Source organism: Microcaecilia unicolor, chromosome 9 (genome assembly GCF_901765095.1).
Source record: "Microcaecilia unicolor chromosome 9, aMicUni1.1, whole genome shotgun sequence".
Classification (NCBI taxonomy): Eukaryota; Metazoa; Chordata; class Amphibia; order Gymnophiona; family Siphonopidae; genus Microcaecilia; species Microcaecilia unicolor.
Genome location: NC_044039.1, coordinates 115,311,335 through 115,555,127, shown reverse-complemented (window position 1 = coordinate 115,555,127; position 243,793 = coordinate 115,311,335). Strand labels below are relative to the sequence as shown.

At 43.8% G+C, this 243,793-nt stretch overlaps 2 protein-coding genes across 4 annotated transcripts; one reads left to right on the top strand and one right to left on the bottom strand.

Moving 5' to 3' along the window:
* Nucleotides 1–986: 986 nt before the first annotated feature.
* DTD2 (D-aminoacyl-tRNA deacylase 2) lies at nucleotides 987–26,052 on the bottom strand. Of its 2 annotated transcripts, none has more exons than XM_030215377.1 (3): nucleotides 25,896–26,052; nucleotides 14,855–14,924; nucleotides 987–3,212 (listed from the first exon to the last, which is right to left on the bottom strand). In XM_030215377.1, the coding sequence occupies exons 1-3, from the start codon at nucleotides 25,983–25,985 to the stop codon at nucleotides 2,887–2,889; spliced, it is 486 nt and encodes a 161-aa protein (XP_030071237.1). In that variant the 5' UTR covers nucleotides 25,986–26,052; the 3' UTR covers nucleotides 987–2,886. The 2 variants fall into 2 exon arrangements, with proteins under 2 accessions (XP_030071237.1, XP_030071236.1); XM_030215376.1 differs by having other exon boundaries at nucleotides 25,922–26,052.
* A 9,433-nt stretch (nucleotides 26,053–35,485) lies between these two features.
* Nucleotides 35,486–185,194, top strand: NUBPL (nucleotide binding protein like). 2 transcript variants are annotated; one of them, XM_030214497.1, is made up of 11 exons: nucleotides 35,486–35,765; nucleotides 44,489–44,636; nucleotides 49,469–49,503; nucleotides 60,311–60,401; nucleotides 82,089–82,128; nucleotides 83,452–83,542; nucleotides 121,697–121,790; nucleotides 135,262–135,347; nucleotides 150,403–150,523; nucleotides 161,110–161,192; nucleotides 184,473–185,194. In XM_030214497.1, exons 1-11 carry the CDS (start codon nucleotides 35,697–35,699, stop codon nucleotides 184,533–184,535), a joined length of 921 nt encoding a protein of 306 aa, XP_030070357.1. In that variant the 5' UTR covers nucleotides 35,486–35,696; the 3' UTR covers nucleotides 184,536–185,194. The 2 variants fall into 2 exon arrangements, with proteins under 2 accessions (XP_030070357.1, XP_030070356.1); XM_030214496.1 differs by having other exon boundaries at nucleotides 35,486–35,786; nucleotides 184,473–185,193.
* The last annotated feature ends 58,599 nt before the right edge of the window (nucleotides 185,195–243,793 follow it).

The following is a 243,793-nucleotide window of genomic DNA, read 5'->3' as shown; positions in this document are numbered from 1 at the left end:
TCAATCTGTGACATTGGGTACTTCCTTTGTATCCCTTATCTGCATTTAGCCCACGGTGTATGTTTCCCGACAGGAGCCTGTTTCGCATCTGACAGCTTTGTCAAGGGAAAGATCTTCGTGTACGGTTTCACTTCACACTCAGATAATGCAGACTGCATTATTTGAGTGTGAAGTGTGGAGTGAAACTGTACATGAAGAGTTTTCCCTTGACAAAGCTGTCGGATGCGAAACAGGCTCCTGTTGGGAAACGTGTGGGAAACGTATACCGTGGGCTAAATGCAGATAAGGGATACAAAGGAAGTACCAATGTCACAGATTGAATGAATTGACATGGGGAAGAGTGAAGATAAGTAATGCTTTTTCTACACTTGTTCAAGTTCTTTGCATGAAAGAATAGTGCACAGTAAAAACAAAAAAATAAGAAAACAATAAAAGACTATGAAGAAGTGTTGCACGAAGCAATTTTAAGTTTAATCACATAGGGAAGGATATTTGTGTGTAGCAAGATTGTGCACTATTGGAAGTCGGGGGAGTCTATGATATTATAGCGTCACAGAACAAAGGCTCGCTGTATGCGGGATACAAAATGCCTGAGTGACTTTATGAGACGACCCCTTATAAATTATTAAATATTTTTTTCTTAAGAACATTTGTTTGTCCCACCAGTACAGTGTTGTGTATCATTCAAGTTATAGAGGTGGAGCATAGCCATTTGAAATTTTGTTGTGATCTATTTCTAGGATAGGCAGCATGAAATGTATTGTACTGTTCTGGGATCTTGCCAGGTACTTGTGACTGGATTGGCCACTGTTGGAAACAGGATACTGGGCTTGATGGACCTTTGGTCTGTCCCAGCATGGCAACACTTATGTACTTAGGGTCAGATATTGCTGCTTGTTTTTATTGAAATGTATAGCTCACAATTTAGTCGGCCAATATCTCCCACTGTAACAAAGTGGAGTTGGCCCCTTTTATTCTCAGGAGCTCATTTACATTTCCACTGATCCAAAGTTTACATATGCCACATCTTATTGCAGGTGCTTTTATTTTGTAGGAAAAATACCATAAATTGCAGTTTTGGTTTGTCATCACTGGATGGCAGTACAGACAGATGAATGCTTCCTTTTTCTTGTCTATTTCATGATCTTACAATGGGTAAAAGCAGCCTGGCCCTGTCTCTTAAAATCATCTTTGGTTGGAAAAATACTTAATATCCTCAACGTGTATCAATAACTGTTAGAAACTGTAAAATTATCATAAGGGTATAACTGTCCGTTATTCATCTTAGTGGTCTTCTGCAACTGGGACTCTGTATACACTAACATTCATATTGTCTCTTCAAGATGGACTGCATTAAATAAGATCTTAATAGATCAGGGTCCAAGATTAATATCTTAGGGCCTCAAATAGGTTAGGTTTTCAGGATATTCCTAATGAATATATATGAGATCTAGTATGTATGAATGCATGTTCAGGAGACTGACCAATCTGTTTGTGGTTATCAAGAACTAAGTTTGGACATCCCTGTCCTAACACATTTAATAACTCCAAAGTCAGTCATATTTTATCTTCTGGAAAGTCAGGCACCCTGTTCTATGCTGTGATGATATCTAGATCCCTTTGGTGGTGCAGTAGTACAATATAAGAATGCTAAGTAGCTGATTTAAATTCCACAAAACCTATTCTTTTCAAACTTATTTCAACAAGATCAAAAACACACATTCACCTACAGCAATGCTTGCAAAGTAGAAACAGAATAATGGTTGCATTTTACATATAAAGAGCAACACAGAAGCCCCCTTGTTTCACAAAGCTGCGTTGAGGTGGTGAAACAAGGGGGCCCTTGTTGAGGTTCGGGGCTTTGAGCAGTTTGCATTTTGATTGATTTCAGCAGTGAATTTCACCTTACAAATTGAAGAGACTGAAAAAAGTGATTTCTCCAGATAAGTGTATATATGTTTAGAAAAGCAAAGCTCTAGCCCTTGAAACTGATGTATTTATTATATTTTGAAAATTGAGTAAAGTTGGTGCTATTTTTGCAATTTTTGATATTACATGTGGTAGCTGCCTTTTTCTAGTAGTGTGTTTGGTTTTTTTCTCCCATTTGGGAGTTGTTTTCCACTGCAAGTTTTGCAATCTGCCAGAGCCGATGACAGCCCTAATGGTTTACATTCTGTAGAAGTCAATGACTTTTCCCAGGGCAGCTGACACTCAAGTTTATTAAGGTTATACCTATATATAGCCAGCGCTTTCTCAATTTTTAAGAGCAAAGTATTTTTCATATTTGTAGTAATCACTCATTGCTCTTCCAAAGTTTGTAGTGTGTATATTTAATTTTGTGCATACCATGACACGAATATAACTCATTTCTATACTGTCTATACCAGGGCACACTGGAGATTCTCTCAGTCTCCCATATTCACTAATACTTGTCTCAACTATTGCATTATTCCAAAGACAGCCTCAACGTAACAAAATACATAAATTCTTTTTTTTTTATCAGGCCAATAGCACCCAATATAACTGGGATAATTTCTTTATCTTTCCACCTCATTTTCTTGGTCTCAGACTGCATTTGTTTAGGAAGTGCTGCAGCTCATAATATTGCTTTGGTGTGGCAGCTTTCACAACAGCAAAAGAATAAAAACAGTTTCAAATTATTTTCATTTCTATAGTGTTCCATAGTTTTCTTTGAAATAATATACTACTATTAAACAGAGAATAGAAGCCATAAGCCCGTTACTTAAGCTCACTTGACATAACAATGTTCTGAGAATTTTTCTCCCATTCTGTACAAACTTCAAAAAAAGACCCACCATATTATCACTGCTGTGGAAAAAAATGATTTTGGAAAGATGTCCTTCTGCATAAAGTACACCCTAATTTTCAAAATTCTACTAAATGTGTGTAAGGTCCATTTGTGTTGAGTTGGAGAACTTGTCTGTTGCCATATGTGCCATGTTTGACCTGAACTCCGGCTTCAGTACACTGTACCTTGGTAGCCAGTTCTCGTTCACAAAGGTCTACAAATTTTGAGTACAGAGCCATTCCTTCTTCCTTCCCAATGTTGGAATGGTACTGCATGCGTCTTCCCTTCACCTTTCCACCCAGCGTGGCCTGAGGAATTATTAAAATGTCACCTGGCAGCTCCAGCACCGATACACGCTGGCCATTTTCCATTTCGCTCAATTTCACATTTAATATTGAATTAACTGCAAAAGAAAATGTAAAACAAAAAACTAAACTAAGTCAACAAGATATAAACTACTTAAATTGAAAAACCTGAAAAAAGATACTTTTACAGTCCTTATAGTGTTTCTTCTTTCAGGATTAAAAAAAACTCCTTTTATTTACGAAGTTAGGAGGCTAGCGTTATTAGTAACCTAGCAGAGGTGAAGCTTTGTCATACCCGTTTCCTTTCCTTGAATCCTGATAGACTAGTGCACATGAATGGCTTGTGCCCCCCTCCCACACAGCAGATGGAGACACAGAAACTACCTTATACCAGTGATGTCACTGGAATAGTTCAGTTTCTCTTCCAGTCAAGAAGGAATACAACCCATTTATGTGGAGTGGTGTAGCAGAAGTTTAGCAACTCTTCACCTACCTTCACAGACTAAACGCCTCACATCCCACAGTATGAAATGTTTTCCCGAGTCAGTACATCAAGCTCCATCTCTGGCCATATTCAAATCTAGGCTAAAAGCCCACATTTTTAAGGCTCCTTTTAACTTCCAACTCCTATTCACTTGTTCAATACCTGGGTCTGTTTTATCATTCCCACCATAAGTAATTCCCTAATACCTTATTTATCCTGTTTGTCTGTCTTGATTAGATTGTAAGTTCTGTTGAGCACTGTCTCTTACATGTTTAATGTGCAGCACTGCATACGTCTAGTATTGCTATAGAAATTAGCAGTAGTTTTCCCTTTCCAAAAATGCAAATAATTAAAAACAATTGTGCAAATGATAGAAATTTCAAAAAGAATACTATTTCTACTCAAAACTTGAACCTGGATTAAGTATACTTGTTTCAAAAACCACAAGTACTGCACATTGCAAACCCTGTTGATGTAGACCATAGTACTAAACTCACTTGGAGAGCTACAGTAAGGCATGCTGAACCAAGGCATCTATCCTATTGAGGCCGCCTCTTTCCTGTAGCTGAAGAAGTGCTCCGCTTTGGCTTTCCTGCTTGAGGCCATGAGGAAGAAGACAGGCTGCCCCAACTATTCCAAGAGAAGCTTGAAAAGTGTCTATCCTCAGCTCACACTACCCTGGATCCAGAAAGAGAGCAGATAAGAAAGTTTGCCAGAACATTGTCCTTGCTAGCTATGTGGACTGCCAACAATGCAAGGAGGTATGACTCTACCCAGTCATAAAGGGCGACCAACGGGGGAAAAAAGGGACCAAGTCCATCACCAGGAACCCCAATTCCTATTCTAAGTAGGCTAGATAAAATAGATGGGCCTTCAATAAGGATTCAAAAAAAACACTAAATTATTCTTCTTCTCTTAAATGTTTTGGGAAACTATTCCATAGATATGACGCTATGAAAATAAAAGGTGCTCTGATGTGTGGCATCAAGTCATGCTAGGAAAACAATGAGGGCCCCCACCCCCCACCCACCGAGATTACTTGCATCAGTGGTAAACACCATCCAGTTGAGCGGATCCAGCAGAACCCCCACAAGAGATGACTGGGGCAATCCCACTAAGCCAGGTTGCACCAAGCCCTGAAGGAGAGAGGCAAATGATGGTTCAAGTCCTGGGAGACAGGCGCCCACCACGACAATAAGGCTGCCAGAGACGTTTGTGAACTTGAACCCTACGCATCCACTTCAAAAGTGGCCAGATTGGATCCCCAAGGCTGGAGATAGTTCCGGACCCATGGGGCTTCCGAGCTACACAAGTTGTGCTTCTGGGCATGCAACTTGCCATATATTCATCCGTGAAAGACTGCCCCTGGGCTGTTTCGAACCAGATCCCCAGGTATTCCAAATCTTGAGAGGAGAAGACAAGTAGTTATTTGCCCAATTCACTACCCAGCCTAAACGATTCACAAGTCAGATGACCTGAGACACGACCACTCTGGAGATCACTTTGGAGTCAGCCCAGAAGAGCCAATTGGCCAGGTAGAGATGGACTCGAATGCCCTAGCAGCATAAGTGTGCTATCACCACCATCATCACCTTGGAGAAGGTGGGCTTTTACCAAATCGAACAAAGTGCCCAAAACTGAAAATGCTGGCACAGGACACAAAAACACAAGAAGTGTGTGTGGTCCATGCATGTGAGTTCAAGTTCTTTATTCTTGATATACCGCCTAAGAAGCCATGTCTATGCAGTTTACAATCCAATACTATAATATAAAAATAAAAGTTAAAATTAAATAGAAATAAAAAGTTACACAATCCAGTAGAAGAAATAAAAGGGACAATTTGCTTCAACTATGTACCCAGATCCGAAATCTATCGTTATTTACACTCTGTTTTAGATACATATCTAGTGCTCAAATACTTTTTCAAGTAAGAGTGTTTGAAGGCCCATCTTAAAATTTTGGATAACTGGGAGCAAGGCCATTAGGCTGTATCAAGTGGTGCGGCCTTAGCCTGCATGGTTAGGAGCTAAATCCAGGGACAAGGTGTACCAGCCCACACAATTTAATATCTGCTACTGGTAAAGAAAATACTGGAGTTTTCACAAAGAGCACCAGCCCTTAAACCAGTGATGTCACTGACCAAAAATAATATTTCAAGAAACTAACACCATCTGCTGGTAGGAAAGGGATACAACCCTATCATACAGGATGGTGCAGCTGGATGCTAAGGAAACAAAGGTTTTAGAACACACAAAACATGTAACCACTATTAATGAACCCTGGAGAAAACTGACAATGGATATCTGTCTGACCTGGCTCTGTGAGTCAAGCCAGTGTTATGTGGTACAGAAGTTTCAGGTTCACATCCTACGTCCAGCAATGGAAAAATACTCACTGTAGCTGAATGTATACCACTTCAATAGCTTTTGGACTTGCAGGCAGTATATCTACTATAATAATTTGCACCTCCAACGTTCTGAAGCTGACTGCCAGGAAGTTGAAGCCCGGTTCGTAATGTCTGAAGCCTTCCGGTGACGTCACCGTATTGCCTGGGAAACTGCGATGCGTCTCAATCACAGGCGCTATGAGTTCGCACCACCATCTCCATCCCCTCCCAGTTCAGCAGTCAAGGACCTGTGGCTGCCCTTGATGTCGCGGTGACGTGCATACTAACGTGCTACTCGCTCACGCGCCGCTCTTCACAGAAGCAGAAGCCGCCAAAATTCAAAACAAACGGCGAATACAGCGCAGAATACAGTAACCTGGTGAGCAGCGTTTAAACTGTCAAATGTGAAACACACTATTGGCGCGACCTAAGTACCCTGGACACCAGCGCTGACCAGGTGCACAAAACACACAACAAAGGAAGGGCAGGGGATAGAAGAATACTGCAGGACATGGATGGATGCACATACTCTCTCACTGTCACTGTGCCTGACTAAGTTTAACAAAAAGAAGAAAAAAGAAGGCAAGGGGATAGAAGACGAGAGAGGGAAGGGGAGGGGATCCTGAGACGAGAGGGGGGATCCTGAGACAAGAGAGGGGGAGGGGATCCGCAGACAAGAGGGGGAGGAGGAGGGGGAGGAGGAGGGGCGGGTCCTGGAACTCGAAGGGGAGGGGTGGCTGGAACTCGGAGGAGAGGGAGGGAGGCAGGTAGGGGACATGCAACTCGGAGGACGGAAGGTAGGGAGGGGGCCCTGGAACCTTGCTAGCGCCCGTTTCCTTTCTGTTGAAAATAGGCCTCTTTCACTAGTAGTTGAATAAATAACTGTGAAGCCTGGACACATCACCAAGCCTCAAGGAAAAATTAACTCTTACCTGATAATTTTCTTTCCATTAGTCCCAACAGATCAATCCAGAGACTTGTGGGTTGTGTCCCTTTACCAGCAGGTGGAGATAGAGAGAACCCCCAAGGTTTGCTATATGTGGACCTGTACAGCCAAGTAAACCTCAGTATGAACGACACCAAAGCAGTGGAATGGAAACAATAGAAAACTCACCTGACATTGTCAGACCAAATGCCCAACATACTTCCACCACTTCCAAATTTATTTGTTTTTATTATTTAATCAAACGAAGGAACATTCAGAACAACGAAACCCGAAAAACTAACCAACCGAAACAAAACCGCAGACAGTAAATCCAGGGGGGGGGGGGGGGGGGGACTCTGGATTGATCTGTTGGGACTAATGGAAAAAAAATTATCAGGTAAGAATTAATTTTTTCTGAAGTCGTAGCATCCCACAAGTTCCAGAGACTTGTGAGATGTACCCAAGCAGTCCTCAAGTAGGGCGGGACACCCCCAACCCAGCAGAAATCACAGACGAGCCAAACACCGCATCCTGCCGAGCTGCCACATCCACCCGATAATGACAAGTGAACATATGGACTGAAGCCCATGAAGCGGCTCTGCAGATATCTTGCAGAGAAACCAAATGGGACTCTGCATAGGAGGAAGCCTGAGCTCGCATAGAATACTACTACTTAACATTTCTATAGCGCTACTAGGGTTACGCAGCGCTGTACAGTTTAACAAAGAAGGCCAGTTCCTGCTCAAAGGAGCTTACAATCTAAAGGACGAAATGTCAAGTTGGGGTAGTCTAGATTTCCTCAATGGAGGTGTAATGGTTATGTGCCGAAGGCAACATCGAAGAGGTGGGCTTTGAGTAAGGATTTGAAGATGGGCAGGGAGGGGGCTTGACGTATGGGCTCAGGGAGTTTATTCCAAGCATAGGGTGAGGTGAGGCAGAAAGGGCGGAGCCTGGAGTTGGCGGTGGTGGAGAAGGGTACTAAGAGGAGGGATTTGACCTGTGAGCGGAGGTTGCGGGTAGGAACATAAGGGGAGATGAGGGTAGAGAGGTAGTGAGGGGCTGCAGATCGAGTGCATTTGTAGGTAAGTAGGAGAAGCTTGAACTGTATGCGGTACCTGATCGGAGCGAATTTGCACAGGGGCTTGCTTGCCCAATGCCACGTAGGCCAAAGTGGTGGCCTCCTGCACCCAACAGGCTATGGTGGCCTTGGAAGCCATATGACCCTTCTTACTGCTTCCAAAAAGGACGAAGAGATGGTCAGAAAGATGAAATTCATTCGTCACCTCCAAATACCTGAGAAGAGCCTGTCTCACGTTGAGGCCGCGAAGAGCCTGGAATTGCTCGGGGTAATTGTCCCGGCGAAAAGTCAGCAAATGCAGAGACTGCCCCAAATGGAAATGAAAAACTACCTTGGGCAAAAACGAAGGAACTGTCCTAATCGATACCCCCAACTCCGTAAAACGCAGGAAGGGGTCTCTGCAAGAAAGAGCCTGCAACTCTAAAATTCTCCGAGCCAAAGTAATGACTACTAGGAAAATCGCCTTCAAGGTAAGATCCTTAACCGTAATCCCCGATAAGGGTTCAAAAGGAGGACGCTGAAGCGCTTTGAGAACAAGATTAAGGTTCCAGGATGGCAGAACTGGCATGTGCAGAGGATGCAACCGATTTACACCCCTCAAAAAACGAACCACATCCAGGTGGGAGGCGATCGACTTCCCCTGAAGCCAGCCTCTAAAGCATGCCAAAGCTGCCACCTGCACCTTAACAGAACTCAACGAGAGTGATTTCTGTACACCCTCCTGAAGAAACGCGAGGACAACCGATACTGAAGCCGAAGCCACTGACAATCCCGAACTCACACACCACAAATCGAAGGTATGCCACACCCTAGAATAAGATATCGAGGTGGATCTTTTCCAAGCCTGAAGCATCGTAGCATCCGGATACCCTTTCCTTCTCAACTTCGCCCTTTCAAGGGCCAGGCCATAAGACCAAAGGGGAAGGGATCCTCCATCATGACTAGTCCCTGCAGCAAGAGACTGTCTTGCGCCTGGAGCCGGAGAGGACGATCGAACAGGAGTCTGACCATATCCGCGTGCCAGGGACATCTGGGATCACTCGACCGGGATGACTGGCAATGCGAGTCAGTAACCTGCCCACCATAGGCCAAGGGGGAAAGGCATAGAGCAGGCCCCTGGGCCAAGGTTGTAGAAGAGCATCAATACCTTCCGAGCTCAGCTCTCGTCCCCTGCTGAAGAAACGGGGAACCTTCACATTGAATGTGGTGGCCATTAAGTCCATCACCGGTATCCCCCAACGGACAGCTATCTGATCAAAGGCCAGAGGGGAGAGAGTGTCCACTCCCCCGGCTCCAACTGGTGGCGACTGAGAAAGTCTGCTTGCACATTCTTTGACCCCGCTATATGAGCCGCCGTCAAAAGAGAGAGATGAGTCTCTGCCCAACGGCAGATCAGGGCCGCCTCGCGCGATAGTGGTGCACTCCTGGTGCCCCCCGATGGTTCACATAGGCGACCGCCATTGCACTGTCCGTGAGAACTCGAACTGAGCAACCACAGAGAAGAGACAGAAACTCCCCAAGGGCCAGACAAATCGCCTGCAACTCCAAGCGGTTGATGGACGAAGACGCCTCCGTCGAGGTCCAAATGCCCTGGACCCCACAACCAGACAGCGACACATCCGTGGTCACGACCTTCTATTCCTGGGTTTCCAGAGGAATGCCTGACACCAGATTCTTTTGAATGAACCACCAGTGCATGATTGTGTGCAGACGGGTCGAACATGGCACCCGAACCTCGTAATCCTCCGAGAGAGGAGACCAACGGCTCAGAAGGTGCCACTGGAGGGGGTGCATGTGAGCTGTGGCCCACTTTATGACGTCCAAGGTAGAGGCCATGGAACCCAGAACTTGTACATAGTCCCAAGTCCAAGGGTTCGGAGTTTGGAACAGAGCTGGCAACTGACCCTGCAACCGCTGTGCTTGAGCTGAAGGAAGAGAAACTATCCCTGTTCGAGTATCGAAGCACACTCCCAAGTATTCCAGCATTTGGGAGGGCATAAGGCTGCAGTTTGGGAAGCTGATCACCCAACCAAGCGATTGATGCAACCCGACCACTTTGTCGGTTGCCCGTCGACTCTCCTCGAAAGAAGACGCCCGCACAAGCCAGTCGTCTAGATAAGGATGGACTTAAATCCCTTCCTTTCTGAGATAGGCCGCCACTACAACAAGGACCTTGGAAAAAGTCTGAGGTGATGTGGCTAGGCCAAAGGGCATCACATTGAGTTGAAAATGACGACTGAGCACTGCAAAGCGAAGAAAACGCCAGTGGGGAGGCCACATTGGAATGTGTAAATAGGCCTCTTTGAGATCGAAAGACGTCAAAAACTCCCCTGGCTGTACCACTGCGATCACCGAGCAGAGGGTTTCCATGCGGAAATGCCGAACTCTTAAGGACCTGTTGACACACTTGAGATCTAGGACGGGTCGCCAAGAACTGCCCTTTTTTGGCACCACAAAATAAATGGAGTTTCGACTGCACCCTCTTTCTGCTGGGGGTACAGGCTGGACGGCTCCCAGTCATCGTAAGTTGAGGAGGATGTGACAAACTGCCTGCACCCTGGCGGAAGATTTGCAAGGAGATTCCAGAAACGAGTCTACTATCAGACGAGCCAATTCCAACTTGTAGCCGTCTCTGATAACCTTCAAGACCCATCCGTCGAATGTTACCCTGGTGCACTCCACCAGGAATAGGGACAGCCTGCCCCCAATAACCGCCTGGAGATGGACCAGGGCCCCATCACTGGGCGGACCTGGCTGCAGGCTGGTTTCTGTTACCGGAAAGGAAGGCCCGCCTGTCACCTCAAAGGGGCTGAGGTCTCTGAGAAGACCTTGCTCTCTGAAAAGAGGCCCCACGACTTGGATGGTAACGACGTGTATCCATAAACTTAGATCTAGGCCCTGCCGGTTGCACATATTTTGAGCTTTCCTCCAGGAGGCGCTGGCCCTTAACAGTCACCGAGGTCCTTCACAATCTGTTCTAGGTCTGTCCCAAACAAAAGCTTTCCCCTAAAAAGAAGCCTTGCCAGCCGTGACTTAGAGGCCACGTCTGCAGCCCAATGTCGCAACCACAGCCAGCAATGCACGGTGACCGCTAGGGATACCTCCTTCGCCAAAGCCCTCAAAAGATCATAAAGAAGATCCGCAAGGAAGGCTAAACCGGACTCTAAGGCCGGCAAAACAGCCATGAGGTCGTCTGGAGAGGAGGCTTTCTGTACCCATGATAAGCATGCCCACGCCGCATAGAAGCCACAAACTGAAGCTTGCAGGGAAAGGGCCACTACTTCAAAGGACAGCTCCAAGCAAGTCTCCAACTTACGATCCTAAGGGTCCTTGAGCGCCGTGCCACCCTCCACAGGGAGAGTGGTTTTCTTAGTGATCACTGTGATTAATGAATCCACCGTAGGAACCTTCAGCAAGTCTAAGTCAGCAGCAGACAACGCATAAAGACGCGACATAGCTCTAGCAACCTTAAGCCCACTGTACAGCGTATCCCACTGCACCGAAATAAGGATTTTCATGGCCTCATGCACATGAAAGGAACGAGGTTGACATTTGGTGCCAGACATAATAGAGGGACCGGACGTGTTCCCCCTGACGATTCAGGGGGTGAAATGGCCAAAACCTCAAAAGCCCTAATAATCAGGGAGGGAAGCTCTTCCCTGTGAAAAAGGAGGGCAGCCGTCGGGTCATCCCCCTCCTCAGAAGGCAGGGTGATCTCATCTGCCAAATCCAATGATTCTTAGGGAGAGATTGGAGACAAAACCGGGCAATGTGTGACAGATAGCTCCTCGGGATCCAAAATCTCCACCCGGGGACATTTTGGCAGGAAAGACTGAGAGGCTGCAGCAACCGAAGTTTGCTGAGGAAGAGATGGGGCTGCCTGAAGAGAATTTCCTGACTTCTTCAAACGAAAGGCATTGGGTATTAATAAAACAAAATCCAGGGAAAAAGGAACTGAAAGGGACTCCCCTGCTCCCTCTAAATTGCTTTCCTCCATTGGAGCCTGTGCCACAAAAGCATGCTGTGCCTCCTGTGTGTCAACCACCACATGCGGAGCTGGTCGCGCCTGAGAGGAAAAAATGGTGCCCACTGACGTGCATTGCACTAACAACTGCCCCGAGAAAACCGCCAAAACTATCCTCTGCGCTTCCAACTCACCGAACGCCTGAGGGGAACCCCCATTACGCTGAACACCCGCTGTGGGCTGACGGTGGCAAGACTCACGCTCCCCTGACGCTACTCTCCGGCCCCCACACCGGGAGCAGCGCTTAGCCGCCTCAGAAGGCACTGATATGCTCCACAAATGCCTGCCCCTCAAAAAGACTCGGCAGCCCGTCTAGCTCCTCTGTGTGATTAAACAAAAACAAAGTCTCTTAAAGAGACGCTTACCTTTTTTTTTTTTTGTACTCAGGAAAGAAAGGCAACACCCGATCAGGCCCACAGCCCCGGGCGATGGAGGAAAGGTAGGGGGAAACCGGGAGGGACCTGACACCACCAGGTGTACACCAGAAGCTACAAACAGCCACTCAACCCCTGACTGTGCTAAACTAGGCCCAAAGGACACCAGTAGCCAGATCAAACCACAGATGCACAGAGGTGTCCCTCCACCTGCTAGATAGAGAGAATACTGAGGTTTACTTGGCTGCACAGGTCCACATATAGCAAACCTCGGAGGTTCTCTCTCTCTCTACTTGCTGGTAGAGGGACACAACCCACAAGTCTCTGGATTGATATGTGGGACGCTATAGAAAATGGTTTTTTTTAGAAATTTGATAGCCAGCAAGATTTGTTCAGTTACCCATAAAAGCGTATCAAAATGCTTTATGTAGGCTGTAAAAAAAGAACACACAAATTATTTTATACATCTTTAATTAAATGATGTACAGAAAATACAATGGCTTCATACTATGAGATGTTATATCTTCTAATAAATAACACAGGGGCCCTTTTACTAAAGTGCGCTAATGGATTTAGTGTGCACTAAATAAGACACCCATTATATTTCTATGGGTGTCTTATCATTTAAAGCACGCTAATTGTTGGCATGCGCAATTCTGTTAGTGCACCATAGTAAAAGCACCTCAAAATCTTTAAAAAGACTGCTACCTTTGTAGCCCAAGGGGTAATTTTTCCATCCAAGGATTAGCCATCTTTCCTCTTGTGTGTCTTCTGAATCATTTTCCCTGTTTTTGTACCATTTTACTTCTCTCTCTCTCTCCTCTTTTCTCCCTACCTTTACTATCTTCACAACATCTCATTTATTTCTCATTTTACTCTTCTCTATCAATTTTCTGATGTCCAACAACAACAATCCTACCTTTCTTTTGCCTTGATCTCACATCTTTCCACATCCCTTCTCCATCTCTCCTTCTCTTCCCTAGCCTCCTCTGGCTCTTCACTGCCTTTCAGCTCTCTGCCTACCATATGCCCTCTCTCTAGTCTTGTTCATCACTCTTCCTAAGTGGCCAACTCAGCCTTCATTTCAATCACCAACACGTTTCCCTCCACCTTAATTATCTTTTCCAGCCTTTCCCTCACAATTACTCAACTCCTCCCCAAGTAGAATGCAGTAAATGATGCACAAAGTGGGGACACTGGAGGAACACATGCATGCACCATTACCGCTGAAACCCCACCACTGCCTCAATTCACAACACCTTTCCCAACTTTGAGAGGGCAATGCTGTGAAGAGACGCAGCAACAGAACTACAGAGTGGGCAAGGGGTACACACACTTCAGTATCCCTGCAGTGAACACCATTGCCCATGTTCTGTTTTCAGCAGCTGTAGGTGTTTGGTCACCATTAGCAAGCAGGTTTTTAAAGCTCTGGTGCATGCAGGCTGGGGAAAGGGAAGATGGCAGCCACAAATGTAGCAAGTCCTATCAGCCAGACACTGAGAATGCAGCTCAGTAGTATCTCTCCAACCCTCAGGCTGGCAACTGTTCTTAGATTCACCTAGGCAAGATATCCAGGGAGGAGAAAAAAAAAAAAAAAAGAGGCAGAGGCAAAGGATGGAGGCATAAAAAGAAAACAAAAAGGAAAAAAAATATATACGTATTTGGATTTTCAGTTTTCATCCAGTGGAAAATTACATCACCCTTAACTGCCTTACTGACAGCGACTTCTTTGATATCAAGGCAATGCTCCGCTGCTATCAAAATTTGATCTCAATTGGTCCATGGGACTTACTGTGTAACCTCTGAACTGAGGACTTTAACCCAGTGAACAAGCACTTCACTGGTTAAAGTCCTCAGTTCAGAGGTACACAGTAAGTCCCATGGACCAATTGAGATCAAATTTTGATAGCAGCGGAGCATTGCCTTGATATCAAAGAGGTCGCTGTCAGTAAGGCACCAGAAAGCACCAGAAAGAGGTCTGTCAACTCACCCATTACCATTGTAAAGACATATTTCAACCTGGCCAACAGCTGAAATGCCCTAAAAAGATACAGAACTATATTATATATGAAAGAACTTAACTTTTGATTTACAAGGCTACTTCCTCTAAAATACGGAGCTTGGTGCATACCAAAAGAATTCTCTCCCCACTCACTGGAAATACTCATACTGTTAGTGAAGTCTTGGAAGGAATATGTTCCTGTGCTAACTACCCAATGCAGTCTGAAGGCATTCAGAGGGCAGTTTAGAGTCAAGGACAATGTTTAATACAATTTCAAGGCTAACATTTTGCTAAAACGATCACATTGTCATTGAAATATTGGGAATCACAGCATCATTAAGCTAAATGCTCAGATTATGGAAAACTGCTAAGAAATTATCATACCAAATCAGGGATTTCACCTTAGAAACAAATCCAGCTAGGTTTCACTTTTTTGTTGTCAAGATACTACAAGTTATATCACCTACCCATTTTTGGAATTACTGCTTCATCTGCGCCGTTGAAAAAGCATACATAGATTACTATTCCTTTTTGAATCTACAAACAATTGCAAAAAAAATGCTATGTTTGAATTATACCAAGAGATACAATACATATTTATAACAGTTAAACACAATGTACATTTATTTGACATAACAGCAAAATTACTCACCTGAGGTAGATATTCTCTGAGGACAGTAAATCAAGTACTCTCACAGCTGGGTGACATCATCTCACAGTGCCCAGTGTGGATACTGACAAGCGAGAACAAGAACTTTCTAGTAGTGTCCCACTGCATAGGTGCCTTCCCACTCAACACGCGAGAACGGGTCCTTCAGTCCTTCTGATTAGCTGAAGACAACAACTCCAAGGGGAGGTGGGTGGGTATATGTGAATACTTGGCCTGTTGTCCTTGTCAAACACCTGATACAAGTGAGTAACTTTGCTTTCTGCAAGGACAAGCAGGCTGTCGTATTCTCACAGTTGGGAATCCCTAGCTACCTAGCTACCAAGTTCACTGAAAACAACAATGCTAAGATAACAGGGAATCGAAACGTCGAGGCCTGTTATTCAATCAACCTGAAACAATTTGTTTACTAGTTGTGAAGGTGCAGCCTAGAAAAGAAGAAAACTGGGCCTAGGGGAGTGGAGTTCAAATTCTACAGGACTGCTTGCTCAAACCGGCTGTCCTGTCGGGTATCCTGCTCAAGGAAGTAAACAGACGTGAATGTGTGGACAGATGATCATGATGCAGCTTTGCAAATCTCCTCTATGGAGGCTGACCTCAACTAGGCTACCAATATAGCCATGGCTCTGACATTATGAGCCTTGACACTCTAAAGTCAGTCCAGCTTGGACATAAGTAAAGGAGATGTAAGCTGCTAGCCAAGTGGAAACTGTGCGTTGGCCAATGGTTACCCCTATCCTGTTTGGGTTAAAAGAAACAAAAAGCTGAGTGGACTGTCTAGGGGCTTTAGTACATTTCAGATATAATGCTAAGGCTCGTTTGCAACCCAAGGTATCCAGTACATTCTCGCCAGGATGGGCATGTGATTTTGGGAAAAATATTGGTAGAACGATAGACTGATTAAGATGGAACTCCGACACTACCTTAGGAAGGAACTTAAGATATGCCCGAAGAACAATTCTATTGTGGTGAAACTTAGTGTAAGGTGGGCCAACTACTAGGGCCTGAAGCTCACTGACCCTGCGAGCTGAACTGACCGCCACCAGGAACACAACTTTCCAGGTCAAATATTTCAGATGACAGGAAATCAAGCAGCTCAAAAGGAGCTTTCATCACCTGGGTGAGGACAACATTGACATCCCATGACACAGTTGGAGGTTTGATAGGGGTATCTGTCAATAACAAATCTTGCATGAAGTGAACAACTAGACACTGTACAGAGATGGGCTTACCTCAAACACGGTCATAAGCACTAATTGCACCGAGATGAACCCTTACAGAGTTGGTTTTCAAACCAGACTGAGAGAGGGGCAGGAGGTATTCAAGCAGTTTTTCTATAAGGAAGGTAAAGAGATCCAAGACCAGACAGCAAATATCCACAACTTAAATAATTAACATCTCTTACTGGAGTCTTTCCTGGAAGCCAGCAAGATGCAGGATACACCCTCCAGCAAAACTAAGGTTTCAAACCCTATGCTCTCAACATCGAAGCTGTAAGAGCCAGGGATTGGAGATAGAGATGTAGAAGCAACCTCTTTTTCTGAGTGATGATGGTCAGTCCAATCTCCACAAATATTTGGAGGATAACTCCAGAAGAAGAGACCTCTTTTTCTGAGTGATGATGGTCAGAAAACAGTCCAATCTCCACAAATATTTGGAGGATAACTACAGAAGAAGAGGGAACCAGATCAACCTCAGCCAGCAAGGAACGTTTAGGATCATAGTTCCCTGGTCTTGGCTTGAGATTCAGCAACTGTAACAGAACGCCTTCTCCCCCCCCCCCCCCCCCCTAATGTGGAAGAAAGCAATCTGTGGCTAGTCTACTGTATGATCCGAGCCTGGAGCAAAACTGGGAGACCTTGTTGCACAGATGAGTTGAAAAAGATCAACCAAGGAGGTGTCCCACTTTTGGAAGATCTTGCGGCCTACGCTCATATTGCGACACCACTCATGCAACTGCAAAACCCTGTTCAGTCTGTCTGCCAGGCAGTTCTCATTTCCTGAGAGGAATATGGCTCAGAGGTCCATCCTGTGAAGGAGGGCCCACTGCCACATCCCCACCTCTTCCTTGCACAAGGGGTAGGACCCCCCCCCCTCCCCACTTGTTTACATAAAACATTGCAACCTGGTTGTCCATTTGGATGAGAATAATTTGGTTCTGTGGTGGATCTCTGAAAGAGCATTCCAAATGGTCCTCAGCTCAAGAAAGTCAATATAGAGATCTGTTTACCGAGAGTCCCCTGGGTGTGAAGACCATCTACATGAGTTCCCCATCCTAAGTTGGATGCATCTATTTGTTAGCACCTTCTGAGTAGGTAGAATTTGGAATGGTAGTCCCACAGTCACATTCTTCCGAACTGTCCACCATAGAAGGGCATGAGTCAACTAACAGCAGATCAGCAATTTTATTCTTTAGCTCTTTGAGTATCCTTGGATGTACGCTATCCGGTCCAGGTGATTTATTATTGTCAGTTTGGCTCACTTCCATGTTCACCAAGATTCTTTAAGGGCCAAAAACTAAAAGAACTTAAAGGGAACGTGAAGAAAAAAAAAAGAAAATAAAAAGTTATCTGGAGATTTAAAAAAAGAAAAAACCCCAGGAAGGCACTATTAGACAACACTGTGAGGAGAACACTATGATGTGTCCTCCCTGCTTTGTGGAAAAATGAAGATTGAGGGATCTGCAATCACACATTAGATGGAAAAGCAACAACACATGTGCGGTGGGGCATTTCTAGTAAGTTCTTTAACTCGCTAGTCAGCATCCGAACCGGGCTCTGTCAGATGACGTCACCCAGCTGTGAGAATACAACAGTCTGCTTTTCCTCGGAGACAAAAATTGTTATACTTTACATCTTTTGTTCCATGGTTATGGTTTGATTTATGGTTAGTTTTATTGGATATACCACCTTTCCTTAGGCAATATTAAAACAACAATAGAGTACAGGGGAATAAAACACAAAGCAAGAAGGAACAATTCCAGTAACCTTAACATCTGAAACTTCTAGTAGTATAACACAGAAACAGATAAGACTTGGAGTGTCAGTGGATCCCAGAAGGAGCTGACCTATCAGTCTGCATGTTAAAAGCTCTCTCAAAAAGATAAGTTTTTAGAAGGATCTGAATTTTTCATAAGAGGTTTCAAGTCTTAGGTAAGTGGGGAGAGAATTCCAGAGAGAAGATGCAATGTAAAAAAAAAAAAAAAAAAGCTCTCTCTTGTAGCCCGATACAGTGCCTGCTGTAGCAATGGAAGTTTAAGTCATTAAGAGAAAACAGAGAATCCTAGATAGAGTGTAATGCTGAATCAACAAGGATAAATAAAGGAGACTGTCATAGTGAATGGCCTTGTGGGTAAGGACAAAAATCTAACTGGACACAAAAAATGACAGATAACCAGTGGTGTTATTTAAGTAAGAGGGTGATCTGGTCAACTGTGCTGGTTTTGGAGAAGCTACAAGTGGCTCTATATTGGATAGTCTCAAGGCAACCAATATTGCACAATAAACTATTAATCATTTCTATAACATTAATAGATGTATGCAGCGCTGTGCACATTATATACAGGTACTTTCTCTGTCCCTAGGGGGCTCACAATCTAAGTTTTCTGTACCTGAGGCAATGGAAGGTTAAGTGATTTGTCCAAGGTCACAAGGAGCTGCAGTGGGAATCAAACCCAGGTTGGCAGGATCAAAGCCCGCTGAACTAACCATTAGGCTACTCTATATTACAATAATCCAGGTTTGATGTTAAGCAAGCAGCACAGAGAATAGTTCTTTGAAAGGGAAGATCAAGGAACGGGTGGACAGTTCTGAACTGATGAAGGGAAATGGATTATGCTTTAGGTACTAAAGCAACATGATGAGAAAACAAAAGTTCTTGGTCCAAGATCACGCCAAAATATCTGAAATGTGAGGCAGTGGCAATCTGGATACCATCCAAAAAAGGATGTAGAGACGGATGGCAGGAGTTACCAATACGCAACATGATTTGATTTTCATTAAACCAGGATGCAATCTTGGCGAGAAACAAACTGATAAGACTGATAAGATAAAAAGCAGCAGCATCAAGAGATACCAGCACTGTGATATTGCCATTGTCTGGAGTGGAATGAAGGTCATTAAGGAGAACTGCGAGTATGATTTCACAACTGTGGCCTGGTCTAAAGCTAGATTGACGAGGATGCAGGATGCAAGTATAGTCTACATAATCCAACAGTTTGAAGACAACTCATTCCAAAACTTGAGAGATAAAGGGCAGAGTGAAAACCGGGCGATAAGTGAGGAGTTGGGATCTAATGACGGTATTTTTTAATGAGAGGTTGGACCAGTGCATGTTTCCAGACATTTGGACCTAGTCCTTCAGATAAACTGTTAGTAACCGTTTGATACAAAAAAGGGAAAAGACAGTGATATATCCAAGATGAAGGAAAGGTATCAAGGAGACAGATGGTTTTTCTCACCTTACCAACTAGTATAGTGAGAGTAGTCACTATATTACCAGTCTTCTGTTGGCAGCGCTAACTCTTCTGCCCCGACTTCCTTTTGTTTCTGCAATGTAAATGGGAAGGTGAAAGATTCCCATTTACATTGCAGAAACAAAAGAGAGTCGGGGCAGAAGAGTTAGCCCTGCCAACAGAAGACAGGTAATATGCAGAAGAAGTTGAGACCCAAGCCTGAAGCAGGGAGATTATGTGAGAAATGAATCGCGTGAAGGGGCATAATCGAATGGGGCGCCCAAGTTTTCATGAGGGCGACCTCACAGGACAGCCCCGTAAAGGGGCGGGGCAACCCGTAATATCGAAACAAGATGGGCGTCCATCTTTTGGTTCCATAATACAGTCAGGGACACCCAAATCATTAAATTTAGGTTGACCTTAGAGATGGTCGTCCTTAGGTCATTTTTGAGATGGCTTTCAGCGATAATGGAAACCGAGGACGCCCATCTCAAAAACAACCAAATCCAAGCCATTTGGTCGTGGGAGGAGCCAGCACTCGTAGTGCACTGGTCCCCCTGACATGCCAGTACACCAACCGAGCACCCTAGGAGGCACTGCAGTGGACTTCAGAAAAAGGTCCCAGGTGCATAGCTCCCTTACTTTGGGTGCTGAGCCCCCCACCCCAAAACTGTACACTACTACCATAGCCCTTAGGGATGAAAGGGGGCATCTACATGTGGGTACAGTGGGTTTCTGGTGGGTTTTGAAGGGCTCACATTTACCACCACAAGTGTAACAGGTAGGGGAGGGATGGACCTCGGGCCGCCTGCCTGAATTACACTGCGCCCACTACAACTGTTCCACTTTTCACTGTTCCCTTCAGATTTTCTGGATAAATCTCTGGAAGACCAAGCCTCTCTTTGGAACTCCATTATTTCAGCTGAACTCTACATTTCATCTAGAGAGAGTTCTGAACAGTGTAATCCGACATCTAGGAGACCTTGGTTTACAGATCACCTTTCTCTGCTTAGGAGTCGATCTAGACAAACAGAGAGGCAGTGGAAAAGGTGTAAGTTTGTGATCTTTCTTCTTCTCTGCAAATAAATCTAACAAATTATTTTCAATAGTTTCTCAATTATTTCTGTCGGTGGTACAGGCATTGGTCCTGCTACCCTTTCCGCAGATTCACTGCCTTTTTGTTTCTAAAATTAAATCATTGAAACAAATGTATACATTAATAGTACCTTCTTCATTGTCTGAGGATGCTGACCTTCCTATTCAGGTAAATTCTTGGTCAGCGTTTAAATTTGCCTTCAGTTACTGTGTTTGAAAAATTGGTTCAGTCCATTAGGAAGATATGTGCTCTTTACCTCATTCCATCTTCCTGGCTTTTGATTTCTCATCATGGTCTACTTCCTCTAGAATTCCAGTTGGTCTTAGGTAGTTTATCTACTGGTCAGTTTCCTTCAGTTTGGAAGGAAGCTGTGGTTAGTCCATTGCTGAAGGTTTGTTCTTTGGATCATACACTTCCATCTATTGTCCAGTTTCCAATTTAAGCTTTATTTCTAAAATAGCTGAGCATATAGTTTTCCAGCAACTTAATGATAAAGCCCATATTCTGCATCCCTGTCAAGCGGGCTTTTGGCCAGGACATAGTTGTAAAATGATTATGACTGTTTTGCTGAATGACCTTACTCAACTTTTGATCACGGTAAGATTGCACTTTTAGTTTCCATAATCTATCTGCTGCTTTTGATTTGGTGAATCACTCATTTGGCCAACTTTGGGATTGTGGGTTTAGCTCTTCGTTGGTTTTATTCATTTTTTAGCGATCATTCCTTTTCAGTTGTACTTTCTCATTCACAATCAACAACTTATTTGCTTTGTTGTGGTGTTCCCGAAGAGTCTGTGCTTGCTCCCCTTTTTGTTTAACATTTTTCTTAGTCCACAGGCAACTGTGGCTCAAGTACATAATATTAGTACTCATGCAGATGATATTCTTCTTGTTCATTATGTAGATTCTCTTTCACCAGATTTTTCTTCAATTCAGTCTGGGCTTGAGGCTATACATGTTTGTTTGCAACAGAACCATCTTGCTCTTAAAACATCTAAGACGGTAGCCTGTTGGATTACCAGTGGTCATCCAGTTCCGTCCTTTATTCCTACTATTCAGGGTATTCCATTGAAAGTGGTTACACAAATCAAATATTTATCAAATATTTAGGTATTATATTTGATCAGGCTCTTACTTTTGAACCACAAGTCTCAGCTCTAGTCAAATCTTGTTTTGGTTTTTGTTTTTTTTTTTTGCTTTACGACAATTTTGTGCTGTTTATGTTCTTAATTTTTCCTCACAAATTGCACTTTATGTTATTTTTGTTTCCCGTTGGACTACTGCAATATTGTTTATTCTGATTTACCACAAATTCTTTTTAAATGCTTACAGTCTGTACAAAACACAGCTTTTCATATTCTTGCTTATGCTCGGATCACATTACTCCTTTATTTCTTAAGTTTCACCGGCTTCCTGTTTCTTATCGTGTGCAATATAAAATACTGGTATTGACACAAATTTTGCATACAGGAATTTCAACATATTTGTCTTTGGCTATTACCCCATATGCCCCACCAAGGTTGCTTCTGTCAATATTCCATCTATATCCCAGGCCAAATTAGATTCTATTAGACATAATGCCTTTTACTGTACTGCCCCTGCTCTTTGGAATGCGCTCCCTGCACCTTAAAAAATGACAGTTCTAAATGTAAAGTCAGCTTTAAAAGCCCATTTCAGCTTGCATTTAACATCAATTTATCCTAAGTCTGGAGATGCTGGTGAACAATGTCTGCTGAAATATGCAGGGATTGAATGATTGTTTATTTAGGATTGTATGGCTCGATTGTTTTATCTGCTGATTGTATGATCTCTGTGTGTTTGGTTTAGGTTGTTTGCATACTAGTTTTACATTTTCTTTCCCATTATAATTGGAGTTCCTTTCTTTTAATTTTCTTTTTATGAGTTTTATTGTAAACCACTTTGTTGTGCATTGCATGAAATTGCAATATCTACTATAATAAAACTCACCCTCAACGTTCTGAGGACACTGACGTCAGTGAAGCCAAGCCCTGACTTCCTTCAAAAAGGTTCGAAGGTTCGTGGTGGTGAAGCCACCAAAATTGCTCCAGGCCCCGCCCTCGAGGGCGGAGCAATGGCAGAACAACAAAGGGCTTGGCAGGGAGGGAGGCAGGGAGGCGGGGGGGTGGGAAATCGCTCCGGGCCCCGCCCTCGCGTCAAACGTCATGACGTTGGGGGCGGAGCAATGGCAGAACAACGAAGGGGTTGGCCACGGAGGGAGGGGTGTTGGCGACGAAAACCTTGCTACGCGCCCGTTTAATTTGCTCTGAAACGGGCCTCTTTTACTAGTATCAAATAAACCATTATGCACAAATTTAACCACTTTTCCATCTTTTCCACTAATTTATCATGAACCACAGATGTTTTGTCACTTTCCAGCGTAGCTTCATGCACAGACTGATGAATATCTTCCTCTTTTTGCCAGATGGATCAGATTGTTGATTTATTAACATTAAACTCGTGAAGCTTATCTAACATACTTATTTTGTCACAAAAACATATTAACTGTTTCTTTCTCTTTGGATTGGTCGGTGGCCGTTTCCAGAAGCAAACACCAAAAACGCAAAAGCAAAAGGATATTTTGAAATATGCATGTCTATGAATATGTGAATAAAGTGGTGCAAATGGCAAATTGCGACTGTATCTGCACCTCCGCAGATGCACAAGAGCAAATAATGATTACGTGAATATTGAAAATGCACTGTATTGCTCTCTTCCTTGATAAGAATATTTTTGAAATATTACTTTTTCTGTCATTTTACTAGTGCTATGAAAATGATAATATATTGATGCATAAAACCAGGAGGATACAGCTTTTACGGACAAGCTACTACTACTACTTAACATTTCTAGAGCGCTACTAGGGTTACGCAGCACTGTACAATTTAGCAAAGAAGGACAGTCCCTGCTCAAAGGAGCTTACAATCTAAAGGACGAAATGTCAAGCTGGGGCAGTCTAGATTTCCTTAACAGAGGTAGGTGGTTAGGTGCTGAAGGCGACATTGAAGAGGTGGGCTTTGTGCAAGGATTTGAAAATGGGCAGGGAGGGGGCCTGGCGAATGGGCTCAGGGAGTTTATTCCAAGCATGGGGTGAGGCGAGGCAGAAAGGGCGGAGCCTAGAGTTGGCGGTGGTGGAGAAGGGTACTAAAAGGAGGGATTTGTCTTGAGAACGGAGGTTGCGGGTAGGAACGTAGGGGGAGATGAGGGTAGAGAGGTAGGGAGGGGCTGCAGATCGAGTGCATTTATAGGTTAGAAGGAGAAGCTTGAACTGTATGCGGTACCTAATCGGAAGCCAGTGAAGTGACTTGAGGAGAGGGGTGATATGAGTATATCAGTCCAGGCGGAACATAAGATGTGCAGCAGAGTTCTGAATGGACTGAAGGGGGGATAGATGGCTAAGTGGGAGGCCAGTGAGGAGTAGGTTGCAGTAGTCAAGGCGAGAGGTAATGAGAGAGTGGTTGAGAGTTTGGGTGGTGTGCTCAGAGAGGAAAGGGCGAATTTTGCTAATGTTATAGAGGAAGAAGAGACAGGTCTTGGCTATCTGCTGGATATGTGCAGAAAAGGAGAGGGAGGAGTCGAAGGTGACTCCGAGATTGCGGGCGGATGAGACGGGAAGGATGAGGGTGTTATCAACTGAGATAGAGAGTTGAGGGAGAGGAGTGGGTTTGGGTGGGAAGACAATAAGCTCAGTCTTGGCCATGTTCAGTTTCAGGTGGTGGTTGGACATCCAGGCAGCAATGTCGGATAAGCAGGCCGATACCTTGGCCTGGGTTTCCGCAGTGATGTCTGGTGTGGAGAGATAAAGCTGGGTGTCGTTGGCATAAAGATGATATTGGAAACCGTGAGATCAGATCAGGGAGCCCAGGGAAGAAGTGTAGATTGAAAAAAGAAGGGGACCAAGGACAGATCCCTGAGGAACTCCAACAGAGAGCGGGATGGGGGTGGAGGAAGAACCATGAGAATGTACTCTGAAGGTATGGTGGGAGAGATAAGAGGAGAACCAGGAGAGGAAAGAGCCCTGAACCCAAATGAGGATAGTGTGGCAAGACGTAGATTGTGATTGACAGTGTCAAAAACGGCGGATAGGTCGAGGAGGATGAGGATGGAATAGTGACCTTTGGATTTGGCAAGGAACAGGTCATTGCAGACTTTAGATAGTGCCGTTTCTGTCGTGTGAAAGGGGCGAAAGCCGGATTGAAGCAAATGGCAAATTGCAACTGTATCTGCACCTCCGCAGATGCACAAGAGCAAATACTGATTACGTGAATATTGAAAATGCACTGTATTGCTCTCTTCCTTTATAAGAATATTTTTGAAATATTACCTTTTCTGTCATTTTACTAGTGCTATGAAAATGATAATATATTGATGCATGAAACCAGGAGGATACAGCTTTTATGGACAAGCTTCGAAACCTTGGTTAAAACTATTGTATGGATTACTACCCTTATCAGGGCTGTTATTTTTAAATTGGTTTGTCACATCTACTTTTCATGCTCAATCCCAAATGTGCTATTAAGTATTTCTCCTACAGTTTTCTGTATAGAGAGCTTTATAGATTCTGTGTGGTTGAAAACTGTCACTTGGCTGTGACTGTTCTAGGAATGTTTTAGATAAGATAGTCTTAAAGCTTTAAAAGGAATTTGCAAAGCCTTGACGTTTGTATAGAAAGGAGGGTGACAAGTGTAGTAGGATGAAGGGCAATGTATAATTCTTTCTAGTTATGAATATATCCTTAATTCCTGTGGGTCCCCGCTTCCATCCCCAATCACATCCACCTACAAACTTGCTCCCCTATTGGTATTTAGGCCGCCTTTTAGTGCAGTGAACACTGTATGAACTAGAATACACTGATTTAGCACGCACCCATTGTTAACAGTTACATCACACTTAGCAAGAACTAATGCCCAGGGAGACAAAAATATTTAATACCTGAATGCAACAAGCTTTGTGGCTCTCACCTTACCAGTACTCTTGAACCACTTCCACTTTAAACGATCTAATTTGACAAACCAACTCAAATAACGGTGTCTGAGAGCCTCAGCAATTCACTTATCAGGCCACTTTCAAATGTAATGCTTTACCTAATTATATCTCGTTTCACTATTTTAAACGTATGAAAGGAGCACATACAAAAAGAAAAAAAAACATTATGGAGAAACATCTCTAAAATAGTAAACCGGAAAATTAGCATAGACTTTCTGGACACAGGAAAACTGAGGCGTTAAACCAGGAAATGTGGCTACAAATGTAAACGATAAAACTATAAGCCACCCAACTACGAGTTCTAATGTATCTACCTCCACCCATTCTGCCGGCTCCTGCTCTGTCGGGGGCTTCACCTGCAGCCGGGTACCTAGACATTGCTGCACAACCACGCGAGCCGATAACGACTGCCCAATCGTCGCCATTGCCTAAGCTAAGAATGCGGATTAATATTACATCATAACGCACTGCCCCCGAAAAGCAGGGCAAGGAGGTCAGATCCAAGGAAGTTTAATAGACAGGAGTGGAAGTGAGCCTAGTATGAAAGAAGCCAATTTGGTTAATCTCCGTTTCCACTCCCCGCGCAGCCGTCATTGCCATACACTAAAAACAAAGCAAGCAAACCTATGAGCTGCTGCATCCACGTTGTCGTTCTTTATTGTTGGTCCATCCATCTGTAACAAGTCTAAAGCTGTTTCAGTTGGATAGGCAGTACCTTAAAAGGTGGAGGAGAAAATAAATAAAAACTGAATATCACTAAAACAGTCTCACAAATTATTGTAGCTTGTAGAAACAGCAATTTATAAACTCTGTAGTTTGTTCTAATTTTTCTTCACTGTGCTTCTATACAATGCAGACAGCCAGATTTCAGTGAGGATATCTTGTTTCCTGATTTATATATATCCTATATAATAAAACTCACCCTCAACGTTCTGAGGACACTGACGTCACTGTCAGGTCCACCGGGCACTTCCGGTTCGAAGCCTTCGTGGTGGTGACCGTGAAGCCACCGAAAACACTGTGTTGGGGCCCCACCCTCGCGTCAAACATGATGACGTCGAGGGCGGAGCTGCAGATTGAAGGTGGTGCCCAGGTCTGCAACAAAGGCGGACGAACGCCGACGAGGTGAGTAGGGATGGGGGGGGAGGTCCAGAAGGAAACAATGCTAGCGCTCGTTTCATTGCCGCAAGAAACGGGCATGTTTTACTAGTATATATATATATATCACACATTATCCCAAGCAAAGTCAGGTTCAATGTGGCTTACATTTTAAAATAACAAAAAATACTGTGACTCAATGTAATAGCACACCCATTCATTAAACAAAGAGGAAAAAGACTTCAAACAACTGTAACCAAAAATGGTATGTGAAACTGAACCACAAATTCAGCTGATCAATGTGCACACAGTTAAAAAAGTCAAGTTCACTTTTCAAAACAAAAAACAGTCTTAACAGTAAAATCATGCAAAATTAAATCACCATGAGCACTTATCTTAAGTAGTGCGATGTATCGGTTCCCAGTCGTAGGATAAATGAATGACAGTGTTCAAGCCTCTCATAGACTTGTTACCGTAAAGTCTATGATATCTTGGAGTATAACCTTGGCACACCAATGACACCTGAAGTCTCTAATATTTTTCTGAAGTCTCTTTTATTTGAATAAATCACAGATAATTTACTCACAGTCAGATGTTCAGAAGTATTGCTCCAGGGCACAGAGACTCCGTAATCCTTAGAGCTGTTTCAGTGGTTGGAGGTGGAGATCTGAAGAGAGGTAACTTTATTGCAGGTGAGAAATAGTTAAGCAGATAGAAGTGGTTGAAAGCTGGGTGACTGAAATATGCAATATCTCATTAGGGAGGAGAGATTTTCAAGGTAATAAACCAAGTTCATTGCAGGGAGTTTCAGCAGGACAGGGCTGCCTGAAGCAAGATGGTGAATGCCTCATGTCTGAAGGGACAAAGAGGCCAGGAAGCCTTACACAGGCTCAGGGAGGAGCAGGTAAAGACGAATGGGGACAGAGCCTGCCATCGGGTAGCAAGGGGTGGTCCTAGAGGACGGCTCTCGATTGGAGGAAAAGGTCATACCTGGCTGACCTCTCAGGACAGAGATAGTAAGACTGACCAGGAAATGATAGCAAGTAGACATAGGAGCCAAGCTTGGCTGAGAGAGAAAAGAGGTCTGGGCAGCCTCACAACCATTGGTAACCGTTCTTATACAGACAGACAAGTGTGGTTGCATTGCCTGTGAACTACATTACACACAATGCCTTGCTCACTTATCTTTGCAGAGGAAACTGCAGCAGTGAAAGTCCTTAGAAATGAGAATAACAGTAAAAGCATTACACACATTTTAGAATCACATTATAAACTTGTGCAAGGCTGTCAGAGGACAGAAGAGACAGTGAGGTCCCGATGGGCCGATTTCACTTCAGCTTCCTCTGGAGACTTTCACTGTGCCCCAGTTCTGTGAACGAAAAAAACATTGACTGAAAAGTGCTCAAAATAATCCTCAAAAACAAAACACAAGTGCGCTCGTAAAGAAATAACTCAAACATACTGTCAGGGAAATTTACATAGCAAGACAGCCAGCAAGTAAAGAAACCAATATGGCACACACCATTTAAAAGGACGCCAAATGTCAAACCACCAATCAGAGCTGAAGACGTCAACACATTGCTTGTTGATTATAGAAATGCAGCCCAATGTAATGTAGAATTCAGTCCAATGGGTTCCAACGTGTTTACTCTAAAAATCCAACGTTGTGCCAGTTGTAATAATCTTTTTTCAAATCACATCGACAGGATTAGTAAAATCAGTGCATTCTACAGTCATACTGCAAAACTAACAAGTCCCACATTTGGAATGACCACCTGTGCCAACAGAAATATGCCTGATCAAATCAGCTGCACACAAGATCTCTTTCAGATTTTGGTCTCTGGAGAAGACGATCCACAAATGATGACTGTGAAATACATTGTGAGACTGGACAATGTCCCAGTTCTTCCAAATTATAGTTTATTTTGACCAATGATTACTTTTTTAACTGTGTGCACATTGATCAGCTGATTTTGCGGTCTGTTTTACCAGCCATTTTTGGCCACAGTTGTATGAGGTCTTTTTCCTCCCTGCTTAATGAATTGGTGTGCTATTACATTGATTCACAGTATTTTTTTAGTGGTTTTCACATTATTTGATTCAGTTAATCTGATCTGTGTACTTTGTGTACACAGAATAATAGAATTCAGTTATATCATGGGAACAAATAGATGGATATGACTGAAACATTTAACAAAGTTGAGATTAGCTTATGTAATAGAAATTAATTTTAAAGATTGTTTTTCAACTCTGCTTTGACCAACAAGTGCATTCGTGAGCTGTATTTTTTATTAGAAGTAATTCTGTTTCAATGAAAATGATTTGGTATGTAGAAGAAGATAAGACACAGCTCTAATTAATTTGGTTTGTAAAGGGAGAGGTGGAGCCTGTTTTGAGTTCAGACTGCACCTGAACTGAGAAACATGTGACCACATTCCCACAGTATGGCTTGTTTACCAAAACAGAGAAATTCTCAAGCATTCTGTAATTTTACTTAGCTCTGAACATGAGTTCTAAGCCTAATATAAAAAGGGGGCCTTTTGCAGTGAAGCTGGAAGCTCATCTATGGGTGGATGCATCACATAGAACCAGACTCCTGGTCAGACTCTGGCTTCGCTGAAAAAGGGGCTTCTTTCAGCTGATGTAAGGACCAGTGATGGATGTATGTATAAAGATTGTTTATTGCTTATTTTCCTGGTCTAGAAACTCCTAGCATTGCTTGGATATAGGGACCAGTGATGTAATGATTGTTTGTAGATAGGTATTAATGTTTCTTTTTAGTTATGTAGCTAATCATTGTGTGTATAGCTTAATCATTGTATATTTTACAACCTCTAATAAAAGTCTCATTTACCTAATACGAATCCAAAAGAATCCACTGTAATTACTGAGTAGTCTGTGTCAGTAAAGCAGGCTGTAAAACCAGGTCAGAACAGCATATATATACAACTGGGCATTTAAAAGTTTGTCCTTTAATGATACAACAAGTTAAAAAATCATAGCCATAAGTATAGGCAGGTATTCAAAGATTATCACATGCACACACCAGAACAGACATGCATCACATTGCAAAAGCAGTGCTTTTTTTGTGCCGGTACGTGCCGGTACAGCGTACCAGCACCTTTTTTCCTGAGGTCCCGCTCGCAATTCTCCTCTCACCTGCCCTGCCCTCCATGCCAGCATTTCTCTCGCCCCTGCCCTGCCCTGCATACCCAGCATGTCCTCTCTCTCACCCCTGCTCACCTCTCTCCAAGTTGCGGCGATTCCGGTGAACCGTGCGGTCCGGAAGTGAAAGCAGCAGCGCTGCTCACTGGCTGGCAGGCGCAGGTTCCTCTCCTCTCGCGTTGCTTCCCTCTCAGCGCGTCCCACCCTCGTAGGCAGGACACGCTGAGAGGGAAGCGACGCAAGAGGAGAGAAACCTGCCTGCCAGCCAGTGAGCAGCGCTGCTGCTTTCACTTCCGGACCTGATGGTTCACCGGAATCGCCGCGACTTGGAGAGGGGTGAGCAGGGGAGAGAGAGAGGACATGCTGGGTATGCAGGGCAGGGGTGAGAGAATTGCTGGCATGCAGGGCAGGTGAGAGGAGAATCGCTGGACATGGAGGAGAGGGCAGGGGGAGAGGAGAATTGCTGGGCATGGGCAGGGGAGAGAGCAGAATCACTGGACATGGGCAGGGGGGAGAGGGGACATGCTGGCCATGGGCAGGGGAGAGAGGAGAATTGCTGGGCATGGATGAGGGGATGGCAGGGGAGGGAGGCGATGTGCTGGGCTTGGAGGGCAGGGGAGGGGAGAGAGAATTGCTGAACATGGGCAGGGGAGAGAGCAGAATCACTGGACATGGGCAGGGGAGGGCAGGGGAGAGAGGAGAATCACTGGGCATGGGTGGCTGGAGGAGGCAAAGGGAGAGGAGGGTTGCTGGACATGGGTGAATGGAGGAGAGGGCGGGGAGAGAGAAGAAATGCTGGACATGGAGGAGAGGGCAGGGGAGAGGAGACATGCTGGTCATGGGCAGGGGAGAGAGGAGAATTGCTTGGCATGGATGAAGGGAGGGCAGAGGAATGAGGGGAGGGAGGCGACATGCTGGGCATGGAGGGCAGGGGAAGGGAGAGAGAATTGCTGGACATGAAGGGGAGGGCAGGGAGAGGAGACATGCCGGACATGGGCAGGGGAGAGAGGAGAACCGCTGGACATGGGTGGCTGGGGGGGGCAGGAGAGCGAGGAGAATCACTGGGCATGGGTGGCTGGAGGTGAGGGCAGGGGGAGAGGAGGGTTGCTGGACATGGGTGGATGGAGGAGAGGGCAGGAAGAGAGAAGAAATGCTGGACATGGATGGAGGGAAGGGGAGGGAAAAGTGAGGAAGGAGATGAGATGAAGGAAAAGGAGGAGAAAAACTGCACATGGATGAAGAAAATAGGCAGAAGCTGGATCCACTGGACAGTCAAGTCTGTGGAGGACCCAGCTTTTACTTACGGATGTAGGGCAAGAAATGAAGAAGAAAGGAAGAAAGTAAAGAAATAAATGGAAAGGAAGCCCTGGAAACGGAGTTAAGAGGTTAGATAGCAGCAGAATCGGATACTGGGCCAGCATGATCAGAAAAACAGTCACCAGACAACAAAGGTAGAAAAAATCATTTTATTTTCATTTTAGTGTCTGAAATATGTCCAATTTGAGACTTTACATCTGCTGTCTTATTTTGCACTGGGAATAGTGGACCTGTAGCAGCTTACAGAAATTTATAATGAATAAAAATCACAATGATGTCTGTTTATATGCGCCATGGCTGGTATAAGGGGTGTGGCTAATGTGGGCGTGGTTATAATAGGGGTGGGGCCATGTGTGGTGACCCCGCCCACAATGAGTACCGGCACCTTTTTTTCTACAAAAAAAGCACTGTGCAAAAGTAAGCAGCAACTTCTACAGAGTATCCAAATTTTAATTTTGATTTCCTTATTTTCATCTTCCAAAATTCCAGATAGCAGATGAACAGATCAGCAGGACCCAAAGCACTCCAAAACAAGTATAGTCAGAAACAACACAGTTTAAACCTAATTGTTCAACCACCCTTAGGATTCACCTTTGGGTTTAAAAAGCAAACCATATGTATGTAAGGCCTGGATAAACAAATTAAAACAATCAATGTTTAAAGCAAATATCCATATATAATACGTGGTAGAAATAATGAACAATGATGGAATATTCACATAGCAAACAGCCAGAGCCAACAGATGTATTTTCCACTGAACATAGTGTGCTAAACTGGATAACTCTGGACTTCTGCATGAAGGTAACTCTGTCCTCATTATTCAATATCTGCCTTTTAAATGATAGTAATAAAAATATCAAGTGCATTTTTATAATATACTTCCGCAATCCACAAATCAAAAGGAGCAAGTTCCCGCATGCCATCCTTTTGATATAAGCACAGGGGAAAAAAAAGATTTAAAATGCTCCCAGGTTTCAACTTAATTCATGTTTAATGTGGGGTATAAATGTCATAAATAAATAGATAGAAACCCTGAATGTTGAGCATCTGAATCTCATAACATGATGTCTGTTTTAGTGGCCCTTTTCCAGGAGTAAAAAATCTCTGCACAAATATAATATGTGCAAGAGGGTCCCTAAAACCAGCCCATCCAAATGACACACTGATTACGATTTCTAACAAAACTACTCTACCTATGAAAAGTTATTCCCTTATTATAAATCTGTGTACATCCGTATACTGAAAAGTCAGCATGTTTGAAAATATGAGAATAAATACAAATGCTACCAACAATAAAGAGCAACAACCTGGATGCAGCAGCTCATAGGTGTGCTTGCTTTATGTTGAGAGTACCGAGATGACGGCTGTGTGTGTTTGGGGGGGGGGGGAGAGGGGAAACTGAGACTGTCCTAATTGGTTTCAACATTTTTAGGTCACTTTGTCTCCTGTCTATTAAGCCTCCTTGTAGAAGGACATGTATATTAAGGAGGTTTAATAGACAGGAGATAAAGTGATGTCAGAACGCTGAAACCAATTTGGTCAATCTAAGTTTTCCCTTCCCAGCGCAGCTGTCATCCCTGTTCACTCAAAACAAAGCAAACAAACAAACAAACAAACAAACCTATGAGCTGTTGCTGCTGCTGCTGCTGTTGCTGCTGTTGCTGCTGCATCCGTGTTGTCGTTCTTTATTGTTGGTAGCATTTTTATTTAATCTCACTTATATTTTCAAACATGTTAGCTTGTGCAGCATACAGATGTACACAGAGGAAGTATAATAATGGAATAACTTTTCATAGGTAGAGTAGTAATTTGTTATAAATCTTAATCAGTGGTCAGTTGGAGGGGCTAGTTACAGGGGATACCCTAGTTAGGGTTACTATAGCTCCAGAAAAAGGTGGGCAGATTGAGCCAGTCTGGGTTTTACTTCCATTGCTTTCAATAGAATCAAAACCCGGACTGGATCAATGTGTCCTCCTTTTTCTGGAGCCATACGGTAACCCTAACCCTAGTACATTTATATTTGTGCAGAGATGTTTTTTTCTCCTAGTAATGGGCCACTAAAACACATCATGTTAAGAGAATCAGGTGCTCAACATTCAGAGTTTCTATCTATGTATTTATTTATTGATGACATTCATATCCCACATTTAACATGTATTATGTTGAAACCATGGAGCATTTGAAAGCTTTCTTTTTTTTCCCCCCTGTGCCTAGATCAAAAGAGCAAGATGGTTTGTGGGAACTTGCTCCTTCTGTTTTGAAGAATGCAGTGGTATATTATAAAAATGCACTTAATATTGTTTATGATTATTATTTACTACTGGTTGATATACAGCAGAAGTTAACCAAGTCAACTTCATGCTTTGTCATATAATTTTTTAATAGCATTTTCTCAGTTACTACCCAAATACAAGTAAAATTATAATGTTAATTATATGACCATGTCTGCCTCTTTTGATGGTTATGGATATTGACAATTAATATTCATGAGAGAAATGTGCATACAGTGAAGGCACTGCTTGTTATGAAATGGTTTGAGTCCTACTGATCTGTATATCTGTTGTGTTATTTTGGAGGGTGGAAACAGGTGGGTTTATAGGGAGAGAGGGGAGTACGGGAGGGGAAGGGTTCTTGGGGTATGTTCTCTGTAAAAACATGTTTATTGTGCCATGTTGGATGGTTTATTGTTTTTTTTCTTGTTCCGTATGAAGCTTATCAACCAACATGTTTTGCTTTTAATAAAGATGATCAAAACATAACAATAAGTTTTTGATGTTACTGAATTCTATTATTCTGTTTCACTGTATCTCCAGTTTTGGCACAGTATAAGCCATCACAAGAACAAAATATAAGAAAACTAATGGACTGCATTAGGGGCTTATAGCCCATTTAGTTATGTTTCAACAAATGAGAGATCTGTTTGACAGAAAATATTTTTATTATTTTTTGTTACATTTGTACCCTGTGCTTTCCCACTCATGGCAGGTTCAATGTGGCAATGGAGGATTAAGTGGCTTGCCCAAAGTCACAAGGAGCTGTCTGTGCTAGGAATCAAACTCAGTTCCTCAGTACCAAAGTCCACCACCCTAACCACTAGGCCACTCCTCCACTTATAAATCACTTGTCTGTGAAACATTCCTAAACAACAGAATAATCCATTTGTGTATCTAAAAGGTAAACTTCTGCAAAACAGATGAAGATGTGATTCCATGTATCCCAATGAAAGGAGAGTTTAATTCTACTTCCATTTAATTTCAATATATTCCATCATCTTTATAACACCAGGCTTCCCAAGGCAGATTGCAACAAAATGTAAATGAACCCATCAGGAAACAGGATATTCTCACTGAAATTTGGCCATCTGTTTTGTATATAGTGTATTTATTTAGTGTAGAAAAATGAGCACAAAATACAGAGTTTAAAATTGCTGCTTCTACCAGCTATAATAATTTTTTAAGCTGTTTTAGTGATATTCAATTGTTATTTCATAATATTCCATTCCGACCCTCCACTTATACCTCATACAATCACTATTCAACTTCGTATTTGTTATCCACCGACTGGGCAAACGCCTTTGACGGTACTATGAAAGCCACATTGAGCCTGCAAATAGGTGGGAAAATGTGGGGTTAGGGGTACAAATGCAATAAATAAATAAATATTTATATCTACATATGTGAAGCTTTCAAATAAATTAAAAAGCTGTCCAATAAGTAAAAAAACCAAACAAACAACCTTTTGTCCTTCTCCTTTTAAGGCACTGCCTATCCAACTGAAACAGCTTTAGACTTGTTACAGATGGACCAACAATAAAAAACGACAATGTGGCTGCAGCAGCTCATAGGTTTGCTTGCTTTGTTTTCAGTGAATGGGGATGACGGCTACGCTGGGAAGGGGAAACTTAGATTGTCCTAATTGGCTTCATTGTTTACAGTGGACTAGATAGGCTCACTTCCACTACTGTTTATTAAACTTCCTTGATGTATACAGCAGGGGAGGCTAAAACATAAGTGCAAGACTGAGTGCCTCACACCCCAGTAAGTAACACTATAAAGGGCCCTAGACAAACGTGATTTGTGCACCCCCCCCCCCCCAGGTAACTTAATAGCTTGGTAAATTCCCGGCCCAAAACTTCCTTTCACTAAGTGTACCAGTGGACTTCCCCTTTAAAGGCCAAATTTATGAGACTGTCTACACCCTCTTCCTGGAGGACACATTTTCGTGCTGCACAGTTCTGGCCAATGTTTCTTTCCGGATCACAAATATTGCAACACCACGTGTTGCTGTTGAGCCGGCTTGTCACAGTTTTCATTACATGTGACTTTGTTTACCGTAAATTTGCGATTCTGAGACTGCTTCTTACACTGGCCATGAAAACCATTAACGTCTAAGCTGAGTTCGTAGAAAATAGTTAAACTGTTTTGAAAATAAATTTATGCTAGCATTCGCTCCCTGTTATTAGGAGGCTTTAGGGGTGGCTATTGCCTGCCGGTGTAGGTTTGTGAAGTAATGACTGCTGTGACCTGTGTTCGGACCCTGAGGACTGCATTGTTGCAGTATCACTTGAATCTTTGCAGGGTATGTTCATGGCGTTTGAAGGTAGGTGGCCTCAGCAGCTCTAGATATTGCTTGTGCCCTATTTGTCCCATGGAGTCTGCATATTGCACAAATTTGCCCAAAAAGATTTAGCACGTCAGTTAGCTTATGCGGTTGTTTAGTACCGATTTACGTATATTTTACAGGAAAAGAAAAAAGATGGATTATCTCTTCCTGTAACTTACTAGTACTGGAAAAAAAAAATCAGCATAGGAGCCAGCTCCGTGGGTGTGCACCCCCAGTTTTTGAATAAACTCCTTGACTACAGGAAGAGGTGATTTCCTGTGGGTTTAATTTTGAAAAGTTAACTCCTTTGACAATCAGTATCAGTGTGAATCCAACAGTCCACACAATTCAGAGGTCCAAGAATGCTGTAAAGGAAGAGAAGTAGGAAATCAGTTGTTAAGGAAGAGAAACTTTAAAGAGAGGCAACCCCCCCCCCCAAATAATAATAATAATAAAAAAATTCTAGGTGTACCCCATCCATACAAACTGGAATATTATCGTGGTTTCTATCACTTAGAAAATAACTGTGACAGTTCAAACAATACATAACAGCACTCCAGTTTTTTAAAGTCTCATGTGAAAGATTAGGATTCAGATATTTAAGGAGTCCTTTTACTAAGCTGCATTAAGTGCTAATGTGTGCCCAACATAGCAAAACATGGCCTAATGTGGGATGTGCTAAAGTGTCACGTGTTAGTGTTTGCATTGCTGTGCACTAACTGCATGGTAAATTATTTGGCATTATTGTTTTTAGGGGGTGTGTCAGGGATCAAGAGCGAGTGTTCCTATGCTAATCAGTGCATCTACATCACTGCGTGCTAACTGGTTAGTACATGGATAACACGGGAACCTTTACTGACTACAAAATTTCAACATTTGCACGCAACTATTAATGGAAAAAGTAGAAAATGAAGAATTTTTATGGCCACAGTAAAAATGATCTTAGTTTGTGGGAAAGACCTGGGTAAGAGCACACTAAGGCCTGCTTTTACCACAACTTTGTAAAAGGATCCCTAAGTAAACTAAGGTTTCTGAGGAAGCAGTAGTTGCTGAAGCCCCAGAGATGATGGTAAATGCATACTTGCTAAGGGACAGCAATTTTAAACAATAAGATTTTTCAGTGCATTTTATTATATCTGCTGGTATATTGGAAACATACTTGTAATTATTTACTTTCATTAAAAATTAAGGGCCCTTTTACTAAAGATCAGTAAAGTTTTACATCTTCCCTCTAATTCTATATAGTCTGCCAAAAGTTAGGTGCCTAACATTTTGTGCGCAAATGGAAGTTAAGCACCAAATCAGGGGTAAATGGCAGGTGCCTAAGCATGCTGTTCTTTAAGTTCTAGCGAGTAACTGCAAAGGGGCGTTCACATGGGAGGGGCATAGACAGGTCATAGGCTTCCTGACTTTTAAACTGTGTGCTTTATTGAATACTGTCAAGCGCCTAACTGCTACATCTAGGTGTGTCCACTTACACCTGCCATAGGGCAAGTGTAAGTGGTGGCATTGAAATTTAAGCGCATACATCCAGATTATATATATGGTGCATCGAGTAGCGCATATAAATTTGTGCACAAGGCCAATTTATGTGCGCCATTCAGTTAACGAACCAATTAGTGTTGATAATTGGCCAATAACCAATTAACACTAATTGGCAATAATTGGAATTTACATGCACATCTTTTTAGGCGTCTTATAAAAAGAGGTGTGTGTAAATTCCAGCACACGTAGCCAAAAAGGAGGCATGGCAGTGGGAGGAGTTTGGGCGTGGTCGGGGGAGCTATCAGTCAAATTTACATGCATGGTTATAGAATTTGGGGAGCGCGCCTAGATTTAGGCGCAGGCATTTACACCAGCTTTTCACAGGTATAATTAGCTACCAGTAAATCTAGGTGTGTTCACCCAGCCTATGTGCTATTCTGTAAACTGCGTCTGAATGTAGATGCAACTTATAGAATACCGCTAGGCATGTAAATTGGACACACCTAGATTTTAGTCACTATATATAGAATCCAGCCCATAATTACTGACTTAGCTGGTTTTCTGTAACAGATTAGGTGCACAAATTTGCTGTAATAGCAGATTAGCTTAGTACGTAGACTTTGAGCACCTATCTTTTAACCTTCATTATTTACTCCTTGGGGAATTCTGTGGTACTGCACAATGCAAAATTTGTTCAGAATTCCCCACCTCCACAGAATTCTGCCTTTCCCACACAGACTTCTGTTTAGTCTGCCTTTGCAGTGCAGAGTGGCACAGATAGTCAGCCTCAAAGTGACTCCCAGCCTCTCTACACACTCACCAGCTCAGTGTAGTAGTAGTAGGAGCTTTAAGCTGTACAGAGACCCATGTGGCTAATAGGAACAATTGGGTCCAGGACTGCAGAGTAGCAGAAAGCAGCTCGATATGTGGCTGTTCAGCTCTTCCACCTACCGCACTGAACTGGTGAGTATGTGTGTGTGTGTATGGTGAGGGGTGGTTGGAAACATGTAGATGGAGTATGGGTGCAGGGAGCAGGGCTGAAAAAAGGTGGCTGGATTGTGAGTGCAGGGATAAGAGCTGGAAAAAAAGGTGGATGGAGTGTGGGTGTGGGGAGGGGTCTGGAAAAATTATGGATGTGTGCAGGGAGATGGAGAAAGGTATATGGAGTGTGGGAAGTCTGGAAAAAGATGGATGAGCTGTGTGTGTGTGCGCGCGCACCATGGGAATGGGGTGGAGGTCTTCTTGAAAGTGCATGGGGAAACTGTGGTTGGAGTGGGGGGGTATTTCATGCTATTCAAAGTGAATGGGTTGTGTTAGCATTACTGTGCAGCTTTGTAAAGTGGGGGGGGGGGGGAGAGGAAGTGTTAGAAGGACCTTACGAGACTGGGAGACTGGGCGGCTAAATGGCAGATGACGTTTAATGTGAGCAAGTGCAAGGTGATGCATGTGGGAAAAAAGAACCCAAATTATAGCTACGTCATGTAAGGTTCCACGTTAGGAGTTACGGACCAAGAAAGGGATCTGGGTGTCGTCGTCGATAATACACTGAAACCTTCTGCACAGTGTGTTGCTGCGGCTACGAAAGCGAATAGAATGTTGGGTATTATTAGGAAAGGTATGGAAAACAGGTGTGAGGATGTTATAATGCCGTTGTATCGCTCCATGGTGCGACCGCACCTTGAGTATTGTGTTCAATTCTGGTCGCCGCATCTCAAGAAAGATATAGTAGAATTGGAAAAGGTGCAGCGAAGGGCGACTAAAATGATAGCGGGGATGGGACGACTTCCCTATGAAGAAAGACTAAGGAGGCTAGGGCTTTTCAGCTTGGAGAAGAGACGGCTGAGGGGAGACATGATAGAGGTATATAAAATAATGAGTGGAATGGAACAGGTGGATGTGAAGCGTCTGTTCACGCTTTCCAAAAATACTAGGACTAGGGGGCATGCGATGAAACTACAGTGTAGTAAATTTAAAACAAATCGGAGAAAATGTTTCTTCACCCAACGCATAATTAAACTCTGGAATTCGTTGCCGGAGAACGTGGTGAAGGCGGATAGCTTAGCAGAGTTTAAAAAGGGGTTAGACAGTTTCCTAAAGGACAAGTCCATAAACCACTACTAAATGGACTTGGGAAAAATCCACAATTCCAGGAATAACATGTATAGAATGTTTGTATGTTTGGGAAGCTTGCCAGGTGCCCTTGGCCTGGATTGGCCGCTGTCGTGGACAGGATGCTGGGCTCGATGGACCCTTGGTCTTTTCCCAGTGTGGCATTACTTATGTACTTATGTAAGTGAGTTTGGATACACTTACTGACACCTATTCATAGTAACATAGTAGATGACGACAGAGAAAGACCTGTACGGTCCATCCAGTCTGCCCAACAAGATAAACTCATATGTTCTACTTTATATGTATACCTGACCTTGATTTGTATCTGCTATTTTCAGGGCACAGACCGTAGAAATCTCCCAACCACTAGCCCCGCCTCCCAACCACCGATGCTGCCACCCAATCTCGGCTAAGCTTCTGAGGATCCATTCCTTCTGAACAGGATTCCTTTATGTTTATCCCACGCATTTTTGAATTCCGTTACCGTTTTCATCTCCACCACTTCTCGCGGGAGGGCATTCCAAGTATCCACCACTCTCTCTGTGAAAAAATACTTCCTGACATTTTTCTTAAGTCTGCCCCACTTCAACCTCATTTCATGTCCTCTAGTTCTGCCGCCTTCCCAGGAGGCACTATCTGTAGTGGTGACAGTGCATGGTAAGTTACTATCAGGGGCATTTTCAAAAGAGAAGGGCGCCCATCTTCCAACACAAATCGGGAGATGGGCGTCTTTCTCACAGGGTCGCCCAAATCGGCATAATCGAAAGCCGATTTTGGGCATCCTCAACTGCAGTCCGTTGCGGGGATGACCAGAGTTCACAGGGGCGTGTTGGAGGTGTAACGAAGGCGGGACTGGGGCGTGCTTAAGAGATGGGCGTCCTCGGCCAATAATGGAAAAAAGAAGGGAGTCCCTGACAAGCATTTGGTCAACTTTACTTGGTCCATTTTTTTTTCTTGACCAAGCCTCAAAAAGGTGCCCAAACTGACCAGATGACCACCGGAGGGAATCGGGGATGACCTCCCCTGACTCCCCCAGTGGTCACCAACCCCCTCCCACCCTAAATTTTTTTAAATTTTTTGCCAGCCTCAAATGTCATACCCAGCTTCATGACAGCAGTATGCAGGTCCCTGGAGCAGTTTTAGTGGGTGCAGTGCAATTCAGGCAGGCGGACCCAGGCCCATCTCCCCCCCACCGCTTACACTTGTGCTGGTAAATGTGAGCCCTTCAAAACCCACCCGAAACCCACTGTAACCACATGTAGGTGCCCCCCTTCACACGTTAGGGCTATGGTAGTGGTGTACAGTTGTGGGGAGTGGGTTTTTGGGGGGGGAGTTGGGGGGCTCAGCACCAAAGGTAAGTGAGCTATGCACCCGGGAGCAATTTGTGAAGTCCTCTGCAGTGCCCCGTAAGGTGCCCGGTTGGTGTCCTGGCATGTGAGGGGGACCAGTGCACTATGAATGCTGGCTCCTCCCATGACCAAATGGCTTGGATTTGGTCGTTTTTGAGATGGGCATCCTCGGTTTCTATTACGGCCTAAAACTGGGGACGACCATCTCTAATGTCGCCCATCTCAACATTTAGGTCGACCATCTCTAAGGTCGACCTAATGTTGAGATTTGGGCGTCCCCGACCGTATTATCGAAACGAAAGATGGACACCCATCTTGTTTCGATAATGGTTTCCCCGCCCTTTCGCTGGGATGTCCTTAGAGATGGGTGTCCTTAGAGATGGTTGTCCCCGTTCGATTATGCCCCTCCATGTGCTAACTGCAAGATGTAATCCATGCCCATTTCCTACCCCATTCCAGGATATTCAGTTAGCATGTGCTATTATGCCAGTGTGGTAACTGTAAAAAGTTACTTAGAAACAATTTTTCGCAGATTGATGATTTGCCAGATATGCCCTTTTGTCACATCTATCTGCCATCATTTATGTGTTACTGTATGTATTTACAAGAATTTGACCCACACTACTCAAGCTCTGATTCTTCCATACCAAGAATACTGTAATGCAATCTTTTGGGGTCTTTCACAAAGCTAAGTTACTTACTTGTAGCAGGTGTTCTCCGAGGACAACAGGCATATATTCCCACACTGTCACTTTAAATCTTTGAGGCAATGCCCCCACTGCGCATGTGCAGGTGTCTTCCCGCCCGACAAGCAGGTGTGGGACCAGCAGTATAGTAATAAAGCTAAGAAGACAACGCCAAGGGGAGGCAGGAGGAATGTGAGAATTTATGCCTGCTGTCCTTGAAGAACACCTAATATAAGCAACATCTTTCCCCGAGGACAAGCAGGCATGATATTCTCACATATGGAACTCACTAGCTACCATGCTCACAAGATAAATTTTCTGTAAGTAAGCATATATATAACGAACCTTATCAAAAAATAAGGGCTGGCGGGCGGATTTGGCATTCAAGTAGTAAAACGATTCTACAGAACTGCTAGTCCAAACTGTCTATCCCACCTAGAATGCTGCTCCAGACAGTAGTGAGAGAGCCTGCCCAGTCGCCCACATTTTCTCGTTATCTTCTTCCTGCATGAATTTGCAGTCATGCGCAGCAGCCTATGAGGGTATGGGGGAACAGAAATCAGCGAAGACAGCTCATCCACAGCTCAACGGTTAAACAAACCATAAAAAGAAAATATCCAGGGTCCCACAAATGAGCAAGGAAAAGACTAGTAACCAGGGCAGGTATGTCAGAGAGAAGATGCAACCAGAGGCAGAGGGCTATAGTTGCTGCAATGTGTGTGAATTACTCTGGAGGGGATAGAGGAATGAAATGGGATGAGAGATGAATGGCTGATTAATATTGTTTTTAATGGATTGCCTTGTAGTGTTTTGCATTATGATAGTATTGATTGTGTGTATGTTGGATGTCATCCGCCTAGATTTGATAGAGTGGAATACAAATATTAAAAATAAGTAAACAGATAATAGTAAGTGGAAAGTGGTGAAGTATGAACTGCTCTAGGAGGAGGTGGTAACAAATAAGTCACTAAGGTGGCTGAAGGTACTGAGGTTTGACTTGACCAGTGGGAAAGTGAAGGACAAGATGGTAGGGCATGCAACTAGGGGGAGGAAGAGAGGAGACAGGGAAAATGAGGGATTAATTGTTTTAGGATGAAGTGGCGAGTCGTTTCCTTTTAGGGAGCAAGTGTGAGTAGAAAGAAAGATGTGTCATTTGCTGCAGGGGCAGGTGTGTGTGGCTGTGTCTATGTTGTTTATGGGGGGGGGGGGGGGGGGGAAGGGAGGAAGATGTGCCAGCTCAGGCAGGGAGGCTGGGTACGTGTGTTTAAGTTACCGAGGGAGCAGTGAGTGTTACTTGCTCCAAATTGTGTCTGTGTTTCGGGGAGGGGGGAGAGTAGGGCATTTTGTTTGGGAGGGTGTCAGTCCACTTTGGAATACTCCCAATTTAAACCAGAAACTCATGATTTTGACTTCCTGTTGCCAGCTCTTCCCCTTCTATTCCCTGCATTACCAGACATTTTATTTAATGAGATGATCTGATTAACCACCTTTCATCAAAACAAGATTGCAAATTGTCCCCAGACAGACAGCCTTGATCTCTTGTATAATTCTTTCTAATACGTTAGTTTGGAAAAAATAAAATGGGGAGAGAAAGCACTACAGATGAGATATTACAAAAAGGCAAGTGATGGAAAAAAAATCATATACAATGTATGTTCACCTAGATGAAATAAGATTAAATGAAACTGTAAAATATTATTTTTATGGAGTAGCCTAGTGGTTAGTGCAGCAGACTTTGATCCTGGGGAACAGGGTCCGAGTCCCACTGCAGCTCCTTGTGACTCTGGGCAAGTCACTTAACTCTCCATTACCCCAGGTACAAAATAAGTACCTGTATATACTATGTAAACTTCTTTGAATGTAGTTGCAAAAACCACAGAAAGGTGATAAATCAAGCCCCATTCCCTTTCCCCCTTATATGGAAGTTTCCTGGTATTGTTATAATTCATCTTAGATTGTATATCAAATAAGGTTTTTACAGTTTAATTATATTTTATTACTTCTAGGTGAACACACATTATGTATGATTTACTTTTTGCCTTTCTGGAAATTTGTGTCTTGCATGAATGTGAGATCAGATAGAAAAATATGAGTGCCACTGATAATGAATAAAGAGGTTGCAGTAGAATGATTTATAATTGCTAGGCTAAAAATATTCTTCTAGGTTTATTGGTTCTAAAAACAGCAAACATGAAGTGAAATCAGAACTAAAACTGTTAAATGTTTAGATTCCAACTTTATTTACATTTTTATTATTATTATTATTAACATTTGTATAGCGCTACCAGACGCACGCAGCGCTGAACACCTGACACAGAGAGACAGTCCCTGCTCGATAGAGCTTACAATCTAAAAAGACAGACAGACAAGACAATTAAGGGCGAGGAAAGTACTGGGTGAGAAGGAACAAGGATAGGGGAATTGAGTAGTGGTTAGGAGCCAAAAGCAGTGGTGAAAAGGTGGGTTTTCAGCATAGATTTAAAAACAGGTAGAGATGGAGCTAGGCGTACAGGCTCAGGAAGTCCATTCCAGGCATAAGGTGTCGCAAGGGAAAAGGAACGAAGCCTGGAATTAGCAGTGGAGGAGAAGGGGGACGACGAGAGATTTGTCCAGTGAGTGGAGATTACGGGGAGGAATGTAGGGAGAGATGAGAGGTAATGGGGGGCTGCAGAATGGATGCATTTAAAGGTCAGTAAGAGAAGTTTGAACTGTACATATAAGGACTGTTGTTACTAAAAGCATTAATTAAATATAGCAGTTAAGGGTTGCCAAAAAAATCTCCCTTGTAAGACTCTGCTGAAGGCACCTAAGTCCAGTGAATGAATTCAGTAAAAATGTTAGGCTACTATTGCTTCTAACATTTTCCCATCTTGGCCTTTTCTGTGGATGCTAGTTTTGTAATTAATTTTTCCAATTGGTATCAACGTACATCACTACAACTACATCATTACAGCAAGGAAAAAGCAAACCTTAAGTTTTTACCAAATATCTTTTGTTACTAAAAATAGAGAAAGGCAATGGTGCACTAAGATGTTACTGATGCTGATGCAACTGTCCAATGTTTAAGTCCTCAAGTTTGCAGAAGGATGCATTGCTGGAAAGACAAGCACAGATGATGTCACGAGGATTGCCCAAACAGAAACCAATCCTGGGAGTGAAACAAGTTGTTGTGGTTGCCTCTGGGAAAGGGGGTGTTGGCAAGTCAACAATAGCAGGTAATAGTGTAATTGTGTATTTACAAAGGCCTTGTTGATTTTTTTCATTCTTATTCTCAGACTGGAAACTCGATGTGGCCACATTTGACGTTATCTTGACTTTGTTTAGGAAATATATTAAGACTTCTGTTTTAGTATGTTTTTTGACTACTTGTTATTCATGTTTATAATCGGGGAAGTTTTTTTCTCCTTTTAAAATATTTTGTAACCAGTAAAAAAGGCCTGTTTCTGGAACGAATGAAACGGGCGCTAGCAAGGTTTTCCTGGGAGTGTGTATGTTTGAGAGAGAGAGCCAGAGTGAATGTGCGGGTGTGTGACAGAGTGAGACTGTCTGTGTGACAGTGTGTGTGTGAGAATGAGAGTGTGTGACAGGGCCCCCTCCCCTGTTCCTAATGCCCCTCACCCCGTTCCTTCCCCTCCTTTTCCTCCTCCTTCCCACACTTTGGGTTCCTTAAGGCTTTCAAAAGTCTATGTACCCCAGTGGCCCTAACGCCCAGTATCCGGATACCCCACCGCTTTCTTCCTCACCCCTCCCCCAAGATGTAATACTTTCACGTCCTTCATTTTTTTTTTAAGTGTCCTATCTACCCTGTGTACAAATGCCCGGCATTCAGATTGTGTTCCTCTCGTAAATTTTCATTTCTTTCATTCATTCAGAACTTGCCCTCCCCCCTGAACACTTTTGGTTCCTTCAGTCTTTTAAAACTGTCCTATGTACCCTGTGTGCTAATGGCCAGCATTGAGATTGTTTTCCTGTCCCAAATTTGCATGTCTTTCAGTCATTCACAACTCCCCCCCCCCCCTTCTCCAGTTTAACACTTTTGTTTCCTTCAGTCTTTTAAAACTCTCCTATCTACCCTGTGTCCTAATGGCCAGCATTCAGATTGTTTTCCTTTCCCAAATGTTCATGTCTTTCAGTCGTTCAGAACTCCCCCCCCTCCCCCCATTTAACACTTTCGGTTCCTTCAGTCTTTTAAAACTCTCCTATCAACCCTGTGTCCTAATGGCCAGCACTCAGATTGTTTTGCTTTACCAAATTGTCTGTCACTGAGGTCAGTGCGTGCCTGCCTAGCAGACCACTTCCGGCAGGCACGGTCCCAAGCACATCCTGTTGGAGGTGAGAATTATTATATAGGATCTGCATTAAGCCAAAAAGGCAAGTAGCGGAATAGAGGTTCTCGTATTGTATTGTATTGTATTGATATTGTCAGTGTTCAGCAGACAACTCTGAGCTGGTACACTGTGCCTTCACATGAAACAGAAAATTGCATCTAACAGAAGTATGTTGGTGCTTTCTAAAGCACTTCCAGAAATCATTGATATACCATTGCTAGATGAGATTGTCCGTTCCATGCAAAGGCACAGTGTACCAGCTCAGAGTGGTTTGCTGATCCCTGACAATCTCAGGTGAAACACAGTTAAGAGAACTTCAAAGAATTTATCCTCTGATGCAGGCGGTTTGCTGAAATGTGGGTGTGTCAGTTTCCTTTGATAATTTGCTGCTATAAAGCTTTCTGTGGTCGCCAGACTACCTTTCTATCTTGTTGTGTGCATTCTGACACTCCTTTTGTTGTACCTTGGCTGAACTCTTCCTTTTCTTATTTCCATACTGCTTCTTAATCGTTTTTTGGTTCCGATACCCCTTTAACTGGTCAATGAAACCCTCGCAACCCCCTTCCTAAATACATTCCACTAGTGACTGCTGACAGCTACATATTTATTTACCGCCTTTTTGAAGGAATTCACTCATTATGTGGCTGTTAGCTGCTAACAGTGCTAACTGCTAACATGTCGCTAAAATTACAGTACAGTTATACTAACAAAGAAGTCATACTTGAAGCTACGAAGCTACAATGCTATATAAATCATATATAATGTTATTGAATAAAATGACTGTTTTACAGATTATATGTACAAGGAAGCATTTTGTTCATAAGCATTTCACCATCAATTCAGTAATTTGAGTCATTAGGTTGCAGCCTTTGTAATGAAAACATGATTGTACAACCTGGAGAAGAAGTGTACAAATGAAGTAAAAAAAAACTTTTTTTTAAAAAACAACTTAAGTTTTGTCACCGTTAGTGAGAGGATTGTGCTGTTTGCCTGCGGCCCTTTGAAAATTTGAACTGAAGTGGACAATGTACCTGTGTAAATATGAAGTGAAGTTTTCAGCCCAAAGAATTTACCCAGCTATTAAGTTACCTGGGCAAAATCCTTTGAAAACCATCCTAACTGCCTTCACTCTGTATAGAAAGTTCCAATACGTTTCTTCAGATATCAGGATCCTTCTCTGCTTCCCGTTTGACCTTTTCCTGGAACCACTGGTTAAGAACCCCTGGCTTAAACTGTCCATGGGTGGGAGTGTTGTGGATGTATCAAATGATGATAGCCCCAAGATCACATTTTTGAACTGTAATAAAGGAGGGCAGGAAGTGACCTCAGAAGGTCATCTGCTCAATCCCCTAGTTTGTTGGGAAAACCCATTGCACTTTTGCTGTTACTCTACCTTGCCCTGAAAAACCTGCAACCATAGAGATTCCACTGCCCTTCAAAATAACCTGTTCAGTGTAAGAAAAGATGAAAAACAACTGGTAACATTCTTATTCTAACTTCATGTTATATTTGAAAACTTGCTGCCATTACCCTCTTTCTTTTTTCTTTTAGGTTAATTAAATTCATTCCTTCAGGCTTAGATTTGCTCAGCAACTAGACAACTGGAAAATGAGATATAGGGGTAATTTTAGAGGTGACTGCACACATAAATAGTACATTCTTTTCTCTATGCGAGTACTGGTAGATTTTCAAAATGAAAGCACGCACATACTTCAGTTTTAAAATTTAGCCTAGATAATTTATGGGCTGTCATTGACATCTGTTCACCTTGCACAAATATTGGATTAACTAATGCCTCTTTTATAAAGTATGTGTATAAATGCAGCCTCTCCTCAAATTTGTCCTAAAGGCCTCTGCTGAGGATGGGTAATACATGCATAACTTTATATGTAGATTATTGCATATTGGTTGTACAGTTTTATAAATGTTTATTTCCTTGCACAAAATACTGCTTTGTTGTCAGAAGTAATTTTTAACAACAAACAGGTGTAGCATGTTTTTGATTAGGACCAGCATAACACTGTCAGCATAAGTCATAAGGGTCTAGGGGTCTACAAAGATAATATACACGGTGTCTGGAAAAATGGGATCCCCAACATTTTTCCAAATAACCCAAAAATGTCCTACTGCAGGAAAAACTTCTGCTTGAAATTTGAGACATTTATTTTTCAAAAGGATGGGGCTCCAGCACATTGAGGGCCTCTTTTACTAAGCTGCAGTAAAAGGGGGCCTGCACTGGCATCAGCACGTGTTTTTGACGTGTGCTCAGGCTTCCTTTTACCACAGCAAGTAAAAGGCTGTCTTTCTTTTTTTTTAAAGAAATGGCTATGCAGTAAGCGAACCACTTGCTGCGTGGCCATTTCAGAGGGGAGCACACTGCCTGATTGCTGCCAGGTAAGCACCAGCGCTACAAAAAATAAAAAATATTTTTGTTGCACCGGAAATGGCACGCACTGGGGGTGGGAACTACCACCGGACTCCTGCAGTAGTCCCTGAATAGTAAGCGGTAAGCCCACGTTGGGCTTACTGTTGCATAGAAAAGACCTGCTGAGCTTGCAAAACAGTTGAGTTCTTAATTAATGAAACTCCAGAATTCTACGGGCTATCAGCTCAGTGGCGTTGAAGACTTCGTGAATGTGTCAAGTTTGAAGGAGGACACATTGAACACAAATTACCGTATTTTTCGGACTATAAGACGCACTTTTTTCCCCCAAAATTTGGGAGAAAAATGGGGGGTGCGTCTTATAGTCCGAAGGTAGCGTTTTTGGACCTCCGTTGTGTACTTACAGGATTCCATGTTCCCTGGTGGTCTAGTGACGTCGGGGCAGGAAAGAGCCCCCTCTTTCCTGCCCATCGCGCTGCTCTCCGTCCTTCTCAATGCTTTCTGATGGTCTCGGCGAGATTCAAAATGGCCGCCGAGATTCTCGGCGGCCATTTTGAATATCGCCGAGACCATCAGAAAGCATTGAGAAGCACGGAGAGCAGCGCGATGGGCAGGAAAGAGGGGGCTCTTTCCTGCCCCGACGTCACTAGACCACCAGGGAACATGGAATCCTGTAAGTACACAACGGAGGTCCAAAACCCGGACAAGACGCACCGGAGCACCTAGGTTTTAGAGGAGGGAAAGAGGAAAATTTTTTTTTTCCTATTTCCCTCCTCTAAAACCTAGGTGCGTCTTATGGTCCGGTGCATCTTATAGTCCGAAAAATACGGTATATATTAACTGAGGAGGTCTTTTACTGAGGTGTGCTAGTGTTTTTAGCTTGTGCTAAAAATCAGCTGGCGCTAAACGCCGAGACACACCTTAGTAAAAGACTCAATAAGAAACCCCCCCCCCCATTATACTAATGTATTTTCAAAGTTCTTACTAAATGTTTAAACAGTTGCAAAGTATTTTGAAACTATATAAGGGGTCCTGTTTTTTTTTTCCCTGGACACCGTGTACAATCATCATCATGGAATAATTTTCATGTTGGTGCAATAAAGTGTTACAGCATACAGAAACACAGTTCTAATATTCTTAGTGATTAGCCTATAATTTTCTTTACCAGAACAAAATTTTGTAAAGTTATTGTGAAATCTTTAGTAATAATTTGATTGTATGGTTATAGGCACTTGCAAAGTCAACATTTCAAAGGACTGTAGATGCTAACTATGTGGTCGTGGTAAAATAGTTTTCCTGCAGCAAAGTGATATGTTTGTACCTGTTCTTTTTACAGTAAACCTAGCCCTTGGATTAGCGGCAAATGATGTTGTAAGTACTGATTAAAATAATTTTTATTTGTTGAAATTTGGTAACACTAGCTTGAATTAATGCCTGCATCAATTGTCCTATATAGCAATTGTTAATTCTAAGTTAGACACTTTAATAAAGCTACTGTATAACTCAGCTTAACCATAACAGCTCATATTATAAATTCAGGATATGCTTAATGATGTGTTTTCCCCCCTAATACTGAAAATAATTTTCAAAAAATTTTCTGCATTTGCTTGTCTGTCTTCTGTCTTTACATGTTTTTTTGTTTTATGATTGTCCTTGTGGAATTTTCTTTGTATATAAGAAACTAGTAAAAAAGGCCCATTTCTGCCTGAAATGAAACGGGCGCTAGCAAGGGTTCCCCACTCCTTCCGTTGCTGTCTCCCTCTCTGTCCTCCGAGTCCCACGCCCACCTGTCGTCGGAGGCGGGCATGGGACTCCCTTCCCCTCCCCTTACACGACTATCCCTGGTGGTCTAGAGGTACCTGTTCGGTCAGGGCAGGAAAGAAAGAGCCCCCTGTTTCCTGCTCGGAGCGCTGCTGCTAGCTGCCCTGCTGCATCCTGTATGAGTCCGGCTCTCGGCGTTTCAAAATGGCCGCCGAGAGTTGAAGTCTCGTGAGGCAGCTTCAACTCTCGGCAGCCATTTTGAAACGCCGAGAGCCGGACTTACACAGGATGCAGCAGGGCAGCTAGCAGTAGCGTTCCGGCCAGGAAAGCAGGGGCTCTTTCTTTCCTGGCCGAGCGAAGAGGTACCTGTAGACCACCAGGGATAGTCGCGTAAGGGGAGGGGATGTGACAGGGGGGAGGGAAGGTGATGGGGGAAGAGGGGGCGACCGGGGGTGTGGCGATGGCGCGAAAGGGGCGGGGTGAGGGCGTGAAAGGGGCGGGGTGAGGCCTTGAAATGGGCCGGGGCAAGTGTCCTCGTTTTATGAGGCTGTCTGCAGCGATTCGTTGGAAGGGGAGGAGTAGGGAAACACGCTCCGTGTGTTTCCCTACTCCTCCCCGTTCGTTCATTTGCGTTCTGTATTTGTTCCGCCCTCAACGTCATCATGTGTGACGCGAGGGCGGGGCATGGAGACATGGTGAGTGTTGTGGCTTCACCACCATGAACTTACGAACTGGTGTCTGAGTGGCTGCAGTGACGTCAGTGTCTTCAGAACATTGAGGGTGAGTTTTATTATAGTAGATATGTGGCCAGATAAGATAAATTAAGTGTTTCAGAGGTCATCCTGAAGCAGGAGTGTGAACATTTGCTAGATGAGCAGCACATTAGCAATCATGAAACCCTTGGAAAAGAGTGTGTATTAACAATTTTCTAAGATTTCACGAGTGGATGAGCAGGGAGCGGGATCTTTCTGACCTGATCATACCCAGTGCAAATATATCATTGGCACCATTGCCCAGCTGGCTCTTCTCTTTCTGTCTCTCATTTTCTCCACCAGGTTTAATTTTACGCCGAGCTGTTTAAGCTGCATGAAGGGGGGTTTCTGTTACATTACCAACTTTAACAGTGATAGTGTTACCTGGGCATGTATGCATGCCTCTCTCTCTGCCTCAGTGATATATGCCATAGGACCTTCTGATCTCTTTTTTTTTCCATGACCAAATGATGAGGGAAGGGGGGAAGCACAGGGAGGAGCATCTCCTTATTTCCCACACGAACAGATGATACAGGAGGAGGAGAGACGACCAAGAGAGACATGATCTAAATAAAACTGAGCTGCAGGTTACATCTCCACATCTGCCCTAATGTTATTTTATTAAGCTGTTAGTTTGCTCATTTTCTTATAGGTTTCTTTGCCTGTAACCAGCAAATAAATTTCCTTCTTACATGGGCCAATGAGTCTGTTGAGCACTCTCTCTTATTTTTAATTTGCTACCTATTGGAGCATCAGCCCTTGTACATTGAAAGCAGGACTTTTCTTGTAATGTTTTTCTTCAGTTTTGTTGTTGAGTTGAAGACAAAGTACCAATGAATTAGAGAATGGCATGGGGACAAAATTTGTCCCTGCCCTGTCCCTGCAGATTCTGTCCCTGTCCCCATGGGCTCTGTTCTCATCTGCAGAAGCCTCGAGCACATGATTTTATATTTAAGTCTTTTTATTAAAGTATAAAACGGAACAATATGCTGTGCAACTGTTGTGTATAAATTACAAATAGAAATCAGTAATAACAAAGCGCAACTATAATAAACCGTCCCACTACCACCACCAGCCTCTACCCTTCCAACCCCAACAATAGCTGACTTCTACCACCCCAAGGAATCCTAATCCACACTGTTAAAATGTCCAGGGGTGCAAAATACAAGACATTCTGTATGCCCTAGAGGGGAGAAGTATGCCCTGTGATACACTGTTATGATTTTTTAATCTGTGGATGAATAAGAATTCATCAACAGTCTCAGGATTCAGTCTAGCTCTCCTGTCTTCCACAGTCACTCCTGCAATAGAAGATGTCTTCTTAGAAGATGTGCTGGTAGCCAGAATGTTTGCTTGTTTTCCCAAAAAATAAAAATATTGTCGTCTGCATCATTCAAACATAAATAACGGTCCAGTTCATTAACAGGCTTTAAAGTAGAAAGTGACACAGGGACAAAGTTTGTCCCTGTCCTCATGGGCACTTTCTTCATCGTCCCGTCCCTGTGGGATCTGGCCCTGTCCTCGTCCCCGCGGGCTCTGTCTCCGTCCCTTTCACCATGTCATTCTCTATAATGAATATATATAATGAATATATGTTAATAGCAATAATTCCTTAGCGTCAGCAGCAGGTGAATCCAGTGACTTGTGAGTTGTGACCATTTACCAGCAGGTAGAGCTAGAGAGCTCTGAACTGTGCTGTCTTATAGGATGGAATGCTCCTTGATCAGTCAGTATTCTCTATCTCCAGCAGGTGGATGGATGGTCTCTACACAAGCTCCTGGTCTCGTCTGGTTGCATCTCCTATTTTGGGTCTCCCGATTTAGTTGAGCTATGGGGTGTGCAGCTGAGCGGTTCCACCTTTAGGGTCACCGTGGGTCCCTCCCCCCACCATTCTGCCATGCTCCTTCTCCAGCTGTGACTCTGCAGTTTGTCAAATATGTTTGTCATCACACACCCTCAAAGAGTACATTAACAAAATAACATACACATCCAGAAGTATCATCAACAGTCAGTGGAGTAATGACAATCTTTTCAAAAGTGCCCCCATACCCCCCTCCCATCCAGAAAAGAATTCAGATACTCCCATTGAACAACAAACTGGAAGTAGTACTTAAACTATATGTTCAAAGTATTAAGAAAAGCAGAACAAACCCTAACTGGAAAAGTCTGTAAGTATGGTGTCCAAAGAGTAACAAAATGTTTTCGGGCTTTCACACCACACTCCTCCACTGTAAGACACTCCATGGTAAGGAGTTCATACATAACATTCTTCCATTGTGTCAAAGTAGGAAAGGTGGCTCTGCATTTTAAAAAGAAAAACAAATAGGGCCATGTGGTTTGGGCGTTCTGCCTTGGACTTTCCCTTGGCTTTCAGAGAGATACTGATGCCCCCAGTATCAGGATTATGGAAGGAGAGGATGGCTGTATGTCTCTGGCTGTACTGCTACACAGACAGGGCTGCTGTCAGTGACCTAGGATGAGTCTGCCTTTCTTATTTGTGCTGCTTCCCGTGGTTTTCTCCTTTTAGTGGGGGGGGGGGGGGAGATAACGGTTGCAATGCTGCGGCAGTGCCTCTTTCCTTGGCCGGTGGTGCAGGCTCTTGGCAGAATACTGATGTGGCACTAGTGTGGGTGTTATTCATTTTTCCACATGCAGGTTACGCATGGTGTTTTTTTTTTTCTTTTTTCAGATGACTAGCAGGGCTTTGGCACCATCTTGATGGTGCACGAGCAGGGAATGGTAGGACATGGCGCTTCTCCCCTCTGCAAAGGTTCCAAGGGAAGGGGGATCACCTAGGGGTTTTCCATGTTTCATTAGCGCTGGGACTCAGCTTCTGCAGTTGGCTGAGAGCTGACTGGGCAGCACTGGTATTTCTTCTTTCGGGCCTCCTTTCCTACAATAGAACAATAAGATGTTGCTTATTGTTCACCCCTCTACCAAAGGGGCATTTATTGGATATCTAGGGGATGGGTGTCGCTGACTGTGTGACTGCTTTGTCTCTCCAAGGTCCTCCATTGTTTGTCAGGTACCTGCTCTCTGGCCCTGTATTATTCCTCTGCTAAGTCTGCTTCATGCATCAGTACAGCACCCAGCTGGATATGTGGGGCTATAGAGCACACTCTGACTGTAGAGTATAAGTAACACCATTGCAGAAAGACTTGAATCTGTATGAAAGTTTTCTTACTGTGAAAGGCCACACTCTATTTTAAGAGCATTGGTGTTTGCCTGTGGTTGGTTTGTTGGTGGAAGTGCACCTGAATGGTGCTTTTACAGTTACTCCTGGTTCCAAAGTTTTCTCAGAGACCAGGATCCGGCATCTAAGTAGTACTCCAGGGGTGTTCTGTCTTCTGCCATACCCTAGTTCATTTTCTCCTTGCATTTTGTGCCCCTTTTTTTTTGGGGGGGGGGGGGGGGGGAGTTTGGAGTTTGGACCCCCCTTCTGCCTTTTTAATCAGGGATGGTTAAAAAAAAACAAAAAACCTCCAAAAGGACGCACAGACTGTAATGATGCTTTACTCTTGCTGAGCCACCAGTGGCTCCCTCAGCCTTCTTTATTGTCTTTGGCTGTAGGGATGTTCTCCTTAGTTATGGGTGATTCACTCCATTCTGGGGCTCTAATGCCCTCTTTCTGGAGGGATTTATTGTTTTTGGTGGCACATGCATTTTTGCCGGGTCTTTCTGGGACCTCAGTGAGGCTGTGTTTGCGTTCTCCAGATGAAGAGCTTCACAGGTGTCAGTCTGGTTTGGGCTAAATTTTGGAAAATGTGGAACTCAGCTGTATTTCAAATGGGGCATATTTGTCTTCTTTTTCCAGACCTATGGTTCTTCTAGTCCAGTATCCTGCTTCCTACAGTGGCCAATCCAAATCTCTAGTACCTGGCAGAATCTAAATTAGTAGTCTCTTTCCGGTCTACCAGTCCTGGGGCAAGTGGGACTGGGATGGCTAATCCTATGCTATAGTTCTTGGTTGGCTGTGTGGATTTTCCACAGGTGCTCTGCTCTCTGGTTTGGCTCACAGACTCTGTCCACACCTGTTGAGTACTAGCTTCAGCCGCCACTGTGTCTGCAGTTTCTCTGACTGTAGGTGATAGTTTCTCCTACAGCTGCTATGGCACTTTTACCTTTTTTCTTTGTATTGGACGACAAGTAGTTATTTTAGAGCTACTTCTTTGTAGAGGTATGGCTTTCTGGTTATTGCACCCAGCTAGAATGAGATCTTAGCTCCAGAGGTTGCTAATTCAAGTCTCTCTGCAGCTTGCCATCACTAAGGTTCTGGAGTAGTTAGTTTAAGACCTAGGGAACTCCTGGTTTCCAAGTTTTCTGGAGGACAAGCCTCAAGCTTACATAAGAACATAAGAGTAGCCATACTAGGTCAGACCAATGGTCCATCTAGCCCAGTATCCTATTTTTCAATCAGTGGCCAAGCCAGGTCACAAGTGCCTGGCAAAAACCCAAATCATGGCAACATTCCATGCTACAAATCCCAGTGCAAGCAGTTGCTTCCCATGTTTGTCTGAATAGCAGACTATGGACTTTTCCTCCAGGAAATTGTCCAACCTTTTTTAAACCCAGATACGCTAACTGCTGTTACCATGTCCTCTGGCAAAGAATTCCAGAACCTAACTATTTATTGAGTGAAAAAATATTTCCTCCTGTTTGCTTTAAAAGTATTTCCATGTAACTTCCTCGAGTGTCCCCTAGTCTTTATACTTTTGGAATGAGTAAAGCATTGATTTACTTCTACTCATTCTACACCACTCATGATTTTGTAGACCTCAATCATATCTCCCCTCATCCGTCTATTTTCCAAGCTGAAGAGCCCTAACCTCTTTAGCCTTTCCTGATACGAGAAGAGTTCCGTCCATTTTATCATTTTGGTCGCTCTTTGAACCTTTTCTAATTCCACTATATCTTTTTTGTGATACGACGGCCAGAGCTGAACGCAGTACTCAAGGTGCGGACACACCATGGAGTGAAACAAAGGCATTATAGTATTTTTGGTCTTATTCACCATCCCTTTCTCTGGATGTCGCCACACACTGAGCAGAAGATTTCAGCATGTTATCTACAACGACACCCAGGTCTTTTTCTTGAGTGCTGACCCCCAAAGTGGACCCTAGAATCAGGTAACTATGATTTGGATTATTCGTTCCAATGTGCATCACCATGCATTTGTTCATATTAAATTTTATCTGCCATTTGGATGCCCAGTCTTCCAATTTCTTAAGGTCTTCCTGCAATATTTCACAGTCTGGATGTGTTTTAACCACAAATAGTTTTGTATCATCTGCAGATTTGATCACCTCACTCGTCGTTCCGATTTCCATATAATTTATAAATATGGTAAATAATACTGGTCCCAGTACAGAGCCCTGCAGCACTCCACCTCCTCCACCCTCTTCCATTGAGAGAAATGACCATTTAACTCTAACTTCTGTTTTCTGTCCAATAACCAATTCCTAATCTACACCAGAACCTTGCCTCCTATCTCATGACTCTAATTTTCTCAGGAGTCTCTCATGAGGAATTTTTTCAAAAGCTTCCTGAAAATCTAGATACACTACATCAACCGGCTCACCTTTATCCACCTGTTTATTCACGCCTTCAAAGAAATGAAGCAAATTGATGAGGCAAGACGTCCCTTGGCTGAACCCATGCTGACTCTGTCCCATTAAACAATGTTTGTCTATTGTGTTCTGTAATTCTATTACTTGTAATAGTTTTCACTATTTTGCCCAGCACCGATATCAGGCTTACTGGTCTATAATTTCCCAGATCACCCCTAGAACCCTTTTTAAAAATCGGTGCCACATTGGCCACCTTCCAATCTTAAGGTAGTTCGGACAATTTTAATGACAGGTTACATATTACTAACAGCAGATCAGCAATTTCATGCTTGAGTTCTTTGGGGACCCTTGGACGTATACCATCCGGTCCAGGTGATTTTACTACTCTTTAATTTGTCAGTTTGGCTCACTACATCTTCCAGGTTCACTGAGATTTCTTTCAGTTCTTTTCACTCATCTCAGTCGCATCTTAAGATTTTGTGTGGCCAGGGCAGTTTACTTTCTGGGTTATCTCTTTAACATGACAAGCCAACTTTCATACATTCAGACAGTACTGGGCTTCAATTCCAGGTCTACCAGTACCTCCTGCATCGCCCAATCTTGTGGTCTTGATTAGCTCCTTGGGTTTTATAATCACAGGTCGCCTCCTCTAGTTCCTTGGGGAATGGACCTACTTTGTCTCAAACCAGTGTGTCTGAGGTAATGTAGGTCCACTGGAGTTATCCCATTCCTCTGTAGATTTTCCTTGGACCCTTCAGATGAGCTCCAGCCTAGATTTTTACATTTTAAGTGGTTGCAGTCACCTCTCACAGTTTGTTCTTTTAGGCACAGTAGTGACTGTCTCCAGTTGTGTGTGGGGAGTGGGATCTTATTCCATTCACTTTCTAGTTCCATGAAGGGAGATTCCTTCCCCAAGGGTTTGGATTGCAGTGCATCAGCTTTTCACTCTAGTGTCGTGGCAGTCCATTATAGTTTTACCCTTCGGACAAGTATCACTTTCCCAATGCCTTATTTTCATTCCCCGACTGTGAGAGATATATGTCCTAAGTAAGAGTTTGAATTGGAGTGCCTGGGTAGTTTTATGCATTCTCAGTATTAGCCCAAATATGTATTGCATGTCTTCCCCAGAAGCTTAGCTGGTGGTTGGGAGGTGGGGATAGTGCTGGGCAGACTTACACGGTCTGTGCCAGAGCCAGTGGTTGGGAGGCGGGGATAGTGCTGGGCAGACTTATACGGTCTGTGCCAGAGCTGGTGGTGTGAGGCGGGGCGGGTGGTTGGGGGCGGGGATAGTGCTGGGCAGACTTATACGGTCTGTGCCCTGTAAAAGACAGGTACAAATCAAGGTAAGGTATACACAAAAAAAATGGCACATGTGAGTTTATCTTGTTGGGCAGACTGGATGGACCGTGCAGGTCTTTTTCTGCTGTCATCTACTATGTTACTATGTTCAGTCCAGCAGGGCATTGTGGTCTTCCTTGCTGCCTTCTCCGGACACTTCCGTTTGGATGTCTCTTCTTGCTCGGGTGCCTCTTTTTGGAATATTGGTGTTTGTTTCAGGTTCTCACCCTACTTAAGGACTGCTTTACTACATCCCTCAAGAATCTGGATTCATTTGCTGTTGACGCTAAAGAGTGAAAAATTATGTTTACCTGATAATTTTCTTTACTTTAGTCGCAGCAGATGAATTTATAGTCCCACCCAGGTTTTCTCTGATGGTTTCTATCAGTTTGTTCTCTCGGTTGGGCCGGGTTGCTCATTTTTCCATTATAGATAGATTGGTGTAATCGCTTTACGTATTTACAGTTCTTGGTTTATCACTTTTTCACGGGGGAAGGAGAATGTTACAATCCTGTTTCCTTCTCCATTGTTCTGAGACATACTGACTGACCAAGGAGCTCTCTATCTCTACCTGTTGTTAGATGGTCACAACCCCCAAGTCTCTGAATTCCTCTGCTGAAAATTAACAGGTAAGACATAATGTTTCATTAATTCCAAGATACACAGATTTAAAAATGTATTTTAAGAACTTTAAATCACAGAGGCTGGTGGCACCTTACAGTATAACAGATTTATTGTAGCATAAATTTTCAAGAATCAGATCCACCTGGTCATATAAGCAAAAAGTAGTACATGTCTTTTAGTAGTTTATTTTAATACCTCATTAAAATATAAATGAAAAAGCTAGTGATCACTACTATAAAGTTAAATATTCTTTCCTGTAATGAAACCAGGAATGCCTGTGATAGAAGATGTGATCCAAACTCATTGCAGGAATAATGGAGAAATTTTACTTTTTTTTTTTACCCTATGTAGAGTCCCAATTGGCTGCTATAGTACACAAAACCCGGAAATTTAAACATAAACATATGAACACAGAGCAAAAAGAAACTACTTACATGTACACTTTTTTATTCTGTAAATGAACTATCCGGAACCAAACTAGGACATTGAAGTCTCTTTGTATTGACTTTTAAATTTCTCCTCTTAAGAAATTATTCTCTTCACTTATTGTGTGCCAATACTATTCCATAGGTTAATAGATATACACTTAGCTCAATCTGCTAAAAATATATCTGTTGGTTTACATTTAGCTAAGAAAACACAAGAAAAATTATACCCCCCCTGTTTACTAACTATTTCTTGTGGATGGCGAGTTTCTCTGCCAATGGTCAGATAATACTGTGTATTAGTGAATACTCAGACTTTAGGATTAAAAAAACCCCAGCTCAATTTAAAAATATTTACAAGGATTGGACAATACACTGATAGCTGCATACCTGTTTACTAAGCCGCGCGGCAGTGCCAACGCAGCCAATTCAAAATGAATGGGCTGTGTTAGCATTAACACAGGGCAGCCGCTAGCACGGCTTAGTAAACAGGAGATGGCGATTACTCATAAATGATTTGTTGTGTGCCAATATTAATTTCTGATCATTTTATAGATGAAGTAAAATATTTTAGAGTATGTTTTGGCCATTTGTGTTGTATTTTGGGTGGTGAAGAGATTGAATCCTTAGGCGCATTTAGGTACCAGGGATCCCTAATACAATCTAAAGCTATTAGCCCTCCTGTCCTGTACCAAACACATCAGGTCCCTGCTGTATCTAAATCATAGAGGTGATTTCCTGTGGCACATATAGCTCTTGCTGTTTCGAGGCCACCTTTTCTGAATGGTTGGGGCAAAGGTTAGTGTGTCAAATATGACTAAAAATTGCAATTATCGGTGTACTGTCCAATTCTTTTAAATGTTTTTAAATTGAGTTGTTTTTGTTAATTCTAGCATCTGTGTATTCACTAATCCACAGTATTATCTGACCATTGGCAGAGTATCTTGCCATCCAAAAATGAGTTCTCCCATTTTGTTACATTTACATGCTGAATTATCTCACATGCCATTGTGTTGGTCCTCTGTATTAAAGAGGCTTGTTTAATGGTGAAGAAAAAGCTTTTAGAATAGTTGCAGCGGAGTAATGGCATAAGCTCCCACCTGAACTTAGGGAAACAACATCTTTATATTGTTTCTGGAAAGGTTTTATTTTCTCTTTCCATCTGATTGAATGATATTGTTAGTGTATTTTATTTTTTTCTAATATTGTTGTATTTTATATATACCATCATGAATGGACTTTTATTGTTCCCAAGAAGAGGGTATCTTAAATGTTATAAATAATGTAAAAAATGACAGTATTTTGGGGAGTGAAAGGTAAAGGGGATATGATTTGATATATTGCCTTTCTGTAGTTATAGTCAAAGAGGTTTACATATTTTATACAGATACTTATTTTGTACCTGGGGATGGAGGGTTAAAGTGACTTGCCCAGAGTCATCAGGACTGAGGTAGGAGTCAAACCCAGTTCCCTAGGTTCTCAAGCCACTGCAATAACCATTAAACTACTCCTCGCCGCCATTGTCTTTGGTTTGTTGAATAATGGACATCCATGGGTACTGTTACATACATCTTAACGATTTAGTAAGTATGCTACAAAGGCACACTGTAGTAAGTCAATATATTGCATATTATAATGTCGGCATATTAAAATTTTGTTAACATTCTCATTGCTTTAGATATATCATACACATTTTTTTTGCATACTGCAGACAAAGACAGTTGGTTTGCTTGATGCAGATATATATGGTCCTTCCATTCCTAAAATGATGAATTTGAAGGGACACCCTGAAGTATCTGATAGTAAGTAAAGAATTTTTGAACCTCTTCAGTATTAGAATAGTATAGGTGAAGAAAAGTTGGAAACAGAGAGACACAGAGGTTATGCACATTCTTTTGCTCTATGACTTTATTTCATATTTTTCTCTATATATAACCAGTTGTTCTCAGAGGACAAGCAGGCTGCTTGTTCTCACGACTGGGTGACGTCCGCGGCAGCCCCCACCAACCGGAAAGAAGCTTCGCGGGACGGTCGGCACGCAGGGCACGCCCACCGCGCATGCGCGGCCGTATTCCCGCCCGTGCGCGACCGCTCCCGCCAGTTCCTTTTTTTCCGCGTCTGGAGAGAGTTGTGCTTTGCCGCTCTCTCTGTTTCAGCCGCCGGAATTTCGATCGCGTTTACGCGGATCGTCGCTTTTCTTTTTCTCTCTTGTTTTTGGGTTATCGCCGGTTTCCTTTTCAAAAAAAAAAAAAAAAAAAAACCTGAGCGTGTGGAGCACGCGCTCCCCTTTTCCCTCGCTTCCAGCGGGGACGCCGCGTTGCGGCCTAGTGGCCGCTCGGTCGTTTCTTTTTTCGAGGTGCGATTCCAGCCACCATTGACGACTTTGACTTCGCCGACGCGATTTTTCCGTCGATGTCCTCGAAGGTCCCGAGTGGATTTAAAAAGTGTGGTCGCTGCGGCCGGCCGATCTCGCAGACCGACACCCACGCTTGGTGCCTCCAGTGCTTCGGGCCGGAGCACAATATCAAGTCGTGTTCCCTGTGTCTCGGTCTCCGGAAACGGACTCAGGTTGCGAGGCAAGTTCTGCGGGACCGTCTTTTTGGAACTTGCGCCGGCCCCTCGACGTCGACCTCGACGGCATCGGTATCGACGCCCGGTCCTTCGGTACCGGTATCGATGCTCGAGACATCGGCACCGATGGCATCGACCCCAGGAGAACAGGTCCCGTCGGCCCGCCGGTCCTCCGGTGAGAGTGGAGGTGAGAGGCCGCGTGGGCAGTCGGCCCCGGTCACTCCCTCAGCTCGTGGGCCACGGGACCGAACCCTGTCTGACCCGGTACCTCGAGACCGAGGGGGATCGACCTCCTCCTCCTCCATGCCTTCCGGCGCCGGTGACGGGCATCGCAAGAAGGATAAGAAGCGTCGTCACCGGTCGCCCTCGGTGCATCCGGATATCGGAGAGGAGGCGACGCCGAAGCGTACTCGTCGAGAGGAGAGGTCCCCGTCGGTTGTGGAGGTACCGACGCGTCGGGGTTCCGGCACCTCGGTGCCGTCTCCTGGCCCCCATCAGCTTCTGACGCCGACACCCCTACCGGCCCCACCGCCTTTCCCGGCAGCGGGCTTGGACGAGTGCCTCAGAGCCATCCTTCCGGGGATCCTGGAAGGGCTGATGCGCCAGGCTGTGCCGGCGCCGGGGGTGCTTGCGCCCTCGGCGCCGATGTCTGTGGCGCCGGCGAGCTCTAGCCCGGCGCCGGGGCCGTCGACACCGCCGCCGCTTGCGGCGCCGGTCTCGACCGCCACGCAGGTGGAGTCCCCGTCGACGTCGATGGAGGGAGCTCCGTCCCCGCCGGCGCGGGAGTCCACCGCTCGACGACACCGAGACCCTGGTGCCTCGACGTCGAGCCGGGCCCGGTTCAGGACTCAGCTACATGAGCTTATGTCCGATACCGAGGATGAGGACTCATGGGGGGAAGAGGAGGACCCTAGATATTTCTCCTCAGAGGAGTCTACGGGCCTTCCCTCGGACCCCACGCCTTCACCGGAGAGGAAGCTCTCACCTCCCGAGAGTCCCTCCTTTGCCTCCTTTGTGCGGGATATGTCTATTAGCATTCCCTTCCCCGTGGTCTCTGTGGAAGAGCCGAGGGCCGAGATGCTCGAGGTCCTCGACTATCCATCACCACCTAGAGAGTCCTCCACGGTGCCGCTGCACAATGTCCTCAAAGAGACACTGCTTCGGAACTGGGTGCGACCGTTAACTAACCCCACCATTCCCAAGAAAGCAGAGTCCCAATACAGGATCCACTCCGACCCAGAGTTAATGCGGCCCCAATTGCCCCATGACTCGGCGGTCGTGGATTCTGCTCTCAAGAGGGCACGGAGTTCGAGGGATACCGCCTCGGCGCCCCCGGGGCGGGAGTCTCGCACTCTGGACTCGTTTGGGAGGAAGGCCTACCAATCCTCCATGCTCGTGACCCGCATCCAGTCATACCTGCTCTATATGAGCATTCACATGCGGACCTATGTGCAACAACTGGCGGACCTGGTCGAGAAGCTCCCGCCGGAGCAGTCCAGGCCTTATCAGGAGGTGGTCAGGCAGCTGAAGGCGTGCAGAAAGTTCCTGTCCAGGGGTATCTATGACACCTGTGACGTGGCATCTCGTGCTGCGGCCCAAGGTATAGTGATGCGCAGGCTCTCATGGCTGCGTGCCTCTGACCTGGACAACCGCACCCAGCAGAGACTGGCCGACGTCCCTTGCCGGGGGGATAACATTTTCGGTGAGAAGGTCGAGCAGATGGTGGACCAACTGCATCAGCGGGAAACCGCCCTCGACAAACTCTCCCACCGGGCGCCTTCAGCATCCACCTCCACAGGTGGACGTTTTTCCCGGGCCCGGCAGGCTGCACCCTATTCTTTTGCAAAGCGTAGGTACAACCAGCCGGCCCGAAGGCCTCGTCAGGCACAGGGACAGCCCCAGCGCGCTCGTTCCCGTCAACAGCGTGCGTCTAACCAGCCCCCTGCGCCTCCACAGCAAAAGCCAGGGACGGGCTTTTGACTGGATCCACGGGAACATAGCCGCCCTCAAAGTGTCCGTACCGGACGATCTGCCGGTCGGGGGGAGGTTAAAATTTTTTCGCCAAAGGTGGCCTCTCATAACCTCCGACCAGTGGGTTCTCCAAATAGTGCGGTGCGGATACGCCCTGAATTTGGCCTCCCTGCCTCCAAATTGTCCTCCGGGAGCTCAATCCTTCAGCTCCCATCACAAGCAGGTACTTGCAGAGGAACTCTCCGCCCTTCTCAGCGCCAATGCGGTCGAGCCCGTACCACCCGGGCAGGAAGGGCAGGGATTCTATTCCAGGTACTTCCTTGTGGAAAAGAAACAGGGGGGATGCGTCCCATCCTAGACCTGAGAGGCCTGAACAAATTCCTGGTCAAAGAAAAGTTCAGGATGCTTTCCTTGGGCACCCTTCTGCCAATGATTCAGAAAAACGATTGGCTATGTTCCCTGGATTTAAAGGATGCATATACTCACATCCCGATACTGCCAGCTCACAGACAGTATCTCAGATTCCGCCTGGGCGCACGGCACTTTCAGTATTGTGTGCTGCCCTTTGGGCTCGCCTCCGCCCCACGAGTGTTTACAAAGTGCCTCGTGGTGGTGGCGGCGTACCTACGCAGGCTGGGAGTGCACGTGTTCCCATATCTCGACGATTGGCTGGTCAAGAACACCTCGGAGGCAGGAGCCCTCCGGTCCATGCAGTGCACTATTCAACTCCTGGAGCTGCTGGGGTTTGTGATAAATTACCCAAAGTCCCATCTCCAGCCAACCCAGTCTCTGGAATTCATAGGAGCTCTGCTGAATACCCAGACGGCTCAGGCCTTCCTTCCCGAAGCGAGGGCCAACAACCTCCTGTCCCTCGCTTCGCAGACCAGAGCGTCTCAGCAGGTCACAGCTCGGCAGATGTTGAGACTTCTGGGTCATATGGCCTCCACAGTTCATGTGACTCCCATGGCTCGTCTTCACATGAGATCTGCTCAATGGACCCTAGCTTCCCAGTGGTTCCAAGCCACCGGGAATCTAGAAGATCTCATCCGCCTCTCCACCAGTTGCCGCACTTCACTGCTCTGGTGGACCATCCGGACCAATTTGACCCTGGGACGTCCATTCCAAATTCCGCAGCCCACGAAGGTGCTGACGACGGATGCATCTCGCCTGGGTTGGGGAGCTCATGTCGATGGGCTTCACACCCAGGGTCTGTGGTCCCTCCAGGAAAAGGATCTGCAAATCAACCTCCTGGAGCTCCGAGCGATCTGGAACGCGCTGAAGGCTTTCAGAGATCGGCTGTCCTGCCAAATTATCCAAATTCGGACAGACAATCAGGTTGCAATGTATTACGTCAACAAGCAGGGGGGCACCGGATCTCGCCCCCTGTGTCAGGAAGCCGTCGGGCTGTGGCGCTGGGCGTGCCAGTTTGGCATGCTCCTCCAAGCCACATACCTGGCAGGCGTAAACAACAGTCTGGCCGACAGACTGAGCAGAGTCATGCAACCGCACGAGTGGTCGCTCCATTCCAGAGTGGTACGCAAGATCTTCCGAGAGTGGGGCACCCCCTCGGTGGACCTTTTCGCCTCTCAGACCAACCACAAGCTGCCTCTGTTCTGTTCCAGACTTCAGACACATGGCAGGCTAGCGTCGGACGCCTTTCTCCTCCATTGGGGGACCGGCCTCCTGTATGCTTATCCTCCCATACCTTTGGTGGGGAAGACCTTACTGAAGCTCAAGCACGACCGCGGCACCATGATTCTGATAGCGCCCTTTTGGCCCCGTCAGATCTGGTTCCCTCTTCTTCTGGAGTTGTCCTCAGAAGAACCGTGGAGATTGGAGTGTTTTCCGACTCTCATTTCGCAGAACGACGGAGCGTTACTGCACCCCAACCTTCAGTCTCTGGCTCTCACGGCCTGGATGTTGAGGGCGTAGACTTCGCTGCGTTGGGTCTGTCGGAGGGTGTCTCCCGGGTCCTGCTTGCCTCTAGGAAGGATTCCACTAAAAAGAGTTACTTTTTCAAGTGGAGGAGGTTTGTCGTTTGGTGTGAGAGCAAGGCCCTAGAACCTCGTTCTTGCCCTGCACAGAACCTGCTTGAATACCTTCTACACTTATCAGAGTCTGGCCTCAAGACCAACTCAGTAAGGAATCACCTTAGTGCGATTAGTGCTTACCATTATCGTGTGGAAGGTAAAGCCATCTCTGGAGAGCCTTTAGTCGTTCGATTCATGAGAGGCTTACTTTTGTCAAAGCCCCCTATCAAGCCTCCTACAGTGTCATGGGATCTCAACGTCGTCCTCACCCAGCTGATGAAACCTCCTTTTGAGCCACTGAATACCTGCCATCTGAAGTACTTGACCTGGAAGGTCATTTTCTTGGTGGCAGTTACTTCAGCTCGTAGGGTCAGTGAGCTTCAAGCCCTAGTAGCTCATGCTCCATATACCAAATTTCATCACAACAGAGTAGTGCTCCGCACCCACCCAAAGTTCCTGCCGAAGGTGGTGTCGGAGTTCCATCTTAACCAGTCAATTGTCTTGCCAACATTCTTCCCCAGGCCGCATACCCGCCCTGCTGAACGTCAGTTGCACACATTGGACTGCAAGAGAGCATTGGCCTTCTACTTGGAGCGGACACAGCCCCACAGACAGTCCGCCCAATTGTTTGTTTCTTTCGACCCTAACAGGCTAGGGGTCGCTGTCGGGAAACGCACCATCTCCAATTGGCTAGCAGATTGCATTTCCTTCACTTACGCCCAGGCTGGGCTGGCTCTTGAGGGTCATGTCACGGCTCATAGTGTTAGAGCCATGGCAGCGTCAGTGGCCCACCTGAAGTCAGCCACTATTGAAGAAATTTGCAAAGCTGCGACGTGGTCATCTGTCCACACATTCACATCTCATTACTGCCTCCAGCAGGATACCCGACGCGACAGTCGGTTCGGGCAGTCGGTGCTGCAGAATCTGTTTGGGGTGTAAATCCAACTCCACCCTCCAGGACCCGAATTTATTCTGGTCAGGCTGCACTCTCAGTTAGTTGTTCTTCGTAGGTCAATTTCTGTTATACCCTCGCCGTTGCGAGGTTCAATTGACCTGGCTTCTTGTTTTGAGTGAGCCTGAGAGCTAGGGATACCCCAGTCGTGAGAACAAGCAGCCTGCTTGTCCTCGGAGAAAGTGAATGATACATACCTGTAGCAGGTGTTCTCCGAGGACAGCAGGCTGATTGTTCTCACCTACCCTCCCTCCTCCCCTTTGGAGTTGTGTGTTTCATCTTTTGCTAGTCATTCAACTGGCGGGAGCGGTCGCGCACGGGCGGGAAAACGGCCGCGCATGCGCGGTGGGCGTGCCCTGCGTGCCGACCGTCCCGCGAAGCTTCTTTCCGGTTGGTGGGGGCTGCCGCGGACGTCACCCAGTCGTGAGAACAATCAGCCTGCTGTCCTCGGAGAACACCTGCTACAGGTATGTATCATTCACTTTATGTTATGTAAACATTTTTAATAGCATACTCACTGGATTTTATATTGCTGACTTTTCATCTGGGCCCTTATTTACAGTGCATTGAAAATGTCTTCACAACCTTTTTGGCTTTTCACTCTCTGTTGTCTTAAAAATGATTCACAATGCGTTAAAATAGGAGCTTGTTTCTTTGATCTATACAGCTTTCAGTCCAGAACAACAGTTGCAGAAATATTTAACAAGAGGGCAAAGCCTGCAGAGCAGTGCTCATGGAATTCTTTCTAACCTCTGTTTGTGTGTGTATGTTTGTGTGGCTAAGAAAGCAAATAAAATGTTAGGCATTATTTGGAAGGGAGTGGAAAAAAATGAGGATGTTATAATGCCCTTGTATCGCTCCATGGTGCAACCGCACCTCAAATATTGTGTTCAATTCTGGTCACCGAATCTCAAAAAAGATATAGTGGAATTAGAAAAGATGCAGAGAAGGGCGATGAAAACGATAAAGGGGATGGGATGACTTCCCTATGAGGAAAGGCTAAAATGGCTAGGGCTATTCAGCTTGGAGAAAAGATGGCTGAGGGGAGATATGATAGAGGTCTATAAAATAATGAGTGGAGTGGAACGGGTGGATGTGAAGCGTCTGTTTACTCTTTCCAAAAATACTAGGACTTGGGGGCATGCGATGAAGCTACAAAGTAGTAAATTTAAAACGAATTGGAGAAAATATTTCTTCACTCAACGTGTAATTAAACTCTGGAATTCATTGCCAGAGAATGTGGTAAAGGCAGTTAGCTTAGCGGGGTTTTAAAAATGTTTGGACGGCTTCCTAAAGGAAAAGTTCATAGACCATTATTAAAATGGACTTGGGGAAAATCCACTGCTTATTTCTAGGATAAGCAGCATAAAATGTTTTGTACTGTTTTGGGATCTTGCCAGGTATTTGTGACCTGGATTGGCCACTGTTGGAAACAGGATGCTGGGCTTAACATAGTCTTCACATATCCAAAGATAAGAACTATGTGAATGTCCACAGCCTACTTGCAGGGAATAAATTTGCCTTAATTATTGCAAAACCCAAACATCCGTGTATCTTGTTTCAATACATGTATGAATTAACTCATTTTTGGGAACCCTCGGACGATACCACTAAAAGGCAACCTCATAAATTTCTGCCTAGTGGCTCAGCATCTCTTCATAGGGTCTTCCCTCAATTAACTATTAGTGCTGTTTATAATGCTGTGACAAACAAATTCAAAAAGTGCCAAAATTATATACGTGTTATAAATAAAGAACTCATAAAAAACTTATCTTGAGTTCTAGTCCGTGTCTCTCGCTGTTGTAATCCACTTAGGCTTCCCCTAAATTATGCCCGACGCCGCAGGTTTCAAAACTTGCATCAGGGACTCGGGTTAAAAACCGCCTTAGATTCACAACAGTATATGAGCGCAGACATCCGAAAACCATACTGCACTCGAATGTTCTTAGAAGGCGCTATTTGAAGGCTGTAAAATGATGACGCATCATAGTGACGTCTCTGTAAAGGAAGTAAGAGCAAAAATCTGGCGCTAGTTAATACGTTCACTTCAATGCCCTTAATAAAACATTTTTTCAGGAAGAAGAGATAATTATATGCAGAAAATATACATATTTCCCAATTCATATGTAAGTTCAACTACACATTAATGATAGTGATGTCTTCATGTTGTAAATTGAAAAAAGTATAAAACAAAGAAAAAAGGAAAAAAGGAAAAAGTGGATTAAATCATAGAATTCCATTCCACCGATTCGTTCAACCCATGAGGGTTAGTTGTGTGTAACTTATGTATCCACCACTGTTCTCTCCTAATCAGGGCTGTAGTGCGATCCCGTCCTCCTCTAGATTCTGAAACCTGTTCTATTATGAACCATCTAAGGTCCGTAAATATATGGTGATGTTGCAAACAGTGCGGTACTAGAGGAGCCGATAGCGTTTTTGTGTTCAGCCTGCTTTTATGTTCAATCAGCCGTACTCTCATAGTTCTAATCGTGCGCCCTACATAATATAGGGAACATGGACAATATATAATATATACCACATAGGATGAAAGACAAGTAGTCTGTTGTTCCATATTGTACATGTGTTGAGTACTAGCATAGAACCATTGAGTCATCGTGCTGGTCATTGTACAAAACTGACATTGACCGCACGGTCGGTGGCATCCTGTTCCCTTTATTGGGAGCCGCGGGGGAAAATGTGTATGCACTAACTGGTCTCTGAGGTTTCTACCCCTGGTATAAGCAATGCAAGGTTGTTCCTGGAACACTGGATGAAAAGTGAGCACTTGCCAATGTTTAAAAATTAAATGAGATACCTCAGAAGCCAGGGTAGAAAAACCTAGAACACAAACTGTTTTTTCCATTTGTTCCTTGTCCTTCTCTTTATTTAATAACAATAATGAACGCTGGGCATACCAAGCTCTTTTATATGCCTGTTGGATGCACTTATGGGTGTAACCTCGCATTTGCAATTTTGACATAAGAATCGAGGCTTGAACTTTAAACGCTTCATCTGTGGAACAAATTCGACGGAGGCGTAAGAACTGTCCTATTGGAAGAGACCACTTCAATTTATGTGGATGATGACTATTCCAAGATAACAAAGTATTGCGGTCGGTGGGTTTATGGTACACTGTTGCATGTAATTTGCCCCCTGCCTTGTATATCCACGTATCCAAAAATGATATATTAATGGTACTGCTGTTTACCGTAAATTTCAAATTTTTATCTCTGTTATTTAACCATTGTAAAAATAACTGTAGTTGATCTTCCGTACCTTCCCAAAGAAAAAATACATCATCAATGAAGCGAAGCCAATTTCTAATGTTATTTTTATACCATTGTGACTGGTATAAATTGGCTTCCTCAAATTGGCTGACATACAAGTTAGCCACACTCGGGGCAGCTGCTGTACCCATGGCTACTCCTTTCTTCTGTAAGTAAAACGTATGATCAAATTCAAAGTAGTTGTTCTTCAATACCAACGATGCAAAAGCCATTAATAAGTCAATGGAAATTCTGTCCTCTGGTGTGTGGTCCATGAGGGTCTTCCGCACTATATTCAAAGCGGCCTCCTGTGGAATGTTAGAATATAAAGCTTCAATATCCAACGTTACAAGAAGGACTGTTGGGGACACATAATCCATAGCTTCAACATACCGCAAAAAATGAGCGGTATCCTGTATGTACGATTTAGCTAACTTCACTTGTGGTTGAAGAAAATGGTCCAGCATTTTAGACAAAGGTTCCAAAATGGTGCCTGTAAGGGATACAATTGGGCGTCCCGGAGGTTGATTTAAACTTTTATGCACTTTAGGCACCGTATAAAACACCGGAGTCCGTGGGTCACAAGGTTGTAAAAATCTAGCCTCAGCCTTTGTTAACATTGCTTGTTGGACTGCTTTCTCTACCACTTTCGAAATGACCGCTAGTAAAGTCTCTTTTGGATCAGTTGGTAACACTTGATAAGACTCCGAGTCCAGAAGCTGACGGCAAACTTCTTGGACATAAGAGTGTTTATTTTGAATTACTATCGAGCCACCTTTGTCCGCCGGGCGGATAATAATATCTGGATCTGTAGCTAATTCCTGTAAAGCTCCCCGTTCCTCCCGGGTGGTGTTTACAAAACGCTTATTCCCTATGGTCTTCCCCTCTTGTGCTAATTCCAGTTGTTCAAGATCCCGCATTACGAGTGCTTTAAACATAGCTATGTGGGGGTCCATAGGTCCAGGAGGGACCCAACGTGATTTAGGGCGAAAAATGGAAATGTCTCTGTTGGTGCCAGTGCCCTGGGAGAAGAATAATTTTCCGTAATTTACAAGTCAAATTATTCTTCTCCCAGGGCACTGGCACCAACAGAGACATTTCCATTTTTCGCCCTAAATCACGTTGGGTCCCTCCTGGACCTATGGACCCCCACATAGCTATGTTTAAAGCACTCGTAATGCGGGATCTTGAACAACTGGAATTAGCACAAGAGGGGAAGACCATAGGGAATAAGCGTTTTGTAAACACCACTCGGGAGGAACGGGGAGCTTTACAGGAATTAGCTACAGATCCAGATATTATTATCCGCCCGGCGGACAAAGGTGGCTTGATAGTAATTCAAAATAAACACTCTTATGTCCAAGAAGTTTGCCGTCAGCTTCTGGACTCGGAGTCTTATCAAGTGTTACCAACTGATTCAAAAGAGACTTTACAAGCGGTCATTTCGGAAGTGGTAGAGAAAGCAGTCCAACAAGCAATGTTAACAAAGGCTGAGGCTAGATTTTTACAACCTCGTGACCCACGGACTCCGGTGTTTTATACGGTGCCTAAAGTGCCTAAAAGTTTAAATCAACCTCCGGGACGCCCAATTGTATCCCTTACAGGCACCATTTTGGAACCTTTGTCTAAAATGCTGGACCATTTTCTTCAACCACAAGTGAAGTTAGCTAAATCGTACATACAGGATACCGCTCATTTTTTGCGGTATGTTGAAGCTATGGATTATGTGTCCCCAACAGTCCTTCTTGTAACGTTGGATATTGAAGCTTTATATTCTAACATTCCACAGGAGGCCGCTTTGAATATAGTGCGGAAGACCCTCATGGACCACACACCAGAGGACAGAATTTCCATTGACTTATTAATGGCTTTTGCATCGTTGGTATTGAAGAACAACTACTTTGAATTTGATCATACGTTTTACTTACAGAAGAAAGGAGTAGCCATGGGTACAGCAGCTGCCCCGAGTGTGGCTAACTTGTATGTCAGCCAATTTGAGGAAGCCAATTTATACCAGTCACAATGGTATAAAAATAACATTAGAAATTGGCTTCGCTTCATTGATGATGTATTTTTTCTTTTGGAAGGTACGGAAGATCAACTACAGTTATTTTTACAATGGTTAAATAACAGAGATAAAAATTTGAAATTTACGGTAAACAGCAGTACCATTAATATATCATTTTTGGATACGTGGATATACAAGGCAGGGGGCAAATTACATGCAACAGTGTACCATAAACCCACCAACCGCAATACTTTGTTATCTTGGAATAGTCATCATCCACATAAATTGAAGTGGTCTCTTCCAATAGGACAGTTTTTACGCCTCCGTCGAATTTGTTCCACAGATGAAGCGTTTAAAGTTCAAGTCTCGATTCTTATGTCAAAATTGCAAATGCGAGGTTACACCCATAAGTGCATCCAACAGGCATATAAAAGAGCTTGGTATGCCCAGCGTTCATTATTGTTATTAAATAAAGAGAAGGACAAGGAACAAATGGAAAAAACAGTTTGTGTTCTAGGTTTTTCTACCCTGGCTTCTGAGGTATCTCATTTAATTTTTAAACATTGGCAAGTGCTCACTTTTCATCCAGTGTTCCAGGAACAACCTTGCATTGCTTATACCAGGGGTAGAAACCTCAGAGACCAGTTAGTGCATACACATTTTCCCCCGCGGCTCCCAATAAAGGGAACAGGATGCCACCGACCGTGCGGTCAATGTCAGTTTTGTACAATGACCAGCACGATGACTCAATGGTTCTATGCTAGTACTCAACACATGTACAATATGGAACAACAGACTACTTGTCTTTCATCCTATGTGGTATATATTATATATTGTCCATGTTCCCTATATTATGTAGGGCGCACGATTAGAACTATGAGAGTACGGCTGATTGAACATAAAAGCAGGCTGAACACAAAAACGCTATCGGCTCCTCTAGTACCGCACTGTTTGCAACATCACCATATATTTACGGACCTTAGATGGTTCATAATAGAACAGGTTTCAGAATCTAGAGGAGGACGGGATCGCACTACAGCCCTGATTAGGAGAGAACAGTGGTGGATACATAAGTTACACACAACTAACCCTCATGGGTTGAACGAATCGGTGGAATGGAATTCTATGATTTAATCCACTTTTTCCTTTTTTCCTTTTTTCTTTGTTTTATACTTTTTTCAATTTACAACATGAAGACATCACTATCATTAATGTGTAGTTGAACTTACATATGAATTGGGAAATATGTATATTTTCTGCATATAATTATCTCTTCTTCCTGAAAAAATGTTTTGTTAAGGGCATTGAAGTGAACGTATTAACTAGCGCCAGATTTTTGCTCTTACTTCCTTTACAGAGACGTCACTATGATGCGTCATCATTTTACAGCCTTCAAATAGCGCCTTCTAAGAACATTCGAGTGCAGTATGGTTTTCGGATGTCTGCGCTCATATACTGTTGTGAATCTAAGGCGGTTTTTAACCCGAGTCCCTGATGCAAGTTTTGAAACCTGCGGCGTCGGGCGTAATTTAGGGGAAGCCTAAGTGGATTACAACAGCGAGAGACACGGACTAGAACTCAAGATAAGTTTTTTACGAGTTCTTTATTTATAACACGTATATAATTTTGGCACTTTTTGAATTTGTTTGTCACAGCATTATAAACAGCACTAATAGTTAATTGAGGGAAGACCCTATGAAGAGATGCTGAGCCACTAGGCAGAAATTTATGAGGTTGCCTTTTAGTGGTATCGTCCGAGGGTTCCCAAAAACGAGTTAATTTATACATGTATTGAAACAAGATACACGGATGTTTGGGTTTTGCAATAATTAAGGCAAATTTATTCCCTGCAAAGTAGGCTGTGGACATTCACATAGTTCTTATCTTTGGATATGTGAAGAGTATTTAAGTCACCAAAGAGTTTCGTGCATGAAGGAGATCTGAAGTGGTTTCGGGCTTAACATAGTAACATAGTAGATGACAGCAGAAAAAGACCCGCACGGTCCATCCAGTCTGCCCAAGAAATGTGCCACTTTTTTTGTGTATACCTTACCTAGATTTGTACCTGTGGACCTTTGGTCTTTCCCAATATGGCAATACTTACGTACTTATTTGTGTTACCCCTGTGTGTTTGTCTGACCTGGAGGAGACGTTTCATAATGCTTTAAAAACGTATTTGTTTTAAAGGTTTGTACTGGATAACATCTGAAGAGGGATATATTCATGTTTGTTTTTATTGTAATTCCTGTTACGTCCAGTTTTTTTTTATTATATGTAAATCTCACCGAACTCTTTTGGGTATGTTGGCGATTCATAAGAAATAAAGTAAAGAAGGGGGTGGTTTGAATGAAGTAGTTCCCAAACCTACTGGTGATTTTTCAAAGAATAATACAAATATGATAATATATCTATCCATTAGATGTCAGTGTTAACAGATTTCAAAGGGTGGATTTTACAGTTTAAGCACAGGGTGCCACTGTCCTAAAGCAAGAAGTACTTATGCACTTTTCCACCTCTAAGTGGCAGTATACATCGCAAACTACACTAATCGGTGACTAGGGACCAAATTCTATAAATGGTGCGGAAACATCCGCACTAAGCTCTATTTTATAAATGGTGCTCAAAGTTAGGTACCATTTATAGAATAGCGCTTAGCACTAGGACTCGTACTTAAATTTAGGTGTGAGGACTTACACCAGTTAAACACCAGTGTAAATCCTCATACCTAAATTAGATATGGATCTTATTTATTATATAACAGCATGCATAAAGATGCAGAGAAGGGTGACAAAAATGATAAAGGGGATGGGACGACTTCCCTATGAGGAAAGGCTAAAACGGCTAGGGCTATTCAGCTTGGAGAAAAAGACGGCTGAGGGGAGATATGATAGAGGTGTTGGAGGAGTGGCCTAGTGGTTAGAGCACCGGTTTTGCAATCCAGAGGTGGCCGGTTCAAATCCCACTGCTGCTCCTTGTGATCTTGGGCAAGTCACTTAACCCTCCATTGCCTCAGGTACAAACTTAGATTGTGAGCCCTCCTGGGATAGAGAAATATCCATTGTACCTGAATGTAACTCACCTTGAGCTACTACTGAAAAAGGTGTGAGCAAATCTAAATAAATAAATAAATTGCAGGAACACCCATGATCTGCCCATGACCCTCCCCTGTTCACACCCCCTTTTCAGAGCCACATGTAAATATGCATACGTAAATTTAAATTCCAGTGAGCACTAATAATTGATTATAAGGGCCCAATTATTGGCACTAATTGGCTCATTATTCAATTAAATTGGGCACGTGCCGAAATTTGCACAAGCAATTCTGAGTGTTATCTATAGAATTCGGTCACTAGCAGGCTTATTTTCGAAAGAGAAGGGTGCCCATCTTTCGACACAAATCGGGAGATGGGCGTCCTTCTCCCAGGGTCGCCCAAATGTGCATAATCGAAAGCTGATTTTGGGCGTCCTCAACTGCTTTCCATCGCAGGGATGACCAAAGTTCACGGGGGCGTGTCGGAAGCATAGCGAAGGTGGGACTGGGGCGTGCTTAACACATGGGCGTCCTTGACCAATAATGGAAAAATGAAGGGCGTCCCTGACAAGCACTTGGCCGACTTTACTTGGTCCTTTTTTTCTTGCGACCATGCCTCAAAAAGGTGCCCGAACTGACCAGATGACCACCTGAGGGAATCAGGAATGACCTCCCCTTACTCCCCCAGTGGTCACTAACCCCCCTCCCACCCTAAAAAAAGTTTTAAAATATTTTTTGCCAGCCTCAAAGGTCATACCCAGCTCCCTGATAGCAGTATGCAGGTCCCTGGAGCAGTTTTAGTGGGTACTGCAGTGCACTTCAGGCAGGCGGACCCAGGCCCATCCCCCCCTACCTGTTACATTTGTGGTGGTAAATGTGAGCCCTTCAAAACCCACCAGAAACCCACTGTACCCACATGTAGGTGCCCCCATTCACCCCTTAGGGCTATGGTAGTGTTGTACAGTTGGGGAGAGTGGGTTTTGGTTTTTTTTTTGGGGGGGGGGGGGGTGCTCAGCTCCCAAGGTAAGGGAGCCTGGGAGCAATTTGTGAAGTCCACGGCAGTGCCCCCTAGGGTGCCCGGTTGGTGTCCTGGCACGTCAGGGGGACCAGTGCACTACGAATGCTGTCTCTTCCCACGACCAATTGGCTTGGATTTGGTCATTTCTGAGATGGGTGTCCTCGGTTTCTATTATTGCTGAAAACCGGGGACAACCATCTCTAAGGTCGACCTAAATGTTAAGATTTGGGCGTCCCAGACTGTATTATCAAAACGAAAGATGGACGCCCATCTTGTTTCGATAATACGGGTTTCCCTGCCCCTTCCTGAGGACGTCCTCAGGAAAACTTGTGCGCCACGTTCGATTATGCCCCTCTAGGTGTCATCATACGTAGCAACAATTAATAAAGCTATACAGTTTATTCACCAGATTTTAGAGTAGAATTCACAACAACGGCAATGAAATATATATCTAAATCAATAAAAATCAATCCTAGTGGAAATGTTTGTACACTGGCAATCGACTGCTTATAGGCTTGGGGAGCGGTGGTCCTGTCTGCCAACCCTGTATTCACCCTTGTCACCACATGAATCCAATTATTATTCTTGCTCTGAGGTGAAGACTGGGCTTGCTTAAACGTTCTACGTGGGGAATATAGGAGTTACTTCCCCAATAAAATGCCAAAAGATTCTACAATTTTTACATCGACAGCACATAGATATTGCCATGCTTTAAGAGACCAATCTCTCCTCAGAGGAACATTTAAAATTCTGCAAATGGTGGGTGGGATCGTTTGAGAAGGTACCTGCCACTCAGAGAAAAGTGGGTGTTTTAAACTTATTAGGAAGTCTTTGGATGTACAGGTCCATTCAATTAAGAAGGACCCTGAGGGTAGATTTGTTATAGCCTATATAACAATTTATAATCAACCCCTCCTTCTGTGTAATGTGTATGTCCGAAATTCCTGTGATAAATCATTCTTTGCCAGGCTCCTGAATATTCTTCTGCCTCACATGGATAAGCATAATTATTGGTGGGGAGTTTAACACAGTATATGATCCTGTAATGGGTCGTTTGCATCTGACGGGGGATCAACGTATTTGTCCTTCTTGGGGTATTCCTCTCCTCTGCTACACACTGGGTTTGGTGGACACCTGGAGACTGTTTCATACGAGTGGTAAGGATTTTACACACCTATCCAGAGCCCACTCCTATCAGGCACGTCTTAACTATATCCTGATTCACAGTCATTTTTTCCCTGAATTACATAAAAACCGTTGAACCTTAAAAAAAAATGAATCCTAGAGAGATAGGGCTGTAGCAGCATGATGGAAAAATGATGCAGAGCATGCCTCATGGAAATATTTCCAACCTTTTGGTTTATGTGTGTGTCTATGTGGACATGTCTGAATCTTTGTTGGCCCTTTGTATGTCTTTATGTATGTAAATCTTTAACCTCTATTTCTGTGTGTCAGTGTTTTTATGCTGCAGTTGCTGGAACTGCCTCTCCCAAAGAAGTGCTGTTTTTGTGGGAGCTTTATTTGTCTAGAACTCCCAGTCCGAGCTGGCCTGTTTTCAAATTTGTGTCTTGACATGGCTTTCCTCCTACTCCAAATTTTGTCACGTTCAATTAAGATTTAGGAGACTTATTTTGCTCCCAAGTGGACAGACAGTCTTATTTCCAAGTTTATTCAGCATTTGCTATACCGCATATCATAAAAGAAATAAGTGGTTTACAATCCTAATAAAAGAGGAGTGGTGAGAGAGGAAGAAGGAAAAAGAAAAGATTATGGAGGGGAGAAAAACAGAACTACAAAAAGGAAAGGAAAGGTGGGGTAGCAGAGAGGAACAGATAAGGGTAAGAGATGCAACTAGAAGAAAAGAAGGAATGACTATGAGATGCTGTTGGGATGACCGAAAAGAGCCTGTATTGGAGAGTTGGATGTCAAAAAACGTGCCAGAGGGAGAGCCGGTATTCATTATTTTAAATACCAGAAGGAGTGTTTTATCCTGTGTAGCATCGGCAGCCAGTGTGCAGCCCTTAATAGAGGCGTAAGATGATCAAATGTTTTTGTTCCAGTGATCAGTTTAATGAAGGTATTCTGGAGTAGTTGAATGCAGTATATATCCTTCTGCCTTAGACCCTTGTATAATGAATCGCAGTAATCTATTTGGGAGAGAATGGACTAATATCTGAAGTGTAGGAGAGTGAAAGAGTGCTCTAATTGATCAAATCAGGCGTAGTTTAAAAAATAACGCTAAGTCAGGAGAGAAATCTGTGGTTGAAAGCTAAGGAAGTGGTCAAGCAAAACACGAAGGAGTTTTAATGAGGGGGCCAGTGGAACCTGTACAATGTGGAGTAGGAGTGGAATAGTAAGAGTCGTACTAGGCAGGTTAGTGAATAGGAGGGTTGGAAAGAATAAAAGTAATCCTATATAATAAAACTCACCCTCAACGTTCTGAGGACACTGACGTCACTGTCAGGTCCTCTGGGCACTTCCTTCCAGTTCGAAGGGTTCGTGGTGGTGAAGCCACCAAAAACACTGTGTTGGGGCCCCGCCCTCGCGTCAAACGTGATGACGTCGAGGGCTGAGCAATGGCGTCAGTGGCTTCACAACCAATGACTCAGCAGATTGAAGGTGGCGTGCCGAGGTCCGCAACAATGGCGGTCAGTGCCTTCAGAACGCTGAAGGGGTGAGTAGGGAGGGGGGGAGGTTCGGAAGGAAAACCGTGCTAGTGCCCGTTTCATTTGTGCAAGAAACGGGCATGTTTTACTAGTTGTGAATAAGAAATCAAATAGTCTTAAGTGCATAAATCTTTCCACTCCTTGACTGAGTACTTGGTGGAAGCCACTTTTAAAACAGTCATGAATCATTTAGGATAAGCATCTACCAACTTTGAAGTGGAGGAGTGGTGTAATGGTTAGTGACCTGGGGAACTGGGTTCGATTCCCACCACTGCCCAATGGTTGAGCTCCTTGTGTCCCTGGGCAAGTCACATAAACCTCCATTTCTCCAGGTAGAAATAACCTTAGGTTCTGAGCCCATTAGAGACAGAAAAGTACCTGCAAAAATAGAATAGGTAAACTGCTTTGACTGTATCTACAGAAAGGCAGTATATCAAGTGTTGAATAAGCATAAACTTTGCAGAACAGAATGGTACCATTCTTGCCAGTTCTTCTTGGCAGGAGAGCTTACATTTTTCAAATTGGCTGAAGGTCTTTTGGTTTAGTATTTGATTCGAGTCTGGCTTTTTAGTGGACCAATCAAGGATATGTACATTCTTGTTGCTGAGCAACTCCACTGTTACTTTTGGTTTGTGCATAGAATCATTGCTGTGCTGAAAGGCAAATGTTCTCCGAAGGCAAAGGTCTGTGGCAGTCTGGAAAACAATTTCGTCACTGATCTATTTGTACTTTGCACCATCTGTCTTTTCTCTCTATCTCCTTAAGCATCCCTACAACACAATGCTGCAACCATCATGCTGTACTTTAGGCTTGGTGTTAGGGTGATTATGTTCTGTTTGTTTCTTCCACCACACGTGTTACTTTGCAGAGACCAAAAAATTATACCTTGGCCTCATCAGATCAGAAACCTTCCTCCTTGTAGCTCCTTGTAGCTTTTCTTCCAATTTGATCTTTGAATAAGTTTATCCTGAAATTATTTTGGAAGCTCTGTGTTTGGTATGTTTAGACCTTTGTTTCATATTCATTTCATAGAAGAGAAACAGCTCGGTTCTTCATTCAGTACCATTTGAACCAGCTCAACTACTGTGACTGAACACTGGTGGGCTCGTTTTAACTTATTATGGGCCTTGTTGAAGCAATTTTTGAAATGAAGCTAATTTGGGTTTGCTGTGACAATGATGTGAATGATGTCTGCAATCAAGACTCTTGATTTCTTATTCATAATTACTTTTTTGAATATTTCTGTAATTGTTCTTTCTCATGCTTCACTGATCAACACAACGTTCTCTACATTTTCAATCTCTCTCTTCAATGCATTTAAAATTCTATATTTTAGGCAGCAGAATTTAAAAGTAAAACATTGTAGGAACATAAAAGATACCACCCTAAAAGAGACCAGTGATCCACTCAGTCCAGCATCTTGTCTAGGTCACTAGGAAGAACCCAGAGGTCCCAACAGGAAACTCATTCCCTATTTACTCCCAGAAATAAGCAATGAAGACACCCAAACCTATCTGTCAATTGTTCAAGAATCTGTCCTGTAGAAACATGACAAATCTTTTGGCTACATTTCTAAAAGATACATTGGCTACTACTATAGGTACAGAAGTGAGTTGGCTACATTAATGGCTGCAAGATATGACAAATAGCCAGTAAATTAGAAACTGTTGAAAATATGGTTAAATCTAGACAAAAAAATATCTAAAAGTGTTGTGACAGTATAGTTTTCACTAGCCAATGTAACTGAGTTAAAAATAACAGCTCTGTCAGTAAAGCACTGGCAAGCAACTTCATGACGACTTCTCTGCAATAATGCATCTGTAGTACTCTTTCTGTTATTGGTGCTTATTGAGTTGAGATTGTTCAGTTTTTATGATTATAAAAATATAAGAACCAGCCTAGTGTCTCAATGACAGTATTGTGCAGCGTCATGCAACTGACTTAAGGTAGGTTCCCAGGCCGTAGTTCCACTTTCGAAGCTGCCCTTAATGCACAGACAACTTATGCTGTCCCCAGTGGATTTCCTAGCCATCACTCTTTGGAATCAGGGCCCATGATTGCATGTTCTTGAAAGAGCTGCTGTACTTGGCCATCAGCTAAGGATGTTTATTGAAGCGGCTTGAGCTACAGTAAATATGAAGGAATATACAAATAGGGGCAGAAAAAGCATTATAACGTCAGCTTTATGGGTACCGGAATGCGGAGTTCCCCAAGGATCTCCACTCTCCCCGACCCTCTTCAACTTAATGATGACACCCCTGGCCAAGATGCTATCCAGTCAAGGCCTTAATCCATACATATATGCAGATGATGCCACGATCTACATCCCGCTCAAATATAATCTAAGAGAAATTATGGACGACATCAATCGCAGCTTCCAAATTATGCATTCATGGGCGGATGCTTTTCAATTAAAACTCAACGCTGAAAAAACACAATGTCTTATACTTACATCACAATATAACACAAGTAAATTCTCCTCCATTACCACATCAAACTTTTCCCTTCCTATCTCAGACACCCTGAAGATTCTTGGAGTTACCATTGATCGAAATCTCACACTTGAAAGCCATGTGAAGAATACAATTAAGAAGATGTTTCTGTCAATGTGGAAACTTAAGAGATTAAAACCTTTCTTCCGAAGAGGTATCTTTCGCAACCTGGTACAATCGATGCTGCTAAGTCATCTAGACTATTGCAATGCGCTTTATGCTGGTTGTAAAGAGCATATCATCTTCAGACAGCTCAGAACACCACAGCTAGACTAATATTTAGAAAGACAAAATACGAAAGTGCTAAACCCCTAAGAGAGAGGCTGCATTGGCTTCCAGTTAAAGAACGTATTGTGTTTAAAGTGTGCAATCTGGTTCATAAGGTTATTCATGGAAATGCTCCGACCTACATGTCAGACCTTATTGATCTCCCACCCACAAACGCTAAAAGATCAGCACGCACATTCCTGGGACTTCACTTCCCTAGTTGTAAAGGTCTAAAATACAAGCTAGTACATGCGTCTAGCTTTTCCTACATTGGCACGCAGATGTGGAATGCATTGCCACTTGATCTGAAGACTATTTACGACCTTATCAACTTTTGAAAATCATTAAAGGCTTACCTTTGCAACAAGACTTACCATAATAATCAGTAATAGTATTTCTAACACACCACTAGTCACTTGATATTCTGACTGTTTTCTTGTTTACTGAATTGATTATGTCCACTATGTTACACTTGTTTTGTGTGTAATTAATTGTGTATCTACTCTTGAATGACTTTTGACATGATGTAATATTGTAAGCCACATTGAGCCTGCAAATAGGTGGGGAAATGTGGGATACAAATGCAACAAATAAATAAATTATATACATTGTAGCCCTAAATAGAATCCTTCTTCAAAACTAGTCACTATTCCATCAACAATAGTAAGTTTATTAATAGCTTTATAGTAAATTTGTTGATTTGCTTTCTCTTCCTTAAAGAGGTTTAGTATGATTTGAGATTTGGCTTTTTCTCATTGTTCAAGCTATGTGTAAATGTTCTCGTTTGATCATACAGAGAAATAATGTCTTGCACATCACCAGAAAAAGTCTGTTGCATGCATATGTTTGATCCAAGGCCTAATAAAAATGTTTTAATAAATGGCTAGCTTGTGATGTTCCTTTCCATTTTCTTAACACCTTTCAAGCCCTATGTGATGTTATATGTATAAACTCATACTAGTTTTGATGCTGGCTGAAGATTACTATGGTATATCTAATAACATTTTATGGAACTTATCAATAGGCATAATGCAAGTTAAAAAACAAAACACCAGTATGTAATTCTGCATATTTTACTGTGGCTCCCCAAAATTGTTGTGGAAATGTACATTTCCAAAGTTATTTAATTAAAAAATGGTAGAAAAAGTTTTTAAAAACACCACCAACAATTAACAAGTGTTATTTTTAAAATACAACAATATATTTTCTTTTTTTAGAGAATCTAATGAGGCCTCTAGTAAATTATGGAGTGGCATGGTAAGCATTTTTCCCTGTTTTTTTTGTATTTACATCTATATTCATTTTTTATTATAGGCCTTTGAATGATATGGCGGTAAGTTTAAAAACCATTTACACATGTAAAACAGAAGTTTATGCATAGGAATGCTTCAGTTAAAATGGCAGAGACTATATACAGGTAAAAGTGCATGCATACATTTACTCAAACTGAGTGGCAGTATTCCTGAGGATGAGATTGGATAAAAGTTAGAGTTCATGTGCATAGTTTATAAAATACAATGTACTGGATAAGAAATATATACCAAATGTGCTTTCTTTCATATAACGACCACCATCTTCACATTTGATGCAACAAATATACTCCTATATTGTTCAAATTAAATGAATTGCAATAGTGCCACTTGAGAGTATTTATACTTTCTCCCCCGAGGTTTATGCACTCATATCTTCATCGGTTCTCTTTTTCTTCTTAATTTTTCTGTTTTTCTTTTTTACGTTTATATTTAATATCCAAAACTTTGTACTCCTTAGTAAAGTGTTCTTATAAACTGATGGCTTGGGGGGCACTCGCATGCACCATGTTTTGCTGATGCTGTTTCAAGGAAACCCCCTGGATTAAATGATGGACCTCTTGTTGTTCTCATCACTCTACCATATTATTCCTCTAAAATGTTTTACCTTACATATAGCCCGATCCACCTTTCTGACTATGAGGTGTATTTTCAAAGCACTTAGACTTACAAAGGGCCCTGTTAAATAAGCTGTGCTTAAAATAGAGACACCCATTATATTCCTATGGGTGTCTCTAGTGTTAGCGATCTAAAAAGTTTCTGCGCCTTCAGCACGGCTTAGTAAATATGGCCCCTAGTTCCATAGTAGCACATGCAACTTTGTAAGTCTAAGTGCTTTGAAAATGAGGCCTTATGCTCCTTGTTTTCATCAAGATGGCAGCTAACATTACAAACACTTTCTAATATTATCACCAGACTTCTAACCCACCAATCACAGAAATTCTACTCAGATCAGCATCATCCACTCTACTTTAGCGCTGAGTGACAACGCTGAGGTTCATTTAATGTGAACAATATAGGAGTATATTGGTTGTATCAAATGTGAAGATATGGTCATTAGTTTATAAAATACATGCATAAAATAAGGTAGGAAAACTGTGCATGCCATGTATTTTCTTTTCTATGGAGAAATATTCAAAGTGAAAGTATGTGCAAACTTTCCCCTTGAAAAACTGGTATAACTTAAGTACATGCTTGCTGCACAAGTTAGGGGCTGACTAGACAAGTGGCCATATAATTATAAGTCATCTGGCTTTTTCCATTGTTTCAGCATGTCAATTGGTTTTCTGATAGAAGAGACAACACCAGTTGTGTGGAGGGGGCTCATGGTCATGTCAGCCATAGAGAAATTGCTAAGACAGGTAAAGAAAGAGATGCCGTTAACAAAAAAAGGAAAACTCATCAGGTATTGCTTAGCAAAATGAGTGAATTTTATCTGTTTCATGAATAAGACGGTCGAGAGATCATATATTTGATATACAGTGCCCATTGCATATTTAATTTATTTCTCTGAACCACTTGTAGTTCATAGTAACTGTAAGCCATTGCCCACGTGTCACAGGTTTTGTTTGTACAGTTCTTACAATCAATACATAAAACATTCCTACAATTAAGATTGCCCTTTGCTTTGGAACTGGAAAGAAATGATAGGCTGATTAGGTTGCTTCATTGCTACCTTGCTTAGTGATATTTGAATCTATCATGGTTCAGTTGGGTGCTGTACATTGTTTATTGTGGGACTTACTATACTGCCTTTGAACAAATTCAACAAGGGTTTACAGACTAAATGAAGCAGAAAGGAAAACTAAAATCTTGATAGGACAGGAAGAGAATCAGCGTCTGAGAGGTAAACAGGGTTCATTACAAAAATAAGGAAGAGAATTTGTTGTCCATTCATTGTAAATGACTTTAGGGTTTTATAAATATTTGCAGAATGCACTTACTGAGGGTTGCCAATGGAGACAGTACAGTACAAAGGAATGTGTGAGCAGTTCAGCCATACAGGATGTAAAAATTGCTCCTAGCCCATCTTCTTTCATTAGTGGTGGTGGGGGTAGTTTGAATAGGAACTAACAGGTGAGTTGCACAGATTGTAACTATAGCTTGGTCCTACCATTCACTATAAAAAGGGTGGGAATTTGTGCAGTGGATTTCATTTTTTAATTTTTTTTTAATTTTTTTATGTCCACATTTCTCATATGGATTCTGTATGTTATTGTTTATAGGACAGTCTGTAGATTTGTTTTGATGCCCCAAATCAGCCCTTGGAATAATACAAAGGGGCCCTTTTACTAAACCACTTGTAAGCATTTACCTTGGGAGTCTGTATTTGGTGCCTAGAGTTGTTCGCCCAACTTTGGGTATGTTTCCGAGATACGCGCACAAATAAATTGGATAATCAATAAGTGAGTGCTGGCCATGGCCACAGGGGCTTTTTGAAAATTTGTATGCAAAATTACAGTATACTACCAAACTGCGCCTAACTTGGGCGCTGGAATTTACAACAGGTTTCAGCAGGTGTAAATCTGGCACCTGACAGGCACAGGATCCGCGCTAAGCACTATTCTATACAAGGCACGCACCCTTTGTAGAATAGTGCTTACTGTTGAATTTTTTGTTGCCTAAGTTTATTTTAAGAGGATTTTTACTCGCTGAGCTTCATTTGAAGTTGTTTCCGAATGCATTATTGAATATAGAACCAGAGGTTTAGATTCTTCTTTTCAACTTCCACAACTTTTATATAAGGTATGCTCCTCATGTTGAATCAGACCCGTTTTTATCAAAGTGATTCTTTCTTATTATTGTTGTTTTTATTTTCATTCTCATATTTGTCAGTAAGTTACAATACATATGTTTTGTTCTGAAAGTAATTTAAGATGTCTGTTTACATGTTTCTGGTATTCTAATATGTAGCAGTCATATATCATGTTCATTTATACTATTTTTGGTCATTTATATAGTTTTTATTTTTTATATTGTTGGTAGATAATTTACTCCCCTGACGCAGGCATATTTGAATTGTGAAACACAGCTTTGTCAGGTTTATTATTATTCACAGCTGCTGAGGCTAATAAAGACAACAAATAAGAAAAAAGTGGAAAAACACAACTTCAAGAGATCAATCCGAGACAAGGGGTGAGATGCTCTCGGATTGATCTCTTGAAGTTGTGTTTTTCCACTTTTTTCTTTTTTGTTGAACTTTTGTGGAAACTTCGAACCCCTTTTTGTTTCTGAGGCTAATAAAGAATCATCTGGTTCCATCTTCTCAATTGAAGAACAGCATGAACTGGTGGTTTTGATCCTGCAGTCTTCTCTGAGGCATTTCTCTGGCCTCTCCTGTTTGGACTGTGGTGATAACAGATGCAAGTCTGATGGGTTGAGGAGCTCACTTCCTTCGACATAACACTCAAGCTCTACGGAACAAAACAGAATCGCAGTAGCCAGTCAGTCATTTAGAACTCAATGCAGTATGCAAGACTGTTCTGGATTTTCAGTCCCTCTTGGAGGACAAACCAGTCCTCATTCTTTTGGACAACATCACAGCGGTGGCTTACAGCAACAGGCAAGGTGACACAGTGTTCCTTTAATAAAGGAGGCTTGGCTTTTTTTTACAATAGGTGGAGTGTCACAACAGATTTCAGCGGTTCACATAGTGGGTATGCTGAATGTGCAAGTGGACAACCTGAGCTTGAACTCCTTGGATCCAGGAGAATGGGAACTGTCACTAGATGCCTTCCAACTTGTGGCTTAAAAGTGGAGCACGCTGATTATGGACCTCATGGTGACTCATCGCAATGTCAACATTCCTAGGTTTTTCAGCAGAAAAAGTGAGTATGGTTCAAAGGATCTGGATGCTCTTCTCCAACCATGGCTAGAGCTGGCTCTCCTTTATGTATATCCTCTGTGACTAGTGATGGACAGGGTTCTCCATCGGGGCCTTGTAATTCTAATAGTTTCAGACTGGCCCAGAAGGCCAAGGTAAGCAGATCTAGTTTGGCTGCTGGTGGATAGACTGTTCAATCTTCCCCTGAGTGAAGACATGCTCCTTCAAGGTCCAGTTCAAATGGAGGATCCGTCCCGCTTTCATTTTATGGCCTGGCTCTTGAGAGGTCAAAATTAAAGGGTTATTCTGACGATGTTAGTACATCACTTCAAGCAAAGAAGCACTCTACCTCTGTGACTTATACTTGAGTCTAGCAGGTTTTTGAGGTATGATATTCCAAAAGATCTTTGTCTTCATTTCACTCTTCTTTACCCCAAATTTTGGCATTGTTGCAGGATGGCCTGAAGAAAGGTTTGGCTTACAGTTCTCTCTGAGTTCAAGTGGCAGCCCTCGCCTGTTATCAAGGTAGAATTCTGAATTCTTCCCTAGCCTGTCATCCTGATATCGTTCATTTCTTGAGAGGAGTTAATCATTTTATCCGGCATCTGTGTCCCAAATGGAATCTTAATCTTGTGCTTCAGTCTATGCAGAAGACACCCTTTGAGCTGTTACAGAGAGCTACTCTAAAGGATCTTACACTTAAATCTGTTTTCCTTGTCACAGTCTCGTCTGTGTGCAGGGTTTCTGAGCTACAGGTGCTGCCTGTAAAGATCCATTCCTTCGTTTTTCTGAAGCGGAGGTAATGATATGCACAGTTCCTTCCTTTCTTCCTAAAGTAGTGTCTGCATTTCACCTCAATCAGCCTTTGTTTCTTCATTTAGGGAAGAGGATTATGAGAAGGACTTTCATTTGCTGCCCTTCTTGATGTTCGTTGCGTACTTCTTCAGTACTTTAAAGCTACCAATGAATTTCTCCATTGGGTCATCTTTTATTCTGTTTTCGGGTCTGAATGGGGGTAATGCAGCTTCCCAAGTGACTATTGCTCATTGGGTTAGAGGCTATAGCTTCAGCTTATCTTCTGTGTGGTAAGCAGCTTCCAGTCAGTCTCCGGGAACATTCTGCTTGGGCCATGGCGCCTTCTAGGCAGAATCTCTGTTTTTTTTCTTTTGAAGAAATATGTTGAGTGATGACGGAAAAATTATGACTTGCCTGATAATTTTCTTTTCTTTAATTGCAGCAGATGAATCCAGAGTCCTACCCTGTTTTAAGTGACCGTTTTTTAAAAATATCTATTCAGCTCTCTGTTCAGAGTTGTTGCTGCTATTTGATATTTATTCATAAATGTTTTCCATACCAGAAATTCTATTGTTCATGTTTTACCCCTGCGAGGAAGGGGAAATGTGCTTAATTTATTCCTTCTGCTTTGTTATGAGAAATATTAACTGACCAAGGAGCATACCATCCTATAAGAGTTCAGTTCAGTGCTCTCTATCTCCACTTGCTGGTAGATGATCAAAACCCACAAGTGTCTGGATTCATCTGCTGCAACTAAAGGAAAGAAAATTATCAGGTAAAACATAATTTTTCCTTCTTATCCTCTGTGGAAGGTTTTCATGATATGTGTACCATTAACACTGTCCAAATCAGTAAATTAAATAGCGTTGTTGTTTAAAAAAACAAACATATATATATATATATATATATATATATATATATATATATATATATATATATTTTTTTTTTTTTTTTCACATTTGAACATTAATACCTGAATACATTGAAGTACTTACTTTTTGGAGGAAGCAAACATCATAGCATTAAGCTGCATATTTCATTTGCATGTTATAAAATTCAAATTAACTAAATATGCATGACTTTTTTAGATGCTTGGTAGATGCTAGTTTTAGTTACCAGCCAATATTAATTTCTAATAAGGTATGAATATAATATTTCAATGATAAGCAGTGAAGGTCATTGTTTGCCCTTTCTCCAAGAAATGAGTCTTCGTATATGCTGACTGTTGTCAGAGTATAATTGAAATAGAGACCTATCTAACTTCTTCTCTGTTGTATGTAGTCCTATTGTTCTTTGTTTTTTCAGTGTCTTCAGCTCCAGGCTGTTTCAAGAATGTAAGCTAAGCTAAGCAGTTGCTGGGGAATGTTTGGCAGACAATATGTTACTTTAAAGCTGAGAAGATATTATTAACCAATACTTAAACTGAGGCTGCTAAGGGTTTAACAGTTTTCTGTTTTGAAGACTTGTCTTCATTAAACTTGGTGTCATCTGCCTAGCTTCACATATCCACCATTTTAAAATAGTTCTTTAAAAATCCTGTTGTGGCATTATATAAAAATAATATACTTCTACATAGTAGCATAGTAAATGACGGCAGATAAAGACCTGTATGGTCCATCCAGTCTGCCCAACAAGATAAATTCATTTTACATGGTATGTGTTACTTTATATGTATACCCAAGTTTGATTTTCCTTGTCTTTCTCAGGGCACAGACTGTAGAAGTCTGCCCAGTACTGTTCTTGTACCAAGTTCTGAAGCTAACATCGAAGCCCCTTAAAATTACACTCCAGCCCATCCCTATCTATTTAGTCACGATCAGGGCATAGACCGTAGAAATCTGCCCAGCTCCCGTTTTGTTTCCCAATTACCAGCGTCGCCACCCAATCTCCGCTAAGATTCCATGGAACCATTCCTTCTAAACAGGATTCCTTTGTGTTTATTCCACGCATGTTTGAATTCCATTATTGTTTTCATCTCCACCACCTCACGCGGGAGGGCAATCCATATCCACCACCCTCTCCATGAAAAAATACTTCCTGACATTAGTCCTGAGTCTGCCCCCCTTCAACCTCAATTCATGTCCTCTAGTTTTACCGCCTTCCCGTCTCCAGAAAAGGTTCATTTGCGGATTAATACCTTTCAAATATTTGAATGTCTGTATCCATATCTCCCCTGTTTCTCCTTTCCTCCAAGGTATACATGTTCAGGTCAGCAAGTCTCTCCTCGTATGGTTTGCAACGCAAATCCCATACCATTTTTGTAGCTTTTCTTTGCACCGCGTCCAGTCTTTTTACATCTTTAGCAAGATACGGTCTCCAAAACTGAACACAATACTCCAAGTGGGGCCTCACCAACGACTTGTAGAGCAACACCTCCTTTCTGTTTCATAGATTTCTGTTAAGATTCAAGTCTATGTGTGTGAGATAAAACCAGGAGCTAATTGGCTTAGTGCAATAATGTAGTGCTAGTTGCTAACTTTTTAATATCTTTACTTTACATTGAACTTCTAGACCGCTTGTATCACTAGATTCAAAGCGATTTACAAAGTTAAAAATCAATAAACCAAGACAAAAACTCGGGAATTGCAATAACACCAGCAGAAACGAGTCACTAACATACAGATCTTTTAAAAAGAGTAGTCTTAAGGTGTTCCGAAAGAGAATGTAGCTATACAATTATCTAGTCTTAATGCTAGCTCTTTCCAATCTCTAGGATTTTGAAAAGCCAACAGTTGCTCAAACAAACTAAATCTTTTTATCCTCTTAGGAGAAGGAGGTGAAAAAGTGTTAATCAGTTAGTATACACAGCAATGCATTAGTGCTCACCCCGCAGCTTAATAAAAGGACCCCTAGATGGATTGTGAAAATCATTCTGTGAAATATGCTTTTTTCTAAGCCATCTGAACAGTTTTTATTAATAGCAAGAGAATCCTGGAAGTGTCTCAGACTGACTTTGTATGACAAATATAATTTCTCACTGATTTATGTTAGTGTCATGGAATGTATTATTGCTTCAAAGTGATATCCCTTTAAGTTGATTTTGGACCCCTTCTGAATTAGGTGCTTGTGATGTCTGGCAGATAGGGTTACCTGATATGTGTTAGTATTCCTTCTTTTAATTTTGTTTCTTCCTACTAAGATATTTTTCTGTACTAGTACTTGGTTTGATAGTATTATAAAAGATGGCAGATAAAGACCTGCACAGTCCATCCCCATGCCCGCCATTCTATGTGGGGACCAGCCATCCATACTTGTATTGAAATAAGTAAATATAAAACTGTCAATGAAATTTATATTTTAAGGAATTATAGATAAGGCTTCTGATTTTAGGTTTTACCTGATAAATACTGATAAAACACCTGTGATGCAAATAAATTAAAATAGGTGTTTATTGGATAAACACTGAAAAAACATCACTTTCCTTGGCGTTCTCATTCTTCCCTAGGCTTGTCTTATATCCTCTTCTCAGATATTTTTTTTTCTGTGCTGATCTTGCCTAAGTGGCACAAATGTACATATTTGATTCCACCAGAAATGGTATCCAGCAATATACCTTTAAAGAACCCCTAATTAGCTGGAGTGGAGGAGTGGCCTAGTGGTTAGGTTGGTGGACTTTGGTCCTGGGGAACTGAGGAACTGAGTTTGATTCCCACTTCAGGCACAGGCAGCTCCTTGTGACTCTGGGCAAGTCACTTAACCCTCCATTGCCCCACGTAAGCCGCATTGAGCCTGCCATGAGTGGGAAAACGCGGGGTACAAATGTAACAAAAATAAAATAAATAAAAAAAAATGAACATCTAAATGTATCAATTTATGAACACCTAAGAATAGAAGCCCTATTTATATATCAATGTTAAATGTAGATAATTGTGAACTATGCTTGTATTGCTAGTTTTCATTGTTGCATGTTGCTTCATAAGCAACAAGTCCCTATACGGAGTCCTGAAGTGGTTCTAGTGGTATGCAGTTAGAGGAAACCTCAGCACAATGTAGATTTGATAGTGAATTTGGCACATATTGAAATATTTTACTTAGCTGTACACCCTATAAAAAGAGAACCTTTAGAACCTAAGCCATGAGAATGGTTTTGTGTGTTTATTTAAGCCAGGCAACACAGAGTACAAAATCAGCAAATCATAAGAACGGGGGGTCACCTGATGATTTCCGGCAGAACGGCTCAGCTCCACTTCTATTCCCTCTAAAACCCCTGCTTGTTTATTAATATCAGGAATGAGTGACCTAAAACCTAGATCAGCAGTGAGCACTACCTTCCAGAGTTTGTTGGGTGAATCTAGGTGCTATTCTTGCCTGTTTGGCAAAGTTATGCCGATTTAAACCATTGTGGCCAGAAAAGGACAAAGCGGGATCTCCAAGAAAAGTGGTGGGGATCCAAACAGAGGTGTCCCTGCCATGTTCAGAAGACATGATACAGGTCTGTATGAGCAATCTGTCCCAAAATTGGCAAAGTTGCACACAGCAATGGAAGAGATTAGTTGCATGCCCTGCCACAAAGTCTTTAGACTTCAACAGGTGGAGACCCGCGTAGCCAACCAAGGAGGATCGTGTGAGGCTGGGGATGCTACGTTGAGTCACATAGAAGTGCAGATGAAGGTTCTGTTGGACCACATGGCGAACCAAGAAAATCGCAGGAGGCGTAAAAATATTTGCATTATAGGCCTCCTTGAAAGTGTGAAGGATGCGAATCTGGTGTATGTGGTGGAAAAATGGATCCCGCAGACCCTGGGCCTTCCTTCAAGTCTGTGTCTGGTGCAGATGGAGCGCGTGCACTGGGTTGGTTGGAGGGACAGTGAGGACAGAGCGCGAATGGTCCTTTCCCAGTTTTTGAACAATGCTGTCACAGCTAAGATTTTGGATTTGTTTAAACAGCAGTATGTTTTGGATTATAAAGGACACAAGTTGCATTTCGAAGCCTTCTCACACAAGGTAGCTGAGCAACGCAGAGTGTTAACGCCATTTTGTTCACAGTTATTTGCATGAGGCATTAAATTTGCTCTAGAGAATCCCGCTAAGGTGCGGATTGTTCACAAGAATTGCACCCTGAGCCTCACCACAGTGGAGGAGCTGCATGTCTTTTTGGCTTGCCTGCTGCCTCGTTAGAGGCCTCTTACTGCCTACTCTGGTCCCTGATTTCATTTGGTATTTGCTTAGGAGAGTGTTTAATTGTTTTGGTTATTTTTTGGTACTTTCATGGTAAGACTAAATTTTGGATGGTTGTCCGTTAATGTTGCACTGTATTATGCTTTATATTATTACCACAGAGCACCTCTGGGTGGACTTTGTAGGACCAGTGGACATGCTGCTGCCCTGTTGCAGTTCTGCCCCCCCTTCCTGTGTTGTGCAGTGGGACTTTTACATTGTTCATTGTAAATGTCCTAAAAACCTGACTGGTTGAGGTGCCTCCAGGACCAGGTTTAGGAACCACTGCCATAAGGAAAACAAGCTCCTATTTGCTATTCAGTAGCACTGCAAACTTGGCAGCAAGCTCTGCCCTGAACCATCCCAGAGGTGACATCACTGGTTTCACTCTTAAAAGCTTGCTATATTCTGTGTGGTGCACGCTGCCGGTGCATGCTTTGTCGCCCACTGAAAGATAATGACCAAGGAGCATATCATTTTGAAATCTACGAATAATCAACTAGAATTCCGAAAAAAACCTAAAAGCTCACCTGTTCAAGAAGGCATACCCCACAGTACCTGACATAAACACCGAATAATGAAATATGGCTTTTTAATCAGGAAACGGACAGTTTTCAACCCCTAAACATCATGAACACCTGGGCAGATGCATTCCGACTGAAACTGAACGCAGAAAAAACTCAATGCCTCATACTTACCTCCCAATACAACATGAAAAAATTTACCGCTATTAACACACCTAAACTAAATCTGCCAATCTCAGAAACTCTAAAAATCCTTGGAGTCACCATTGACCGCCACCTAACACTTGAGACTCACGCGAACAACACAACCAAAAAGATGTTCTACTCCATGTGGAAACTGAAAAGAATTAAACCATTCTTTCCGAGATCTGTCTTCCGTAGCCTAGTGCAATCACTCGTACTCAGTCATCTAGACTACTGCAATTCGCTATATGCAGGCTGCAAAGAACAAATACTGAGGAAACTTCAAACAGCCCAGAACACAGCAGCCAGACTCCTCTTCGGAAAACCAAAATACAAAAGTGCAAAACCTTTGCGTGAGAAATTACACTGGCTCCCACTCAAGGAACATATCACCTTTAAAGTATGCACCTTAGTGCACAAAATCATTCACGGTGAAGCCCCTGCATACATGTCTGAGTTAATAGACCTGCCACCCAGAAATGCTAAAAGATCATCCTGAACTTTCCTCAATCTCCAATTCCCTAAGTGCAAAGGCATAAAATACAAAGTAATACACGCCTCAACCTTCTCTTATATAAGCACGCAATTCTGGAATACATTACCACGCAACCTGAAAACAATCTACGAACTAACCAACTTCCGCAAACTATTGAAAACTCATCTCTTTGAGAAAATCTACGGCAAGGCTCAAAACACTCGCCCTAATCCTTTTGCTTGAGCCTTGTGGAGGGGATGTCTTTTTCTCTGACTGACCCCCCCCCCCTCCACTCTCATTTCTTCTAGCTCACCACCTGGCTATCCCTGCAAGCTCTCTATGTCCTGATTGCCCCACATATTCTTCCTTCTGTTCTCTGAGGGCTTCTTTTAGAAAGCCACACTAGCAATTCCTGCGCAACAAATGAGAGGAAGCACATAGGAATTGAATAGGCTGAGATTATTATTTCTGATGTGTGTCAGGTATTAAATCTGTGCAGATGAAGGGCAGTTCTATAACTGGGCACCCACGTTTACATGCTACTTGTACATATAAATGTACGGAATATCAGCACTTTCATGGGTAAGTTTACATTAACACGCATAAGTAGCAGCAAAGCAGCTAATCACTATTCTGTAAGGGCGCACGTAAGTGGCATAGTGTAAAAATATAAGGGGGTATTCACATGGGCAGACTATGGGAGGGGCATGAACAGTACTGGCACTTAATGTGTGCCACTTACAGAATACTATAAATTATATGCGCCCTTGCTACATTTATGCACCTGGGGTTAAGTCAAGTCTGTGGCTGATGTAATTACAGTTGCCTAGATTTTAGGTGCCCCAATACCAGGTTCTGCTAGTATTCTATGATGGAATCAAGGCACCCAGATGCTATTATAGAATAGGCTGTTTTTTTGAGGCATCAGGATGCCTTAAAAGAGGCACCCACTTAGAATTATCCCATGATGTTGAGTTGTTTCTAATAAAGGCTGGTAATGATGTTTTGTCTGCACAAATGTTTTCTTTTGTCTCACATTTCCAATTGACTACCATTAAATAAACAAACTAAATAGACACACAACTGAAACTGTAAGGTAAGATCCATTCTGCCATATCTTTCAAAGTCCTTGTGCTCGTATAGATGAATTCTCGGGGACTGTGTCAATACCGGTGAAAGATCATAAGGTAATCCTGATTAATTTCTTTAATATAGAATCTGGAGATGCGAAGGCGGTAGAACGAGAGGACATGAAATGAGAGTGAAGGGGGGCAGACTCAGGAAAAATGTCAGGAAGTACTTTTTCACGGAGAGAGTGGTGGATACTTGGAATGCCCTCCTGTGAGAGGTGGTGGAGATGAAAACGGTAACAGAATTCAAACATGCGTGGGATAAACATAAAGGAATTCTGTTCAGAAGGAATGTATCCTTGGGAGCTTAGCCGAGTTCAGGTGGCAGAGCCGGTGGTTGGGAGGCGGGGCTAGTGGTTGGGAGGCGGGGCTAGTGGTGGGCAGACTTACACGGTCTGTGCCAGAGCCGGTGGTGGGAGGCGGGGCTGGTGGTTGGAAGGCGGAGATAGTGCTGGGCAGACTTATATGGTCTGTGCCAGAGCTGGTGGTGGGAGGCGGGACTGGTAGTTGGGAGGCGAGGATAGTGCTGGGCAGACTTATACGGTCTGGGCCAGAGCTGGTGGTGGGAGGGCGGGGCTGGTGGTTGGGAGGCGGGGGTAGTGCTGGCCAGACTTATACGGTCTGTGCCCTGAAGAGGACAGGTACAAATAAAAAGTAGCACATATGAATTTATCTTCTTGGGCAGACTGGATGGACCATGCAGGTCTTTTTCTGCCGTCATCTACTATGTTACTATGTAATATAGAATCAGTTACAGAGGAAATATTTTCTAAAACTGTTAATGGTAAGGTTGATCTGGCCTTTTTTTGGATACCTGTGCATTGACGGAGGTGACCCCCAGCTTGACTATTGCAGTGGCCTCTGGCCTCTTTATGAGCCAATCTCTTTATGAGATTGATTAAGAAATAATTCTGCCACATGCCTGATCTTGGATGAGTCTTATATAGAAAGATTCCACTCTATTGATGAAAGAATTTCACTGGTTATCTGTAGGTACCAGAACTAAGTTTAAAGTACTTCTGCTGACTTTCAAAGCAATAAGAGGCTAGGGTCCTACCTTCTTTGAGGGATAAATTAGCCTGGTACATTCATGGATTCACATTTTCTTGTACATTCTTTCAAACATACCAGAATCAAGAGTATGACTTTCTCAACCATAGCCCTCATACTTTGCAACCAATTTCCTCATGCTAGTGTAATCTACTCTGGGATTTATATTCTGCTGAATCACGAAGTGGATTACAACAGTAGTAATACACTATGGGGGCCCTTTTACTAAGGCTTAGCACGCATTAACTGCTAAGAAGCCCATTGATGTAAAATTTATTTATTTAAAAAATTTATAGACCATTCTATCTTCAATTCTAGGCATTTTCCAAAATAACATACACAATAAAATGGGCTTCTTTGCATTTAGCGTGCTCTAAGCTTTAGTAAAAGGGCCTGTACAAGAGCTAACAAATTAATCAGGAAATACAGGTAAATATAAACATATTAACATAAGAATTTCTGAAATAAAAACATTTTGAGAGAACACTAAAAGAGAAAATAAGAGTTGAGATTGTTCGGAAGAGAGCTCCAACATTGAGCATCCAGAAATCCAAAGGAACTTTTGAAAATATTAAAATAACATACACCTTGCGGCATAGGAATGTATAAGATATTAAAATGTTGACATTTTCAGAAAAGAAAATAGTTGAATCAAATATTCTAACCCAACTCCTTCAAAGAGTTTAAAAATAGTGTAAGCTTTCAGTTAATCAGTTTTTTTTCAGTGTTTTTACCATAGATTTCTCTGCTCATGATTTTGAATGGCCTTTATGTTGTCATCTTGCATGTTCTGCTTTATATTTTCATTCTTCACTGCCCTATGTAATTCTGTCAGGAATGGCAGTCTATGAATTGTTAAATTAAATCTGTGACAGCTCAGTAGGCAGGCACAGTCAGGCAGACTAGTTGGTATCTGATAACATCTGTGTTTCTGTGTTTACTTACTCATTTTTACTTAATGAGCAGTGTGTACATTAATTCATTTTTCTGCTTGTTTATTTGTAGTAAGATTAAAGTGTTCAGTTTTATGATGATCTTCATGGTGAAAAGGTTTAGGCAATCATTGCCTACCGTGGTTCCCTGATTAATGTTTCTTTGCAAAATATTGCAGAGGTTTGCCACCATCTTCTACATTCCATGACACCTGGTGTTTCCTAGTGGCTCAGTGTCTAGGTTTGGGCCATTTACCTTCTAAGATGCAACAAGTTTGTCTCTCTTAACCCAGTGTTGCTGTTTGACAGTAAGCTATAGTATTTTTTATGTGTGTGTTCTTTTAAGCAGTTGTTTGCCTACAAAGCCCTACAAAGTGTTTACTAACAACAGTGAACTTAAGTGTTTGCTGTCTTGACAAGAAGTTTAAGCTTGCTTAATAAGAAGCATATTCTTATTTACAAGTTTTGTGTTGATTAACTGCAAAAGTTTAATTGGGGTATCTATGAAGCTAGAGTAATTTTGAAAATAATTTCTGCAAGTAAAAACAGTGCTTTATCTGCAGAGAAAATTTCCTGCCCAGTATGTGAGTAAATTATATACACACCACCTATATTTATTCAACTTTCCCCCCTGTTTACTGAGCCACACGCTAATTCAGACACAGCCCATTCACTTTAAATACATTGCCGCATGGCAGCCACCAGCGCAGCTTAGTAAACAGGGGGGTTTACCTGCCATTTTAGGTGGTATCCACCTAAAATAATTCATTCTAAATAGCAGGTATAAATGCATGTACCTAGTATTTCTAGAGTAATGCTTATGTGTAGGTAAATGTAAGGGAGCTGCCCATGCCAGCAATGGTATTTAAAGGTGATGATGTTGAGGAACTGAAACAAGTCTTGTTGAACCTGGAAGATGTAATCAGCAAAATCAACAAGTTAAAGAGCAGTAAATCGCCTGGACCAGGTGGTGTACACCCCAGAGTACTGAAAAGACTCAAAAATTAAATTGCAGGTCTACTGTTAGGTTAAACATTACTATCATTAAAATTGTCATGGTACCCAAAGATCGGACAGTGGCCAATGTAACAACAATTTTTAAAAAGAGTTCCAGGGTGTTCCAGATTAAAGGCCATGTTAGTCCACTTTTAAAGGTAATAAATAGAAATAAATCAAAACAGAGAAAAGAAAATAAGATGATACCTTTTTTATTGGACTAACTTATTCTTCAGATTGGAAATAAGCAAATGTTGACAATATATAAGGGTGATCCAGGAAACAACAGATTGGTGAGCCTAATGTCAGTGCGGAGCAAAACGGTAAAAACTGTTATGAAGAACAAATTTACTAAAAACCTAAAAAAAAAAAGTTTAATGGGACAGAGTCAATGTGGATTTATCCAAGGAAAGTGGAGGGTTAAGTGACTTACCCATGGTCACAAGGAGCTGCAGTGGGAATGGAACCTGGTTCCCATGGTTTTCAGCCCACTGCACTAACCATTAGATTACTTCACTCCAGGTAAATGTGAATTGATAGTTTACTCTCTAAAAAAATACAAAGTCAAGGGTACACGCCATGAAGTTATTTATTTACTTATTTTAATGTATTTAAATGAATTTACAGTGCACTCCATTTAAGTGCACGTTGGATTAGCACATGCTCTGTTTAACTGCATGCCATACTTCGGTCCCGTTTTTGGCGCCATCAATTTCTATGGGGACAAACTTTGGTTTAGCGCACCACTGATAAGTGCAAGATTCGCTTATATGCATGGTTTAAGACCGCTCCACTGCAGGAAAGACTCAGCATAAGCGCATGCACGGAATATGGAAGCCGATTGGCACGTGACAAGGGGACAGTAAATTTCAAATCTCGTTGGTTAATTGCCACAGGCAGAATAAGCAAAAGAAAGTTGTAAGAGTGTACACTGGAGTCATCGTCGTCGCACAACTGTAAGACTTTAACACTGGCTGAACGAATAGCAGTTCTTAAAAAAATTAGAAAATAAACAATCAAGCATCTATTGCTAAAGAATATGGTGTCAATCCCAGTCAAATTTCACGTATCTTGAAGCAGAAAGATCAGCTTCTGGAACACTGGCAAAACAATACAAATCCACACAGGAAACGAAAACGGACGGGAAAAGCTGAGGATGTAGAAGATGCTCTTCTTCGGTGGCTTTCTCAAGTCTGGAGCAGACAGTTTTCTGTCAGTGGTCCACTGCTTATGGAGAAAGCTAATCAGCTAGCTGAAAGTCTTGGACTAACTGAATTCAAAGCCACTGTTGGATGGTTGGAAAGATGGAAGGAGAGGAACAACATAAAATTCAAGAAACAGCATGGTGAAAAACAAGACGCTGATGACTTTGGTGCTGAAAATTGGGTTGCTTCAGTTCTTCCTACCATCTTGAACGAGTTTGCACCTCGTGACATTTTCAATGCTGAGAAAAAAGGTCTCTACTGGCGAGTGGTTCCTGATGGAACACTTGCATTCAAACAAGCCGAAACTACAGGAAGTAAAATGTCGAAGGACCGACTGATGATCCTTTTTTGCTGCAATATGGATGGGAGTGAGAAATTGGAACCCCTCGTCAGTGGAAAGAGCAAACAGCCCCGTTGCTTCAAGAAAGTTAAGCGACTTCCTGTGTCATACGAGTCTAACGCAAATTCATGGATGACGGGGGAAATTTGGAAGCAGTGGCTAAAGAAGTTAGACACTAGCATGCAAGTACAAAAGCATCAGATTTTGTTCCTTTGTGATAATTGTGCTGCACACAGTGATGATGTCAGGCTGTCTAATGTCAAGGTGGTTTTCCTGCCACCAAACACTACCTCTCTGATCCAACCTATGGATCAGGGCATAATAGCCAATTTCAAACAACATTATCGGGCTCTTGTGCTACGTCATCTGATGAGCATTATGGATGACCAGACTGACAAGGATAAATGTGCTGTTGAACTGGCTCGTAGTCTTTCACTGTTGGATTCCCTACATATGCGGAAAGAAGCCTGGAATCATGTTACACAGGCAACCATTGTGAACTGCTACAAGCGGGCAAGCTTTGTTAGGGATGTGGAGAGGGATGAAACAGATGCAGCTGTTGCAAACACGTCAGATGAACAAGCTATTGACATCCCAGCTGGTGTTACTGAAAAGGAGTTTCATCACTACGTAGCTGTTGATTACGATCTACAAACAGCTGACAACAGCACTGATGTCGAGATATGTGCCTACGTGCAGGCAACAGCTGATGATGAAATGAGCAGCGAGGCACATGCTGATGAAATTCAACAGCCTCCAGTCACTTTTGCAAGAGCGCTCGAGAGTCTCAACACCGTGCGGGTCTATCTGGAGGCCACTGGATGTCAGTGCTATGACAGTTTTTACCATCTGGCAGACGTAGTCTATGGAACTCACAGACACAATAGTGTACAGAGGACTATCACTGATTACTTCAAGTAAGCCTAACGTCAGTTAACGGAGACTATAACGTCATTTAACGGAGACTGTATATTGTACGTGTAATAAACAGTACTATACATGTGTTTATCAGATGTCAAGCTTCTTTGGGTCACAACGGTTAAGTGCACGCTCCGGTTAACTGCATGTATTTCTTTGGTCCCAGACCCTTGCACTTAAGCGGATTGCACTGTACTACGTTTCAATTGAGATATCAAGGATTTTCACACTATAAAATAACATTGCTATAACAGTAAGTAAAAATATAAGAATAAAACATACATAAAATGAAAACTTTGACTAGGGTGGGAACACTACTAAAGAGTAAGGTAATGAATTGCTCAACAATTAAATACCAAAAAACTGTGGATCAACCAGAGGTAAACAAGTTAAATTTGTTCCCAGTGACTCCTGTCACCAGCACCTCCATTAAGACCTGAAACTTCCTGCTGGCTCCTACCTGACACCACTTCTGGAGGTGGAGGAAATTCTTCTTTCCCTAGTTTTAACATTACTGTGACCTAAAAGAACGTGGAACAATTTTTCAATTTCCAATTTAATTCCATTTGATATACCACAATATGGTAATTACTTTCATAGCGGTTTACAATAATAATTTTACAGACAATTCAGAGTAACAAGATAGTAAAGGTACAAAGAGAAAGAGAATTCTTTTGTCCTGTGGTCCACACTGATGGGCTCCACTGCCCTCACCCCCTCATACTTCCATATGCATCAGTAAATAAAATTGTTTTCAACCCCTTTTCAAATGTTAAGAAAAAGGGTTCCAACTGTAGGTGAGCCAGCAATGATCATGGATCATGCAGCACAGTCCGCCATAATCCACCCTGTGTGGGTGATATAATTTATCCCTGTGTTCCATCACCCTGATTAGCTGAAGTCTGTCCATCAAAACTCAAAGCCTGTAAACCAATATAGCTGCTGCTAGTTCCGAAGTCCCTATTGTATTGTTCATGCTCTCTGAAGGGGTCTTTCAGAAGCAAGCCCTGGTGCCACACAGTGTTGTGTAAGTTCGCCTAGGCAGAGGAACACTGAGATCCCATGGTAAACAGACAAGCAGTAAAAGAGAGTGGGAAAATGACCAGGCTGACCAAGATCAAATGAATAGACTTCTTAAGATGGTAAAACGTTTATTGGTGTGGACTCGACACAGCACTGTGTTTTGGTAGTTAGCCTGTTTCAGGAGTTTTCATATAATATAAATTAAATCACCAAAGGGTAAATGATGGATGAGAGTGAATGAAAAAATTAGAGAGTACAGCATCAGTGCTGTATTAAAATAGGATAGACCTAACATGATATTGCAGTTTTCCACAGCAAGTTACAGAGAAAGAAAGGAAAACAAAAATCTATATGTTACAGATATCTTACCCTCAATCCTTCCCCATGCCTGCAGTATCGGGTAAGTATCTAGACACAATCTGTAATTCTAGTTTTAGCATAGTAGACTCCTCTCTTTGGAATAATTTACCATTTTTCCAGTGAATGGCCATTCGCTAATGTTGCCAATAGCCTGTGGCCATTAACAAAAATTAGCATGTGAGACCTTACCACCACCCATTTGTAGGTGTTAAGGGCTGATGCGCTAATTGTACGCTAATCAGTTAATGTGTGGTAAGGTGATTGTGCTAACTAATTTGCACTGTCATGACAACTTTCTGGCCCAGACACACCCCCTCCAAGAAAAATTCAGAAATATTTTTTAGCGTGTGCTTTGCATGCACGTATTGTGATTTTACCTCAGGACACATTCCTGCTTATTTTCGAAAATAGAAAAACGCCCATGTTCGGGAGATGGGCGTCTGTTTCCCGTGGGCGGCCAAATCAGTATAATCGAAAGCCGATTTTGGTCGTCTTTAACTGCACTCCGTCGCGGGAACGAATAAAGTTGACAGGGGCGTGTCGGAGGCATGGTGAAGGCGGGACTGGGGCGTGGTTATTGGCCGAGCAGAGATGGGCGCGCTCGGCCGATAATGGAAAAAAGAAAGACATTTTTAGCGAGTTAATTTAGGACACTTTTTTGGACCCTTTTTTCTCACGAACAGGTCCCTAAAAAGTGCCCTAAATGACCAGATGACCACTGGAGGGAATCGGGAATCACCTCCCCTGACTCCCCCAGTGATCACTAACCCCCTCCCACCAAAAAAAACCCTACTTGCAAAAACCTTATTTCCCAACCTCTATGCCACCCTCAAATTCTGTACCCACCTCTATGACAGCAGAATGTGTTCGATCCTCTCACAGCCTTTCCCTGGATCAGATGTGGCTCTCGGGTGCACTGCAGGGTCACATCAGCATTGCATTGTGGTGGGTGTAGGGTATTGGGCTCCGTGATTTCACTAGCTTGTGTTACAGTCTCACGATGTTGGTAGTTGGTAGGCTCTTCTCCCATGGTGCTTTTCCCTCTGCTTACTGGGTCAGAGTGTGCCCTGTTTTGTTTCCGGTAGTCCACGAGGTAGTGGCCATTTTTGTAAGTCCGTTTTAGATCCCTTTCGTGTGTTAGCCACGTTACAGAACTTAGTTCTTCCCTTGAATGTTGCCGAAAGAGGGCATTGTACATCATTCTGCCAGCTCTGACCTACTGCTAATCTTAGTACCACGGAGACTCGTTGCCAGTGGGGCACAACCTGTGATCTGCAGTTAACTGTGAGTAAACGCGGTTATTGAAATAAAGGACGTTTTCAGCGAGATTAGTCTTACGGTGTGAACTGCTGTGCCAAGGTTATACAGCAGCAACAAGTCCTGTCCCTGGAGCAGTTTTAGTGGGTAATACAGTGCACTTCAGGCAGGCGGACCCAGGCCCATCCCCCTCTACCTGTACCACTTGTGGTGGTAAATGGGAGCCCTCTAACCCCCCCAAACCCACTGTACCCACATGTAGGTGCCCTCCTTCACCATTAAGTGCTATGGTAATGGTGTTGAGTTGTGGGGAGTGGGTTTTGGGGGGGATTTGGGGGTCTCAGCACCCAAGGTAAAGGAGCTATGCACCTGGGAGGTAATTTAATGTTTTTTTCCTATTTTTTAAAAGTGCCCCCTAGGGTGCCCGGTTGGTGTCCTGGCATGTGAGGGGGACCAGTGTACTACGAATCCTGGCCCCTCCCATGACCCAAAGCCTTGGATTTGGTCATTTTTGAGCTGGGACGCTTCGGTTTCGATTATCGCTGAATAACGAAAACGCCCAGCTCAAACAAACGACCAAATCTCAAAAACGCCCACATCCAGTGCATTTGCCTGGCACAAACTGTATTTTCGAGACTAAAGATAAACGTCCATCTTTTTCGAAAATACGATTCGGCCCACCCCTTCACGGACCCGTTCTCGGAGATGAACATTCTTACACATGGGCGTTTTCATTCGATTATGCTCCTCATTGTGATTTTAAGTCAGTGTGTCCCACAGTAAGCCCTTCTAAGTTGTGGTAAGCGTGTGCTAGTGCTTACTGCAGCTTAGTAAAAGGACCCCATTGTATCAGGCTTTGAAGTAAGGACTTAAGATCTTCCTTTTCATGGATGCTTTTGGAGGCAGCTAATTCATCAAATTTTATTTATATATGTTGGAAGGCCCTTCAGTATAGCTTGGAGTCTTGGAGGTGGTTGGCTTTAGTGGGGACTCAAGGTATGCAACAGCCCTATTCTACAAAAAGTCATAATTGTTTTTCCTACTTTAGAACTTTTAAGCCATTATTTTAAATTATAAACTGCCATGATGCTACTCCAAATGGTAGTTTATCAAATCCTGAATATATTAAAGTAAAAGAGCTGTAAGAGAAAAAGGCTAGGTCATGAGGGTGAGATGAATCGAGCTATGGTGGGGGAAGTGAGCTGAGAGAAGAGGCATGATCTGGGATAAAGAAAGAGGAACTGACAGAGATGCTGGGAGAGGGGACACAGGCTGCAGAGGAGAAGAGATCTGAGAAATGGAAAGGAACTGAGTTCGATTCCCACTTCAGGCACAGGCAGCTCCTTGTGACTCTGGGCAAGTCACTTAACCTTCCTTTGCCCCATGTAAGCCACATTGAGCCTGCCATGAGTGGGAAAGCGCGGGGTACAAATGTAACAAAAAAAAACCTGTTTGGGACTGGGAAAGGAAGGACTGAGAAGAAATGGGGGTCATAGTGGAGAGGAGAGGCATGAAGGTGAGAAAAGGGAGAAAAAAAAGAGGCATGACAGGGAAGGAAGTGGCAGGAGAGGATCAGACTAGAAGGAAGTAGGATAAGATAAGTTAGAGAGACACAGAAGGAATATAGAGAAATCGAAATGAGAGGACATAAAAGATAAGGAATGTGAATACAGAGGGAAAGCATGCCCATAGTTATTCATGCTTAAGAGCATGAATATGTAGAGACAGGATAGATGTCAAACAACAAACAGTTTGGAAAATTGTTTCAACTTTGGTAAGATTTCTGTGCTAGCTGGACTTGGTGAAGGGTGGGAACTGCTAGTGTTCTGCCCTTCTCCTCTAGTCCTGCGGTCACCAGGAAAATGAGGTATTTCAATTGAAGGACATGGGGCAACAGTAGGGAGTTACTTAAGTATATGATGCCATGATCTGAAAAATATAAATTGCTCCTTGGCAGCTCTGTTATCAAGAGGAACTATGGTGAGGTCTCAAATTAAGAGACAAATGGAGAGAAACGCCGTCTCCACCTTTCTTAAAAATAAAGTACTGATTTTTCTTCTTATATTCTATGGCAGGCAGCAGTGGTAGGCCAAGTGGGCTCACTGTACTGCATCAACTCAAAGAAATAGTATGGCAGCAAGATGAAGAGGTGACAGGAGGGGTGGATAGAGTTTTGGAAAGGATTAAGGAGTACCCCCCCCCCCCCCAAAAAAAAAAAAAAAAAAACAACAAAAAACTATATAGATTTCTTTGTTCAGCTTTCCTCCTGGACAAGCTATGAGTTTTGGCTTCTCTTCTTACTACCAGCACAGCTTTGCCACTCAATTCCTGACTCAGTTTGGGTTTTCTTTTGGGATGTGACTGCATTGTAAATTAGGGGTACTGCTGTATTGGTGTTCTATCCCTGTGTCGTTCCACATCATGTGATTGGGGACAAGCAAGAGAGGGGGAGATAATGGTGCTAGGCAGAGGTGGAGGAGATGTTTAGTAGAAGGAGAGAGAGAATTTTGTACTGGAATCATCAGCACCAGTAAAGGAGGGGGGTATTATGCCAAACCTGCCACCATCAAGGGAAGTACAAATTTCTGTTTTTGCACAGGACATCAGTTAGCCTGGAGTCAGTCCTTACTCAGCTCCCCAGGTCAGCCATTCACTCTTTGACCACTGGAGCTTTATCGGGAGGGCTGGCATGTAGTAAGTTGATATAATTGCATACTTTTGTGTACAGGGCTGCCAAATGGTATCAAGATCTCATGCTTGGCGTATTATCTATGGGTTTTACAGGCTGAGGACATGAAACAGTATTGGCAATTGCTGCTATATTTCTAAAACTTGGGCATGCAGGTGATAGAGCAACTTGAAGGGACTTTCTGACATGAAACAGCTGCTGTCTTGCAAACTGTGAGTTGCAGAAGTATTTCAGGGGTTGGAAACACAGAAGTAGTTTCAGGGAACAGGGATGTGGGTCTCTGGGAAGGGAGAGCAAGAAGCTGATCCATGCCTGAGGAGGGATGAGAGATGAGGATCAATGAAACGAGGGTGGTGGTGCTGCTGCTGGGGAACCTAACAGAGGGAGAATTGGGTGGGGGTAGCACAGCACTTCAGGTCAGGAGGAAGCAAAAAAGTGTAGGTTGAGAGAATGGAGCAGTAGGGGTGTCAAGCACTCTATTCCCAAATATATAAAGTGAGGGAAACATAGGATAAGAAGGTGAGAGGACAAAGAAATTAAGAGAGAGATTTTATGAAAGAAGTGAGGATGGTCTGGGAGAAGAGAAAGTTTTTGTGGTGTGGACATTCTAGGTAGGGAAGAGAGGGTAGGTGGTGTGCATAAGCTAAGCTGAACTGGAAGGGTTAGAGAGAATGTGGTGTAGATGGGCTGTAGTGGAGATAAAGGGAGACAAGTGAGGTGGGCTTAACTGGTGGGGGATGAGCTGGGATTGGAGAGAGAAGAAAGATTGGTGGGATTTTCAGTTCTTCCCTAGCTCTTTTGGCCAGTTGTGTCCAGGTGCCCCCACTGTAGCATGTGCCCATTCTTGGCAGAATAGCTCAAGCTCTATCAGATTGTCTGGGAATCATCAGTGGTCTGTAGCTTACAAATCTTTCCACCGATTTTGAAAGGACCACTAGTAGGCATTTAATTTTTCTTTCTGAGCTGCTCTATTGTTGCTTTAGTTTTGTTCTTAGGATCATTGTCCTGCTTAAAGGACCAATTTTTTTTTTAATGGCCATGGTAATGTGTATTGATTTGAGTGCTCTCGATTATTTTGAAAAGCTGGTTACAACAGCAGAATCCACATAATTGGGAAGGCCTAAAATGTTAGCTTGAAAGCTTCAAGTTAAACATGTATTAGCAAAACTTGAATGCTTGTTTATGCATATTTTAAATGTCAGATTACTTGCAGAACTTCCTTATGTGCAAAGATTATCTCCTGAATTCAATAAGAAGCACTATAAATTGCACATGCAATTTAATTGAATAATGAGTTTAGTGCTGATAATTGGCTTTTTAACAAGCGATTATTGGCACTAATTAGAATGAATTGAAATGTATGCACGTAAATTTAGGTGCAGGTCAAGAAAAGAGGGTGTGGAAGTGGGAGGGTCATGGGCAGATCGGGGGCATTCCTTTCAGTTACGCACGTAAGTATATAATAACATGGGATCCTCACCTAATTTAGGTACAAGCATTTGCACCATGTTTCCACTGGTGTAAATGGCCGCACCTAAATGTAGTTGCGGTTCCCGGGTGTAAGTGCAACTCTATAAGTGCATAACTTTAAGTGCTGATTTTTATGGCGCCATATATAGAATTTAGTTCTGTATTTATTTATTGCATTTATACCCCACCTTTTCCCATAGGATGCAGGCTCAAAGTGACTTACAAGAGACTGGAAAGGCTAACGCCAAACCAGTGAAAATACAAATACAATATTTAAACAGATAAATAGAGGGGAGATAAAGGAAGAAAGAAAAAAAAAAGAGGGGAGATAAAGGAGTCCAAAATGGCCCTTTCTTTTGATGGTGTGAAGGTGTTGACTCATTGTGACTGAGTATGGTAGCGATTCAGCTCTCTTCAATCGTCCACACACTCATAATCTTTGTCAAAAACAGCTTACTGGAAAGCGGGCACCGCCGAACAACACAGGCAATGCAGGCGTAAGCCAACGGCTGGAATCGGGGTTTCAGAAGGAAGCGGGATCCCCACGATGAGCAAAAGTCTCCAAGAAGCCTCCCCAACGCAAAGCAGCTGGCGACACTCAGCAGAAGGCAACTGACAACGCAGGCAAGCATGGACCGGCGGCTGAGTGGCAAACAGCGCAGGCAGAGTACACCAGTAGATGGCCCACAGTGCAGAAGACACCAGCGGCCCGGCGGAAAGGCTAGAGGAGAACTGGGACAAATTGACGGGACGAGCCGTTCACCTGCCAAGCAAGCACCCTGCATTGTGATGATCCCAGCAGCAAGGTAAGTAAGAACTGGACTTCGCTCTCCGGCACCTAGAACTGCGCTGTCAATGCAGTCGGGCCCTCTGCCGGTCCACTGATACTCTGGAGGGGAAGAACGGCGGAAAGCTGACGTGTGATATGTGAACAGGTGTGATGTTTGCTAAAGTACCACAGTTCAAAAGAGCAGACCTCAAAATATGCAAATATGTGTCTGGGAAGACCTTTTATCTTCAGTACATTTGAGGACCTGGATCATTAAGAACAAATTTTATTCATAATGTTTGTAGGATTATACTGTTTTGCTAATTAGTTCTAACAAGCTTCTCTATTAATTTCATATCCTTCGACGAGCATGGAAGCCAGTGCCCGAACCATTACTTCAGATAATTAGCTAACATACTTTTAGTATAAACAAAAACTTACCTTAGCTTGCTGGAAAAAAAGAAAGGAAAGAAAATGTTCTCTGGACTCTTTATTTAGTTCAAATAATCGTCTATATAGAGTGCCTTGCAGAAGTCTTTATATCCTTGTACATTTTTGAAGAGTACAATTAAAAATACATTAAAGTAGGAGTTGGCTTCACTTATATATACACCATACAATTATAGAAATATTCACAAAGTAATTAAAGAAATCAATTGGTCTTGATTGCATACATCCTCACTCTGATTCAGTACTTGATGGAAGCCCTTTCTGAAGCAGTAACAGCCATGAATCATTCAGGATGTGAATACTAACTTTGCAGCTTGGGATGGTGAAGTTTTTGCCCTTTCTTCTTGGCAGAATAGCTCAAGCTCTTTCAGATTGTCTGGGAATCATCTGTGGTCTTTCCACTGATTTTGAAAGGACCAATAGTAGGCTTGCACTTTTTCTTGCTGAGCTGCTCTATTGTTGCTTTAGTTTTGTTCTTAGGATCATTGTCCTGCTGAAAGGTGACTTCACAGGTGTACAGTAGACTGGTACAGGGTTTACCCCGTGATCTACTTGTACTCTAAAGCAGTCATTTCCTTGATCTTCACAACTTCCGTGTCCTTTCTGCTGCAAAGCTTTTCCACAGTATAATGCTGCCATTACAATGCTTTACTGTAGAGATAATGTTGGCATGATGATGTGTTGTGATAGTTTTATGCCACATATTTTGTTTAGCTTAAAATCTCTAAACCTCCTACATATAGTATCCATATAGCATCTCTTTCCAGATGCTATGCCGTATATCATGTGGCTTTTCTTCAGCAGTAGCTTCTTTCTCACTATCCTCCAAAACGTTCAATATTTGTGTAGCAATCTTGAAATTGTTGAACAAGCAACATTTTTCTCAGTCTTGGCTATAGAGCTCTACAATTAAAAAAAAATAATCTTAGACCTCTTAGAGGCATATTTTCAAAGCACATTTGGAGGCTAAGTTCCATATGTTTCTATGGAACTTTGGGAGGCTAAGTACTTTGAAAATAAGCCTCATAGTGACCTTCCTCAGTAGGTCCTTAAAAATCTTGCCATGTTTTAGCAAGCATAGTTGTCCATTGGACTCTTACCCTTATTATGTATGACACTAGATGCAATTGTTTTTGGCTGACTCAAATTGATATGGGTGTATATCGATTGACTTAAAAACAGGTAGCAATAGGCCCTATGTTGAAGATGGTATCTTTAGATTGAACCATTACAATTCATCCAGTGGTGAATCTTAATTTTTGGCAAAGTTAGGAGAAGCTGTAATAACAAATCAATTGAATAGACATTTGGAGTTAAATTATCTTATTTGTTCTATTAAATCTGGTTTTTGTTAGGCCTTCCGTACCAAAACAGTGCTGGTTGCTTGCCTCAACGAAATGAGGATGTCCTTGAACCAGGGGAAGGAGAATTTTTAAATTCATGTAGACTTATCAGTCGCTTTTGTTCTTATTGATCATTCGTTCCTTATTGATAGGCTTCTAGATTGGAGTAGGGAGTAAAGTTCTGGCTTGGTTTTCCTCTTTTCTGTTAGAATGGGTGTGGTTACTTCTCGTTCTTGATCTTCAGAATATGGGATTTAATAGGGTTTCCCTCATCTCCTGTTTAATGTTGGTTTAGAACCAGTTGGGAGAGTTATTACAAAACTAGGTTTTAAATATTGTATCTATGGTAGTGACATTCAAATTTATATTCCTTGTGAGATTTCCCTGCAAGATACCTATTTTAACATCAAGTTATATTTGAAAGAAGTAGGCCATTGGGGTCTAAAAAAATAATTTGAGCTTGAACTCAAATAAGTCAGTCATTATCCCCCCCAGATTCTATATAGGATGACCAGATTTCTGTGCAGAAATCCAGGCAATTTCTATAACAATGCATGTGCCGGCATTTACGCTACATTTTCATTGGTGTAAATGGCTGTGTGTAGTTTTAAGCAGAATGATGTCTGCCTACGTGAATTCAATATACCTTATGTAAATCTAGATGCCGCTTATAGAATATGCCTAGGTGAAAATGTTTACTGCGTGGTATTTTTAGACGTCATATATAGAATCTGGCCCTTTGGGGGTAATTCTCAAAAGGTTGCTTAAAGTTGGGCTCTCGGATGCTGCCTGCTTAGTATGGATTCTATAATAGCAGTTGCATGCATTCATAATTGCCATTATAGAATACTAGCATAAGTCTGCATTTACTCTAACTAGGTGCAAGCACTTAAGATAGCCATATGCCTAAATGCTCGCACATAAATGCAGGTATTTTATAACCCGTGTGCACAACTGCTAGGCACGCCCTTGACCTGTCCATGCCCCTTTGCAGTTATGTGTTATGGCACTTGTGCAAGCAATTTATAGAATACCGAGTAGAGGGTAGTTACCAGTGTAACTGCTAATTACTGCCAGTTAACACCAATTATAGTCAATTGGTCATTAATGTCAATTAGCAGCTTGTTAGCTTATTAAGTTACTAGTAAAAAAGGCCCGTTTCTGACACAAATGAAACGGGCGCTAGCAAGGTTTTCCTCGGAGTGTGTATGTTTGGGAGAGTGTATGTGAGAGTGACTGTGTGAGAGACAGAGTGAAAGTGTGAGTGTGTGTGTGTGTGAGAGAGAGAGTGAGTCTGGGTGTGAGTGTGTCTGTGAGAGAGTGAGTGTGTGAGAATGAGAGTGTGTGCAAGTGCGTATGTGAGACACAGTGTGAGAGTGTGTGTGTGTGTGCGAGAGAGAGAGTGTGTGTGAGACACAGATTCTCTGTGAGAGTGAGTGTATGAGACCAAGCGAGTGTGTGAGTGACTGTGTGACACATAGAGAGTGAATGTGATACAGTGTGAGACAGAGTGTGTGAGAGTGAGAGTCAGAAAGACATTGTATGTGAGAGAGAGAGTGTGTGTGTGACAGAGATACCTCCCTTCCTGTGTCTCTCTGGTGTCAGCCCCCCCTCCCTCTGTCTCTGGTGTCTGAGATTCCCGCCACTGCACCCAAGCAATTGGTGTGCTGGAGGAGGGGGAGGGGGGATGTGTTGGGGGGGGGTTCAGGTTGGAAAAAGATGGGTGCGGGGGGTTCAGGAAGCGCTACCAGATGCGAGTGAGAGAGTGTGTGTGTGTGTGTGTGTGGGAGTTCAGGAAGCGATGCCAGATGACAGAGTGAGTGTGTGAGGGGGGGGGGCAGGGGATTCAGGAAGCGCTGGCAGATGAGAGTGAGTGTGTGTGTATGGGGTTTCAGGAAGCGCTGCGAGATGAGAGAGAGTGAGTGTGTGTGTGTGGGGGGGGGGGGGGGGGGGGGGGTCAGGAAGTGCTGCCAGATGAGAGAGAGTGTGTGTGTGTGTATGGGGTTTCAGGAAGCGCTGGCAGATGAGAGAGAGTGTATGTGGGGGGGAGGGGGGTTCAGGAAGCGCTGGCAGATGAGAGTGAGAAAGAGTGTGTGTGTGTGTGTGTGTGTTGGAGGGGTGTGTGGGGGGGGTGTGTGTGTTGGGGGTTTCAGCTTGGAAGAAGAGGGTTGTGTGGAGGGGTCTGGAAGTGCTGCGAGATGAGTGAGTGAGTGTGTGGGGGGGCGGTTTATCAAGTGTTTCCACATGAGAGTGTGTGTGTGTGGGGGGGGCTTCAGGAAGCGCTGCCAGATGAGCGAGAGTGTGTGTGTGTGTGGGGGGGGGGGGGTTCAGGAAGCGGTGCAATATGAGAGACTGAGTGTGTGGGTGGTAGGGGGGGGGGGGTTGCCACATGAGTGAGTGAGTGTGTATGTGGGGGGCAGGGATTTCAGGAAGCGCTGCCAGATGAGAGAGAGAGAGAGTGTGTGTGTGTTGGAGGGGGCGTTGAGGAAGTGTGGCCAAATGAGAGTGTGTGTGTGTGGGGGGGGGGGGGGGGGGGGGTCAGGAACCACAGCCAGATGAGTGAGTGGGGGGGGGGGCAGGGGTTTCAGGAAGCACTGGCAGATGAGAGTGTGTGTGTGTTGGGGGGGGGGGCGTTGAGGAAGTGTGGCCAAATGAGAGTGAGTGAGTAAGTGGGGGGGGGGGGTAAGGAAGCGGTACCAGATGAGAGTGTGTGTGTGTTGTATGGTTCAGTTTGGGGGGGGGGGGGGGGGGGGGGGGGGGAGAGGAAGAAGAAGGAAGGATGGATCCATCCATCCATCCATCCATCCATCCTTCCTGCTTTAAAGAAGAAGGAATGAAGTGCCACCTCCGCGCGATGCCCCCCCCTCCCTCCTGCCGCCATACCACCCACGGCGATGCACCCAGCCGCCGCCATCCCACCCACCGTGGCCATCGCACCCACCGTCGCGTAGTTTTGCTGGCAGGGGACCCAAAATCCCGCCAGCAGAAGTCCTGTGTGTGTGCTGAGTGAGTCTGACTCCTCCAGCGATCTCGGCGTTGCTAGCCTGTGCAGGGCGGGGTTCTGTGCGTCTGACGTCCTCGTCAGACGCACAGAAGCCCTGCCTGCACAGGCTAGCAACGCCGAAGATGATGCCATAGTCAGCAGACAGGACTTGTGCTGGCAGGGTTTCGGGTCCCCCGCTGGCAAAGCAACGCGAAGGTGGGTGGCTTAGGAGGGGGTTGTTGCGGGGGGGGGGGGGTGTTGGACCTCCTTCTTTTGACCTGCAGCTTTGGGGGGGGCGGATCTACCATTATGTGGGCGGGGCTTCTAGTTTTAGAGGTTTGGCGGGGGGGGGGGTGTTGGATGTCGGAACAGTGGTCTCCGGAGTCATGTGGACTCCGGAGCGTTGGAGGTGGTTTCCCTTTCCGCGGGTGGGTCGGCAGGGGGAGGAGTAGGGAAACACGCTCCGCGTGTTTCCCTACTCCTCCTCCCCGTGCGTGGGTGCGATCCGTTTGTTTAGTTAAATTTTTTTTTCCGCCCTCGACGTCATGACGTTTGACGCGAGGGCGGGGCACGGTTCTGTGGGGTGGCTTCACCACCATGAATCCACGAACCGTTCTGGGAGTATGAGTGACTTCAGTGACGTCAGTGTCCTCAGAACGTTGAGGGTGCGTTTTATTATAGTAGATACGCATAACTGACCCTATTTTATAAATTGCGAATGCAACTTTGCAAGCCAGTTGCAAAATTGGGCATGCAAATGTATAGAATTAAGGGGTATGTTATGTCTCTATTATTTGATTACTCTGTGCCTTTACAAAGTACGGTTTATAGTCTGGGTATATTTTTAGATTTGTCTCTCAGCTCTGCAGATCAAATGCATTCAGTTATGAAGAAATATTATACTAATGTGAGACTGATTAGGCAAATTAGATCATTTGCTTGCTAGTTGGACTTAGTCAGATTGTGCAAACTAATGTCTTATCACATATTATTGCAATATTATTTATTTGGATCTTCTAAAGATGATGTTGTTTTGTTTGTAGCTTGTACAATATACTGCTGAAAAGCTTATTAGAGGCAGAAAAAGATGGGAGGATGCTTCCCCTTTTCTCTCTGTTACACTGACTCCCGGTGCAATAGTGGGTGACTTTTAAGTTGCTAATACAGGCTTTTAAAGCCCTGAATGTAATAGGCCAAAATACTTATCAGTATATTTTGAAAAATATGGTCTATTATGAGTATTGAGTTCTCAGTCTGATGTATGCCTGGCAAGTTCTTTAGATTGTTGACTAGGAGGAAGTGTATGTTGCAAGGCTCTACCCCACTGGCATGGCATGCTTACTTGCAGCAGGAAAGGGTTTATATGAAATTTCAGAAGAAACTGAAAAAAAAGGCTGTTTAATGTTTTTTTTTAATTTAGAAATTATCAAAAATCAAACACAAGTATCTACTTGTTACAAAAGAAAAGACATTAAACAATCTATTCCCTCCCACTCAATTCCACCCCCGTTATTTTTATTTTATTTTTTGTGTGTGGGATATAGAGCAAATGGAGTAACCTTAATAAGGACTATATAAATAAATAATAATAAAAAAAAGCCAACTAACAAAATAGCTTCCAGGTCATTACTTCATCATTCACTAGTCAAAATCAAGCCATCTGCAGGAATTGGCAAGCCAGGCACTATTTCACTATCTAAAAAGAAGTGTAACTGATCTGGAACAAAGAAACACCGTGGTAATTAATTAAACATTTACATGGGTAGCAAAGAAAAAATGTTGCCCCAAGAACCAAAGTTTTTTAGCACATAGAAATTTTTTTTTTACATCTTTCTTATATTGCACAAGCAAAATCTTTATATATCCAAATTCTTTGTCTCTTAAAGAAAGCTACAGACTACCTAAAGAATAGTTGCAAAACCATATCTAAGTCTTGTTCTAAGACCACACTAACCAACAGAGTGGCCCGTCCTTGAATCTCTACAGCAGATGTTTCCAATGTTTCAGAAGTATTCAGAGTATCAGTTCTCCCTTGCATTTGTTCATTTGGAACAGGTAAAATATAAATTTTATTAAAGGGAGACAACATCAAAGCAGAAAGCTCCAAAATCTCTACCAAATATTTCTTTCAAGTGTCAATCAGAGTTTAACCCAATACCATAGGAAAATTTCAATACATGCAAATTAAAACGCCTTTCATGATTTCCCATTTGTGCAATTTTTCTTTTGAATAACCATTTTATCTTTAATTAATGACTGCGTAACAGTTTCAGATTCTTGAAGTTCTTTTTCAACAGAAGCAGTCTTATCTTGAGATACTTTGCCAAGGCTGTCATGTTTTTGAGACGGTACACCAACAGTCTGTACCAATAAACCAGTATTGGAAAACATTTCATAATAGCAGAGTCTAGCTTAACCAACATCTTCCACATGATATGTAGCGAGACTTCAGAAGTAGGTACTGTTGTCAAATTACCTCCAGAAACATGCTTCGATATCTCTTTCCTTGAATTACAGCCAAAGAGCTGCTCACTCGTGCCAGCTGCTGTTATATTCCCAGTTGTCACACTCAAACAGTCCCTTGCAGAACCATCAAAGCTATAGCTTCAGTTTCCTCCTCTGAAGTGTCTCCCATCTCATCTGTTCCAGTGGATGTTGAAGCTAGAGGTACATCCGGGCTACTCAGTTTAGGGCAAGGAAAAGAGTGAATACACAGGTTGAGCATAACTTCTCCTAAATGTGGCTCTGATTTTCATCCACAGATGTTTCTGCAGAGGACTGGCCTGTGCTTGTGACTGAAAGCTGCTGGGCGTAGCTAGTAACATACAGCTGAGAGCTCACCAGCATCACGTTCATCACAGGGACAACCCAATCCTTGCCTCATCATTTAAGAGCCATGGGAAGATAAAAATTCTCAAGGTAAGATGAAATGCTCTTAGCTGAACGTCAGCATCCTGCCACCATCTTGACTCCACTATGAACCAGAAAACATGGCTGTTTTAACTAACTTGAAGTGGATGCTTATGGTATATTGAGATTGCCTTTTCTATTGCTGTAGATTATTTTTTGTATGTTTGCATGTTTTTTTCATAACCTGTTTTTTTATTAATATTGTAACTGGAAGGATCAACGTGAACTTTACAAAATGCTAGTGTTTCTAACATTAAATATAGTTTATTTGTGCATCACCAGAAATTTTGAGAATAGACTTATAAGAAACTATGTTGATAACTATGTTGATAAGTTGAAACCCTCTGTTTAGAGTACAGCAGCAGTAAATTGAAAAAGAAAGTGTAGACATGTGTTTTGGGCATGCGTAGAATCATTTTTTCAGCGCACCTGTAAAAAATTTCTTTTTAAAATTTTGGCCAAAAATGGACATCCGAAAATAAAAATTATTTTTCAATACCCTCGCCAAAAATGAAACTACCACAAGAGCCATGCGGTAGCCAGGTAGTAACTCCATTTTGGCGCACATTGGACACGCGTAGACACTTAAGCGGCTTAGCAAAAGGACCCCATAGAAATTACTAGGAAGGGAACATAAAACAAAAATGAGAATGCCTTTGTATCGCGCCATGATGCGACCGCACCTCGAATACTATGTGCAGTTCGAATCACTGCATCTCAAAAAGGATATAGCAAAATTAGAAAACGCACAGAGAAGGGTGACAAAAATGATAAAGGGGATAGGATGATTTCCTTATGAGGAAAGACTAAAGCAGCTAAGGCTCTACAGCTTGGAGATGAGATGGCTGAGGGGGAGATATGATAGAGTTCTATAAAATATTGAGTAGAGTGGAACGGGTAGACATGAATCACTTGTTTATTCTTTCCAAAACTACTAGGACTGGTGGGGCATGCAATGAAGCTACTAAGTAGTAAATTTAAAACAAACTAGAGAAAATATGTCTTCACTCAGCGTGTAATTAAACTCTGGAATTCGTTGCCAGAGAATATGATAAAAGCAGTTAACTTAGCAGGGATAAAAAAGGTAAGGCTAATTTCCTAAAAGAAAAATTCATAAGCCATTATTAAGAAGGACTTGGGGAAATCCTCTGCTTATTTCTAGGGTAAGCAGCATAAAATCTGTTTTACTGATCTGGGATCTTGCCAGGTACTTGTGACCTGGATTGGCCACTGTTGGAAACAGGATACTGGGCTTGATGGACCTTCAGTTTGTCCCAGTATGGCAGTGCTTATGTTCTTATGTTTTTATTCTTGCTGTACAGTGCTTTGCGTGAATTTCTTCAAAAAGGCAGTAAATAAATCCTATTAAACAAAATAAATGACATTTTAATCCTTGGAATGCTACAATGTAGCTGGATAATAGCATTTTTCTATTACATTTCTCCACCATAGATGAATGAGCAGCAGCCTGAAAATCAAGGTTTTCTTAACCTTTCCTATTAAGTGCTAGTCCTGTGGATCCAAAAGAATGTTTTTAGATCTAGTTACTGATTTTTATATTGCAGTATTTTTGCCAGGTTATGAGGTGGACCAGCACTGCAGTGCTGCTTATTAGAAAGAGGCGTGATCATCAAATCTTTGCTCAGTGCCGTGAAGCTTGTGTGTTATTCATCAGTCATTGAGGGTGTCCTTTACAAAGCTGTGCTAGTGTTTTTAGCATGCACTAAACACTAGAGACACCCATATATTCCTATGGGTGTCTCTAGCGTTTAGCACGTGCTTATTTTTAGCGTGTGCTAAGAATGCTAGCGCGCCTTTATAAAAGGACCACTAAGAGAGGCAGCTTCTGTAATCTTTTACATTGTACTTAAACTGGATGCCTCTGTGACTAAAGGAATTTTTAATGCATTTAAGTCCTTCTGCAATTTCATCTGTTTACTGAAAATGGATTTGACCACTTCTGGGCATCATAGGGTATACAGATAGCCATTTATCTCATGTTCCTAGGGTAAATTTTTCTGGTTAGATATTTAATTTTAACAGTTCATCTTCAAAAGACAACTATCCTAAAGTGAGATGATGGTATCATGAATCTTGACATATTTTTCTTCAATCCTATGTTTTCCTTTAATTCCATTCTAACACCTTTCATGTTTTAATAATGTAAAGCTTGAAAATTGAATGTAACATGTTCAGATGTTCTTGGAATCTATGTTCTATTAATGTACCCAACTTTGTCTTAGTTTATAGAATAACTCAATGGTAGAGTCAAAACTAGGTCTCAAAATAACTTTTCCTAGGGCTAGTAGTCTAACCCATTTGCAGAAACCTCTTAAACAACAAATCTGTCTGGCTAGCATCACGAGGTGGCAGAATGTGCTGTTATGAGTAAATCTAACTGCAGAAGCTAATGCTGTTGATGTAGAAAGGTGCTGTTCCTTCACCCAGAATGATTATAACTTCCATTTTCTTGAATAGCTAATGGAAATATTTTGGGCGCATGACACACTCGCATGAAAAAGGAAAGACATTCTGACCTGAGGTATATAAGGACACAGTTCTGGGAAATGAGCAGGTTTCAGAACACAGTGTAGAATTCACGTGTTCACCAGGGCTTGAACTAACATAGATGTATGCAAGTTAAGACACTGAGACCACAAAAAATGTTCAGTACAGAAAAAAGGGAAGGGCTTAGAAAACAAAGGCGAACAAACAAGCCTGTTCTATTTTTGATGATGTGATTTAAGAACTCGTCTGTTACCATAAAGAGACTTCATGACACAGCTTGTCTAGTTTGTTGGTAGATGCTGTGAAACAAAATGTTACCACAGTGGTGGACATTTTGGTAAGCCTGCCAAAAGAGTAATGATTAAATAAAATACCAGCTTTATGCTGAGTTTTATAGTTTGTATGAAAAGCCAAATTGTGGAGCTGTGCACCATTTGTTGTGCTAACAACCTAGGCAACAAATTTGTAATTCACAAGAGTCACTCAGTAATCTGAAGATTTAGAATCCTCTTAATAGGTAAAGTTAATTAGCATGTTGATAATTTATTCTGTAAACAGCACAGAGAAGTTTTCAGTAATTTTTTTTTCATAGGTACAAAATTGCAAAAAGTTGATTTATTAATAAGGCCTGTTTTAATGTAATATATTTTGCATATTTAATAAGCTATTTGAAATCAACTTCCCTCTCCCTCAGTTCTTACACCATAGTAATAATTTGTAATATTGTAAATAGTGCATTGTGACCAAATAGAATCCACTGTGCTTTGCAGTTTAATATTTCAGACACATGCTTCTAGGATGTAGTCATTTCTTGGGATGCTTTACTAGCAAAAAATAATTGATTCTGATCAAGGCTGGCTGAACCACCGGGCAGATTACATTTGTGCCAACTACCATGCCACTGGCATCCTAGAGAGGGTAATAAAGGAAGGAGGTAGGGAAGAAGACCAGTGCTGGACATCTTGAGGAAGAGTGGGAAGGAAGGAGAGAGATGCTAGACATTTTAGCGGAGGAGAGGTAGTGAAGAGAAGATACTGGACTAGGAAAAGAGAGGAAAGGGTAGATGCTGGACATGGGGTGGGAGGGCCTTGAACTGCCTCTTGTTGTATTGGGGAGGTGCGGATGAAGGTTTGCCTGTGGTGTCAGATAACCTTGGGAGAGCCCTGATGCTGATGCAAGCATCCAAATGGAACATGGAAGGAGGACCTGTGACACAGGGAGATAAAATGGCATCACACAGAAAATGAGTGACAGAAGGGCAGTTAACACCCACATCTTAAGACTCTTGTTACAGAGAAGCTCATTCATTTCATGCCTTTTGCAGAATGCTGCAAGTCTAGAATAGACTTATATTTATGTAAATCTCCAGTGCCTGTTAGCTATGAAATCTCCTTTTTTCCTGGTCCAGATCACTTACTGAAGAGCTGCAGCCATTGTTAGCATCTAGGGTAATATTTATACAGTTTCTTATCATAAATTCTGATCATTTCCCCTTTTTCACATCCCTTCTTCCTCCCACATAAATTGCAGTGTTTACAGCACAATTCTGAGACTGAAACACAGCAGAAAACAGTCAGATTAAGCAGTAAAAATTGCCAGCCAAGTCTGCTAAATTTTATCTTCCCTTCTGTGGTGTTTCCAGACAAGACATAGAAATAGTGAAATTTAGAAAAAAAAAAAGAAATTCAGGATCAGCCTGGTGACTCACATGGTAAAAGGTCCACTTTACATAGAATGTAGAGATTAATTTTGAAACATTTTGGTCAGGATCTTCTCAGTTCTGGTGGTATTTTAGAAAAGGATCTGGCAGTGTAGACCCTTTTCTAAAATACTTGCAGGACTACACATATATGTACCCTGCACTTGTAGTGGGAGCAGCCATTTTACAAATGTACATATTGAAAAAAAATGAACAGCATAGACCCGTAGCTTCCACATGGAGATATCTTCACTTACACATGAACGTGGCACAATTGTGACTTCCACATGGAGCTGTCCCACTTTATACATTTACATATGTAAGTGCCATCAGTTAAGTAGTGAGGCCCCAGTTTTATCATGGTTTCATATTGGAGATGGACATCAACTATAACGGGGTTAAGGAGAATGACTCTAAGGCGTCCATTTACTAAGGTGCGCCAAAATGTGGCCTGCGCTGGTGTAGACACGTGTTAGGAGCGCGCAGATCCATTTTCAGCACACCTGCAAAAAAGGCCTTCGGGGGGGGGGGGGGGGAATGGACGTGCAGCAAAATGAAAATTGGTACGTCCGTTTTGGGCCTGTGACCTTACCACCACCCATTCACTTAGCGGTAAGGTCTCATGTGTTAACCGGGCAGTAATTGTCAGCATGCGCACAATACCGATTACCACCCGGTTAGCACTGCGTGTCGGATAATAAAATATATTTTCCAGCGCACGTAGTGTGCGCGCATAAAAAAATTAAATTACTGCCTGGGCCACATGGTAGTTGGGCAGTAGTTCTGAATTGACGTGCGTTGGGCGCATGTAGGCACCTGTGTGGCTTAGTAAAAGAGCCCCTAAATCAAGCACTTGTTAAAACCTTTTTATGCTGTTGAGCAGGTATAAAGGCTGACGTGCAACTTTTCCCCATATAGATATGTTCCTTTTGTGAAACGGGGACTACACATAAAGGTTTTAGGGCCATCCAAGTTTTGTCTGAGCCCCCCTTGAAATCCCTATAAACATAGATCTCCACGTCTAAATAGTATTGAAACTGCAAGTAAAACTTCTGAAGTAACCTAAATGTGATGCATTACCATGCTTAAAATCCCTGATTTTATTTTTGAGTCAGGACTTTCGTTCCCCAGGTTATCTCTCTCCAAGGAAGTATTAGAGAGGGAACAGAGCCGGTGGGGGGAGGCGGGGCTAGTGCTGGGCAGACTTCTACGGTCTGTGCCCTGAAAAAATGGCAGATACAAATCAAAGTCAGGTATACAGATAAAGTAGCACATATGAGTTTATCTTGTTGGGCAGACTGGATGGACCGTACAGGTCTTTCTCTGTCGTCATCTACTGTGTAAGTTACAGTAACCTGACCAAATATGTTTGGAGTGCAAGGAAATTAAAAAAAAAAACTAGGGGAAAAATCCAAATGGAATATGAATAATCCCAGCCTGGTTTCAATTGAGTTGAAGCGTAAAGGAGCAGCAGAAAACAGCCAACTCAAAAATTAAATCCAAGTCATGTTCCCAGATGGATAGCTCCCAGATTGGTCTCTCTCAAATGGAAACACAGAATGATTGGTCTCCAGTGATTGAGAGCCAGAAATGGAAAGTAACTTTATTACTGCCATTATAGCTGTCAGACTTTCACCTTTTGTTTTACTGTGTTTGAACAATTGATAAAAACAGGATATAAAAATGAAGTTGAAGATCTGTTGTGGTAGAATAGTTATTTGAGGCACCCTTCCAGGGTCTGTACCACAGGCTTGGAATTCTTTACCTGTTGATTTAAGTCAATATAGGGAATACTTGAAAGAAACTTAAAATGTAGCAGTTTTTAACACTAGATTTTATTTTTGTGTTTTTAATTTGCTGTGGTAAAAAGTGTCCTTAACACATTCATTTGTGGGTTTTTCCCTTGCACTAAAGCCATTTTTACAGTAGCCAAAAAAATAGCTGATTTTCTTTTTTTTTATTATTATTAAAGGCTATGTGCTAATGTTGCCATTAGTGCTTGGCCATTAATAAAAATTACTGCATGAGCACTTACTGCCACCCATTTTAAAGGCAGTAATCCTACACTAGCGAGGATAGCGCACATGAATGTGGATGCACTAATTTTGTAGCACAGAAATGTCCACTTTTCACCCCCTCATCCCAAAAATTCAAAAATTTTTTAGTGCCCAGATTACCACACACTAATTTGGCAGGTACTGCAGGATGCCTGAGCACATCCTGTGATTTGCTATTTTAAACTGTGTTAGGCATGCGTTAGGTCCTAATGCAGCTTAGTAAAAGGGCCCCTTAGGGACTATAAATGCCATTTTAAATTAAAATGTTGTTTTGGAACTGGTGATGCCCTGTTCCGTAGTGCAGTTTTGTAAATGTATCCTTTCCATTTTAAGTGAAGCTTGGCAGTATTTGAATAGTTGATACTGGTATCATCACTCAATTTATGCCTTGCAGAGGTGTCCCCTGGTCAGTGTAGAGACATGGTGGTTGGCTGGACGTACCTCTATACCTTTTATATTTCTTTTCCAGGTAGACTGGGGGAAATTGGACTATCTAGTGATTGACATGCCACCTGGGACAGGAGATGTACAATTATCAATCTCACAAAACGTCCCAATTTCAGGTAAAGCTGCAAATCCTTTCTTTCGGAATTTGTGTAATCTCTTATCAGTGTCACTTTTTGCTTATCTACACATCTATGAAATTTTCAAAAAAATTGATAAAGCATGCACATAAGCCAGTTTTATGAATACTGATAAAGGTGGAAAATATGCAGGTAATAGAGGAGTCAGTATTCAGGCCATGGCAGTGAGCATTTTGTAAGCTGCTCACAGCCGCAAGCTGAGTTAACCCCATTTATTCAGTAATGTAGAAATATACTGTCACTTGCTCTCAGTGAAATACAGGCCAATGGCTCAGGCCAAGAGCTAGGCCTTTTAAAATAAAAAATCATCTCTGATACGAAATACATTTCACTGCAGTGACTTCCCAGAGAGCTGACAAGGGAGGGGGGGACTCTGCTCTTGTCAACAATGCTGGGACTGGCACCTGCGAGAAGTCATGAGCGAAGATGTTTTGGCTTTATGAAGATAGTACTGGGTCAGCTGCACCCCAGATGAGATCATCCAGGGGGGAGCTGAGGAGGGCAAAATGACCTGTGAAGTCATTTCTTCGCAGATGTTGTCCTAAACATAATTTGTTTATACTTAGAGTTTGGGAATATGTGAAGTCATTCTTATCAGCTGATAAGGGCCAAGAGCTCTGGTGAGAAAGCTAGGGTCCATTGAAATGAATAGGGTCAAAATGGTATAAAAAGGGGAGTCTGAAGGATATTAGATCAGTAAGACAGAAGACCCCAGAAGGCTGTAGATGTGTCGTGAATTGCTGTTCTACCATGTGACTGCCTGATTTGCCTGTACGACTTTTGGGTAAGATACCAATGCTAATAAACTATATCTACTGAATACTGGGTTTCTTTCCAATTGAGGATCCTGCTACTGCTCTGTCTGTGTAAAACCGTCATGAGCGGATACAAGGTTGGGGTAATTAAGTATTTGGAGGGAACATGCAATCCTTTACAGGATAGTAGAAAGCCCATGGCTTCAGCTGCCCAAACCGTTCTGGCAGACCTAATTATATTCATTGTGGTAGCAGAGGATGGTTCAACGGGGGGGGGGGGGGGGTACCGGGGTATGTCTGGCCTCTGACATTGAATATCTGGGTTGTTGCGTCAACATGGAAATTAACTGGACGCCAATTGATATTGAGACCGGTGTATGGTTAACTCAGCAGATACAGTTAGGACAGCCTTTTTCTGTCCTAACATCAGCTTATTTAGCTGGTTAGCAGACTAAGGGGCCCTTTTATTAAGCTGCGTAGGCGCCTACATGCGCCAGTTCAGAACTACCGCCCGGCTACTGCATGGCCTAGGCAGTAATTTCATTTTTTTACGCAAGCCCACTACGTGCACTGGAAAATTTCCAACGCGCGATGCTAACCAGACGGTAATCAGCATTGGTTAACGAATGAGACCTTACCGCTAAGTGGGTGGCGGTAAGGTCTCAGGCCCAAAATGGACGCGCACCAATTTACATTTTGCCACACGTCCATTTTTGACCCCCCCCCCCCCCAAAAAGGCATTTTTTTGCAGGTGCGCTGAAAAATGAACCTGCTCGCGTTCAATACATGCATCTACACCAGCGCAGGCCACGTTTCGGTGCAACTTAGTAAAAGGAAACTATTGCCACTACCCAGCTAAGTAGCAGCTGAACCCAAATTCCACCCTGGACCTCTCCTAATGTAGTCAGTTAGGGAATGGCCGGTTAAAGCCAATGTTCAGGGAACACTAAAGTGACGCTGAATATTGGCGCCTGGCCAGCTCAGTTTCTGCTGCTCGATTGAACCCCTTTGAATATTGACACAGATTTCCTATCTTTCTTAAAGATATATCTGGTATTCATGCATTCAGTGTTCAATGCATAAATTTTCTGTTCAGTGGCTGAATTTCACTACTGAATGGATAGCTATGCCACCCTTGGTCATTTAGGCAATTTAAATGGCCAAATTAACATGTGCATCTGGTGCTGATTTATAGTTTTATTCTCTTTTATTAATTTTAACAAACAAATAAAATCAAAATACAATTAAATATTAAAACAAGAGCATACAATTATCTCTATGACATAAAATACATCCTTTAGGAGATTACAGACATATAACTATCTAAATATGCCCACTTTCAAATCCCTGTAGGGCTAATTGATACCTTTTGCTCCAGTATCCTCTCGTACTTTCTAAATAAATATATCCATTTCCACCATAAATTTATAGTAAGTTCAGCATTTTCTGTCCATGATTAATAATAAGCTTAAGAGCAACTGCTATCAGAAAATCGAAACGACATCTATTAGACTTTGAAAGTTGGGTAGGAAGGGACAACGATTTTCACACTACTAATTTTAACGAAATAGCAGCATTAATTTGTAAAATAGCAGTAATCTTCTGCCAGACATCAGCCTAATGCATTTGCAAATTGGGATATTCCTAAATTAAATGAGTCAATTTTCCTATGGAATTACTACTTAGACCAACACATGCCATTCACTTTAGTCTCACACTTCTTTGACGTAACTGGAGTCCATAGGGAACGATGATGATTAAAAAGAAAATAGAGGCGTATGATATGACACTGACTATTACGATCTTGGCTCATATAGCCACAGAAACTGTCATTGTCAGAGAATCCTGTAAGTCTCGTTCCCATATTCCTTGTGTACCAACACAAGCTTTACCAGACATCAATTGCAATACTTTTATAAATTGAAGAAAGCTGCCATCAGTTTTTCAAACAAGTTAGCTCTCTACCATTTATCTGATAAAGAATTTAAGACTATTTTGAAACTATGAGTGGCCCACAGCAACTGATACCATGTATAAAATTGTGAATCTGGCAGGCCAAACTCCTCTTTCAGCACCTGAAAAGTTTTAAAATTATCTTTAACTAATAATTGTTTTAAAAACCAAATATATTTTGCTTGCCAAACAGGCCAGTGAATCAGCTTATTACCTATTAATACTTTAGGATTATTCCAGATAACCCTGCAGTTTGTAACTGTTCCAGATGCTGAAAAGCTGTCTCAGTAACCGATAATACTGAGCTTCTTTTTGAATAGAAAAGGCTGCAATTTCCACTAAGAACCTTAGGGGAACAGGTGACACCAAAGATTCCTCCGGCGATAGCCAAACTGGCTTACTTTTAATTACATGTGAATTTAACCAGTGGCCTTCCTGTCTCAACAAAAAGGAGATGTTGTAATGAATAAAATTAGGCAAATTAGCACCCCCAAGTCATTTTGCATAGCTTCTACATAGCAATACATGGCGGTTGACAGCGCCAAAGAAAACTTCAAAATTATACCATCCAGTGACTTATAAAAAGTAGCTGGAAGCATTAAGGGAAGCATACTTAAAGCATAATTTACCTTAAGAGCTAGCTTTATGTTAGTAGACTCCAGGTGACAGAACATAGCAGCAAGATTGATTTTTAAACTGAACAGATATAGTAGTATTTCATCATGTCTTGTTAAATTGCACTGAAAGAGTCAGGTTTAAAGCTGATCAAGCGGATTTTCAACAGCTCCACCACCACAGGAGCTGTGGCTACCAGCACAGGAAGGATTCCCCCTACTCCCGCTGCTTCAGCTGCCCCCTGCACACTGATCTTGGAAGCATACGATCAAGCTCCGCCTTCGGCCCAACGTCAGACACGATGGGATTTTCAAGCGGATCTTCAACAGTTCCACCACCACAAGAGCCGTAGCTCTCAGCACAGAAATGATTTCCCCTTCTCCCACCACTTCAGCTGCCCCTTGCATGCTGATCTTGGAAGTGTGCAAACAAGCTCTGCCATCCACACCACAGCTGAGTTTGAACCCTCCTTAAGTCCAATTTGAAGTTCTCCATCCAACCCTGCCACGGGTACACTCCATTTGCTGGTGAGGGTACATAACTCAATAGTATGGATGGTCTAGCAAGATTCAAGTAAAAGAAATTATTAGGTAAGTGTACATTTTACCACTGTTGGCATCGCCATCAGCTGTGTAATTGCTTTTAAATATTGATCTTGAGATGTACTTGCATTATGACTTGGGGAGATGTGTAGCAATGGTTGTACATGTGGTAGGGCTCTGGAAAATATCCTGAGAAAGATGCAAACCCAGAAAATATATCTGTTCTGCCAGGGGAATTTTTCTCTTGTTGCTTGAATTAAAATATATGTCAAATGATAATGCCCAGAAGATATGAATAGAGGTGGGTTATGGGGCAAAATTCCAGATTTATATTTAAATCTCTTACAAAGATACACCTCTTTGAATAGATACATCCATTTCAAACATCAAAAAGAAACGTATAAAGAACCTTATTACAAAGATATTAGCCTTGAGAAATGGAATTATAGTCCACTAATAAAAATGGTAGATTCTAGATGGTATATAAGCCAAAGGAAGTTAGCATAACAATAAGTAGGTTAAAGGAATACAAGCAGCGGTTCCTAAATTTTTTCGGGACTCGGCGTTTGGGTTAAAGCCTGGTTCCTCTTCGTATCAAGGAAGGACCGCAATTGTTCAGGTTCAAAGAATATATATTTTTTTCTCCTTGAATATCAACATACATTTACACGGAAATCGTAACTGGAAGACCGCCCCAGTAGCAAGAGATTCCTGTTTCATATCCAGGAATTTTTTTTTGCCTCTGCTGTGTCCATCTTGCAATATCTGGAAATATAGAGACCTTGCTTCCTTTAAAATCCGGGTGAATATTTTTGAAATAAAGTCTCATTAAAGGTTCTTTATCTTATAGGAAAACAAATGTTACAATTAAGGTTGCTCTAGTCTCTGTATTATCCATTGATTGCTCCAGTAAATTAGTTAAGTCCAGCTTCTCAGGTGAATTAGATTTAGAAATATCCTGTTGTGGGGTAGTTTTCATTCTCCGAGGACAAGCAGGCTGCTTGTTCTCACGACTGGGTGACGTCCGCGGCAGCCCCCACCAACCGGAAAGAAGCTTCGCGGGAGCGGTCGACACGCAGGACACGCCCCATCCGCGCATGCTGCGGCCGTCTTCCCGCCCGTGCGCGACCGCTCCCGCCAGTTCCTTTTTTTCCGCGCCTGGAGAGAGTCGTGCTTTGCGCTCTCTCTACTTCAGCCGCCGGATTCTTGCGATCGCGTATACGCGGATCGCGCTTCGTTAATTTAATTATTTTCCTTTTATTATTTTTCTTTTAAAAAAAAAAAAAAAAAAGAAAAGACCTGCGCGTGTGGAGCACGCGCTCCCCTTTTTCCCTCGCTTCCAGCGGGGACGCCTCATTGCGGCCTAGTGGCCGCTCGGTCGGCTAGTTTTTTCGTGGTGTGATTTTAGCCACATTGCCGACTTTGACTGCGCCGACGCGATTTTTTCCGTCGATGTCCTCGAAGGTCCCGAGTGGATTTAAAAGTGTGGTCGCTGCGGCCGGCCGATCTCGCAGGACCGACACCCACGCTTGGTGCCTCCAGTGCCTCGGGCCGGAGCACAATCTCAAGTCGTGCGCGCTGTGTCTCGGTCTCCGGAAACGGACTCAGGTTGCGAGGCAAGTTCTGCGGGACCGTCTTTTTGGAACTTGCGCCGGCCCCTCGACGTCGACCTCGACGGCATCGGTATCGAAGGCCGGATCTTCGGTACCGGTATCGATGCCCGAGACATCGGCACCGATGGCAGCGACCCCAGGAGAACAGGTCCCGTCGGCCCGCCGGTCCGCCGGTGAGAGTGGGGTTGAGAGGCCGCGTGGGCTGTCGGCCCCGGTCACTCCCTCAGCTCGTGAGCCACGGGACCGAACCCTGTCGGACCCGGTACCTCGAGACCGAGGGGGATCGACCTCCTCCTCCTCCATTGCCCTCCGGCGCCGGTGACGTGCACCGGAAAAAGGACAAGAAGCGCCGTCACCGGGAGCCCTCGGTGCACCCTGAAGGGGAGTCGACGCCGAAGCGTCATCGCAGAGGGAGAGATTCTCCGTCGGTGGTGGAGGTACCGACGCGTCGGGGTTCCGGCACCTCGGTGCCGTTCCCTGGCCCCAGCAGCTTCTGGCACCGACACCCTTACCGGCCCCACCGCCTTTCCCGGCAGCGGGCCTGGACGAGTGCCTCAGAGCCATCCTTCCGGGGATCCTGGAAGGGCTGATGCGCCAGGCTGTGCCGGCGTCGGGGGTGCTTGCGCCCCCGGCGCCGATGACTGTGGCGCCGGCGAGCTCTAGCCCGGCGCCGGGGCTGTCGACACCGCCGCCGCTTGCGGTGCCGGTCTCGACCGCCACGCAGGTGGAGTCCCCGTCGACGTCGATGGAGGGAGCTCCGTCCCCGCCGGCTCGGGGAGTCCACCGCTCGACGACAACCGAGGCCTCGGTGCCTCGACGTCGAGCCGGGCCCGGTCCGGACTCAGCTACATGAGCTATGTCCGATACCGAGGATGAGGACTCGTGGGGGGAAGAGGAAGACCCGAGATATTTCTCCTCAGAGGAGTCTACGGGCCTTCCCTCGCACCCACGCCGTCACCGGAGAGGAAGCTCTCACCTCCTGAGAGTCTCTCCTTTTGCCTCCTTTGTGCGGGATATGTCTATAAGCATTCCCTTTCCCGTGGTCTCTGTGGAAGAGCCGAGGGCCGAGATGCTCGAGGTCCTCGACTATCCATCACCACCTAGAGAGGCCTCCACGGTACCGCTGCACAATGTCCTGAAGGAGACGCTGCTTCGGAACTGGGTGCGACCACTCACTAACCCCACCATTCCCAAGAAAGCAGAGTCCCAGTACAGGATCCACTCTGACCCAGAGCTCATGCGGCCCCAGTTGCCCCATGACTCAGCGGTCGTGGATTCTGCTCTCAAGAGGGCACGGAGTTCGAGGGATACCGCCTCGGCGCCCCCGGGGCGGGAGTCTCGCACTCTGGACTCATTTGGGAGGAAGGCCTACCAATCCTCCATGCTCGTGACCCGCATCCAATCTACCTGCTCTATATGAGCATCCACATGCGGACCAATGTGCAACAGCTGGCGGACCTGGTCGATAAGCTCCCGCCGGAGCAGTCCAGGCCTTATCAGGAGGTGGTCAGGCAGCTGAAGGCGTGCAGAAAGTTCCTGTCCAGGGGGATTTTTGACACCTTTGACGTGGCATCTCGTGCTGCGGCCCAAGGTATAGTGATGCGCAGGCTCTCATGGCTGCGTGCCTCTGACCTGGACAACCGCACCCAGCAGAGACTGGCTGACGTCCCTTGCCGGGGGGATAATATTTTTGGCGAGAAGGTCGAGCAGATTGGTTGACCAACTGCATCAGCGGGAAACCGCTCTCGACAAGCTCTCCCACCGGGCGCCTTCAGCACCCGCCCCGCGGGTGCGGGCGTTTTTCCCGGGCTCGGCAGGCTGCACCCTATTCTTTTGCGAAGCGTAGGTACAACCAGCGGCCCGAAGGCCTCGTCAGGCACAGGGACAGCCCCAGCGCGCTCGTTCCCGTCAACAGCGGTGCGCCTAAGCAGCCCCCTGCGCCTCCACAGCAAAAGCCGGGGACGGGCTTTTGACTGGATCCATGGGAACATAGCCGCCCCCTACAAGTGTCCGTACCGGACGACCTGCCGGTCGGAGGGAGGTAAAATTTTTTTCACCAAAGGTGCCTCTCATAACCTCCGACCAGTGGGTTCTCCAAATAGTGCGGTACGGATACGCCCTGAATTTGGCCTCCCTGCCTCCAAATTGTCCTCCGGGAGCTCAGTCTTTCAGCTCCCATCACAAGCAGGTACTTGCAGAGGAACTCTCCGCCCTTCTCAGCGCCAATGCGGTCGAGCCCGTACCACCCGGGCAGGAAGGGCAGGGATTCTATTCCAGGTACTTCCTTGTGGAAAAGAAAACAGGGGGGATGCGTCCCATCCTAGACCTGAGAGGCCTGAACAAATTCCTGGTCAAAGAAAAGTTCAGGATGCTTTCCTTGGGCACCCTTCTGCCAATGATTCAGAAAAACGATTGGCTATGTTCCCTGGATTTAAAGGACGCATACACTCACATCCCGATACTGCCAGCTCACAGACAGTATCTCAGATTCCGCCTGGGCGCACGGCACTTTCAGTATTGTGTGCTGCCCTTTGGGCTCGCCTCTGCCCCACGAGTGTTTACAAAGTGCCTCGTGGTGGTAGCGGCCTACCTACGCAAGCTGGGAGTGCACGTGTTCCCGTATCTCGACGATTGGCTGGTCAAGAACACCTCGGAGGCAGGAGCCCTCCGGTCCATGCAGTGCACTATTCAACTTCTGGAGCTGCTGGGGTTTGTGATAAATTACCCAAAGTCCCATCTCCAGCCAACTCAGTCTCTGGAATTCATAGGAGCGCTGCTGAATTCCCAGATGGCTCAGGCCTACCTTCCCGAAGCGAGGGCCACCAATCTCTTGGCCCTGGCTTCGCAGACCAGAGCGTCTCAGCAGATCACAGCTCGGCAGATGTTGAGACTTCTGGGTCATATGGCCTCCACAGTTCATGTGACTCCCATGGCTCGTCTTCATATGAGATCTGCTCAATGGACCCTAGCTTCCCAGTGGTTCCAAGCCACCGGGAATCTAGAGGATGTCATCCGCCTCTCCACCAGTTGCCGCACTTCACTGCTCTGGTGGACCATACGGACCAATTTGACCCTGGGACGTCCATTCCAAATTCCGCAGCCCACGAAAGTGCTGACGACGGATGCATCTCGCCTGGGGTGGGGAGCCCATGTCGATGGGCTTCACACCCAGGGTCTGTGGTCCCTCCAGGAAAAGGATCTGCAGATCAAACCTCCTGGAGCTCCGAGCGATCTGGAACGCACTGAAGGCTTTCAGAGATCGGCTGTCCTGCCAAATTATCCAAATTCGGACAGACAATCAGGTTGCAATGTATTACGTCAACAAGCAGGGGGGCACCGGATCTCGCCCCCTGTGTCAGGAAGCCGTCGGTATGTGGCGTTGGGCGTGTCGGTTCGGCATGCTTCTCCAAGCCACGTACCTGGCAGGCGTAAACAACAGTCTGGCCGACAGACTGAGCAGAGTCATGCAACCCGCACGAGTGGTCGCTCCATTCCAGAGTGGTACGCAAGATCTTCCGAGCGTGGGGCACCCCCTCGGTGGATCTTTTCGCCTCTCAGACCAACCACAAGCTGCCTCTGTTCTGTTCCAGACTTCAGGCACACGGCAGGCTAGCGTCGGATGCCTTTCTCCTTCATTGGGGGACCGGCCTCCTGTATGCTTATCCTCCCATACCTTTGGTGGGGAAGACCTTACTGAAGCTCAAGCAAGACCGCGGCACCATGATTCTGATAGCGCCCTTTTGGCCCCGTCAGATCTGGTTCCCTCTTCTTCTGGAGTTGTCCTCCGAAGAACCGTGGAGATTGGAGTGTTTTCCGACTCTCATTTCGCAGAACGACGGAGCGTTGCTGCACCCCAACCTTCAATCCCTGGCTCTCACGGCCCTGGATGTTGAGGGCGTAGACTTCGCTGCGTTGGGTCTGTCGGAGGGTGTCTCCCGGGTCTTGCTTGCCTCTAGGAAGGATTCCACTAAAAAGAGTTACTTTTTCAAGTGGAGGAGGTTTGTCGTTTGGTGTGAGAGCAAGGCCCTAGAACCTCGTTCTTGCCCTGCACAGAACCTGCTTGAATACCTTCTGCACTTATCAGAGTCTGGCCTCAAGACCAACTCAGTAAGGAATCACCTTAGTGCGATTAGTGCTTACCATTATCGTGTGGAAGGTAAAGCCATCTCTGGGTGAGCCTTTAGTCGTTCGATTCATGAGAGGCTTGCTTTTGTCAAAGCCCCCTATCAAGCCTCCTACTGTGTCATGGGATCTCAACGTCGTCCTCACCCAGCTGATGAAACCTCCTTTTGAGCCACTGAATACCTGCCATCTGAAGTATTGACCTGGAAGGTCATTTTCTTGGTGGCAGTTACTTCAGCTCGTAGGGTCAGTGAGCTTCAAGCCCTAGTAGCTCATGCTCCATATACTAAATTTCATCACAACAGAGTAGTGCTCCGCACTCACCCAAGTTCCTGCCGAAGGTGGTGTCGGAGTTCCATCTTAACCAGTCAATTGTCTTGCCAACATTCTTCCCCAGGCCGCATACCCGCCCTGCTGAACGTCAGTTGCACACATTGGACTGCAAGAGAGCATTGGCCTTCTACTTGGAGCGGACACAGCCCAACAGACAGTCCGCCCAGTTGTTTATTTCTTTCGACCCTAACAGGCTAGGGGTCGCTGTCGGGAAACGCACCATCTCTAATTGGCTAGCAGATTGCATTTCCTTCACTTACGCCCAGGCTGGGCTGACTCTTGAGGGTCATGTCACGGCTCATAGTGTTAGAGCCATGGCAGCGTCAGTGGCCCACTTGAAGTCAGCCACTATTGAAGAGATTTGCAAGGCTGCGACGTGGTCATCTGTCCACACATTCACATCACATTACTGCCTCCAGCAGGATACCCGACGCGACAGTCGGTTCGGGCACTCGGTGCTGCAGAATCTGTTTGGGGTGTAAATCCAACTCCACCCTCCAGGACCCGAATTTCTTCTGGTCAGGCTGCACTCTCAGTTAGTTGTTCTTCGTAGGTCAATTTCTGTTGTACCCTCGCCGTTGCGAGGTTCAATTGACCTGGGTTATTGTTTTGAGTGAGCCTGAGAGCTAGGGATACCCCAGTCGTGAGAACAAGCAGCCTGCTTGTCCTCGGAGAAAGGGTATGATACATACCTGTAGCAGTTGTTCTCCGAGGACAGCAGGCTGATTGTTCTCACCTACCCTCCCTCCTCCCCTTTGGAGTTGTGTGTTTCATCTTTTTGCTAGTCATTCAACTGGCGGGAGCGGTCGCGCACGGGCGGGAAGACGGCCGCGCATGCGCGGTGGGCGTGTCCTGCGTGCCGACCGTCCCGCGAAGCTTCTTTCCGGTTGGTGGGGGCTGCCGCGGACGTCACCCAGTCGTGAGAACAATCAGCCTGCTGTCCTCGGAGAACAACTGCTACAGGTATGTATCATACCCTTTTCCAGATAATGAATTTTTTGAAGTGGGGGTAATGATTGCTCAGGGTATTTGAATACCTCTTTGAAGAATTTTGCAAACATATATATCCTTTGGAGTGATAAATTTAGACTTTGGAAAATTTAGCAATCTTACATTCAGGTTTTTTGATTGATTTTCAAGATTCTCTAGTTTCCTATGAATTAATATTCGATCCCCTGAAGTTAACGTTTGTTGTTGAGACATTTTTCCTATTTGACCTTCCAAGTCAGTTTGCTTTCTCAAAAACTCTTCAGTTTGACTTTTTAAAGAGTTTATCTGCGTTGCATTATTCAGGGAGACAGTAATAAATGAGGTATAGACCTTGTGAAGAGATTCCAGAGCCGTCCAAATTGTCTCCAGTGAAACCTCTTGGGGTTTAACCAGAGGCTGCATCGCCAAAACACAAGAACTAATTTCCTCTTGTGTAGTTGTTAATGGCGGTTCCTCCACTGTTTCCCCCACTGTTATTCCGGGCGTTCACTGGGCTCCCTGAGCCAGCCCTAAGATTGTATCTGGCGACGCGATTACCTCCGGAGCGCACCACTCCTTCGATTCCGCTCTGTCTTCGGTGGTCGGTACAGCACTTCCGGGTGCATGCAGTGGCGTCGGGGTCAACGGTCCCAGCAGGCTGAGCGAAAGATCGCTCACCTGAGCAGGGCTCTTCCTTTCCCCGCTAATGGAAACGCCCACAGGAAATTCCAGCTTTAGAGAGGAAGAGCATTTGGATGGTGCTTGCTTTTTTGTTATACTGAACTCAAAAACAAACCCCACAAAAAAAATCACTTCAGTTATATCTAATTGTGCTCTTTATCAGCTAACACAAGAATGTGTAAACCTATCTTTGCTGTAAAAACTCCATTAGGGCACGGTAAGTTGCTTGTTAATGGGATTTTTGGTTTGGAGGCATTACTCCAGACTCCGCCCCTTCTGCCTCGCATCACCTTATGCCTGGAACAGACTTCCCGAGCCCATACGCCATGCGCCCTCCCTGCCCATTTTCAAGTCCTTACTCAAAGCCCATCTCTTCTCCCTTGCTTTTGGCGCCTAACCACCTTCCCCATTCATGATACCTACACTGACTACATAGTTTGTTACCTTTAGATTGTAAGCTGTCTTGAGCAGGGACTGTCCTTCCCCATGTTTAAACTTGTACAGCGCTGCGTAACCCTGGCAGCGCTATAGAAATGCTAAGTAGTAGTAGTAGTACTGGGCAGAGCATGGCCGTGGAGCACTTTCTGCAGTTTACACGCTGGAGTTACAGCACACTAACCAGTTAATGTGCTGTTAACACAGAGGCATGTACTGCCTGCAAAATAGGAGAAATTAAGTGCCTCTAAATTAACAGCATGTTAATACCAACATTAATGCATAGCCAGAATAGTTAAATGCTGGGAACGCCCCTACTAGGTGCCACATTAGATTTTGTGTGCAGTAAAATCCTGCATTACAGTGCGTTAAGCCCAGATCTTAGTAAACTTTAGTAAAAGGGCCTCTCTACGTCTCAATTTGAATCATTGTGCTTGGTGAAAAACTAAATAAAATGTTCAGATGTGCCCCTAAAAATCAAAACAGTTCCCCTTATAAAAGCTGTTAAAATCAATTTCCAACATTTTAAGTCATATTTAAAAAGAATTCAAGCAGACCTTGAGAAGAAAAACAGGAGGAGGAATATTTCTGACCAGTTCTGGTGGTTTGAGGTTTTACACCATCTGTTTTTTCTGCAGCTGGATTTTAACGAAACATGGTCCTGTCAGGCAATTGTAATCCTGGGAGCCTTTATGAATTAATAAAGACTGTTTTTCTTCATATGGTCTGCTTCATTTTTGTTTTCCACATTGGATCTAGTGGCCTTGCTGGGTTTTTTTACTTTAAAAAAATTCAGAAAATATTTCTCGGAAACAATTACTTAGCTTCACTGTTTACAGCCTCCAGCATGGACCATATTTCGCATAAGCTGTTTCAGGGGGAACACTACCGTAACAGGGGCATACACTCTTCTCCAAAGTATTTCAAATTGCTCTAATAGGAATAGTTTACACTGATTTGGTTTAGTTTGTAATGTGCACACTTTCTGTTCTTATCTTGCTAGGTAGTTGGTTCTCTGGCACTGAGGTCTCATGATGTAGTGATATTTGTGCTTAGCCTAGGGCACGTATATTCTTTGTGTGTGCGTGTAAGGACAGGGGCTCCTTTAAATGTAAGAATGAGGAACAAAGTAGTATGTTCTTCTAATGCTGCACTTCCAAATAGGTCAAAAATAACTGTATAAATCATTTTTCTTTTAGGCCCACAAGTTTCAGAATAGCTAGCAAAAATTAAAATATTGCATGTAGCCAGTTGGCATCTATGTTTCTATATTGACAATCAGTTTTCCTGACGAGTATTTGGGAAAGAAATAAATGATTCCTTTTAATATCAGCTCAGAAGCTTTTCAAAAGCACATCTTTTGGTGTGTTATATGTAGTAGGCCTTGTTGTATTGACTGGAACAGTAGTCTTAACAGACTTTCTTTATCCAGGTGCTGTGATCGTCTCCACTCCACAAGACATTGCTTTACTGGATGCTCGCCGGGGATCTGAGATGTTCCGAAAAGTCAATGTGCCCGTAAGCATTTATAAAGATAGATCTGAGATGCTGCACAGTATATCACAGTATGATTATTGGCCTATTCAGAGGCAGGAATGAAAAACTTTTCTGAATTCTTACTCTGCAGCTGGGCAGATAGAAAATCTGCTTGTCATCAGACCTTCAACCAATTATACCACTCAAATGTCTCAAAGTCTGAGCCAGTCATTTTGAAGACTTGCTTTCATGTAGTGGGAAAGTAAATAGACCAGTATACTACATATCTAGAGAGTTGGTTATTTTTCTTTTTAATTTGATGAAAGACAAGGAAAATAAAACAACTTTTTATGAAAGGCCAAGTAGTGGCGGAGTATCTCATGGGGGAAACAGCAGAATGCACCAGCCACAAGACTTATGCCTCCTGCTGCTCATTAAGAGCAGTGACAGGCTCAGATTTCCCCCATGGGCTGTGCGCATTACTTCAACAACACTCACAGCCTGAGCCTTAAATCAAATTACTAATAGAACCGTCATACAATGCTATACTTATGTTGTAATCCAATACTGTAAACTCCATACCAAGGTCAGAGTGCCACCCTTGTGAATACTTCAATGTGAGGTAAAAACATTGGTCCACAGCATAAATGTTGGCTCCTGTATTTCTCAGTGTGCTGGCTGACTTAGTTGTCCTTTATTCTGCATTGTATGATGATGCTGTGTTTGATCTTTTTGACACACATGTTTATTTGTTTATGGTAAACTTTCTTTGAGCTAGTTCTAAATGCTAGTTATATTTATTTTTGTGAATATTTTCCAATACATCAAGCAAATATCTCTTACTTAGTAGAGTAGAGATTTTAAGCAGTGGATTATAGGGCTGGCTTCCCTTGGTCTCAGCCAGCGAACTGATGTTCCTTTTCCAGGTACAAAATGTAAAACTTTGCATGTAACTTGTCATTTTCTCATCCCTGTTTTCCAGTTTTTCCCTATTCTTCTTTGGAGCTTATTGCTCAATTGGAACCTTCCCCAATTAGCTCTACAGCATTATAAGCCTTTAACTACCCATGGTTCTCTTACCCTTAAGATGCAGAAAATGTCTCTGTCTGTTTGTCCATTTGTTTGGATGCAAAGTAATGTTCTGAACATTTTAAGGGAACAGAAACAAATTTGATATGGGGAAAAACATGGCTCAATGTGTCTTCTTTCAGATTGGGGTAACAGTTTCAGAGAAAAATGCTCCCCAAAAAAATGACCCAGTGCATTTCTATGGAAGAAGCTGTATCATGATATGTTGAAACATGGCATTTAGGGAATTGCTGCTATTAAACTGCCTCTCCCCTCTTCTCTCCTTTCACACCCACATACACACAAAAAGACCCCCACACCCCTACACAAACACAGTGTGATCACAAATAATTCTTTGAGGCATGATCTGCATGCTTTCCTCATCACATACCCTCTCCTGTGTCCACACCCCTATCCTGTGGAACCTCATCGTAATGATTCAAATATGTATTTCATTTTCCTTGTTGTAAATTCTACTGTGACACCCCCACATTCTATATATGGTGCTCAGAATAATTAAATAAGCCAATTAGCACCACTGATTGGGTGCTAATAATTATCGGTACTAATTGGCATTAATTACAATTTATGTGTACAATTATAGGCTTGGAGATCAGGGTGTAAATTTTATTTACGGCTCCATAAAGGAGGTGCGGCCATGGGAGGGTCATGAGCGGATCAAGAGCGTTCCTAAAATGTATGCACTCTGTTATAAAGTAAGGGGAATCTGCACCTAATTCAGTGTTTATTTGGTGTAAATCCTTGCATCTAAAGTTAGGTGCCGATCCCGGCGCTAAGCATATTCTATAAATGGCACCTAACTTTTAGTGCTGTTTATAGGGTAGCTCGTAGCATAGGGTTTTGGGGTTTTTTTTGGCGCTTATAGAATTTGATTTTAAGTGATTGAGCAATATAGTTTTTTTAAATGATTGTTATGTAGAGTGTGAGATCTAATGACCAAGCCATGTAGTTTCCTTGTTGTTTTGTGTATTTTCAACTTGTGGTGGTTTTGCACAGCAATATCTTTTTTTATTTATTCATTTAGTAAATTATACAAGAAACATCTTGTGTAGAAAAGTGTGTGTTATCTAGGAAATTACTTATAGTAATAATAAGCAAAGTTAGAATACATACATTTTAGGAAAAATTAACACTCAAGTCCATAAAATGAGATCCAAGAGTTAGGAAGAACATGGAGAGAGAAAAAAAAAAAGGAAAACCATAGTAACAATATAACACAAACTCTGTTAAGTGGAGTTAATGTCTTATTTATCCTTGGCGCTTTTCCATTTTTGCTGAGGCTATAAGCGCCGACACATGGGCAGGTTAAATACATATTTCTTTTCCCTAAGTCTTATTATGCACTTGCAGGGGTATCTTAAAAAAACAGGTACCCCCCCTCCCCCCCAAGTGCAGAATTTCAGGCTTAAGGATCAAAAATTGTTTCCTCCGTCCCCTTGTCTCCTTAGAGACATCAGGAAAAAGCAATATCTTAAAACCTAAAAAAGGGTTATCCTTATTTCGGAAAAACAAACGGATAATCCAATTTTTGTCCGGCAATAGTGCAACCGTCGCCACCAAAGTAGCTGCAGTTGCCAACTCAGTGTCAGAAGTCTCAAGCAAAAGAGAAACATCTATTGGATTTTCAGTCACTGGATTAGAGTCCGTCCCTGGTATATAGTATACTTGTGAGAATGGTGGCAAGGTTCTGATCAGGTATATTCAAAACATCACGTAAATAACGTTTCAGCATCTCAAGAGGAGCAACATTTAACACTCTAGGAAAGTTAACAAATCTCAGGTTATGGTTTTTAGTATAATTATCAAACATCTCCATTCTCTGCCTGAGATTCGTCAAATCTTTTATCATAGTTGGTTGTACTGTTTCAAACTTCACAATTCTTTGATCCATTTTTTTCAATTTTGTCATTCAAAGCCTTAGTTTCTTCCTCTTTTTTTTGTAAGTCAGTTTCCAAGGACTATACTCTTGGTATAACTTCATTAATCTGTTTTATAAAAGTATGTCCCAGGGTTGACACTAAGTCCCATAATGCATCCAGTGTCACTTCTTTTGGTTTGACTACTAACTCTGCTGGAAGTTCATACCTTTCAGAGTGTTGCCTACGAATCTCGCTTTCTCCCTCAGCTTCTCTCCCCTCATTCCGTGGCGATTCCATGGGCAAACTGCCCTCCATTCATTCCACAGCTGTAACAAGAACCTCTGACCGACGCTGTTCTGGGTCCATGTTTCCCACTTGGGGCGACCCTGTCGATTCTGAAAGGAAGGAACTAGCGCCAATTGGTTGGGGAGGAGGAGTGCGCATGGCGGGGCTCAAAGTGATGTCAAAGCCGGGGAAGGCCGAATTCTCCCTTTCGCCGGCATTCCCTACTTGGAGGCATTCCGCTGTTTTGACCAACTCCCTGTGGTCGCACGAAATGATCCATAGGACCAGGTAAGGAGGGGGATAGCGGGGAGGCTCTGATCACTACTCTCCCTCTACTCTTAGGCATTTTAGAATCTGGAGGAGCGTGAGTCACAGCGTCTTAACAGAGCGCGGCCATCTTGGATCTCTAGTCCCTGCACAGCAATATCTTTTGCCAAGAAAGTATAATCTGTAAATCCAACCTTTTATAATCTATAGACAATGACATAGAATGGTTTAATAAAATGAAACTATGCATAAAAATATATTATTCTCTGAGGACAAGCAGGCTGCTTGTTCTCACATGTGGGTCGACGTCCGCGTCGGCCCAGGATTCGGACAGCATTTTGCAAGCAAAATATAAAAAAACTTTGCCAGAGTCTTCTGACGTGCAAACTGCAGACGACTTCCTGCCCGTGGCGTGAGCGTGCTTCTTCAGTTTTTCTTTCTCTGCGTTGAAGTGCGGCAGCTTTCGTTTCTGCTCCTCTTCAGGCCCAGGAAGAGTCTTCACTGTCTGTGATTTGTTCACTAACATTTATAATTTTTTTTCTTTAAAGATTAAAAAAAAAGAAGTAGGTTCCCATAATTTCCTTTTAGTTTTTTTCCCTACTTTAAGTTTTCTTTCTTTTTTGTCGCGGCCAGCCTTTTGGCCGCACGGTCGGGTACTCCCCTTTTGTGCCTTTTTCTGTATTTTAGGCACAATCGCGTTTTTTGATTTCACCGAAGCCGTTTTTCTTTCCATGTCATTGAAGACACACAGCGGCTTCAAGTGTTGTACTCAGTGCAACCGGACGATCTCAGGTACCGATACCCACGCTTGGTGTATCCAGTGCCTTGGCCCCAACCATAGCCCAGCCGCTTGTAGTTTATGTCTTCGTATGAAGAAACGGACCCAAGCATCTCGAGAAACCCAACGAGAAAACCTTTTTGGGGCTCAGTCCGGTCCTTCGATATCGACATCTGCATCGGTACTGAGGTCGGCGGCGTCAATATTGAAGGGAGCATCGACATCGGGAAGAGAGGTAATGGCTACTGTGAGACCAACTCGTGCTGGGAGCAGTGACGCCTCAAGTGGGTCTCCACCTGCCTCGAGGCCTCCTGTTATGCAGGCCCCGAGGACATGTGAGGATTCCACTTTTAGATTGTAAGCTCCTTGAGCAGGGACTGTCCTTCCATGTTAAAATTGTACAGCGCTGCGTAACCCTAGTAGCGCTTTAGAAATGTTAAGTAGTAGTAGTAGTAAGTAGTCCTCTTCATCGGTACCAAGGAGTCTCGATGACGGGCGTTGAGCGAAGGCGAAGAAGCACCATCATCGTTCTCCTTCGATGCACAGTACTGGGAGCTCTGGGGCGTCGAGAGAGTTGGCACCCGAGAAGCATCGACGCGGAGAGGATCGCTCACCCTCGATACAGGAGGTGCTGATGCGTCGGTCTCCCAGTAGCCCGATACCTGCTCCTGCGCCTGCACGGATTCTGATACCGCCTGTCCCACCGACCCCGCAGCCTTCTCCGATGGCGGCTCTCGACGAGCACTTTTGGGCCTTGTTTCCAGAACTTCTGGAGGGACTGCTACGTCAGTCAGCTTTGGTGTCGGGGTGCTTGCGTTTTCTCTACCATCTGCTGCAGCGGTGTCTGGCCCTTTACCTGTGGTGAGGTCCCCAACGTCGATGCCGCCTGCCACCCAGGTCGACTCCCCTTCGACGTCGGTGGAGGGAGCTTCACCACAGTCAGACCGGGCATCGGCCTCTCGACATTGCCATAGAGGACATCGTTCCTTGGCATCGAGGCAGGTCCAGTGTCGAAGCACCTTAACTCAGGTTTTATCTGACACTGAACAGGAGCATTCGTGGGAGTCAGATGAGGATCCCAGGTACTTCTCTTCTGATGAGTCCTTTGGGATTCCCTCTGATCCTTCCCCTCCACTAGAAAGGAGACTATCTCCACCGGAGAGCCTGTCCTTTTCCTCTTTTGTCCGGGAAATGGCTACGGCTATTCCCTTCCCTGTGGAGGTTGAGAATGTGCCCAGGACTGAGATGCTCGAGGTCTTGGATTATTCTTCTTCACCTAAAGAGGCTGTGACAGTTCCTCTGCATAAGGTACTGAAGGAAGTCCTTATGCGAAACTGGTCAGCCCCTCTGTTTGGCCTCGTGGTCCCAAAAAAAGCTGAATCCCAGTATTGGACCCATGGTGAACCTGGGTTGTTGAGGTCTCAGTTACCACACAATTCCATGGTGGTGGACTCCGCCCTCAAGAGAGCCAGGAGTACTAGAGACTATGCTTCGGCGCCCCCAGGCAGAGAAGCTAGGACTCTTGATTCTTTTGGGAGGAAGACGTATCAGGCCGCTATGCTCGCTGCCAAGATCCAGTCATACCAGCTCTTCACGAGCGTCCACTTGCAGGACTCGATACATCAATTGCCCAGCTTGGTTGATGCACTCCCTACAGAGCTGGCCGAGCCTTTTTGCCAGGTGGTCAGACAGCAGAAGGCGTGTCATAAGTTCCTGGCCAGGGGTACTTTTGACACTTTTGACGTGACATCCAGGATCGCTGCTCAAGGTATAGGGATGCGCAGACTCTCATAGCTGCATGTCTCTGACCTGGATCATTCTGTCAAGCAGCGGATGTTCCTTGCTGGGGGGACAACCTTTTTGTATAAAATGTAGTGGATCTTGTTGATCAGATCAAGAAGCATAATGATGCTATGGATTCTCTTTCCCACTGGGTGCCTCCTGCTACTGCCTACTCATCTAGGAGGTATTTTGGAGGGAAAAGGAGTGCTCCCTATTCCTATCCTAGGCATAGGTACACTCCTGCTTCTCGGCAGCCTGCCCAGGCTCAGCCCCATCGCGCTCGTTCTCGTCAACAGCATGCGTCTAAGGCCCATACTGCTCCCCAGCAAAAGCAAGGGACGGGCTTTTGACTGGCTCCAGTTAAGCATAGCCTCAGTAAAAGTGTCCCTACCGGACGACTTGCCGGTTGGAGGGAGGTTGATATTTTTTCACCAAAGGTGGCCTCCTATAACCTCCGACCGGTGGGTTCTTCAAATAGTCTGGTTAGGATACACCCTAAATCTGAAATCCAAACCTCCAAATTGCCCACCGGGAGCTCTTTCTATTCCAGGTACTTCCTTGTGCAGAAAAAGACAGGGGGGATGCATCCCATCCTAGACCTAAGGGGCCTGAACAAATTTCTGGTTCAAGAAACGTTCGAGATGGTTTCTCTGGGCACCCTTCTTCCCATGATTCAAAAGAACGATTGGCTATGCTCTCTGGACTTAAAGGATGCTTACACACATATCTTGATACTTCCAGCTCACAGGAAGTATCTTCGATTTCGTCTGGGAACACAGCACTTTCAGTACTGTGTACTGCCCTTTGATTTGGCATCCGCATTCAGAGTGTTCACAGAGTGCCTAACAGTAGTCGCAGTGTTGCTACGCAGACTGGGGGGTACATGTGTTCCCTTATCTCGACGATTGGCTAGAAAAGAGCACCTCGAAGGTGCTCAGCAGTCCATGCGAATGATTTTTCAGGTGCTGGAGCTACTGGGGTTTGTGATAAATTATTCCAAGTCCCATCTCACCCCAGTTCAAGAATTGGAATTCATTGGAGCTCTGTTGAACACAAAGACAGCTCGTGCTTATCTTCCCGAGGCAACGGTGGACAACCTCCTGTCCCTAGTGTCCTTAGTACGAGCATCTCAACAGATTACGGCTCAGCAGATTTTGAGGCTCCTGGGGCACATGGCCTCCGCAGTTCATGTAACTCCCATGGCACGCCTGCACATGAGATCAGCTCAATGGATCCTAGCCTCCCAGTGGTATCAAGCTACGGGAGATCTAGAGGATGTGATCCAACTGTCCACCGACTTTTGGAATTCCCTTCAGTGGTGGACGATTTGATCCAACTTGACCTTGAGAAGTCCATTCCAAATTCCTCAGCCACAAAAAGTGCTGACGATGGATGCATCCCTCCTGGGGTGGGGAGCGCAGGTAGATGGTCTTCACACCCAAGGAGCCTGGTCCTTTCAGGAAAAAGGTCTTCAGATCAATCTCCTAGAATTGCAAGCAATCTGGAACGCTCTAAAGGCTTTCAAAGATTGGCTGTCCAACCAAACCATTTTGATCAGACAGACAATCAGGTTACCATGTATTACACCAACAAGCAGGGGGGCACCGGATCTTGCCCTCTGTGTCAGGAAGCCGTCCAGATGTGGCTTTGGGCTCACAGTCATGGCATGTTTCTCCAAGCCACTTATCTGGCAGGCGTAAACAACAGTCTGGCTGACAGGTTGAGCAGGATAATGCAACCTCATGAGTGGCCACTGAACAAGGACGTTGTCCGCAAGATCTTCTGAGCGTGGGGCACCCCCTTGGTGGATCTTTTTGCCACTCAGATCAATCACAAGGTCCCTCAGTTCTGTTCCAGGCTTCAGGCCCACGACAGACTAGTGTCAGATGCCTTTCTCCTGCATTGGGGGACAGGCCTTTTTTATGCATATCCTCCCATACCTCTAGTAGGGAAGAGTTTGCTGAAACTCAAGCAAGACTGTGGAACCATGATTCTGATTGCGCCCTTCTGGCCATGTCAGATTTGTTTCCCTCTTCTTCTGGAGTTGTCCGAGAAACCGTGGAGATTGGAATGTTTTCCAACCCTCATCACCCAGAACGAGGGGTCGCTTCTGCATCCCAACCTCCAGTCTCTGGCTCTCACGGCCTGAATGTTGAGAGCTTAGATTTCGCCTCCTTGGGTCTTTCAGAGGGTGTCTCCCGAGTCTTGCTTGCTTCCAGGAAAGATTCCACAAAGAGGTCTTACTCTTTCAAATGGAGGAGGTTTGCCGTCTGGTGTGACAGCAAGGCCCTAGATCCTCATTCTTGTTCTACACAGACCCTCATTCATGGTGAAACACTATACACTTAGTACACATTTAGAATGTATGTAGAGGATATGAAATTGTAGCTGTCTTCTGAACCTTAAAGGCAAGAAAATAGTGGTCTATCTAATATTCACTAGAACATGCTGTTGTTTCTTAACACTTAAGAAACAACACTTGTATGCAAAACTTTGTTCTCATTTGCTATTTTGAGCAGCACCTGCCTCGTATGAAAAAAATCTGTTTGATGCATTTTGAGAATACTCAGTTCATGAAAAACTGATAAATAAAGATGAAATTGAGGTCATTGTAGAATGCTTGCACAGCATTTACATGTGTAAATGACAATGTGTGTAAATGGCTATTTTAGAATGCCACTATTTACACATGTAGATCAGCATTCATAGTTTTCAAGGTGGTGTGATTTGAGCAAGCCAGAAAAGCATCCTTTTACTTCTAATTTAACAATGACAATACACACACATTTATGAAAAAATTGGTGTTGGCATTTACACCTGCGCTGAGGCAGACAAGTATTGGCTAACTGCTCATTTGGCCCTGTGTTAGTGATTGATCAGACAATTGTTCATACCTCTGTGGTAGTTACAACCACCTCAAAATTTTGAAAAATTTAATTTTTTGACTTGGCTTCTTAATTAGCTATTCCTGGATAATCCCGTTTTATAAAAATCTGGCATTTATATCTGTAATTGCTGACACTTAACACATGTAGGCTGTGAAATTGGCACTTACATATTAAGATTTCTTTCTTTCTTTCTTCATTATCCTAGCAACCTCAGTTCAATGTGGCTAAAAATACAGTAAAATCACATCATACAGAACACAAAGTGAACATACTACTAGACTATAAGGCATAGTACATTTCAACAGAAATAGAAAAAAAAATACAGAACAATGAAAATAATATTCAGTAACCAAAACTTAATTAGGCGGGGAGATCAGTATCCACACCTAAACATTTTCCAAAGACAAAATGTTTTTAACATTTTACGGAATATCATGTAATCACACGGACCTCAAATTGACTTCAGCAAGGAGTTCCAACATTTAATGCCCTGATAAGCAAATCCCGCTGCAAGAACTGATTTTTCTTACAACTTGGATAGTGAAGCATTAGATAATCTCTGGACCCAAGAACAGCATTGTGTAATGGAAGATCAACAAGAGATAAGATATAGCCAGGGGCCGTACCATACAATATTTGGTAGATAAGTGCACAAAGTTTAAAATTGACCCTTGCTTTTTATTGGGACCCTTGCTTTTATTAGCAGCGGAGATGCCCTCTCAAAATGTGAAACTTTACAGACAAGCTGAGCTGCAGTGTTTTGGGCAGTTTTTAACAGCAGTTCTCTTCAACCAGCATAGATTATTGCATTGCAGTAGTCTAACTGTGACCAAACAAGCATCTGCACTAAGAGTCTGAAGGTCACAGTAGGGATGAAGGATCTAATTCTTCTCAGTTTCCATAAATATGTTAAAGGATTTGGACACAACATTGGATACTTGTGGCTCAAAAATTAGTTGACAATCAACAACCACTCCCAGTACTCTTAGTGTAGACTCCAGCAGATAAGCATTGTGGTCAATCGTAAAACTGTCTAAAGGTGTATGTATGATGAAAAGGATTAGTGAGGATCAGGAATTTTGTTTTGTCCCTATTCAATTTTAATTTGGAATCAGATGCCCAAGATGCCATATAATGACTATACCATATTAACACCCTGTAAGCCACATTGAGCCTGCAAAAAGGTGGGATAATGTGGGGTACAAATGCAATAAATAATAATAATAATAATAATAATCAGATCTAAACCTGATTTAACTACTAACAGTATTTCTTGAAAGTATTTTGTAAAAGGGATGTAAATTGTGACATCATCCGCATAATAAAGGAATGGAGCGCTTGTGCCTCCAATAATTTACCTAAAGGTGCCATCATGACATTAAATAAAATGAGAGACAGAGGAGAACCCTGAGGTACACCACAGTCAATAGTCCAGGGGGATGAGAGAGAACCAGACAATTTTACCTGATAGGACCTAGCCATTAGGAAACCACTTAAGGACATCACCATAGATTCTGAATTGACCTAGTAAATGAAGAAGTATGGCATGGTCGACTATATCAAAAGCACTGAACTTGTCAAACAGTAACACTAGAACCCTTCTCCCTAAGCTAATTTATTTCCTCAAATTTACCACAAGAGTGGTTAAAACCATTCTATTACTGAATCCTGATTGCAAGCTGTGGAAAGATATTCTATAAGTTGATGCCCAACCAAACCTTCTATTACCTTTGTCAATAAGGGGATGGAATCAATTGGTCTGTAATTAGTGGCATTGCTTCTTGAAGCTGGTGAGTTTTTCGGGATGGGAGTTAGCATAATAGAACCCATCCTCTTAGGGAAAAGACCATGTGACAACATATAAGAAATGTTCATTGTAAGGAGATTGATTAAAAAAACTAGGAGCAGCTTGCTGTAGATAATTTGGGCAAACATCTGAGAAGCATTATGTGGAAGAATATTTTAATAAACAGGGCTTAACACTGTCAGATGTGGGTAACTGAAAGGATCACCAAATCATATCAACTTTTGCACCTCCACAAAAGGTGGAAGGTTCTCTGAAGTCCTTCTCATGATTACTCTTGAAAGTCAGTACACCACATCTGATCTTTAAGATTTTCTTCTCGAATTAAGTGGCAAGTTGATCTGCAGAAGGAACTACTTCATTAACAGCTAATAGATCTTTGGTATTGAAAAGGTTACCAATCAGATTAAAAAGCTTTCTAGTTCAAGGAGTCACCATCCACGAATTTGCTATGGTAGTTAGTTAAATGTGTTCCATTCTGTCCCCAGTGTGCTGCAATCTACACTTGTATTTTCTGGCATCCTTACGTATATTGTACAAAAGGCTTCACATTCCTTGAATCTTTTGTAAAATACTTACCTGTTCTGAATTGGGCTTCAAGTTTAAAAGTGCAAGTTCATACGTTTGGTACGCAAATAGGCAGCTGTAATATATGTTAACTCCTCTCCAGTCTGTCCAAAATTCTGCGGCATGACTTATTTTCCGCCAAAATCGTTTTACCCACACTAGCCCACTCCTCGACTCACTTCACTGGCTCCCTGTCCGCTTCCGCATACAGTTCAAATTTCTCTTACTGACCTTTAAATGCATCCATTCTGCAGCCCCCCATTACCTCTCCTCTCTCATCTCTCCCCGTAATCCCCGCTCGCTGGACAAATCTCTCTTGTCGTCCCCTTCTCCTCCACTGCTAATTCCAGGCTTCGTTCCTTTTCCCTTGCGGCACCTTATGCCTGGAATGGACTTCCTGAGCCTGTATGCCTAGCTCCATCTCTACCTGTTTTCAAATCTATGCTGAAAACCCACCTTTTCACCACTGCTTTTGGCTCCTAACCACTACTCAGTTCCCCTATCCTTGTTCCTTCTCACCCAGTACTTTCCTCGCCCTTAATTGTCTTGTCTGTCTGTATTTTTAGATTGTAAGCTCTATCGAGTAGGGACTTTCTCTCTGTGTCAGGTGTTCAGCGCTACGTGCGTCTGGTAGCGCTATACAAATGTTAATAATAATAATAACTAGGGTAATAATTTCTAATTCTGACTAGGAAAACACCTAAAGACGATGATAAACTAGAAGATGTGCACAAAAAGCAACAGCCAATGCTAGTAGAAAGACAGAAGAAAGGAATGAGTTGTTTATCTTACTACTGTGTAAGGCATTTGTTAGATTCGATTTCAAGTACAGTATGGAAATCAATTTTGGTCAGACATTCTCAAAAGTATACTCAACTGTTCGGAAATACATTAAGAAAGCCACAAAGCTAATAAAATGGATACAAGAGTTTGTCTGTGTGAAAGATTGTCCAAACTGGGGATACTTACATTAGGAAACAAGATATTTAAGAGGTTCTAATTATACTATATAAATATATCAGAAGACTATACAAAGACCCCATCAGTGATCCTTTTGCTGCAGATATCAAGGAGGCATCTTCAGATTAAAGGATAATCATCACTTTCAAAGAGTTTTTTTTTTTACTCAGTGAAAGCTACTCAATCAAATTAGAGTACCATCATTCATAAACCATAAATCAGTATAAGGAATAACGTTGCTCAGCTCAGATTCAAAATGTAATCATAGGTTCAAATATGTTTTTTTTGTTATATGAAACCTTTTTTTTACCGATGCAATTCAAATTTCACTTAGCTGCTGAAAGCTCAACACATTTGCCCCACTGTTTACTAAGCTGTGTGGCTTAGTAAACAGGGGGTTGGTCTGACACAGGATTGTTTGTAATTTGTAACAGCTTGAGAGAGTTACTGATTGGTACACTGGAGCACTCATTCATAAGGGCAAGCTTTTTTCTGAAAAAGAAGGAAGCACAATTGTTTGAAAATGCCTACTGCCAACCTGATGATCAACAAAGCACAGAAATAAATATAGCGTCATCTGAATATTCAAGGTATCACTGCTACTGAAATTAACTACCTTTGATTTCAACATAATTTATCCTGATTTGCTGATTAATAAATATAGCATGGTTCTTAACAAAAAAATGGTTTATTTAAAATATTTTCGAAAAAGCTCTGGCCTTAATAAGAAACTATTACCATAGTGAAAGTAGAGGGACAACTAAGCTTAAAATACCTGCAAAATATTCTGACTAAATTCATGGATTACCAGTTGGTCAGTCTTCCCTATTAATTAGGTTAGAAAACAGTATTGAACAGCCTTAAATCGCATGTACCTTTATTAGGAATTGAGTTCTATATACTGGACCCTGTACACAAGAGGGCTGTATTTTAGTCCTCTCTGTTTGCCGATTGTGGTCTTCTGTTTTGGTCCTACCAATTCCTTTTATTTATTCTCTTATCTTGTTGTTATATATAATAAAAGAACAAATGTAAGTATTTCAAACTCCCCCCCTCTCGTCTAGACACAATTGGTAAACATTCAATAAAGTGCTTAGGGGATGATGGGTAAACGTTTTCAGCCATCACAAACCATCTATCAGGGCTTGCTGCTTCACCTGCTAGCCCCTACCCCCGATCTGCAGTCCCCTACACTCATTCCCCACATATCAGCCCTGCTGCACACAAGCCCCCCACAATCTCCAGCCTACTTTGCACTCAAACTCACCTTGCATGTAAGCCCTCCATTAGACCTCCTCCCCAGGGCCTACCAGGCAGTACCTAGTGGTCTAGTTGCCTAGTGGTCCCGTGGACAGGAGCAGACCCCACTTTCTCCTGCCGTTGTATGTGCCTTCCCTTAAAATGATACCCATAGTGGTAGGGTCACAGGACTATTGCTAGGGGTTAAGTTTCTTGATAAGGTCATGTTTCCTTATAAGAGAATATGATCCCTTGTGAGAGTCCCACAACACTACCGCTAAGGGTACCATTTTGAGGGAACCTGCAGGCAAGGGCAGGACTGAGTGGGGATCACTTCTGTTCATGAGACCCTCTAGACCACCAAGTACGGCCCAGTAGGGCCCCAGGGTAGGAAGTCGTCTTTTGGGGTGGGGGTTCTGTACCAGGGAGGCTGGAGTTTAGGAGGGTGGGGGGCTTGTGTGCAAAGTAGGGACTGCAGATCGTGGGGTGGGGTGGTTTTGGAGGGTAGCAGGTGAAGCACTGTGGGTCCTGATAGATGTAACCACAAAGCAGTAGGCCACAATATGGCAGCCAAATGCACTCAGGCCAGTGGACTAAGGCTGTGGGCGAGGTGGCTCGCAGGTAGTGTTAGTCCTTTATTATGGGAGTCGGCAGTCTGCGGTACAGAGAAGAAAAAATATTGGTGGATATGATATAGCACAGATGCATTGTATTTTTATTCTTCCCCTGGGTTATCATACAGAGGGGCCAATGCATAAAGGTCACTATTAAATGCGGCATCAATGGGTGAACTTATTGAGTCATAAACAGCGAGCAATGCACAAAGAGGATAACATGCAAATGAAATGCACAGAAATTTAACGGCGACCTTTATGCCTCGGCTCCTGGAAGTGCCTAGCACAGGATCAGTTGTTTCCAGGATTTGACGGGGGGGGGGGGGGGGGGGGGGGGGGGGGAACGGGGGAGAGCTTCTGCTCTAAAGACTAGCGCACCTTCATCTTCGGGATAGACACTCAGAGCTCCCACTTAGAGCAGACTCCGGAGCCCTGCTACTTTTCTGTCCCCCCCCCCCCCCCCCCCATGGTGGCCACCTGTAGCAGGGGAAATAAAGGTTAGCTGAACATTGGAAGGAGGGGAGGGCTCCCTGCACCAGGTTGGTTGGGTGATCAGGAGCCAGAGACTGAAGGGAGAAGGGAACTGGACAGGGGTCAGCCCCGGAATTGCAAGCTCCTGACCTGCTGGACAATCTAGCATGATAAAGGTAGGCACTGCTTTCTGTGCATTGCATGGAATGCTCATTTTATACTGATGAGCTTGTAATATATTTATTTAGGGTTATTGATAGCTGCTACAGCGAACATTAAAAGGTATACAGAACCCCTTTGTGCATTAGACGCTAAATTACGTTTTCTTTAGACTGTCTACAACCAGTCTAAAGCAAACATTGCCAGCACGGTAAGCTTTGTGCATCAGGTCCAGGGAGAGAATTTCAAAGATAATCAGAAAAGGACTGGGCTCAATCCTCAGATCTTCTTTCAGCTTAAATAAATATATGATTATATTTCTCTTTAACTTCCAGGTTATAGGACTTGTCCAAAACATGAGTGTTTTTCAGTGTCCAAAATGTAATCATGAGACTCATATTTTTGGAGCAGATGGTGCAAGAAATCTAGCAGAGAACCTTGGTTTGGACATTATAGGTATGAATAGGCATTGGCTTATAAATCATATTTTCTGTGTGTCCTTTTTCTTATGATGAATTCTGCTTGACCTGTTTTCCTGCAACAATGAAATACTTGTTTATTCTGTCACTCAAGCAGAAAGCTTATTTTTGAAAGAGAAGGGTGCCCATCTTTCAACACAAATTGGAAAATGGGTCTCCTTCTCACAGGGTTGCCCAAATCGGCATAATCGAAAGCCGATTTTGGGCGTCCTCAACTGCTTTCCGCTTCAGGGATGACCAAAGTTCACAGGGGCATGTTGGAAGCATAGCAAAGGCGGGACTGGGGCATGCCTAACACATGGGTGTCCTCGACCGATAATGGAAAAAAGAAGGGCGTCCCTGACGAGCACTTGGGTGACTTTACTTGGTCCATTTTTTTCTTAAGACCAAGCCTCAAAAAGGTGCCCGAACTGACCGGATGACCTCCCCTTACTCCCCCAGTGGTCACTAACCTCCTCCCACCCTAAAAAAGAATCTTTAAAAATATTTTTTCCAGCCTCTATGCCAGCCTCAAATATCATACTCAGCTCCATGACAGCAGTATGCAGGTCCCTGGATCAGATTTAGTGGGTACTGCAGTGCACTTCAGGCAGGCAGACCCAGGCCCATCTCCCCCTTACCTGTTACACTTGTGGTGGGAAATGTGAGCCCTCCAAAACCCACCAGAAACCCACTGTACCCACATCTAGGTGCCCCCCTTCATCCCTAAGGGCTATGGTAGTGGTGTACAGTTGTGGGGAGTGGGTTTTGGGGGGGGGGCTCAGCATACACGGTAAGGGAGGTATGCACCTGGGAGCTTTTTCTGAAGTCCACTGCAGTGCCCCCTAGGGTGCCCGGTTTGGGTCCTGGCATGTGAGGGGGACCAGTGCACTACAAATGCTGGCTCCTCCCACGACCAAATATCTTGCATTTGGTTGTTTCTGAGATGGGCGTCTTCGGTTTCCATTATCGCTGAAAATCGGGGACGACCATCTCTAAGGTCAACCTAAATGTTAAGATTTGGACGTCCCCAACTGTATTATCGAAACGAAAGATGGCCCCGCCCCTTCACGGGACGTCCTGCGAAGACGTCCTCAGGAAAACGTGGGCGCCCCATTCAATTATGCCCCTCTATGTATGTTCATTGTTTACCTCAGACGTTTCCATGAATAATTCTAGCCTGCATACAATGGATCACTCCACTGTGAATCTGTAATGTGCATGGTGGTCACACAATGACAGCTCTAGCCTGCACTATGGTTTTAATTCTATGTCCAGAGTTCAATTACATGTTGAGTGAAGAAAACTTTTCTCTGATTCGTTTTCTTGCTTTCCTACTTGAGTGATCTCTTTTTTTTTTTTTTCATAAACTGTATTAACTGTGGAGAAGGGGATATGGTCTCCAAAGCTGCCTTATCTTGCTGGATCAGGGAAGCAATTGGGATGGGCTAGCTTTTGCACTTGAGGGAGGTTCCACCTGGGCTTATGGTGCACTCCATGAGGGCTTAGTCAACATCCCAGGTGAAGGCCAGGATGATAGCCACAGATGATATCTACAGGATAGCAGCCTGGTCTTTGTTGTACTCTTGCTAAGCACCACGGATTGGATGTTCAGGCAAAGGAGGATATGACTTTGGAAGGGAGGCCCTCTGTGAGGCTTTATCTTCCTACCACGTAGAACAGTAAAACTTGGGTATATTCAGTCCAGAAAGATTAATATCAGACAGTTTATCCCCTCGTGTTCCAATGTTAGAGAAATATTCTGTAGTCTTACAGTTTTGGTAGCATATAGGCTACACCTTGAACAGTGAGGGCATTGTTGGTTGATTCTTAATTTGTTTGTTCTTTGCTATTGTGGGGATAATTCTGTAAAGACACCAATCTTCAGGTACCAAGAGTGCATATAAATGACCAGAATTTTGGATTTTGGTGTATACACACGGAAGTATGTGCATGTGCAGGAAAGTTAATAATTTCTTCACCTTCAGGAAACTTTTGATCTTTATTTACAGTAAGCAATAATTCTTTGATTTAGTATTGATGGGTTTTACTAAATGAATATTTTTGTATTTTAAATGATAGAACTTTGTATGCCATTATTGAGTTTTGTTTGTGTTTTATATTACTTATATGCTTGTTTTTATTGTTACCCGCTTAGAATTTGATAAGTGGAATATAAAATTTCTTAAATAAGTAGGACTTCTGGTTGGCTTACGGAGCAGTGAGGCATCAGTTGTTTGCTGCTTCCAAGGTCCCACACAGTTCTGCGCTCGCTAACGCCTTTGCCCCTTGATTTTTTTTACTGACTAGCTGGCAGTGATTGAGCATCATACCACTCCTGTTTAGCATTTACTCTTATTTGGTGAGTGGATGGTGTTTTAAGCCCGTGAAGTGCTTGAGAGAGAAAGGTCGAGTACCTGAACCAAAGATGGTGGAAAAAGCACGCCACAGTCTCCTACACCGAGCTTTCAGTGGGCTGTGGACAGTGGTGTGACTTCTCATGCATAGGCGGTCAGTGGCCCAACTGTTTGGGGAGGCTAAAGGGGGCGGGGTTAGGGGTGGAGCTTGCATCCATAATTGTCTAACACACAGGAAAAAAATAAGTAAAAATAAAATAGTCACAATTAATACCACTTATTAAATTTAGATATTAGATATGTATCATATGACAAAAAATAAAGTGGTTGCTCAAAGCATATACTAACCACAATCGCTCAACTGCAAAACACTATGCACAAATTTGTGTAAAAACACTCTCAGAACCTTACTGTACCATAAATATTACACTGGGCAGACCCTAATACACCAATATATCATCCTTACGGAAAATGCAGACCATCACCAATATGAAGCAAGGGATCATAATATCACAATTACTCATGTAGAGCCACAAAACACCCTTTTAGGGTGGATAGTGTTCATAATGAGTTCCTTTTATTAATGACCATATGTAGATCCTTCAAGAGGTAGTGTGTCATGATTTAGGCTCTACACCCTTTCTGATGTTTTGGTGCCACCTCAGTAAGGCCAACACACAATCTCTCCACTGCAAAACACTATACACAAACTTGTGCAAAAACACACTCATAACCTTATCAAACCATAACAGCACTAATTCCAAGGACAGGATGAGCTACAACCTTATGCGTGGAAAGGCAGCACTGTAATTACACCGGGCTCTAAAACACCAGCACACAACCTAGTGAAAAAAAAACAAAACGAAAAGATCTGCAAATACTACACGCTAGCAGAATACTGCACCTTGGTCACACATGAAAAACACATGACACAACAGATATGAAGGCAAAATACTGAACTGGAAAGTTACCTCAAGAAGTCAGACACAGCATGCAGCAATACTTGAAAAATTGAAACTTACATGCAAAATATCACAGATGCACATTTCCAAAAGCCGGTATATGCTTGCTTTTGCTTTTTCCCTTCCTTCTCCTACACTCTTTTGTTTGTTTCTTTTGAAGATGTAATCATGCCTTCTTTATCTTTCATTTCTCTATGCAAAATTTTAGAAATTATAACTTTGTTATTTTGTCTCTCATTTATTTGTTTGTATTGTAGACCTCCTTGTGCCACCAAGTGCTTGACCCGTATATCAGGTGCTCTAAATAAAATAAATCAGTGCTGCTTGGTTTTGGACTTGAATTCAACTAATGCTAGAATAGTGTTCCATAAGAATGATCACATTAAATTTTGGTTTAATACAACTATTTGAATAAAATTACAAACATATGCTATTAAAATGTAAAGTCTGGCTGCAACAGGGAAACATCAAGAGGTACCGAACAGTGTGCTATTGAGGGCTTTCAAAGAAAAGGAACCCAGCTGCGGAGTGGCCATAAAATCCCACTCGGAACCAGGCACCGTTCCCATACTGACGCTTCAAAACTTACCTGAGCCGCAGTTTCTCCTCTCTACTCATAAAAGCTTCACCCCGCACCAGCAGGAGAGCGACCGTCAGACAGAACGTGAGGTGCCTGCCCGAGCCCCGAGAGGGACACATCATACCACCAACAGCACTGTTCATGTCAGCGGCCTTCCTAGGCATGCGTACACGGGGGCTAGGCCCACGCGGAAGTCATCCTGGACCCGGTCCTCACGTGCCGAGAGAAAAAATCAGAGCAGCGGCAAGCGCAGAAGCCTGGGCCTGCGCGTGCGAGCGCTCACTCTCTCACACTCTCTATCCAACCGCTTCTGCAAGCGGGTAGGTAGCTCAGTGTCCCTCCTCTTCCATCCGACCCTGGTAAGCACAGATAACGGAACCCCACAGCGCACGACCTCTCAACTGGTACAACTATCAGGAATCAAGATGAGGGAAAAGCCGCCCGACGTTTAAACCTTTTTAAGTTGCAGCGATGGCTCACCTCCGCTTCAGCCTTTCCCTTCTCGCTTCTCGCTCAGTGTCCTGCCCTCGCGGAAACAGGAAATACCTCATCAGAGGATGGCGGGACACTGGGCGAGAAGCGAGAAGGGAAAGGCGGGAGCGGAGGTGAGCCGTTGCTGCGACTTCGGGCGGCCACGGCAGCGGAGGAAAAGACGAGGAAAGGTCACAGCTTGGCTGGGGAGGCTTAGCCTCCCCAAGCCTCTTATATGGGGCGTCTATGCTCTCATGGCCCACTTCTACAGGGCAATGGTATACTCTACTGCCTCTCAGCAAGACAGCACACTCTGTATCTGGTCTGGGTCCCCAGAGTTAACCAGTACAGTCGTTTTGCAAGTGCTGGCATCTGGCCAGGTCAGAGATGCAATTCTGCAAGGTCCCAAGTTGAACTTTGCCTACCTGACTGTTGCAGTTCATATGCTGTGGGGCTGCACTGCTTCCCTCTGGGCCTCCTCAATCTTGCTGTGCCTGAGCTTTTATGCTCTCAGGACCATGCCCTCGTGTCTCCGCCTCTCCCATGTCACTTCCCCCCTGCGTGAGACACTGAGTTTTAAGGTGGTTCTACCACTGTGAAGGAGTTTCATTAAGGGGGAGTGGTAGTTTCCTGTAGACTACCTCACAAGCGAAGAATACAAAGTTGAGAAGGTGGAAAGATGTGAATAGTGCAGGGTGTATCGTTCCAGAATGACACCCTATACCGAAATCAAACTACCCCCCCTCCTCCCACTCCCCCCATAAAATACCTCCATATCTTCATAAAAACTGAAATTTAGTCAGTTACCAACTGAATCTTGAAGTCACTAAGCAGAAGAAGGAGGAGTGGCCTAGTGGTTAGGGTGGTGGACTTTGGTCCTGGGGAACTGAGGAACTGAGTTCGATTCCTGGCACAGGCAGCTCCTTGTGACTCTGGGCAAGTCACTTAACCCTCCATTGCCTGCCTCATTGAGCCTGCCATGAGTGAGAAAGCGCGGGGTACAAATGTAACAAAAATAAAAAAAACTCTACAACTGTGGGGGACTCTCCAATAATCTGCATATGCAAAATGATTTTGGAGCACCCTGTACCTAAGAATCCAACTTCACTTGCACTGTTGTGTCCAGGTACTTGGATACTTCCTTGTGGCCAGTAATCATATGTCATTCTCAAAACAGAAGATATTGTAAAGAGAACTTAATTTTATTGTCGATCAGGCTCTTGCAAATTCTTGAGAACTCTCTATGTTGCGCAGTCACCTTGGCTAAATAGTTCTGAACAATATAAATTGTTTAGTTCTGAATTTTTATGTCCTCCACATATGCTTGCAGTACTGCCACATTTTGCTAAAAATTCATGATATGAACTATGACAATATCCAGCCTAGGTGAGTGTCCCAGGGCAATGCAATCTCTGTTCTCAAGTCTCCCCAGCGCTTTTCGTTCGACAGTTTATCCTGCAGCCAATGCTCTAATAAGCCAGCAAGCTCAGCCTCTGTAATGGATTCTGCCAGGCCAACCAAAGCCCAGGATGTTATACTGGAACCAGTTTTCTAGGTCATCCAATATGGCTTCCTGTTGAGTCGCTGAGGCTTTTAAAATTGCAAGCTCAGATAAGGCCTTTCTGAGGCTGTCCTTGGTGTCTGACTAATTAATGATTATCTTATCAGTTTACATAAGTAAGAGGCCCTTTTAGTAAGCCGTGTAAGCGTCTATGCATGCCAGAATGGAGTTACTGCCTGACGACCGCATGGATCTTGTGGTAATTTCATTTTGGCGCATGTCCGATACGTGCATCTAAAAAATATTTTTTATTTTCAGGCGCGCATAACAGATGCGTGCCAAGTGGCATTTGATGTGTGTAGGTCATTACCACCCAGATTCTTTACAACTAGGCCAATGGCTGGCGGTAAGGTCTCAGACCCAATATGGACGCACAGCAATTTTGATTTTGCCACATATCCATTTTCAGCAACAACAACAAAAAAAACCCTTTTTTACAGGCATGCTGAAAAATGGCTTGCAGTAGTGTAGGCGTGGGTTTTGGGCATGCGCTGACCCATTTTTTAGCGTGCCTGTATAAAGGGGTTTTTTTTTTAAAGGACCCCTAAATGTGTTAGAGTAATCTAATGACTAGAGCAGCAAGCTGAGAACCAGGGAAGCCAGGGTTCAAATCCTGCTTCTCCTGCTGACTGATGTTCCTTGTGACCTTGAGCCAGTTACTTCACCCTTCATTGCCTCAGCATTACTTAAAGTGTAAGTCCTCCTTGGGCAGGGATGTATCAACTGTGCTTGAATATATAACTTGCCTTAAGCTTATATTGAGAAAGATGAGTAAGTAAGTTTAAAAACACAAGCTCCTTTCATTAATTTTTCATGTAATACATTTATAACCTGTCTATCATAACTTCTGTCCAGAGAGGATCCCAGTACCTTAAACATACATGCAACCACTTTTGGAATGGCCACTAACATACTCACTGCCTAGGCTGAATAACAGCTTCCAGAGTGGGCAAAGAATGATGTTGTATTAGTACCTATTATAGTTTGACGAATTAAGATGCAGAGAGAGAACAATAGAAGAAATCTAAAATTGCTTCTTGGGGTGTCATCATTTTGCTGTTTAGTTCTCTAATAACCAAAGACTCTTCATCCTCCACTAGGATGGACTAAGCTGTGTCTGAATACTTATTTCTTCTGCTTTGCATGACTAGGGTTTTTACTTTTAGTGCAGCAGTAGCAGCAGCAGCAGCAGCAGCGGTGAAATCAGTTTCTGTAGTAAAAATCTGATCATTTCTTTCCAAGGGTAAGGCTTGGATCTTTCAATCACACACAGCTATCTGATGCTTTTTTTATGATACTGTTGGTGACTTATCACTGAATATGATGAGTGTATCATACACTGTGACAGATTTAGGTCCCTCTGTCAGAATGGCTCTTCAACAGGAATATAAAATATGCAAACCAATAGAAACAGAAACTCTGGGTTAACCACTTTTTAGTTTTATATGGCAAGGTTGAACATATCTTTGGCATACAGTTTATATAAATGAGCGAATGATTCTGTTTTCTTTTTATACTAGTAAAAAAGGCCCATTTCTGACACAAATGAAACGGATGCTAGCAAGGTTTTCCTCGGAGTGTGTATGTTTGAGAGAGTGTATGTGAGAGTGACTGTCTGTGAGAGAGAGAGTGAATGTGCGAGTGTGTGTGTGTGTGTGTGTGTGTGTATGTGTGAGAGAGAGAGTGAGTCTGGGTGCGAGTGTGTGTGTGAGAATGAGAGTGTGTGCAAGTGCATATGTGAGACACAGTGTGAGAGAGAGAGTGTGTTTCACACAGATACAGTGTGTGCAAGAGAGAGAGTGTGTGTGACACAGACTCGGGGCCGGTCTTAGGCCGAGGCGGCTGCATAGGGCCCCGCGCTTAGGGGGGCCCCGTGCGGCGTGCCTCAGTCAGCCTTGACCTAGTTCCGGCCGCCTGGGGATCGCCGCTGCTCGGCCCAACTGCCCGCCCTCTTCTCTCCCCCACGATCAATCCCTTTCCTTTTTTTCCTTTTAAATTTACCTCCAGTCCGGCAGCGTCAGTGAAAGCGCTCCCAGTAAAAGCGCTTCTCTTCGCTGTGTCCCGCCTTCTTCTGACGTCATGAAGGAAAAAAAGGAAAGGGATCGATCGTGGGGGAGAGAAGAGGGCGGGCAGTTGGGGCAGGGGAAAGAAGGACATGGATGGGATGGCAGGGCTCAGGGAGAGAGGGGAATTGCTGGATACATGGGTGAATGGAGGGGGGCAGGGGAGAGAGGAACAGATGGGAGGGCAGTGCCCAGGGAGAGGAGAAATTGCTGGAAATGGAGGGGAAGGGAGAGGGGAGAATTGCTGGATGTGGATGGAGGAGGGAAGGGCAGAGAGGGCCAAGGATGGACTGGATGGGATGGCAGGGCCCATGGAGAGGAGAAATTGCTGGAAATGGAGGGGAGGGGAGAGAGGAGAATTGCTGGATGTGGATGGAGGAGGGAAGGGCAGAGAGGGCCAAGGATGGACTTGGATGGGATGGCAGGGCCCATGGAGAGGAGAAATTGCTGGAAATGGAGGGGAGGGGAGAGAGGAGAATTGCTGGATGTGGATGGAGGAGGGAAGGCAGAGAGGGGCCAAGGATGGACTTGGATGGGATGGCAGTGCTCAGGGAGAGGAGAAATTGCTGGAAATGGAGGGGAGGGGAGAGGGGAGAATTGCTGGATGTGGATGGAGGAGGGAAGGGCAGAGAGGGCCAAGGATGGACTTGGATGGGATGGCAGGGCCCAGGGAGAGGAGAAATTGCTGGAAATGGAGTGGAGGGGAGAGAAGAAAAATGCTGGATGTGGATGGAGGAGAAATTGTTGAATTTAAGGGCTGGATTGGAACACTTTGAAGGCAGATGCTGAAACTAGAGAAAGGATAGGGACAGGGGGCTACAGATGGTAGACAGAACACATAAGGACACAGGAGAATGGTGGACATGGTGAGAGAAAAAATATCAAACGGAAAGAAGACACTGCATAAAACAGAAGACATTGGGACCAAAGCGAATAGAAAAACTAAATGATCAGATGATAAAGGTAGAAAAAAAGTATTTTATTCAGAATTTATTAATTGGAATATGTCAGCTTTTAGAAATGTGCATCTGTGATATTTTGCATGTAAGTTTCAATTTTTCTAGTATTGCTGCATGCTGAGTCTGACTTCTTGAGGTAACTTTCCATTCAGTATTTTGCCTTCATATTTGTTGTGTCGTGTGTTTTTCATGTGTGATCAAGGTACAGTATCCTGCTAGCGTGTAGTATTTGCAGCCCTTTTTTTTTTCCCACAAGGTAGTGTATTGGTGTTTTAGAGCCTGGTGTAATTACAGTTCTGCCTTTCCATGCATAAGGTTGTAGCTCGTCCTGTCCTTGGAATTAGTGTTGTTATGGTTTGGTAAGGTTCTGACTGTGTTTTTGCACAAGTTTGTCTATAGTTTTTTGCAGTGGAGAGATTGTGTGTCCGCACCTCTGACCCCCCGGGGTTATGAGAATTGGAACTACTAATTGTGGACTTGAACTGAATAATTTCTTGGGAGAGGGGGTTTCATGATAGCATTGTGCTTATTTCAATCATTTTTTCTGTACAAGTTTAGCTTCATTTGTCTTTATTTGAAATTTATAAATAAAAAATTTTCTAAAATTGAATAATCTTATCAATGGGTGTGGCGGGGTGGGGCTAGGATAGGGGCGGGGCTAGGATGGGGCCCCACCAAATTGGTCTGCATAGGGCCCCGCACTTGCTAAGACCGGCCCTGCACAGACTCTCTGTGAGACTGAGTGTATGAGACCAAGAGAGTGTGTGAGTGACTGTGTGACACATAGAGCGTGAATGTGATACAGTGTGAGACATAGAGTGTGTGAGAGACAGTGTGTGTGAGAGTGAGAGAGAGAAAGACATTGACTGTGAGAGAGAGAGTGTGTGTGTGAGAGAGAGAGAGAGAGTATGTGTGACAGAGATACCTCCCCCCCCTCTGGTGTCAGGCCCCCCTCCCTCCCTCTCTCTGGTGTCAGGCCCCCCCTCTCTCTCACTGGTGTCTGAGCGTTACTGTGCAGGGTGCTGAGCTCTGGCTGTGCTTCAAGGAACTGACCAATCCTATTTAATAGAATGCACCTCCAACATTCTGAAGCCGAGAAACCTCGTGTGGTTGGTCACTTCTGCTTGTGACCAACCCAGAAGTACGTGATGTCAATTCAGGAGATGGATACAGAGAGCAGGAATGCCTCAGCCATGCAGTCAGCTTCAGAATGTTGGAGGTGCGTTTTATTATATCGGATGTCAGGTTTGAATATCAGAAAATGTTAAGACAGCTTATTTATAATGACATCTGGGTAGCATAAATCAACATCAGCATGCCTAACTTTTATGCAACTTAAGCTACACCTGGCATAACTGAAGGCACATAAATGCGGCTGGGATATGCACAACTTACAGTATTCTGTACGTGACATGCATAAATGGTAGCACTGCCCATGCTCTGCTCACGTGTTCGCCCCCCCTTGCAGTTATGTGCTGTACTTAGGCACATCCTTATAGAATAGTTCTTAGGGCGCTTATGTGCATAGCTACTACTTATTTATGTGTGAAAGGGGTGCATAGTAACAGAATTGCCCTTATTATGTGTGTGCATGAAAAAGACATCTGAATACTTTGTTGCTTTTCTTGCAGGTAACATTCCATTGCATGTTAATATAAGAGAGGCGTCGGACAAAGGGCAGCCTATTGTTGTTTCACAGCCCCAAAGTAATGAGGTAAGCAAGGGCCTATGTACTAAGCATTTTTCCCCACAGACACAAAATGGGAAAAATTCATTTAGTATGTTAGACCTCTAGTGACTTTTTTATGGCGTTTTTGATGTTCAGCAGATTGGCACAAAGGATACAGAGATTTTCACCTCTTGGATTTTATGATTCTAGGGTTCAGGGAGGTGTTAACCTTTTAACTCTGGGACTGGATCCTTTCATCTCTAGGGCTGAATAAATCAGGGGATTAGCACAGGGATATGAGCCTTTCATTTCTAGCGTGCCCGATTTAAATTCAGCTCAAATCAGGTTTATCAGTTGACATTTCTTATTTTACTTTCAGTGGACAGGTGACCATCACTAACAAAACTAATCTACTCAGAACAGAGGCTAGACGGCCGCCTCAGTAGTACAATTGCTGTAAACTAATAACCTATTCCTGGAAGTATCTGGAAACCTTGCAGGGACAGTGGCGAAATTTGTACTGTTGTTGCCCAGACAGCACAGCACTTTACATAGACCATTAATGAAACTGAAAGATTTCTGAACACATTTAGAAGTGACTTGCCTCACTTTGGGGCCCTTTTACTGAGCGGCAGTAAGCTCAACACAGGCTTACCACTCGCTGTTCTGGACTACCGCTGGCACAACATGGCTGCCCGCGGTAGTCCCACCCTGAGCACACCATTTCCAGAGGAAAAAGAAACCCCCCGGTAATGGTTTGCACGATGGTAACCCGGCGATAATTGGGCATCGCCTCGCTGCCTGGTTAGTGTAGGAGCCCTTATCACCTCAGTGGGTGGCGGTAAGGGTTCCCCGCTGCATGAGTTCTCTTACCGCATGGCCATGTGTGTCTGGAGGCGTTTGTACCCGCTGTGGTATAAAGGGCCCTGATTGCACAGGAAAGCACCCGCCGCTAGCGCATGGCCCTTTTTCCTGCAGTTTGGTAAAAGGAACCCTAAGTTTCTTGTGCCAAAATAAGAACTCATTGCATATATGATGCTGTTAAGCGTGGGTCCTTTTCTCTTATCACTGTAATCATGGGTGCGTATTCTTGTCATCATGCAATGCATTTATACACAATCAGGGACTTAAATGCTTCCCACATCTGTGTACTTATTTATATAGTATTTCGAGCTCAGTAAAGAAAAAAAAATCACGTGACATTTGGTGGTAAATTCTATAAATGGCACCAGATTTTAGGTGTTGGGATGATGCGTGCTGAGCGTGAATTCTATAATGGTAGTTCCACATGCAGCTGCTATTATAGAATACTAGGGTAAGTTTGCAGTTTGTTGCCTAACTTTAGGTGCAAGCACTTACGTCATTTAAGGCTGGTGTAAGTGTTCACACCTAGCTGTTGGCAGTTAGGTGCGTAACTCCTAGTATTCTATAACATGCATGTGGAACTCCTAGGGAATTCCCCTGACCTTCCCATGCCCCTCTTACAGCCACGCAACAGTGAGTGCATAGCTTCTACAGCAGCTGCTAAGGTCAATTGCACATACAACTGCCACTTGTTCTCAATGCCATTGAACACCAATTTAAGCCACTGTTAACATCAATTAACCAATTATTACATCATTTTCACAGCTGACCTTGTTCTATAAATTTGGCATCCAACTGAGCGCCAAGCATAAAGCATAAATTTGGGCGCCCAAATTTATAGAATTAGGAGGTTGCTGAATAACTGGTAAGTAAACTTTATGGCATCATCATGGAAATTTTTGTTTTTAGAATTGGGTGCAGTGGTCTTTAATTGGAATACAGAGATATAACAGACTTTTTCAGGTTAGTCAAATGGAACAATGACCACAAAAGGCCTAATATACTAAAAGCACATTAAAATTAGCATGCTGTGTACCTAGTCTAAGTAAACAGACTGTTCTGCATCAACATAAACCACATATATATTTATGGAAACTTGGAAGTTCACTGACATTTTAAAGTAAAGTCACATTATCCCATAACTTAAACTTTGCCATTATAGTAGACTTACGTTTGGTCAAGATCTCAACACTCATCACAGTGTTCTGCAAAATAATTACCAGAATGGCACATATCCTTCAGCTTTGCTTTATAACAATTATAAATGCTCTTTTCCTCAGGAACTCATCATACAAAAAAAGTTCTGATTGTGGTGTAATCTTCGTAAAAACCTTTCTAGTCTCAAGTATATTGTGAAGTACCTGCAATACAAAACCTAGAAAAATCACTCAGGACCTATAGAACTAATCTATTGCACTATAACTATAACACCACTATCTTACAGAAGTAACACAACAAGGACTCTACCTATGACAAAACAACACAGTAAATATTGCAGTGGGATCTGGCACATCAATATGCCTATTGGGAAACTGAACAAGCTGAATTATTACAGATACTTCAATAGAAACTCCATACAAACAGAGTTCCTAGTCTTGGAAATAAACCTTTGCTAAGTACAGAATAAATGACCACAATATGAATATGCAGACAGAAATTAAACTTAAACATGGGAGAAGCCACTGTTTGCCCTGGGATTGGCAGCATGAAATGTTGCTACTAATTGGTTTCTGTCAGATACTTGTGACCTGGATTGGCCACTGTTGGAAGACGGATACTGGGCTAAATGGACCATTGGTCTGACCCAGTAAGGCTATTCTTATGTTAACCCCCAAGAATCCCAAAAAATCTCTCAGTAAGTGCAAAGAAAATGTCCACATTTTATTCACCAAAATGAAGAAGAAACTCATCCACATATATGTGTTAGATAGTAAACATTTCCACAATGCAAAATACAGCATCGTTTTTTAAAGCGCTTGGGGTGTTTAATTCAAAGCACAAGCAGGATATTCTCCACACTGCTGTGCAAATAGCAACGGGACCTGTTTCACCAAAAAATATACGGCTTCATCAGGTTCTTGAAGTTACAGGCGACCATTTTGCAGTTGCTGTGTATGTAGCAGACAGACTTTCCTCTCGGCTAGGCGCTGCTGACCATTGCACTTTACTGGGAAACGTTTTTTGTATGCTTGGATTTGTTGTGGTCTCCAATTTTCCTGTTTCTGCTGGAGAGTTCTTAACACCAAGAAGCCACATTCTGCATGCAGTACAATACTAAAGAGAAAGAGAAAAAAAGCGCGCTGCAAAATATAAATAAAGCTGTGTAAATCTGTTGTAAACTAACATTTCCAATCACTGAATTAGAAGAATGTTATTTTTTCTACCTTTGCTCTCTGGCTATTTTTTTTTCTGCTTTCCTCTATCTTTTCTTAACTTTCTTTCCAAAGTCGCTAGTCCATCTGCCACTTCTCTCTCTTCCCATCTTCTTCACTTCCTCTCCTACATCCATCTTTAACTTTGATCTTTTCTTTCAGCTTTCCTTCATTTCATTCATTCCTCACCTTTAGTCCTTAGTCTTCTTCTTTTCACATCTCATCCACCTACTGGCTTTTCCCATTTCCCTCTTCAGCACTTTTTTTTGTCCCTCTGTCTTTCTTCTTCCCCAGTTTCCTATCCTCACCTCATTTTTAACCCTCATTTCTATTCCCTGAACTCACTCTCTCAGAGGTCCGTTTACTAAGGGGCACTGAAAAATGGCCTGCGGTAGTGTAGACGCGTAGAACCATTTTTCATCGCACTGCAGAAAATGCCTTTTTAAAATTTTTGCCTTAAATGGACGTGCAGCGTAATGAAAAATGCCGCGCGTCCATTTTGGGTCTGAGATCTTAACGCCAGGCATTGACCTAGTCGTAAAGTCTCACACAGTAACTGGGCGGTAATGACCTACACACGTCAAATGCCACTTGGCGTGTGTCCGATACGCGCATCCGAAAATAAAAATTACTTTTTGGCTGCACGTATCGGATGCGCGCCAAAAATGAAATTACCGCAAGAGCCACGTGGTAGCCGGGTGGTAACTGCTCTCAATCAACCCCATCCCATTTCAGTGCTTCTCATTCTCTCCCATACTTCATCCCCTTTCTCTTACTCCCCATTTTATTCCCTCATTCATTTCCCCAACCCATCAACATACCCCCACTCCTACCTGTCATTTGTCAAGTACTCACTATCCCCTAAACATTTGCACTCCATCTCTCCCGTCCATAATTCCCTGCTCTGCTCCCTAACGGGAGTTCTTGGGGAATAAAGCATTTATATTTGTTATAAAGCAAAGTTGAAGAATATGTTCCATTGTGGTAATTATTTTGCAGGGTATTGTGATGTGTGTTGAGATATTGACCAGTCTAAATCACCTAGTCCCAGTCATTTTCTGCTTTATTCCCCTTCCCCCCCCAGGATTCCTAGTAATCTGCTCTATTCTCCCTTTTTTCCCCAGTCCCATCCATCTTCTGTTCTGTTCCTTTCTCTAGTTTCAACATCTTTTGGTCTTTTCCACTTCCTCCCTAGTCTAACTCATCTATTTCTCTGTTCCCCTTCTTCCCCCACCCACCATCCCATCCGTCATCTGGCATTTTTGTAACTTCCATTCCTCATTCCCTTGCCACCCCATGGGTTAGGCATAACTTTCTCCCTTGGACCCCCTACTCCCACCTCGTGTGGCCCGGTATCTCTTTCTCTTCCATCCCCCATGGTTCGGCATTTTTTCCTTTCTATGCCTACTCCTTCCCCCGGCATTGATATCCTCTGACTTTCAGCAGCATCAGCAGTCAAAGCAGCCTTGCCTCCTGCCAGCTCCGGAAGCTTTCCCTCTGCAGAGCCCCGCCTACGCAGGAACAGAAAATTGTGCAAAAGTAAAGCTTCCAGGGCTGGCAAGAGGCGAGGCTGCTTTGATCGCCAACGCTGCCGAAAGTCGGATCATTTCATTGCCAGGGGGTGGACACAGGAAGGAAAGAGATGCCAGACCGCGAGAGGAGGGAAGGGAGAGAGATAACAGAGCGTGAGGGGGAGAGGGGTCGGCATGGTGGTGTAGAACAGGTAAAAGTAAATCGATTTTTCAAACACTAGGGGACACTCAAGGAAGTTACATGATGCTACTTTAAAACAAAGAGGAGGAAATATTTTTTAACTCAACAAATAGTTAAGCCCTAGAATTTGTCGCCAGAGGCTATGGTATCAGCAGTTAGTGTATCTGGGTTTAAAAAAAGGTTAGGACAAGTTCCTGGGGGAAAGGTCCATAGTCTGCTATTGAGATAGGCATGGAGAAGCAACTTCTTCTCCCTGGGATTAGTAGCATGAATCTTACTACTAGTTGGGATTCTGTTAGATACTTGTGACCTGCATTGGCTACTGTTGAAAACAGGATACTGGGCTAGATGGACCATTGGTCTGACCCAGTATGACTATTCTTATGTTGTTAGGTAATGCTCAGTTTCTCAAAGGCCATGGAATGCTCTCCTCATAAGGTGTCATCTAATGAAAAAAACCATTATGAGTCCCATTTGACATAAAACAAAGAGATGGTATTTTACTGGTTTCTCATTTTTTCCTTTTTCTTTTGAATTAATTGATTGTACTGTTTTTTTTCTTAAATTTAGATACCTATGTTCCCTTTCATCTCTTGTTTTGAGATGTAAATCTATTTAAATACGAATAAAAAATAAACTGGCATATTAGGGGATAATTTTATAGTTGAGCACAGGTAAAAAGTACATATACACTTTTCTCAGTGCAGGCTTTGCTGGATTTTAAAGGAAAATTATGTGCGTAACTTATGCTTTGAAAATTATAACAGGAAACCTATGTACTTATATTCATATCTGCTTTTTGAGATTGTACAGTGTTTCTAGGTTAAATATGTGTATAGTTTGAATTTAAAAACATATGCTTGTAAAAACAAACCTTTCCTTCAGGGACACCTCAAACAACCAGTACATATACATGCTATACTTTTAGTTTTTCCTATATTAGGCAAGCAATTTTGTTACAAGCCATTTCTGTGCATGAATAACTCCCATACCTGAGGAAATACCTATGCAAATTAACCTCTTAGAGAGTAGTTTTGGAGGTGACTAAAGCACGTAGAGAACAATGTTTACATGCTCAAATAGCTGCTTAAAAAATTGCCTCAGTATTTAAATGCATAAAAGTAAGCACTCAGAAAACATATTGTTTCATTTTTGTACTATACAGATAGCGGGGATATTCAGTAAATGGTGGCCAAATTTAGGTGCTGGGAAGATTCGTGCTAAACTATTATTCCACAAAGGGCGTTCAGCACTTACGTTTTCTGAAACCTGGTGTAAACACTGTCACGCAACTAATGGCAGTTGGGCATTTAAATGACCCTATTCTGTAACATCGTCCTTAAGTTCTAGGAATGCCCCTAGCCCCCCTATACCCCTCCCATGGCTACATCCCTTTTTGAGTTGCATGCTATAAAATTTAGGCGTGCATTTTATACAGTAGGGTGCAGGGCAGATCTGCAAGTAAACCCAGATGAGGGTCAGTTAACAGCAATTGATTGTTAACAGCTCATTAACTAGTTTGCGCACGGATCTGTGATCTATGCCCAAATTTGGATGACCTATATAGAATCCAGGGGAATACTCATTCTCAGGGGTAAGTTATGCATGTATTTTGTAAAATTCCCACATATGAGGTGAATCCTGCTGATACTTATATGCATAAACGTACTTCTTGCAACCAGTATAACGGTGTAGGATTTTTGGGGGGATGCTAGTTTATAAAAGTGTGTATGTTGCCTTTTTGAAATGAGCCAAATACACATGCCTATGTGTCTTTCCTGCCTAGGTACTGTCTTATAAAATTACCCTCTAGAAATATACATCATTTCTATTTATCTTAATTTGAATACAAAGAGAGACAGAGAGATTGGTACAGACATATCCAAATAGGTTACAGTGGGGCAAATTCGAATTGATGACTGATTCTGTTTTTGCTATCAAATAAAGCTGAAATAAACAACTGTATACTTAAACTGGCTCCAGTGTGAATGATAAAACCTTAATTATGTAGTCCATTTGACTAAGTACAAGCAGAAGTCACCATTACCTCAGGGTGTTTTCATTCTTCTATGTTGCACAAGGTAGTGGTGTAATAGAAAATTCCCCTGCAATTCCAAGGGACTTATTCTGTCCCCAGATACCAGATGGACTGCACTAGCAGTCACAGGTAGCAATGGGGCATGTAAAAAAAGGGAGGAGTTTTTCTTTGTTGAATTATTCCTTTCTGAATAACCCTTCTTATCTTTAAGCTAAAGAAGATGCTCCCATTGAAGAGAGAAAAAAAATATATAAGCAGATTTATTCTTTCATGATCCTTTAAGGTTATGGAAGGGATAGTCTATGTATTTAACAGATTCTTTCTCCTTTATTTCATAAAAGATAAATTCTTTTATGATCTGCTACTAAGTAGCTTGTTAAGGGTAAAAAGAAGTTCATTAAATAATAGAAAACACAGAGAGATATAAATATGAATTGAGGCTTAACGGCCATAGTCCTCAGAAGAGTGTTTAAAATATGATTACCACATTATGAATGTTGTTTTCTTGTACCAGCCTAATCAACGCTATTAATAATTGTAAGTCATTCTCAGGAGCCCCAGTAGGCAGGAATTCTGTATTCAGTTGCCAGAATATTTTGATATTCCAAATTAAAGTACACAGTGGCTGCCTGTGCAATTAGATTGTTGAGGTTCATAATATCCTCTTCTGCATGATTTAAATAAAGCCACAGATTTTTCTACCTACTCTGTTCACACACACAACATATGTAAGGAAATTGTGACACCCCCCTCCCCGTGCTTCACCTACGCCTGCACCCAAGTTGCATAAAAGTACATGCATTCTTGTCATCACACCTACTTATACACATGGAGTAATTTATAAGAGGCATTTTAAATGCATATACTGTCAGATATGCATGAAAATACCTTTATAAGATTAGCCCCAAATTGTACAGTTCAAACATATAATGATGTAAATACAAAAACAACTGAATGAACACACAGCCATCTGCAAAGCTGCTATATAAGCTTCAATATATTTATTTCATGGACAATGATTCCTGAAAGACCAGTGCTTTTGGCTGAGCAGAGTGGTGTAATTTATTTTCATGGTAGCTTCAACTACTCCGACCCTAGCATCGGTTCAACCAGATTACTTTCAAGATTATTCAATTTAGTACTGATGTCCTGTATATTGTATCATTTGTGAACTAAAGTCCTGCAACCGAACTTCATCTCGGTAATCTTCAGTCACCTGACTGGTTATGCTGCTTGTCAGTGGAGAAAGCAAAGTTGCTTACCTGTAACAGGGGCCACACATTCCCTTCCACTTCCCAAATAGGACTGAAGCTAAGTTTGGTATAAAAGACTGAAGAGACTTGCATGGCAGATGGCTGTGGGAGAACACCTGTACACCTTAAGAAAAAAACACCTTGGTTTTCTGAGTTCTGAGTGACCTATTTTATCTCGATAGTTGAATGACACCATCCTCACATTGTTGATTTATTCTGCTAGCTATGGAAAATCCCTGTTACAGGAAAACAACTTCACTTTGTCTGATATGAGGACAGTGTTCAAAGCCTTTTTCCACATGTAAAAAGCATTCTACCTTTGGAAATGAGACCTTTGAATATTACCAAATTTATCTTTGGATAAAAGTATGTATATTATTCAACAGTATGCAGACTCTGAAGACTCCCTGGGGGTAGATAGAGGAACCATGCACATAGATTTGATTATCCAAATTCTAAGTATATTATTTCTGATTAAACATTATTTTCAGAGAAAGGAAGCACAAATATTTTCCAGGTAATTTGTCATTAGGCAATAATCAAAGCAGAGCTTCCCAGATAATTTTGCTTTGCTTATTGATACAAATCATATGGGTAAAAATTGCTCATGGGGTTTGTAGAAACATGGGAAGTTTGATTATTTACCCTTATATGCTTTCAAAGAGACAGGCTCACTCTTAGAGGAATTAAACAGCTTATTGTACAATACTGGGATTAATTTTAACATGATCTTGTATGTTAATGAAAAATACCACATGTACTATGTTATGCCATTTGGCTTTGCGTCCATTTCCAGTGTGTTTACCAAATGTCTGGCAGTAGTTGCAGCATCGCTACTCAGACTGGGAGTCCATGTTTCTCCCTACTTGGATGATTGGTTGGTGAAGAGCATATCAAAGGAAGGTGCTCAGGAGTGTATGTGGAGGACTGTTCGGGTGATAGAGCTACTAGGGTTTGTTGTCAACTACCCCGAGTCCCATTTACCACCAGTTTAGCAATTGGGGTTCATAGGAGCCCTGCTAGATGTGGTTCAAGTGCGAGTCTTTCTCCCTCTGATACAAGCAGACACCCTTGTTGTCATTGCCACTTATATTTGCAGCAGCCAGCAGATCATGGCTGAGCAGATGTTGAGGTTGTTGAGCCATATGCACTCCACTGTATATGTTACTCCCATGGCATGCCTCCATATGAGATCTTCCCAGTGGACCCTGGCTTCTAGGTGGTCTCAGGACATGGGGAACCTAGGGGATGTCTTATAAGTAACCCCAGAGCTGGCTCAATCCCTCCTCTGGTGGACGATTCAATCCAATTTGAACTTGGGACTGCCATTCCAAATTCCTCAGCCCCAAAAGGTGCAGGCAACTGATGCATCCAACCTGGGGTGAGGAGCTCATTTGGACGGGCTTTTCACTCGAGGTCCATGGTCAGCTGAGGAAACAGGTTTACAGATCAATCACCTGGAGCTCCGACAATCTGGAACGCTCTAAAGGCTTTCAGAGATCGGTTGCTGGACCAAATTGTGCTCATCCAAACAGACAATCAGGTTGCAGTGTATTACTTCAACAAGCAGGGGCTTACAGGATCATGCCCTCTGTGTGGAACTGGGCTGGCCAGTACAGGATACATCTTAGAGCCACATACCTGGGGGGAAATTCAACAGCCTGGCTGACAGACTGAGTAGGGTAATGCAACCTCACGAATGGTCTCTCAGCATGGATGTTGCCTGAGAGTGGGGCATGCCTTCGGTGGATTTCTTTGCCAATCATTACAATTACAAGGCCCCTCAGTACTACTCCAGGCTCAGGTCACATGACAGACTAGCATTGGATGCCTTCATCCTGCATTGAGAGAGAGGTTTTCTGTATGCGTATCCTCCCATTCCTCTCGTAATGTTTACTGAAACTCAAGCAAGACTGGGGATTCTGAACGCCCCATATTGACCCAGGCAGATATGATTCCTGCTTTGTCTGGAGTTATCCTCTGAAGAACCATGGAGATTGAACTGTTTTCTGCCCCTCATCATGCAGAACGAGGGGACTCTTCATCCCAACCTCCAGTCTATGGCCCTCACAGCCTGGATGTTAAGAGTATAGAATTTGCTTCCTTGAATTTACCAGAGGGTATCTCCAAGGTTTTGCTGACTTCCAGAAAAAATTCTACTAAGAGATGTTGTTCTTTCAAGTGGAGGAAATTTCCCATCTGTTGTGAGGGCAAGGCCCTAGATCCTTTCTCTTGCCCTACACAGCACCTGCTTGAATACCTTCTACGCTTTTCTGAGTCTGGTCTCAAGACCAACTCTGTAAGAGTCCACCTCAGTGAAAGTAATGCTTATCATTCTTATGTAGAAGGTAAGCCCATCTCTTCACAGCCTTTAGTTGTTCGCTTCATGAGAGGTTTGCTTTTGAGAAAACCCCCTATCAAACCTCTGCTGTGCCATGGGACTTCAACATTGTCTTTGCCCAGCTGATGAGAGCTCCTTTTCAGCCACTAGATTCCTGTCCTCTGAAGTACTTGACCTGGAAGGTCTTGTTTTTGGTGGAAGTTACTTCAGCTCACAGTCCGTGAGCTTCAGGCCGTAGTAGCGGATCCACCTTACACAAAATTTAATCATAACAGAGTAGTTCTCTGCACTCACCATAAGTTCCTACCTAAGGTGGTGTCGGAGTTCCATCAAAGTCAGTTGTACTGCCAGCATTCTTTCCCATGTCTCATGCCTATCCTGGTGAAAGCGCACTGCACACCTTGGACTGCAAGCGAGCATTGGCCTCTTACTTGGCCTTGCCTTCACAACAGATGGGAAATCTCTTCCCTATAGACAGTCTACTTAGCTTTTTTTCTTTTGATCCCAGCAGGATGGGGGTTGCCATCGGTAAACACACTCTTTCCAATTGGCTGGCAGACTGCATTTCTTTTGCTTATGCCCAGGCTGGGCTGACTCTAGAGGGTCCTGTCAAGGATCCCAATGTCAGAGCTATGGTTGTGTTAGTGGCCTACTTGAGGTCAGCCTCCATTGAGGAGATTTGCAAAACTGCAATGTGGTCTTCAGTTCACACATTCACATCTCACTACTGTCTTGAGTATAACACCTGATGCGACAGCCGGTTTGGTCAGACAGTCCTGCAGAATTTGTTTGGGGTCTAGAATCCAACTCTATCCTCCTAGGCCCATTTTATTCTGTTCCAGGCTGCACCTTCACAACAATGTATATCTTTTTTCAGGTTAATTGATCTTCTTGGCCTCTCCGTTGCAAGTTCCTGTTGTCCTAGTGTTGTTGTTTTCTGTGAGCCTGGTAGTTAGGGATTCCCACATGTGAAAATTATATGGCCTGCATGTCCTCAGAGAAAGTGAAGTTAACTTACCTGTAGCAGGTATTCTCTGAGGACAGCAGGCCAGTTATTTTCACATACTCTTCCACCTCCCCTAGGAGTTGTATTTAGTTGTTAGCTATGTTATTGTACTGCTAGTCCCACGTTCACCAGTTGGGTGGGAAGGTACTGACCCATGCATGGCGGGAGAGTTGCCTCAAGCTCTTAAAGAAATAGTATGCTGGGCAGCATTTCCACACCAGGCTCCGTAGTTGACATCACCCTAATAGCTGTCCTGCTATCCTCAGAGAATACTTGCTACAATAAGTAACTTCGCTTTTCGTTTTGGTGGTCTTTAGTTACATGAAGTGTCCATTGTTTTTGTATTGTTTGACAAGTTAAACAACCATTCCTTATTTAATTATTCCACCCCAATTATCATTTTAAAAACTTCTATCATATTTCCTCTTATCTTTTCTGTAAACTGAAATCCCTAACCTGTCTCTCTTCATAATGGAGATGTTTATCCCCTTTATCATTTTTGTCACCCTTCTCTGACCCTTTTGTAATGGCACTATATCCTTTTTGAGAAGGGGTGATCAGAACTGCACACAGCATTTAAAATATTTTTTTTTGTTACATTTGTACCCCGCGCTTTCACCAGTTACACCAGGGATAAAGAGAGGCATAATGATTTTCTGAGTTTTGTTCTCCATCACTATTCAAATAATTCCTAAAATGCTATTTTCTTTTAATCAGCTGTGGCATGCTGAACTGAAAATGACAGTGTATTGTCCATAAGATCTTCTTATTGGGTGTTACTCTTAGAACTCAGCATTTGTATCTGTAGTTGGGATTATTTTACCCAATGTGCACCACTTTGCACTTTTCCACATTAAATTTCACCTGCCATTTAGATGCCCATTCTCTTAGTTTCCAGATCCTTCTGCAAATCTTCCCAATCTCTGCCATTTTAGCGATTTTGAATAATTTTGTCATCTGCAAATTTGCTCTCCTCACTCTTCATTTATAAATATGTCAAACCACATAGGTCCCAATAGAAACCATGGGGTACTCTATTAGTGACCTTTTTCCATGTGGCTAATTGCCTATGCTCTGTTTCCAGTCTGTTAGCCAGTTTATAACCCACAAAAGGGCATTGCCTCCTATCCCGTGACCTTTTCCTAAGGAGCATCTCATGGGGACATTGTCAAATGTTTTCTGAATATCTAAATACACTATGAAAAATGGCATAAAGTGGCAGACAACGTTTCAGTGGCAAACAAAATATGTTCATGTAGTCAAATGTCAAACATAAGACACATCTTCTTCACAGGCTTTTCCAGCTCACAGCCATTAAAAAGGGGTCTGATCTACTGCCAACCCAACAAATTGAGTATACAGTTATAAACAAAGTACAACTTTAACTCTGGCAATTTATAACCTTTATCGTAGTGGACAGAGCTGCAAACCTCTTTTTAGGTCCTTTGCAGTCCTCTCCTTATGTCCTTGGTAATCTGTGACAAGGCACAAATTTAGGAGGTTTTTTTTACTAAGGTGCACTAGCATTTTTAGCTCCCACTAAAAATCAGCTGGCGATAAATGCTGAGATGCCCATAGGCATATAATGGGTGTCTCAGCATTTATCGCTAGCTAAAAATGCTAGCACACCTTAGTAAAAAATACATAGGTGCAGGATACTAGCTGCAAACCTCTCACTAGATCTTTGTGATCCTGGGGTCAGTCCTGGAAGCTCCTCCTCTTCCCTCTGGGCCTCACCCAGGGGCGTAGCCCTGGGCGGGCCTGGACGGGCCCAGGCCCAGCCACTTTCCCTCCAGGCCCACCCACCCAACATACTACTACTACTACTTATCATTTCTAAAGTGCTACTAGACATACACAGCGCTGTACACTTGAACATGAAGAGACAGTCCCTGCTCGACAGAGCTTACAATCTAATTAGGACAGACAAACAGGACAAACAAGAGAAGGGAATATTAAAGTGAGGATGAGGGTTTAAATCTTTTTTTACCTCCGTCGAAGTGGCCGCATCATTGAAAGCCCTGCCCATCAAGCCTTCCCTTCCTGAGTTCGTTCCCTCAGAGTCCCGCCTTCTGATGTCATTTCCTCGCGAGGGCGGGACTCTGAGGGAACGAACTCACAAAGGGAAGGCTTGATGGGCAGGGCGTTCAATGACGCGGCCGCTTTGACGGAGTAAAAAAGATTTAAACCGAGGAAGTGACGTCACGGTGCTTGATGGCCGCTTGAATTCTTAGCTCCTCACTCTTCCCCCAGAATTTCGCTAACTTTGGCCGCTTTCCAGCGAGATAAAGCGAGTGCCCGATAAGGGAACAGCAGCGGGAGCCATGAGCAAATCGGGGGCTGCATCCAGAAGGGATGGTGAGCGCCACTCCGCTCGACAACAGGGAAGGGGCTCGCAGCGCCACGTGTCGCCGGCGGGGCCTTCAGGGTCCGATTCGGAATCGGCACTTTCTCATGCAGAACAGCGGGAGCAGAGTCCCAAACAGCGAGCTTCCCATAACTTAGCGAAAAGTTTGGAAGCAATCCGGGCAGAAATACAATCGTCTAAGGAGGAGATCCTGGAAAGGATCGATGCCATGAATGTGGATATTCGCGAGCTTGGAGGCAGAGTGGAAGAACTGGAGGCCCGCGTCGACGACCAAGGAGAGCAGCTTAGCACTGTGGAAACAAGGCTTACCCAGGTGTTTGCAGCTTGCGACGATCTACAGTACAAGATCGATGATTTGGAGAATCGTGGCCGCCGTAAGAATCTCCGTTTCAGAGGAGTTCCGGAGGCGCGAGATGGCGAAGACGTTCCCGCCATTGTGAATCTTTTGTGTGGCAAGCTGATGGGAGCCGAGTTGGACCCTCGTGAAATCGCTATAGAACGTGCACATAGGGCTTTGAAAAAACAACAGGATAATCGTCCTCGGGATATAATTGCCAGATTTGCTTCATATCCTTTAAAAGAAAAAGTTTTGCAAAGTGCTCGTCAGGCGGGCACAGTGGAATACAACGAGGCTCGAGTGGGGGTGTTCCAGGACCTCTCGTTATTCACGCTGGCGCAAAGAAGAGCTATGAAGCCAGCACTTGACATTCTAATTAAAGAAAAGATTTCCTATCGTTGGGCTTTCCCCTTCGCGCTTTGTTTTACTGTTAAAGGGGCAGCATGTCGGGTGAGACAGGTGGCAGAGGCTTGGAAGAAGCTACATGAAGCAGGTTTGACGCAGCATGCCTCGCCTCCTGTGGAACTCGCGTCTGATACTAGGGAGAAATTGCAGCGATGGAAACGTGTTTCTCGTAGGGGGAAGTGAACAGTACTATCAATCTGAAGTCCTTTACTCTGTGACTTTTCAGTTAGCAAGGCCTGTGGGCGCTCTAACATTTGGACTTATCATATGTTGTTTCTCCCCTTTTCCCCCCCCCCCCTTTTTGTAGCTTTGCTTGATGTTTTCATAATCTGTTTTAGAAAATGTGTTTGGGGTAGGGGGGAGAAGGGATATGGAGATCGTTTAAACAGCTTCATAGGAGGGAGGGGGCTTGTGTGGAGTGAGCGGGGGTTTCAATGCTATGTATGATTGCTGTTATAGAATGGGCTTGAAGTATACGTAATGGGGATGATGTTGAGTTAGACTTTAAGGCTGGGTCAGCTTAAATGCTAGGAGTGGTGTGTGTGAGGCGGTTAAGTGTTGAGAGATGTGGGGGTGAGTGGGGGGGGTGGTTTGAGTGTGCCATGGGGTACTGTGGCTCCTTGCTCCATTTTCCTAGGCAGAAGGACAAGTTGGGTTCTCTGCCTGGTGGTAGCGGTCAAGGGGGGGGGGACTTGGGGGGAGGGGAGGGGGGGGGGGGGGTACGGCAGATAGCAGGGGGGGGGGGATCCTTCCTCGTCGGAGGCTTTGGTTTTGGCTGGGTCCGGGGGGCTCTCACTGTTCATGTTGCTCTCACTTTGCTAGTTCCACATGTTCTTTGCAGTTGCTTTGCTTGGCAGCGAGTAGACCATACTCATGAGTAAAGCCTTAAAGTTTTTGTCTTATAACGTCAAAGGCCTTAACTCGCCTCAAAAACGCCAAAAAGTTTTCAGGGAATTGGTGCATCTGGGATCCCATGTGGTGTTCCTCCAGGAGACGCACTTGCGAAGGGATCATGAGCGGTACCTGACCTCACCTTATTACCCGACGGTTTTTTGCGCTTCTGTATCTGATGGCTCTAAAAAAAGGGGAGTTGCGATATTGTTACACTCGTCTCTGCAGGTCCAGGTGGGCAAGGTGCAGAGGGATACAGAGGGGCGATATTTGTCTGTACATCTTACAATTGATAATGAGGCTCTTAATCTGGTTTCCTTATATGCTCCGAACGAGGGTCAAGCGGGTTTTTTCAAGAGGATAGTGGGTCGTATCATTTCATGTCCTTCGGGTAAGCTGATTGTCGGGGGGGGACTTTAATTCTACGTTACATCCAGACCTTGATAGGTCGGGTAAGTCATCTGCAGTGGATAGTCAATTATCTAACGCCTTTAATCAGTTTGTGCGAGATATTGGAGTAGTTGATGCATGGCGGGTTATACATCCACGAGTTCGGGATTATTCGTTTTTTTCCCACTCCCACGACACTTACTCGCGAATTGACTATGTGTTGCTGGACATTTCATTAACTCATGCTGGATGGGAGGCGGACATTGGTACTTGCACTCTCTCGGACCACGCTCCAGTTTGGACCTGCTTACCCTCCCTTGGGAGGGAGGACAGGGATAGGAGGTGGACCTTAAATACCACCCTATTGAAGGATGAAGAGATACTTGGGGGCTACAGACGGCTCTTCAAGGAGTATATAGAGTTTAACATTAATTCGGGCCCGGCCTTGGGAGTGGTCTGGGATGCCCTGAAGGCTGTTTCACGGGGGTATTTCTTACAGAAGGCTGGCTCTAGGGCCAGGCAGCAGCGGGCTGAGGTGGCGGGGTGCTTGTCCCGTTTATCAACTCTTTCAGACCAGCACAAGACTTCACATTCGGTGGACACATTAAGAGAGATTCAGGGTCTTCGGTTAAAATTAGATCACATTTATTCCACTCAATTGCAATTTGTTAATGCCAGGTATCAGTGCTCCCAATACGTTCAGGCTAACAAACCCAGTAGGGCTTTAGCAATCAAGTTGGCACAGCGAAAAAACCGATCGCACTATTTTGAAAGTTGGGGATGGCAGGGGTGGATATGTGTCTTCCTCGGGAAAGATACGTCAGCGCTTCCAGGAGTTCTACCAAGAGCTGTACTCTCCTGATATTAATCCGTCTATGGAGGAGATGAGTAACTTTCTCTTGGCCCACTCCCTTCCGCAACTATCTGCGGCTCAGCAAGAAGGATTGGACGGTCAGGTCACCGTGGAGGAAGTGTCGCGGGTTATTAAAGCTTTGCCATCTGGGAAATCACCGGGTCTTGATGGCCTGCCTAACGAATTTTACAAGACCTTCAGGGGGGAGATGGCTCCTCTGCTGACCGAGCTAATTAATGCAGCTTTATCGGGAGAGGACTTTCCCTCTTCCATGCGGGAAGCTTGGATTGCGGTGCTCCCAAAGCCTGGTAAGGACAAGACGGAATGTGCATCCTACCGTCCAATTTCTATATTAAACTCTGATGTAAAGATCATAGCGAAGGTGTTAGCCAACCGACTAGCAAAGGTCCTGCCCTATTTAATACATCCAGATCAGGTAGGCTTTGTCCCTGGTAGACAAGCTATGGATAATGTTCGTCGTATGGTCCATCTGATCCATATATCAAAGAAGAATAAACTCCCGGTCTGTTTGTTGGGCTTGGATGCAGAGAAGGCCTTTGACCGCGTTCACTGGCCTTTCATGCTCCAGGTTTTAGATAGGTTTGGGGTGGGGCCGGGGTTTCGCAGGTGGGTGGAGGCTCTTTACCATCTCCCGAGCGCGTGTGTCCGTATAAACGGTGGCAACTCGCAGGGGTTTTCACTTTACCGTGGTACTCGACAGGGATGCCCGCTATCCCCGATGCTGTTTGCCTTGGTGATGGAGCCTCTGGCGGTCTCTATCCGTTTGGATCCCGATATAACAGGAATTGTGGTGGGTCATCAGGAGTATAAATTGGCCCTTTTCGCGGATGACGTCATGCTCTCTTTGACTAGGCCTTTGCTTTCCCTCCCGAACCTTATGCAGAAGTTGAGTGCCTACTCTAAGGTTTCGGGGTTTAAATTAAATATGAGTAAAACTGAGGCCTTGGCTATGGGGATTGCGTCTCCGGTCTTGGACTCTTTAAAAGCAAATTTTTCTTTTCGTTGGGTTACAAAAGGCCTCAAATATTTGGGGGTTACCATTACGCCTGGTCTCGAGAACTTGTTTTCGGCCAACTACCCGCCTTTGTTAACATCCATCTATAGGGACTTGGATAGGTGGGAGAACACTGATTTATCCTGGTTAGGCAGGATTGCTTCGCTAAAGATGAATGTTTTGCCTAGATTATTATATATCTTTCAGGTATTACCGTTGCGGATTTCCAGGAGCTACTTATCCAAGTTGCAGGATCGGTTGATTAGGTTCGTCTGGTCTAATAAGCGTCCATGCCTGCCTAGGGCGTTGTATGGGGCACGGAAGAAGGGAGGGTTGGGCGTTCCTAACATCTTGTGGTATTACAAGGCTGCTCAGGCGCGATCGGCCCTAGAGTGGTTTCAGGCTCACCCTCAAAAGTTGTGGGTACATATGGAACAGGCCGAGATAGGACCTCGCTCTCTTCGCTCCTTGATATGGCTTCCTAACAGGTTTAGAGGTTTGGGTGGCGATCTGAGTCCTTCCATCGCGTCCACCTTTTATTACTGGGATGGCCTTTTCACTAAGTCTGAGGGGAGGCTTTCTCGGTTTTCGCCTATAGCTAATAACCCGCTTTTTTCCCCTGGGCTTCAGCCCGGGCCTTTTACTCGTTGGGCCTCCCTGGGATTGGTGTCTTGGGGCCAGCTTTTTGAAGATGATCGCTTGATTTCATTTGACTCACTCAGGGAACAGTTTTCGCTTCTGCCCCAAGACCAGTTTGCGTATACGCAGCTACGGCATTTTCTGTCCTCTCGAGAGATTCGCTCGATAGTTTTGCGAGATGATTCTTTTCTTGAAGATCTTTGCGAAGATTCTCGGACTACCAGAGGTCTCATTACTTGCCTTTATTCTCACCTGAGCCAGCAACTTCGCCCCAGCTTACTTCATAGGGAGCGCTGGCATCAAGAGCTAGGGGTTACCTTTGACGAGGCTGATTGGGCGGAATGGGAGAACGGCTGGGCGAGGGTATCGATTGCTGTTCCCTTTCAGGAAAATGTGCTAAAAGTGCTTTATAGATGGTACTTGACACCTGCGAGGCTGTGCCACATGTTCCCGGATGCATCCCCTTGTGTTGGCGAGGATGTGGCCAGAGAGGCACCATGGGTCATATTTGGTGGTCTTGCCCAAAAATTAGGGCATATTGGAAATCCATCCAATATAGATTACAACGCTGGTTCCGGAGGCCGGTTAAGTGGTCTCCGGAGTATTTTCTCTTTTCTAAAAAACCACCAGGCCTTACCAAATCTCAGGGGCTATTGACCAGGCAGGCCATGTTGGCGGCGAGAGTGGTACTGGCAGCACATTGGAAGGCTCCCGAGGTCCCTTCAAAAGTGCGTTGGCTGAATAAGCTGTGGTATATCTGTGAGCGGGAGAGACTTCGTGCCGAGCAAAGTCGTACTGTGGCGAAGTGGGAGAGCCTGTGGGAGCCCTTCTTGAAGAACTGTTCCTGTTAATAGGCCCGGCGGGGTGGAGGGTGGGGGGAACGAGGAGACGACAAGGTTAGTGGGGTTCTGATGCTCTGAGGGGTGTGGGGTGTTGAGGGGGGGGGGGTGGATTTTGTGGGTAAGGGTTGTAGGGATATTTCTAAAACTGTTGAAAAAGTTGAAGATACTGACTGCTCAGGGTATCTTGTTGACATTTGGCACCAAATACTTTCCTCGGGCTGAGGAGATAAGCTCTCGTTGGATTTTATGTGCTGATTTTGTTCGATGGTTTTTGCTGATGTTTGTACATTTGTCAATGTTCAATAAAATCTTCCAGAAATTAAAAAAAAAAAGATTTAAACCATGGCACGCAGAGTGGCACTGTGGCAGGAAGAGAAAGGGGGATGTTGGGGGAGAAGAGGGTGGGCAGGTGGATATGAATGGGAGGGGAAGATGGGGGCGAACGGCGAAGGAGAATTGCTGGACATGGATGGGAGCGGGAGGGGAGGGCAGGGGAGAGAGGAGAATCGCTGGGTATGGATTGACGGAGGGGGGCAGGGGACAGAAGAGAATTGTTGCTGGGTATGGATGGATAGAGGGGAGCAGGGGAGAGAATTGTTGGGAATGGATGGAGGAGGGCAGGGAACAGAAGAGAATTGCTGGGTATGGATGGATGGAGGGGGGCAGGGGAGAGAAGAGAATTGCTGGATATGGATGGGTGGAGGGGGGCAGGGGAGAGAAGAGAATTGCTGGGTATGGATGGATGGAGGGGGCAGGGGAGTGGAGAGTTGCTGGACATGGGTGGATGGAGGGGAGAGGAGAGTTGCTGGACATGGGTGGATGGAGGGTAGGGCAGGGAGAGAGGAGAATTGTTGGACATGGATGGAGGGGAGGGAAGAGAGAGGAAGTGAGATGAGCATGAATGGAGGGGAGAGAGGAGAAATGCTGGACATGGATGGAGGAGAGGGAAGGGAGAAAGAAGAAATGCTGGACATGGATGGAGGGGAGGGAAGAGTGAGGAAGGAGATGAGATGAGGGAAAAGGAAGAGAGAAAAACTGCACATTGATGAAGAAAACAGGTAGAAGCTGGATCCACTGGACAGTCAAGTCTGTGGAGGACTCAGTTTTACTTACGGATGTAGGGCAAGAAATGAAGAAGAAAGGAGGAAAGTAAAGAATAATGAAAAGGAAGCCTGGAAACGGAGTTAAGAGGACAGATAGCAGCAGAATCAGATACTGGGCCAGCATGATCAGAAAAACAAAGTCACCAGACAACAAAGGTAGAAAAAAAAATCATTTTATTTTCATTATAGTGTTTGGAATATGTCCACTTTGAGAATCAGGTGCTCAACCTTAGAAGTTTATATTTATTTACTTATGTATGGCATTTTATCTTACATTGGAACCTGGGATCATTTAATTTTTTTTTCCTGGAGAGAGTAATGCATTGCCCCCCCCCCCCCCCCCCCCAGACTCTCTCCCTGACTATAGCCAGCTCTGCAATTTTGAGGGGGGGGGGGCAGAGGTGGACGGGGGAGATAGCCTGTTGTTAAACATTTACCAGCACACCACTGTCTAGTGCCCATCCATCCAACCTGTTGGCCCACCCAAAAATTGCCTTCTGGCTACGCCACTGGCCTCACCTAGCTTATTTCTGCTGTGGAGTTTCCTCTTTGCTGGTTGAACCAAGCCATCCCTGCTGAGCATTCTAGGGCTACGCTGGCTGGCTTGCTGGGTGTACCCCGAGTACTGGGGTTGAAAACCTCAGACTAACTCTTCATTTACTTCCATACATTCTAATTTTCCCATCTTATTTGAAGAATGTTCTTTATTTGTATTTACAACTTGCATAGCAGAGCTGCGAGACAGCTTGGAATAATCATTATGCTCTTTAAATAATCCTGGGCTATATCAGTTTTTATCTTTACCTTTGTTTTGGGATATTCTAACTTTTGCATTTGGCTAGTATTTCTTAGATACTATACCACAAACCATGCAATTCTGAGCAACTATCAGCTTTTCCCCAGTCCTAGTTTACTCTAGTTTTTGGGGGTTTTTTTAAGGTTAACATCAACAGCCTGGTTCTGCTGTTGTTAAGATGAAGCTTGTCCTTCAGAAATAGGCCGCCCCTTCCCCAAATATTGCTTATATCCTAACATATCTAAATCCCTTCTTCATACAACACTGACTCATTCACACATTGAAGGGGCCCTTTTACAAAGCCGCAGGAGGGCTAACGTGCAGGTAGCGCATGCCAAATCGTCTCTACCGATGGGGTAGCGCATGCGCCCAGTGGTAATTCTGAGCTTTGTGTGCACCAAATCCCACGGTAGAAAATATTTTTCTATTTTCTACCATGGGGGTGAGGGCATTCCCGGCAGTAATCGGCAGTGCGTCCACATCGGCGCACACTGTATGGTTACCATGCTAGACTAGTGGCTGGCGGTAAGGGCTCAGGCCGTAAATAGGCACACACTAGTTTTATTTTTGGCACACACCCATTTCCCGGTCCATTTAAAAAATGGCCTATTTCCCAGCCGTAGTAAAAAGTGGCCCACACTACCACAGGCCACCTTTTACCGCGGCTTTGTAAAAGGATTCCTGAGACTCCAAAGTTCTGCCTGCCTCTTGGGTACTGAGAAACTTTCTGAGAATGCTACCTTGGAGGTTCTAGATTTCAACTTTGACCCTAAAAGTTAAATTTGGCTTCTAGAACCTCCACACTTTCCTATGTTGGTGCTCATTGTACTGTTGGCTTCTCCCCAGCACTGTTTAAAATCCTTTCTAGGTGACGTGAGGTCTTCTTCCACCTTGTACCAGGTAGGCAAGTGACCTCATACTCATCAGCCACATGCCTAATGTTGGAATTGCCAGTTGGCTATCCTAACCCATCCCTCCTGAGCAGAATGTCCTAGAGATTCATCCTCGATACGAGAGGATATTGCATCCTGTGGGAGGGTAGGTCCTGGCTACAGGATCACTTCATTCTATACCTGCTCTGAAGGACTCCTCTATCTATCTATCTATCTGCCTTCGCTCCTCTAAGTCTACAACACTAGCCTCTACAGATTAGACTTTTTCTCTGAGAACCAAGAGCTCTTTGCCCTGAGTGCACACATAAAACCTGTCACCAACTGACAGATAATCAATCAATCGTACATGTGGCAACCAATGCGAAAGTCTGGATAGCACCCATCTTGCTTCTGGACTGCTGTCTGCTTCTTAGTATTGGTAAGTTGTTTTGATATTTGAATTTGCTAATGGAATGGGGATACCTAAGGTAATCTGAAGGCCTTTAAGATTATTTGGTATGTTTTATGTTGTTATTTTGTGTTTGCTTCTCATTGAATTACAAATATTCTTTTGTGAGGGGTAAATCACTTGCTGATGAAAATATCCTACAGTGACAGTTCTCCTTCTTCTCCCCTTATTTAGAATAATTAGCTATAAATTAAGGAAAGTTCTTGGGGTGGATAGAGAAAAAAAGCTATCTAAAGCCAGTACAGATTGCTTTTAAATCCTTAAAGCAAGCTAATATTAAATTTTTATGTGTTAGGACTATAAGAGAATAGTAGCACTGCCTTACAGTTGGCTAGGTTTAATGTGATCATCCATATGTACTCTCTCTGACCTCTGGCCCATTGAATTTAGTTTTTTTTTTAATATTTAGGTCAATTTTCAGCTCTCCTGCTTAGCTTACAGGTACATGGGGTTTCCTTTTCAAAAATCACCATCTGGCTAGTGTTGTGGGAAAACAAAAAGGAAACTGGCATGGGGATTTCAAAATGAAATCCCTGTGTTTACTTCATTGAACCTACCTCTAATTCCACAAAAGTTTCTCATGGGGAAAAGCCTGCATGTTGACAACTGTGCATACTTTTTTCTCCAGAGGGCCAGTCAGTTTTCAACGGGAAAATTGCTTTAAAAATTGTCCTCATTATGCATTCTGTATATATTTTTAAACTTGATAACAGAAAGTAATACATGCATGTGTGTTCCATTTTGCTTTATTTTTTTAGGCAAAAGCATATCTGCAGATTGCAACAGAAGTTGCTAGAAGATTACCCATATCTTCAGAATAATACTGTGGAGTGGCATTTTTTGTGTTTTATAAGAGGGGCTTTCCTCTTAGAATGCTTCTGTGAAAAAAGGATAAGCACCTAATCCTGGTCTGAGTGGAAGGAACACTGTGAAAGAGCAGCTTTAGAATGATTATTGCTCACAAGAGCCAAGGAGCATCAAAGGAACAGCGACCAATATGTAATCTACCCTTCAGGACTTTTTAAACATTTTGTAGCTGGTGTGCTATTATGTGGGATTTACCAGCTGTTACAGATACCTTTCCCGCTAATTGTGTATACTTCTGAGATGCCTGTTTGTATAACCAATCCATTACACAATTTCATTTTTTTCCAGCAAGCAAAATGATCAGCCACACAAATGGGTTAAGTCATCTGATGGAGCCAAATTATGGTAAGCTTCTAGTAAAGTCTAGATTTTTCTGAGCCTATACAGGTGTTTCCATGTGATCTATGCTGTATGAGTCTCCTCAGTCTATTTTTTATTTGTTTTTTTTCCTGTTTTGTTGTATTTTTCAGCATTCTTTTTTCTTTCCCTGTTCTAGCATTGTTTTTTTTCTCTTCTTGTGGTGCAGGCCTCTTCTGTTGTTCCCTTGGGGCTCCTTTTACCAAGCTGCGGCAAAAGAGGGCCTGCGCTGGCATTGGTGCTTGTTTTTGATTGACGCCGAGGCCCCCTTTTACCTCAGCAGGTAAAAGGTAGGTCTTTATTTTTTTTTTTCAGGAAATGACCGTGTGGCAAGTGAGGTGCGGTAAGGGCTCCCATGCTAACCTGGTGATAACTGAGCAGCGTGCGGCACTGCCTGATTACCACCGGGTATAAAATGCACTGGGAGTGGGAACTATCGCCGGGCTGCTGTGTTAGCCCAGCGGCACTTCTTTTTTAGTGAGCGGTAAGCCTGCATTGGGCTTACTGCCACTTTGAAAAAGGGGCCCTAAGCATCTTAGGTATTTTTACCACAGTTATTTTGTATTTTCTTCAATGTCAGTTCTGCTGCTTATAGGTTTTTTCTTGGTGGTGGTTACCGCTGGAGAGGCTTTAGCAGCTTCTTCTCAACCCTCTTTGCTACTGCAAAAAATGTGATTGGATTTTGTAGCATTTTTTCATTGTCCAAAGCATAAGCTCCTCTTGCATTTAAAAGTTGTTCAAGATGGAACATCATAGACATAGCCCCTAATTTCCTGCACAAAAATTTGTCAAACTTCTGTGGCAGTTATTGGCCACATTTCAAAATTTTGCATAAAGTTTGGTATCTGTCACTAGGTTTAAAACAGTCATTTATTTATTTTTTTTAGAAATAACAAATGGAGAAAGCATGCAGAGGCATGGCTTTGGGAATAGGATGGGATGTGGATGGAGATGTATGGGGTGCATATATTGGGGTTTTAGTGAGGGTGGGTGAGTATATGTATATGTGCACTTTGGAAGTGTACAGGAGGTGAATTTGAAGGTACCTTTTGGCAGCATCCTTCACAGATTCCTTCAGATATGTTTTTCCTGTCTGTACCTATTTATGCTGCTGGGAAAGGGAGAAGGTGCTTTTGTAATGGAACAATGGTCAACACTCTAATAGTTTCCCATAGAAATCAATGTAAATATTTTTAAACACTCAGCTGTTTGAATATACTGATTCAATGTTTTGATTTTTTAACTCGTCTGAGAGAGCTCCAATTTTATTTTCACATCTACATGACAAATTTGGTACTTTCCGGCCCTCCTGTGGAGAGTTATTGTGCTTATTTATAGACATAGTAACATAGTAGATGACGGCAGAAGAAGACCTGCACGGTCCATCCAGTCTGCCCAACAAGACAAACTCATATGTGCTACTTTTTGTGTATACCTTACCTTGATTTGTACCTGTCCTTTTCAGGGCACAGACCGTATAAGTCTGCCTAGCACTGTCCCCGCCTCCCACCACCAGCTCTGGCACAGACCATATAAGTCTGTCCAGCACTATCCCCGCCTCCCAACCACCAGTCCCGCCTCCACTACCGGCTCTGGCACAGACCGTATAAGTCTGCCCAGCACTATCCCCGCCTCCCAACCACCGGCTCTGGCACAGACCGTATAAGTCTGCCCAGCACCATCCCCGCCTCCCGCCACCGGCTCTGCCACCCAATCTCAGCTAAGCTCCTTAGGATCCATTTCTTCTGAACAGGATTCCTTTATGTTTATCCCACGCAGTCTGGTGGACAAATGAACATTGATCCCCTTTATGTTATCCTTTCCAAATATAAAAGAGAAAAATGGGATAAAAGATAATCCACATAAAAGTGTATTTATGGAAGTAACAAAATAACCCAATAATTTTCAAAAGTTCAATATATATTTCTCAGTTGAAATCAGGGGAATATTAACAATGAGACTGGGAAATTTTATATTCCAACCAGTAGATGACAGCAGAGTAAGGTTGCCCAGTGGAGCACAATGAAATCAAAGCAACCTATCGGTAAGCCTACTCGTTACCATGGTCCACTGGTCCATGAGTTCCTCTCCATCCACTCATCCCTGAGGCCTCCAGTTTTACATAGTCCACTCCTTGGCCTTCACTTGACCTCTGTACTCTGTGAAGGTTCTCTGGGTGAGGGCTCCAGTGCTTTCCAGAAGCTACAAGTTCCTCCCCTTAAGCCCAACTCAGGGGTCTAGCACAGTCTGTTTCAAATTTCCAAAAACCTAAAACAAAGAGAAATGGTCAGGAATTCCTCTTTAAATTTTAGCAAGAGGCTGTGATAAGTCATCAAATAAAGACTGGGTCAGGCCTATGACAAGCCTGTACAGCTGCTACCTCCCTCGTAGTTTCTTTCAGTAGCTACATCCACTCACTGCAGGTAGTAGTTCAACACAGCCTCTAAACAAAGCAATAAGAAAAATATCCACAGTCTTAGTTAAAACAGCCCCTGTGATTGACAGGTTTGGGCTTTTGACAGCCCAGACCTGTCAAACAAGTGCGGGAGAATTCTGCTGAGCGCGTGGGAGCATGCGATGAAGCTACAATGTAGTAAATTTAAAACGAATTGGAGAAAATGTTTCTTCACTCAACGTGTAATTAAACTCTGGAATTTGTTGCCATAGAATGTGGTAAAGGCGGTTAGCTTAGCGGAGTTTTAAAAAGGCTTGGATGGCTTCCTAAAGGAAAAATTCATAGACCGTTATTAAATGGACTTGGGGAAAATCCACTATTTCTGGGATAAGCAGAATAAAATGTTTTGTACATTTTTGGGATCTTGCCGGGTATTTGTGACCTGGATTGGCCACTGTTGGAAACAGGATGCTGGGCTCGATGGACCTTTGGTCTTTCCCAGTATGGCAATACTTATGTACTTATATGTACTTATGCTCAGGCACAATTCTCCCGCACTTCTACCCCATGATCAGAGATAATTGCGTGCTTAAATTTGCATGCAATTATCTCTGATCATTGGTGTGGTAAAGCCCCATGCTGTTCCAGCACTATTTTAGAGTTCTGTTTGGAACAGTTTGGGGCTTTTGATCATCTGCTTGTGAGAATCGGTAGCACAGCTTTTTAAAAGAGGCCCTTAAATATATTTTAAGCTAATGGTTTTGTACCTTATTCGCTCAGATTTTTTTTTTAGATACCAGAAAAAAGTGAAACTTTACCAGGGTCCAACTGCAGTAGTGTTAGTTTTTTACTTTTACCTTAGCAATAATGAAGGTGGTGAGTCTTTTTAAAGGTAACAGAAGAGAGGGTCAGAAGAATACAAACAGCAGCAACAAAATAGAAGTGCAAAAGGGCATTCAAGACTGAAACCAACAAGAGTCCTTTATTTAATAGACCTGACACGGTGTGTCTATACCTGCGTCAGGGGTCTGACAATGACAAAAAAAATACAGGATAAATGATAGTGATAAATGAAATCCTGTATCAATTATACATAAATGCTGAGCTGGTGCCTGGATTGTTTTTCCAGGTAGATATATGTTTTTCTTTATTTACCAAATGTATTACCATATTTTTCAGTTTTCTATTAAGATATTTATGATGCTGTTTTCATATATGCATTTTCAACGCTATTCTTCTGTAGCCCTGTGCATTTTTATGACCTTTCTTAGGAGTACTGTTAGTCTCTTTCTCATATACATTCATGCACGTTTTGTCCTTGAATGTTAATTGGTTGAATAACCCACTTAAAAGCAAAAAGCTGTTTTTGTATCTTACATCTGTTAACCCTGATATTGCTTTGATCGAGGAAACCCATTTGCTAGATAAAGATAATAATAGTCTGAAAGATAATCAGTATACATTGGCAGCATATTCCCCAGCATTAAATAAACGTAATGGTGTTGCAATTTTGCTTAGGAAATTTCTTTCAGCCACTTTCATAAAACAAGCTGCTGATGTTATTGGAAGGTGGGTAATTTTGGAATTGCAAATTTGTAATAGTTCCTATATAATATTTAATATTTATGGCCCAACTTCCGACTCTTCTGAATTTTTTCAGAATATATCTCAGACCCTCTTACAATTTCAAGCTACAAATATTATTTTGGGAGGTGACTTTAATCAAGTACAAGATTTAGTGCTGGATAGACAATCAAATTGCCCCTTGAGAAAGTCTTCAGCATGGTACCTTTTCCATTCCCTTCTTCGCTATATAAGAAAATAGAAAGTAAAATTTCTAGGTTTTTATGGCAGCGTAAACCCCCTAGAATTGCTCTTCAAAAACTTAAATTGTATAAGTCTAATGGTGGTATCAACTTCCCGGATTTTAAATCTTATCATCTGGCATTCAGATTGTCACAGGCTATATATTGGTTTCATGAGGATAATCATCATAACCTCCTTAGATGGCTTGACTTTGAGAAGCATTTAAGTTCCCCTTTTCCTTTTCATCTTCTTCCTTCGATGGATGCATTTCCATATCCCACTGGTATTCATTTAATTAAAGCTACTGCGAAGCTCATCACCACTATGAGAAAAATATTTAAAATGTAAGTTCCTTTTTCTGATATTAGTATTTGGTTTAATTTATCCATTAAATTAAGTAATTCTACTTTAAACTGGCCACTGTGGCAGGAAAATGTGTATGGTCATTATCTCTAATTACTGTATGTAATGATGTGACTTCTGCTGAATCTGCTTGTATGCTGATTCTTGGCTTTCCTTCTCTAATGTCTATCAAAATTTGTTGCAAACCACGGCTGGTCAGTCAGATGCTGCTAATCTTACTACTTTTTGTCGTACTATGCTAATGGGCAATAGGAAAGCATCGAGAATATACAAATGTATAGATGACTCTTTCACAAACCCCCTGTCTTGAGCTCCAACATAGATGGGAGTTGGAATTGTTCTGTCATGATGGAATTGATTGGCTAACCTTTTGGTCTAAATCCAATAGACCCACTTTCTCTGCTGGTATAACACAATCATCATTTTTTGTTCTTCATAGAGCTTATTGGACTCCTTTCAAAGTGTCTAAACTAACCAGATCAACATCTCCTCCAAAATGTTGGTCTTGTTCTGCTCCTGTTGGTCACCTGAATCATCTACTCTTTGAATGTTCCCATGTGTCCATCTACTGGCAATTAATATGGAAAAGAATATGTTCAATAATTCCCTTCTCCTTGCCTGTTGGTTTGACATATGATGTGATAATACTTCGTTCTTCAACCTCTAAACTTACACTTGAGGATCAATATCAAAAACCTTTTGATATAATGATGGCTCCAGCTGCTCATCTTATAGTATTTCATTGGAAAAATAATTTGCATTTGAACTTCTGTGAATGGTGGAGTCATCTTTGTACTATTAGAAACTATGAAGAATCTGCAGCTTTTAAATTTCATCAATTGCCTACTTTTAAGAAGCATTGGGCTCCTTTTGATCATTACATCAAAACATCAGCATCTCCTAGAGATTAGATTTTTATATTTATACTTAAATTGTCACATTTATCTACAGTGGTGGAAATAAGTATTTGATCCCTTGCTGATTTTGTAAGTTTGCCCACTGACAAAGACATGAGCAGCCCATAATTGAAGGGTAGGTTATTGGTAACAGTGAGAGATAGCACATCACAAATTAAATCCGGAAAATCACATTGTGGAAAGTATATGAATTTATTTGCATTCTGCAGAGGGAAATAAGTATTTAATCCCTCTGGCAAACAAGACCTAATACTTGGTGGCAAAACCCTTGTTGGCAAGCACAGCGGTCAGACGTCTTCTGTAGTTGATGATGAGGTTTGCACACATGTCAGGAGGAATTTTGGTCCACTCCTCTTTGCAGATCATCTCTAAATCATTAAGAGTTCTGGGCTGTCGCTTGGCAACTCGCAGCTTCAGCTCCCTCCATAAGTTTTCAATGGGATTAAGGTCTGGTGACTGGCTAGGCCACTCCATGACCCTAATGTGCTTCTTCCTGAGCCACTCCTTTGTTGCCTTGGCTGTATGTTTTGGGTCATTGTCGTGCTGGAAGACCCAGCCACGACCCATTTTTAAGGCCCTGGCGGAGGGAAGGAGGTTGTCACTCAGAATTGTACGGTACATGGCCCCATCCATTCTCCCATTGATGCGGTGAAGTAGTCCTGTGCCCTTAGCAGAGAAACACCCCCAAAACATAACATTTCCACCTCCATGCTTGACAGTGGGGACGGTGTTCTTTGGGTCATAGGCAGCATTTCTCTTCCTCCAAACACGGCGAGTTGAGTTCATGCCAAAGAGCTCAATTTTTGTCTCATCTGACCACAGCACCTTCTCCCAATCACTCTCGGCATCATCCAGGTGTTCACTGGCAAACTTCAGACGGGCCGTCACATGTGCCTTCCGGAGCAGGGGGACCTTGCGGGCACTGCAGGATTGCAATCCGTTATGTCGTAATGTGTTACCAATGGTTTTCGTGGTGACAGTGGTCCCAGCTGCCTTGAGATCATTGACAAGTTCCCCCCTTGTAGTTGTAGGCTGATTTCTAACCTTCCTCATGATCAAGGATACCCCACGAGGTGAGATTTTGCGTGGAGCCCAGATCTTTGTCGATTGACAGTCATTTTGTACTTCTTCCATTTTCTTACTATGGCACCAACAGTTGTCTCCTTCTCGCCCAGCGTCTTACTGATGGTTTTGTAGCCCATTCCAGCCTTGTGCAGGTGTATGATCTTGTCCCTGACATCCTTAGACAGCTCCTTGCTCTTGGCCATTTTGTAGAGGTTAGAGTCTGACTGATTCACTGAGTCTGTGGACAGGTGTCTTTCATACAGGTGACCATTGCCGACAGCTGTCTGTCATGCAGTTAACGAGTTGATTTGGAGCATCTACCTGGTCTGTAGGGGCCAGATCTCTTACTGGTTGGTGGGGGATCAAATACTTATTTCCCTCTGCAGAATGCAAATAAATTCATATACTTTCCACAATGTGATTTTCCGGATTTAATTTGTGATGTGCTATCTCTCACTGTTACCAATAACCTACCCTTCAATTATGGGCTGCTCATGTCTTTGTCAGTGGGCAAACTTACAAACTCAGCAAGGGATCAAATACTTATTTCCACCACTGTATATGTAATGCATTTGGTTTTGTTGTATGTTGGTTTAAAATTTCTTGAAAACTCAATAAAAATGATTAAAAAAAAAGAATTTATGTACATACATATGACTAACAAAGTAATGAAGAGTCCAGTAATGATACAAAACCATATGGTGCAAAAATTTTTATTTAAAATGTTTTTTAATTTGTTAGTCCTTTGTTAAAATATCTGTTTGCTTTTTTAATCTTGACTAATAAATTAAAAAGTAAAATAATTATTAAAATAAATAAAATGTTACAGGATTTTTAGACCAATGATGAATACCACAACCCCAGCAAAAGACGCCAAAATTATAGTAAGCGTTTGGGTGTTTTGAGGTCTTTTTCTTGTTTTTTTAAAATAAGGATTTTTTGCACCGTATGGTTTTGTATCATTATGGACTCTTCATTACTTTGTTTATTTTGAGTTTTAGAGCCTCAGTTTGTTTTCACTTTTTTGTTTAACATACATATGACTACAAATAAAAGGAACACACAATAAAGGGTGTATGGGGAACATGCAAAGGTGTGGTCATTGAGAACATCGTATCCATATGTTATATGATATTATGATATATAGGGCTAGATTCTATATAAGATGCCTACAAAATCCATGCGGTAAAAGTTTCCGACTAAGTGTATTTTATAAGTGGTGCCTAGATTTAGGCACAGTATATAGAATATGCTTAGTTGATATCCCAGCACCTAAAACTAAGCACCTCCATATATACCAACAAAAATGTGGCGTAAATCCCTGCGTGTAGATTTACATGCACCGGGCTGTATTCTATAACCATGCGTAAATTTTAGAACGCCCATGAAATGCCCATTTCCTCATTTATAACCATGCCCCTTTTGAACTACATGCATTAGAATTTAACCGCAGTTCATTACAGAATATGCTTAATGAGTTGTGCTTGTAAATTCTAATCATTGCCAATTAGTGCTCATTATTGCTTGTTAGATACTGTTATAAACTCTGATTAGCTTGAGAAAACAATTAAGTTACACACGTTGTTATGGAATTTTCTTAGATTTCAGCACAGAATGCTAGGTGTGTTATATAGAGTCTGTCAGATAATGTGTATTTAAACATGCATGGGTATATTTAAAGTTCTCCGAGGACAAGCAGGCTGCTTGTTCTCACTGATGGGTGATGTCCACGGCAGCCCCTCCAATCGGAATCTTTACTAGCAAAGGCCTTTGCTAGTCCTCGCGTGCCGATGCGCACCGCGCATGCGTGGCCGTCTTCCCGCCCGAACCGGCTCGTGTTCATCAGTCTTCTTTTGTCCGCGCTCAGGACAGTTGTGTTTTGCGCGGTTTCACGCCCCTCAAAGTTGACCCTCGCGCGTCTTCGCGTTTTTCGCTAAAAAAAAAAAAAAAATTAGAAAAAGACCTTTACGGTCTTTACCCCTTTCCCGTGTTTCCAGCTTTTTCCCCGCGTAAGTTTTCTTTCGCTTTCGGGGTAGGCCTTTTTTGAGGCCTCGGTTCGGGTTTTTTCTCTCCCTATTTTTGGTGCCTATATCGCCATTACGAGTTTTGATTTCGCCGGCGTGATTTTTCCAACCATGTCATCGAAGTCTCCCAGCGGCTTCAAGAAGTGCACCCAGTGCGCCCGGGTAATCTCGCTCACTGATAGGCACGCGTCGTGTCTTCAGTGTCTGGGGACTGGGCACCGCCCGCAGGCCTGTAGTCTTTGCGCCCTTTTACAGAAAAGGACTCAGGTAGCGAGATTGGCCCAGTGGAACATGTTGTTCTCGGGCTCTTCGTCGGCAACAGCACCGGGGGCATCGAGTGCATCGACGTCGACAGCTTCAAGACCTTCGACCTCGGCATCGACTGCATCGAGGCATCGACCCTCTGCATCGTCGGTACCGAGACATCGAAAGGCTGCGTTGGCGTCGGTGGTACCGGGACCTCCACTAGTGCTGATGTCGTCGGACGGTGGTGCTTCGACTGGAGTGCAGGTGAGGGCTGTCCATTCCCCTGCTGGTGGCGGTGAGCCTTCGGGTGGGTCGCCCCCTACCCTGAGGGCTCCTGCAGTACAGCCCCCCCGAGACCGACCTTCTTCGGCCTCGGCCCCGAGGAAGCGACGGCTGATTCTACGTCCTCCTCGTCGGTACCAGGAAGCTCCGGTGACATGCTTCGTTTGAAAAATCAAAGAAGCATCGACACCGGTCTCCTTCCCCGCATCGGTACCGAGAGCTCTGGGTCGCCGAGGGAGTCGGTACCCAGTAGGCATCGGCACCGGGAGGACCGCTCACCCTCTGTTCAGGAGGTGTCGATGCGCTCCACCTTGGACAGCCCGGAACAGCCTCCATGCCCGGAACAGACTCTGACCTCGACGCCTGCATCGGCTTCCATGTCTTTCTCCACAGCCGCTCTGCACGAGAGTCTCCGGGCTGTTCTCCCAGAGATCCTGGGAGAGCTGTTGCGCCCTTCCCCTCCGGTACCGGGGGTGCTTGCGCCACCGGTACCATCGAGTGAGGCGCCGGCTGGCCCCTTGCCCGGGGTGAGGTCTCCGACATCGGTGCCGCTTGCGGTACCGACTGCGGCCGCCTCCCAGGAAGGCTCCCCGTCGGCGGAGGGAGCTTCGCCGGTGCTGGCGAGGGAGTCTACCTCTCGACGCTCCCACCGTGGCCATGTTTCCACGAGTCGAGCCGGGCACAGCTTCAGACACAGGTTCATGAACTTGTGTCTGATACCAATGGTAAGGCCTCGTGGGAGGAGGAAGAGGACATCAGATATTTCTCTGACGAGGAGTCTGATGGCCTTCCTTCTGATCCCACTCCCTCCCTGAAAAGGCAGCTTTCTCCTCCCGAGAGTCTTTTGCGGCCTTTGTCCGGGAGATGTCTATGGCCATCCCCTTCCCGGTGGTTTGTGGAGGATGAGACCAGGGCTGAAATATTTGAGCTCCTGGACTATCCTTCTCCACCTAAGGAAGTGTCCACAGTACCATGCATCATGTCCTAAAAAAGACATTGCTGGCGAACTGGACCAAGCCTCTAAGTAATCCCCACATTCCCAAGAAGATCGAGTCCCAGTACTGGATCCATGGGGACTCAGAGCTGATGCACACTCAGTTGCCTCACGACTCTGGTGTTGTGGATCTGGCCCTAAAGAGGCTAAGAGTTCTAGGAGCATGCTTCGGCGCCCCCGGGCAAGGACTCTAGAATCTTAGACTCCTTTGGGAGGAAGGCCTACCATTCTTCTATGCTCGTGGCCAAAATCCAGTCTTACCAGCTCTACACGAGCATACATATGCGGAATAATGTGCGGCAGTTGGCGGGCTTGGTGGACAAGCTTCCTCCTGAGCAAGCCAAGCCATTTCAGGAGGTGGTCAGGCAGCTGAAGGCGTGCAGAAAATTCCTGGCCAGAGGGGTATATGATACCTTTGATGTTGCGTCCAGGGCCGCTGTTCAAGGTGTGGTGATGCGCAGACTCTCATGACTGCGTGCCTCCGACCTGGAGAATAGGATCCAGCAGCGGATTGCGGACTCCCCTTGCCGAGTGGACAATAGTTTTTGGAGAGAAAGTCGAACAGGTGGTAGAGCAGCTCCACCAGCGGGATACCGCTTTCAACAAGTTCTCCCACCTGGCAGCCTTCAGCATCTACCCTCCACAGGTAGACGTTTTATGGGGGAAGGAAGACTGTTCCCTACCTTCTGGTAAGCGTAGGTACAATCCTCCATCTCGACAGCCTGCGGCCCAGGCTAAGCCCCAGCGTGCTCGCTCTTGTCAGCAGCGTGCGCCTCAGCAAAGCCCCACGGCTCCCCAGCAAAAGCAGGGGGCGAGCTTTTGACTGGCTCCAGCAGAGCATAGCCGACATCAACGTGTCAGTGCCGGGCGATTCTGCCGGTCGGGGGGAGGTTGAAAGTTTTTCACCAAGGTGGCCTCTTATAACCTCCGACCGTTGGGTTCTTCAAATAGTCCGGCAAGGATACACCCTCAATTTGGCCTCCAAACCTCCAAATTGCCCATCGGGAGCTCAGTCTTACAGCTTCCAGCACAAGCAGGTACTTGCAGAGGAACTCTCCGCCCTTCTCAGCGCCAATGCGGTCGAGCCCGTGCCACCCGGGCAAGAAGGGCTGGGATTCTATTCCAGGTACTTCCTTGTGGAAAAGAAAACAGGGGGATGCGTCCCATCCTAGACCTAAGGGCCCTGAACAAATATCTGGTCAAGGAAAAGTTCAGAATGCTTTCCCTGGGCACCCTTCTCCCCATGATTCAGGAAAACGATTGGCTATGCTCTCTGGACTTGAAGGACGCCTACACGCACATCCCGATACTGCCAGCTCACAGACAGTATCTGCGATTTCAGCTGGGCACACGTCACTTCCAGTACTGTGTGCTACCCTTTGGGCTTGCCTCTGCTCCCAGAGTGTTCACGAAGTGCTTGGCTGTAGTAGCAGCGGTGCTTCGCAGGCTGGGAATACACACGTTCCCTTTTCTCGACGATTGGCTGGTGAAGAACACATCCGAGGCAGGAGCTCTACAGTCCATGCAGATGACTATTCGCCTCCTGGAGCTACTAGGGTTTGTGATAAATTATCCAAAGTCCCATCTTCTCCCAGTACAGAGACTCGAATTCATAGGAGCTCTGCTGGGATTCTCGGACGGCTCGTGCCTATCTCCCAGAGACGAGAGCCACAACTTGTTGTCCCTCGTCTCGCGGGTGCGAGCGTCCCAGCAGATCACAGCTCGGCAGATGTTGAGATTGCTGGGCCACATGGCCTCCACAGTTCATGTGACTCCCATGGCCCACCTTCACATGCGGTCTGCTCAATGGACCCTAGCTTCCCAGTGGTTTCAGGCTGCTGGGGATCTAGAAGACGGATCCACCTGTCCACGAGTTTTCTCAACTCCCTGTATTGGTGGGACATTTGGTCCAATTTGACTCTGGGACGTGCCTTTTCCAAATTCCTCAGCCCACAAAAAGTGCTGACTACGATGCGTCTCTCCTGGGGTGGGGAGCTCATGTTGATGGGCTTCACACCCAGGGAAGCTGGTCCCTCCAGGAACGCGATCTGCAGATCAATCTTCTGGAGTTACGAGCGGTCTGGAACGCTCTGAAGGCTTTCAGAGATCGGCTGTCCCACCAAATTATCCAAATTCAGACAGACAACCAGGTTGCCATGTATTACATCAACAAGCAGGGGGGCACCGGATCTCGCCCCCTGTGTCAGAAGCCGTCAGCATGTGGCTCTGGGCTCGCCGTCACAGCATGTTTGCTCCAAGCCACATATCTGGCAGGCATAAACAACAGTCTGGCCGACAGACTGAGCAGGATTATGCAACCTCACAGTGGTTGCTCAAACTCCCGAGTAGTGCGCCAGATCTTCCAGGTGTGGGGCACCCCCTTGGTAGATCTTTTTGCATCGCGAGCCAACCACAAAGTCCCTCAGTTTTGTTCCAGGCTTCAGGCCCACGGCAGACTGGCAGCGGATGCCTTCCTCCTGGACTTGGGGGGAAGGTCATGCTGTATGCTTATCCTCCCCATACCTCTGGTGGGGAAGACTTTGTTGAAACTCAAGCAAGACCGAGGTACCAAGAGTCTGATTGCTCCGTTTTGGCCACGTCATATCTGGTTCCCATCTTCTTCTGGAGTTGTCCTCCGAAGACCGTGGAGATTGGAGTGTTTTCCGACCCTCATCACATAGGACTAAGGGGCGCTTCTGCATCCCAACCTCCAGTCTCTGGCTCTCACGCCTGGAGGTTGAGAGCGTAGACTTCGCCTCTTTGGGTCTGTCAGAGGGTGTCTCCGCATCTTATTAGTATTTATTTATTTATTGCATTTGTACCCCACATTATCCCCCTTTTTGCAGGCTCAATGTGGCTTACAGGGTGTTAATTTGGTATGATCATTACATAGTATTATATACAGTCGGTAATAATTGGGAAGTAAGAGAGGAATTAATTAGTAGGTAATTGGTAAGGTCCGTGTCGAAGTGTTTAGAAGCGTTTGGGGTGATGTACTGAGTAGTATGATTCATCAAGGATTGTTTTTGTATACTATGTTGAAGAGAAATGTCTTCAAAGCTTTGTGGTATGATTCATCGAGGATTATTTTTGTAGGCTTTGTTGAAGAGAAATGTCTTCAAAAGATTTGCGAAAGTTGTTAAGTTGTCCGTGGTTTTCAGGGTCCTTGGGTAGTGCGTTCCATAGCTGTATGCTTTTGTACGCAAAGGTAGTAGCGTATGCCTGTTTGTATTTGGTTCCTTTACAGCTGGGGAAGTTCAAGTTGAGGAACTTACGGCTGATCGTCTGGCATTTCTGGGTGGTAAGTCTATTAGGTTCAGCATGTAGATTGGGGCCTCTGCGTGAATGATTTTGTATACGTCGTGCAGATCTTAAACTCAATTCGTTCCCTTGAGCGGGAGCCAGTGTAGTTTCTCTCTTAGGTGTTTTGCGCTTTCGTATTTGGGTTTTCCAAAAATAAGACGGGCTGCGGTGTTCTGGGCTGTTTTGGAGTTTTTTTAATGGTCTGTTCTTTACATCCTACATACAGAGCATTGCAGTAGTCCAGGTGACTTATCACTAGTGATTGTACCAGGGTGCGGAAGACGTATCTAGGGAAAAAAAGGTTTTATTCTTTGAGTTTCCACATTGAGTAGAACATTTTTTCATTGTGTTCTTCACATGGGTACGAGTGTGAGGTTTCGATCATATGACATCCCAGAATTTTCAGATTTTCTGAGATGGGAAGTGTGGCAGTAAGGTGTGGTTATGGTAGGGATAGTTGCTTGTGTTGTATTGGGATGTGAGGACCAGACATTGAGTTTTTTCTGCGTTCAGTTTTAACTTGAATGAGTCCGCCCAAGAGTGCATGATGTGGAGGCTCTGATTGATCTCGTTGGTTATTTCATTTAGGTTATTTTTGAACGGGATATAGATCGTAACGTCGTCCGCATATATGTAGGGGTTAAGGTTCTGATTTGCTAGTATTTGGCCAGTGGGGTCATCATCAGGTTGAAGATAGTTGGCGAGAGGGGGATCCTGAGGACTCCCACACTCCGGTGTCCGGAAAAGATTCCCCTAAGAGGAGTTACTTCTTTCTATGGAGGAGGTTTGCCGCTGGTGTGACAGCAAGGCCCTAGATCCTCGCTCTGTCCTACACAGACGCCTGCTTGAATACCTTTCTGCACTTGTACTGAGTCTGGTCTCAAGACCAACTCTGTAAGGGTTCACCTTAGCGCAAATCAGTACATACCATTACCGTGTGGAAGGTAAGCTGATCTCAGGACAGCCTTTAGTTGTTCGCTTCATGAGAGGTTTGCTTTGTCAAAGCCCCCCGTCAAACCTCCTACAGTGTCATGGGATCTCAATGTCGTTCTCACCCAGCTGATGAAACCTCATTTTGAGCCACTGAACTCCTGCCATCTGAAGTACTTGACCTGGAAGGTCATTTCTTGGTGGCAGTTACTTCAGCTCGTAGAGTCAGTGAGCTTCAGGCCCTGGTAGCCCAGGCACCCTTACAACCAAATTCATCATAACAGAGTAGTCCTCCGCACTCACCCTAAGTTCTTGCCAAAGGTTGTGTCGGAGTTCCATCTGAACCAGTCAATTGTCTTGCCAACATTTTTTCCCCGTCCTCATTCCTGCCCTGCTGAACGTCAGCTGCACACATTGGACTGCAAAAGAGCATTGGCCTTCTATCTGGAGCGGACACAGCCCAACAGACAGTCCGCCCAATTGTTTGTTTCTTTTGATCCAACAGGAGGGGAGTGGCTGTGGGAAACGCACCATATCCAATTGGCTAGCAGATTGCATTCCTTCACTTACGCCCAGGCTGGGCTGGCTCTTGAGGGTCATGTCACGGTTCATAATGTTAGAGCCATGGCAGCGTCAGTGGCCCACTTGAAGTCAGCCACTTATTGAAGAGATCTGCAAAGCTGCGACGTGGTCATCTGTCCACACATTCACATCTCATTACTGCCTGCAGCAGGATACCCAACGCAACAGTCGGTTCAGGCAGTCAGTGCTTCAGAATCTGTTCGGGGTTTAGAATCCAACCCCCCCCCCCCCCCCCCCAGGCCCATGTTTATTCTGTTCCAGGCTACACTCTCAGTTAGTTGGATAAATTGTTAGGTCAATCTCAGTTATGTCCTCGCCGTTGCGAGGCCCAATTGACCATTTTGTTGTTTTGAGTGAGCCTGGGGGCTAGGGATACCCCTCAGTGAGAACAAGCAGCCTGCTTGTCCTCGAGAAAGCGAATGCTACATACCTATAGAAGGTATTCTCCGAGGACAGCAGGCTGATGTTTCTCACAAACCCGCCCGCCTACCCTTTGGAGGTTGTGTCTTCCCTTGTTTTGTCTTGCTACATATAGGACTGACGAACATGAGCCGTTCGGGCGGGGAAGACGGCCGCGCATGCGCGTGCGCATCGGCGCGCGAGGACTAGCAAGGCCTTTGCTAGTAAGAGTTTCCGATTGGAGGGGCTGCCGTGGACGTCACCCATCAGGAGAACATCAGCCTGCTGTCCTCAGAGAATACCTGCTACAGTATGTAGCATTCGCTTTGCTCCAACACAATACATGAAGTGAAAATGAATGAAATCTGCCAATCTTGCCAGTCAATGCTACATGTGTAAAATATATGTGAAATGTGAATAGACATCATACATATAAAGTTTAACTTGTTGGGCAGACTGGATTGACATACAGGGTCTGTATCTGCTGTCATTTACTATGTTATGTATGTTACATTCTGTGTTATGTGAAAGTAGTCATAAGGAAAATATTGTTGAATTTACCAATCCTACCAATGCTGAGAAGAACCCTTGCTGAAAATAAATATTTTAAAAAACTAAAACAAAAAAAAGGAAAAATATCAAACAAAAACAAATTCATGGGCATCTAGAAAATATAATAATGTATATACAGACCATATTGTGGTATGTTAACATCCTGTGACATCAATTACTACATAAACTCAAATGGGCACAAACCTTAAATACATACAGGAGCTTAACTGCACATTCACAATCCAGATGTGTGAAAGTGCTTCAGTGTACAGGTAAAGGTACTGTTGAGAGCGCAGTAATTAAACCCACTGAAAAAAGGGGGGAGCATAATGAATGCTATTGTGTGAAAGTGCTTCAACGCCAGGTAAAGATATAGTGCAATTAGAAAGCTACAGAGAAGGTGATGAAAATGATAAAGGGGATGGAACGACTGCACTATAAGGAAAGGCTAAGCGGCTAGGACTCGAGCTTGGAGATGAGGCGGCTGAGGGGAGATATACTAGAGATCTATAAAATAATGAGTGGAGTGGAATGGGTAGACATGAATCACTTGTTTACTCATCCCAAACATACTAGGACTACGGGGCACGCAATGAAGCTACAAAGTAGTAAATTTAAAACAAATTACATGTTGAGTGAAGAAATATTTTCTCCGATTTGTTTTAAATTTACTAGACCCCCTTACACTTTAATAATGATCTTAGAATGAGTGGAATGCAACCTTTCATGATTGCTGTACTTTCAAGAGTATGTAGCCTCAGGGTGACAAAAATTCAAATTTCATAGCAAAAACTATATATTTCAATTGCATACCTGAGCCTGTTTTTCTTCTGTGAAATAGTAGCCATATGTACAGCAGAATACTGACTGCTCAATTCAGACCAGTCCAAGTGACTTCGGTGCAGTGGAGTTGGAGGTTTGGAAGTAAATATATAGCTGGAGGACACATTTTTTATAGTGCATTATTGTCTTTTCTGACATTGGTTTGATGCTCATGGAGGAATGGAGTGGGCTGTAGCAGGAGTTGAGAGTGCCTGATTTTACATTGTTCAGTTCAAGAAAGATGCAGAAAGAATATTGGACACTACCCTATCCACTTCAGTTCTCATCAGAATATATAGTATGTCAAAATGGCATATGGTGCTTTATTTAGCATACAGGCTACATGCAGAACATAAAGTTAAAATCATACCTTATATACCCACTCATATTCTCAGGTCCTCTAGAAGCAAATCAGCTGACATTACCTTCACCCTAAGTGGTGCACTATGAAAGTATGTGCTTCATGACTACCTTTTTTTATCGCTCCAAAACATTTGAACGACTTCCCTCCTTTATTGAGATCTGAGGTAATTTAAACAATTACTGAAGACCCATTTTTTTCAACTGGCCTTTTTTCCCTCAGCCCTTGTCTAGCTGAATAGTCTCACCTGATTGTGTGCAGGCTAAGGCACACTGGCCCTTGTATCTTACCACTATATGACCCATCTGTGACAGAACAGTGGGGGTTTTAAAGCCTGTAAAACTGCCTTTATTTCCTGAAGTATATTTCTCTAGTTTGGCCAGCAGTTGGTGCATGTTTATGTTTTGAAGCTGCTGCAGAACCAAGGCTGTTTTCTTTGTTTTAAGCCTTTTGGAAAGGCAGTCTGCAGTATACTTTCAAAGATTGTTGTTCTGGGCTCTGATTAGCCCAGGAGCTCATTTTCATTTGGATTTTACTGGCTTTTTCCCCAGTCTTAGCCCAGGAGAATAGAGAGACAGATCTCTTTGCTGAGGCCCTGTGATCAGTTATATTTGTAAGCAGCATATTTCCTGATCTCCCCAGCTACTTTTTAGAAAGTAAACAAATATTTAGATAGTTTTATAATTGATCCATATTTCAGTTACCTGTTATTGTTTCCTGATTGCACTTTTTCTGTTCACTGTTCATTTTTAAGAAACAACAAACAATTTTCATTTGTTGACTCTGCCTGCCTGGATTGATAAAGAATCCTGGTGGTTTGCGTATTGGTCTGTAAGTGATTTTCTGGGAACTGTGGGACACAGGGATTGTGGGCTCTAGTAACTTTTAAATCACTGGGATAATTTTGAGAGCAGGAGACTCACCCAGAGGCAGTTGTGATCCAGTTGTTGGGAGGAGGGTGCTAGTGTAGAGCACAAGCGGCAGTTGCCGGCGGACATGAGCAGTGTGGGGATAGAACCCTCTAAGTGGCCACGGGGTAACCCCAGGCAGGTGGCTAGGTGTTTTGTGACACCATCCTTTTGATGAATGAGTACTATCCTGTTATAAATGGGTTCCTTTCTTCCTTTCTTTCTGTAAGTTTTAGATTTTACTTTATTTGTTAACTGTTTTGATCAACACAGTTGTACTAGCGGTATATCAAATTTCTTAATAAACTGTAAATTACAGTATGCTGTTCATCAATACCTACAAACAACTTTTTAAAGATTATTTATCTTTTCCCAACATGAACATGTATTATTCACATTTCAAACATATTCAAAAAGTGAAATGTAAACTTAGGGGCCCATTTGCTAAGCTGCGTTAAGCAGCTAAGACAAGGTTTTCAGTGAGATAGACAGTGCAGATGAGCACTGCTGTCTACTGTGCTACAAAGGGAGCCCTTGCATTAAAAGTCTCCCACTAGCTGCCTCAAAAGGAGGCAGAAAGTGCAACTGTGCTACTGGCAAGTCCTGTATTGCAATGCATTGTTTTATGTGGAGGTATCAGCTCTTTCCCTCATTTTCACATCCTTCCCTTGATCCCCACCAGTTAAACTCCCACCCACCCTTACAACTTCAGATCCCAAGCCAATACCCTGACACATCTCCATGAACCTGCCCTCATACCCCTGCAACACAAGCCAATGGGACCAAAGCTCTCCCCATCGAGTGAGATCAGGGGAAGAGGGTAGGCCTTGGAAGGGAAGGATTGGTGGGAAGCAGGATAAGTGAGTCAGGAGAGTTGGTTGTAGGGAGCATGGGATATTGATGGGGAGAGCAGAGGTCTCATTGACTTGTGTCAGGGTGAGATGCATTGGATTGTGTCAGGGGGTGCGGAGGAGTCATTGGCTTGTGTTGAGGGGTGCTAGTGCATTCATGGAGATGTGTTGGGGAATGTGGTTGGAATCAGATGTTGTTGGGAGGGCGGGAGTGTAACTGGAGGAATTGGGGGAGTGGGAGGGAGGCCCAAAGGGTGATGTTACCTCGCCAGAATTATTTATTTATGTATGGTGGCCCTGCACAGTGGTACATGCAGTGATAGCGCAGTTGCTCCCATACTGCCACTGCATGTGACAAAGAGCAGTAAGCAACACTGTCCTGTGCAGTAAATGCACGGCAGATTCTGACTGCCCCTGCATTTACCTCACAGTCTTTTCAGTTAACACACATTACTTTTGTGTTAAACGTGCGGTAACTGCAAAATCTATTGCACTTTAGCAAAAGGGCCTCTTTGCCTTTTATAGCACTCCCGTTAATTCTCAGCTTCCCCTCCTCACTGATACCCCCTCACCCTACCCCAAGACAACAGCATGTTGGACCAGTGGCTGTGTTGGAAGCAACCTGAATGGGGACGATTGATGGCTAAGAATATATTTTGGGGTCAATACTCGGTTGCGGCACTCAGCATTTTGCTGACCTCTGTTGGCCAATAAGTACTAACTTCACCCCAAAACTGGGACTAACCAGTTAAGTGGCATTCAAAATGAGTGGTTAGCCCTGAACAGGCGATATAAGCAGCCAGAAGCTGTTTCTGCTCAGTTAAATCACTTTGAATATCAACCCGTTTGTTTATAAAATGAACCATTTTTAACATTGCAAGTAGAATATAATACTAATACCTAACTTGGATATAACATTTTTTCTACTTTGTTTAAAGTTCTTCCACTCCTTTCCCTATCTCTTCTTCCTTTCATCTTGTCTGTCTTCAAACTTTATTTCCTCATATTCTTTGCATTTTCTCTTGCATTCTATCTCCTGCTTTCTTCATTAATCTTTCCCTCGCCTTTCTCTCAGATATCTTTCTTTGATCTCATTTTTCTCTTAAGCGGTTTTAAGAATTACTCCAGCTACTGTTGATTTGTTCACAGATATATTTAGCACAAACCATAATAGAAGTAACTCTCTTAAAGTTGGATAATGATTCAGAAGGTTGTAAGTCCCTTTACAGTTCTTGAAAAAAATTACCACCACCTAGTTGAAAGAGATTCTTGGCTTACAGAATCATATTGGTGTGTGTTTTTTTCTTTTTATTTATTTATGTATTTTTTGTTTCAGTTTTGCCAAATGAGTTATTTTTGGCCCTATCTGGTTTTTGATACTGGAAAAAAACACAAGTCGGTTATTAGATGAGTTTAAAATATTATATACAAACCCCCTGAGTAATAGCAACACAGTGAAGGGAATACTTTCAAAATCATTTCACTTGCACTATGAAACTAGATAGCTATCCTAATTTTGTTTATTTATTCATAATTTGATATACCGCTTTAACTGAAGGACAGATCAAAGCAGTTTACAAGCAAAATATAAAAGCAAAGAAAATGAAGTACTATATTCAACAGGAAAGTAAAACATACATACAAGAACACTATATAGTTAAAATGGCATCTAATTCAAAGCTGGCCTTTATATATACTATACCCTACCCCACCCCAGATACCGGTGCCCAAGAGAGCCATCTCATTCACTGGAGTAAGCCTGCTGGAACAACTATGCCTTCAAAAGTGCTTAAATGTCTTTAGATTGAATTCACTGTGTGTACACAGTTACATGGAGTTCCACAAATGTGGGGCAACAAAGAAAAAAAGCACTGTACATAAGTATTGCCATACTGGGAAAGACCAAAAGTCCATCAAGTCCAGCATCCTGTTTCCAACAGTGGCCAATCCAGGTCACAAATACCTGGCAAGATCCCAAAAAAGTACAAAACATTTTATGCTGCTTATCTCAGAAATAGTGGATTTCCCCAAGTCTATTTAATAATAGTCTATGGACTTTTCCTTTAGGAAGCCGTCCAAATCTTTTAAAACTCCGCTAAGCTAACTGCCTTTGCCACATTCTCTGGCAACAAATTCCAGAGTTTAATTACACATTGAGTGAAGAAAAATTTTCTCCGATTCATTTTAAATTTATTATATTGTAGCTTCATCGCATGCCCCCTAGTCCTAGTATTTTTGGAAAGCGTAAACAGACGCTTCACATCTACCCGTTCAACTCCACTCATTATTTTATAGACCTCTATCATCCCCTCTGAAGGGACACCACCTTGTAGTGGTGGAGGGCTTCTGTGTTTCAGTGACTCAGAGGGCTATGCGGTAGGGCTACCCATATCAGACAGGCCTCTGAGGAGAAACCAGACAAAGAGTGTCCCAAACTGGGAGAGTGGTGAGATGGTGACTTGGAGTTCGTATGCCCAATGGCCCAGCTGCTCTCTGAGGTTCTGTCTTCTTTATGTAAATTTCCTCTCTGCAATTGTATTTTCCTTAACTGAGAGGAAGGGAACAACCGGCGGTCAGCCGCTGATGGCCAGCATTTTGTCCCATGAGCAGCAAGTGCAGTACCGCTGCGCATCAAACTGCCCACAGATGAAAGGGTTGGCGAGTCCTTTGATTAGCACCAACGAAGGAGCGTCGACGCTCTTGGACCTGGAAAAAACAACTCCTTCGCTCCCGAATTATTCAACCACCATGTCCAAAGGAGTGGAGGAGTGAGTTAGAGGCATATGCTGAAACGGAGGACGTTACAGCAGAACCTGAATCGGCGGAACCACTCCTAAACACCTCAAGAGAATCATCTTGGAGTTTTTGGCTTTCATGGAGGTTACATTGAATACCATCTGGAAGGCACTTCGGGACCTAACGGCGGTAGTAAATAACTTGTTTCAGATATGATCTTATTGGAGAGTTGCATGGACAATTTGACTGAACCCTCTGAGAGTGAAAAAATTGATATGACAGATGAAGTTCTGTACAAGCAAGAAGTGGTTATGATCTTGAAAATGATAATGGACCAGAAACTTTGAATAATACGGTGGATGTTTTTGTGGATGATTAATGTCGAGATTATTGTTTTTCCCAGAGTTCCAGGTATGACTCCTAAAGTTTTCCTCAGAAATATTTCCTTAATTATTACTTTGAAAGGAGTGAAGCCTGTGAAAACTGGGATTGCTTTAATCAGTGGGATTTGAATTAGAGACTTGAGTATATGTATCGTTAAATAATTTCTGGTTTTTAAAGAGAGAGAATGTAATCAGATGTATTATTTCTAACTAAAACCTGGATAATAAGTATGTTCTCAATGAAATGAATTGACTATACGCCATATTTGGTCTTGAGGAAGCCAACCAGATGATCAATGTGGAATAATGAATTAGATGAGTAATATCTGGGGATAATCAGGTTAATACCATGTTTTCTTTTTTCTGTTTAATTGATCTCCTTGTCTTATTTCACTCTCCCTATTTTCTTCACGTTGTGGTCTAAGAAAGAGAAAGATTGTATATAATCCATATATCTAGTTGGGATTGTTTTCTCTTATCTTGTATTAATGTGCAGTCATCTCTATATTACTGTTTGCAAGTGACCCTTGTAAAATGAAAAATTATAAATAAATGATTAAAAAAAATAGACCTCTATCATATCTCCTCTCAGCTGTAATTTTCATTTGAGCTAAGCAGGGCCTTGATAGGACCATGTGGTGGTCATTGATGGAGCGCAAGACACGTGTCAAAGAATACGGAATGGTCAGTGAGGAAAGATCTCAAGGTGTACCCTGACGGAAAGCTTTGAAAGCCAAAATAATGTTAGCCAGGTTAGCGCAGGAGCCCTTACCACCTCCTAAATAGGAGGAAGGTAATGGCTCCCCCAGGAAACGGCTGCTCAGCAAGTACTGAACTTACCACTCGGCCATTTCCTTCTTTTAAAAGAACCCCTCCTTTTATCCATTCTAGTAAAAGGGGACCTTGCACGCCGATGCCATCACAGGGTCCTTTTACCACAGCATGGTAAAAAGACCCCTATGAATTAGATCAATTAAACTTTCAGGCACTAAACCGAGTAGCATTTTAAACATCAAAGAGGCCAGTTTGTACATTCTGGACCAAATTATATATATATAGTGCTGAAAAAAAAATGAGCGCTAAGTACTATTCTATAAATGGCCCTTCAAGTTGGGTGCAGTAATGAAAGATCCTTCAGAAGGATAACAATCACAAAAATATCTGGTGAAGCTGCTCCCCCACATCCAAAACAACAGATTTCAAGGAACACATAAAAGTATTAAGTAAGATAGGGGATAAGGAGGAGCCCTGAGACACACCACACGAGGGATGTCAACAAGACAATCTGCCACATAAGAACGATTAAACAAGTTTATCTAAGCAGCAAGACTCAGGGGCTCTTTTACTAAGACATGTAGGCGCCTACGTGCATACAATGTGTGTAAATTAGAACTACCGCCTGGCTACCACATTCCCCGGGCAGTAATTCTAATTGTGACGCACCTCCAAAACACAGCAGAAAATGATTTCTATTTTCTAACCAGGCAATAATTGACAGTGTACGCGCGCTGATGATTACCACCCGGTTAACGCGTTAGACCTTACCACTAAGTTAGTGGGTGGCGGTAATGTCTCAGGCCCAAAATGGACATGCGCTTATTTTATTTTGCTGCACGTCATTTTCGTTTTTAAAAAAAAGGCCTTTTTTTGCAGGCGAGCTGAAAAAATGGATCTGCATGCATCTAATACATGCGCCTACACCAGAGCAGGCCATTTTTTGGTGCGCCTTAGTAAAAGGGCCCCTCAGTGTGGAAACTTCTGCATATATTGACAAGCTTTGGAAAATTGTTAGGACTTGGGATAAATTTGTTTGATGTACTGTCATAAAAATTTGAGAAGTAAATTTGGACCCCCGCCTCTGGTTCAGATGACCCTTTTAGGAACTTAGGAGTTAATCTAACATATGGCCAGGAGAACTATTTAGAAACAATCATGAGAAAATGTTGGAAAAAGATGTGTAATGACCTCATTTGTCCTCCAACATTGCTGTCCTTTCTTAAATGCCTCGACTTGTTTAAAATGACAGCTGTATCAGTACTATATTTATTTCAAAACATTCCATTCCGGCTTCCTGAAACATTCTTTATTGCACTAGATGAAACTGCCAACAAATTTGTGGTAGATTTAGAGGCCTGACAATGGCAAATTAAGAAAACAAAACAAAAAAAACAGTACTGGGCAGTTAACTGTAATTCATCACACACTGATGTCAGATGATAAGATGGAATTGAAAAGAATAGAACAGTTAATTGAGAACTATCCATATAAGTGATACCTCATATGTGAAAATAAAAATAAAATAACACCTCCAGGAGCAGGGAAAGTACCTAGGTCCAATGCTCAGAAGCAAATGTGGGCACTAGAGGGTTTGTTTTTTAAAGATTGCTTAATGTATCTCGATTTAAGGCCTATGCTGTATTTACTCAGTTGAAAGGAGAGAGATTCCAAAGCTGCCTTTTCCTTATGAATCCTCCTCAGGCTACTTTCTCCTCACAAATCCTTCTCTGGACTCTGGAGTGGCCTAGTGGTTAGGGTGGTGGACTTTGGTCCTGGGGAACTGAGGAACTGAGTTCAATTCCCACTTCAGGCACAGGCAGCTCCTTTGTTTGGTGCATTGTCCACTGAGCATTGGGGGTGGGGAGGGGAATAGGGAGTGACCTGATTAGTATGCATTTGCAATCTTTTAAAAAAAGGAAAAAAAAGACTCTAACTAAAATCAAAATTCTGATTCAGCTCTGGAAGATATCTTCTAAATTGCAATTTAGATAATGGTTTAAGTAGCACCCCTGCACTTGCCGACAGCTCTTCCTCCTCACCAGGGGTGTAGCCAGACCTCGGTGGGAGGGGGGTCCACAGCCCAAGGTGGGGGGGCACATTTTAGCCCGCATCCTCCAGCCGCCAACTCCCCTTGCCGACCCTCCCCCGCCACTCCCCCCCCCCCCCACCGCCACCGCCGCAAGGTACTTTTGCGGGCGGGGGTCCCCAACCCTTGCCAGCCTTAGTCTTCTTCACTAACTTCGCTGATCTGTGCTTTGAGTCCTGACATCCTGCACTTTCCCACTTAAAGGAATGTGCAGGACGTCAGGACTCACAGCACAGATCGGCGAAGTAAGCGAATGTGCTGGAGACTGGCGCTGAAGAAGACTAAGGCTGGCAGGGGTTGGGGATCCCTGCCAGCAAAGGTACCTTGCGGCGGCAGGGGGAAGGTCGAAAGTGGCGGGGGAGGCTCAAAAGTAGAGGGGGCCCGGATTAAATCTGTGGGGGCCAATGCTCCCGTGACCCCACCTAGCTACGCCCCTGCTCCTCACCCTCTGGCTTTCTGGGCATGCACTTAAGAGCTGTGCTTAATGCAAAACTCTTGAGCTCATGCACCAGACTCTATCCGGGTCCCGCCCTCACTTTTATCATTTCCTGTCTGGTGGCACCTGGCCGATGGAAGCCTGCAGGGCCAGGACAGGTAGCAATTATTAAATCACTGCAGGCGCCAGGGATGCCTATAAGGTACACCAGGAAGGGACGGGGTTCAGCGACGGACGGGCAGATGCTGGGACGCCATGGAGGAGGAGAGATGTTGATGTGGGGTGCCACCGCTGAGCTAAGAATGGGTGGGCCTGTGCCCACCCAGGCCCACCCATAGCTACACCAGTGGATATCAGGCCTCCATGTTTCGAGTCCTTGTTGTCCAAGCATTGTGATTTTCAGTGAGCCTGGTAGCTAGGGAGTCCCAGTTTGAGAATATGACAGCCTGCTTGTACTCAGAGAAATCAAAGTTACTCACCTGTAGCAAGTATTCTTCAAGTATTCTCACATACCTTCCCACCACATAGCTTTTTACAATGACTGAGGGACCCGCACTTGTGCATCGGGCAGGAAGGCACCAGCACATGCACGGTAGGACACTGCTAGAAAGTTCTTTATCTTGCTAGTCAGCAACTGCACTGGGCTCCGTCAGATGACATCACCCAGCTGTGAGAATTCTTGGCCTGCTGTCTTCGGAGAACGTCTGCCACAGTAACTTTGCTATACGGTATGGAGTGCCGTTAGCAGATGCATACAGTGTTATTTAAGTTTCTTTTCTGTAGATCACTAATAAAGTATTCCTGGTGAGGTACAACATAAAAATCATCACACACAATGGAATTTACAATACAGAGGCACAAAACAAATTGTAGAACAAAATACAGTTAAATCATATCACAGATAAACCACCCCAGCCAAACCACAAACCTCCACTAACCCTCCAGCCAGATGAGACTGTACTAGGAGAAAAGATAAACATGTTTTGTCTTTTTCACCTCTTGGGGGGTAGGGGGTCATTGACTACTGGAGGATTAAGGGGGAGGGGCAGGCCTTTTTACCTCCAGTGGTCATCTGTTCAGCTTGGGTACCTTTTTGGCACTTTGTCTTATTGAAACAGGTCTAGCCAAAAATTTTTCCCTGGATGTTTTTACAATGTGCCATTATTGGAGAAAAACATCCAAATGGTAAATCCACTCTAGTCCCAGCCAAAACATGCCTCCAACACACCCCCTTGAGGTTTAGATGAGCTGCATAGAAAAATGCCTTGAAAATGAGTTTAGAAAATAGCAATTTGGATGTTTTTATGAAAAAAACATCGATCTGCCGCTTTGTGCTGTTTTGGACATTTTTCTGTTTTGAAAATGAGCCCCAATATTTAATTTAAAAAGTACTTTAAAATAATGTCTCCTCCAAAAACTAATTCATTTTTTGTACATCCACTGTTCTTCCAGCAGTTTTTAAGCTAATGTCTGTCTCCCTTAGGGAGTTGTGGCCAATTTTTAAAAAATATAGATTTTAAAAAATTCAGTCTCTGTTCTGTTTTCCTCCTTCAGATGTTCCCTTGAAAGCGGGGGAGTGGGGGTGCTCTAACAAGTAAAAAAAAGTTTTATGCTAGGCTTGGAGAGTGTAGTGCTGCTATGGTGCTGAACAATTGTAACGATTGATATCTGAAGCTTTCAGTTACAACATCCAGAAAGAAGTTCATATTCTCACTTCTAAGCAGGAGAATTAAAGGGCTTTCCTCTGATATACAGTGGGGGAAATAAGTATTTGATCCCTTGCTGATTTTGTAAGTTTGCCCACTGACAAAGACATGAGCAGCCCATAATTGAAGGGTAGGTTATTGGTAACAGTGAGAGATAGCACATCACAAATTAAATCCGGAAAATCACATTGTGGAAAGTATATGAATTTATTTGCATTCTGCAGAGGGAAATAAGTATTTAATCCCTCTGGCAAACAAGACCTAATACTTGGTGGCAAAACCCTTGTTGGCAAGCACAGCGGTCAGACGTCTTCTGTAGTTGATGATGAGGTTTGCACACATGTCAGGAGGAATTTTGGTCCACTCCTCTTTGCAGATCATCTCTAAATCATTAAGAGTTCTGGGCTGTCGCTTGGCAACTCGCAGCTTCAGCTCCCTCCATAAGTTTTCAATGGGATTAAGGTCTGGTGACTGGCTAGGCCACTCCATGACCCTAATGTGCTTCTTCCTGAGCCACTCCTTTGTTGCCTTGGCTGTATGTTTTGGGTCATTGTCGTGCTGGAAGACCCAGCCACGACCCATTTTTAAGGCCCTGGCGGAGGGAAGGAGGTTGTCACTCAGAATTGTACGGTACATGGCCCCATCCATTCTCCCATTGATGCGGTGAAGTAGTCCTGTGCCCTTAGCAGAGAAACACCCCCAAAACATAACATTTCCACCTCCATGCTTGACAGTGGGGACGGTGTTCTTTGGGTCATAGGCAGCATTTCTCTTCCTCCAAACACGGCGAGTTGAGTTCATGCCAAAGAGCTCAATTTTTGTCTCATCTGACCACAGCACCTTCTCCCAATCACTCTCGGCATCATCCAGGTGTTCACTGGCAAACTTCATACGGGCCGTCACATGTACCTTCCAGAGCAGGGGGACCTTGCGGGCACTGCAGGATTGCAATCCGTTATGTCGTAATGTGTTACCAATGGTTTTCCTGGTGACAGTGGTCCCAGCTGCCTTGAGATCATTGACAAGTTCCCCCCTTGTAGTTGTAGGCTGATTTCTAACCTTCCTCATGATCAAGGATACCCCACGAGGTGAGATTTTGCGTAGAGCCCCAGATCTTTGTCGATTGACAGTCATTTTGTACTTCTTCCATTTTCTTACTATGGCACCAACAGTTGTCTCCTTCTCGCCCAGCGTCTTACTGATGGTTTTGTAGCCCATTCCAGCCTTGTGCAGGTGTATGATCTTGTCCCTGACATCCTTAGACAGCTCCTTGCTCTTGGCCATTTTGTAGAGGTTAGAGTCTGACTGATTCACTGAGTCTGTGGACAGGTGTCTTTCATACAGGTGACCATTGCCGACAGCTGTCTGTCATGCAGGTAACGAGTTGATTTGGAGCATCTACCTGGTCTGTAGGGGCCAGATCTCTTACTGGTTGGTGGGGGATCAAATACTTATTTCCCTCTGCAGAATGCAAATAAATTCATATACTTTCCACAATGTGATTTTCCGGATTTAATTTGTGATGTGCTATCTCTCACTGTTACCAATAACCTACCCTTCAATTATGGGCTGCTCATGTCTTTGTCAGTGGGCAAACTTACAAAATCAGCAAGGGATCAAATACTTATTTCCCCCACTGTACTTTGTCTTCTAGCCAACACAATCTGCATCATGATTAGTGAGTTAGTTGTATGTGCAGTCTGACTGATTTGTGCCCGTTTGGAATATTATTAACCAGTTACTATGCAAACAATAATTGATTTTGTCTGGTTTGTCAATAAAGCTTTTACACTTGAGCGTTTGATTACATTGTGGCAGGGCCTCTATTCCGCAGCTTCAGAAAAGGCAGGAAAATCTGGCTGGTTCCTGTGAAATTGTTGCAGGTGACAGAGGGCAGGGATAGGTCAGGGAATCAACAGGGATAGGCTGGCCAGGATATGTTTTTTTTTTAAATCATCCTCTTCTGCTGAAAGAGTCTAACAGGAAAAGGAGCGCAGCAGCAGGAATTCCTTGGGCTGTACTATCCTCTGCCACCTGGGACCCAGCTGCTGTTTTGAGCTGCACAGCTGTGTGGTGTATCACGTGGTTCAAAGTCCAGGATGATAGAAAGGTAGACTATAAAGTACTGCTGCTATTTTCCTCTTGCCACTTCAAGCAGTGTGAGACAAGGGAGTACTGGAGGACACAACAGCTTGGTATGAATTTTAAAAGAGGGCCTGAGGGTTTATTCAAAGAAGGGCTCAGAAGATGGGAACTCACGTGAAGACGGTAAGGTGAATTGAGGTTAGGGCCTCAGTCTCCAGTCCTTGAGGGCCACCAACATGTCAAGTTTACAGGATTTCCCTAATGAATATCCTGTTGGTGGCCCTGAAGGACTGGGAGAGAAGACCAAAGGATGGATGTGGGTATGTGTATATTGGCACGTGCGATGAGGACTGTCAGGAGGCAACTAGATTGGCGGGGAGGAAGAGCTAGAAAGAGGACCAGGTAGGGTGAGAGAGAGGGTGTCAGGATGGAGGGAGATAAGATGTGAGGGGAAACAGGGCTAGAACTGGAAGATGGTCAGCCTCCTCTTCATTACCCTCAAATCTTAGAACCTCCCTTGACTCTTATTCCCCGCTCTTCTCTTTCTCTTGTCTCACCCCCTATCTTCTTTCTTTCTCCATAGTCTCTGATCTAACATTCTCAACACAGTCTTTGGGACATTCCCAACCAGTCTGTTTTTCAAGATAATCACTATGAATATACATGAGAGATATTTGTATACCACACACCTGTTGTGCTGGTATGTCATGCATATTCAAAATGAAATCCTGAAAACTTGACTGCCTGGGTGTGTCATGACGCCTGGAGTGAAAGCCCCTTCTCTAAACTCAACAATCTTCTATACCCCTCTATCTCTGATCTTTCCTCCCTCTTCCTATCCTTGAGATCCTCTTGATCCTCTCATCCTTTGCTCCCCTATCTCAGTACTAGAGATTCTCAACCCATAAAACTCCCAAATTTATCATCACAGGAAATATTACTAAATAATGTTTTATGGAAGTTTTGAGCAGTAAAGAGGCAAAACAAATTATTATTTTTAAATGTTCTTATATTTCTAAACCTGTATGAATGAAGGGGGGATAGACATTTTCACATCCTCTTTGGGCCTTAATTTAACTGAATTTCTAGAAGATTCTCAGGATTTTATCCCCTGATAGGGCAACCCATCTAGTGTCCTTTGCAACCCAATTGTGATTGAAATCATTTCTAGCCCTCAAGGCACAGGTACTTGCATTGGGTGCTGTATTTTTTTTTAAGTTCCAATGCAAGTGGGTAATGATTATATATAGATATATATATATGTTGATCCTGCTCAATTGGAAAAGTTTCTTGTGGGGAAATAGATGTGATGATGGATGGTAAGACTGTTTAATTAGATGGGTGTTTTGATGGGAAGGGGTGCTCCTTAATCTCGTCTGATGGTTTTATTTTCTAAAATTCTGCTTTTATTCATTGAAGTGAGCTGGTGGCAAATTGAGGGTTTGATGGATTGTTTTACTATTTTACTTTTTTCCATTTTTTTAAATATCTACTTATGTTTTATTTTTCTTGAAGGATTCTATTTGAATGTACACTTCAAAATCTTAAAGAAAAAAATTCCAAAGGAACAAAATATACATACACTAAGCAAGTTTAGAAAGCTACTTTTAATATGTAGAATTAATTTACATTATTTGATATGCAAAATAATTCAAATGTATGCAAGTACTTCATGATTGCCACAAAAGTGCAGAAAGTTTGCTGTAGAACTTTCTAACTTTTACTTTTACTGTAGAAACTGTGAGCTGCCACAGGACATGAAGGGCACTTAGTTGTATTTCCATGGAAGCTCCTTGTGACCTTAACCCTTCATTGCTGTGGGTCTGATGCTGGGTGAGTTATGGCAGTAATGCCAGTCTGGGTGATGCTCCTGAAGGTGTAGCTTAATGGTTAAAGCAGTGGACTGAGAACCAGGTTCAAATCCCACTGCGACAATTTATAATCTTGGGCAAGTCACTTAGAGCCTCTTTTACCAAACTGCGCCGGGATTGCTAACGCAGTTTGGTAAAAGAGGCCCTTAAGTTGTGAGCCCTCCAGGGACAAAAAAATATCTACTGTACCTGTTTGTACACTGCTTCAATAGCTTTCGTACTTGCAGGCAGTCAGTCAGTCAGTATCTATCTATCTATCTATCTATCTATCTATCTATCTATCTATCTATCTATCTATCTATCTATCATAAGTACATAAGTAATGCCATACTGGGAAAAGACCAAGGGTCCATCGAGCCCAGCATCTTGTCCACGACAGCGGCCAATCCAGGCCAAGGGCACCTGGCAAGCTTCCCAAACGTACAAACATTCTATACATGTTATTCCTGGGATTTTGGATTTTTCCAAGTCCGTTTAGTAGCGGTTTATGGACTTGTCCTTTAGGAAACCGTCTAACCCCTTTTTAAACTCTGCTAAGCTAACCGCCTTCACCACATTTTCCGGCAATGAATTCCAGAGTTTAATTACACGTTGGGTGAAGAAAGATTTTCTCTGATTTGTTTTAAATTTACTACACTGTAGTTTAATCGCATGCCCCCTAGTCCTAGTATTTTTGGAAAGCGTGAACAGACGCTTCACATCCACCTGTTCCACTCCACTCATTATTTTATATACCTCTATCATGTCTCCCCTCAGCCGTCTCTTCTCCAAGCTGAATAGCCCTAGCCTCCCTAGTCTTTCCTCATAGGGAAGTCGTCCCATCCCCGCTATCACTTTAGTCGCCCTTCGTTGCACCCAATTCTACTACATCTTTCCTGAGATGCGGCGACCAGAACTGAACACAACACCCAAGGTGCGGTCGCACCATGGAGCGATACAATGGCATCATAACATCCTCACACCTGTTTTCCATACCTTTCCTAATAATACCCAACATTCTATTCGCTTTCCTAGCCGCAGCAGCACGCTGAGCAGAAGGTTTCAGTGTGTTATCGACGACGACACCCAGATCCCTTTCTTGGTCCGTAACTCCTAACGTGGAACCTTGCATGACGTAGCTATAATTCGGGTTCTTTTTTCCCACATGCATCACCTTGCACTTGCTCACATTAAACGTCATCTGCCATTTAGCCGCCCAGTCTCCCAGTCTCGTAAGGTCCTCTTGTAATTTTTCACAATCCTGTCGCGATTTAACGACTTTGAATAACTTTGTGTCATCAGCAAATTTAATTACCTCACTAGTTACTCCCATCTCTAAATCATTTATAAATATATTAAAAAGCAGCGGTCCTAGCCCAGACCCCTGAGGAACCCCACTAACTACTCTTCTCCATTGTGAATACTGCCCATTTAACCCCACTCTCTGTTTCCTATCCTTCAACCAGTTTTTAATCCACAATAGGACATTTCCTCCTATCCCATGACCCTCCAATTTCCTCTGTAGCCTTTCATGAGGTACCTTGTCAAACGCCTTTTGAAAATCCAGATACACAATATCAACCGGCTCCCCTTTGTCCACATGTTTGTTTACTCCTTCAAAGAATTGAAGTAAATTGGTCAGGCAAGATTTCCCCACACAAAAGCCGTGCTGACTCGGTCTCAGTAATCCATGTCCTCGGATGTGCTCTGTAATTTTGTTTTTAATAATAGCCTCTACCATTTTCCCCGGCACCGACGTCAGACTCACCGGTCTATAATTTCCCGGATCTCCCCTGGAGCCTTTTTTAAAAATGGGCATTACATTGGCCACCCTCCAATCTTCCGGTACCACACTCGATTTTAAGGATAAGTTGCATATCACTAGCAGTAGCTCTGCAAGCTCGTTTTTCAGTTCTATCAGTACTCTAGGATGAATACCATCCGGTCCAGGAGATTTGCTACTCTTCAGTTTGCCGAACTGCCCCATTACGTCCTCCAGGTTTACCGTGAAGTCAGTAAGTTTCGCCGACTCGTCCGCTTGAAATACCATTTCCGACACCGGTATCCCACCCAAATCTTCCTCAATGAAGACCGAAGCAAAGAATTCATTCATTCTCTCCGCTACGTCTTTGTCTTCCTTGATCGTCCCTTTTACCCCTCGGTCATCCAGCGGCCCAACCGATTCTTTTGCCGGCTTCCTGCTTTTAATATATCGAAAAAAATTTTTACTATGTTTTTTTGCCTCTAATGCTATCTATCTATCTATCTATCTATCTATCTATCTATCTATCTATCTATAGTGGTACCTCCAGTAGTGTGCTGGAGCCGGCTCGCACCGGCTCGCAAGAGCCGGTTGTTAAATTTTTAAAGTTCTTGTGAGCCGGTTGTTGTAGCGGCACAACCCGGCGGTAAGTGAGGTAAGCATGGCAGGAGGGTGCCATAAGCCATGCTTACCTCATCCCCCGCCGCTCTGTGGGGTTTAAATTGTTGTTCTACCTCCATCGCAGCAGCCGCAGTGAAAGCCCGTCTCTAGCCTTCCCTTTGTTCCCATCAGTGTCCCACCTTCTTCTGACATCATTTCCTCTTTCCGCGAGGGCGGGACACTGACAGGAAATGAAGGGAAGGCTAGAGATGCGCTTTCACTGCGGCTGCTGCGATGGAGGCAGGGGAGCGAGGAGAATTGTTGGGTGGGTATGGATGGCTGGAGGGGGGGCAGGGGAGCAAAGAGAATCGCTGGGTGGGTATGGATGGCTGGGGGGCAGTGGAACGAAGAGAATCGCTGGGTGGGTATGGATGACTGGAGGGGGCAGGGCAGCGAAAAGAATTGCTGGGTGGGTATGGATGGCTGGAGGGGTGCAGGGGAGAGAGGAGAATCGCTGGGTGGGTATGGATAACTGGAGGGGGGGCAGGGGAATCGCGGGTGGGTATGGATGGCTGGAGGGGGGGCACAGGAGAGGGGAGAATTGCTGGGTGGGTGTGGATGGCTGGAGGGGAGCAGGATTCAGAGGAGAATTGCTGGGTGGGTGTGGATGGCTGGAGGGGAGCAGGATTCAGAGGAGAATTGCTGGGTGGGTGTGGATGGCTGGAGGGGGGCAGGGGAGAGAGGAGAATCGCTGGGTGGGTGTGGGTGGATGGCTGGAGGGAGCAGGGGAGAGAGGAGAATCGCTGGGTGGGTGTGGATGGCTGGAGGGGGGCAGGGAAGAGGAGAAAATTGCTGGGTGGGTGTGGATGGCTGGAGAGGGGGGCAGGGGAGAGGGGAGAATTGCTGGGTGGGTATGGATGGCTGGATGGGGGCAGGGGAGAGGAGAAAATCACTGGGTGGGTATGGATGGCTGGAGGGGGGCAGGGAAGAGGAGAGAATTGCTGGGTGGGTATAGATGGCTGGAGGGGGGCAGGGGAGAGGAGAGTTGCTGGACATGGATGGAGGAGAGGGAAGGGAGAGAGAAGAAATGCTGGACATGGATGGAGAGGAGGAAAGAGTGAGGAAGGAGATGAGATGAGGGAAAAGGAAGAGAGGAGAAAAACTGCACATGGATGAAGAAAATAGGCAGAAGCTGGTTCCACTGGACAGTCAAGTCTGCGGAGGACTCAGCTTTTACTTACGGATGGAGGACAAGAAATTAAGAAGAAAGGTGGAAAGTAAAGAAATAAATGGTAAGGAAGCCCTGGAAACGGAGTTAAGAGGACAGATAGCAGCAGAATCGGATACTGGGCCAGCATGATCAGAAAAACAGTCACCAGACAACAAAGGTGGAAAAAATCATTTTATTTTCATTATAGTGTTTGGAATATGTCCACTTTGAGAATCAGGTGCTCAACATTAAAAGTTTATATTTATTTACTTATTTATGACATTTTATCCCACATTAATCATGAATTAGATTGGAACCTGGGATCATTAATTTTTTTTACCTGGAGTAATGCATTGCCCCCCCCCTCAGGCTCTCTCCCCGGCTATAGCCAGCTCTGCAATTTGGGGGTGGGGGGGTGGGGGGTGCAGAGGTGGACTGGGGAGAGAGCCTATTGTTAAACATTTACCAGCACACCACTGGGTACCTCACACTATGTAGGAGAAAGCAATGGCAAATCACTCCTGTATCCTGCCAAGAAAACCACAAGGAGCAGGAGATCCTTTGTTTTGTAGCCTCCAGGTTTGGGTTTCAGCCCACAATGCCTGTGTATTTATGGCTGAAACAGAACAATGCCCCCCTCCCAAATGATCACTGTCCTGTACCATCCCCACTCAACCCACCTGTAGGCTCTCCCCAGGCCTACCTTAGTGAAGCCCTAGTGGTCTCTTCGGGGGCAATAATGAACTCCACTCCAAGTGACTACCATGACTTCCTGTAGCACCCTTGTGAGACTGCTGCAGGAGGTCCTGGCAGAATCAGCATGGGCAAAGGGTTTGCTCCTGCCTGTGACCCAGTAGCCATTTTCCAACTGGAAGCAGCTTGGGCAGAAGACTTTCTCCTGCCTGTGTTAGCTCCTGTCTGTGTTAGTTCCAATCACAAAATGGCTGCTAGGTCCTCCCAGTTCTCTGCCCATGCTGGGTCCAGTCATAAAATGGCTGTCTGGACCTCCTGTAGCAGTTTCAGCAGCCATTTGGAATGGAGTAGTGCACAGGGCAGGAATGAGTGGGGTCCACTCCTGCCTCTGAAGAGGCCACTAGACCACCAGGACCATTTTGAGGGAGCATTGACATGGGGCAGAAACAAGAGGCATTCATTCCTGCACCCGAAAAGGCCACTAAAACACCAGGGCTTCATTAAGGTAGACCCAGGGAAGACATAGGGGATGTTGGAGGGGGTTCACCACTGGGAGGGGAGATTTTATCGTCGGGGGGATGGAGTGGAGGGGACAGTTTCATTTACAGTTTCTACCAAAACCAAGCAGCCAGTTTTGGTCACAGATTCGTTTTTGGCAGAAACCAAAGATCCTGGGTTTGGTCATACTCTACTAAAAGCTAAGGTGTCAGTGTGTCACTATTATATGAATATGTATTTCCATTTTGGAATTTCAGTTGAGTTCTTTCATTGGCACTTGATTAATCTGCAACCTTTGTGGTTTCAGTGAATATTAGTTGGCTTTAATAAAGTGCATGATTATGGAAACCAGTGAATATGTTTGGTGTAGAACATATCTTGCATAGAGATTTTGTGGTATTTAATAATTATTTTTACTGAGAAGTGCATAAGGTTTTATTCCTTATTTCTCCTATTTTGATTCTCTGTTTCCTCTTTTTCACTGGAACTGAGAAAAAGTATTCCAGCCTGCTGATTATTGTCTCCAGAACCCACATAGGTGCTAGAACTGTGCACTTGGATGTTTCTGTGTTGTATAAACATATGGGAATCACAAGAAGGTACCTTTTTTGAATCAAATAGATATACTTGCTGTATGCTAACATGAGATATGACACAAAAGCAAATTAGAAGAGTAATTTTGAAATATATTTTCTGGAATCCTACTACCTTTTATTGCAGAAAGCAAATCACATGGTCCATGGCTCATATGTATATGATTGATAGTGATACTTTTGCTTTTAAACAGCTTTGTGTGACCCTTCTAACCTACCAAGTATCCAAGGTTCTAATAAGGAGCAGGTGAGCTAGTTCTGCTTTTCAGTTCCTGATTCATACTGAGAAACTTCAATAACACTTCTGACCAGATGAGACCAGGATTCTCCTAGGTCTTTACCCTTTTCCTATGATTTTGTGAACATGCACAAATGCATGCCCTGATAATTCTCTTGCTGTGGAGAACAAGTGATGTGTGCCCCCTCTCCACTTGTTTTCCATTCCCACTTTTCACCTAAATGACTGTTGAAGTTGAAGAGAAGCAGTTTCAATGAGAAAAGAGGTCATCGGTGTTCCAAATGTTCAGTTCTTTTACTAGATACAAACTTTGCAGGATATCCATCCCCCCGCTACATGAACCTGAAACTCTTTTAATACAACTTGAAGAGGAGAAAACAATCTGGCTGCTCATGGTTTACAGAGCACCTCGTAACAACACATTATCTGTGCAAGAACTCCTAGACCTGATTACTCAAGTGACCCTGAATTACCCTAGGCTGGTGATCATGGGAGACTTCAATCTACACATCAAAACCCCAGATACCACCACGGCTGCCTTCTTGGACATGATGACAGCACTAGGATTTACACAGGTGATCAATTCTCTAACCCACGAAAAGGGTCACATACCAGACTTGGTATTCTACAAAGGGGTGGATATCCCAGAATTCTGGGATAAAAGTATTGAAATAACACCCCTACCACGATCAGACCATTTTCTAATTAAATTCTCCATAAGTGACCACCTAAAACAAATGGCACCTCCCAGAGTTTGGAAGGAGATCAGAGACAAAAAAAAAGCTGACTGCTAAGAATTTCCTAGAGGCCTTGGACTATCAACATGTGGATGACAAGACAACAACAGTGTCAGAACATGTTGGGATCTGGAACACGCACTTAGCCAAGACCTTAGAAAAAACAGCACCACTAAAAAAGGTCTTATGCCCCACTCACAAACGCTCACCTTGGTTTTCTCCAGAACTTCGGATCCTTAAACGCGAAGGACGAAAACTGGAAAGGAGATGGCGCAAATCTCGCCTGGATAAAGACAGACTAAACTGTAGGAAGCACATGGCAAAGTACCGCCAAGCATTAACAGCAACCAAAAAACAGTATTTCAATGCATTGCACAGGCTGCCAGTTCAACCAAGCAGTTGTTCATTATAGTAAACACCCTACTACAGCCCCCACAACAGAACCAGCCTGCCCAGTCTAAACTGAATTGCAATGATTTTGCTGTATACTTTGCAAACAAAATTAAAAGTCTCCACCAGGATTCACTGGCAATCCCACCCAGTCCCCAACGAGTCAACCGGGGTGCACAAACTCGCCCCCTCCTGACAGAGACAGATGGGACACTTTTAACCCAATGACAGAGGAGAGCCTTGACCAAATCCTAAGAGACCTTCGACCAACTACCTGCTCCCTTGATCCCTGCCCATCAAAGGTAGTGCAGCAGGCAAGTATGGGCCTCATAGAAGGCGTCACAAAAATTGTGAACACCTCTATTTCTAATGGGCAGCTATTAACAGCATTAAAAAGGGCAGTGGTCCGCCCTCTGCTGAAGAAAAACAACCTTGACCAGGACAAACTTGAAAATTACAGGCCAGTATTCAACATCCCCTTTTCTAGGGAAACTCATAGAACAAACAGTCTGTGTTCAACTTAATGACTGGTTATAAAAGAGAAACTGGCTAGATCCATGTCAGTCTGGATTCAGACCTGGTTATGGCCTTGTATCCTTATAGATGATCTTCATAGAAACCGAGACAAGGAATTCGCTTCGATGTTAGTACTGCTTGATTTCTCTGCAGCTTTTGACATCGTGGATCATGATATCATGCTAGCACGACTGACAGAAACAGGTATCAGTGGAACAGTACTTGCTTGGTTCAGATCCTACCTATCAGGCAGGCAACAATACCATAATGTTTGGCAGCAACTCATCACCACCAAGGACACTGACCTGTGGGGTACCACAAGGATCGATATGCTCACCTATTCTGTTCAATATCTACCTCAAACCACTAGCTGAGCTGATTCGGTCAATGGACACACAATTCTACATCTATGCAGATGATGTGCAGCTACTCATACCCATTGAACCTGACTTACCTACAGCCTTGAATAAACTGATTACCTGTCTAACATTAATTCAAGAATGGGCTAAACACAACAAACTTTATCTGAACACAAGTAAAACCGAGCTTCTCTGAGTCCCTAACACAAGTGGATACATACCTGACTTCAAAATCCCTTTTGGGAAGTATGAACTCCCCCTCAAATCACAAGTCAGAAACCTTGGAATACAGTTAGATTCAACACTTACACTGATTCCCCAAATCCAAGCAACCTTCAAGAGCTGCTTCTACTATTTGCGACAGCTATGCTGCCTCTCTCCTTACATCGAGAAGGTAAATCTTATCCTAGTTGTACATGCCATGATAACATCAAGACTGGATTACTCCAATGCACTATACAATGGTCTGACTACAAAGCACCAGCTCCAGTTGATTCAGAATGCAGCAGCAAGACTCATAGAAGGTTGCAAGCGACATGACCATATCACACCATTTTTGCAAAAACTTCATTGGCTACCAGTACAATACAGGGCTAAATTTAAAACTTTGTCTGATCTTCAAGGCCCTGAAAGGAAATGGCCCTGAGTACCTGAAAAATAGGATGATCCTCCACACACCGCCAAGGACACTAAGGTCCTCCCAAGGACTTTCACCAGCCACACCCTCTCCAAAAGACATTACACAATGTGATACCTGCAAGGGAGCCTTCTCTGGAGTAGCCCCCATACTCTGGAATGCACTGCCTGAAAGGCTGCGCTTAACACAAGACTATCTCTACTTCAGAAAGCAGGTGAAAGCTTGGCTCTTCAACCAGGCCTTTACTGGAAGAAGTAACTAACTCGTTAGTCTCACTCACACACACAAGGAGCGACTCAGGCTGCATATACTGCAGCAGGACGTGTTTATCCACTCCTACCCTAGCTGAGATAATATTTAACCATTTCTCTGACCTCATGTGCAACTTTCTTAAAATCAATCACCTTACTTTCTGACTCTTCCTACTTCTTACCCTTCTATATGTTACACCTTTGCTTTACCCTGCGTTATCAATTATAATATTCTATTACGTATTGTGTTAACACTGTAAGTAGTATACCATGTCATACTTTGTATTGTTTTTGAATATTTTTGCTGCTGTAATTGTCTATTGCTCATGTTTGATCTATTCTTACTGTACACCGCTTTGAGTGAATTCCTTCAAAAAGGTGGTAAATAAATCCTAATAAATAAATAAAATAATAAATAGATACAACTTTATCCTTAATCAGTGTTTCATTAATCTTCTTACAACCCTCCATCTCTTTTTCAAGTGTCTCTAATCTTCCAGCTTGCAACCTCAAGCAATTTTCAAGATCCTGTGTTTTAGACTGCTAATCTCTAGATAACACCTTAAGGTCAGCTGAGCAAGCAGATAGCTCACACCTTTATTCCAAGGTGCATTGCATTCAGGTATGTATGTTCCCTGTCTCTAGCAGGCTCACAATCTAAGTTTATACCTGAGGCAATAGAAGGATAAGTGAGTTCAGGGGCATAGCTAGGTGGGACCATGGGGGCATGGGCCCCCATAGATTTAGCCCTGGCCTCCGCCACTTTTGACCCACCCCCGCCTCCGCCGACCCGCCACTGCTGTTGCCGCCGCCACTGCCAGGTACCTTTGCTGGCAGGGGTCCCCAACCCCTGCCAGCCGAAGTCTTCTTCAGCGATGATCTCCGGCGCGTTCGCTGATCTGTTTCTGTGAGTCCTGACGTCCTGCACGTGTGCACGCAGGATGTCAGGAGTCAGGACTCACAGAAATAAATCAGTGAACGTGCCGGAGACCGGCGCTGAAGAAGACTTCGGCTGGCGGAGGTTGGGAACCCCTGCCAGCAAAGGTACCTGGTGGCGGCGGTGGCAGCAGCGGGTTGGCGGTGGGGGGGGGGGGGGTCAAAAGTAGTGTGGGGGGGGGGGTCAGCGGCAGGCTAAACTGTGCCCGCTACCTTGGGCTCTGGACTCCCCCCCCCCACTGAGGTCTGGCTACGCCCCTGAGTGAGTTGCTTAAGAACACAAGCAGCCACGTGGGATTTGAACCAAGCTCCCCTGGTTCTCAGTCCGCTTCTCTAACTATTAGGTTATCCCTCCACTCTGATTCTCTTCTGGCAGAACATTTGACATTATTGCCACCATATTCTGATATCTCTGCCCCTGACCTCCTAGTCTCCAACTCTGCTTGCGATGTCCCAAGATTCATTGGCAAGAAACACTTCAGAGAATTTTCTGTGAACTGCACGGCCTTTTCAAAAGGGGAGCCCTTTGCACCACAACTGAGCGACACTGCTCATGGAAACTATTGCTTGTATGGACTTGTAATCTTGTTTCTGAAGTCCTCAATGGAACACACACACCCATTAAGACAATGTTTTTCATTGCAAATCTGAAAAAAGCACAATCTGAACAATTCTATAAAATAGACAATCAAATGTATGCACAATTTACATGTGTAAATGTTTAGAATAATAACATATATGTGCATATGTGTGCACATGTGGAGGGGCATCTTCAATATGACGTCTAAGTCCAACTTTGGACATTTTGCAAAAAATGTCCAAAATCTGAATAGGAAATAAGGTCATTTTCAAAAAAGAAAAACGTCTATTTTTTTCTTTGAAAATACTGTTTTGAACAAGGTTTTGTGATTTAAATGTTTTGTTTTTTGGGTTCATGTTCAAAAAAAAAATCCAAGTTCAAAACGCACAAAATCAAGCCATTGGGATATAGGAGGAGCCAGCAATTTTAGTAGACTGGTCCCATAGACATCCCAAGAAAGCAATAGGACATCCTAGGGGGCACTGCAGTGGGCTTCATAAAATGCTCCCAGGTACACATCACACCATTGCTTCCTTATCTTGTCTGTTGAGCCCCCCCCCCCCAAAACCCACTACCCCCAACTGTACACCACTACCATAGCCTTTATGGGTGAAGGGGGCACCTATATGTGAGTACAGTGGGTTTCTGGTGAGTTTTGGAGGGCTCACAGTTTTCTCCACAAGTGTAACAGGTACGAGGAGGTATGGGCCTGGGTCCACCTGTCTGTAGTGCACTGCACCCACCACTAGACTACTCCAGGGACCTGCATGCTGTTCTAATGGACTTGAGTATAACATCTGAGGCTGGCAAGTAATGTTTTAAATCACATTTTGGGGGGATGGGGGGCTAGTAACCACTGGGGGAGTAAGGAGAGGTCATCCCTGATTCCCTCCAGTGGTCATCTGTTCATTTAGGGCACTGTGCACAGGAGACAGTGTGCGGTTCCCTCTCCTGCCCTGGTCTCGTGAGCAGGCACGCGCTTCTCCGGGAGGTGGGAGCCGCATGCTGACTCCTGTGCACAGTGCATAGTGCTCGAGGTTATTGCTGATGCTTTTCTTTTTGTATCCCCATGAGCTGACTAGTGTTATACTGCCTCGACCCGTGAGGAAGGCTCTATGCCGAAACACGGCCCATGTAGGGCCTTGGAGTCAGCATTTTGGCAAATAACATTTTTTATGTTTTTACTGTTTGTTTGACCTGGTCATTTGGAACTTGCTTCACTCTCACCCCTGGTGGTACTGATAGAATAGGCTTCTACCACATAGCCTAGGGCCACCTAAATAGAGGCACCAAGATATAGAAATTCCCAAATATAGATCACACTTCTTTTTGAGGAGAAAAAGATAATATTTGAAATATCATCTGAGAGCAGGTCTGATGCCATATGCCCTTGCTTAGATTTCGGAAAACATAATGTTTTAATTTGTGAGCCCATCTTGTTTGTATGCTCTTGTGTTGCTGCATTCTACATTTAACTTTGCCATTGGTACTTGAAGCCAGTACTTACCCAGTGTAATACAGCTAACAAAGGCTTTGGTTCTATCGTTTGGGGTCGCAAGCTGGAAGATTAGAGATATGAGAGAGAATTTTCTATTTATTTTATATTTTGAACACCCATAAGAAATCCTTTCAATTTTATCCAGATAAGCACATTTAGCTTCACTGATATTTTTAGAAGAGTTGGAGAAATGATGGGATATTAACTGTCTATTTGTGCTGAAACTTTTCACTTCTGTCTTTTTTCTGGCAGTATTCTCTATCCTCGGCTGGGAATATGACAGGTGGTAACAGACTGATCCAGAAATTCCACCTCTCTCTTCCAGCCCTTAGCTTTGTGTTTTATTGGCAACAAGAAGAGGCAGACATATGCTTCAGGTTTTCGGGGGGGGGGGGGGGGGGGGGTTATGTATGAATGTGCTTGGTCACGGGCTACCCCTTATGTTTGTATGAGTCTCAAAATGGGTATTCACGTCTTTAAATTGAAATAAAGAGTTCACTAGAAGGGTTGTTTATTGCCCTCTGTCTTTAGTCCTTTTCAGTGTGTTCCAATTGTGTATAATGTTCTTCTTTTTACCTTTTATATCATACCAGTGGGGTTTCTCTCTGTAATTCCAGTCAGTTTTTTTGCAGACCACAGATTTGTTTCATTCTCCTGTGTAGAATGAAGTAAAAAAAAAAACAACCCAAAAACCCACAAACCATTTCTTTTGATCTTAGAGGGTTCACTTTCAGAAATCTTGTTTTCTCTGTTTTGGAGATTTAGGGCCTGACTCACTGACGAGCAGATGATCAAAACCCCATGCTGTTTAAAACAACGATCCAAAAATAGCGCTGGAACATCGCGGGGCATTATTAGACCTATGATCAGAGATAATTGCATGCAAATTAAAGCATGCAATTATCTCTGATCATGGGGTAGAAGTGCGGGAGAATTGTGCCTGAGCATGTGCTCAGCACAATCCTCCCGCACTTGTTTGACGGGTCTGGGCTGTCAAAAGGGAGGGGAGAAGGGGGGATGAGGGTGGGTGGGGGGGAACTTGGAGGGAGGGCGGTGTCGGGGGGGGGGGGAGAGAAAAGAAAAGTAATGGTGGCACATTGTATCTTTGGAGTATAGATACGTGTTTAGAATACTGAGTGCGAGAATCATTGATTTGTTGTATTAGCATTATTGTTTATTGTACAACTTGCCATCAATAAACCATAATTAAAAAAAAAAAAAATACCAATGTCACCAGCAGGGTGGCCTTTCGTACAATAGGAAGGTCCAAGGTTTCCAAAGGATTTACTGATTCAGAATATCTCAAGATGTTAGAGTTCCCTTCCCATCACTTTGACAGCCAGAATGCTTGCCAAATGGTAAATAAAAAGCCCTTGCAATAGGCGACAGCATATCAGATGACATCTTCAAAATCTCAGTCAGATATTGCTTAAATAAGTCTAAAGGTGACATGTCTTGGACTTTTGGAAAATCCAAAATCCTTAAATTCAACCATCTAGCATAATTTTCCAAATATTCAATCCTTTTACCAGATACAACTTTATCCTTAATCAGTGTTCCATTAACCTTCTTACAACCCTCCATCCCTTTTTCAAATGTCTCTAATCTTGTAGCTTGCGACCCCAAACGATTTTCAAGATCCTGTGTTTTAGACTGCTAATCTCTAGATAACACCTTAAGGTCAGCTGAGCACGCAGATAGTGAGGAATCCAATCTTACCAGAATGTTCCATAAGGACTCCAGAGTTACCAATAGTGATTTGAGAAGAGGGGGGGGGGGGGGAGTGGGGGACTGCAGTGGAATCGATACTGGAGGACTTGATTCTAGAGCTCCTAACACGGTTCTGAACTCTGGCTGAGTCCACTCCTGCATCAGGGTAATTCCAGCAGAGTTTTTCTCTTACACTGCACTAACTCCTAAAGCCATCTCGGTCTACCTGGTAGAGTCTTCCTGAGACACTGCCTTAACCACAAACTCCAATAGACCGGTGGCTGCTGGTGGGGGCTGAGGACTCAATGGAACTAGTTCGCAGCAGGAGAATCTGGTATCCCAGATTGTGCAGCTTACCATGCAGCAACAGATCTCAGCATTGACTGTGTTAAAGCAGGACCCGATGAAGAAGCTGGTTAGGCAGGAGTCTTTCCTTTTTTCTTCGGACGGAGCCATGGAAGAAAAGTTCTAATAGAAGAAAACTTTGTTAAGGTAAGAGGACACTGGCTTCAAGCTGCTTAGAATGTCATCATCTTGACTCCGCTCCCTGCTGAATACCTTAAATTCATACCTTATCCCTTGTACCTTTGAATAATTCTGTAAACAGGACTGAGAGGAAATTTGTTTGAGATCTGAAACCTTTATTTGTCATTTCAGAAAGATGTGGACTCCCAGAATGCAATAGAATAGATGTTAAAAAGCAGATCTTGGACGACTAGGGTGTGGCTGGCTTATATGCACAGATCCTGTGTTTGTGCTGTGTTATCATCTAATGTTGTACTGGGAAGGGAAATGCATTTGGCAGCAGAGAGTGGAGGAGTAGCCTATTGGTTAGAGTAGTGGACAGGGAAACAGAAAAGCCAGGTTCAAATCCCAATGATGCTCCTTGCAATCCACCTAGCCTTCCATGGCCTCAGGTACAAACCTGACTGTGAGTCCTCCAAGGACAATGAAATATTGTATTTGAACATAATGTGCTTTGAGCTACTACTGAAAATGGCAGGAGCTGAGTGCAAGCTTCAGTTAAGTCTGGAATGGAAAGCAGTGCATTCTGGGATATTTGGCTTTACTGTGAGAAAATTATTTGTTTTTCTCCACCAGCTCTGTCTCTCTGAGACTTCAAGGACTGTATTTTCTTTTGGTTCAGCTGAGTGTTCAAGAAGGCCTCATTACATTTCTGATACAGCTCAGAAACAGTTTCAATTATTTTTATTTTTATCTCCATTTCATCCATCCATAAGACACGATTTGTAGTTGGATTCCTTCCATAAATATTTTGGTGTTTTAAGGGCCGGCCTTGTTGTATGAAGTTAAATAAGCATGTAGATAAAAAAGGTAGCTTTTTTCTTATTTGGTTTCTCATATAAAGTAAAATACATTGTTCCAGGTAGCTACTTTTTTTTGAGGAAATCATCAAACAGAGAGATCAATGGGAACATCAAAGGATTAAAAACAGATGACTGAAATCTAGCTGAGATTAGCTTTTTGTAAAGATAGTCCAATGGCAAAGTATGCACATTTATAAATCATAAAGGGGTCCTTTTACAAAGGCGTTGTAGCCTCTACATGCATGCAACGTGCACCAAAATGAGACTACCACCAGACTAGCACGCCCCCTGGTGGTAATTTCAGATTTGGCGCGCGCCCATACCACCAGGACAAATTATTTTTTTATTTCCTACCGTGCGTGGCGTTTCCTCCATTAATTGGCAGTTGGCGCATGCCGACCGGTCACCGCTCTTGTAGTGCGTGAGCCCTTACCACTAGATCAATGGGTGGCGTTAAGGGCTCTGACCATAAATAGGCGTGTGCTGGTTTCAATTTTACCACAGGCCCTTTTCCCAACCCTTTGAAAAAAGTCCTTTTTTCCAGACATGGTCAAAACTGGCCCGGTGCGCGTCAAAAACGTGCGCCCATACTATTGCAGGCCACTTTTTGTCATGGCTTAGTAAAAGGACCCCCCCCCCCCCTAAATACTAAAAAAGCAAATGTCTCTGGAGAAATAATAAAAGCTGAGCTGAAACTCTGACTAGAAGAAGCACAGCCAATAAATAGCTCCTGTCATCTTTGGAATGATATACTGGGTATTGTGTGTTTAGGGGGAAAAAAGGTCATAGCAAAGATTATTGTTGTTTTTTTTTTAATTTTTATTTCTCTTTCCTCATCAACCTACATGTTGTTTTAACAGTTGAATTGGGACAGGAGAGAAACTGGAGGGGGTATATCAATTTTGGGGCTGGGGAGTTGGAGAAGGGAGATACAATTTCCCTATAAACAGGCTTTTATGTCTGATACCTTGAGGTCATAATTAATGATCTGTCAGAATGAGTCAGAGTTCAGGCTGACTGTAACTGCTTCCTGTTCAGAGATAATGGGAGTCAGTGGAAGTTTGAGGAAAGTTGCTTTTTAGAAGTAAGTGATTTGGAGGCTGGGAAAGTAGTATCTGGCCAGCACTTTTTTTTTTTCTCTTTGAAAATTCAAGGTAGTAAAATCCCACTTTTATTTCTAAGTGTCAAGCCCATTGACATCTCTTTTATACAGCTCTCCAATCCGGAGCTTTCAGATGGCTGGGAATACTCAAGAGTGTTGGCTTGTCTTTATGAGTGTGGTTTTTGGTTGCAGAGATGCTGCCTTTTCAGTTTGTGCTCCATTCTTCCCAGATTTAATAAATAAAACAAAAGCCTGATTAGACCTAAAGGTTTTCTATTGCTAACTAGAAAAAAAGTTCTCATGCTAGGAACAAAGACGCAGATTACTGTCTCTCGTGTGGCATTAACTGGGGCTGCCAGTCCAAAAATTAACTCTCTACAAAATTATGGTGCCTTTCATAGTTTAAACTGCTTGTTGATGTGTGTGTGGGGGGGGGGGGGGGGGGTGGGGGGGAATATCTTTTATGTTTCTTTACATTCATGACTACTGCTGAATCTTCAGCTTATTAATGCAATGCATAGCAAATATATTGTAAAGATTACAGTTAGGTATTTCTTATCATAGCAATGCTTTATGTGCTGTATAATTTTTCATCAGTGCATGCATGGGAGCTTACATAATGTCTTGACAGAAGAAAGATAAGTGCATAAGGCAAGCAGCCAACAGCAATAAGAGCCAGTGAGTTTGGGAGTGGGCGGGGGTGTTCGAGGACATAAGACTACAACAGAAATGGAGGCAAGAACTGCATGGGATTGGCATAAGGGCTAAAGCACTTGCTTATATTCCTGCCACCTGCATCCCTCAAATAAAGGTATTGGGAAAGGGAGAACCAGAAATACTTGGTGAGTACAGTTAGGTCCTGTTGCGTGATTGTTTGCAGTAAGGAAGACCTTTGGAAACACAAATAAGGTATGATTAATACATTTAACAAGAAAATGATATTTTATGTTCCATTACACAGATGTCTGTGTGTGACATCAGTCTTTTCTAGTTTTTCTTTCAGGCAATACGCAAAGCAAAGCACAGTTTTGCTTTATCGTACCCTCAAAGTATGCCAAAAAGTGGATAGTTTGATTATTTATTTTGTGATATCTTGATTAGGCAATTGTAGCCTCACCAACAACACCAAATGGGCCCTGACAAATGGTGATGGAATTCACTAGAGAAGGGGCAATATTGGATCTAGTACTCATTAAAGGCGACAATGGGGCTCATGAACAAAAAAAAAGTGCAAAAAAAATGGCATAAGGGGCAGATGGATGTGTTTCTCACACGAAAACGTTTAAACTATATAATCAAACAAATAGAAAGTTTAAGACCAATATTCGTCAAAAAGATAAATGTTTTGCGAGTGGGCTATTGCAGGCTGTGGTAGCCCATTACACATTACCTGTCACCTTTTTTCTAGCTACTAGAGGCATGGCACAATGGTTTGGGGTATGATTTTCTCCAAGTCCATCTTAATAATGGTCTATGGACTTTTCCTTTAGGAAGCCATCCAAACCTTTTTTAAACCCTGGTAATCCAGTGGTGTACCATGGGGGGGGGGGGGGGGCGGTCCGCCCCGGGTGCACGCCGCTGGGGGGGTGCCGCAGCGCGCGCCTGTCAGCTGAGTTCGCTGACTTCGCTAACTTCGCTGCAGCTCCCTCTGTCCCGGAACAGGTTACTTCCTGTTCCGGCCGGGGCAGAGGGAGATGCAACGAAGTTAACAAACTCAGCTGACAGGCGCGCGCCGCGGCACCCCCCCCCCCAGCAGCGTGCACCCGGGGGGGGGTCATTTCACCGGGGGGGGGGCGCACTGCACCCGGGGAGGGGCGCATCGGCGGTCCGCCCCGGGTGTCATGCCAGCTAGGATCGCCACTGTGGTAATCTAACTGCTTTTACTACATTCTCTGGCAACGAATTCCACAGTTTAATTGCATGATGAGTGAAGAAAAAGTTTCTCCAATGTTTTAAATTTACTACTTTGTAGCTTCATTGCGTGCCCCCTAGTCCTAGTATTTTTGGAAAGAGTAAACAGATGCTTCACGTCTACCCTTTCCACGCCACTCATTATTTTATAGACCTCTATCATATCTCCCCTCAGCTGGCTTTTCTCCAAGCTGAAGAGCCCTAGCCGCTTTAGCCTTTCCTCATAGGGAAGTCATCCCATTTCCTTTATTATTTTCGTCGCCCTTCTCTGTACCTTTTCTAATTCCACAATATCTTCTTTAAGATGCAGTGACCAGAACTGAACACAATATTCGAGGTGCGGTCGCACCTTGTTCTAAAGTCTTCCTTTCCCAGGGCTTGCCTAGTAGTGTTTAAACCATAGCAGTTGTCAGCCTTGTATATCAGGGAATGTACATATATTTTAGAGAGTGGAGGCAGAAACCTTTGTATGCAAATAACTGTGAACATTGTATTTGTGACAAAAATAAAACAGCAAACTATGTAACCAAAATTAGGACCATGGTCTTCATTCTTCACAGAACATCTTGAGCTCTATGAGGATTTTGCTGCACATCTCTGCACAGGCTTGCTACTTGCAGCAGGAGCTGGCCTAGAGTGGCTGGCTATAAGGGTGGGCTCGGCAACAGGTGTGACAGCTGTTTTTTTTTTTTTGGTGGGGGGGGCTCATCTGCAGCCATGTGCTGCATTGTTGCCTGAAGGGGAGGCTGTTCCTCCACCCCTTCTTCCCCCTCCAATAAGGGTATGTCCCTCCAGGGGTCTTCCCCCTCCTGGACATTCTTCTGCTGAGTGTGGCCCTGTTCATGGGATGAGGGGCAACATCCAGGAGTCAGGGTCCATTACCACCTCCTCCCAGGCCCTCTCAGCTGCAGGCTGGTCTGGGATAGGCTGTGCATCAGCTTGAGGGTGACCTGCTTGTTTAAGAGGTTTGCAATTGAGATTGGCACATCCTGTATCGTTTGCATAGTGGTGCAGCTGGCTCTCGGCAGGCAGGGACAGGGACAGCTGGGGGTTGCTGGTTGCCTGGGGCCACTGTTGCAGCTCTTGTCAAGGTTGTGGGTGTGTGTGCGTCCCCATGCCTATGTGGTCTACAGCTCTCTCGGAGATGGCAGGAGACCGTGTTTGATCTTTCCATCCTTATAGCCACCTGTGCTGGGAACCCCCCCCCCCCCCCCCTTGAGGAAGGCACTCTAAGTTTGGGAGCATCTATCTGTGATGTAATCAGGGCAGCTGGCTTGGGGCCTTCACAGATGGCACTGCTTGGCCTGGGATTGGTTGCATGGAATGTTGTTACTATTTGGGTTTCTGCCCAGGTACTTCTGACCTGGCTTGGCCACTGTTGGAAAACAGGATACTGGGCTAGATGGACCATTGGTCTGATCTAGTATGGCTATTCTTATGGGCTGCACACGCTCAGGGGGAGGGGGAAGGGTACACATAGGTGGCTATTTTCCTAAGCAGGGGTTTGTTTGCCACTATCATGTAAAGGTTTGAAGGGCCTTGAGGGATATTTCAGAGGGTAGCATACCTAATTTTGGACCTCCATCCATTTGGGTGGCAACTTGTGCTCTCACAACCCTCTGTAGTACATAGTTGTACATGCAGGATGTCAGAAACAGAAGGAAGCCTTTTGCAGGAATAAGAGGACCTCGGCTGGCGGGGGTTGGGGTCCCCCGCCAGCAAAGGAAGGCGACAGCGGGTTGGCAGTGGGAGGGGGTCGAGAGGGTCGTCGGCAGGGGGGTCCAGGGCCAAATCTACGGGGGCCCAGGCCCTCCCTAGCCCCCTGAATCTACACCACTGTTGGTAAGTGCTCACATGCTAATTTGTTTAATAGCCGCACACTAGGCCATTAGTCAAAAAAATGAAAAATCTGCTATTTTACTGCTGTGGTAAAAATGGCCTTAGCGCAAGGGAAAAACCTGTGTAAAGGTGTGCTAAGGCCACTTTCTACCGCAGCTTAGTAACAGGACCTCTATGTAAGGAAAACAACTAAAAGAAAGTTGCTGACTAAAAAAGGCAAAAAGAGTAAAGAAACCACTCATTTAAGCAAACCTTTGCCAAGATTTGCATGTGATGTGGGAGCTGTCTCTGTGTGGTTTGACTGGTAGTCTGACTACCAAGGATGAAGCACTAACACTTGCTCAATATGATTAGTTAATTGAGTATGAACAAGTTTTCCAATGGACAGGAAACATAGATTAGAAACAAGATAAGGGGAAGGAATGCTTAGGGTCCTAAGAAGTTTTCTTAAGCACGGTTCTTATTATCACTGTTTTCCAAACCAATGGAACTGAATCCAATACAATACTTTGACTAATTAGTAACAACGCCAGAGGGAGTAGACCAAGCAAGATGAGGGTATTAGGTCTAAAAAGCAAGTTGTTATACAGTACTTAAAAACCCAAATCTTTTCAAAGACTATCCAATGATTGAGGTTCAACAGTAGTCTCGGAGAGATACAACAACTGCACTCCAGAAATAATAATTAAATCATGTACTTAGGCAACTTTCATATGAAGTGATCTACAATTCAATAAACCTACTGACAAAAAGGTTTGACTCATGGATGCAGATAGCTGAGCTGAGATATGTACCAGATAATAAACTTTGTCAAAATGAACAGTAAGAGATCAAGCGAGACAGCTGCTGCCTCCTGAACACTGGAATCAGGGAAGTATCCAATATCATCAGCTTATGTGAACAGCAACAACTATAAGGGTACATAAAATAAGAGCTCAAAGTGAAGAGAATGAAAGAGTGAATCAAAGTAGCCTGCTGACCCCTGTTGGCAGGAGGTCACAGGTTCATCTAGGCAAGGCTCTTCCAGTAGTTGAGCCACCTGCAGGCTGGTGATGGAGCCTTACAATGCATATAGGAATGCAGATTGGCTGGGTCCAAGATGAGAAGCAGTTTGTACAAGCTTTTTTGTAAAGACCAGTTTATAAGGCTTATAAACATTATAAAGAAATGTTTAGAATGTCTGGGAGCTAAATTTACAAGCAAGCGTATGAGAAAGACGCACATTTGTTGAGGGGTGCATGGTGTGAGCCTTTTCAGCAAAAGATGAGAAATTTGCTGACAGAAATCAGAGTCAAACAGGTTTTTAAAATGCAAAGTATAATTGCCAAGCCTGTAGAAACTGTGATGTTAAAACTCTAATAGGATTTGTTAGAAATAATGCCTCAGATCCAAAAATGTTCAAAACTGCTGTATGAAACATTCTCCAGTGAGGAAGAAAGTGAGCTGTGTAGTTTCAAAGAAAATAAATCTTTTGTGTGAGTCTCCCAACAGCAATTGTACTCTAGTTGGCTAAGCACTGCAAATAAAGCAATTGATACTGTTTAGAAAATCAGATTTAGCTAGAGAACTGTATGCTTTGTCAATTAGTGGTGTATATGTGATGACAGATTCTAAGCACAGTGATTTTTTTTTCATAAAGGCAGAAAATAAAATGTTAATAGGTAAAAAAATACTTTTGAAAGAGAGTGTGAGAATGATGTATACTGGTGATCTTTCTATGGTGAGACACTAGCACTAGGATCAAAGGGAATTTGTTCTTTTGTTAGAAAGATACTCAATCTCATATTAGGTATTTTGACCAAAGAACAAGACACACACCAAACTGCAGATGATGAATCAGTTCAAGGGGAATAATTTTTCTTTTTGAGTTCTTTAAGCATAGCAGATATAGGTCTGACTGGGAGAAGCCTGGGTGCCATCAGCATGTAAGTACGAGAACTCCTGTAATGTGCAACCAACCCACATCATTAGGAGCAGCTTGAGGGAGACGGGGAAACAACCAGCAAGGGTGCGACTGTATTGTAATAACGAGTTCACCATAGTTTGTACACATGCAGCCCATTTGTAGAAAGGATATATAATTCAGAATTAACATAGAGGCTGTTCTAAAATACAGAGAAATTGTTGTTTATATGCCAAGTGCAGGCGGCATAAATATCCATTTTAGAAAAATAAACATATAGAATATTGACATGTTCAAAGCCGGCACATATCCTGTTATTATTCTGACCCTGTCACAGTGACCGGTTTGCTTGCCAGTTGGGCATTTGGAAAGGACAAAAACCACTGGGGGATGAAGGGGGCAACCCTCCAGTAGAGTGCTGCTCAATAGCAGCTGTATTCCATATCCTGAACGTGCTTTGTGGCAGGGGTAACTCCTGACATCGAACTTTTAGGACAAAGATGTTTAGTCCCATTCTGATATGGGGAATAAATGTCAGTATGCCCTTGACGTGCCCGAGAGTCACAGAAAAAAAAAAGGAAAACAAACCTTCCACAAATAATCCACAGGAAAACGAAAGAAGTGGAAGTGTCGCTTCCCTCGCTAATTTAGCCTGCTCCCCTATGGACGCGAGCCCCGAAGAGGAACCTTCGCAGGATTGGCCGGCTGTAATTCTGCCGCTGGGCGGCTTACCTGGTTCCAGCCCCGATGGCCGGCCATCATGGTCCCGGGTTGGGCTTGGCCGGGATCTGTCGGGGAGCTGGCCGACCGTTCCGGGACTGGGGCCCAGGGCCGGCTTTCACGACCCCTTGCTCCCCATCGCCGGCTCTGGAGTTCCCGTGCAGCCCAGCGGGGAAGATGGCGCCGGGATCCCAGGCCGGCGTCTGTTCCGCGTCTTGGGCGCGGGAACCAAGACCCTGCCCTGGGTAACCCTGATTGGGCGGAAGGAACAGAGGTCCCGCCTGAAGACTGATGCAGAGCCACTCCAAGAGGTTTCCACAAGGGAAGTCATCAGAAGCCTCCGCCCCTGTCAGCTGAGGCGGGCTGACAGTATTTAAGGAGCAGGTTCTCTGCAGATCTTTGCTTCGGCTTCTGACTCCAGAGGTTCTAGCCTACGTGTGTGATTCTGTGGATTTGCTGCTTTTCCCGACAGCTTCCTTTGACCTTCTGCTTGCCTGTGGACTACTCTGTTTGCCGCCTGCCTTTGACCCTCTGCTTGCCGGTGGACTACTCTGCTTGCCGCCTGCCTTTGACCCTCTGCTTGCCTGTGGACTACTCTGCTTGCCACCAGCCCTGACCTTTTGCCTGTCCCTGAACTACTCTTGGTTGCCTGCTGGACCTATCCCTGGCTGTTGTTTGTGGATTCGGTTCCCCGGTGTCCGGTCATTCCGTCCACCCCCCACGGTTCCGGAAGCCCCGCTGGCCACCTGCAGCTGGGGGCTCAACCCCTGGTGAACGGTGGTTGCCGCGGGTGAAGATTCGGGGTGCTCGGCTGTCTTTTGGGGAAACAACTGGGACTCCCCCACTTTTTCCTGAGGGACCCAAGGGCTTGGGCCTCTCCTCTATGTGAAAAACGTGACCCGATCCTGTCTAATTATGAGGAGTTCCAGCGCCGGTTCCGCATGGTCTTTGATATTCCCAGAAGGCCCTTCTCCTCCGCGGCCGCACTGCTGCGGATTCGGCAGGGTGAAGGGACAGTGGGCGAATACGCGATCTGCTTCCGGACTCTGCCCTGAACCATTCATCCTGTGGTTCTAGGGCTTCCCTGGTTACGGCATCACGAGCCCCTGGTGGATTGGACCCTTGGGGAGATTCGAGCCTGGGGAAGTTCTTGTGCTGAATCCTGTTTAAAGGGCAAGGAGTCCAGCTGTCCAACCTGTGCGGCCGCCCCGCGGGGGCTACAGCCCTGTCAAGCCATGTTGCCCGAGGAGTACCGGGACTTTGCGGATGTTTTCAACCCCGTGGAAGCGGATACCTTACCCCCACATCGATCATTCGACTGTGCTATCAACTTGCTACCTGATAAGATGCCCCCTCGGGGGCGACTCTACACCCTGTCGCGGCAGGAATCGAAGGCCATGCAATAATATATTTGGGAGAATCTCCAGAAGGGGTTCATTCAGCCCTCCACGTCTCCTGCGGGAGCAGGCTTCTTCTTCGTCACCAAGAAGGACGGCTCCCGGGGCCTCAATGCCATCACGGTGAAGAATCGATACCCCTTGCTGTTGATTCCAGCATTGTTCGATCGTCTTCAGGGTGCCCAGATTTTCACCAAGTTGGATTTGCGAGGGGCTTACAACTTGGTTCGTATCAGGCAAGGGGACGAGTGGAAGACAGCCTTCAATACGCATGAGGGGCATTTTGAATACCTAGTGATGCCTTTTGGACTTTGCAATGCTCCTGCTGTATTCCAGAGTTTTATAAACTTTGTGATGGAAGATCTTCTCTACTCCACCGTGATAGTATATCTGGACGATATTTTGATTTTTTCCAGAAGGCCCCAGGAGCATGTGCTCCATGTCCGCACGGTGCTCCAACGGTTACGGCGCTATCGATTATTTGCCAAACTCAGCAAGTGCTCATTCCATCAACAGACCCTTCCCTTCCTGGGACATGTCCTCTTGCCGGGGGGTCTTCGCATGGATCCAGATAAGTTACGAACCATCCGGGAGTGGCCTAAACCCCAGGGATTGAAAGCGCTGCAACAGTTCCTGGGGTTCGCGAATTACTATCGCCAATTTATTCCCCACTACTCTCAGCTGACGGCCCCTCTAACCGTGCTGACCTTTTGCCTGTCCCTGAACTACTCTTGGTTGCCTGCTGGACCTATCCCTGGCTGTTGTTTGTGGGTTCGGTTCCCCGGTGTCCGGTCAGTCCGTCCACCCCCCACGGTTCCGGAAGCCCCGCTGGCCACCTGCAGCTGGGGGCTCAACCCCTGGTGAACGGTGGTCGCCGCGGGTGAAGATTTGGGGTGCTCGGCTGTCTTTTGGGGAAACAACTGGGACTCCCCCCGTTTTCCTGAGGGACCCAAGGGCTCACAAGTCATCAGACAAGACAGGAAGGCACCACAACAAAGTATCAGGCTGGCCGAAGGCCCAGTTTATTCAAAACGTCAAAAAGAGACATATCTCTTATTTATTTATTAGGATTTATTTACCACCTTTTTGAAGGAATTCACTTAAGGCGGTATACAGTAAGAATAAATCAAACTTAAGCAATAGACAATTACAGCATTGAAAATATTCAAATAACAATATAAAGTATGGTGTAGTATACTACTTACAATGTCAACACAATATGTAATAAAACATTTTCATAGCGTAGGGTATAAGCAAAGATGGAACATATAGATAGGTAAGAGAGTAAGAGGAGTTAGCAAATAAGGGGACTAATTTAAAGGAAGTTGAACATGAGGTCAGAGGTGATTATATACAAGGTCACTTTCCACAGTGTTGTTCAGGATGCGCTTGTCCTGCCCAAAACGCACCCAGACCATGCCCCCTTGCCATTTTCATGCAGTTGGGTTTAATATGTGCATAGAAGATAAACATTTATGTGCCAGTTTAACCACAGAAAGGCGGTATATCAGATCTCATCCCCTTTCCCCATTATGTGCATGTACCAAATGCATAGGGCTTGTAAAATAAGGGCTACAGTTCACATACAGGGTTACAAGATTCTGATCAGCATATTGACAGAAAGCAGAGCTTTGTTAAAGTTTCAATTGCAAGATCCGAAGTAGTGGGGAAACAAATTGAATCATACTTGCTTTGTCTTGGAAAGAGAGAGATCAGCGAACCTATACAACAAAAGGACATGACTTACATTCAGAAAGAACAAGACAGTGTCAGAACAGACATAGTAACTGCTTTCTGTGATAAATTTGTGTTAGTGCAGTGGTTCTCAAACCTGTCGTGGGGGAACCCCAGCCAGTCAAGTTTTATGGATATCTGCAATGAATATTCATGAGTTTGATTTGCATGCAGTGGAGGCAGCACATGCAAATCTAGCTCATGAATGTTAATTGCAGGTATCTTGAAAACTTGAGTGGTTAGGGTTCCCCCTGGACAGATTTAGGAACCACTGCGTTGGAATTTGAACATGCGTAACAGGGGTTATATTAAGTAATAATTTATAGAGCTATCTCAGACCTAAAAAGAGAAAGAGAGAGAATATTGCATGTGAAGAAAACATTTTGGTGAACAAGGTAAGCCCATACACAGAAGAGAAGTGTTAGTATATCACTGGCGTAGCAACAGGTGACTGGGTGTGCACAGGCTCACCCAACAGCAGCACACTGCTGAGGTAGCTGGCAGGGATCCTTTCCAAGACCAACAAGAAAAATGCCAACTGAAAACACGTTTCTTTTGGTACATACACAGGGCTAGATTCTATATATGGTGCCTTAAAAGTTGGCAGCAAACAAGAAAAAATGCATAAAGTTAGGCCCGGTTTATAGAATATGCCTAGAGACTGTCCACATGGCTAAATCTAGTCGCAGGAATTTACACCAAGTAAAACTTGGTGTAAAAGCCAGCAACTAAGTTAGGCGTGGACCAGGTGTATTCTATAACTGCATGCATAATTTGTAGAAACTACCACGATCTGCCCATTCCATGCCCATGGCCATGGCCATTTTTCAGCAGTGTGTATTAGAATTTACATGCATCACTGTGTAGAAAACACTTAGCAAGTTGTGAACGTAAATTCTAATTAAAGCCAATTAGTGTCAATAATTGCTTGTTAATTGGCAATTATTGGCGCTAATTGGCTTGTTAAGATAAGTTGCATGCGCAATAGAGAATATGACCTGAATTGCACAAGCAACTCAAGTCGCACTGTATAGAATCTGGGGGTAATGACTCAAACATGCAGTACATTAATATATTGAAACACTGAAATCAAAACAAAGAAGTCAGACCACTCAGTTTGTTTTAACTTGCCAATAAACTATTCAACCAGTCCAGTGTCTCCACCCTCCCCCCCCCCCCCCACTAACAGACCTGCTTCATCAAGTACAAATTCAAAACATTACAAATAAAGCTAAAACGATATCATTAAAATCCCTCCCTCCCTTAATCCTCCTCCATTCACCCCTTGCTTTGTCAAACCCAGTATTTGTCACCTACATCTTCTTCTACAACCACCTAAACCCTTAGCCTATTCCAGCTCCATAATATGTTCTAACATCTTATCTACCCCAAATCTATGTGCCTGTCAATTTTCCTACTCTTTTCCCCCTGTTATTCCTAGTCAGTGTTTTCTCAGTGCCAAAGTAATCCTAATCATTATAATTATTAAGCTTCACAATTACTATGTTTTTTACAGTTTGAAATTTTTTCTCCTTTAAGACTTTGTATTTCTGATTACTATGTAAGCCGCATTGAGCCTACTGTGTGTGGGAAAGCGCGGGGTACAAATGTAATAATAATAATAGCAAGATGGCATTACATGCCAAATATAACTGATATTCCTGCACAGATAATTTTTATTGAGTACAATGAAAACTGCTGAGTTTTAGTGCAATCTAGGTGTAGCAGGATACCAACCCCTGGATTCTATAAAGGTCACCCAAATATGGGTATGACCCTGAGTTGCGTGTGCAGCTAAATTAGTTAATGAACCATTAACACTCAATAATTGGTTGCTAACAATTATTGGCGTTAATTTGCACTAATTTGGAATTGCACATGCAATTGCCTATGTGCGATTCTATAAAGAACTGTGCCTAAATTCTCTTGTACACAACCTAAAAGGGGGCATGGCCATAGGAGGGGCATGAGCGGATCATGGGCATTCCCAAAAGTTATGCACAGTGTTACAGACTTGCATGCCAGGATTTACACCTGGTTTCAGCAGGTGTTAAGTCCTGGTGCCTTATTTTAGTAGCAGGAATTGGCGTTATGCTCAGCTTCCGGAAACCACTAAAAACCAACATTTGAAAAGGCATACCCTTCTGATCAAACTTAAATGCTTAACTCAGCAATACAACAAACAAAAACTTATAATGAACACATTATAACCCCTCTTCTCTATGATTCCCTACTGTGTTTGTAACATATTTATTTCACTGACTATAACATTGCTCTGTATTTGTTTCAACACCGGACCGCCTCACGGTATTATGTAAGCCACACTGAGCCTGCAAATAGGTGGGAAAATGTGGGGTACAAATGTAATAAATAAATAAATTCTATAAAGGGTGCTCGTCCTAGAGTGCCCTATAGTGCTAAGCATCAGTTTTTCCCATTTACTGAATCTAGTCCCAATTGTGCCTGTCTATACAGTTGCAAGAGGAACATTCTAGATCCTTCTAGATCGCATCCAAACTTCTTCTACTAACCTATAAATGTACTCACTCTGCTGCTCCCCAGTATCTCTCCACACTCGTCCATCCCTACACCCCTTCCCGTGCACTCCGCTCCATGGATAAATCCTTCTTATCTGTTCCCTTCTCCACTACTGCCAACTCCAGACTTCGCGCCTTTTGTCTCGCTGCACCCTACGCCTGGAATAAACTTCCTGAGCCCCTACGTCTTGCCCCATCCTTGGCCACCTTTAAATCTAGACTGAAAGCCCACCTCTTTAACATTGCTTTTGACTCGTAACCACTTGTAACCACTCGCCTCCACCTACCCTCCTCTCTTCCTTCCCATTCACATTACT

Excerpts from the sequence above, each read along its gene's own strand:
- DTD2 (XM_030215376.1), bottom strand. The coding sequence starts at position 26,032 with ATGGCGACGATTGGGCAGTCGTTATCGGCTCGCGTGGTTGTGCAGCAA. Across the intron at positions 14,925-25,921 it reads AGCCGGCAGAATGGGTGGAG|ATTCAAAAAGGAATAGTAAT; the intron begins GTAGATACATTA and ends AATTGTTTGTAG. Across the intron at positions 3,213-14,854 it reads AGCAGTAATTCCAAAAATGG|TTAATTCAATATTAAATGTG; the intron begins GTAGGTGATATA and ends TTTCTTTTGCAG.
- NUBPL (XM_030214496.1), top strand. The coding sequence starts at position 35,697 with ATGACTGCTGTGACCTGTGTTCGGACCCTGAGGACTGCATTGTTGCAG. Across the intron at positions 135,348-150,402 it reads TCCGAAAAGTCAATGTGCCC|GTTATAGGACTTGTCCAAAA; the intron begins GTAAGCATTTAT and ends TTTAACTTCCAG. Across the intron at positions 161,193-184,472 it reads CACAGCCCCAAAGTAATGAG|GCAAAAGCATATCTGCAGAT; the intron begins GTAAGCAAGGGC and ends TTATTTTTTTAG.